The sequence below is a fragment of the Oncorhynchus kisutch genome, linkage group LG8, assembly GCF_002021735.2.
Source record: "Oncorhynchus kisutch isolate 150728-3 linkage group LG8, Okis_V2, whole genome shotgun sequence".
NCBI lineage: Eukaryota > Metazoa > Chordata > Actinopteri > Salmoniformes > Salmonidae > Oncorhynchus > Oncorhynchus kisutch.
Window position 1 is genome coordinate 74,396,823 of NC_034181.2, and position 279,349 is coordinate 74,676,171.

The following is a 279,349-nucleotide window of genomic DNA, read 5'->3' on the forward strand; positions in this document are numbered from 1 at the left end:
TCTATTTACAATAAAAGTGACTCCAAAATGACACAATACATTATTTATCATTCATTTCTATTGGGCACAAAATAATCTGAAACAAAACTAAAAACAAACAGCAAATTAATCCAACAAATTTGTAGTCACAAGGTTGATGTAGTCATTGCGTACTAGGAATATGGGACCAAGTACTAAACTTTTGACTACTTCAATACACATACAGTATAAGAGAATTTGTCCCAATACTATTAGTCCCATTAAATAGGGGGACTATGTACAAAAAGTGCTGTAATTTCTAAACGGTTCTACTGGCATGGAAGAAAATTACTTTAAATTAAAGCTGACAGTCTGCACTTTAACCTCATAGTCATTGTATTATTTCTATGTTCTATTTTATGCACTTTGAGATTTTTCATCTATAATGAAAAGTTCTTTACCTATAAAAAAGTATTATTACTTCTCTATAAACATCTAATCAGGAACATGACATGACCCAAATGAAGGATACAAGTCATATCAGAGAATCTCATGCTGCAATCACAGCAAATAGTGAATAAATTTTTTTTGATTTCTAAGTATCTGATTATGTGCTTATTTCTGACCTAATGTGATGCCACAAGATAAATTATAAATTGTCAAGTGGGATGACACACTTAACAACCTCCGAGACGGTCACAAAAACAATATCAATATACATTACAATATCAAAGCCCACTTTTTTTGCAATTCAAATCTCCATAGGCCCAATGTGTGACTGTGTGGTATTTGTAGTGTACTTGAGGTGGCTCCTCCAGGCTTGTGGTTATTGTGAGGTATTATAGAGCTGGGGGATTCACTTAAGAGTTTAAGAGGAGCATTACAGTAACCATCCTACTTTATGCTCCAATTAGCACAAATGTAGTCCAACAGGACGTTAATTTAAGAATCCGTCTTAAATCCTCTCACTTGTACAATAGGAAACCGCGGGGGTGCCATCTTCTTGTTCATCTCGACAGTTTGCTAATTTGATTCAGTTTATAATCCCTGTAGTGTTATTTAAACCTGATTATAGACAGAAAACAAAGGGTAAATGTGCAGAAACAGACCCGGAGCAGATTGTCTGTGTGTGTTAAATGCTTCTACCTCGTTTTGTGATTCAGAACTTGTTGAGTGAATTGATGGTCAACCCCAACTCATCATAACTAAAACTTAGTAACCATAACAAGCCCAGTAGTGAGGGTCTGGGGCTGTAAGTATCAAGCGTCTCAGAATAGGAGTGCTGATTTAGGATCAGTTTTGCCTTATAGATCACAATGGGCAAAAGGGAAAATTATATCAGCAATCGCAGTCTGAGATGCATGATACATGGCCTCTGATTCCAGTAAAGTGCAGATGGACTGTTTACTTCCAGAGCCAACAACACCTCAGAGACTACCCTATCAGTGATGACTGTCAGGACCCGAGCTATCATACTGTACATACCACGGTGGGGGCTGCTCTCTGCTCTGCTCTATGAGGGATCCTCCATCACACGACATGCTGGAGAGACTTGCGTGCGGGGATGTAATTACACACCACAATTGCAGTAGCTCTGATCTGACGATGATATCTTTCTTGAACAAACATCTGAGTACACAGAGGTAACTGGAAGGCATGAACAACAGCATGGGACTTTCATCCAGAGCTGGGATTTTTCATCTTTGTAAGCATCCACTTTCTCCACAGGGAGACAAGGCAAGGCCATGGGAAAGCCAGTTGTCCATATCACTATCAAGTTCAGGCTAAATCATTCCCATATCATTCCCAAGTTTACCACATTTCGTTGTTGAATTATGTCCAATGGCAGCACTACATTACAGCATGCAATAAAATGGTAATAATATGGTAATAGTATGGTAACAAGGTATTTGTGTTGTACCATCATTTGGAGTACCAAATTTGGATAGAAATTATCATATGACTTCACATACAACAAAAAAGACATCATCATTTGGTTTAAGTTAGCTACAAAACCACTTTATTTAAAAAGCAGATTATATAATCTACAGTTAAATGATACGTCCCGATTTTTAATACATTAAATAACTTTAGACTTTTTCATGTTTAGATAAATAAATCTAGGTTCCTTTTTTATGAACCATCTAGGTAATCAAACACTTATACAAAAGCGATACAAAAGTGATGTGACAGAGGTGTCATATGTGCTTATTGAAAACTACTGATAGGAGAGAGAGAAGTCTTCACTTTCAGAGTGATTTATGACAGAGGATGAAAGGAAAACTAGCCTCTTTATGCACAGGTCTGGGGAAACTAGCTGTGTGCTATGCAATAGAAATGGAACTGAAGTAGTATTTTTTAAAAGAGGTGTATTAAGACATCGTTAAAGGGGATCAACTCTTGTCAAGTCTAAACATTTTCTGCTTTAATGAAAAATGATTTGAGATTGATATGAGTGGGTCTTATTGTACTATTCAAACTACAGTTCAGAAAATGCCATTGCCTCATTCTTCAAGTGTATTACACATTCCTTGACTAGGAGTCTCGTCATACTATGCTGAGATTCAGTTTATCTACCATCAAAGGGAATTTCCCAGCAAAAACATGTACTCCAGGGACACTAGCCTTTTCACTTTTGAAAATATACAACTGGGAGCAGAGAAAAAATTAAACAACAGTTTGCCAAACATACACTAATAATTACATTCCAAAGAATCTCATCGAGGGATACATCAGAAAGCACATGATGCCTGTGTCGGCCACTCCTCTCCGTAATCTCTACGTCAGCCTCCTTGTCTGTTAGATTCAGTAGTATGAGAGGACAGTTCCTCTGACTAGGCTACTGTGAGCAGGTACTGGGTAGGCCTGAGTCAGAGCCTTAACCCATCCTTTCTGTTGGAGAGAGATTGAGAGAGCATGGGTCATTTTGTGGAGCTGGATGGCCGTTGTCCTGCTCACTCAACAAGGTACATGCACCATGGCACTGCCACTGGTGCACACACACACACACACACACACACACACACACACACACACACACACACACACACACACACACACACACACACACACACACACTGGGTATACCAAACATTAAGAACACCTCCTTAATATTGAGTTACACCCCCGTTTGCACTCAGAACAGCCTCAATTCATCAGACATGGACTCTACAAGGTGTCAAAAGTGTTCCACATGGATGCAGGTCCATGTTGGCTCCAATGCTTCCCACAGTTGTGTCAAGTTGGTTGTATGTTTTTTGGGTGGTAGACCATTCTTGATACACACGGGAAACTGTTCAGCATGAAAAACCCAGCACCATTGCAGTTTGTGACACAAACTGGTGTGCCTGACACCTACTACCATACCCTGTCCAAAGGCACTTAAAAATATTTTGTCTTGCCAATTCACCCTCTGAATGGCTCACATACACAATCCATGTCTCAATTGTCTCAAGGCGTTTAACCTGTCTTCAACTACACTGATTGAAGTGGATTTAACAAGTGACATCACCTGGATTCACCTGGTCAGTCTATGCCATGGAAAGAGCAGTTCTTCATGTTTTGTACACTCAGCGTCTGTAGACCAACAAACACACACACACACACACACACACACACACACACACACACACACACACACACACACACACACACACACACACACACACACACACACACACACACACACACACACACACACACGGGCACAACCAGCAAGGGAAAACACGGGGGATGGATTCCCCAGAGACATGGGTTGGACCAGCAACTCCCACAACCAACCAGACAATCCGATCAACCAGTAGGTATGACACAGTAACGTGTGCATGAGGAGGATATGTGGGGACTCTCGATGGTCAGACACTCACTTACTCAGTGCTACCATATGGGTCAAATAACCAGTGTGTGGAACTGTACATGTTAACAGGTCTGTGGATCGCATGACCAACGACAACACAGAGGCCTCTAGGACATGTGTCCTTGAGGAGAAATTAAACAACGGACCAATACCCTTCAGAGGACCGTTAAGACGCCGACAGCTCGCTTGGCCTCCGATTCCATTTGATAATAATAACGCAGCAAAAAAATACACTACAATTCTAGAATCTTATGTGGAAAATGTCTGCAAAATATATAGGCAATCTACGTGCTTCTAACTTTTTATCTTGTTATATAATCGTTGAGACACTGCTTGTGAATCTCTCGAGGTCACGTCTTCTAAGACTGCTAAGTGGAATGAGTGCCAGCCCAGGCTAGCGCTGTGGCTACTGACAGCGCATGTGGTGCCACGAACATCCACTATGCCAAGGAGCACTGGAGCATGTGTCACAGTGTCACATGAAGGGATGGTACAGGAGACTGTGTCACATGAAGGGATGGTATAGGAGACTGTGTCACAGAGTCACATGAAGGGATGGTATAGGAGAGTGTCACAGAGTCACATGAAGGGTTGGTACAGGAGAGTGTGTCACAGAGTCACATGAAGGGATGGTACAGGAGAGTGTGTCACAGAGTCACACAAAGGCGCTCTGTTGCTGGTAGACTCGGTACCCTTGCATAGCCAAAAGGTGCCGTAGATAGCTGGACTGTGGCACTGTCACCATTCGGTGAGGTTTCTCAGTGGAAGGCCACTCTGAAGGCACAGCATGTCCAACCCTCTATCCCTGCCAGACAGTGCTGGAATGTTATGTAGCGGCCTGTTTCATGGCCTCCCAGTCTCCTGGCAGAGACGCTGTCCAGCTCTCTCTCTCTCTCTGACAGAGGAGCAGTAAATGCATCATGGCATTGGGCTTCAGCTCGAAGGAATTAAGAAAATAGAAAGGGAGGAAAAAAGAGAACGATGGAGATAGAGAGAGTGGCCCCCTCTCTCCATCCAGGCCAGTCCCCACTGTGATGAATGTGCAGGGGTCACGGTGCTGACATCGGCCAGGGCCTCTGGGTGGGCTGGGGCCTCGGCCTGCTTCACTGTTCACAGACCAAAAGGAGAAAGGAGGGAGAAAAAAACTGATGAGAGAGAGAGAGAGAGAGAGACGTGGACTCTCTCCCAGCCCGGTCTTGTGACTTGTCCATGGCCCTGTATCTATCTCCTCTCCCCAGGGCACGGCCGGCAAGTAGAGAGCGAAGTCTCCCAGGGTCTCTCTGTTCTGTTCTGTCATGCAAGAAGAGGTTCTGAAGTTCCCGGGATTCCGTGGGCGGGGGATTCCTTCTTCTTTCTGCTATGTTGTCTCAGGTCACCTGGGAGGCGGGTCAGCGGTGGGTTGGGCTTGGCTGGGGTTGGTTCCTCGCCGACCCTGCCCTCTCACAGCTCAGTGACGTGTAGTGGGTAGCTGGGTGGCTGGTGGCCGGGCACCGGGACCTTGAGCCTGCGGATGTGGCAGCCGTGACAGAGCAGGTGGCAATCCAGGGGGTAACAGCGGTGACCCTCCTCGTCGTTTAGCTGGAGGCCACAGTCCTACAACACCGAGGGAGAGAGATAGACTCAGTGAACTGCAGTAGCTGGACATTTGTGAAGGAAAATATTATATACACCCATCTAATGCATTTGAGCAGGTGCTGGATATCAAAACAATCCATATTTCATATTTCTACCTTTTATACCTCTCGACTGATATGAAAGGCCGCTGATGGGTATTCCTGTCAAGTTTACATGGGGTGGCAGGTAGCCTAGTGGTTAGAGCATTGGGCCAGTAACCGAAAGTTTGCTAGATCAAATCCCTGAGCTGACAAGGTAAAAATCTGTTTTTTTGCCCCTGAACGAGGCAGTTAACTCACCGTTCCTAACGAGGCAGTTAACTCACTGTTCCTAGGCCGTCGTTGTAAATAAGAATTTGTTCTTAACTGACTTGCCTAGTTAAATAAAAAATAATTACATACTCTTAACCATTTCTTAAATATGTGATGAATTTTCCATCCCCTGCCGACCTGGACTTTAGACCCCTGTAATGACTGTCAACCCCACAGAGGCTGCTGAATGATTACCTATTGTCTACATAATACCTTTATCACTCACCTAGACGGGATATGAGCTATTCCCTGGAATGTGTGATAATGAAATGAGTCAACCAGCTTTTGCCATTAAACATGGAATTCTTGATCAAACTCACACACACTTTATTTGAGCCCTGGTTACAATGGCTCACACTTGACACAGCTATCATTAAACTGCTGTGTTAATGAATGCACTGTCAGGAATTCAATTTGGCTGACTTCACTAATTACTTTGATTACACTGAGGTTTGTAGGTCACGTGGGATGATTTCCTGTACATGTGTCTGAGTGAGTAAGTGGTCTGAGCGGTCTCTCAGAGTGCTGAGATTCCAGGGTAGTCAAACAACAACCCCTGGTCTGATGTCCAGCTGAGTCCAGCGCTATCACCCACCCTCTCCTCTCCCACCTCCCACAGCTCAACTCTGGAATGTTCCTGGACAATGAGTCACCACATTGGTTTGCCCCTCACTGAGGTTCAGTTTGTGTGTGTAGCGCGCACACCCATACTGCCATAGCATTTATACTAAAACGGACAGACATTTAACGATCATAACCAATGTGCTGGCTACGTTCAACAAGACACACAAACAGGGTGGTAATGACATTGTCTCACCTCACAGTGATAGCACTCCACATGGTAGTCCTTGTCCATGGACACCACCCGGATGGTCTCCTCAGAGCCCTGTCAGGAAACACACACAGTCAGTCAGACCCTCCCGTCTCCACTGGCACCAATAACCAGAGCTGTATATTAAGAGAGTTGGGTCATGGGTTTTTAGAACGGATGCCACATTAGTGCCTTTATTCTCGAAATTTGGGAGATGTAACAATATGAGATCGCCTCCAACAATTGCCTATGAAATGACCCACTGTTAAACAAGCAAAACAAAGCAGCGAATTTAACAGACATTTTTATTGATTAGCATTGGGGATAAGGTGTATCCACGTAGGTACTGTGTTGTGGTGTCAATTGATTGCTCATCTGCTTTCACTGGATCTTCATAGGTTTTGAAAACTATCAGAAATAAACAGCACAGCGCGGAAGCATCAATTATCACTTAGCAACTGCTATGTAGGAGAAAATGGCAATCTCGGAACGTTCAGACAAAAACGCATTGACCCAACTTTCGACAGTATATACTATATATGACTCTGACAAACTCTAGTGCCAGGAGCTGAGAAGATACAAGCAGTCATTGGCACATCATTACCTGAGCAGGGAGGATGGGCTGGTTGCATGAGGCACATTTTGGGGCAAAGACCCTGTGGGGGAAACAGAATAGAAGCCAAGTCTTGGTACATGCTGTATAATTTATATCAGTTTCAGCACAAACCATGATTTAAAGAGTACTGTGGAATTAAGAAACTCTTGCATGCTGACTTCATCACATGTTGGCATTATCTATGAGAAATACATGTCCTTACGTGTGGTAGTCTTTAACACAGTAGATGTTGTTCTCCACGTCCACAGTGAAAGGTACTCCGTCCAGACCCTCTGTGCAGACCACACAGCGGAAGCAGCCAGGGTGGTAGGACTTGCCCAGTGCCTGCAGGATCTACACACACACACACACACACACACACACACACACACACACACACACACACACACACACACACACACACACACACACACACACACACACACACACACACACACACACAGATAAGAGTAAGGCTAGAGATTGAGGCCTCAGTAGGAGTCAATAACACCAGCCCGTTGGCATTCAGATACAGAAACAAAACTAAACTAGGAGGTATGATGCCACATGTCAAGAAGAGATACAGTACTGCTAAAGAGAGATCCCAGAGAGGGACAGGCATACTGTTCTGCTGATTGTCTCCTACCACTATCTAGCAGGCCCTCCTACAGTATTAGGTTATTTCTTACCATTTCCATGATGAGGTGACCACATACAAAGCACTTCTCTGCCGTCTGCTGAAAGCCAGAGTACTGTAGGAGATTAAAAAATAGACTTATCACTGGGTTTGTTAATATTCTAACATGTAGCAATGGAAACTGTTACATGGTGAATGTTAACTGTGTATGGTTGAGACTTGGGAGTGTAGCGTTACAAAAAAGAGGATGGCTAAATTTGACACCTTTAAGTGTTTGAGACAGGGTTGGGGTTAATTCCACAAATTACATTCTAATTTAAATCCTCCCTGTATATTCCATCTAATTCAGTTTTAATTGTATGTCATTTTTGAATTCAGAGATAATTCAATTCCAATGTAAGGTCAATTCCAATAATTAAATTCCCAATTCAATATTTTCCTGAAGAATTCCACAAATTCTAATAGAGGCTGACCATGTCATTGTTCAAACAGCTTACTTATCTATACGGGAAATATAGAAATACAAGTTTAAATGATTTAAAACAAATTCTGCAGTCCATTTTTGATACTAAGTGCATTAATTCCAGTAACTGGGAAATATACAAATATTCAATTCCATTTAAATTCTAACAGTCCAAATAGTCTAATTCCAATTCAATTTGAATTCATCGTAAATTCTCCACTTCATAAGTGAATTTAAGAATTTAATTGGAATTGACCCCAACCCTGGTTTGAGAACCCCTAACACTATGACCTAAATGTAAATGTAGGGACCCAGAGTACAGCCTAAATGACACCATCTATAGGGGGTGCTGCTGGTCTCTTTATATTGATGTGAAAGGAGTTGGTCCTTTTTCCTTTGTCTCCTTTCTTGGTTGAGATGTTTATGAGAGACCAGCGGCATTGCTGAAACGATACCTGTCCTAAACCAAACCCATCAGAGCACTCTACTAACAGAAGGAGTACCGCACACATCCAGTCCTCAGCTCTCTACTATTGGTGGTCTCCAAAAGTCTGCACCACAGTTACACAAACACAAGGAGATGTACCCGAACTCGAGGTAAGAAATGTGTAACTTGAACATAAGATATCACATTGAAGTCAATGAGGGATTTAAATGTGAGTTATACATGCATTACCATCGTTATGTTTGTCCCATAGTGACCATCTGCAAAGCGCATGACCCTGAGGTCATGGCCTGATGAGAGGAGGGGAAGGGTAATGGTGGGACAGAGGCAGCAGGTGGAGATGGGGTGGTGAGGGGTGCATGGGGAGGGGGACTCCAGGCTTCCCCTTTAACCACCCCAGACAGACCATCTGCCCCGATGACAGGGCAGAGCTGCTGGTCAATACTCTGAGGAAGCTAGGGACTTTGTCAAGGGAGACACTCAAGTGTTTTAGTACTATATCTCTTGACACATTGATGAAAACAAACACATCTTCCTGAAGACAAACAATGTATACGAACTGCTTCAGTCTGGTTTTAGACGCCATTATAGCACTGAGACTGCACCTGTGAAGGTGGTAAATGACCTTTTAATGGCGTCAGACCGAGGCTCTGCATCTGTCCTCGTGCTCCTAGACCTTAGTGTTGCTTTTGATTCCATCGATCACCACATCCTTTTGGAGTGATTGGAAGCGCAAATTGGTCTACACGGACAAGTTCTGGCCTGGTTTAGATCTTATCTGTCGGAAACATATCAGTTTGTCTCTGTGGATGGTTTGTTGTCTGACAAATCAACTGTAAATTTTGGTGTTCCTTAAGGTTCCGTTTTAGGACCACTATTCTTTTCACTATATATTTTACCTCTTGGTGATGTCATTCGGGAAAAATAATGTTAACTTTCACTGCTATCGGATAACACACAGCTGTACATTTCGATGAACCATGGTGAAGCCCCAAAATTGCCCTCCTTGGAAGCCTGTGTTTCAGACATAAGAAGGTGGATGGCTGCACATTTTCTACTTTTAAACTCGAACAAAACAAAGATGCTTGTTCTAGGTTCCAAGAAACAAAAAGTTATTCTGTTGATTCTGACAATTCATCTGGATGGTTGCACAGTTGTCTCAAATAAAACTGTGAAGGACCTCGGCGTTACTCTGGACCCTGATCTCTCTTTTGACGAACATATCAAGACTGTTTCAAGGACAGCTTTTTTCTTTCTGTCTAAAAATTATGCAGAAAAATGAATACATGCTTTTGTCACTTCTAGGTTAGACGACTGCAATGCTCTACTTTCCGGCTACCCGGATAAAGCACTAAATAAACTCCATTTAGTACTAAACATGGCTGCTAGAATCTTGACTAGAACCAAAAAAATGTATCATATTACTCCAGTGCTAGCCTCTCTACACTGGCTTCCTGTTAAGGCTCGGGCTGATTTCAAGGTTTTACTGCTAACCTACAAAGCATTACATGGGCTTGCTCCTACCTATCTTTCCGATTTGGTCCTGCCGTACATATCTACACGTACGCTACGGTCACAAGGCGCAGGACTCCTTACTGTCCCTAGAATTTCTAAGCAAACAGCTGTAGGCAGTGATTTCTCCTATAGAGCTACATTTTTATGGAATGGTCTGCCTACCCATGTGAGAGACGTAGACTCGGTCTCAACCTTTAAGTCTTTATTGAAGACTCATCTCTTCAGTAGGTCCTATGATTGAGTGTAGTCTGGTCCAGGAGGTGAACGGAAAGGCACTGGAGCAACGAACCGCCCTTGCTGTCTCTGCTTGGCCGGTTCCCCTCTCTCCACTGGGATTCTCTGCCTCTAACCCTATTACAGGGGCTGAGTCACTGGCTTACTGGTGCTCTTCTATGCCGTCCCTAGGAGGGGTGCGTCACTTGAGTGGGTTGAGTCACTGACGTGGTCTTCCTGTCCGGATTGGCGCCCCCCCTTGGGTTGTACCGTGGCGGAGACCTTTGTGGGCTATACTCGGCCTTGTCTCAGGATGGTAAGTTGGTGGTTGAAGACATCCCTCTAGTGGTGTGGGGGCTGTGCTTTGGCAAAGTGGGTGGGGTTATATCCTGCCTGTTTGGCCCTGTCCGGGGGTATCGTCGGATGGGGCCACAGTGTCTCCCGACCCCTCCTGTCTCAGGCTCCAGTATTTATACTGCAGTAGTTTATGTGTCGGGGGGCTAGGGTCAGTCTGTTATATCTGGAGTATTTCTCCTGTCTTATCCGGTGTCCTGTGTGAATTTAAGTATGCTCTCTCTAATTCTCTTTCTTTCTTTCTCTCTCTCTCTCTCGGAGGACGTGAGCCCTAGGACCATGCCTCAGGACTACCTGGCCTGATGACTCCTTGCTGTCCCCAGTCCACCTGGCCGTGCTGCTGCTTCAGTTTCAACTGTTCTGCCTGCGGCTATGGAACTCTGACCTGTTCACCAGATGTGCTACCTGTCCCAGACCTGCTGTTTTCAACTCTCTAGAGACAGCAGGAGAGGTACATACTCTGAATGATCGGCTATGAAAAGCCAACTGACATTTACTCCTGTCCTGCTGACCTGTTGCACCATCGACAACCACTGTAATTATATATTTTTTTGTCCCTGCTGGTCATCTATGAACATTTGAACATCTTGGCCATGTTCTGTTATAATCTCCACCCGGCACAGCCAGAAGAGGACTGGCCACCCCTCATAGGCTGGTTCCTCTCTAGGTTTCATCCTAGATTCTGGCCTTTCTAGGGAGTTTTTCCTAGCCACCATGCTTCTTTTTTGTGAACCTTTATTTAACCAGGCAAGTCAGTTAAGAACAAATTCTTATTTTCAATGACAGCCTAGGAACAGTGGGTTAACTGCCTGTTCAGGGGCAGAACGACAGATTTGTACCTTGTCAGCTCGAGGGTTTGAACTTGCAACCTTCCGGTTACTAGTCCAACACTCTAACCACTAGGCTACCCTGCCTCCTGCTTTGCTTGCTATTTGGGGTTTTAGGCTGGGTTTCTGTACAGCACTTTGTGACATCGGCTGATGTAAGAAGGGCTTTATAAATACATTTGATTGATTGATTGTCACTGTCAAGTTCATCATAACGATGAGACCAAAGCGCAGCGTGAGATGAATACATTCTTCTTTATTAAAACAAAGAACACTAAACAAACTAACAAAATAACAAACCGACCATGACGCTATAAACACGAGTGCTGAAATGCAACTACACATAGACAATAACCCACAAAACCAAAATGGCAACCTAAATAGGATCCCCAATCAGAGACAATGATAAACAGCTGCCTCTGATTGGGAACCAATTCAGGCCACCATACACCTACATTACGTAGACATACAAAAACCCCATAGATATACAAAAACCCTAGACAGGATAAAAACACACATACCCACCCTCGTCGCACCCTGACCTGACAAAAAATAATACATAAAACATAGATAACTAAGGTCAGGGCGTGACAGTCACATCCACCACCTGACCCCTTTAGGATCTATTCTTTACATCTACAGTATGAGGAGACCCAATACCACTCTTAGCACTCATCCTCTGAGCCAATTGAAAGTCTGTTTTAGGGGCCAATGGGCAATGTTTATGTGTAATGGAGTGATTAATTTACATTAAGTAAGTAAATTGCAACCTAACAACCTAATTCAGTAATAAACAATAAGTCTGTATCTTTTTGGAAGACAAAAACGACTGCTATAAAACACCTGGTTCCCATTGATCATAGATTGACGGACGTCTATAAGATATCAATACATAGTAAGAACTTGTGTCTGTTTCCCATTGTGTCCAACCTGGGCAGATGGATACATCATACAGGAGTCCGTCTGAGGCCTGCAGCTGCCCACAGCCACTCCGCCTCCCTCTATAATTCTAAGTGCTGGGGAGTAATGGGATGAGAGCAGTGGGGTAATTGTGCTCCTTTGGGGGAAATTAGTGGGAATTTGAGAGGTGGTGCTTAACCTTAATTGTAGCAGTGAAACGTCTGTTTCCTCTGGAGGGTTTTAGAATATGCAACCGCTCCTCTCCCAAGTCTGTCATCGAGGGGTGAGTGTATTTTTGAAGGACATGGAGAACTCAACCACTGAACATATGCATAATGAACATAACATACACATAAATGCATGTGCATAAGGAGGCATGCAGGGACAACAGATGTTGTAACTCACCAGGAAGTCCTCTTCACAGTAGACCTTGCCGTTGACGTTGTAGAAAGCTTTCCCTCTCAGCCTCCTCCCTGAAGAAGAGAAGTAAGTGTGTGAGCTGGGGTATAGAAGTGTTCCTGTATCAGACCCTGTCAAAGTGAAGACTGTCAAAATGTTGCTATGTGATTTTACCCAACCCGTAGGCTATAAGAAAGTTAATACATCAAGGAAATAGTGTTTCCAGCCTTTTGAACAATGCTGAAATGCTCCAGGGGTTCTGCTGATGATATTTGAAATACATTATCCAAAACTGCATTGCTAAGAATAAACAGTAATGGGAGTTGACTTTTTGCCTCCTACTCCCCTGACTCCTCTCTGTTCCATTAAAGCCACAACGATAACAGATGTCAACAGGAAACACCAGTGACTAAAGCAGATGATAGTAGCATAATGTAGGTTTACTCGTTTGAGGTCCACACTACTGTTGCAATACCCTGGTCATCCATTGATCCCCATGGGACTCCTTCTACTTAGAACCAGCAAACAATCAATACAGCCCCACCATCCAGACCAGGCCAGAGCAGCTTTACAAACTCCCCTTCCTCCTCACCCCTCCTCGCCACTACCCCTGCCATTGTGTGCAGCTCACACACACTCACACACACCACCACAGCCCAAATACAGGAGCCTGAGCAAAGGATTTCCCCATGTCTGGTATAGGCAGGATCATACTAACAGTCAGTCCCTCCCCAAAGTCACCATTTTGGGGCTCCATGAGCACAGTACCAGTAAATTCCACAGGATAAAAGGGAATTCCACCTAAAAGGAAAGATCTCCTCACTGCTCACTCCCACTGGCCCTGGCCTTTGCGCCCCCTGCGATGCTTCTCTTAATGCATGCCCATTCAAATGCACTAAATGGCAGCAGCAGTCTCTTCTCTTTCTGGCAGCGCAGTGACTTCAGCCTGGCAGACAGAGCGCATGGAGCTCATAAATCTGCAGGATTAGTCAGATTTAATTGCCGTCCTGAGCTGCCATTGATTGTATGGGTGTCCTGGCTTGGGAAAGACATGTCCCCCTTTTTACACCCAAATGTATGCAATCACTGTATTTCACACACAGTGTCACATTGCTGGGAGATAGCAATACATTAACACCCACATAAATGGCTATAGCAGCCGAAGAATGCTGTTCACACAATAGGTGAGACTTAAGACTGAAAGCGAGGAACTATTAGCATTTAGAGTTGGAGGCTGGACGAGAGAGAAAAAACATATTTCCTGTTGACTACAGAGGAGGAGCTCTTTTAATTCAGAGTGACTAAACTTATAAAAACCATTACATTCAAATCAACAACACACCAGTGAGCCAGAGCTGGGGCATGTTGCTGTGTGTCTGTCTGGTGACCTTTGCTCTGGCGAGTGCATCTGGAAGGTGAAACACAAAGCCCTCGGCGCTCGCTGACTGTGGTGCTCTGCTAAGGGAGCAGGCCGCCTGAGCAAACGGGCACATTCTTTCTGCCTGAGGTCACTAGTTGGTCCCATTCAACCCCCTTCCACCACCCTCCCTCCCTCGTTCCCTCATAGAGAGGGGGAGGGCTCCCTGCCTCCCTCTCTCTCCCTCTAGCCTTTGTCACAGGAGAGGAAAGTGCTGGGCTGGCTGTAGTGGGCTGGGGCTCAGGGCTCCTCTCCTCTTCTCCTCAGCTCACAGCCCCTGAGCACAGTGGGACATGTGGCATTTTCCATGGAGTTCAGGACCAAATGGCTCCCTGATTGGGATTTTACACTCAAGATACTGTACATAGTTTTTACAGCTCCAACATTGGTTTCCCATGACTCAGTGCTGCATTTCATAGACATGCACATAAAGGGCCGTGCATCTTGAAATAATGGGAGCGATTCTCTCAGCAAGATATTTAACCCTTCAGAAATAATTTTAAACAATTCAACGGAAATTCCACAAATGAATCACGTAAAGCTGGCAAAAGGCTTGGATATATAAGTAGTACATTCTATAAGAATTGTAAATACATTTACAAGCAACATTTAAAACACAACGGACTGGTCAAATAAACTGGTCAAATAAAATAATTCTCTGAGGCAAAATAAATTCCCTAGTGAGTCATACTCCAGCAATCAAAGTCTTGTGATCATGTGGTCAGTGTGGTAGATTGTGGACCAGTCATGGATGCCTGGTTGCGGTAGCCTGGTGGCGGTACTGTAGCACTGCTGACTGCCACTCCTGGTGCCAACCAGCCCGGCATCTGGACATGTCATTGGACCTGTGTCATCCCTCCAACCCCATTGAGACAACAACCTCACATCACAATGACCTCACGTTACAGTGATTTCATCCCTCACTGATCTTAAATTCCTAAAACCACAACAGTGTGATGCAGGCTGGGTTTAGTTGGGGCTCGGCTGTGGAGCTCCAGTCCTCACTGGCCCCTCTGCTGTTTAAGTGGTATGTTATTGTGCCCTGTGAGGTGCAGAGTCCGCAAACTGACAGTGGTTAGGTTACTCACTGTTAAGACTCTCTCCCTCGAGATCCAGGACCAGCCACAGTAGTTCACTACACAAGGTCATTAGTTGGCCTGCCCATGATAATTCCAACATATGGTTTATAAAATCCCTATGCTACTATGTTGACTTTTAATTACCTGGCTGTTTGCCACAGGCAACTTTTTTTTAACCTATAGTTGCTAAACCAAGACAAGAATGTGAATAATGTCCTAAATTACCATCTCTTTTAAATTCAACTGTACCCAAATCCCCATATGTTCAGTATCTACATATTCTTCCTGTAGGAGGGAAACATCAAGCATGTTGTACTTTCTCAGGTTCCACCCCACCCACTCTCCCCCTCTCCTCCCTCTCCCCCACTCACCCACTCTCCCCCTCTCCTCCCTCTCCTCCATTCTCCTCCCTCTCCTCCCACTCTCAGAACAAGTGGGCCTTTATCACCTGCAGGCAGGCAGCGGGGATCTGAGGGGGAGGAGGCAGAGAGGGAGAGGCGGAGGGAGGGCCTGCCCACTACTGTGGTAAGTAAAAGAAGGATGCTGGAGGAAGTGACTCACTCAGATTGCTGGGGACTTCAGACAGGAATGCTTCGATCCCGGCAACGTGAGCATGTGCTGACCTGCTGCTGTTTCAAAATGGTTTTTAAGTAAGTCTCTCTTTAAAGAGAACAGCCAAGTTAAGACACCAACAGAGCCACAAGCACATCTCTCAAATAGAAAACCCAGATGCTACGGAATCTCCCAGTCTCTCTAATATCATTAAGAGCTAGGATAAAACCATGACCCACTCAGTCTCTCTTAGAAACTCCCCCACAACTAAATCGCAGCGAAAGTCATGATCAAGTAGTCGAACCATCGCCAAAGGCAGCACGGGTTACACCACCAAGCTGTTATACATCATTTAAAACCTGAGCAGATCCCACAATTTACACTCAGATGAGGGAGTAGTATAGAAATATAATGACTAGATTATATTTATATGGGGAGTAGCCAGGCTAACTCTACTTACTTCAGCCAGCTACAATACCCCAGCCAGAACCCCATAGCAGACAGCACAACATTGAGCTGTGTGCCCTGTGCCAGCCAGCCAGCCAGGTGCAGCTGGTGAGTGACTGAGGAAACCACAATGCATCATAAACAGGTTTCAGAAATACAAGGCCCCTGGCTGTTTTCTCCTGGCTGGTGTGAGAGGCACAAGCAGGATGTGTTACAGTAACACAGATGTAACTAGTTAATCACTAGCGTGCCCCATTAAAGGCATGGATACATGTGAGCAAGCACACAAAAGGCATGTGGGAGGAGGAAGTGGGTGGTGATCCAGTCAGGAGCTGGGCGTCAACACCAGTACAGGAAATAAACAGGTCACAGAGGTATGTCTTATGACTGTTTAGTTGAGACTAGTAAAGTAATGAGGAGGTGTGTGTGGGTATGTTTGGGTGGGTAGGGGAGGGGGGGTTATGTGTGTGCGTGGTGTGTGAGCGTGTAATTACTCGCGCACACATTTCTGTGTGTGTGTGTGTGTGTGTGTGTGTGTGTGTGTGTGCGTTTATCGGTCTGTGTGCTCTTATCTGTGTGTGTGTTTATGTGTGTGTTGTTTGCTCAGAGCCCATGCCAGGCCGCCCCCCTCTGATAAGCAGGCCTGGTACACTTTGTGACTGTCTGATTGAGGTCCTCATGGGAAGGCCGGCTGAAGTGGAGGGGGGTAGTTTGCATTCCTGGCCATTTCATGAAAAAAGGGTGCAACCATAGGAGCAAGCCAAGAGGAGGGCTCAATTATGCATGGTTAAACAAAGCCCAAGGCTACCAGCCAGCAATGTCTCAGAGAACTGAACTCTCTGTGCTATGGAGCTCCTGACTCTTACAGAATAACGTTTGTGGACTTTTAGTCAAAAAGTAGAACAAAAACAGTTTTTCAACAAATAAGTTGATACATCATTAGGTGTGTTTAGAGATCTGCAGGCACTTTAAAACTAAACTTCTCAGAGGGGTTGAAAACACTCTAAAAAGCAAACATTCCCATTCATAAGAGACCCAATAATACATCACAGAGTTTACGTTAGGAATAAACCATCGCAAGAGTCAAGATGGGCCTGTTATCATCTATATACAGAGACCACTAGAATAAGAAGGGGAAGACTTGCTTCACTTCTGGAAAAATTTCACCAAACTAATTTAAATTCTGAATAACAGAGAAGTATAGATTCTCTTTTTCTGTACTGTTTAAACCATTATAGATGGGCAATCATGTCTGACCAATAGAAACAGACTTACAGTATATCTCTCTGGTCTGACTCAAGTACACTTTTCAAAGCAGGTCAAAAGGAATCTGTAGAAACCTCAGGATTAGAGACACTGCCCCTCATTCTTCAACCACACAATACACCTGAAAGTATATGTATTAAATTACATGTCAATTATATGCATTTCTTCCAAAGCCAAGGGATCAGCATCCATGTACATCAGTGCATGAATGAAAGCAACCTTGCTCCAAACTCTCTCTGACTTCACCCTCGTCTCCACTTGAAACAAGAGAGGACAATTGGAGTCAGGTGACAGGACAGCCCTACACACACATATACACACATACACACAACATGCATAAACACGTTTTTTTCAGGTTGACTGCAGATTCAACAGCCGTCTCTACAACCCACTCGTTCCATAATATCATCCGTGTTCCTGTCAAATAGAGAATAGAGCATTCTGCTGATAACTCCCAAAGACACTCTGGCAACCAACATCAATGTTGTGCTAAGAAATGAAAATACAGGACATCTGTGATGCCAGCCAATGATGCAGCTGCTGAGTAGGAGTAGAGGACAGAGGGATATATACACCTACCACAGGAGCAACAGGTGAAGCAGTTGGTATGGTACAGATTCCCCATGGCCTGACAGGCTTGGCTGGCTCCATACACACCTTTCCCACACTTGATACAGATACCTGGAGGAGGGAATAGACACAGGTTAATAGGGGGCAGCATTTTCACTTTTGCTACTCATGCCAAGAATATAAGATATGCATATTATTAGTATTATTAGATTTGGATAGAAAAGACTCTGAAGTTTCTAAAACGGTTTGAATCATGTCTGTGAGTATAACAGAACTTATGTAGCAGGCAAAACCCCGAGGACTAACCATTCAGAATTTTTCTTTTTTTGAGGTCACTGTCTGTTCAATGAGTTCTCATTGGGAAACGATATTTCTTAGGCACTTGTTTGCAGTTCCTACCGCTTCCACAGGATGTCACCACCACCCCTGATTGAGGTTATTCCTTTGTGCAATGAAGAAGTACGGTCATCTTGAAACAGGGTAACATGTGTACTGTTTGAGAGTTGCGCAAGACTTGAAAAGTAGCGTTGGTTTGTGATCCTCCTGTATTGAAAAGAGATAGACCTGTCTTCAATTTGATAGATTATTAACGTTTAAAAATACCTAAAGTTGTATTAAAAAAGTAGTTTGAAATGTTTTAGCAAAGTTTACAGGTAACTTTTGAAATATTTTGTAGTGACGTTGCGCAAATTGGAAACAGTTTTTTTTCTGGATCAAACAAATAAATGGACATTTTGGATGAATATCGACGGAATTAATCGAACAAAAGGACCATTTGTGATGTTTGTGGGACATATTCGAGTGCCAACAAAAGAAACTCGTCAAAGGTAAGGTATGATTTATATTTTACTTCTGCGTTTGGTTGAAATATGCTACTCCCTCTTTGTTTACTGTTGTGCTATCATCAGATGCTTTTGCCGAAAAGCCTTTTTGAAATCTGACATGTTGGCTGGATTCACAACGAGTGTAGCTTTGATTTGGTATCATACATGTGTGATTTAATGAAAGTTAGAATTTTATAGCATTTTTTAAAAATTTGGCACTCTGCATTTTTCCTGGCAATTGGCCAGGTGAGACATTTGCGTCCCGCCTATCCCAGAGAGGTTTAACATCTGTTGACATAATCATCATTATTTTACATTGATATTTTAGTCATTAGGCAGAGCGACTTACAGGAACAATTAGGGTTAAATGCCTTGCTCAAGGACATATTGACAGATGTTTCACCCAGTCGGCACGGGGATTCGAACCAGCAACTTTTCGGTTACTGGCCTAACACAGTTAACCACTAGGCTAACTGCCAACCATTATCAGCAACATACAGTGCCTTGCGAAAGTATTCGGCCCCCTTGAACTTTGCGACCTTTTGCCACATTTCAGGCTTCAAACATAAAGATATAAAACTGTATTTTTTTTGTGAAGAATCAACAACAAGTGGGACACAATTATGAAGTGGAACGACATTTATTGGATATTTCAAACTTTTTTAACAAATCAAAAACTGAAAAATTGGGCGTGCAAAATTATTCAGCCCCTTTACTTTCAGTGCAGCAAACTCTCTCCAGAAGTTCAGTGAGGATCTCTGAATGATCCAGTGTTGACCTAAATGACTAATGATGACAAATACAATCCACCTGTGTGTAATCAAGTCTCCGTATAAATGCACCTGCACTGTGATAGTCTCAGAGGTCCGTTAAAAGCGCAGAGAGCATCATGAAGAACAAGGAACACACCAGGCAGGTCCGAGATACTGTTGTGAAGAAGTTTAAAGCCGGATTTGGATACAAAAAGATTTCCCAAGCTTTAAACATCCCAAGGAGCACTGTGCAAGCGATAATATTGAAATGGAAGGAGTATCAGACCACTGCAAATCTACCAAGACCTGGCCGTCCCTCTAAACTTTCAGCTCAAGGAGAAGACTGATCAGAGATGCAGCCAAGAGGCCCATGATCACTCTGGATGAACTGCAGAGATCTACAGCTGAGGTGGGAGACTCTGTCCATAGGACAACAATCAGTCGTATATTGCACAAATCTGGCCTTTATGGAAGAGTGGCAAGAAGAAAGCCATTTCTTAAAGATATCCATAAAAAGTGTTGTTTAAAGTTTGCCACAAGCCACCTGGGAGACACACCAAACATGTGGAAGAAGGTGCTCTGGTCAGATGAAACCAAAATTGAACTTTTTGGCAACAATACAAAACGTTATGTTTGGCGTAAAAGCAACACAGCTCATCACCCTGAACACACCATCCCCACTGTCAAAAACATGGTGGTGGCAGCATCATGGTTTGGGCCTGCTTTTCTTCCGCAGGGACAGGGAAGATGGTTCAAATTGATGGGAAGATGGATGGAGCCAAATACAGGACCATTCTGGAAGAAAACCTGATGGAGTCTGCAAAAGACCTGAGACTGGGACGGAGATTTGTCTTCCAACAAGACAATGATCCAAAACATAAAGCAAAATCTACAATGGAATGGTTCAAAAATAAACATATCCAGGTGTTAGAATGGCCAAGTCAAAGTCCAGACCTGAATCCAATCGAGAATCTGTGGAAAGAACTGAAAACTGCTGTTCACAAATGCTCTCCATCCAACCTCACTGAGCTCGAGCTGTTTTGCAAGGATGAATGGGAAAAAATGTCAGTCTCTCGATGTGCAAAACTGATAGAGACATACCCCAAGCGACTTACAGCTGTAATCGCAGCAAAAGGTGGCGCTACAAAGTATTAACTTAAGGGGGCTGAAGAATTTTGCACGCCCAATTTTTCAGTTTTTGATTTGTTAAAAAAGTTTGAAATATCCAATAAATGTCGTTCCACTTCATGATTGTGTCCCACTTGTTGATTCTTCACAAAAAAATAAAGTTTTATATCTTTATGTTTGAAGCCTGAAATGTGGCAAAAGGTCGCAAAGTTCAAGGGGGCCGAATACTTTCGCAAAGCACTGTATTCATCATGAATCCTACTTAGGCTTTCATACAGCAGTATGTACATGTCATTGTAACTGCTTTAGCTAGTAACTTCCATGTTCCATCAATGATCTATAAAGGGTGTATATACAGTACTTGGACCAAACTGTCTCTGTGAGGTTCATTGATCTATGTTGTATCTAAATTAAAAATACATTAACCAGAGGTGTTAGGGGTTGGCAGGAAGCATTCTCTTAATGTGGCACAATGACAAAGTGACTCAGCAAAGGTTAGTGGGCTATGTTAGTGGGCAACGGACACAGATAGTATAATTACTTGCTGCAGACGACCACTGACCTACAAACACGAGACAATTTAGAGGAAAAAGGGTGAATTACCCACAGGTGTGGACTAGACACTTTCATCTACGTGGTTCTTTTTAGGTTAATAGTAAACTCTTACTAAGGAAGGCACCCAGCCGGTGACAACTATTTGGACATAGCATTGGACTAATGATTCCCCTGCTTTCCTCTCACGCACAAGATGGCCTCTGCCGGGGTCACATTCCACAGTGAGCGCAGGGTCAAAGCCTGGGTGGGGTGAGTCCAGGGTCACCACGCCTACAGGACACAACATCTCTACAGGGGGCTGACTTCCCCCCACCACCACCTTCCTCCCATGATGACAGTAATGAAGAAAGAGTGTCATCATCTAGTCCTCTCTCTACCAATTTATTCTGACAGTATTTCAAGGCAACGATACTTTCTAGAGCCAGGCCAATTTAAAATATGTGCTGGACTTACACTGCTATAGAAGCAGGTTGTCTCTTTTTGACAGGTCTTAAACCCTTAGACTGGTGGGAATTGGCCTATATGGATGGGGCTAAATCTGTTCTTACAGAAAAAAAGATGGAAACACATAATCATGGTAGCAATTAAAAGGGAACAGTTGGGAGGATATGGGAAAATTATTAGACTAAAGATGAGATCCCCTCACAATCTAAAATTGCATTTTTGTCCCCCCCAGTTTTATTATTGGAATGAGATACAAAACGAGGCAACTGTGTGACGTTAGCTAATGTTTCATCCCCTCTCGACTGAGGTGAATGAAAAAGCTATGCTAGTGAGTAGCTACCACAGCCAGGCCAGCTCTAGCCTCTAGTTATCTGTCAGATAGTAATAATAGCCACCTCATATCACTATCTAACAGCAGTTGTATGTATAGAAATGTTTTGTAGCCTTTGTTTGTCACGTTTATCAACTGCTTTTACCAGTTGATGTACCGTCGGAGAGAAAGCTGGCCAAACAGTTGATGTACCGTCGGAGAGAAAGCTGGCCAAACAGTTGATGTACCGTCGGAGAGAAAGCTGGCCAAACAGTTGATGTACCGTCGGAGAGAAAGCTGGCCAAACAGTTGATGTACCGTCGGAGAGAAAGCTGGCCAAACAGTTGATGTACCGTCGGAGAGAAAGCTGGCCAAACAGTTGATGTACCGTCGGAGAGAAAGCTGGCCAAACAGTTGATGTACCGTCGGAGAGAAAGCTGGCCAAACAGTTGATGTACCGTCGGAGAGAAAGCTGGCCAAACAGTTGATGTACCGTCGGAGAGAAAGCTGGCCAAAAGTATTTTTTCCTCAAACAAACTAGACCTGAATCAAACAATGAAACCATCGGCCAAACAATTGAAGATTGATATTCTGACGTTTTGCCAGTGCAATGTGAGTTGTATTAGTCAGTTTGTCAATGTAACGCTTTTGATCAGTTTTTGATCAGTTTCCCAAGCTAATTCTCGATTTTTCACACTGACACAGTAATAAACAGCTCTAAAGTTACAGGCTTCACTGTCATGGTGCACAGTAGAGGCCTGTGTGGGACCGATCTTTATCATCTCGCTCCTGCCCACACCTGCTGGCTTTCTGTCCGGCTCCAACTCGCTACCGCAAGAACTGATCCCAAACCCAACCGCAGTCCCGCAATGTTATTTTAGGCATATGTGACACAGCTCACTTGCCAGCCATGGTCCCAGCAATTTTGCGCCCCATATGAAATATCAAATGCACAACATAAGTAACTTTAGAAATAGGTTCAATTACCAGAGATTCTCAAATGGCCCTTACATTGTATTACCTGGCTATATCAGTCAATATCTTAAATGTAGTTTGAAGACAGCAGAGTTGGAGAGACTTGTACTTTCTCTTGAGCTATTTTTATAGTCTACCTTTTAGGAGTGGGAAGATTTTCAGACTGAGAAATATGGGTATTCAAATATTTAGACCTATCTCTAGGCAATGTAGTAAACTATAGCCTAGTCATAGGCCTATTTAGGAAGTACATTTCCTTGGAAAGATGACTGCCCCATGATACACTATTTAATTGAGACCACACGTGCACCAGAGCTCGCATGTATGGCTAATGAAGTGGAAGCAGCAAGAATGATGACAGCAACACTTGCTATGTTTTGCATAGTTCTATAGGATATAGCTTACCTTTCAGGAAGACGATTTACAGGCAGAGACAAATAAATGGGTAATCATTTTCAAAGATGATTACATTTATTGATTGCACTTCGACTCACTTCTTTTCATTATCAATATTTATTTACATATTTAAGTTGATTTCATATTCGTTAACTGCCACGTGATTCACCACCCATGGAGGAAGCCTACTCTATTTCAATGAGACCACACTTGAACTCTCACACCCAACTAGGTCAAGTCTACTGAAGTTGAAGCTGCGTGTGAATAATGCAAAAATATGTGCTTTCAATACAATAGGTAGGCTAGCGCATACCACGCAGAAAGAGGACTGTATCAAAATAATCTGTGGGACAACAAAAATATTTTCATCCCAAAGGCGTCTGTCTGACCGCCTGCTCCCGCCTGCAGCATGAAAAAAATGCTGGCCGCGCCACCCTGATCTCTGTGGGGACCCGCAGATCCCACATGCATCCCGCGGGAATGCAGCCCTCTAGTGCGGTCAGTACACAACATGCTCATCATGTCTTAGCAGGGTATCAGAAGGTGACAGGTGTCCCAGCAGGGTCAGACAGCCAGGGAAGACCAGTCTATGGAGCTCAGGTGAATTTTGCAGTAGATTCAGTCAATGACACAAAGTTCCATCTTGAATTGATGGGTAGACCTACAGTAGCTACAGGACAGTGGTTTAAAGCTACAGTCTGGGATCTGGGAATAATTGTCACGCCCTGACCTTAGAGATCCTTTTAATTCTCTATTTGGTTAGGTCAGGGTGTGACTAGGGTGGACGATCTATGTTTTCTATTTCTTTGTTGGCCTGGTATGGTTCCCAATCCGAGGCACTTGTCTATTGTTATCTCTGATTGGGGATCATATTTAGGCAGCCTTTTTTCCCACCTGTTGTTTGTGGGATCTTGATTTTGTGTAGCTGCCTGTGAGCAGCCCAGAACGTCACGTTTCCTTCTGTATTGTTTTTGGTGAGTTGCATATTTATTAACATGTGGAACTCTAAGTACTTGGTCCATTCATTCAGACGATAGTGACAATGATGGTTATTTAAATTATTGAACCATTGACTTAATTTTTGGATAATATAATGAATAAATGTACACCAAGGTAATTCTTTCTCATGCCTGATTTTAGGAGGATTAGATGGTGACAGGGGTCTCAGCAGGGTCAGGCAGACAGGGAAGACCAGTCTGGGACAGAGGTGAGGTGAATTCTTGCAGATACAACACTTTATTCATGAGCGGTGCTCAAGTTCAGAATGGTTGTCAGTTAAAACCCATACAGAGACCCTGAGCTCTGACATTATGTATAGCATATTACTGTACAGCCACTCCGTTACAATTCAGGTGCTTATCAGTGTCCAAGTCTACCATTTTCAATCCGTATACGGGTACGAGTCTAAAGGGCTACCTGTGTTAGGGTCAATTCTGTATTGAGTTGCGAATTGCTCTTAATTCCAATTCAATTCTTGAATTTGAATTAGCCACACCCCAAATAAATGAGACTTTCATGTTCACGTCTCAGTTGAGTTGCATTGAATGGCTTTGAATTCAAATCAAATTCCATTCAAATGTTGCTTCCTGTGGGGTGTGGTCAATTCAAATTCATTGTTTGAATTTAATTCAATTCCGAATTGACCCCAACCATGCTTTTTACATCTATGACATCAGAGTGCGAATTATACCGTGACATCCTTGGGAGCCTTGTGTACGCAACATTTTTTAAAATTGGCCTAATAGTAAAGACAAAAATGCATTACATTTAAATGTGGCATGAACACACCCAGTAATGATGTTTAAATCTGATTCTTAAACAATTCACTTCAAAAAGTAGACTAACTGTGGTTAGTCTACTAAGTTCGTTCACTCTAAAATAATTCCAGCAACCAAACAGTGCACTGTGCACAGGTCATTTTCATGAAAGGAAAGAGACATCTGTTAAAAACACCATAATGACATTCAGCAATTGTCATTAGGCCTACTACAGTGGTGTGTATTCATGGATGCCAATGAAAGCCATAATTCACCAAAAATGTGAACAATAAAAAAAGAAAAATCATATGAAATAATGTTTCAATAAGGTTTAATCATTTTTCATTTCGCAAGTGGTTGAATCTAACTCACCGGAGAAAGCATCCGAGCGAGCGAAACTGCGGCCCTCTGTCTCAGTATATGATGCTGTCTGGCCAAAAAGAGTATGACAGGCGCTGTTTTGCTCGCTTGGATGCTTTCTCCGGTGAGATTGATGCATATTGCTGTTGGCGTGCATCTCGTCAAATTATAAATATTTAACGACCCTCCCAAAGGTGAACTTTTGTTGCCTTTAGAGGAGCTCATGTTTCATTCATCCTCCGTAATTCGCACTCTGTATAAAATTGTAAAAAATGAAGGACTACGGTACCCCAATGCTATCCAAAGGTTAGGCCTACATGTTTTCCTTTCAACAAGAGTCATTCAGCTGGACCAAAGTCAAATATTGGCATTTCCTATTGCAACTTAAACTCGTGACGCTGTTCCTGCACTCAGAAAAGATAAGAGGAAAAATTAGGGCTATTCTCTCTGATAAGAATAAATAGCCAAACTATGAATCATCTTAATCACAACAGCTTGGCCAAAATAAATATCTAGAACAGCCATGGGCAAGAAAATAAAATATTACTGTCCAGATTTGGTAGATCCCATATTACCTCTATATTCCCTATAACGAGAGAGGCAGAAGACTGCAAAGTGTAGTTACGTAACCACCTAAAAGTGAACATGAAAAAGATACCAGTGGGGTCGAAATATTGTCTGTTTTGTGTGTCTCAATAAACTACTGTGGGAGTTGAAGACTTTTTAAAATGTGTATCTGTCCAGCACCTGAACTAGTTAGATTTACTAAAAGTGAACAAGATATCAGATTGGAGTGTTCCATGGTGTTTCTGAAGATTCCAGATCTTGAACCACAAGCACTCTGACAATGTTAACATTCGCACAGTATTCGGATAATAGCTCATATCCTGGTGAAGGTCTTATTTTTCTTATATTTATGAATCTCTTGTTTGTTCTTCTTTTGTTCTTCTTTGTGTATTAGTATTTACTGTTTATTGCACTGCTGGAGCTAGGAACAAAAACATTTTGCTGCACCAGCTTTAACATCTGCAATCTGTGTAGGAGACAAATAAACTTTGATTTGATTTATTCAGGATAAGCTGTTTACATGCACCTTTGATTTCCCACCCACGAGTATCCCTGTATCCATAAATAAACAGAATATTGCTAATTTAGCCAAAAGTTTGTACCCCTCATTTAGATATTTTTCTGCTTTTAATTTCCGACATTAGGAAGGCTATTCGTTAGTCAACTTTGTTAGTCTATAATTATATACACGCAGCTTCTATTCTCTCATTCCTTGACGCTCTAGAACACAAAAAAAAGAATTGCTCACCAGAATGATGTCATACATCGATAGAATGAACGCTTTATCAACAATATAGTTGACATCGCTAGCGTTCTCTTTCATTTCTGCTTCTCTCGCGGAGCAAGGACATTTATGGACCGGGGAGTTTGTTGACCAGTTTTAAGGAAATGAAAAGCTGTGAAAACAATCCTACATGTTTCTGACAGTAATTCATTTCACCTTGGAAGCATATTTGTTATGGTTGAAAGTGACATTTTGTCAGCTTTTATGTCGCAGAAAGAAATTGCATGTTTCAGCTGCACAACAGGTGCAACAACAAGCGCGCATTCGTATTTTCTCAAGATTAAAGAAAACTATTATATTTCTGTTCCAGAGACAAAATTAACATTTGGTCTATCATTTCACTGCAAAAAACAAGTCATTCTGCATGAGTTAATATTATAATAGGCTACTTGTGAGGACTACAGTCAGTGTCCAGACTTCAATTACTATCTCAACTTGTCCCATCTGAACTTCAAAGCTGATACTATGTGAAACTGAGTCTGCGCAGACCGTTTAAACAACAGTAAATGGGATAAGATGTTTACATGACACATTATCCTGTCTAAGATCAGCATATCCCAGGCATCTTATCTGGGTTTCTTAAAACCAGGATAGGAGCTTATTTGGGTTACTGTAAACGGATATGATGTTTAAATGAGTCAACTCAAAAACAGGGATATTGGTGTGCATGTAGGGCTGCAGGTAGCCTAGCGGTCACAGCATTGGGCCAGTAACCTTCAGCAAGGTTCTTAACCGTACTACTATGTGTATGTGACAATAAAACATATAGTCTCTCTCTCTCTCTCATATATACAGTGGGGCAAAAAAGTATTTAGTCAGCCACCAATTGTGCAAGTTCTCCCACTTAAAAAGATGAGAGAGGCCTGTAATTTTCATCATAGGTACGTACACTTCCAACTATGACAGACAAAATGAGGGAAAAAAATCCAGAAAATCACATTGTAGGATTTTTTATGAATTTATTTGCAAATTTTGTCTGTCATAGTTGAAGTGTACCTATGATGAAAATTACAGGCCTCTCTCATCTTTTTAAGTGGGAGAACTTGCACAATTGGTGGCTGACTAAATACTTTTTTGCCCCACTGTATATATATATATATATATATATATATATATATATATATATATATATATATATATAATGTAAACGTGGTCATTGATTATAATCTGCATTGCCTCAGTTGACAGCAGTTAGACTCTCTTGATTACGCCAAGGCTGCTGGTCGATCTGTACTACCTCCAAACTCCAAGCCCAACATACTACTCTAGTCTGGTCTGGTCTGCCAATGTCCCTGTATCTCACTGCTAATGGTCTTTAAATACTCCCCCACTGTTCCAGAACTTCCAGGAATATTTCTGAACATGTTTTAGTTTTTCCCATAATTGGGGCATTGGCATCGAACAATTCCATGAACAGTGTGGACAAACTGTTGGCTGCCATACAATTTAAACACATGGATCTGCACTGATAATGGCAGGTCCTGAAAATGTAATGGCACCTCTGTTATACCATCTGTACCACACTTTCACCTCTTCTGCTCTGCTTTGAAAAGATGGCTGTTCCTAGGAGATACAGGCTGGAGAAATGTGAAGCTAGCAGTGACAAGTCTTCACAAGGTTTACAAGGCAAAGGCTATCTGTGGTCTCTGATCTCGAAGTGTCTGAACTTTGAGTGCAAGGCCCAAGTGCTCCCGGGGAGTAGAGCTGAAATGTGTTATAGTGAGGTGGTTGATTTTTGGAGGGAATGTGGACTCCCACCACTTGACGATATCTCTGCTAAGCAGGTCATTATCACCCCCCCCCCCCCCCCCTCACACACACACACAGTTTATTGTGCATTCTCCAGACCAAGGTCTCCTCCAGCTATCTCAGTCCCATTCTGCTGCATTCCAGACTCATGCACTTGCCTGAAGCCTCCTCTGTCTACTACGGTATCTGACTACGGGACAGATAGCGGTGCTGAGATGTTTACAGGGGAATATGCTGACAATGAGGTAGAATAGAGCAACATTCTTAGAGGCTTTGTTGAACTGTTATCATCTGAATACTCATAGGAGCAACTGCCCCAATCCTGTCTTCTCTCTGCCTTTGTTTATTTTCCACTATACTTTATTTCCACTGAAGTTTAAGGCTTTGCTTATTTCCACTGTACTTCTATAGTACAATCCTGCTGGAGCTTCAGTCAGAATTGTAAACAAAACAATGGACCATGTCCATGTGCACACCGCCAGGTACATGTCCATGTGCACACCGCCAGGTACATGTCCATGTGCACACCTCCAGGTACATGTCCATTTGCAAACCTCCAGCTACATGTCCATGTGCAAACCTCCAGGTACATGTCCATGTGCTCACCTCCAGGTACATGTCCATGTGCACACCTCCAGGTACATGTCCATGTGCACACCGCCAGGAACATGTCCATGTGCACACCGCCAGGTACATGTCCATGTGCACACCGCCAGGTACATGTCCATGTACACACCGCCAGGTACATGTCCATGTGCACACCGCCAGGTACATGTCCATGTGCACACCGCCAGGTACATGTCCATGTGCACACCGCCAGGTACATGTCCATGTGCACACCGCCAGGTACATGTTCATGTGCACACCGCCAGGTACATGTTCATGTGCACACCGCCAGGTACATGTCCATGTGCAGACCTCCAGGTACATGTCCATGTGCACACCGCCAGGTACAGGAAAAACTGAACAGAATAGGAAACTTCCTACAAGCTAAGGAAAAGTTCATGGCATTTTGAGCCAAGTTGACTTGAGATGATTTCCCATAAATGTTGCTGTTAAGCCTAAAAGGCCCTCTAAAACGGATGTGGACAGTGTTTACATGACTGAAGGGACTAGGGAGTGGGTTAGGGAGAGAGAGGGACTGAGCAGGAAGTCTAATTTGTTGTTAATTTAAAGCAGATCACCAAGTGTCTGGTGCCTCCACCGTGGGTACATCATGTCCAGTGTGCTCAGGACAGGACAACACCACTGGACACATCTGGAGAAGAAAGATCAATGCCCTTCATCTTCAGTAGCACACTCAGTGATGCTGCCCATAACTCAGAGAGTTCCACACCTTTGGGGACCAGGGGTGTAGTACTGCCGGAGTGTGAAGGAGTGGCGCTCCCTCACTTTTTTCAATTTGAAAATACACGCAGATGGTAAAACTATTTCTGGAAGATAAATTCGGATAAATTTGAAATAAATTATATTTAATTACCACAAAAATTCCATGAAAAATAATAGAATGACAAACCAAATAAATATGTATAGCAGCCTAGAGGTAGGAAAATGGTGGTTTGTTCCCTTCCTTCTCTCTGGTGGTGAGAATGATAAAGAACCATAAGCTGTGTGTGTGCACTGTGGAAGCCCGTCGGAGGATGGACCACTTTGGCCCAATGAGAACGTTGAAAAACAACATTTCCCTGTGTGTCTGTCTTGATGTTCATAAAACTCCATGGATCCCTCTTCCGCAGTGGAACACAGAACGATATGTGACCACTTGGTCACAGCAACATCGTTCTGCCGAGGACAGCCAAACCAGAGTGGCCACCGCAAAGCCTGAGAGCCTTTCACCTTCTCTGAAAGTAGATTGGCTATTAGTTGAGACGCAGGGCCCGTTCTAGCTTAGTATGTTAGGATGGGCAATTGAAACTGTGAATTGGGCAAAGTTTGAAATAATGCATTTAGGTTATAGTTTATTGTGATGCATGAATACATCACACTAACAGCATGATTTTATGGTTGTTTAAAAAAAAAAAATCCTGCAATTCTACATGATAATGATTTATATTCACTTCTTGGTCAATTGATTTGATAATATTATGTTCATTCTATGAATTGATAGTTCACCTCTGTTTTCTTTTATTCTGTAATAGGGTATATTGATTGTGTTCAAGCAAATCCAATCAATGTTTATTTATGATACAGCATGTAAGCTACACAATACAATGAAATGCCTACTCTATATAAAACTCTCCTCGCAAGCAGTGCAATGATATTAAGCTAAGTACACTGCTCAAAAAAATAAAGGGAACACTAAAATAACACATCCAAGATCTGAATGAATGAAATATTAAATACTTTTTTCTTTACATAGTTGAATGTGCTGACAACAAAATCACACAAAAATGATCAATGGAAATCAAATTTATCAACCCATGGAGGTCTGGATTTGGAGTCACACTCAAAATTAAAGTGGAAAACCACACTACAGGCTGATCCAACTTTGATGTAATGTCCTTAAAACAAGTCAAAATGAGGCTCAGTAGTGTGTGTGGCCTCCACGTGCCTGTATGACCTCCCTACAACACCTTGGCAAGCTCCTGATGAGGTGGCGGATGGTCTCCTGAGGGATCTCCTCCCAGACCTGGACTAAAGCATCCGCCAACTCCTGGACAGTCTGTGGTGCAACGTGGCGTTGGTGGATGGAGCGAGACATGATGTCCCAGATGTGCTCAATTGGATTCAGGTCTGGGGAACGGGCGGGCCAGTCCATAGCATCAATGCCTTCCTCTTGCAGGAACTGCTGACACACTCCCGCCACATGAGGTCTAGCATTGTCTTGCATTAGGAGGAACCCAGGGCCAACCGCACCAGCATATGGTCTCACAAGGGGTTTGAGGATCTCATCTCGGTACCTAATGGCAGTCAGGCTACCTCTGGCGAGCACATGGAGGGCTGTGCGGCCCCCCAAAGAAATGCCACCCCACACCATGACTGACCCACCGCCAAACCAGTCTGGCTGGAGGATGTTGCAGGCAGCAGAACGTTCTCCACGGCGTCTCCAGACTCTGTCACGTCTGTCACATGTGCTCAGTGTGAACCTGCTTTCATTTATGAAGAGCACAGGGCGCCAGTGGCAAATCTTGGTGTTCTCTGGCAAATGCCAAACGTCCTGCACGGTGTTGGGCTGTAAAGCACAACCCCCACCTGTGGATGTCGGGCCCTCATACCACCCTCATGGAGTCTGTTTCTGACCGTTTGAGCAGACACATGCACATTTGTGGCCTGCTGGAGGTCATTTTGCAGTGCTCTGGCAGTGCTCCTCCTGCTCCTCCTTGCACAAAGGCAGAGGTAGCGGTCCTGCTGCTGGGTTGTTGCCCTCCTACGGCCTCCTCCACATCTCCTGATGTACTGGCCTGTCTCCTGGTAGTGCCTCCATGCTCTGGACACTACGCTGACAGACACAGCAAACCTTCTTGCCACAGCTCGCATTGATGTGCCTTCCTGGATGAGCTGCACTACCTGAGCCACTTGTGTGGGTTATAGACCCCGTCTCATGCTACCACTAGAGTGAAAGCACCGCCAGCATTCAAAAGTGACCAAAACATCAGCCAGGAAGCATAGGAACTGAGAAGTGGTCTGTGGTCACCACCTGCAGAACCACTCCTTTATTGGAGGTGTCTTGCTAATTGCCTATAATTTCCACCTGTTGTCTATTCCATTTGCACAACAGAATGTGAAATGTATTGTCAATCAGTGTTGCTTCCTAAGTGGACAGTTTGATTTCACAGAAGTGTGATTGACTTGGAGTTACATTGTGTTGTTTAAGTGTTCCCTTTATTTTTTTGAGCAGTGTATTTGTTTTACATTAGGCTATAATCAAATAGCTATACCACGTAGTATTGTTCCTGAACTGGCCAAATGGAGGAGCTATCCTTCAGCACCACAAGTTGGTTTAACTACTTTAAGAACATTGTGCGCTCCTGGCGTTTTCCTTTCAACACTACGAAGAGCACTCCAAATTGCTTAAAATTAAATCTCATCAAGATCTGTTGCCAACACCGAATAGTCATACTCATCACTTATTACTATTATTACAAATAGAAGACTATCACTTCACACAACGATACTCGTTTAGTAAAGTTAGAACAAAGCTGAATCCATGTCTAGCAATTTCACATAACAAAACTAAATATTATAGCATAGTAAGCCTACAATGTTATTGTTACACCAAAAACACCTCCTCATTTCTAATGACATTTTAGGATGGTTAGCTGAAGCTGAATAGTCCAAAAGAAATCCACATGTGCCAACTCAGCAGCGCGCGCCACTAGGCAGGATATACCTTTGAAACAAAGGCTAATGGTTTGTTAACACAATCTACTCTAATTTGCTCATAAAACAGTATGCTAATAGTTTGTTATCACAATCTACTCTAATTGGCTCATAAAACAGTAGGCTAATAGTTTGTTATCACAATATACTCTAATTGGCTCATAAAACAGTAGGCTAATTGTTTGTTATCACAATCTACTCTAATTGGCTCATAAAACAGTAGGCTAATAGTTTGTTATCACAATCTACTCTAATTGGCTCATAAAACAGTAGGCTAATAGTTTGTTGTAACCATCTACTCTAATTGGCTCATAAAACAGTAGGCTAATAGTTTGCTATCACAATCTACTCTAATTGGCTCATAAAACAGTAGGCTAATTCAAAAAGCTCTAATACCATATTCCCATGAAACTGATTGAGATCAAACAAATGTTTGGCATGGAGATGCAGTTTGGACGTTTCAGCTGCAAAATGTGAAGAATAATCATTCATGATGGACAGTGATGATAGCCTATTTGAAAGGCTATCATCACTGAGGTAGCCTATGCCTAACTTTGTGTTGAGAGCATTAAAAATATAACATTTTCTTTGGACCATATGGTTAGGCAAAGGCAGATGTTGCAATTGTAGAATGCATTTTATGCATATTCTATAATGATAGGCTATTCAATTGGCTACATCTGTCGGTACAAACTTTGATTGAGTAAATAATGATGTAATTTACATTTATATTGTGGCGCTCCCTCACCTAAAAATTGCAGTACACCACTGTTGGGGACATGTGAAATAAACTATTAGGCTACATAAGCAAGAATGGAACTAATAAGAAATAGTAACATTCAATTTGTTTGTGTACTTGAAATCATTGTGTTGATGTACCTGCAATGTTTGTCCAAAACCTAGATGTTAGAGAAATGGCATGAAACTGGAAATGAGGCAGAAACTCAGGCTGAAAATCTCTCACAATATTTAAGTGATTATGCTGTGTTCTGTTGTTGTTCAGGCAGGCCAGGGACAGTGTGTTCTCTCTACTCATGGTCTATTGTTGGAAGGGTAATGGCAGCATTCTAAACACTTCCCATATTCATGATAGGGAACTAAAAAAATACTCACACTTCACTAATGAGAGTGAATTTGTGATTAAGCTAATGCATCATGAACATGTATCATTAATGTGAGCTACAGTGCCTTGCGAAAGTATTCGGCCCCCTTGAACTTTGCAACCTTTTGCCACATTTCAGGCTTCAAACATAAAGATATAAAACTGTCTTTTTTTGTGAAGAACCAACAACAAGTGGGACACAATCATGAAGTGGAACAACATTTATTGGATATTTCAAACTTTTTTAACAAATCAAAAACTGAAAAATTGGGCGCGCAAAATTATTCAGCCACCTTAAGTTAATACTCTGTAGCGCCACCTTTTGCTGCGATTACAGCTGTAAGTCGCTTGGGGTATGTCTCTATCAGTTTTGCACATCGAGAGACTGACATTTTTTCCCATTCCTCCTTGCAAAACAGCTCGAGCTCAGTGAGGTTGGATGGAGAGCATTTGTGAACAGCAGTTTTCAGTTCTTTCCACAGACTCGATTGCATTCAGGTCTGGACTTTGACTTGGCCATTCTAACACCTGGATATGTTTATTTTTGAACCATTCCATTGTAGATTTTGCTTTATGTTTTGGATCATTGTCTTGTTGGAAGACAAATCTCCGTCCCAGTCTCAGGTCTTTTGCAGACTCCATCAGGTTTTCTTCCAGAATGGTCCTGTATTTGGCTCCATCCATCTTCCCATCAATTTTAACCATCTTCCCTGTCCCTGCTGAAGAAAAGCAGGCCCAAACCATGATGCTGCCACCACCATGTTTGACAGTGGGGATGGTGTGTTCAGGGTGATGAGCTGTGTTGCTTTTACGCCAAACATAACGTTTTGCATTGTTGCCAAAAAGTTCAATTTTGGTTTCATCTGACCAGAGCACCTTCTTCCACATGTTTGGTGTGTCTCCCAGGTGGCTTGTGGCAAACTTTAAACAACACTTTTTATGGATATCTTTAAGAAATGGCTTTCTTCTTGCCACTCTTCCATAAAGGCCAGATTTGTGCAATATACGACTGATTGTTGTCCTATGGACAGAGTCTCCCACCTCAGCTGTAGATCTCTGCAGTTCATCCAGAGTGATCATGGGCCTCTTGGCTGCATCTCTGATCAGTCTTCTCCTTGAGCTGAAAGTTTAGAGGGACGGCCAGGTCTTGGTAGATTTGCAGTGGTCTGATACTCCTTCCATTTCAATATTATCGCTTGCACAGTGCTCCTTGGGATGTTTAAAGCTTGGGAAATCTTTTTGTATCCAAATCCAGCTTTAAACTTCTTCACAACAGTATCTCGGACCTGCCTGGTGTGTTCCTTGTTCTTCATGATGCTCTCTGCGCTTGTAACGGACCTCTGAGACTATCACAGTGCAGGTGCATTTATACGGAGACTTGATTACACACAGGTGGATTGTATTTGTCATCATTAGTCATTTAGGTCAACATTGGATCATTCAGAGATCCTCACTGAACTTCTGGAGAGAGTTTGCTGCACTGAAAGTAAAGGGGCTGAATAATTTTGCACGCCCAATTTTTCAGTTTTTGATTTGTTAAAAAAGTTTGAAATATCCAATAAATGTCATTCCACTTCATGAATGTGTCCCACTTGTTGTTGATTTTTCACAAAAAAATACAGTTTTATATCTTTATGTTTGAAGCCTGAAATGTGGCAAAAGGTCGCAAAGTTCAAGGGGGCCGAATACATTCGCAAGGCACTGTATGTTCACGTATCAACTGACACAAGAGTTACCAATGGCCCTAAAACATTTAGCTGCCTATTTGTTTTGTGTATTCATAAGTGTATTTGAGAGCAATTGTATCTGCTCCATTTAGCTCTGAGCCATACATTGTAGCTCAGACTGCCCTCCAGAGCGGCTGCAGCGAGAGTTGAGAGTTGGGGTGACTGACACCACCACCAACACAGTAAAAGTTGACCAAACCCTTTCTGAGTCAACCATGTAGCATTACTATACCGTCATTATTATTCTGAGCAGGTGATCAGACTTGACCCCCGACCGCCATGTCTGGCCTGCGAGCCAAGATCGTGTGCCAAGTGTCTGGTGCTGCCCGACTCCCCACTGGCTGGTTAATGAAGGGCTTCGTGGGGGGGTCTGGGCGGGGGCGAGCCGGGGGCGGGGCGGCTCTGCTCTGGAGGCCTCAATGCTGGTTTGTCCCGGGCCAGCTGTTGATTCACAGCTCCTTCGCCACCACAACAAACAGAGGCCACACAGGGGCCTGCAGTGAGGCAGAGCACAGAGCAGAGCAACGCAGTGTGACAGCACAGACCTCAAAGCCCGGGCGATCAATTTCTCCATTGTCGCCATGGAAACAGAGCTGGCTCTCTCTCTCTCTCTCTCTCGCTTGGCCCAGCGTACTGTGAGGGGCTTCTGTCTGCTACATTCTACAGCTCTCACCTGCTCCTCTGTGACAAATGAACAGCCGTCTCAGCGTCACTCTGAGCCAGCCAGCGCACTGGAGGAAAACAAAATCAAACCACTGTTCTGTTCTCAGACTGCAGCCATTTGTCCATCAGCACATTCAAAAGGTGGATAGATTCTCCCTACTTTTCCTGTGGGAGGGGAGAGTTTACACCTTCAAAAACAATGATTTCAAGTCTCGGGGAGGGAATATGTTGCAAAAGGTTTCAGCTCAGGGCACTCATGGAGAAAAAAGGAACAAAAAAAAACTATCTTATGGAATGCACAGAGAGAAACGGCAAAGAGAGAAGTCTTTCAGAGAATGCCCGCTGCAGTGTCCGACTTGCCGGGCGTTTTCACCAAACAGCAAGACCACTGAATCACTGAAGGGTATCTACTCGCTCCCTGGGACAGAACAGAAGGTTCCATTCAGCCCCACTCAGCGCTGTGTAAACGTTAGCTCTGCCAAAACAGAAATGTGTATTTCCCTGCAAAAGCCACTCTTATCTGCCACAGAGGGAGTCGTTGTTGGCATTATAGAATACATGTTAGTTGTTAAGGTTGCAACCAGCCACTAGATGAGATGACAACAAAGCTCAGTGAAGCTAGGCTGAAGTCATGTTCAACGGCCCCTTTTAACTACAGCATGACGATTAAACAGACAAACGTTACAATCTCCACAACTACACTGGAATAGTAAACAATGGATTTACTTAGCACTACAAAGATGGAGATCAGGACTGTGATTTTATAATGAAAAGGATATCCAGTAACTCTCTGGACAGAATTCCCCCACCCCCCACCTCACCTCACAAAACACCCAAGGACTTGAGGCAAAGGGCTACCTCAGCAGTGACCAGCCAGTTCTGATTGATCAGTGGCAGGGCTGCTGTGGCCAAGCCACAACACTGTTTGACCAATCAGCCGTCTCCATGGATAAAATGGGCCTGATCACTCAGTTAATGCTCCAGTTAGCCTAACGCCGCCTCAGCCTCCCACGATACCAAACACACCAAATATTATGACAACACAAAATGTAATGTGAAGATAATATTCTTAAACTTGAAAAATGTATGTTTCATTTTTGCAGGAGGTTGAAGCCCATGCTTCAAATAAACTAAAATTATCTACAGTGTAAACACATTATCAAAGGGAAAATATTTATTCGGTAAATCAACTAGAACCAGTGATGAGATGTTTGTGTCAAGCAATAAAATTAGGTGTTATAATTGAAAATGTTTCCAAATCTCCATGGCCTGACCTGTGTTGTGCTGTCCTGTGTTGTGCCAATGAACATGTGCTCAGCTATTATGAGGTTAGTGACCCAGCTGAAGATGAAGTAACCCAGTGAAGCCCATCAATTGACTTATCTTTCACACATGTATGGACCACAGGGCACCAGAGTTCAAGTTCATAACCATGAGGGTTATTATCAGACCACCAAACACATGGAACGTGGAGGATCTAGTCTGGCCCTTTTACATTTTTACCTGACTAATTCATTTGACTTTGTGTAAGAATAGCCGAATTCTGACCTCTTATTGAGACATGTTTAGGGAGCTGTCATAAGTTTACAAGTAGTCTAAAAAAAAAGATATACCAAGATCAATCAAAATATTGTTTCATTTAATTTTTTGTTTTTCTATTTTAAAGCTTTATTCTCACTTCATTGCACTCTCATACTGTTCCTTATAATCAACAGTGTTCATAGGAGGAGTTACACTTACCAAAGTATTCTTTTTTCATGTGCATTTCTAACTCCTTCTCCAGCTCCAAGGTGAGTGCTTCCAGACTCCTTTCTGCTTGGCTTGGGCCACTTTCCCGGCATGGGGTCACCTGGTAAGGTAGTTTAAACCTCTGCCCTGAGGCTGGAGTTTTCATATGGAGCCCATAAGAAGATGATGGTGATCCAGCGGTCACCTCTGTGTTCATCCCTGCCTGGGTTGACTGTTGTGGTGCATGCTGTGGCAGGGCCTCTGGCATCCCAGAGAGCGCTTGGAGATGGATACGACTATGAACACCGTTGGTATCGCCACAATCTTGTGTTAGTATGTCCTCCTGCAAACCCGTCCCCAGCATTGAGGACCTGGGTGAAGGCAGTTGGAGATCTGGGTAGGTGCTCATAGATCCCCTGGAGCTCCGGGAACTTCTGGAACTGTGACTGGAGATACTGGACCGGGGACTAACGACGCAGTTAGCTATTGTCCCGGGTCTTGCGCACCCGTCCTGGCTGCAGATGCTTGACCGGGGACTGGCCACCGGCATGCCATGCAAAACTGCACCCTCCAGATCATGGTTCTCCACAGTCATGTAACGCGAATCTGAATAGCTAGAGCGTGGACTGGTGGTACAAGAATACTGGCTCGCTGTGCTGGACCTGGGGCTGATGTGCCTTTGGTCGTAGCCCATACTGATGCCGCTGGTGCGGTTACTGCTGGGCTTACTGCAGCAGTCATAGCTGTTCAGACTGGCCCTTGGGCTGGAATGTTTACTTGTGTCGCTGGCTGTACTTGCATAGCTAGACCGGGGGCTGAGGGCACTGCTCCCTTCACAGTGTACCAGACTGGACCTGGGACTCGTATACTTGTCTTGCCCGGGTACCACCAGACTCGTGCGCGGGCTACTGATGCTCGACCTCGGGCTTGCATGTTTGCTTTGCTCCTGGGAGGAGAGGGAGGATACGAAACTGGACCGCGGGCTGGTTGCATTGTATCTGCCGTCGTGGTTGGTGGTAACACATATACTGTTGCATCTGTTGCCAGGTGAAGGTACTGGCTTGTTCAAAACCACTCCATCGTACGCGCTACCAGTGCTGTACCTATGCCCCAGAACCTCCAAGGAGTACCTCCTGTGTCGCTCGGACGCGCCGCTATAACACGGCAAAGCAATTTCGGATTTGGTGCAATAGCCATCTTCATTAGGATAAACTGTGTCTCTTTGAGGGGTGCAATAATCCACAGGAACGGCTCTGTTGCCATTCACCGGGCGCACGGGAGCCGCAGTGTACACTTTATTTCCAGACATGTAATTCTCAACGGTGTGTATCTGTTGGTGAGGCGCAGAGCTGCCATTCATTGTCGTACTTTTATGCTCGGGTATCGTTGGAGACGAAAAATCCAAATCGGGGTTGATAACCATGTCCCTCCTTAAACTGTACATTCCATCCTTGTATGCTTCATATAAGGAAAGGTCCTCCATTAATTTACTCGCCCGGAGTCCCAAATCTTCCTCGTAGTGATCCATGGTTTGCTCCGGAGCCGACGAACAAGTTCAGAGAAAGAGATCACTAGTCCACAAACCGACTACCGAGTGAGATAGCAGTAATTGCATTTCACTTGGAAATCATAACAAAACGCAGGCTCAATCCAGGTATCGTCGCCTGTTTGCTGAACAGCCAGTGTGCTTGGAAATCTCGAAGCGGTGCATGATCTTTTTCTTCGAAAACATAAACCCTTATCACAAAGTTTCAACATACATTTGTCAACTTCAGTTTTTGTTAAATTGAAAGGTCTTTACAGTCAATGGCGCGCTGCGCGGAGGAATTTTCCCTTGTCAAGTTTTTCTCCAGTTTTCCAAAAGAGCCTCACATTTAAATTTGAGGTCGAGAAAATATTGCAATGCACCACTAACAGCCACATCTTACATATTAAAAGAGACAGAGTGCGCCAAAACCCATTTTAAACACAATTTAGCGCAAGGGACTCGTTTGTGGAGAAGGAATGCGAGGAAGTGGACGGGGTGCACTCCGCCTCTCTGGAATGTGGTTAATGCTGGAGCGAAACAATGATTGCGACCAACTCAGCAAGGGGGTGCCTGAGTTTGAAAAAAGAATACTCCCTAGAGAGTACGGCTTTATTCATCTCAGCCTTAAAAAAACTGCACAAAGGACCAGTCTCACCTGGCCCAACTTCCTTTGCCCTTTTCGGTTTCGGGACAGAAACAGCTTCACTGTTTTTAGAATGGATGGTTTCTAGAGCATGCTGGACACGTATCAAAGTTTAAGTGCTGGACACAATGTATCACAGTTTATATGCCGATTGCAGGGAAGGCTTCTCTTCTGTCTATCAACAAAGGGCTTTTGCCACCAAGATTATGCATCTCTTATTTGTCGCATGACTCGCACTTATGATTTTGTTCTTGACAGCAAAATATTGCATTCTCTCAAAAACATTGATGTTTTATAAGTTACAAAAAAGTGTATATAATGTGTGATGATTAAGCTGAGACTTGTCCCCAATTTTTTATGAAGTTAGCCTATTACTTTGTGCAACTTATTACAAACACAAATCACAAATCAAGTCAGTCGTGTAATTTTAGTCAATAATATTATAAGACCATTATCCAACTAAAATAAAGAAAAATATCCCCTATAGGAAATGTTATTACAGATACCAACAAATTATTGATCCCAATTAGGATTTGGTCACAAAACAACAAGAAAGGTTAGGAATTCAGCAGCACGTCTGATAAAAGATATCACACACTAACAAAAAATCTGTTGGTCATCATGAAACATTTCAAAGTTGTACAGTATAAAAAAAAGCATAAAGTCTTGTGTTAAACATCAATACATTGTCCGTCATATTTCTTAGTACCATCTTCAATTGAGATGTAAAAACACAACCAATGTAAATGTTAGGTCCCACTTTAAATGAAGAACAACTTATAAAGGGTTTCGTATAGCATACATAAAGGCTTCATAAGCCCTACATAAATGCGTCACAAATCATCTTTAAGCGTATGTCATCAGGGCGGCAGGTAGCCTAGTGGTTAAAGCATTGGGCCAGTAAGCTGACAAGGTAAAAATCTGTTGTTCTTTCCCTTATAGGAAATGTCATTGTGATGTCATTGTAAATAGGCCATCATTGTAAATAAGATAATTAGTTCCTAACTGACTTGCGTAGTTAAATAAGGTTTACATTTTAAAATAAATTTAAAAACAGATTAAATGGTGTGTTGTTACATTTGGCAATTCACCCTACAGTGTGAATGGTTGTCACTCTTTATGACATATGGTTATAGATGATTATTTAAGCATTTATGTAGCGCTTATGAAGTCTTTATGTATGCTTTATAAGTTGTACTTAATTTAAAGTGGGACCAAATTTTGTTTGTACCAATAGACATCTGCACCAAGAGATGTCTCTTATGCATAATCAAGTTTAGAGAAAGTTAGTATATCTAACTAGGTATATATATTTTTTATTTTATTTAACTAGGCAAGTCAGTAAAGAACAAATTCTTATTTACAATGACGGCCTACCGGGGAACAGTGGGTTAACTGCCTTGTTCAGGGGCAGAACGACAGATTTGAGATTCGGGATTCAGGTCAGGATTCGATCTAGCAACCTTTCGGTTACTGGCCCAACGCTCTAACCACTAGGATACCGGTCACCCCCATTGTTGGAATTTACACAAAACACAATCATGGTAATTTATTAAGACAAGGGTATGTGGTCTTTAATTTGAACAGCTCTACTCCAGGTTATTAATATTATTTTTACAAATTGTCAACATTTGAATTAATAAAAGGAAAACTAAACAATCCATCACCACTAGTATAGCACAAGTTTCAACATTTAAATGTGCCATTGAGATGTATCACTTTATTACTGCCTGCTGATTAACTGCCAACCACTGGGAGGTATGAGAGGGCAAGAGCTACTAGAGCTGCTAATAGAAGACCATCTAGTATCAGTCGCTGGAGACGTGAACCCCTAGGTTTTCTTCCGTGACCTCTACTCTTGAACCACTGCACAACCTCCTCCAGGTTATACTCCTGGGGCTCATAACCCAGCTCGGCCTTGGCCTTCGCCATGCTGAAGTAATGAGTCACGCCGGTCTTATACACCTCTGTGCGTGTGAGCAGAGGCTGGAAGTTATAGATTGGGCCGATGAGATGGTGAATCATCTCAGTGAGGAATGCAACAAAGTAAATGAGAGAGAGGGGTAGACGTAGTTTGGGGAAAGAGTAACCCAAACCCTCCACCAGAGGTCTGAAGAACTCAAAGTTGTTGACAGGTCTTCCGTCTGAGATGAAGTATGCCTGTCCAGCAGAGCGGTGCTGGTGCTCTGACATCAGAGCCTCTGCAGCCAGTTCGTGTGCAGATACCAGGTTGTCTACATGGACAAACTCCACTAAACTTCTTGGATCTCCATACACAAACCTGAATATCCCCTTCTCTATGTACCCAACGATCCTGGGCAGGTGCCTCTGCTCGCCAGGCCCGTATATACCGGCTGGACGCAGAGCACAGGCCCTCAACACACCTGTCCCATCTTTCAGCTCTGTACCACTGGCTTTCATCACGGCCATCTCAGCTACCGACTTGGTTCTGGAGTAGTGGTCAGGGTGGAGATGGAGAGGAAGGTAGGGGAGGCTTTCGTCACCACCCTCAATGACTTGGCCTCCGAACACTACGTTGAAGGTGCTAGTGTAGATGAGCCTGGAGACTCCAGCCTCTACACAGGCCCTGAGGACATGCTCTGTGCCCTGGACATTCACCTCTTCAATCAGCTTCCTGTTCAGCTGCTCCCTGCCAGACATGCCATAGGAGGCGATGTGGAAAACACAGTCCATGCCAGTGACCGCCTTCTCCACCTGAGCATACTCACGAATATCTCCCTTTAGGAACACAATGCCCTCTGGAACCTCTAGGCTGGGTGGGCTCATATCAAACAGAATGACTTTAGCTCCCTTTTTATGTAGTGAGCAGGCAAGGCTGTAAGAAATGAAGAATAGAGTGATCCTGTTAATCTGGAACATTGGGTATAGGGAAACCATTCACATGTAGTGAGGGATATTCAAGGAATGTTCAGTTCAACATTAAAAACGAAATAGGAAAGTCATTAGCCTACTTATGAACAGTGCTTGACTTGGACTGAAATAGGTGCAGATAGTTATTTTGGGTGGCAGTACTGTTTATATTTAGGTGCAGGAGCTCCACAATACTTTGAGCTCATATTCTAATAAATAGACAATAGTGAATAACATCATTCGAATAACTGGTATGATAACTCCCCCTAGTGGGGTTTAGAACTACTGTTACCTTATCATTTTGCACATTCACTTGGTAATGTAGAAGTTCTCTTCAGTATTGAAGAGATGAAGACTATGTACAGGCAACAATGTAAAATATGTATATTTTGATGGGCTTACCGGAAACCAAAGTATCCACTGCCACCGGTAATCAAAAACGTGCATATTCGCGCCTTTTCCATTTCACTGAAAAGAAAACTTGAAGGTCATTGTGCCTGAAATAACACCACACAGTACCTTCAGAGAGAGCATGAATTAACACATTGAATTTGTAAAAGTGACACGTGCCGAAATGTATAACAACCAGCAGTATCACAACTTGCAACCTCATCACGTAGCCATACTTGTAAGATTGTGACCTATTACTTGATAGTGCTACCTTGACGTTTGGCTACATTAGCTTCATTATGCAACATTTGATGCAAACTAGTTTAGCTACATAAGAGTACGACAATGACAGTTGTGTAAACCTGTACCGTATCAATCAGATCGCTGACCTATTTTACTGGTCTACAGGCTGTGATCGAGGCTATTGAACATCAAACACTTTAATATCAATTGAAAAACAGGCTTTTACCTTGGCGTTATAACGTAGCAACCTTATCGTCGCGGTGTGACAGGCTTACAAACAACTTCCTTGGGCGGAGCTAGTGGAATTCTTGGAAGGAATTGCGAGCGGTTTCATGACTTGTCAGTGCATGCGCTACGCAAACTTCCTACTTTACACTTTTGTCGTGGTAGGTAACTCCTATTTATTGACAGAGAATTAAAGCTTTAAAAAAACAAACATGTATTTGACCTTTATTTAACAAGTCAGTTAAGAACATTCTAAATTACAATGACGTCCTTGTCGGTCAAACCCTAACCCTGCGACTCTGGGTCAATTGTGCACCGCCTTGTGGCAATCATGGCCAGTTGTGATACAGCCTGGAAATGCATTGGTTTGTTATGAAAAATAATGCGATTAAACATTTACATTTCAAGTATAACTTAATGTATAAAAACATAGTGCATATACATCTAACCATTCAAAACAAATACAATCTGAACAGCATAATAATAGAATATTGCACCATTTCAAAGAAAAATACATAACAATGTGCAAAACTGCAGCATCCCACTTAAAACATTAAACTGGTCCCTCTTTTCTCTCTCTTCTTTATTGCCATGTTATAACCAGCAGCACACAGCAATGCTGACTATATTTTGCTTTTATGAAAGATTTGCATTCAGAAATCCAAGCTGCCTCACTTTCGAGGGGCTGATGCGGTTTCTTCCCTCAGTCTCCCTGTCATGACTTTCGTAAGCCGTGGGATGACAGAAGCCTTGTTCTTCCACCAGCTCAGAGGATCTGCAGATCTCTGGAGGGGCTCCTCCAAATAGGATCGGACCTCCATTATGGCATCTGCTGAGGGATTCCTTCATGCTGCATACCCAGTTGCTCTCTCGTCAAACAGCATCCAAACAGCAGATGTTTGTGGCACTACAGCTGGTGCATCTGCTCCATCTGATCCCTCTTCTTCCTGTTGCCCTGGTGCCTGAGAAAGCTGACTGCTGGGGCTGTCCCTCCCTGCTGCTGAGGTTATTCTTTGAAGAGCCTCATCAACCGCTCTGGCGTTACTGAAGGCTAACTTCTTAAACCTGGGGTCAAGTGCAGAGGTTTCTGATAGCACGTGATTATATTCCATTCCGTGGAACTTTCTGTCCATTGATGAACATAGGGTGTCCATCAACTCTGTCACGTCCTGTGGTTACATTTGCTTCTCTCTGGCGGCTGGCTGTGATTCGCTGCAGACCCTTAACAGGAGTAAAATTTTTGAGGCTGTCACATAGCTGAAAAGAGAGAACAGTAACTTATTAGTACAGGTTTATGTTTTGTCTACGGATACTAAATTCTCATCTACTGCTTATACATATATAATATTGGATTAAATAATGATGTAGTAATAACTGCTTCCTGTACCTTTCTCCAATAATCTCCACAATGACCTGCTCAATGGGTTCCAGGACTCTGCACACCTCCACCACTTCCCATTCCTCTTGGGTCAGAGCATCAACAGGTGCATTGACAATGGCCAGGGTAGAGATGATGGCATCCTTTGACTCAAGAAACCGTTTCAACATAAAATGTTGAATTCCACCTTGTAGTGCAGTCTTGTTCAGGCCTCAGCTCATGCATCCCCTTCTGGCATTGTGTAGACTTTAGTTTTCAGCACCTACTGTGCTCCTGTGGAAGTATTCCACAGCTGCTTTTACTTTGTCCACAGTGGGCTTTATCACCTTCAGAGCATCTCTTACAATCAGGTTGATTGTGTGGGAAAGACATGGATGATGGGTCCATTTTAAAATGTTCATGGTTTTGGTTATGTTAGCTGCATTGTCGCTAACAAAACAGACCACTTTTCCATATACTTGCCATTCTCTGGCCACTCTCAACAGTTCCTCTGCCAAGTTCTCCGAGGTGAGTCTGTCGCTTAACTCAAAGTAGTCCAGAAGACAGCTAGACATCGAGAAACCTTCAATGAAGTGACATGTAACCGACATGTAAGAAGTGGTTACCCCTGATATTCAGCACTCTTTCCCGCACTGAAGTCTGCGTGCTCTCGTACAGTTGTGGAATAAGTGATTTTGAAAGGATTTTCCTGTTTGGGATTGTGTACATTGGATTTAGACTAATGCTATAATTTATGAAACCTCTGTCCTCCACGATCGAAAATGGCTGTAAATCGGTGGCAATCATTTTAGCCAATGCAATATCAATTAGGCCTTGTTTTGCTACAGACATATTTTGGCATAAACTGGTCCATAGAAGACTGCGTTGCCATGGGTCGCGGAGTAGGCCTACTTTACTGAGTGGATACATCTCCAAGTGTGGAGGTGCTGGCTCCACCACTATCACTAGCAGGCCCGCTAGTTTCTCGAAGCTCCGCTACGGCTAGCGTCACAGTTGGGTGCACAGTTCGCATATGCTGGTGTAGGTTCTGCGTAGAACCAGCTTTATATGAGATTTTGTTTTGGCAAATTCTACACTGTGCTCCAATATTGTCTACATTATTAAAATGTATCCAAATGCTACTGTGCTTCCGACTCACTTTCCAGATGTTATTTTCACAGCCGTCCTTCCTCTCCCTCCTCCGCTGCTAAGTGTGTGACTGTGAGTGAGTTGGCTCGGCCCTCTCTCGTGCATCTTTGGTTCATTGGTTGACACTGCGTGTCTGAATGACAGGAACACAGGTGAGGTTAAATCGTTAGATTTTTTTATATCTTAATTTTTTATAAATAGATTCAGCTCTTCTGATATGCGAGCCGGCTCCCAATGTTCACCTACAAGAGCCGACTCGTTCGCGAACGACCCATCACTAACCACAAGGCTCCAGTGTTTTACAAGTGAGGAGGTCCCTTATGCAAGGCTCACTCGTGAACTTTAGTTTTGTTTTCCAGTACATGAGCAAAGTCTAGGGTGCTCCGTTTTAATCATGTAAGGGACATTCTTATCTATTTTAATGAACAACTGCGTTGCCCTTCTTGCCCTGCAGAACTCTGAACAGTGAAAGTAAGTAATCATCAAATGGAAATGAAAAATAGCTGCCTGTACCTCCATGTAGTATCACAAGTTTTTGTCTATTATTTAATCCTTTATCCTTCAATTCAAGGATAATGCCTATGTGGTGGTGTTTCAATTGAAAATAGGATCTTACTCCATGTGAAAAACAAACTGTGAATGAGACATTAGCGGATGTCAGTTTCTGTATATGTAGTCGTAAATCCTGCAAAAGCATAAACTCATGCAGTGTCTTTGTTTTGTTAACTCTTGGGACAAAATGAATCTGGAAGAGTACTTCAAGAGGATCGGGTTCCATGGCCCATTTTCTAAACCAGACCTTGAAACACTGAACCAGGTCCACAAACACCATGTGATGTCAATACCATTTGAAAACCTCAGCATTCACTGTGGTGAGAAGATCACTATGGACCATGAGTTGATTTTCAATAAGATTGTGAGGAGCAATTGGGGGGGTTGGTGTTGTGAGAATAACCTCCTCTTTGCTTGGGTGCTAAAAGAGATGTGTTATAATCCAGTAACACTGGGTTCAAGAGTCTACAACAACACCATAAACCAGTTCGGCCCAAAAGACTCTCACCTCATGAACAAGGATATTTATTGATTGGACTGCTTACATTGCAGACGTGAGCTTTGGGGTATCCTCCCAAATATGGTACCCTCTTGAGCTCGTCTCCGGGAAGGACCAGCCACAATCCCCTGACGTCTTCCATCTCATACAAGATGGAGACCTGTGGAAGTTGGAGAAGACTGGTCGAAAGCCTCTGGTTCTCAATGAGGCCTTTACCAACTCGCCTCTGGTACACAAGAGCCCAACCAAGAAGATCTAAGGCTTCACCCTGGGGTTGATAATTTCCTAGAGACTTCCCACTGTCTTCAGACAGATCCAAAGTCTCTATTCACCAACAAGTCCATCTGCTCACTGCAGACGGCTACAGGATTCAGAGCTCTAATTGGCTGGACCTTCAGTGAGGTCACCTACAACAACCAGGATGGTTTTGATGTTTTCGATATGAAAGATACATCTGTTGATGATGTGGATAACGTGCTGAACGAAATGTTTATGTGTAGTTAGCAAACAAGCTGGTTCCCATAAACAACAAAGCTGGCTACATTATTTAAGAACTTGATTGCCTGTAACATTTCATATTTAATGTGATGTAATTGTAACGTAGCCGAGGCAAATCCAGTTGCTGCTACATTGACCAAAGATTCCTCACAACGAGATCAGTGAGATTTACTAAACACATTTAGTATTCTGTCAATATAACACCATTATTTCACCAGAGTTGTTCGTGCGGTCTTTGAACAGTCAATAAAGATGATTTAAACAAATACATATTAAATGGTTATTTAGTCTCTGCAACCTACTTTCAGATCATATCTGAAGAGTGGATGCGTACGTGCTAGGGCTAGGTTTAAACCAATCACTGTACATTTTCCGAAATCGGCCAATCCACGTTAAGGTTTTCGCCTGTTCCCAATTGCCCAGGAGAACTAGCTAGCACGTCCACCAGCCGGAGAGAAGAGCAATGAATTCCTTGGAACAGGCCGAAGGTAGTCAACATGGCAAGCAAATTAATTTATTTTCACAAATCATGATGCATGTTATTATAAGTGAAGTTTCGCTATAAAGTAAAACGCACGGTGACAAACGTGCCTTCACAATTCACTTGAGTCGTTTGTTAGCTTGATTAGCCAGCCGCGGTGACGTCGCTAGCTAGGCTAACCGTTTCTCTTAATTAAAGGACATTCATTTGTAAATTCGTCAAAATACCAAACTCAAGCTAATTACATTTTTGCTGATTTCCCTCCGCGGGGGTTCGACATTAACTTGTACAAAATAAATGCACACAAAGGCTTGTTAGCTACAATAATTAGCCGGCTAGCTAGCTATGCTGTAAATAGTTAGCATACCGGTCGTTGTTAGCCCCAGAAGACCACCGCTGCACGCTCACCAGGACAGGTAGCGCCAGAACGGTTAACCAATGCAAACGTATCCGCGTACTTTACCCCATTTGTTTGATTCTATTTATGTCCAGGTTATCACAAAGGTCGTTAACTATAGGCTTGTTTTGCCAGTCCAAACTAAACATAATTCAATCCCTTTGGACAGGCGTCCTCATGAAGATGTAACGGTTAACTCTGAAGCTACAATTTACTCTTCCAATAGCAATTCAGTGGAATCGGAGCCTTTACTATGTAGTTGTGCATAATTTACTTTTTGACATACTCCATCGGTTCCAAACCAATCAAGCACAGCTCATATAAAGGATATTGTATGTTCCTTCATGTGGTGTTGATCAAGAACATTGATAGAAATGTAGATGAATGCCCTGACGCACAGCTTGTTTTTGCAGATCTAAAAGCTTTTGAGAGAAGATTAACAGAATACGTCTCCTGTTTGCAACCTGCAACTGGGAGGTGGCGAAGTAAGTATTTGTAGTTCCAACTCTGTCTAACCATAATGAATGACTCTATTGAAACTAACTATAATCAATGACTACACTGCAACTGTCAAACCATAATCATTTCAAGAGTAAATGGCCTCCCAGCCTGAGTATTTTGTATTTTATTGTACCAGGATTCAGACCCACATTATTCTGGCACTTTTTTTTATGGTGATATAATTCAATATCTCACATTGTTTCAGTGATTCTAATAGTGGTCTCTGTTTGTACTGCAACTGGAGCCTGGAACTGGTTGATAGACCCTGACACACAGAAGGTCAGTATGTTTGTGATGGCAGCTTGATTGTGTATGTGATAAAGTAGGATACCTTTCACACAGATCAGTGTGTTTGTGATTTTAGTTTGGTTGTGTGTGTTTGCCTGTATAATCTCTCTGTACCCCCGGCTGTCTTTCTCAGGTGTCTTTCTTCTCATCGTTGTGGAACCATCCGTTCTTCACCATCAGCTGCATCACTTTGATCGCTCTGTTCTTTGCTGGAATACACAAACGAGTTGTTGCACCATCAATGTATCCTTCCTCTTGTTTAAAGTTCCACACTTTAAACAAGGAGAATTGTCAATATAGTATCCCAGGTCTTTAGATGTTGTACACATGAAATTGTGTCATTCCAAACTTTATCCGCAACGTTATATTCCATTTTGTGCAACTCAAGACTTTTCTTCTACCAGCTGTGTTGCGTGGGCTATGTCTGTGTACAATAGGGACTTGCTCGACCTGCACAGCTGCGTGGGGGAAACAGTGCTACTTGACCAAAATGGATTAAAATGTTGCGGATAAAGTTCGAAATGACACAATTTCATGTGTACAACATCTAAAGACCTACATCACTGTACTGTAAATAATCCTTTAAGTAAATAGTGATACTGTTGGATGGTAAATGACAGCTATGGACCTGGTGGCCTTAATAATCCTATACATCACTATACTGAGAGCATGTTTGTTTCACAAATTTTTTGTTGTTGCTTTTGTTCATGTCTTGTGTGGCCTGATACTGCACAACAAGCAATGAGAAATTGAATCGCTGTTGTGGTTATTTTCTCAAAAACAAGCCAAATCACAAGAGAAGTGTCTGGACCCTTCTATAACATGCCATTTACATAAAAAAAATAGAGATTTACTTCAGAAATAGGACAATTCTCCTTTAACTCACTCTCTTTAAGTATTGCAGCTCGCTGTCGGACAGTTTTAGCGGAATACAACATGTCCTGCGATGATGTAAGTTGCATAAATCATCTTCGTTGCGATTACCTTCATTCCTAATCAATTCAATTCAGCTGTCATGTTTTTGGTCATCCATGACATAATTTAAAAGTATGATTTTGAATTATTCCCTGTACATCTATGCATTGTATTGACTTTGATGGTTATGTCTCTTACAGACGGGGAAACTAATTCTCAAACCACGGCCACACATCCAATAACCACAAACTTGGAGAGGTGGGGAAATAAAATGTTCTTAATGACTATGTTGATTCCCACTGAAAGACAGACTGACACAAGGACCAGAATCCTGTTTGGAGGATCTGAAACAATGTAAGAAGGATGGAGATTGGGGAAATACAGAGGGGTGATTATGTTGTGCTCCATTATGTATTAATGAAGGATTGTGAGGGGAGAGGACATCAAACGCCTTTTTAACAGCATCTCAGTCAGTGTTATGGTTTCCCTTAAAGCTGCTTCTGGGCTCACACACCCTTTGACATAACTCATTCGCTATGAGTTCAGATGTGTTTATTTCTAATGATGACATGCATTTGTTTTAGATAAATCTTTCTATTTTTAAACGAATTGTTATATACTTAATAAATACTTGTATGAAATGCGTTTCCTGTGATTTACTGTAGTATATGGTTGCATCCTGTAGACTTCGCTATGCTTTTGCTTCAGATTGTGAATGCCTGTACAACTTGTTTGAAAGTATCTTCTCAGTGTGTAATTGTCTTTACAGCTATTTTTATTTTATTCATACGTATAAGCATTGTTTAACTATATTCACTGCAAATTAGTTTGTGGTTTTCTAGCCATGTTAGACCGATAATTATTTCAAAGGGAGTAGAAGGATTAATCTATAAAGTGTAAAAACGGGGCCCTGGTCTCGTCTTTGCGACATAAATACGCCACCCCTTCTGCTTTGCGAGAGTAAGCACCATTTTACGGCACCAGACGAATCTCCACGGATGTTCCACATGTCTTAAAATGATGCGGAACGTGAGAGTGTGACAGCCTACTACATGATAGATCAATATCGCTTCGCACTTAATCCAAATAAGCTATGGGCAAAAGTAAGACTAACAAATTTAGACGTCCACAGTTCAACGCAGAGGGACTGTCTGTAACTGCTGTAAAGGAAATGGAACCGGACCACGATGGAGTCGACTCTCCAACTGGGGAGTTACTGGAGAAAGTAAGAACCCCAAGATCTGACAACAGTACTGTTATTTCGGTCTAATTGATCACATGTTGCACTCTATTTTATAAATGCTTGCAGGTCAGTTCTGCATTTCATAGGCATGTCAATGTTGTTTACCAATGTGTCCATAAGACAAATTAAATGTCTTCCTAAGGATCTTCCCGCATATGCAAAAAACAAACACGTGTTATTACGTTTTTATGTTCACGCTCAAATGTGCCCCCCCAAAATAAAAATATTCATTTATATTTTACAGAAGTATACTGAACAAAAATATAAACACATGTAAACTGTTGGTCCCATATTTCATGAGCTGATATAAAAGATCCCAGAAGTTTTGCATATGCACAAAAAGCATATTTTGTTGACCAATTGCTTAAACCTCTGTTAGTGAGCATTTCTCCTTTGCAAAAATAAAACTTCCACTGGTGTGGCATATCAAGTGCACCTTGTGTTGGGGACAAAAGGCCACTCTAAAATGTGCGGTTTTGTTACAGCTCAATCCCACAGATATATCAAGTTTTGAGGCAGCGTGCAATTGGCATGCTGACTGCAGGAATGTCCACCAGAGCTGTTGCCAGAGAATTTAATGTTAATTTCTCTAATGTAAGCCACCTCCAACGTCGTTTTTAGAGAATTTTGCATCAAACCGGCCTCATAACCGTAGACGATGTGAAACCAGGCCAGGATCTCCACATCCGGCTTCTTCACCTGTGGGATCGTCTGAGACCAGCCACTTGGACAGCAGATGAAGCTGAGGAGTATTTCTGTCTCTAGTAAAGCCCTTTTGTTGGGGAAAAACTAATTCTCCCATGCCAACCCAAGGCTGCTCCCCTGCCCAGTCATGTGAATTCCATAGATTAGGCCGGGTCTAATGAATTTATTTCAGTTGACTGATTTCCTTATATGAACTGTAACTCAGTAAAATTGTTGCATTTTATATTTTTGTTCAGTACATTATAAAATCTAGTTCAGTGACACTAAACAGTGTTTCCCACATATACAACTGGAAGACAAAAGAACACAGATGGTATGGAAAAGTGAATGTCCAAATAACCCCTGTTTATACTGTATGTGTTTAGTTGCAGAGTCCCAGTGCAGACATGCGTGAGTTTGCGTGTGCCAGCATATCACGCGTGGTGCAGCAGAGCCAGACCATCCCAGGCTTCCTCCAGCGGGATGCGGTGAGACGTCTCGGGCCCCTAATGCTGGACCGCAGCCTGGCCGTCAGGGAGACTGCCACAGGGGCACTCAGGTAAGCCCTCAGCCTCTCAAAGGAATGTTCAATACCCAGTACTAGCCACTTAACAGACACCCTGAGAAATGTGAGAGGGATGGTGTGGAGTCTGGACTGAGGATCAAGCCTATCAGATATGGCTAGATTGTTCAGAGAGTGTGCTAAATATTAGACTTGAATGTAGATGGTTGTTGAAGCCATTATGTGCTGTAAGACAGAAGTTGGTTAGTGAAGGATGCTTTGGCTTGCTAAACAGAAACTGAGAGAGTCCTCTTGAAATACCACACCCTCAATTAACTGTTAGCACTGATGTGATAGTTATCGGTCAAAGACTGAGTGAATTGTTCTTCTCACATCAGGAACCTGAGTGCCTGTGGGGGTCATGAGGTGTGTGACGACATGGTGAAACAGGACGTCATGACTCCTCTGACTGCTCTGCTTCGAGAGGTGAGGCCTTCCCTCGTAAATCATTCCTTAAAGTTGATGTATTTATGGGTGTGGCCCTGCTGTGCAAAGGTTGTTTTTTCACATTTTGAACAACATGTTTCATGGTGTGCATGTCTGAAAAGTGAAGCACCTACATATCTCCATTCATTGATGGTTAGTCACCTCCATTCCTTGATGGTTAGTCACATCAATGCATAGATATTTTATAGGACTGTATGTTTTCCAGGCCTGGGTTCAAATACTACTTCAAACATGTGTTACTTACACTCAAAGTAAGTATTAAGATAGATAGGCCTATATTTTATTTGAAAAGACAAGCAGTTGAATATTTTAATGTATTTGGAAATACACCTGGAAACAGCATTTGAAATAAGATTTTGAAAATTCTCTCAAATACGGTTTGGTAGCCTATTTGCTTTTTTACAAATGACCATTCAAATATAGGTACTTGTTCTGGGCTGTGTATTTGAAAATAATCACACAAAAACGTATATTAAGTACTAGATACTCAAATACACATGTATTTGAATCCAGGTCTGGTGTTTTCAAAGTGTCTGAACCCCAGTACTGTTTCTCCACAGTGCTGTGCTGGGTTTGAGACCAATGCTGCCCTCTCGTTAAAAGGGCCAAAAAACACAGTGGAAGATGTAGCCAATGAAGCAGTTAACTTGCTGTGGAATCTCTGGTAAGAAAAAAGTACTAAATGTAGTAGTAACAGTAGTAGTAACACAAATGTCAGCTGGTCGGTCCACCTAGTGATCTGGACATGCGTCCAGTAGCCTACCCATAGAGATCCAAAATTTTATTACATTCTGTTAGCTTGCCAATGTTTCTATGGTTCTTTCACACCATACTCTCCTGTTGAATTATCACCCTGTCTGTCAGTGAGAGCAGTAGCCAGGCACTCTCTGTGTTCAACAAAGCAGGCATTCTGGATGTTATCCTACAGTGTCTGGAGCGACACACTCACAACATCAAGCTGGCTTTGTCTGCAGGTTAGTCTCATCAAACTAATTTTCACACGACTTTAATGAGCATTTTCACCATTTAAATATTTGACTTGATTATGTATTTTGTAGTAAGGCCCTGCTCCACCTTTGTCTTTAGCCCACTGTTTGCACACAGTGACTGAGGACAACGCAGAGTTGCTGTGTAGTATGAACAATGCTGTATTAGGGACTCTAGAGAGTGTGCTGCTATCCTCACAGGCGGACATGGCTCACACACTGCTCAGAACACTGGCTGCAGGTATGGCTACAACATATTTGTTGTCACATTATTTACAGATTTCTTTTACCTCACAATGTCAACCGGTCATTCACTCTGCATTCAATCTCTGACTAAAGTCAGAGTCAGGGGTTGGAAGCTGTTTGTTAATAGTCTAACTAAATAACTAGTCTGATTCCAGTGCTCATTGTGTGCTTTGTGCTCTGTCTATTGACAGGGTCAGTGTGGAACCTGAAGAGCAGCCTGCCTACGGCCCACCAGGCCCAGACCCTCACCGCCCTGATGGCCACCCTGTCCCAGTGCTTGGAGCTGGATGCTGGCACGCTGATACCCCAGCTCCGCCAGGTTGAGGTGGCCCGCAGTGCCACTGCCTCAGAGGCAGGGAACATGGAGGACCACCAGGCAGCTGCAGGGAATATGCCTGTAGAGGAGATGGAGGATGATGAGGAGGAGGGGGTTGGACTGAGGAGGAATGGAAAGGCAACCAAGATAGATAAAGACTTCTCTGACCTCCTGCCTGTAAGTCCTGTCCTTTTTTTTCTCAGAAACAAACCCATCAAACCCTTTTGAGTTATGGTTATAGAGATCCAAAGTGACAGGGTTGAGTAAAGAGTATTGCACTTTCAGTTTTTAATATTCAGAGTACGTACCTGACTCCTCACTGTTGAATGCTGTGAAACAGCTGAATATTGATGAAGCAGCACAGAGTATTGCAGTTGGTATTCAGAGCTGTAGTGGCTCTCTCTTCAGGGAGATACCGCTTTGTTCAGCAGACAGGAAGAGAGGGACACACAGCAGGGTTTACTCAGGGACGTAAGAGGTGGCTGTGTCCCTGCTACAGTGCCAATAGTCTGCTTTTCTTTCTCCAGAGGGGCAAGGAGGAGCTGAGGGAGGCGACGGCGTTGCTGACAGCCCAGCAGACGTCCTTGGAGATCATCGTCAACATGTGCTGCTCTGATGGTGAGTGCTGTGGGCAGCAGTGTTTGGGCAGCAGAGCAGTACTGACCTGGGGAGCTTTGTTTTCATTACTGTTTGACACAGCTGTCTGGTGCATGTTCATAGATAAGACTACAGCATGTTTACTGTTTGATGCTCAAATGCATATTTAGGATTTAAAATGAGCTTTATTTGCTTTTGAGGTGTACTTCGGCTGTTGTGGCTCTGTGTGGTTTTTTTTTGTAGACCCGTCAGACGATGAGTGGGAGGAGGCGTCAAGCAGCGACGAGAGTGAGATGTGTCCTGACGGCCTCTCTGAAGGGAACACCAGCCTCCTGTCCCCACTGTGTCTGTCTGCTGAGGTCCACGCGGCTCTGATCAACCACAACATCCCAGAGAAGGTGTGGGGGATTTCTTTCCTCACCTAGCATAATTGTTTCACTTCACTTCTCATGTTTGTCTTTTTTGATGTTCCCTCTGTTTTCACATGCAAAATATAAAATAACGTCATGTCATGGTACTAGACTAATGTGTGTTCCTACTGTCTCTGTTATAGCCACTACACTGTATGAAGGTGATAACCATCCATGTCTCTATATGTTCAAGGTTCTCAAGAAGACCCAGTTCCCCAGCAGCGAGGCGATGGACGTATGTCGTCACAATCCCACCTGGAAAATCTTGATAAAAAAGTAATTATGTCTAGCATGTTGTCATTTTCTTTGCCCTAAAAAGAATGAGACACTAGATATTCTGTGATCTACTAGATCATGAGATAATTTGAGTGGTTTGTCATGATCCTAGTACCACAGAACCAATATGCGTCAATGTACGGCCCCAGTTAATAATGGCATTACTGGGTGTACACTTTGTTTACCACAACGCTACCTGCCTTTAGGAGTTGACTAAAATCCATTTTCCCCCAGGATGCATCGGGTGCAGTACAGGGCCCTGACGTGCCTTCACAACATGCTGTCTACTATGGACGCTGAGTCCCTAGGGGGAGCAGCCGCTCTTCAGGCTGTCGCACAACACCTGTCCACGCTGGTCTTCAGTCCTCTAGGTTAGATCTACATGTCGTACCATCTCTTCATTATTTGTATTAAATCTTTTTTTTTACTAGGTAGGTTGATTCACTTTCACAGCAATGACCTTAACAAAGGAGAGTTATTGTCTCATTCATAATTTATTTTTGGTTCATTTGCTTACTCAGAGATCCCTAAGGAGGAGGAATTCCTTGAGGCAGTTACCAGTGCCATGCGATCCCTCTTACAGATCATAGCCTATATGAAAATCCCACAGGTAAGACATCTGACTCAAGCAGAGGAGCGTTTCCCTCTGAAGTACATTTTACCAAGCCTTACTGTCAACTGTCTGTTAGTTTATATAGTACCACAGCACTATCCCAACATGTCTCTTGGATGACTCATTGTTTATGTCTGTGTTTGTGTGTGTGTTGCCAGTGTATGACCCCCCAGCAGATGATGAGCCTGAGCGAGGCAGCGACCTGCTGTGACGTGGTCAGTGTGAGAGTGAACGCTCTAGCCATCCTAGGCATCACAGGAAGCACACTGGCTAAAGAGAATGGGACAGCTGAAACTCTACAGGTACTTTATTATTTTCATCCCTAGTTAAAAAAAAAATGTTATGCTTTATTAACCCATCTTGGCTATGTGACCATGATGTAATAACACTGTAATATATTTTTATAGATGATTGGCAATGCCTTACTCCAAGTTGCAACAAAGGATGCCAACCTTGTGGTTTGTGGAGAAGCCCTGGATGCTCTGTTTGATGTTTTTGCGGATGGAGACGAGGCAGAGAGAGCAGCTGAAAACATCAACTTACTGTCTGCTCTGAAGGCACTTCAACCTGTCTTCAAGGCTAAGGTAATAAAGCTGCAGCCCATCACTAGGAACAGTTTGTATGCATTCTTTATGCAAATCACTGTTGTCATCTGTTTAATTGCTGTTTCCTGTCCTCTATGTGCAGATTCGTAAAGAGGGGAAGGGAAAGTACAGCCCTGAGCAGCTGTGTGTGCTGGACAACGTCAAAGTCAACCTAAGAAGGTTTATTGGCTACTTGGAGACTGTGGTGAAAAAATGATAGCAGCCTGACACTACTACACCATCTGGCTGAGATGAAATGACTCAGAATATACAGTACAATAGACCCTCATTAAAGGGACTGTTCAGTCCAAAAATCATTGTTTGAGTGAACTATCGCTTTAACATCTATATAACTGATTTTCAAGTTGGTTATCCTTTTGTTTTAACTGAAATGCATAACTATTGTCCTTGCTAAGTGAGTGTTTACATAATTACGTGTACAAAAAAGAAAAGAGGTTCACTATTTTAAATGAATGAATGTTGCAGTACATAGTGACAAATTATTTTACATTTACATTATTATTTATGCATTAAAAGTACATTTCAATGTGCTGTATTTTAAAGAAATTTACAGAACATATGGTTTATTTTACACATATTTATCAACCAACTTTCACGTCACACACTATCATACTGTAGCCAGAAATGTTAGGAATGACCAGTTGTAGTCACACAAGAATCCGCTAACTGACCCCATGTCATGACTGGTGTCATGTTGTGCTGTCATGGAAAATGAGATGGACAGGCCCAGTGTCAACTGATCATGTGAGATGTGAATGAAGCAGAACTCGCCATCCATTTACAAGGTGATTTAGTTAACATGATTTGGGTTGCTGAAAGTAAATTGATTACCTTGTTCTGATATTGGGGAGAATATAAAATGTATTTTGTGCTTTTCACAACACCCAAAGTCACTTTATATACAAGAAAATCAGCAGGATAAAAAGCAAAAATAAGTATGTAAAAGTACCGTTACACTAAACATAAGGACAAATTAACCACGGAGAACACTAAACATGATGACCGACTAGCCATTGAGAACACTAAACATGACAGATTAACCATGGAGAACACTAAACATGACAGATTAACCATGGAGAACACTAAACATGATGACCGACTAGCCATTGAGAACACTAAACATGACAGATTAACCATGGAGAACACTAAACATGACAGATTAACCATGGAGAACACTAAACATGATGACCGACTAGCCATTGAGAACACTAAACATGACAGATTAACCATGGAGAACACTAAACATGATGACCGACTAGCCATTGAGAACACTAAACATGATGACATAGATTAACCATGGAGAACACTAAACATGACAGACCAATCAAGGAAGTGAATTAGACAGAAGATAAAAGCAAAGACAACAGAGACTATGGGTAAGCCTGTGTGAAGAGGTCTGTCTTTAGTATTTACCACAGCAGTTTCAGTGCTATGCACAGCCTGGAAGCCCGACCTGTTTGGGTTCCAAAAGTCCATGAGAGGTCATGTTCTGTTGGATATGTGATGCTACCACCCACTCAAGCACTTGGCGAGGAAGGGGAGGTTTGAGACGGGCCTGTAGTTTGTGAGAAACTCGGGGTCCAGGCCCTGTTTCTTCCGTATGGAAGTTTTTGCCGTTCTTTTCAAAGGAGTAAGAACAATACCAGATAACCCATCTGGACGGGAAATGGGAAATGATGTAAATATATCACTAGCCACTTTAAACAATGCTACCTTATATAATGTTACTTACCCTACATTATTCATCTCATATGCATACGTAGATACTGGACTCTATATCATCGACTGCATCCTTATGTAATACATGTATCACTAGCCACTTTAACTACGCCACTTGGTTTACATACTCATCTCATATGTATATACTGTACTCGATATCATCTACTGTATCTTGCCTATGCTGCTCTGTACCATCACTCATTCATATATCCTTATGTACATATTCTTTATCCCCTTACACTGTGTATAAGACAGTAGTTTTTTTGGAATTGTTAGTTAGATTACTTGTTCGTTATTACTGCATTGTCGGAACTAGAAGCACAAGCATTTCGCTACACTCGCATTAACATCTGCTAACCATGTGTATGTGACAAATAAAATTTGATTTGATTTGAGATATGAGAGATGCATTTACAATCTTGACCACCAGGAGGCAGAGAACAGAGAGGCATGCCTTAACTAAGGCAGTGGTCAAGGGAGCAAGTTGTGGTTTTGGATTTAGAAAATAGTTCAGCAATGGTGGTTTCATTGACAAGGGAGAAGGCACTGCTGTTGGTTTATTGCCTCCGCATTGATATGCTGCTTTCATACTTAGAAATAATGGAATTTAAATGTATCAGCCTGATGGATAGAATGTCCTGTCATGAAATAACCATTTAAGTTCGGTCTATTTTTGCTTTTTTTTATTACAAGCCTCCCACATACTTATTTCAGTGTGTGTACCCCATGTTCTGTGAAAATAATTCATCAATCGCCCATTGTTACGCAACAAGTAACATGTTCTGCTCTTGCGTAAGAACGACACTTTCTCCGCCCTTTTCGAATCACCATTTCACTCTGTGTGAATCTGCGGCTGCGCAGTGTCCGCCATTGAGGACCCACGATCAGAAGGAAAGGGTCAGAATCGCTTCTATAGGCAACCGCGCACGTTTCCTTTATTCTTGAATCCAAACTTTGCCAACATCGCCTACTGTATAATAATAATAACTGATATTCGTTTTAACTCATGGATGGCAGATTTAGATATTTTATAGCAATTTGAAGTAACCTACCTAGCTAACGTTAGTCCGCTGTGAAGCTTACGAGTGAGGTTAGCTAGCTAGCCACTGTGCTAGTTTTAGCTACGCGAACTGAGCCTGGCTCTGGGGCAGTGTCGTTTGATGGATCCAAGAATCGCGTGGTTTCAGCCAGAACAACGTGGACCAGCCAACAGCCTGTGGATGCAGATTTGGGAAACAACTCAAGGACTGGGGAATCTGTACTTCAATAACAACTGTAACACGGGTAGTTTGTCAAGCCTCAGTCCGAAAAAGAACATCAACGGGACATTGGGTAACGTGATCTCGTGCAAGAACGGAGCTGTCACTAACAGCGAACCCCGGAACCAGGGAATGTCCAACTCAACGAAAGACCGAGATGTAGTCGAACAACGAGACTTTATTCCGTTGGAAGCTAATAACAACCACAACAACCGTTCATCGTTGGGGAGGGGCAGCGCAGGGGGGCAAGTGTGTTCTCGGGTCTCTGGGGTCTCGGGACACCCCAACAAAAGGAAAAGAGACAACAAGGCTAGCACTTATGGATTCAACAGTAGCCTCGATACCGGAGGCTGTGGTTACACGGGAACACCATGGAAAGTCAAGAACTACTCTGAAGGAATCTTGGGGTAAGAAACAAAATTACACAAATAAAAACCAGCAACAAGTAACGTTAGCTAGCTCATACAACGGTTCAAGTTAATTATAAACCACGCGTTATCTATCTAACGTTATCTATCTCTGCCACACGAACGTTAGTTTGTTAGACAACTAGCCAGCCAGCTAACTTGGCTGGTGAAGTGAGCGCACATATCGCTATGGTTAGACATCATAGCCATATTTAGGCGTGCCGATTTGACCGTCACGCGTCTTTATCCGTTATTTAGGGGACGTTCCTAACCAGCTAAGGTCAGTTGAAGGCAATGGGACAGTCAACTAGCTAGTTAGTTAGCTACCTCCAGTAGTTTGTTTTATGACCTTGGTAGCTAGCTACCTCGTGGTTGCCAACATCTGCATGTGTTCGCTACGCTGACGAGCATAGCAAAAAATCGAATCCATTCCACTCACATTTGACTAAAAGCACGAGTACTGTTTGGGAAGCATAGTCAAGTCAATGCAGAACTATTTTATTGATAGTTGACACGTTACTGATTGTCAGGCTAAGCCTGCCTAACTAATGTTGGTATTTCTCGTCTGTTTCACTGTTGCCAATTTGCAGCAATTAAAAACGAAAAAACAATTATCTGGTTGATATAATAGAAGCATCTATTCTAGTTCAAAATCTAGTAAAAGGTGTAAATAGTATACTTTTGGTCATAGTCAGTATTTTCCCACATTTAGATTTGCGAGATTTAAGAAATCCATCCATTTCTTTAGACAGCTGATCTACTCTGACTTCTTTACATGGGACAACAATAAGACATCGTCGCCAATGTTATGTTGAAGGAACAAGACTTGTTCTTTATTAAACAGCGTGTTTTTTTCCCCCCAAGATAAAGCATAGCAGTGTGACAAAAACAATAACACAGAGTTACACATAAACACAAACGTACAGTCAATAACACAAAATAAAAATAGAAAAATCTATGTTCAGTGTGTACAAATGTAGGGAGGTCGGCAATAAATATGCCATAGAGGTGCAAATAATTACAATTTAACATTAATGGAGTGCTATATGTGCAGATGATGTGCAAGTACAAATACTGGGTTGCAAGAGGGTAAGTAATAATATGGGGATGAGGTAGTCATATGGGGACGAGGGTATGTTTGGCGGCATGAGTGAAGCAGGCTTTGTTGCGAAATAGGAAGCCGACTCTAGATTTGATTTTGGATTGGAGATGCTTAATGTGAGTCTAGAAGGAGAGTTTACAATCTAACCAGACACCTAGGTATTTGTAGTTGTCCACATTAGAGGTCGACCGATTTAATCAGTTTTCATAACAATCGGAAATCTGTATTTTTGGACACCGATTTGGCTGTTTTTTACACCTTTATTTAACTAGGCAAGTCAGTTAAGAACACGTTCTTATTTTCAATGACGGCCTAGGAACGGTGGGTTAACTGCCTTGTTCAGGGGCAGAACGACATGTTTTTTACCTTGTCAGCTCGGGGATTCAATCTTGCAACCTTACGGTTAACTAGTCCAACGCTTTAACCACCTGCCTCTCATTGCACTCCACGAGGAGCCTGCCTGTTATGGAATGCAGTAGAAGCCAAGGTAAGTTGCTAGCTAGCATTACATTTATCTTATAAAAAACAATCAATCATAATCACTAGTTAACTACACATGGTTGATGATATTAATAGTTTATCTAGCGTGTCCTGCGTTGCATAAAATCGATGCAATGCAGGGGGATGATTTAACAAAAGTGCATTTGTGAAAAAAGCACAATCGTTGCACGACTGTACCTAACCATAAACACCAATGCCTTTCTTAAAATCAATACACAGAAGTGTATATTTTTAACCTGCATATTTAGCTAAAAGAAATCCAGGTTCGCAGGCAATATTAACCAGGTGAAATTGTATCACTTCTCTTGTGTTCATTGCACGCAGAGTCAGGGTATATGCAACAGTTTGGGCAGCCTGGCTCATTGAGAACTAATTTGCCAGAATTTTACATAATTATGACATAACATTGATAGGTTACATTGATAGGTTGTACAATGTAATAAGAATATTTAGACTTGGGGATGCCACCCATTAGATAAAATACAGAACGGTTCTGTATTTCACTGAAATAATAAACGTTTTGTTTTCGAAATGATTCAAACAGCACTTTTGTGCATTTTGCCAGCAGCTCTTTGCAAGCATAGCGCTGTTTATGACCTCAAGCCTATCAGCTTAATGGCTGGTGTAACCGATGTGAAATGGCTAGCTAGTTAGCGGGGTGCGCGCTAATAGCGTTTCAAACGTCACTCGCTCTGAGACTTGGAGTGGCTGTTCCCCTTGGTGGCCTTCCTAAGCCAGGATTCAGACACGCCTAGGACATCCGGGTTGCGGAGTGTGCTAAAGCAGTGAATATAGCCAACTTGGGGAGGAGGCTTCTAATGTTATGCACATCATGTATCTTAAATGGTCAGAAATCTTGTTCAGAAGCCATAGTACACCACATGTATAGGGAGACTAAACTATTCCCCTTCTCTCAAAGTGTTCCATACATAAAGGCCTGAGAGTTGACAGATTGTCCCACTTCTGACACAAACATAGATATCAGGGATGAACAGTTAGTGTGGCTTGTGGTAGTAACCGTGTAGCTACAGGGCAAGTATACCCCCCCCCCCCCCCCCCCAGCCATAAAGGTCCTGTTAGTAGAGTCTGAACTCTAGTATTTTTATGAAACCCTTATTTAAGTGTGCTGACCTGTTGCACCCTCTACAGCCACTGTGACTACTATTATTTGACCCTGCTGATCATCTATGAACATTTAAACATCTTGGTCATGTTCTGTTATAATCTCCACCTGGGACAGCCAGAAGAGGACTGTACACCCGTCATACCCGCCTGCTTCCTCTCTATGTTTCTTCCTAGGTTCCGGCCTTCCTCTGGAGTTTTTCCTAACCACCATGCTTCTACACCTGCATTGCTTCCTGTTTGGGGTTTTAGGCTGTGTTTCTGTACAGCATTTTGTGACATCAACTGATATAAGAAGGGCTTTATAAATACATTTGGTTGATTTAACTAGTCGAGTCAGTTAAGAACAGATTCTTATTTACAATGAAGGCTTGCCCCGGTCAAACCCTAACCCGGACTGCGCTGGGCCAATTGTGTGCCAACCTACGCGACTCCGAATCACAGTCGGTTGTGATTCAGCCTAGAATCAAACCGGGGTCTCTAGCACTGAGATGCGGTGCCTTAAACCGCGGTGCCTTAGACCGCTGCGTCATTCGGGAGCCCAGAGTACACTCTGTCTTTACATAGGTTGGCTATACTAGCTTACTGATTATGATCAATATGACAGGTTGGTAGAAAGCAGATATAGAGGTTAGGTTACTGTAACCATTTTCTCTATAATGACAGAGGTTATTTCCCCAGACACGCTGAAATGTACAACCATCCAGGTGCATATCTTATCATTGTTATTTTGCCTGAGTCTCCTCTGTTTATTAGTCTAAGTATAATGGACCAGGTCTGTCTTGAAAAAACATATTGACCAATTAGTTTATATAATCTTAGTGTGACATAGAGCTATTTCAGAAATGCAGTTCTTACTAGTTTAAACTAGAGAAATGTCCTGAGGTGGGTGGGGTGTTGTTTTAAAGGCTGAGGTGTAGAGGCGTTTTTGTTTTCTCTTCTACGTGCCTGACAAGCATAGGAGCCCAGAGCAAAGTCTTAGCCAGGCTGATCCTCATTTATAGTAATATGAAGCACACTGTTTGCATAAGGACATTCCTTTGTGATTACTCTAATACCCCAACCTTTACTGTACAGTCAGGTTCGGTCTCTCAAACTCCTGGTTCTTATTCTGCTCACAATGCTTAGTTACTGAGCTGCATTATTAACAGATATTTCACAATGTATAAATGTAAAGCCTAGACATCTGCCAACTGATAGTGTCTCTTTCAGAAAGTGTTTTTCAGGCTGGTTTTGGAAATGTTTCATTAGCTTTCTTCCCCAACTGGGAAGCACAAAATTGGAAAGTGATCCAATCAAAATTTGTCACGTGCCGAATACAACACCTTACAGTGAAAAACTTACTTACCAACAGTGCAATTTTAAGTTGAAAAAAATTTTATGGGGTGAACAATAGATAAGTAAAGAAATAAAAACAACAGTAAAAAAGACTGAGAAATTACAGTAGCGAGGCTATATACAGGCACCGGTTAGTAGGGCTGATTGAAGTAGTATGAAAGTGACTATGCATATATGATAAACAGAGAGTAGCAGTAGCATAGAAGAGCGGGTGGCGGGACACAATGCAGATAGTCCGGCTAGCCAATGTGCGGGGGGCACCGGTCAGGAAGTCCAGAATCCAGTTGCAGTAGGTGTTTAGTCCCAGGATCCATAGCTTAGTGGTGAGCTTTGAGGGCACTATGGTGTTGCCTGCTGAGCTGTAGTCAATGAATAGCATTCTCACTTAGGTGTTCTTTTTGGGAAGGGCAGTGTGGAGTGCAATAGAGATTGCATCATCTGTGGATCTGTTTGGGTGGTATGCAAATGTTAGTGGGTCTAGGGTTTATGGGATAATGTTGTTGTGAGCCATTACCAGCCTTTCAAAGCACTTCATGTCTACGCACGTGAGTTCTACGGGTCTGTAGTCATTTAGGCAGGTTGCCTTCGTGTTCTTGGGCACAGGGACTATGGTGGTCTGCTTGAAACATGTTGGTATTAGACTCAATCGGGGACATAAGCCTTGTGAATGTTGACCTGTTTAAAGGTCTTACTCACGTCGACTACGGAGAGCGTGACCACACAGTCGTCCGGAACAGCTGATGCTCTCATGCATGCCTCAGTGGTGCTTGCCTCAAAGCGAGCATAGAAGTGATTTAGCTCGTCTGGTAGGCTCGTGTCACTGGGCAGCTCGCGGCTGTGCTTCCCTTTGTAGTTTATCATAGTTTGCAAGCCCTGCCATATAAGACGAGTGTAGGAGAAGGTGTAGTACAATTGAGTCTTAGCCCTGTATTGATGCTTTGCCTGTTTGATGGTTCGTCGAAGGGCATACCAGGATTTCTTATAAGCTTCCGGGTCACAGTCCCGCACCTTGAAAGCGGCAGCTCTACCCTTTAACTCAGTGCTAATGTTGCCTGTAATCCATGGCTTCTGGTTGGGGTATGTACGTACAGTCACTGTGGAGACGACGTCCTCGATGCACTTATTGATAAAGACAGTGACTGATGTGGTGTACTCCTCAATGCCATCGGAAGAATCCCGGAACATGTTCCAGTCTGTGATAGCAAAACAGTCCTGTAGTTTAGCATCTGCTTCATCTGTCCACTTTTTTATAGTCACTGGTGCTTCCTGCTTTAATTTTTGCTTGTAAGCAGGAATCAGAAGGATAGAATTGTGGCCAGATTTACCAAATGGAGGGCGAGGGAGAGCTTTGCGTCTTTGTGTATGGAGATCTAGAATTATTTTCCCTCTGGTTGCACATTTAACATGTTGATAGAAATGAGAGAGAACTGATTTAAGTTTCCTTGCATTAAAGTCTCGGCCACTAGGAGCCCCGCCTCTGGGTGAGCTGTTTCCTGCTTGCTTATTTCCTTATACAGCTGACTGAGTGCGGTCTTAGTGCCAGCAATCCGTCTGTGGTGGGAAATAAACAGGCACGAAAAGTATAGATGAAAACCAGCTGTTTACAAATATGCACAGACCGACCCCCTTCTTACCGGAGTGTGCTGTTCTATCTAGCCGGTGCAGCGTATATCCCATGAGCTGAATATCCATATCATCATTCTGCCACGATTCTGTAGAACATAACATGTTACAGTTTTTGATGTCCTGTTGGTAGGATATTCGTGATTGTACCTTGTCTAATTTATTGTCCAATCATTACACATTGGCGAGTAATAATGACGGTAACTGCAGCTTTTCCACTCGCCTTCTGTGGGTCCTTACAAGGCACCCCGCTCTGTGTCCTCTGTACCTGCGTCTCTTCCTCTTGCCAATAACTGGGATGTTGGCCTTGTCAGATGTTCGAAGTATGTCCTGTGCGTCCTGCTAGAAGAGAGAATCTTTGTCTAATCTGAGGTGAGTGATCGCTGTCCTGATATCCAGAAGCTCTTTGTCTAATCTGAGGTGAGTGATCGCTGTCCTGATATCCAGAAGCTCTTTGTCTAATCTGAGGTGAGTGATCGCTGTCCTGATATCCAGAAGCTCTTTGTCTAATCCGAGGTGAGTGATCGCTGTCCTGATATCCAGAAGCTCTTTGTCTAATCCGAGGTGAGTGATCGCTGTCCTGATATCCAGAAGCTCTTTGTCTAATCCGAGGTGAGTGATCGCTGTCCTGATATCCAGAAGCTCTTTGTCTAATCCGAGGTGAGTGATCGCTGTCCTGATATCCAGAGGCTCTTTGTCTAATCCGAGGTGAGTGATCGCTGTCCTGATATCCAGAGGCTCTTTGTCTAATCTGAGGTGAGTGATCGCTGTCCTGATATCCAGAAGCTCTTTGTCTAATCCGAGGTGAGTGATCGCTGTCCTGATATCCAGAAGCTCTTTGTCTAATCCGAGGTGAGTGATCGCTGTCCTGATATCCAGAAGCTCTTTGTCTAATCCGAGGTGAGTGATCGCTGTCCTGATATCCAGAAGCTCTTTGTCTAATCCGAGGTGAGTGATCGCTGTCCTGATATCCAGAAGCTCTTTGTCTAATCCGAGGTGAGTGATCGCTGTCCTGATATCCAGAAGCTCTTTGTCTAATCCGAGGTGAGTGATCGCTGTCCTGATATCCAGAAGCTCTTTGTCTAATCCGAGGTGAGTGATCGCTGTCCTGATATCCAGAAGCTATGTTTTGCTTTAAGATGCGGTGGCAGAAACATTATGTACAAAATTCACATCCAGGTGCATTTTCCTTTTGGTTGTGATACCTGGGGGATCGCCTATTCAGGCTCGCATTAGTCAAGGGGTTGATTTTACATTCGTTAGATTGTGACCACTGCTGCATACACAATTTGATGGGGAGAGGAAACGAAAGGATGGGAGAAGATGAACGATTTTCCTTGGACGAGTAAGGCACTGTTGGTTGCTGGGGTGGTGATAGGGCAGATAGGGGCGAAGGTGTGTGTATTCATGCAGAGTTGTTGTACTGCTTGGTTGAGCCCAGCAGGTCCAGCCTTCATGTATAAGGGGTGCTGTGTTTACATGCAGCACATCCTGAGCATGTCCTGGCTTCACTCTCCCCCCAAAAAACGCCCCTCCTGGAGAGAAACCTGAGCTCTTTCTCTGAAGTCCCAGTGCCCTCCATCCAATGAGCTCTGGAGCAGCAATGGCGTTCAGCCAGCTCTGATTCACTGAAACAAAAGCTGTTGTGAAAGTCCCAGAAATTGTCTTGGTGTGTGAGTGGAGTGGACTGCCTAAAATAGTATGGCTGCACTGTGCTGTCACACACAACTAGCTGTCGAAAGACCAGGGTTGTGTTCACTAGGCACAAAACGGAGAAAACTTACCAAACTGAAGTGAAACAGGGAGGGACTATCTGAACTTGTCCAATAAGACATTTTTCATTACCCTTTGCTACAGTGTGCCCTACAGGTGCTATTGAACACAACCCTGTCCTTGGTCCTATGTGTTGAGGTCAGCGGTCACACAGTACCAGATTAGTTTTGTAGTTTTCCCGTGGGCCATCTAAATGTGCTGCTAATCGCTCGGTGACTATCAGAAAAGCACATTATTGTTTTTAGAACCATCTCTGAGATTTATGATCCAAGTCCCACAGTTCCAGCTTCCAGATATCACCTCTTGTTACCCCAACACAGCACCACTCATAGAGCTATAGCGCCTTTACTGTACTGGCTGTCAGAGATATACTCTTCTTTTTGATTTGATTTGAGTTTGCGCCTCCTCAATAGGCTCCTTTTTGCCAAGGAAACAAATGTATCCTACCGGAGTCCTTCACGGAAGAGTTTTGAAGTCTGCCACACCCTCTTTGAATCAGCTATTGTTTTCTTGAAGGGGAAAAGCATGCAAACAGTTTAAAATGACACGCTACTTATAATTTTATCTTTGACATGTCTTACAAACCTAATTGAGAAAAGGTCATTGTCATGTCCCCCTTCTGGCATACAGCCAGGTGGTGAGGCGAGGACTTGCAGAGAGCTATACATGCTGCGTGTCCTTTGGACTGTGGGTAATATACCCTTCCCTCTACCAGCACGTATGGGGAAACCCTTAAGCACAGCCATCCTATGTGCTTAAAGAAGAATGTCTTGATATTTTCTCCCCTTCTGGACAATTTGAAAGCCAGTCGAGTTAATGTAGTCTGAACTAGAGGTCAACCGATTATGATTTTTCAACGCCGATACCGTTTTTTTTTATGATGACAATTACAACAATACTGAATGAACACTTATTTTAACTTAATATAATACATCAATAAAATCAATTTAGCCTCAAATTATGAAACATGTTCAATTTGGTTTAAATAATGCAAAAACAAAGTGTAGGAGAAGAAAGTAAAAGTGCAATATGTGCCATGTAAGAAAGCTAACGTTTAAGTTGCTTGCTCAGAACATGAAAACATATGAAAGCTGGTGGTTCCTTTTAACATGAGTCTTCAATATTCCCAGGTAAGAAGTTTTAGGTTGTAGTTATTATAGGACTATTTCCCTCTATACCATTTGTATTTCATATACCTTTGACTATTGGATGTTTTTATAGGCACTTTAGTATTGCCAGTGTAACAGTATAGCTTCCATCCCTCTCCTCGCTCCTACCTGGGCTCGAACCAGGAACACATCGACAGCAGCCACCCTCGAAGCAGCGTTACCCATGCAGAGCAAGGGGAACAACTACTCCAAGTATCAGAGCAAGTGATGTTTGAAACGCTATTAGCGCGCACCCCGCTAACTAGGTAGCCATTTCACATCGGTTACACGAGCCTAATCTCGGATGTTGATAGGCTTGAAGTCATAAAAAGTGCAATGCTTGACGCACAACGAAGAGCTGCTGGCAAAACGCACAAAAGGGCTGTTTGAATGAATGCTTACGAGCCTGCTGGTGCCTACCACCAGACTGCTCTATCACATCATAGACTTAGTTATAACATAATAACACACAGAAATACGAGCCTTAGGTCATTAATATGGTCGAATCTGGAAACCATCATCTCGAAAACAAGACGTTTATTCTTTCAGTGAAATACGGAACCGTTCCGTATTTTATCTAACGGGTGGCATCCATTAGTCTAAATATTCCAGTTACATTGCACAACTTTCAATGTTATGTCATAATTACGTAAAATTCCGGCCAATTAGGCGGCCCAAACTGTTGCATATACACTGACTCTGCGTGCAATGAACGCAAGAGAAGTGACACAATTTCACCTGGTTAATATTGCCTGCGAACCTGGATTTCTTTAACTAAATATGCAGATTTAAAAATATATACTTCTGTGTATTGATTTTAAGAAAGGCAGTGATGTTCATGGTTAGGTACACATTGCAGCAACGATACGCACCGCATCGATTATATGTAACGCAGAACACGCTAGATAAACTAGTAATTTCATCAACCATGTGTAGTTAACTAGTAATTAGGATTGATTGTTTTTTTATAAGATAAGTTTAATGCTAGCTAGCAACTTACCTTGGCTTCTTACTGCATTCATGTAACAGGCAGTCTCCTCGTGGAGTGCAATGTAATCAGGTGGTTAGAGCGTTGGACTAGTAACCGAAATGTTGCAAGATTGAATCCCTGGTACAAATCTGTCGTTCTGCCCCTGAACAGGCAGTTAACACACCGTTCCTAGGCCGTCATTGAAAATAAGAATGTGTTCTTAACTGACTGCCTAGTTAAAAGTTAAATAAAGGTGTAAAATGGCCAATACAGTGTCCAAAAATACCGATTTCCGATTGTTATGAAAACTTGAAATCGGCCCTAAATAATCGGCCATTCCGATTTGAATCAGTCGACCTCTAGTCTGAACAGCATAGGGGGTAGCTAGTTAGGTAGATTTGTTTCTTGTTTTGGTACTGCCCAGACAAAATCAATACTGAAAAACAGTCCTATTTCTTTTGATTGTCATACTGTTTGACAATAAGTTTAAATTGGAGACTGCTGTGTTTTTTTTGGTGTTTTGTTTCTGTTGTACAAATTATGGTAATTGTTAAAGTATTGGATGTTTGAAATCTTTTTTCACTGTATTTAATTAAGTATATGTATTTAAACATTTCTGGTAATTGCATTTTCATAAGCCTGAATAAATGCTTTTCAACCAGGCAGATTAAGAGAAACCTACCTAGGTACAGGTGTCACTTCATGCCATGTGACTAATGATGATAAAGCACACCTTGTACTCTTCTCCAATCTTGATGAACTCAATATGCAACCTGTATACCACAGATCTCTATGCTTGTCTGATAGGTTGCCACTCACATGTTGCATCCTGGCTCTTTTTTTCAAAGGCCTTACACAGTGGGAGGAGCCATGATGACTTGGTTGATATGCAAACTAGGGTCATGCAGTGATTAGAGTCTAGCCTGTGAGCTCAGAGATGGAGTGGAAATTGTCATGGAGTTCAGAGGACATGACATGCAGTACGTTTAGACCAAACACACAAGTTTGAGTAGACTAGACTCTTGTTACTAATGTTTAGCCTAGTGCTAATGGCTCAAATCTGGTAGCATTGTGTCTGCAGATTGTATTTGGGGTAGCCCAAGATCTTGCAGCCCAATTGATCTTTATTAGATTGTTCTTTGATGTCTATGTCCGTCAATAGGTCTCTGTACTTGTGAATATAGGCCTAGATGTTATGGTGGATCGAGCCATAGGGCTTTAATTGAAGAGGATGGTGTAATATACGTGTAGTCTAGTGTTTATGGCTGGACTTCTAGCACGCCAGATGTTTTGGAGCCTGTGGAGCCGGAAGCTTTTTTTGCAGCACTAAACACATGGTTTCAACCGCAGCTAGTGTGTGCCGGATAACTCCAATGAGGCCAAGAAGGTCACTAATGATCAGGCACAACTGGGGTCCTCGTAGCCCTCGCTTGTCTTTATCCCAAATCCTCTGGTTATGGTAGCCAGTCTGAGCCACCGCAGTGCTGCTGGAGGATAAGTCAGGCATTGGTGAACGCTTTATTTTTTTAAATTTATTTTTCACCTTTATTTCACCAGGTTGGCTAGTTGAGAACACCTTTATTTAACCAGGTAGGCTAGTTGAGAACACCTTTATTTAACCAGGTAGGCTAGTTGAGAACACCTTTATTTCACCAGGTAGGCTAGTTGAGAACACCTTTATTTAACCAGGTAGGCTAGTTGAGAACACCTTTATTTAACCAGGTAGGCTAGTTGAGAACACCTTTATTTAACCAGGTAGGCTAGTTGAGAACAAGTTCTCATTTTCAACTGCGACCTGGCCAAGATAAAGCATAGCAGTGTGAACAGACAACACAGAGTTACACATGGAGTAAACAATTAACAAGTCAATAACACAGTAGAAAACAAAGGGGGGGTCTATATACAATGTGTGCAAAAGGCATGAGGAGGTAGGCAAATAATTACAATTTTGCAGATTAACACTGGAGTGATAAATGATCAGATGGTCATGTACAGGTAGAGATATTGGTGTGCAGAAGAGCAGAAAAGTAAATAAATAAAAACAGTATGGGGATGAGGTAGGTGAAAAGGGTGGGCTATTTACCAATAGACTATGTACAGCTGCAGCGATCGGTTAGCTGCTCAGATAGCTGATGTTTGAAGTTGGTGAGGGAGATAAAAGTCTCCAACTTTGATAATGATAATGAATTGGCCACCTTATGTCCAGTGTGTGGTTTGGGTTGACATCCTTTCCTGTGTGTGTGTGACTATCGTATTGCTGGCCCTGTCACTCATAGGCTAGCCTACTCATGTTTTTGTGTGAGAGGCATATTTACACATGTAGCACTGCCAACAGAGGGACTGCCTAATAAGCAGTGAGTGAGGAAAGTTTTTGCAGGTTCACGTGAAGAGAATGCCTGCTGGATGACATGTCTCTCACTGTTTCTGGCAGCGCTATGAAACATGGGCATGGTACAGTACCCTGTTATTTCTGTCCCTGATCCTTTTACAGTATTTATAGCTGGTTGCTCTGATGCTGTTCGGTGGAGGCCGTTCTAAACCAGGGGGCTGGCCTTGCACATTCGAAAAGCCATCTGCCAGCGAACCCTCTCCTTTCTCAAAGGCACTTGGCAGCCAGTTTTGATTTGTCTCTCCTGTGTCTTTTGCTGCCTGTGTCTGAACTGAGACACATGCCATGCCCTCTGACTCCCACACACCTTTATACTGTCAGTCCATCTGAGCAGCTGGTCAATAAGCAGTACCAGTTTGCCACTTCAACAGTGAACTTGCAGATGAGACCCTAAAGTTATCCTTCTCGCCCCTGCTCCTTCATATGAAGACACATTTCCTCCACCACACCTACTCTGCTGCCCCAGAAACCTACTGGCACTTGCTGCTGAGTAGTACACTACACTATCTATATCTTGGAAAAGATGTTGCCTGTTTCAGTTGCAAAACCATTCCTCTAAACCCAGAGCTCCCAAATGGGTTTGCCTAGTCCCGCTCTGCCTTCCACAGGAGCCTCTCTCTCGCTGTGTGTGAAGCCTAATTGCTCTCTCCAGGCTCAGCTCTCTGGAAGCCCTGCTCGCTCTGAGGCGATTACACAATTTCCATATGATTAAGGCAGGCGTGTTATCTTTTACCAAGTGCCAAGGGTCTGTGTTCTGTTCCTTTGGCTGAGGCTGTGCGATCTGTAATGTGATTCAGGAAGGAGCGATATAGTTTCTTTCACATGCTCCAAAAGCACTGGGCTGCTCCCCCTGGTCTAAGCCGGTTCCCAGGATGACGAGAGGATGTGGCTTAACCCTGAAACAAAACCAATTCTCCTCTCACGCGGACAGACAGCCAGTCAGACAGACACTGCTGCTGTGAAATGAAACTTAGCAGCACCACGGGTCTGAGCTGGAATAGAGAGCCTATGCTTGGGCTGACCCTCTGAAATGAAACTGACTCTGGCACAGTTTTTTGTTTGTTATAAGCACAGTGTAGGAGGCTGGCAGTGTGAGACAACTACATTTGCTAGGAGACTGGCAGGCACACACTACATTTCTATTGCCATCGCCTCCAAATTGGTGTGAGATTTGTTTGATGTCCCCTGATAAGTGTATCAGTCATTGTGTACCGTGTGACACAAGTTTGACCATGGTCTTTCTGTGGGAGTGTATGTATGGAAGGGAGTGTGGCATGCGCGTCAAATCAATATGTGACGTGTGTGTCAGTCAGTTGAATTGAATGTGTCCAAGTTAATGGCTATATGGGAACTCTATATGAATGGCTTGCTGATGGCTGTATTTCCCGGCCCAGTGCCAGACTGCTTCCCTCCTGTGCGTATGTCTGAGGACGGCCCCCTCCCCTGTCCTCTTTTGTTACAGGTGGCTCTAGATGGAGTGACTTAAGGCATCAGCATGCTTCAGTTCAGCTGGCGGCAAACCGAACAAATGTGCTCACATATTCTCTTAACACCTTTGCTTGAAAAACAAACAGCAATAGTACCTTTTGGCCATGTTGAGATGCTGTAGCCAGTATACACTTCCTCAAAATAATCTGTCATTAATTGAATGTTTTTGTATAGATTTTTTTCCCCCATTACTAGTTCCCACTGTAGTCATACCTTGCTATGTTGACTCTAGGTGTGTTCACGGTGCAGTCTTTGTTCCAGTGACTGACTGGGCTTGATGAATGCTGTCAGCCAGGTTGCCTCTGCAGAGCGTATCTGTGGGCCGGTTGCTGTGTGTGGGTGGGTGTGTGTCACATGTTGAAGGTACTTCAACTCCTGTTCCGTTGTCAGTCTGACCAACACCAGAAATGAAGAGACAAATAGAAGGAGGAATCCCCTGCATAGTGCTCCGCTTCAGTCACCTCAGAATACACTGTAATGTGAGGCCCTGGCCCGTCCAGAAAAACAGCTCATGGTACCGCAGGACAGGGAACCTCATGGTGGGTGTCTTCACACACAATTGCCGGACCTGCCCTGAGGAGTTAGCTTGGCCTACTTAAAATGGGAGAGGCTGGTGCTTGGGTGAGGAAAGGTGTAGAAGTTAGATTAGTTTAGCAGCCTATTGTTTATATTACAAGCTGTGTGATACACCCCTCTGTGTGAATATAAAGGGATCATTGTTTGAGGATGAACACCTGCAGTGATGTAGCTGGAAAGGCCTGGTATCATCACATCAGGGAGGAGTACTTCTACCCAGGGACTGATGGCATTGAACTGGCATGACTGTCTGGCTTGCTGGACTGCTGTGTAGATTGGGGCAACAGACAGGCTGGTGATTGGGGCGGCTGTCGGCTGGGGTTTAACCGGGTCAGGGCCCTTCAGTTGGACTCCTGGCTGCTACACCAGGAATGTCTGTCTGGGTGTCGATGAGGATTAGGTGTTATCTAAAACCCTGAAACGCAAATGACAAGCAGGCTGAATCATCTACAGTAGCTACTAGTGTTTCTCACAGCTGAGCCCTCTCAGGCACACACGCTTGGCTAAACAAGCTCAGAAATTGCTACCATTTCTCTCCCACTCTCCTTTTGATTTTCCTGCCAAAGGAAGCTGTGCTGCAGGCCTGTCATTGGCTGGGTGCTGTGCTGTGTTTACATGGCCCTGTGGGTGACTGGGATTGTGTGTGAACAGACCCAGTAAAGGGGCAGTCCGGGCAGAGCGACCTGCTCCATTGCCAGTCCCCAACAGCCCCAGCCCAGCCCTCTGGTGTCCTGGCCTCTAGTACACCCCCTCCAGTATGTGGTGTTCACTCACATTACAGCTGCTCACACAACAGGACTGCTGCCTCTGCTCTACTAACAATCATAATGCTGGATGTGCAGCTTGCTATTCAACTCAAGCTGTTAGTTTCCTTTGTAAGATTAGGAAAGGGAATAAGTATTTTATCCTCCGATGACTGAGTTTACCTACGGCCTTAGTGTTGGTTGGTCACTGAAGTTGCTAATTTCCGGCGCCGACAGAGATGGCCGCCTCGCTTCGCGTTCCTAGGAAACTATGCAGTTTTTTTTTTTTGCGTGTTATTTCTTACACTAGTACCCCAGGTCATCTTAGGTTTCATCACATACAGCTGAGAAGAACTACTGAATATAAGATCAGCGTCAACTCACCACCAGTACGACCAAGAATATGTTTTTCGCGATGCGGATCCTGTGTTCTGCCTTACAACCAGCGCCACGGGATGGTTCCCATGCAGCGACCCAAAAAAACGACTCAGAAAAAGAGGGAAACGAAGCGGTCTTCTGGTCAGACTCCGGAGACGGGCACATCGTGCACCACTCCCTAGCATTCTTCTTGCCAATGTCCAGTCTCTTGACAACAAGGTTGATGAAATCCGAGCAAGGGTAGCATTCCAGAGGGACATCAGAGACTGTAACGTTCTCTGTTTCACGGAAACGTGGCTCACTGGAGAGACGCAATCCGAAGCGGTGCAGCCAGCGGGTTTCTCCACGCATCGCGCGGACAGAAACGAACATCTTTCTGGTAAGAAGAGGGGCGGGGGCGTATGCCTTATGGCCAACGTGACATGGTGTGATGAAAGAAACATACAGGAACTCAAATCCTTCTGTTCACCTGATTTAGAATTCCTCACAATCAAATGTAGACCGCATTATCTACCAAGAGAATTCTCTTCGATTATAATCACAGCCGTATATATCCCCCCCCAAGCAGACACATCGATGGCTCTGAACGAACTTTATTTAACTCTCTGCAAACTGGAAACGATTTATCCGGAGGCTGCATTCATTGTAGCTGGGGATTTTAACAAGGCTAATCTGAAAACAAGACTCCCTAAATTTTATCAGCATATCGATTGCGCAACCAGGGGTGGAAAGACCCTGGATCATTGTTACTCTAACTTCCGCGACGCATATAAGGCCCTGCCCCGCCCCCCTTTCGGAAAAGCTGACCACGACTCCATTTTGTTGATCCCTGCCTACAGACAGAAACTAAAACAAGAAGCTCCCACGCTGAGGTCTGTCCAACGCTGGTCCGACCAAGCTGACTCCACACTCCAAGACTGCTTCCATCACGTGGACTGGGAGATGTTTCGTATTGCGTCAGCCAACAACATTGACGAATACGCTGATTCGGTGTGCGAGTTCATTAGAACGTGCGTTGAAGATGTCGTTCCCATAGCAACGATTAAAACATTCCCCAACCAGAAACCGTGGATTGATGGCAGCATTCGTGTGGAACTGAAGGCGCGAACCACTGCTTTTAATCAGGGCAAGGTGTCTGGTAACATGACTGAATACAAACAGCGCAGCTATTCCCTCCGCAAGGCTATCAAACAAGCTAAGCGCCAGTACAGAGACAAAGTAGAATCTCAATTCAACGGCTCAGACACAAGAGGCATGTGGCAGGGTCTACAGTCAATCACGGACTACAGGAAGAAACCCAGCCCAGTCACGGACCAGGATGTCTTGCTCCCAGGCAGACTAAACAACTTTTTTTGCCCGCTTTGAGGACAATACAGTGCCACTGACACGGCCTGCAACGAAAACATGCGGTCTCTCCTTCACTGCAGCCGAAGTGAGTAAGACATTTAAACGTGTTAACCCTCGCAAGGCTGCAGGCCCAGACTGCATCCCCAGCCGCGCCCTCAGAGCATGCGCAGACCAGCTGGCCGGTGTGTTTACGGACATATTCAACCAATCCCTATACCAGTCTGCTGTTCCCACATGCTTCAAGAGGGCCACCATTGTTCCTGTTCCCAAGAAAGCTACGGTAACCGAGCTAAACGACTACCGCCCCGTAGCACTCACATCCGTCATCATGAAGTGCTTTGAGAGACTAGTCAAGGACCATATCACCTCCACCCTACCTGACACCCTTGACCCACTCCAATTTGCTTACCGCCCAAATAGGTCCACAGACGATGCAATCTCAACCACACTGCACACTGCCCTAACCCATCTGGACAAGAGGAATACCTATGTGAGAATGCTGTTCATCGACTACAGCTCGGCATTCAACACCATAGTACCCTCCAAGCTCGTCATCAAGCTCGAGACCCTGGGTCTCGACCCCGCCCTGTGCAACTGGGTACTGGACTTCCTGACGGGCCGCCCCCAGGTGGTGAGGGTAGGCAACAACATCTCCTCCCCGCTGATCCTCAACACTGGGGCCCCACAAGGGTGCGTTCTGAGCCCTCTCCTGTACTCCCTGTTCACCCACGACTGCGTGGCCACGCACGCCTCCAACTCAATCATCAAGTTTGCGGACGACACAACAGTGGTAGGCTTGATTACCAACAACGACGAGACGGCCTACAGGGAGGAGTTGAGGGCCCTCGGAGTGTGGTGTCAGGAAAATAACCTCACACTCAACGTCAACAAAACTAAGGAGATGATTGTGGACTTCAGGAAACAGCAGAGGGAACACCCCCCCATCCACATCGATGGAACAGTAGTGGAGAGGGTAGCAAGTTTTAAGTTCCTCGGCATACACATCACAGACAAACTGAATTGGTCCACTCACACAGACAGCATCGTGAGGAAGGCGCAGCAGCGCCTCTTCAACCTCAGGAGGCTGAAGAAATTCGGCTTGTCACCAAAAGCACTCACAAACTTCTACAGATGCACAATCGAGAGCATCCTGGCGGGCTGTATCACCGTCTGGTATGGCAACTGCACCGCCCTCAACCGTAAGGCTCTCCAGAGGGTAGTGAGGTCTGCACAACGCATCACCGGGGGCAAACTACCTGCCCTCCAGGACACCTACACCACCCGATGCTACAGGAAGGCCATAAAGATCATCAAGGACATCAACCACCCGAGCCACTGCCTGTTCACCCCGCTGTCATCCAGAAGGCGAGGTCAGTACAGGTGCATCAAAGCTGGGACCGAGAGACTGAAAAACAGCTTCTATCTCAAGGCCATCAGACTGTTAAACAGCCACCACTAACATTGAGTGGCTACTGCCAACACACTGTCAATGCCACTGACTCTACTCCAGCCACTTTAATCATGGGAATTGATGGGAAATGATGTAAATATATCACTAGCCACTTTAAACAATGCTACCTTATATAATGTTACTTACCCTACATTATTCATCTCATATGCATACGTAGATACTGTACTCTATATCATCGACTGCATCCTCATGTAATACATGTATCACTAGCCACTTTAACTATGCCACTTGGTTTACATACTCATCTCATATGTATATACTGTACTTGATATCATCTACTGTATCTTGCCTATGCTGCTCTGTACCATCACTCATTCATATATCCTTATGTACATATTCTTTATCCCCTTACACTGTGTATAAGACAGTAGTTTTTTTTGGAATTGTTAGTTAGATCACTTGTTCGTTATTACTGCATTGTCGGAACTAGAAGCACAAGCATTTCGCTACACTCGCATTAACATCTGCTAACCATGTGTATGTGACAAATAAATTTGATTTGATTTGTTAGACCTCGTGTCCACGTGTTGTCTGCTCCAATCCCCTTTGACTGGCTTGATTCCTCTCCATTCTGTTCCTGCTCCGCTTCCTGTCCCCACACTAAGCACTGGCCAGAACATACAAGAGCTAACCAGTAGAGTTTGGAACAACAAGGACGTGTGTTGGTTGGGTCAAAGTTTGAGGTGGCAGCTGGTTTAGGCCGCTGTGTGTGTGTGCGGGCGGCAATCAGTATCACGTGAATGTGTGTGTGTGTGACCCAGTCTTTAGTGTTATTGTTATAGCCTCTGGTCTCGGCCCTGTGGGTGGGTGTGTTGGTCAATCTGCAGCTTTAATAATAGACAGACAGCAGGGTGAATTGCAGGCAGAAATAACCCGTCAGTCAGTCAATTACTGGCCCAGTCACGGTCTTGTCTCTGTGCCATTGTTTAATGTATCTGACAGTTGCCACAGTCCCTGGTCTCCCTAAACCTGCCCTGGCATTCATACCCACCCATCCAAGGACCAAGTTTACCTGACTATCGGGGTGAAGGGAAGTGACCCTGCGGCATTGTTGATCGTTTAGTAAAGACGATTTGTTGGTTAAGCACCCATTTTTAACTCGAGGACAGCAACACTTGTACTTATAAGCATTGTCCTCCCAAACTATTGACCGTAGGCAAGGGAAATTACATTTATGCCAACTGCTTTGGTACCAGTGAAGAACTGGTCCATACCCCTAACAGTGGGAATATGCCCTATGATTTGTAGCAAAGGTGTAGATGTATTGCATTATTGTGGTTTTGTGATCTTTTCTCACATGTCAGCCTGTCTGTCATAATCCTGTAGTTAATGCAATTCTTCCAGTCTTCAGTAGATGCTACTTGATTACAGTTTGTTGGCACACAGGTTTTGGCAGTTAGCCTTTTAACATAACACGCCTCCGGTAAAGAAGCCAGTTTATGTAGTAATGATGCTTTGCGATTAACCCCACAAATGCCTAGAGTGTTTGAGGAAGTGTCATTTCTGTTTTCTCTATTTCATTAGATTGTAGGGCAGGGTAGTTGTCTTTGTTTTCACCATTTCCATTACATGGTAGGTTGGGGTAATTGTCTCTGGTGGCTGTTCAGTGGGCCACCAGTGAAAGTTGTTTACAAATTGCATTGACTGAAATAATAAATTATGTATTGTAGACCCCATCAATTGTATTGTAGACCTGTTATTTAGATTTTTTTCTTACGTTATATTCTGCCATCAATCTTTGTCAGTGTCTTTTGATCTATTTCAGACTCCTACTATCCCCATGAACAAGCTACTTTCTCCTTTTGTTCTTTCTCTCGCTCAGTCTCTCTGTCTCTCTCCCTAACCCTGTTTTCTTTCTGTGTTCTGCAGGCTCCATGAGGAGATCAATGACTTCTACAAGCACATGTCTCCTCGGGCGGAGGAGGAGAGGATGAGGATGGAGGTGGTGGACAGGATCGAGAGGGTCATCAAAGACCTGTGGCCCACTGCTGACGTAAGAGATCACTCGCATCGCTACAGTTCCAGTCCTAAGCCCATACAGGTCTAGCCAGGTTCCAGATCTGTTTGACCATTATTGGTGTACAGCAAACTCCTCTGGTTGTTGAAACTTTAACATAGTTGATAAGATCTGGGCCCAGGCTAATACGGGTCATAGTTCAAATAAATATTGCAACCATGTAGAGTTCATGCTTACATAAAAGCCAACACCAACTACTAGAAGTGACAGGCAGAGCAAAGGTTTGGAATGGAAGTGGTTTCTAGCTACACAGACAGGTCTCACCCACACAGCAAGCTGCTTGAGATTCTCACAATCTCCTGTTCCCTCATACAAATTCCCTTCATTGCTTGAGAACTTGCTGTTCTATGTAGAAATTCTGTCTTTACATCTTTCTAGTCTTTCTCTGGCTGGCTCTATAGCTGTCTGAAAGGAGTCGTGACTCTGTAGGAGAGTTATTTTCTCTCCCTATAGGCTGAGCTGTAATGACGATGAAAGACAGGCCGTATATGGTGGGGCGTGTGACCAGTAGCCATTTGTGAAAGTGCCTGGTCGGTCCGCTCTTATCTCCCTGCTGTGTTATATTTTGGCCTGTAATCTACATGTGTCCTTATTCCTGCTGACTTGGAGCCTGCTGATAGAGCTGTGTGTGTCTGCTCTCAGCTTTACAAGCTGTACCAGGGATGGACAACTGCCGTTTTGTAGGCCCGCGGATCACTTTTTTTTGTTTAGGAACTCAGTCTGGGTCTCAATTTACTGTTGAGTTGGAATAGTAGAATACACAAGGTGAAATTTTGAAATGAGGTTGTACATTAGCAGTTTTCTTATGTCAGTCACTGACAGTCACTCAATTAGCCCACGTCAGCTAAAATGTCTAGCGGCCAGGTATCTTGTAGTAATCATGGTCGAATTACCAACCAGGGGGCCCTCATAGATTTTGTTCGTCACTCTCACTCAGACATCATATAAAAACATGTAATTTCTTCACCCTATGGTAAAAGATGTAGAATTACAGGGAATTTGCTGTGAAACTGCTAATTTTCTCTCTGCCCCATGAAAAATTGTGTAGTATCGCTACTCAAAAAATGTAGAATAGTTGCCCATCCCTGAGCTAGACAGAAAAGCCCACTGCTGTCCCTGGCACTGTTCCTACCTCTTACTCTTATCCACTGAGGCAGGAGAGCAGTTAATATCCTGTCCACAACAAGAACAGGACTAAGACTCCCAGCAATCACCTGACCTCTTACACACACACACTCAATGCGAGACCTGTCTGTGACTGGGTGAACTGAACAACTGTGAACTCACCAGATAGCTGAGTAATCTGTCTAGGTCAATTTGTGTGAGGCGGCCACCATGTCTTTCTTTCCCTCTCTAACTTCACCCAGTCTCTCGATAATGTAAGTGACAACCACAGGCTCTTTATACAGTAGAGAGCCGAGCCATGAGTTAAGTTTACCTTGGGGACCTGTGTGGATGTGTTCCCCCTCACTGGGATTGGAACTTGTCCACACAGTGGCAATCCATCACCCCTCTCATTTCCACCCACCCACATCACAATCACATGCCCTGCCTAATGCACCTCAAGTAAGCAGATTGGAGTCCAGGCTTTAACCCTCTTGGTCGGTTCAGGCAGGAGCTCAGCCCAGGAGGGAGGTTTAAGGAAATAACGACTGGTTTAAGGCTTCAGCAAAGGCTATTTTTGAGCCCTCAGAACCAATGTGAAATACTGTTATGTGACGTGACATTGGTTAATGCCCACAAAGCTCAGATAAAGCGGGATATTTGTCTGGTATCTGGACATGTTAAATAAATCTTATTTCATTTATTTTTTTGTCCAAACTGTTAGATTTTAAAGCATAATTTGATCCCTTTTCTCATAACTACATTCTGTTCCCATTTTGTACACCCAAGGACATTGCATGGTTGTCAGATAATGACTGTGCTTATTTCACCTTGCATAAAAGGTGAAATAAGTTGATGCACGTTACCCTCCCCATTTAGCATAAACATTATATTTGTATTGCTTTAGTTGACACCTGTCCCGAAATATCAGACTGTCACAGGAGAGTAGCATATCACGTGACTTGACAGAAGTCAAATCATATTTGTCTTTATTTTCTAACTAAATACCTGCCACTGTATCAGTTCAAAGCTAGTGTATATTTTGGCTTATCTGATTGATAAGTGAAATCAATGAATAACACATTTGACTTTGTTACAGGTTCAAGTGTTTGGGAGTTTCAGCACGGGCCTCTATCTGCCAACCAGGTAAGCTGTTTGATTCAGGTAATGGAGTACATAATGGCCTTCCTATCATAATCTCTCTTATAGTGTGTTGGTGATATGCGGGTTGACTCATAACCTGCAGACGGCGGTCGGGTTTAGGGTCATGAAATATTGTGTGGATGAAGGGTGGGTGGCGGGTTGAATAGAGAAAACCAATATCTTAAAAAATCCGGGTTAGGGCCGGTTGTAGGCCTCAGATTCACCTTTTCACATATACTTGGGCGGTTGTAGATGGGTTATTAGCAATAGCTGGCGGGTGAACAAACAGCTGACCCGTGCACCATTAGTGAGTGTAAACTGACCCTTAACCCAATGAGTTCCAACTTATTGCTGGTGTGTTTTGGACTTCTAACCCCTTTTAAACAGTGTGTTTGAGCTACAGACTTCTGGGTTGAACCATTTCATTTAGTCTATTCTACAAAAATGTCTGGAGTCCAAATGGTTTGCGTTACAAACTATTAAAACCATCTTTGAAAAACTGTTCTGTTTTTCTCTGACGCTCATTAGCGTTGTTAGAAGGTAAGGGGTTCTTCTGCGTAGAAGATCATAGGAAATCCCAGGATTATAGTTTCTGTGATACTGTAATAAACTCAGTTGCTGTCACAAACTCCACACAGTTGTCACTGACTAGTTAGATATTCATTTCCCAGTGAACAAACAATTTCTGTAATTACTGCATTCATATAAATACATTTTTTGAATCAGATTTTTTTAATTTGGCAGACCTTTAATTGACAATTATTATATATATATTTTTTGAACTCATGGATGCAACTGTTTTGTCGACTTGTTTTAGCCTCACAATAAAATACTTAATTGTGAGGCTAAATACAGTGCCTTCGTAAAGTATTCAGACCACTTGACTTTTTCCACATTTTGTTAGGTTACAGCAGTATTCTAAAATGGATTACCCCATAATGACAATGCAGTAACAGGCTTTTAGCAATTTTTGCAAATGTATGAAGATTTTTTTTTCTTTTTCTCACAAGTATTCAGACACTTTACTCAGTACTTTGTTAAAGCACCTTTGACAGTGATTACAGCCTTGAGTCTTCTTGGGTATGACGCTACAAGCTTAGCACACCTGTATTTGGGGAGTTTCTCCCATTCTTTGCAGATCCTTTCAAGCTCTGTCAGGTTGGATGGGAAGCGTTGCCGTACAGCTACTTTCAGGTCTCTCCAGAGATGTTAAATTGGGTTCAAGCCCAGGCTCTTCAAGCCCAAGCTGGGCCACTCAAGAACATTCAGATACTTGTCCTGAAGCCACTCCATTTGTTGTCTTGGCTGTGTGATTTAAGGTCGTGGTCCTATTGGAAGGTGAACCTTCGCACCTGTCTGAGGCCGTGAGTGCTCTGGAACAGGTTTTCATCAAGGATCTCTCTGTACTTATCTCCATTGATCTTTGCTTCGATCCTGACTAGTCTCCCAGTCCCTGCCGCTGAAAAACATCACAACATGATCCTGCCACCACCATGCTTCACCGTAGGGCTGGTGCCATGTTTCCTTCAGACGTGACGCTTGACATTCAGGCCAAATAGTTCAATCTAGCTTTCATCAGACCAGAGAATCTTGTTTCTCATGGTCTGAGTCTGTTGGTGTCTTTTAGGAAACTCCAAATGGACTTTCATGTGCCTTTTTACAGAGTGGTGGCTTCCGTCTGGCCACTCTACCATAAAGACCTGATTGGTTGAGTGCTGTAGAGATGAAGAACCTTCCAGAAGGACAACCATCTCCACAGAGGAACTTTGAAGCTCTATCAGAGTAACCATTGGGTTCTTGGTCACCTCCCTGACCAAGGCCCTTCTCCGATTGCGCAGTTTGCCCAGGTGGCCAGTTCTAGGATGAGTCTTGGTGGTTCCAAACTTCTTCCATTTAAGAATGGAGGAGGCCACTGTGTTCTTGTGGACTTTCAATGCTGCAGAAATTTTTTGGGCACCCTTCCCCAGATCTGTGCCTCAAAACAATCCTGTCTCGGAGCTCTGACCTGCACTGTCAACTGTGGGACCTTATATAGACAGGTGTGTGCCTTTCCAAATCATGTCCAATCAATTGAATTTACCACAGGTGGACTCCAATCAAGTTGTAGAAACATCTCAAATATGATCAATGGAAACAGGATGCACCTGAGTTCAATTTCAAGTCTCATAGCCAAGGGCCTGCATACTTATGTAAACAGGTATTTCAGTTTAAAAATGAATACATTTGCAAAAATATATGGGGTTAATCTACAAAAACTACCCACTGGGCAAAAATGGGTTTAATCCACGTTTCCAAGTAATTTCAAAAATATTCTGTGTGTTTACGTTGAATCAACATGGAAAACTGATTTGATTTTTAAAAAGTAATCAACATAAAGGAATATCTTAATGAATATAATTCACTTTATTTAAAAAAAAAAAACTTCTCTACAATTTCGTGGTAACCAATTTGTAGTTAGTCTTTCCCCATCACTGCAACTCCTGTACGGACTCGGGAGAGGCAAAGGTCGAGAGCCGTGCGTCCTCCGAAACAAAACCCAACCAAGCCGCACTGCTTCTTGACTCAAATTAAAATGTATTGGTCACAGACACATGGTTAGCGAAATGCTTGTGCTTCTAGTTCCGACAATGCAGTAATGTCTAACAGGTAATCAAAACAATTCATAACTACCTTATACACACAAATTTAAAGGGATGAATAAGAATATATAAATATATGGATGAGCGATGGCCGTGCGGCATAGGCAAGATGCAGTAGATGGTATAGAATACAGTATATACATATGAGATGAGTAATGTAGGATATGTAAACATTAACGTGACTAGTGATACCCTTTTTATTTATTAAAGTGGCCAGAGATTTGAGTCTGTATGTTGGCAGCAGCCTCTGATGGCTGTTTAACAGTCTGATGGTCCTGAGATGGAAGCTGTTTCTCAATCTCTCTGTCCTAGCTTTGATGCACCTGTACTAGAGATCAACCGATTAATCGAAATGGCCAATTTCTAGTTTTCATAACAATCAGCAATTGGCATTTTTTGACACTGATTAATGCAGATTACATTGCACTCCCTGAGGAGACTGCGTGGCAGGCTGACTACCTGTTATGCGAGTGCAGCAAGGAGCCAAGGTAAGGTGCTAGCTAGCATTAAACTTATCTTATATAAAACAATCACTTAACTTATGATTAACTACACATGGTTGATGATATTACTAGTTTATCTAGCTTGTCCTGCGTATTGCCTGCTAACATGAATTTATTTTAACTAAGGAAATTGAGTCACTTCTCTTGCGTTCTGTGCAACAGGGTATATGCAGCAGTTTGGGCCACCTGGCTCGTTGCGAACGGTGTATTGACCATTTCTTTCTAACAAAGACAGCCAAATTCGCCTAACGGTTTGGATGATTTAACAAAAGCGCAAAAGCACAATCGTTGCACTAATGTACCTAACCATAAACATCAATGCCTTAAAATCAATACACAGAATTCAATTTTTTTAAACCTGCATATTTAGTTCAAAGAAATTCATGTTAGCAGGCAATATTAACTAGGCAAATTGTGTCACTTCTCTTGCGTTCATTGCATGCAGAGTCAGGGTATATGCAACAGTTTGGGCTGCCTGGCTCGTTGCGAACTAAAATGCCAGTTTGTACATAATTATGACATAACATTGAAGGTTGTGCAGTGTAACAGCAATATTTAGACTTATGGATGCCACCCGTTAGATAAAATATGGAACGGTTTTGCTTCAAGCATTGCACTGTTTATGACCTCAAGCCTATCAACTCCTGAGATTAGGCTGGCAATAGTAAAGTACCTATTAGAACATCCAATAGTCAAATGTATATGAAATAAAAATGGTACAGAGAGAAATTGTCCTATAATAACTACAACCTAAAACTTCTTACCTGGGAATATTGAAGACTCATGTTAAAAAGAACCACCAGCTTTCATATGTTCTGAGCAAGGAACTTAAACGTTAGCTTTTTTACATGGCACATATTGCACTTTTACTTTCGCCAACACTTTGTTTTTGCATTATTTAAACCAAATTGAACATGTTTCATTATTTATTTGAGACTAAATTGATTTTGTTGTATTATATTAAGTTAAAATAAGTGTTCATTGTTCGTTCAGTATTGTTGTAATTGTCATTATTACAAACATATATATATATATATATATAAAAAAATCGTCCGATTAATCGGTATCGTCTTTTTTGGTCCTCCAATAATTGGTATCGGCTTTGAAAAATCATAATCAGTCGACCTCTAACCTGTACTGACCTCGCCTTCTGGATGATAGCGGGTTGTTGTCCTTGATGATCTTTTTGGCCTTCCTGTGACATTGGGTGTTGTAGGTGTCCTGGAGGGCAGGTAGTTTGTCCCCGGTGATGCGTTGTGCAGACTGCACTACCCTCATGGTTGAGGGCTGTGCAGTTGCCGTACCAGGTGGTGATACAGCCCCACAGGATGCTCTCGATTGAGTGTCTTTAAGTGACAAGCCAAATTTCTTCAGGTTGAAGAGGCATTGTTGCGCCACCTTCACCATGCTGTCTGTGTGGGTGGAGCATTTCAGTTTGTCCGTGATGTGTACGCCAAGGAACTTAAAACTTTCCACCTTCTCCACTACTGTCCCAATTAACCCGGAAGCCAGCCACACCAATGTGTTGGAGGAAACACCGTACACCTGGCGACCGTGTCAGCGTGCATGTGCCCAGCACATGTAAAGGCGCAAGGACATCCCTGGCAGCCAAACCCTCCCCTAACCCGGACGACGCTGGGCCAATTGTGCGCCACTCCATGGGTCTCCCGGTTGCAGCCGGCTGTAACAGAGCCTGGATTCGAACCAGGATTTCTTAGACCACTGCGCCACTCGGGAGGCCCATAAATGTATATTTTAACCAAAATCTGATGACTGGTGAATGTTTTTGTTGATTTCACATTTAATTTACCTTAGTTGACTAGATGTTTAACTGACGTCTGTGTCAAGTTTGTAAGCTCTTAGGCCTTTTCTACACATGCCTTTCCTACACACTAAGCAGTATTTGGTATTCAGACATGCCTTATTCATTCCGTTAATGTCAATATGATTTGTGTTTTGCATCATATAATGCAAAATGGATCATACCGGCTGTATTTATGTATTTGTTTAAGTTATACATCTTAAACTTGAATTCTGACATGCTAAACATTTTGGGACTATATCAGCAATGGACTAATGAAACTAATACAAAAATATTGTTTTTTGGGCGGAGTTTTCCTTTAAGTTAAAGGTCAGAATACATACGCATAGAGAGAAGTGCATAAAAATATAATTTTAAATTTACGCATGTTTAACTGTGTTCAGAATTCACCCCTTTGTGTGGTTATATGAAGAAAGAGATGTGGCTGGCCATTGTGTAATTATTTGCCTTTGTTTGTTGGGATTAAGGCTGTGGTCATTTTAGCGCTGCTGATCCAAAGCCTTTTTTAACCTTGTTTCTTGACGAGCCAGACCGCTCTCCTCTCCGACGTCACTCACACACACACACACACACACACACACACACACACACACACACACACACACAACACTGTAACTGGGGACTCTGGATTAGTGACAATAAGCTGTGTGTGAAAGTGAACTGGAGAGTCCTCTCTTCAGATCCGAATGTGATGTTGCTCTGACCTCTACTTACTCCACTTCCTAGTGACATCGATCTGGTGGTGTTTGGGAACTGGGAAAACCTGCCCCTTTGGACCCTGGAAGAGGCCCTGCGGAAGAAAAACGTGACTGATGAGAACTCCATCAAAGTGCTGGACAAGGCCACGGTATGTTTGTATTTATTATGGCAGCAGCTACTCTTTCTGGGGTCTAGCAAAATTAAGGCAGTTATACATTTTTTTAAACATTACAATACATTTGCAACAAATTTCACTACATATTTAGTGTGTGCCCTCAGGCTCCTACTCTACTACCACATATCTACAACACAAAAACCATCTGTACTTGTGTGTGTATAGTGCATATGTTATCGTGTGTGTATGCATGTATCTCTGCCTTTTGTGTTGCTTCACAGTCCCCGCTGTTCCGTAAGGTGTATTTTTTTTTTAAATCAGTTTTTTAATTTTACTGCTTGCATAAGTTACTTGATGTGGAATAGTTCCATGTAGTCATGGCTCTATGTAGTACTGTGTGCCTCCCAAAGTCTGTTCTGGACTTGGGGACTCTGGTGGCATGTCTTGTGGAGTATGCATGGGTGTCAGCTATGTGCATTCAATATGTCAATACTTATCACAAATACAAGTAATGACGAAGTCAATCTCTCCTCCACATTATTAATGTAAGCTCTCTGTGTACATCCAAGGGCCAGCCGTGCTGCCCTGTTCTGAGCCAATTTCAATCTCAAGTCCCTCTTTGTTACCTGACCACACGACTGAACAGTAGTCCAGGTGTGACCAAACTAGGGCCTGTAGGACCTGCCTAGTTGATAAGAATGCAGAGAAGTGCTTTATTACGGACAGACAACTCCCCATCTTAGCTACTGTTGTGTCAATATGTTTTGACCATGACAGTTTACAATCCAGGCTTACTCCAAGCAGTTTAGTTTCCTCAACCTTCTCAATTACCACATTAGTCATTACAATATTCGTTTTAGGGTTTAATGAATGATTTGTCCCAAATACAATGCTTTTAGTTTTTGAAATATTTAGGACTAACTTATTCATTGTCAACAAGCTCTTTGTTAAGTGTTGCAGTCATTTCAGTCACTGTGGTATCTGACGTGTATAGTGTTGAGTCATCTGCATGTTGTGCATGCATACTAACTGTGCAGTGTGTCATTGCCCCGGGTGACAGTGTATGTGTAAATCTATCCTCATCACTATTTTCCATTGTTCCAGGTACCCATCATCAAGTTGACAGACTTCCGCACAGAGGTGAAGGTGGACATCAGCTTCAATGTGAAGAATGGAGTCAAAGCTGCCCTTCTCATCAAAGACTACAAAAAAGTGAGTGAAGCAGGCATCTCTTATTCAGGATACATTACCTAATGCAGTCCGGTAAAAGAGCTAGCTGATGAAACAGGCTTGACAGTTAGTAAGCATAGATTGTTGTACAACACTCCTTCCGTGGCCTCCAACTGCTCTTAAATGCTAGTAAAACGAAATGCATGCTCTTCAACCGATCGCTGCCCGCACCCGCCAGCCCGACACAAGCATCACTACTCTGGACGATTCTGACTTAGAATATGTGGACAAATTTAAATACCTAGGTGTCTGGCTAGGCTGTAAACTCTCCTTCCAGACTCACATTAAGCATCTAGAATCGGCTTCCTATTTCACAACAAAGCATCCTTCTCTCATGCTGCCAAACATACCCTCGTAAAACTGACTATCCTGCCGATCATTGACTTTGGCGATTTCATTTACAAAATAGCCTCCAACACTCTACTCAGCAAATTGGATGCAGTCGATCACAGTGCCATCTGTTTAGTCACCAAAGCCCCATATACTACCCACCATTGTGACCAGTATGCTCTCGTTGGCTGATCTTAGCTACATATTTGTTGCCAAACCCACTGGCTCCGGGTCATCTATAAGTCTTTGCTAGGTAAAGCCCGGCCTTATCTCAGCTCACTGGTCACCATAGCAACACCCACCCATAGCACGCGCTCCAGCAGGTATATTTCACTGGTCATCCCCAAAGCCAACACCTCTTTGGCTGCCTTTCCTTCCAGTTCTCTGCTGCCAATGACTGGAACGAATTGCAAAAATCACTGAAGTTGGAGACTTATATCTCCCTCACTAACTTCAAGCATCAGCTGTCAGAGCAGCTTACCAATCGCTGCAGCTGTACACAGCCAACCTATAAATAGCCCATCCAACCAACTACCTACCTCGTCCCCTTTTTGAAAAAAATCAATTTCTGCTCTTTTGCACACCAGTATTTCTACTTGCACATCCTCATCTGCACATCTATCACTCCAGTGTTAATTGCTCTATTGTAATTACTTCGCCACTATGGCCTATTTCCCTCCTTACTTCATTTGCACACACTGTATGCTGATTTTTCTATTGTGTTATTGACTGTACATTTGTTTATCCCATGTGTAACTCTGTGTTTTTGTCGCTCTGCTTTGCTTTATCTTGGCCAGGTCGCAGTTGTAAATGAGAACTTGTTCTCAACTGGCCTACCTGGTAAAATAAAAGTTGTATATTTATGTCAGTTTTTTTGGGTTCTGATGGAGGTGATGGTAGCTAATACACTTAACTACGTCTCCTCTGTCCCTCAATCCAGCCATACCCAGTGTCCTAGTCTGAGACATTTCCCTCTCGAGGGCACTATAACCATAACCACGGGTTTCTTTTATCCATAAGAAATACCCAGTGCTTCCGAAGTTGGTTCTGGTGCTGAAGCAGTTCCTGCTCCAGAGGGATCTGAATGAGGTTTTCACTGGAGGGATCGGCTCCTACAGCCTTTTCCTTATGGCTGTCAGCTTCCTGCAGGTGAGAGACTTCTGCTATTCTCTCAAGTAGCCCACACACACAGTGCAGGATAGATCGCATCTAACATTAGAATAATTTACTGTCCATAATAGACTTTTGACACATTTTAAGTCTTTCTCATTCAGTGAACTAAGAGAATTTGGCTTGTATTTCAGCTTCACTACAGAGAAGATGCCTGCAGCCCCAATGCCAACGTGGGCGTTCTCCTTATAGAGTTCTTTGAGCTCTATGGACGCCACTTCAACTACCTGAAGACGGGCATCCGGATCAAAGATGGTGGTAGCTATGTGGCCAAAGACGAGTTTCAGAAGAACACTGACCTCTACAGGCCCTCCATGCTCTTCATTGAGGACCCCCTAGCACCAGGTAACAATGACTTCGATTCAGCATGGGTACACATGCACAGGTGATACCTCATTTTAGCACTGTGACAGTCAACTACTGATAACACTGAACCTAAGAATCTATCACACACTTTAACAGCCATGAATAAGACAGCTAGAGGTCCCAGGTGCCCATAGCAAAGGGTGAAATATTAGACAGTGTCTGAAATCCATCTCTTCCCAAATAGAGATGATCTAAGCATGCCTCTTGCCTCCTGCAGATAACGACGTTGGCCGCAGCTCATACGGTGTGTTGCAGGTGAAGCAGGCCTTTGACTATGCCTACGTAGTGCTCAACCACGCCGTATCGCCCATCGCCAAGTACTACCCCAACAACGAGTCTGAGAGGTGAGGAGATGGTGAGCTAGGGCTCGCTTTAACCAACGACAGCTCTCACATTCTTTGGCTGCTATCTTAAGTTATTTACTAAATACTCTATTGATATTTGCAATATGTCCTATTTTCTTTCCTCCAGTATACTTGGCAGAATAATCCGGGTGACCCAGGAAGTGGCTGAATACAGGGACTGGATCACCAAGCTCTGGGGACCACAGTCTCAGAATGAACCTGCCCTGAATGGTATGTTTTCACAGTACTACTGTGAGTCTAGACATGGTCTCAGATCTAACGAGGTGATAGTCAGTATGTTTGAGGGGATCAGTTTCAATAAGGCAAGGTTCAAAATTGGGCATCTTTATTATGTTTTAAGTAGTTTGGGATCCAAGGTGATTTGTAGATCAGTGAAGTGCGACTGCTATTTAGTCGATCTAAAACACATGGTCTTACCACTGTTTGTCCATGTGCTGCTGTTGTAGGAAATGATGTCACACTGTTAGTGAAGCCTCAGCAGCTGGACGAGTGCAACAACAACCTGACGGAGGAGGTGACTGCATCTCGCAGCAAGACCTCCTCCAACTCCTCCTCATTAGTGTCATCCTCATCCTCCACGGTATCCAGTTCCAGCGACGTTGTGAGTTTTGTTACACTCAAACACACCATGTGTGCACACTAAAACTACTATCTGAGGAAATCAACTCTTAAATATATTGCAATGCACCCATTGATTGCTGACCTGATTTACTGAGTTGTGATTGGTTGTCCCCAGGATTCTGACGGGACGCCCTGTAAGACAGTGAAGCAGCTGCCTGGACGGGGCTCTAGCGCCCACAGAGAATCCTCAGGTGGCGTGACCAATCACAGAATACAGAGCCACACCACCAGCACTCCTACTGACAACAAGGGGGGCAAGGTAGGGTCAGCTTGACGAAGCCTAAGTCAACCACTGAAAAGCTCTGTTACTGTACCTACAAATGCCTTGAACTTTTATGACCTGAGTGTTACAACACACTGTCGGTACATAGATAACCTTCTAGATTTTACATTTCAATGGCACATATAGGCCTACTAGTGATATGTTTACTTTCATTCATCTATCTAGTGATCTAACTAGGTGTGTGTCTGTCTTGTTTCCCAGGCCAGGTTGTTCCGCTCGTCCAGTAAAAACACCCACCACGTCCAGCAGAACTCATCCAACATCAAGAGCCACCCGAGCAGCAAGCCACACTACCAGGGCAACAGCAAGAAGAGGAAACCTCAGCAGCACTCAGAGGCCCAGGACCTCTGCAGATAGGGCGGTCTTGGTCTGCTCTGCAACAGACTGACAGACTGACTGTCCCACTTCTGCTGCCAGACCACGTACTGACTGAGTAGTATTAAGGATCTTCCTTCTCTCAAGTGACATGCATCTTTTTATAGCTGAAAAATAACCCAAAAAAAGAGATTGGAAATGCTGGGGCTTAGTTCTAGAAAGAAATGCGTATTTTCTTCCTTGACATATACACGTTCTACAGTGGAGCTACACACCACATCCAGTACCTACAAATCTTGCCTTTTACCATAGCACCATCTGGTGTTTGAGGAATAAGTGTCTGGAAAGTCATGTGGATTTTTATGCGCAATACCTGGAACTTGGCTGGTGAATATACTTCAAGAATTTTTTTTGATTTTTTTAAATAATAAAATACACAACAAATGTACAAAATGTTATATTGAAGAAGAAAAAAATTTACACAGATTGACAGACTAAAATGCAATCTGTAAGTGGAGATGATGACTTAATGTTTTTGTTGATGGAAGGATATTTTTTGGTTGTGTAAGCAGATTATACAAAGATTTGTACAAAAAGAAACATGCGGAAAAATCTTTTTGGGTAAAAATGATCACAAATGTACTTTTTACAGGATAATACTGATTAAAAGCAAATGTAGATGTGCACATTTGCCTGCTAATCTGAGTTGTGGCAGGTTTGGGTTTCATTGCCAACATAAAATCATCAGCATTCTATTTCTACTTGGCTGCTCTCTCTGAATGTGTTTGACAGGCTTCTTTCCAAATGATACCCCCTTCCCTATATAGTACACTACTTTCACTAAATAGGGAATAGGGTGCCATTTGGGATGCACAGACAGTGTTAACAGTTGGTCTTAGTCAGGTAACGCGCACACATCCCTATGGATTACTGGTTGGCTGGGGACAAATCACTCATTCATACACACAGCTCTATACAACAACAGCTATGTTTTCCCAGACTTATAGAATTACAGTTAGAGGACATAATGAACTTTTAAAAAGTCTACAATATATGTCAAAGATCCATAGGTGTGGGAGGTAATCTTTTTCCTTTGGTAATTTACCCATTATGAAAATGTATTTGTTCATGTATTTATTGTTATATGAATATATAGTTTCTATACACGTTATACGTATTAACACGAGTCCATACTCTTGTGTCACATATTTGGATGGGACTAGTGGAAGTATAATTGGTCAGGTACAGTACCAATGTTGCTGTTTTCCCTTTCAGTGATGAGTGACCAAGTTAGTTTGGAAACCATTTTATGAGTCATGGGCCATTTTGTTTTAATATGTGGCTGGTCTACTTCAAAAGGGAGCTGAGGTTTTGGTTGGTTTTATGTTTTTGTTCAGAATGTCAACAACCCCTTGCTGAAATGTCCGCTATGGCAACCTCTGATTGCAGTTCCACAACTGTCCTGTAGATGGTGGCATTACTCAACTCCTTTTTCACAACTGGCACCTGCTAACTGCATTTATACATTTTCAGCATCTTACAGTCAAGCATTCAGACCCCTTGACTTTATCCACGTCGTTACATTACAGCCTTATTCTAAAATGTATTAAATTGATTTCCCCCCCCAGTCTACACACACTACCCCACCCCATAATGACAAAGCAAAAACTGAAATAACATTTCCATAAGTATTCAGACCCTTTATTCATTTTTTATTTTTGGACCTTTATTTAACTAGGCAAGTCAATTAAGAACAAATTCTTATTTTCAATGACGGCCTAGGAACAGTGGGTTAACTGCCTGTTCAGGGGCAGAACAACAGATTTGTACCTAGTCCAACACTCTAACCACTAGGCTACCCTGCCGCCCAGTACTTTGTTGAAGAACTTTTGGTAGAGATTTACAGCCTTGAGTCTTGGGTATGACGCTACAAATGTAGCACACCTGTATTTGGGTAGTTTCTCCCATTCTTCTTTGCAGCTCCTCAAGCGCTGTCAGGTTGGATGGGGAGCGTAGCTGCACAGCTATTTTCAGGTATGTGCAGAGATGTTCGATCGGGTTCAAGTCTGGCCTCTGGCCTGGCCACTCAAAGACATTCAGAGACTTGTCCCGAGGCCACTCCTCCGTTGTCTTGGCTGTGTGCTTAGGGTCCTGTTGGAAAGTGAACCTTCGCCCCAGTTTGAGGTCCTGAGTGCTCTGGAGCAGGTTCATCAAGGATCTTTCTGTTCTTTGCTCTGTTAATCTTTCCCTCGAGCCTGACTAGTCTCCCAGTCCCTGCTGCTGAGAAACATCCCCACAGCATGATGCTGCCACCACCATGCTTCACCGTAGGGAGGGTGACAGGTTTCTTCCAGATGTGACGCTTGGCATTCAGGCCAAAGAGTTCAATATTGGTTTCATCAGACCAGAGAATCTTGTTTATCTAGTCCTTGAGGTGCCTTTTGGAAAACTCCAAGCGGGCTGTCATGTGCCCTTTACTGAGGAGTGGCTTCCGTCTGGCCACTCTACCATAAAGGCCTGATTGGTGGAGTGCTGTAGAGATGGTTGTCCTTCTGGAAGGTTCTCCCATCTACACAGAGGAACTCGAGAGCTTTGTCAGAGTGACCATCGGGTTCTTAGTCACCTCCCTGAGCAAGGCACTTCTCCCCGATTGCTCAGTTTGGCTGGGCGGCCAGCTCTAGGAAGAGACTTGGTGGTTCCAAACTTCTTCCATTTAAGAATGAAGGAGGCCACTATGTTCTTGGGGACATTCAATGCTGAACAAAAACATTTTTTGTACCCTTCCCCAGATCTGTGCCTTGACACAGTCCTGTCTCGGAGCTCTATGGACAATTCCTTTGACCTCATGTTTTTTTTTTTGGGGGGGGGGGGTGTTCTTTGAAATGCACTGTCAACTGTGGGACGTTCTATAGACAGCCTTTCTAATCATGTCCAATCAATTGAATTTACCACAGGTGGACTCCAGTCAAGTTGTAGAAACATGGATGATCAATGGAAACAGGATGCACCTGAGCTCAATTTCGGGTCTCAAAGCAAAGGGTCTGAATAATTTTAAACCTTTTTTTGCTTTGTCATTGTGGTATTGTGTGTAGATTATTTTAGAATAAGGCTGTAACAAAATGTGGAAAAAGTCATTTTCAAATGCACTGTGTGTGCACGAGCTAATCACTGTTTCCCAACCTTGGTCCTCGAGGATCCCCAACAGTAGACAGTTTTGTTGTAGCCCTTGACAAAAAACTCAGAGGGCTTAATGGGAAAGGGGGATACCTAGTCAGTTGTACAACAATGCATTCAACTGAAATTTGTCTTCCACATTTAACCCAACCCCTCAGTTGTGGGGGGCTTCCATAATTGACATCCACATCTTCGGCATCCGAGGAACAGTGGGTTAACTGCCTTGCTCAGGGGCAGAACGACCAATTATTATTTTTTAGCTTGTGGATTTGATCCAGCAACCTTTCAGTTACTCGCCCAACACTAACCACTAGGCTACCTGCCTGACGATTAGTTGAATAAGGTGTGCTTGTCCAGGGTTACAATACTGTTAGGGGTACTAAAGGATCAGGGTTTGGAAACAGATGATCCACTGGCTGTAATTACAATTATACACATAGGAAAGTCTTAATTTTAAGCAAATATGTTAGACAACATATTAGGTTATTTTTAGATGGTTAAAATATTGTCCTGGGAAAGTACAGTTTGGACCTAAATGCAGTATATATCGGCTAATCTGTGAATTTGATTTGACACTTAAGGAACACTGAATGAGTCATCTGTGCCATCACAATCTGTAATCATATCTTCTCACTGCAAATACTTCAACAAAACTGTATCGACTCATCCCAATTGTAGTTCATACAGCTATTCAAATCCATGCAATAAAATCCACAGTACAATAATTGAAACTCCTGGTGAATGTTCTTTTAAGGTATATTGCTGCTCCCTGGTGTCATTCCTACACCCTAACAGGGAGGAAGGGTAACGGAATAGATGTAAAGACAAAATCATGCAAGCAACACCAATCTGGGGAGACGTGGGCTGCGTTTACACAGGAAGCACAATTCTGATAGTTTGTTCACTAATCTGATCATAATTTAAAAAAATATTGATGTGAAAAGATGATTTGTCACAAGGCCAATTAGTGTGTGGAGGGGGGGGGGGGGGGGGGGATTAACTGGGTTTGCCTGTATAAACAGGACGTGTCTACCCTGATAGGTGTTGCTTTCTTTATCTAGTGGTTTAAGTAGATTTATTTTATTGGGAAAGTGTTCACACAGCACAGAAGACAAAGTGCAATGCTGCTATATAGACTGGCAGTAGATATCCCTCACTATCATGATGAGCTGTATTTCACACACTGAGACGGATTTGATTGATATTCCCCCAGTTGTTACATAATTGTGCAACTCATAAACGCCAAACAATCAGTTAATACATGAGTGGAATGGCTTTGGCAAAACCGATAACTATCTTCTGTTCACTCTTAAATGTGGGTGTGAGTACACCGTAGCTACTTGATGAACATCTTTTCCGCATTCAAAAGCAAGTCCTCAAGAGCGCACGCAGAATGCACACCGGGACCCAGAGAACATTTCGCTCGCGGGGGAACTAAACTTGCAGCGTGGACAAGAGAATAATTCGTCCACCACGAACTCGTCTCTAGAATACTTTCATTCTATATTTGGAGACAACCGGTATACGTTTACCTACAACAGGTAAAACGCATTCTTAATTTTAGTTTGCGCTAGTGTTAATACGATGTAAACTACTGAGAGGAATTTTATCTTTGTGGTGCGCTACCCCAGTGTAAAAAGTTGCACATTTCAAAGTATGTTGTCTATCCGTGTTACAATGTTGGTTTTAATGTAGCCTACGAATCCCACTACATATCGCAGTCTCACCTTCGCTTTACGTAAGTACTAAATAGAGAGGTAGTACATTGTAGGGGGTAACCAGTCGGTCTCGTGCAGGGCTGCCCAATTCCGGCCTTAATGGGCCGAAACACTTCTGGTTTTTATCCTCCCAATCATGGACTCATTCAGACCTGGGACACCAGCTGAGTACAATTTAACTACCAGGTAGAAACAAAAAACTGAAGTTTTTCGGCCCCCAGGACCGGAATTGGGCAGGCCTGGTCTAAAGAACAGAAACTAATAAAAGTGTATCTCGTTTGAAGACCGTTGAATCAACTTTACCTTGTCCTCTTAAATAAGTGGGGACCTACCTTTTTGTATTGTAGCGCATTATAAAAAAGATTTGCCAAAGTACACCTAATAATCTACTCAACCTACAATCAGTTTCTGATCTGCACAATGGTAGCCTATATAATAATAATTATAGGCATATTTATCCAAATATAGAGAACCAGATCTGTAGTGTCTGTGACATGTCCATCTAAAAACGATCCCATTAAGTAATAATAAAGGTTATGTTTTTAAATATGCAGCAGTATCTCTTTTAAGAATATTATTTCAAGGGTTTATCCCCTGATATTTACCCTTTCAGCTAATCAGGTTTCCTTTGTTTCTCAGTGGTCTGCCCATGGGAGATAAACAGGATGAATCTTCTGCTTATTCCCTACAAAAACAGGGAATCTGAAAGCCTCGTGTGTTTCGTCACATAATAATACCATATGTTACAATTAGAAATACAGTGAGTGGTGTGCATTGATTTGCCCCGTATGGCCTCCAAATCGGAGAGTATTACTGTATTTGACTCAAAAATTGTTGAAAGAATGAAAAATAACATCTGAGGTTATCCCTCTTAGTAGGCTACCAAAAATTGTATTCATGAGATAGAGCAAGGTTTATTGTTCTGGAAAAGAGCCTAGTTTAAAGATTACATTTACTGGGGGCATAAATTGGGCATTTCCTAACCCACGTTTCTAGACCGAGTATGTATCTCGGACTAGCAGTAGAACACTATACCACTGTGTGACGCGTTTACCGACATGTGCCTGTTTGGCAACGCTTTGGTCAGATAGTTCTGATTCGGAATGCATCGGCGAACGGTGCCCAGGAAATAATTACATCCAATTGTTAGACGCTACCAGCCCTTCCTCCAAAGCAAAACCAAACATGGATTCCATGTTGTTCTCGCGTTGCACGTTCAGTCTGTGTTTCACACCTGTTTATCCTAGCTAATCAGCCTTGCAATACCGGTAACATGCTTGGTCTAGAAACCGGGCTAGTCATCTCTTTGTTTGTGCTCTGATGAACTGTCACTGTAGCAGACATACCAGTAATGAACTCAGCGCAGATCAAATAGTCTGGTCTACAAGAGCTTTCGATTTGTGAGGAATGGTTATTGGCTTGACCTTCAGTGGTGATTTCACAGGTAAAGAGCAAAATGGGTGTTTACCTGTTATATAAAATCTTAAAGAACAATATACTGTTCAGGTTATGGACAGCATGGATGCTGCTATCATCATGCAGTCAATGCATTCTTATTCGGTAAACAATAAGGAGCGCTGACATATTTTTTCCCCATGTAATTCAATTGGAAAAAAACAATAATGCCTATGCATGAATGTGGATTTAAACAAGCTTATGCAAGTTACAGTGAACGTGTCTCATCCTTTGCCACACAGCTGGGTGTAACAGCTGGCCACTGCAGACTGTAGTGCCTTCAACTTGGGTCAGAATGGGGCATTGGCACTACCCCAACAGCACCATCCTCAGTCCGCATCATTTCCCTTGTGTGGTGAATTGCATATAATATAAAACTGCGTGTGGACTAAAACAATGAGTTGATTTATTCAAAACACAGTTTCTAGGTGAGTAATGACATTTATGTAGCAGACGTATTGTTGTTTTGGTAGAGGATTTATTCCTGTCTATGTTATGTCTGGTTGTAAAAAGTGATTTATTTGTAGTGTGCCGCTTGGCAAGTCGTGTTCTGGGCTTATTGATGCCATTTCAATATCTCTTATGTCAAACAGCTCCGTCGGCGCTAGCATAGAAGAACCATCTGCATATAGATGTCACCAGTGCATACATTGGGCTTTGCATATGCTATGTGTATCATTTGGCTGATTACATCACTAACCCATTGTCATTTTGACTCAGTGGAGAAATGTATGCACCTGCCAGTAGCAGAACTAAATACATAGAGACAGACACATTGAGGCAGGGGCCTGCTGCTCATGGATCTGTGAGTCAGTGTTTAGTGTCCTCGTAGTAGAGCAGTCAGATCAGTCTAAACAGTGAAAAGTTTTTTAACGTTTTCCATTGATTTTGTAATCATCTATTGTGTTCTCTCCGTAATGTGTTGTCTACTGCTCTGCGGTAGTTATGGAAAGGCTGGTACTTTCATAGATTTGACAGTTTGACGAGTTGGGATGGAGCAGAGCAGGCCTTAGTACTACACTGAGGAACACATCTACACTGGCTGGACAGATGCCAGGTTCTCCATCCTCATTGAGAGTTTTGTGTTGAATCTCTAATCATTGTTTTGCCTGAGTTGTTGTTTTTCCTACATCATGGGGTGTTTGTCCTGTATGGCTGTCTGTCTGACCCTGTTTGTTTGCATGTCGGACCATATTGCAGGCAAATATTCTGATTTTTCAGCAATTATTAACTTCCCTAAAATCCTTAACTTTTAGGGGCCTGATTTTAAAGGGGGAGAAATATATTAAAGAGTTCAGCTGTTGATTACACTGGATCGGAGGAAGAATTATATTCAACTGGGTCATGGAACCTACAGTATGGGTGCAGACACGATGAGGAACATGCTGTATGCAGCGCCATGTTGAATTCAACATCTTACCATTGGTGGTAAAGACAGTACAGACAGTGAAGATATACAGGCAGTTACAACAGGAAGTGAAAGTGTCTGTTTGCAGTGTCTCTTGAGAACGGGGGTCGCCACAATCTGTCAGAGCCACCCCCGCGTAGTGGAACATGTACACACACACTCCCCTACTAGCTCTCCTGTGTGGACGACTAGTGCCGCTCCTCCACCTCCTGGAACCCCTGAGTGTTTCAAATGCTCCATTTGCTTTAGTGCTCCCTCTGCTTCCGTACATCAGTGTTTCACAGAGAGTTTACTTTGTGTGTTTCAATTGATAAAATAATGAAAGTTCAGCCTCAGAGCAGATACTGGCATGATGATGATTTGGCCGGCCCCAGCCTGATCCTCTCTCTTATCGCTGTGTTTTTGGTGGGGCCCAGACAGATCTACATCCCCCTAGTGCTAAAGACTTCCTTCCTCTATCTCCTGGGGAAGAATTTGTGCCCCCCACCAAAGCCCCCCTCTCCTTGGTTGACATGAGGAGGCTTCAGTGTGCTAATCCCTGGGAACACACAATGAGGACTAATCTGACTAATTAACCTTGACTGCAGGGCCTCCAGCCAAGGCCTTCTACTAATCCTGCTGTACCACAGCCCTCACCACAACCACCCACCCATCATGATCATACTGTATGTATGCAACACAGACTGACAAATGTTATGCACTCTCAGTGAGATATGAAAATTGACTAAAACAATGAGTTTATTCAGTCAAAACACAGTTTCTAGGTGAGTAATGACATTTATGTAGCAGACGTATTGTTGTTTTGGTAGAGGATTTATTCCTGTCTATGTTATGTCTGGTTGTAAAAAATGATTTAGGAGGGGGTTGGATGTAGGCTATAACTGTGCATTTAGCTTTCCATTGCTGTTGAATGCTCTAACCCAGAACGTGTTTGATCTATTTGCTGTGTGCCGCTTGGTAAGTCGTGTTCTCCATACCTGTTCCCTTAAACATAGCTCTGAGGTCAAAGGAGCATTGGGTGGACATGACCTTTTGGGTGAAGTCCCCCTGTTGTCACTCCCAGGATATCCGCCTCTTTTGTGTTCTGAAAGCATAGGAAGTTTACCCCCTGAAAAAGATGGGCATGAGGACGACATTATTGCAAAGTTCCTCCGAAGCAGCTAAAGGATAAGAGACCATTCTATATGATCATCTACATACTAACCTTAGGCTGTTCTTAACTCCTCTGTTATAAAAGGCCCAACTTGACAATTTACCTTTGTCACAGACATGCACTAATGTAATGTGTTCTGTGGGAGGGTTGCCGATGATTTAATGGAAACAATCACATTAGCATTAGGTCACAACACATCACTGTTGACCTGTTGAAGTTCCAGTATCATTATGTACATCAAGTGTTTTGTTTTATTTAGATTTGCAGGTTTGCCCTTTTATATACAAATTAGTCCAGCTAACAATAATACTGTATATTATGAAAACATTTTGTTCATTTTACTAGATGCTCTTATCCAGAGCTACTTTCAGTAAGTAGTTAGTGCATTCATTTTTTGTACTGGTCCCCCGTGGGAATCAAACCCACAACCCTGGCTTTGCAAGCGCCATGCTCTACCAACTTAGCCACATGGGACCCATTGCAAACATTTGTTTAATAAGTGTATCATTACTGGCATACTGTGAGCTGGCACACTGACTAGGATATTGCTCAGCCAAGAGTCAGGACACAACAGACAGTTGGCCGTCTGTCTGACTCAGTCTGCCATTATCACAGTTGTTGTTGCATCAGGACAGACTGAGCCTCTAGTCTGCTACTCTATAATGATTCAAGTCTTACTACCTCTCTTCCTCAGTCAGCTACTCTACAGTCAATGACACTCTTATTACAGCCTAGAACACCTGCAGTCAGCAGAGTTTGGTTGTGTGCTGCCTTTTGTGAGGTGTGCCACTACCTACCCAGCCTTAGTAGCAAGCCAGGCAGGCAGTCTTCACACCTCATTTAAATGATGATTACCAGACCACTGTTAGCAGATTGGAGAATTACTGGATGTAATTGTTGCAACATCGAGGAGGGAAACTAGATGGAAGGCATGACCTCCTTCCACTATTCCCAGCATATGCTTAGGTTGTGCAGTACGGGGGTATGGTAGTTAAGTTTGGTTGTCATATGATTTTCCCTGTGACTCCAGTAGTCAACTTGGATAATCATTTATGAGTGCACTAATCACCACCACACCAAACCCAAATCAAACAGGCTAATTTCCCCCACGTCAAATGAAAAGTTGTTGACAACATCTCTTGATGTGAACAAAACAGACCCTAGGACTAACCTCTGACCAGGTGGTCTGGCTAATTGCCTGGATCCATACGAGAAGTCTGTATATAAGGAGTTGCTGAGTGTCATGTAATGGAGGAATGTCAGGCACCAGCCTTTGTCTGAATGTCATCTCTGTTCTCTCACACGCTGATGGACAAGTCTGAGGGAGCTGTGACTCATTAGTTTACCTCAGGACAGACTTGTTATGTGGTCTTTTTACTGTCAAAAATGACTCAACTTTCTGAGTCTGTCAATAATATCGAGTTAGATTTCCTCGAAAGGACATTGGCACTACACTGAACAAAAATATAAAGTGTTGGTCCCGTGTTTCATGAGCTGAAATAAAAGATCCCAGAAATGTTCCATATGCACAAAAAGCTTATTTCTCTAATTTTGTGCACATATTTGTTTACATCCCTGTTAGTGAGCATTTCTCCTTTGCCAAGATAATCCACCCACCAGACAGGAGTGGCATATAGAGAATCGTATTAAACAGCATGATCATTACACAGGAGCACATTGTGCTGGGGACAATTAAAGGCCACTCTAGTTTTGTCATGCAACACAATGCCACAGATGTTTCAAGTTTTGAGGGAGCATGCAATTGGCATGCTGACTGCAGGAATGTCCACCAGAGATGTTTCCAGATAATTTAATGTTAATTTCTCTACTATGGTGCATTTCTGTTTGTAATAAAGCCCTTTTATGTGGAAACACTCAGTCTGATTAGCTGGGCCTGGCTCCCAAGTGGGTGGGCCTATGCCCACCCATGGCTGTGCCCTTGCCCAGTCATGTGAAAACCATAGATTAGGGCCTAATGAATTTATTTAATTTGATTTCCTTCTATGAACTGCAACTCAGCAAAATCTCTGAAATTGTGTGCATGTTGCGTTTATAGTTCAGTTTACAGTGCCTTCAGAAAGTATTTAAACCCCTAGACTTTTTCCACATTATGATACGTTACAGCCTTATTCTAAAATGGATGAAATAAATACAAATCCTTAGCAATCTACACAGAATACTCCATCATGACAAAGTGAAAACAGGTTTTTAGACATTTCTGCAAATGTATTAAACATAAAAACAGAAATACCTTATTTACATACAGTTGAAGTTGGAAGTTTACATACACTTAGGTTGGTGTCATTAAAACTAGTTTTTCAACCACTCCACACATTTCTTGTTACCAAATATAGTTTTGGGAAGTCTGATAGGACATCTACTTTGTGCATGACACAAGTAATGTTTCCAACAATTGTTTACAGACAGATTATTTCATTTATAATTCACTGTATCACAATTCCAGGGGGTCAGAAGTTTACATACACTTAGTTGACTGCCTTTAAACAGCTTGGACAATTCCAGAAAATTACGTTTTGGCTTTAGAAGCTTCTGATAGGCTAATTGACATAATTTGAGTCAATTGAAGGTGTACCTGTGGATGTATTTCAAGGCCGACCTTCAAATTCAGTGCCTCTTTGCCTGACATCATGGGGAAATTGTAGAACAATTGTAGACCTCCACAAGTCTGGTTCATCCTTGGGAGCAATTTCCAAATGCCTGAAGATACCACGTTCATCTGTACAAACAATAGTACGCAAGTATAAACGTATAAACACCATGGGACCACGCAGCCGTCATGCCGCTCAGGAAGGAGACGTGTTCTGTCTCCTAGAGATGAACGGACTTTGTTTGCGAAAAGTGCAAATCAATCCCAGAACAACAGCAAAGCACCTTGTGAAGATGCTGGAGGAAACAGGTACAAAAGTATATTTTTCCACAGTAAAACAAGCCCTCTATCGACATAACCTGAAAGGCCGCTCCGCAATGAAGAAGCCACTGCTCCAAAACCATAATTAAAAAAGCCAGACTACGGTTTGCAACTGCACATTGGGACAAAGATTGTACTTTTTTGAGAAATTTCCTCTGGTCTGATGAAACAAAAATAGAACTGTTTGGTCATAATGACCATCGTTATGTTTGGAGGAGAAAGGCGGATGCTTGCAAGCCAAAGAACACCATCCCAATCATGAAGCACGGGGTGGCAGCATCATGTTGTGGGGGTGCTTTGCTGCAGGAGGGATTGGTGCAGTTCACAAAATAGATGGCATCATGAGGTAGGAAAATGATGTGGATATATTGACGCAACATCTCAAGACATCAGTCAGGAAGTTCAAGCTTGGTCGCAAATGGGTCTTCCAAATGGACAATGACTCCAAGCATACTTCCAAAGTTGTGGAAAAATGGCTTAAGGACAACAAAGTCAAGGTATTGGAGTGGCCATCACAAAGCCCTGACCTCAATCCTATAGAAAATTTGTGGGCAGAACTGAAAAAGCATGTGCAAGCAAGGAGATCTACAAACCTGACTCAGTTACACCAGCTCTGTCAGGAGGAATGGGCCAAAATGTACCTAATTTATTGTGGGAAGCTTGTGGAAGGCTACCCAAAACGTTTGACCCAAGTTAAACAATTTAAAGGCAATGCTACCAAATACTAATTGAGAGTATGTCAACTTCTGACCCACTGCGAATGTGATGAAATAAAAGCTGAAATAAATCATTCTCTCTACTATTATTCTGACATTTCACATTCTTAAAATAAAGTGGGGATCCTAACTGACCTAAAACAGGGAATTTGTACGAGGATTAAAAGACAGGGATTGTGAAAAACGAAGTCCTGTTTGGCATCCTGTTTCCATTGGTCATCCTTGAGATGTTTCTACTACTCGATTGAAGTCCACTTGTGGTAAATTCAATTGATTGGACATGATTTGGAAAGGCACACACGTCTAACCGATCGCTGCAGCTGTACATAGTCCATCGGTAAATAGCCCACCCAATTTACCTACCTCATCCCCATACTGTTTTTATTTATTTACTTTTCTGCTCTTTTGCACACCAGTATCTCTACCTGCACATGACCATCTGATAATTTATCACTCCAGTGTTAATCTGCTAAATTGTAATTATTCGCCTACCTCCTCATGCCTTTTGCACACAACGTACAGTGCCTTGTGAAAGTATTCGGCCCCCTTGAACTTTGCGACCTTTTGCCACATTTCAGGCTTCAAACATAAAGATATAAAACAGTATTTTTTTGTGAAGAATCAACAACAAGTGGGACACAATCATGAAGTGGAACGACATTTATTGGATATTTCAAACTTTTTTAACAAATCAAAAACTGAAAGATTGGGTGTGCAAAATTATTCAGCCCCCTTAAGTTAATACTTTGTAGCGCCACCTTTTGCTGCGATTACAGCTGTAAGTTGCTTGGGGTATGTCTCTATCAGTTTTGCACATCGAGAGACTGAATTTTTTTCCCATTCCTCCTTGCAAAACAGCTCGAGCTCAGTGAGGTTGGATGGAGAGCATTTGTGAACAGCAGTTTTCAGTTCTTTCCACAGATTCTCAATTGGATTCAGGTCTGGACTTTGACTTGGCCATTCTAACACCTGGATATGTTTATTTTTGAACCATTCCATTGTAGATTTTGCTTTATGTTTTGGATCATTGTCTTGTTGTCCCAGTCTCAGGTCTTTTGCAGACTCCATCAGGTTTTCTTCCAGAATGGTCCTGTATTTGGCTCCATCCATCTTCCCATCAATTTGAACCATCTTCCCTGTCCCTGCTGAAGAAAAGCAGGCCCAAACCATGATGCTGCCACCACCATGTTTGACAGTGGGGATGGTGTGTTCAGGGTGATGAGCTGTGTTGCTTTTACGCCAAACATAACGTTTTGCATTGTTGCCAAAAAGTTCAATTTTGGTTTCATCTGACCAGAGCATGTCCACATGTTTGGTGTGTCTCCCAGGTGGCTTGTGGCAAACTTTAAACAACACTTTTTAGGGATATCTTTAAGAAATGGCTTTCTTCTTGCCACTCTTTCATAAAGGCCAGATTTGTGTAATGTACGACTGATTGTTGTCCTATGGACAGAGTCTCCCACCTCAGCTGTAGATCTCTGTAGTTCATCCAGAGTGATCATGGGCCTCTTGGCTGCATCTCTGATCTGTCTTCTCCTTGTATGAGCTGAAAGTTTAGAGGGACGGCCAGGTCTTGGTAGATTTGCAGTGGTTTGATACTCCTTCCATTTCAATATTATCGCTTGCACAGTGCTCCTTGGGATGTTTAAAGCTTGGGAAATCTTTTTGTATCCAAATCCGGCTTTAAACTTCTTCACAACAGTATCTCGGACCTGCCTGGTGTGTTCCTTGTTCTTCATGATGCTCTCTGCGCTTTTAACGGACCTCCTGAGACTATCACAGTGCAGGTGCATTTATACGGAGACTTGATTACACACAGGTGGATTGTATTTATCATCATTAGTCATTTAGGTCAACATTGGATCATTCAGAGATCCTCACTGAACTTCTGGAGAGAGTTTGCTGCACTGAAAGTAAAGGGGCTGAATAATTTTGCACGCCCAATTTTTCAGTTTTTAAAAAAATTTTTTTTTTTTTAAATATACAATAAATGTCGTTCCACTTCATGATTGTGTCCCACATGTTGTTGATTCTTCACAAAAAAATACAGTTTTATATCTTTATGTTTGAAGCCTGAAATGTGGCAAAAGGTCGCAAAGTTCAAGGGGGCCGAATACCTTCGCAAGGCACTGTATATAGACTTTTTTTCTCTACTGTGTTATTGACTTGTTTATTGTTTACTCCATGTGTAACTCTGTGTTGCTGTCTGTTCACACTGCTATGCTTTATCTTGGCCAGGTCGCAGTTGTAAATGAGAACTTGTTCTCAACTAGCCTACCTGGTTAAATAAAGGTGAAATATATATATATATATATATATTTATATATATATATTTTTTAAATATATATTTCAGGTTCCACAGTTGACAGTGAGTGTCAGAGCAAAAACCAAGCCATGAGGTCGAAGGAATTGTCCGTAGAGCTCAGAGACAGGATTGTATCGAGGCACATATCTTGGGAAGGGTACCAATTGTTTTTTTTAGCATTGAAGGTCCCCAAGAACACCGTGGCCTCCATCATTCTTAATATGGAAGTAGTTTGTAACCACCAAGACTACCTATAGCTGGCTGCCCAGCCAAACTGATCAATCGGGGGAGGAGGCCCTTAATCAGGGAGGTGACCAAGAACCCGATGTTCACTATGACAGCACTCTCGAGTTCCTCTGAGGAGATGGGAGAACCTCCCAGAAGGACAACCATCTCTGCAGCACTCCACCAGTCAGGCCTTTATGATATAGTGGCAAGATGGAAGCCACTCTTCAGTAAAAGACACATAACAGCCCGCTTAGAGTTTGCCAAAAGGCACCTGAAGACTCAATGAGAAACAAGATTCTCTGGCCTGATGAAACCAAGATTAAACTCTTTGGCCTGAATGCCAAGCGTCACGTCTGGAGGAAATCTGGCACCATCCCTACGGTGATGCATGGTGGTGGTAGCATCATGCTGTGGGGATGTTTTTCAGCAGCAGGGACCGGGAGACTAGTCTGGATCGAGGGAAAGAGGAACGGAGCAACGTACAGAGAGATCCTTGATGAACCTGCTCCAGAGTGCTCAGGACCTCAGACTGGGGCAAGGGTTCACCTTCCAATTTTTTTATTTTTTTTATTTTTTTATTTCACCTTTATTTAACCAGGTAGGCTAGTTGAGAACAAGTTCTCATTTGCAACTGCGACCTGGCCAAGATAAAGCATAGCAGTGTGAGCATACAACAAAGAGTTACACATGGAGTAAACAATTAACAAGTCAATAACACAGTAGAAAACGAAGGGGGGGTCTATATACAATGTGTGCAAAAGGCATGAGGAGGTAGGCAAATAATTACAATTTTGCAGATTAACACTGGAGTGATAAAAGATCAGATGGTCATGTACAGGTAGAGATATTGGTGTGCAGAAGAGCAGAAAAGTAAATAAATAAAAACAGTACGGGGATGAGGTAGGTGAAAAGGGTGGGCTATTTACCAATAGACTATGTACAGCTGCAGCGATCGGTTAGCTGCTCAGATAGCTGATGTTTGAAGTTGGTGAGGGAGATGAAAGTCTCCAACTTCAGCGATTTTTGCAATTCGTTCCAGTCACAGGCAGCAGAGTACTGGAACGAAAGGCGGCCAAATGAGGTGTTGGCTTTAGGGATGATCAGTGAGATACACCTGCTGGAGCGCGTGCTACGGATGGGTGTTGCCATCGTGACCAGTGAGCTGAGATAAGGCGGAGCTTTACCTAGCATAGACTTGTAGATGACCTGGAGCCAGTGGGTCTGGCGACGAATATGTAGCGAGGGCCAGCCGACTAGAGCATACAAGTCGCAGTGGTGGGTAGTATAAGGTGCTTTAGTGACAAAACGGATGGCACTGTGATAGACTGCATCCAGTTTGCTGAGTAGAGTGTTGGAAGCCATTTTGTAGATGACATCGCCGAAGTCGAGGATCGGTAGGATAGTCAGTTTTACTAGGGTAAGCTTGGCGGCTTGAGTGAAGGAGGCTTTGTTGCGGAATAGAAAGCCGACTCTTGATTTGATTTTCGATTGGAGATGTTTGATATGAGTCTGGAAGGAGAGTTTGCAGTCTAGCCAGACACCTAGGTACTTATAGACGTCCACATATTCTAGGTCGGAACCATCCAGGGTGGTGATGCTAGTCGGGCATGCAGGTGCAGGCAGCGACCGGTTGAAAAGCATGCATTTGGTTTTACTAGCGTTTAAGAGCAGTTGGAGGCCACGGAAGGAGTGTTGTATGGCATTGAAGCTTGTTTGGAGGTTAGATAGCACAGTGTCCAAAGACGGGCCGAAAGTATATAGAATGGTGTCGTCTGCGTAGAGGTGGATCAGGGAATCGCCCGCAGCAAGAGCAACATCATTGATATACACAGAGAAAAGAGTCGGCCCGAGAATTGAACCCTGTGGCACCCCCATAGAGACTGCCAGAGGACCGGACAGCATGCCCTCCGATTTGACACACTGAACTCTGTCTGCAAAGTAATTGGTGAACCAGGCAAGGCAGTCATCCGAAAAACCGAGGCTACTGAGTCTGCCGATAAGAATATGGTGATTGACAGAGTCGAAAGCCTTGGCGAGGTCGATGAAGACGGCTGCACAGTACTGTCTTTTATCGATGGCGGTTATGATGTCGTTTAGTACCTTGAGTGTGGCTGAGGTGCACCCATGACCGGCTCGGAAACCAGATTGCACAGCGGAGAAGGTACGGTGGGATTCGAGATGGTCAGTGACCTGTTTGTTGACTTGGCTTTCGAAGACCTTAGCTAGGCAGGGCAGGATGGATATAGGTCTGTAACAGTTTGGGTCCAGGGTGTCTCCCCCTTTGAAGAGGGGGATGACTGCGGCAGCTTTCCAATCCTTGGGGATCTCAGACGAGATGAAAGAGAGGTTGAACAGGCTGGTAATAGGGGTTGCGACAATGGTGGCAGATAGTTTCAGAAATAGAGGGTCCAGATTGTCAAGCCCAGCTGATTTGTACGGGTCCAGGTTTTGCAGCTCTTTCAGAACATCTGCTATCTGGATTTGGGTAAAGGAGAACCTGGAGAGGCTTGGGCGAGGAGCTGCGGGGGGGGCGGAGCTGTTGGCCGAGGTTGAAGTAGCCAGGCGGAAGGCATGGCCAGCCGTTGAGAAATGCTTATTGAAGTTTTCGATAATCATGGATTTATCAGTGGTGACCGTGTTACCTAGCCTCAGTGCAGTGGGCAGCTGGGAGGAGGTGCTCTTGTTCTCCATGGACTTCACAGTGTCCCAGAACTTTTTGGAGTTGGAGCTACAGGATGCAAACTTCTGCCTGAAGAAGCTGGCCTTAGCTTTCCTGACTGACTGCGTGTATTGGTTCCGGACTTCCCTGAACAGTTGCATATCACGGGGACTATTCGATGCTATTGCAGTCCGCCACAGGATGTTTTTGTGCTGGTCGAGGGCAGTCAGGTCTGGGGTGAACCAAGGGCTGTATCTGTTCTTAGTTCTGCATTTTTTGAACGGAGCATGCTTATCTAAAATGGTGAGGAAGTTACTTTTAAAGAATGACCAGGCATCTTCAACTGACGGGATGAGGTCAATGTCCTTCCAGGATACCCGGGCCAGGTCGATTAGAAAGGCCTGCTCACAGAAGTGTTTTAGGGAGCGTTTGACAGTGATGAGGGGTGGTCGTTTGACTGCGGCTCCGTAGCGGATACAGGCAATGAGGCAGTGATCGCTGAGATCCTGGTTGAAGACAGCGGAGGTGTATTTGGAGGGCCAGTTGGTCAGGATGACGTCTATGAGGGTGCCCTTGTTTACAGAGTTAGGGTTGTACCTGGTGGGTTCCTTGATGATTTGTGTGAGATTGAGGGCATCTAGCTTAGATTGTAGGACTGGCGGGGTGTTAAGCATATCCCAGTTTAGGTCACCTAACAGAACAAACTCTGAAGCTAGATGGGGGGCGATCAATTCACAAATGGTGTCCAGGGCACAGCTGGGAGCTGAGGGGGGTCGGTAGCAGGCGGCAACCGTGAGAGACTTATTTCTGGAGAGAGTAATTTTCAAAATTAGTAGTTCGAACTGTTTGGGTATGGACCTGGAAAGTATGACATTACTTTGCAGGCCATCTCTGCAGTAAACTGCAACTCCTCCCCCTTTGGCAGTTCTATCTTGACGGAAGATGTTATAGTTGGGTATGGAAATCTCTGAATTTTTGGTGGCCTTCCTGAGCCAGGATTCAGACACAGCAAGGACATCAGGGTTAGCAGAGTGTGCTAAAGCAGTGAGTAAGACAAACTTAGGGAGGAGGCTTCTGATGTTGACATGCATGAAACCAAGGCTTTTTCGAACACAGAAGTCAACAAATGAGGGTGCCTGGGGACATGCAGGGCCTGGGTTTACCTCCACATCACCCGCGGAACAGAGAAGGAGTAGTATGAGGGTGCGGCTAAAGGCTATCAAAACTGGTCGCCTAGAGCGTTGGGGACAGAGAATAAGAGGAGCAGGTTTCTGGGCATGGTAGAATATATTCAGGGCATAATGCGCAGACAGGGGTATGGTGGGGTGCGGGTACAGCGGAGGTAAGCCCAGGCACTGGGTGATGATGAGAGAGGTTGTATCTCTGGACATGCTGGTAGTAATGGGTGAGGTCACCGCATGTGTGGGAGGTGGGACAAAGGAGTTATCAGGGGTATGAAGAGTGGAACTAGGGGCTCCATTGTGAACTAAAACAATGATAACTAACCTGAACAACAGTATACAAGGCATATTGACATTTGAGAGAGACATACAGCGAGGCATACAGTAATCACAGGTGTTGAATTGGGAAAGCTAGCTAAAACAGTAGGTGAGACAACAGCTAATCAGCTAGCACAACAACAGCGTAAAATGGCGTAGACTAGGCAACGGGGCCAACAGATAAAACAAACAAGCAGAATGGAGTACCGTGATTTATGGACAGTCCAGCGTGCATCAGCTATGTAGCCAAGAGATCAGTGTCCAGGGGGCAGCGGTGGATGGGGAAGGGAAGCTGGACTGGCGAGTGTTATCCAGGTTAAAAAAACGAACAATGACTAAATAGCTTGTAGCTAGTTAGCTGGTTAGCTTCTGGAGGTTCTTGAGTGTGTTCTAAAAATAAATAAAAAATAATAGCGATTCCGTATCACATTGGGTGAGGCAGGTTTCCGGAAGGTATAAACAAATTAAAAGTCAAAAGAGATAGAAAGTAAATATGGGTCCGGTGGGCGTTTGGGACGCGGCGATTCAGGCGGTTAGCAGGCCTGTGCTAACAAGCTAACAGTTTGTAGGCCCGGGCTAGACAAGGTAGCAGTTAGCGGACCGGAGCTGGACAAGCTAGCAGTTAGCAGGCCGAATTAGCAAGCAGGGAGATAGCGAGGGCTAGAGAGTTAGCCTTTGGGGGACGTCGCGATGGGGTGAGTCTGTTTATTCCTCTTCATGCGGTGACATCGATAGACCGGTCGTGGGCCCGGGTATTGTAGCTCAGGAGTATGCTACGGTGGTAGCGCAGGCCGGGCTAGCTTCAAGCTAAGTGGGTGGAAACGCTAGCCAGGGGTAATCATCCAGGGTTGCAGTTTAGCTAGATAGCTAGTTGTGAAGATCCAGCGTATTTGGAAGCTTAGGTTTAGCAAAATGTTTTTAAAGGGATAGCTATGTAAAAAACGAAAAATATGTAAAAAAACGAAAAATAAACAAAATATAAACAAAATATACAGGGACACGACACGACAGGACGACTTACTGCTACGCCAATAGGACAACAACCCTAAGCACACAGCCAAGACAACGCAGGAGTGGCTTCGGGACAAGTCTCTGATTGTCCTTGAGTGGCCTAGCCAGAGCCCGTACTTGAACCTAATCGAACATCACCGGAGAGACCTGAAAATAGCTGTGCAGCATCGCTTCCCATCCAACCTGACAGAGATTGAGCGGATCTGCAGAGAAGAATGGGAGAAAGTCTCCAAATACAGATGTGCCAAGCTTGTAGCGTCATACCCAAGAAGACTCTGCTGTGTTTGCTGCCAAAATTGCTTCAACAAAGGACTGAATACTTGTGTAAATGTGATATTTCAGTTTTTTTAGCAAAAATGTCTAAACCTGTTTTTGCTTTGTCATTATGGGGTATTGTGTGTAGATTATTTTTTTTTTTAATTAATTAATTTTTATCTTTATTTAACTAGGCAAGTCAGTTAAGAACAAATTCTTATTTTCAATGACGGCCTAGGAACAGTGGGTTAACTGCCTGTTCAGGGGCAGAACGACAGATTTGTACCTTGTCAGCTCGGGGGTTTGAACTAGACCAACGCTCTAACCACTAGGCTACCCTGATGAGGGAGAAAAAAACTATTGAATACATTTTAGAATAAGGCTGTAACGTAACAAAATGTAGATAATTCAAGGAGTCTGAATATTTTCTGACGGCATTGTAGATGAGTTAAATTCCCCTAAAGCAGACCCACAGTCTAAGGATGTGCTTTCTTTCAACACTTTCAAACAAGTCATGACCAGATTAGTTTGCATGTGCAGGTTTTTCTTTTCCAATAGGCTTTAGATTTCAATGTTTTACCAAAAAATATCAAATTAACGTTTATTTGTTGTGTACACAGATTTGCAGATGCTATCGCAGGTGCATCAAAATGCTTGTTTTAAGCTCCAAGATGTTTGGATGTCAGTGTGTAGCATTGAAATATGCAGTATAGCAGTATATACAGATTTCATCCAGCTAGTATTACCTTGAGCCTCTCTGTCCCGGGCTGCAGTTCTGAGCACCGGCAGTCTCTTCTGAAGAGCTGAGAAGACTCAGTGAGACTGCCTTGGGGGCGTATTGGCCTATTTGAATCCTATAGACTAAAAACCATATGTGCATTTATAAAAAATAATTATAGACTTGATGAATCATGATAAGAAGTATGGCAAGGAGGTATAAAATTAAAAACTTGCATACATAATTGTGTCGTCACATTTCTCTTTCGGTCTTTCAATAATGAGACTTTATGTGGTAAACACATTCCAAAAATGTGATATTTGACCATATCATAATTTTTGTAAAGTAACATAATTGGGTCTTTGTTGCAAGGGCTCATTTGTTTCTCCTGTTTGAAGTGGATGGGTGTTATAGTGATGTGGTGCTTAGAGTATTCCATCCCATCAGTGGAGAAAGTGCTCTTCACGTCATTGTCCGGTTAATTGTTCCATTTCCAGGAAACCACTGGTAGCCCTTGTGAAACCACTCATCAGAATCCACCATCATGGGGCTGGGCAATAAAACATTCCAACGTGAACTCACACTCCCTAGATGTTGGGATGGATAAAAGTCCACAGTCTGTGTGCTTGTGTTTGCAATTAGCTACCAATACTTCTGCATATGCTCTAGAGATGACAACTCGATGCATGTGTGTAAGTAGACTGAGTCCATGTGTGCGTTTACACTGTGTGCGTGTTTCTGCCTAGCGTATGATTGTGTGTGGGTGTTATTCTCTTTTTCGATCCCGTTATTTTTTTTGCGTTCTTTATGCTTGCGGCTCAAGGACATTGTGTTATGTCTATGACAGCACCCTAACTGGATAAGTGCCATTTGACGATGCCAAGCTTTTCACAGCTCACCTAGCGACAGTATTTTAGCTGGGTGTCCTTTTTATCAAAGACAATGCCATTTGGGGATTAGTCAGAGTTGGCATTTTGAGTTGGAACAAATAAGTATGAGTAAGTGGGGTGACTTCATCGCCATTACTGTCCTATTGGAACAGAGGGTTAGAGGGTGCTGTCCTTGGTTTGGTGAGTGTTTATCTGAATACTTTGCTAATATGGAAGTACAATGCATTGCCAATGTAAAAGATGCTAACTCTCATTATTACAAGGTGATTCTAATGATGCAATGTTATGTCTTACAGGTTGTGTCGTGGACCTGGACTGTAATGTATGATTTGTTCTTATTGTTAGGGTGTACTGTATGCTCTCTCTCGGATGGGTATTTCTTGCTTGCCACAGAGAGGTTTGCAGTAGCTGGAGGGACGGTTGCAGACTGGAAACATGTTCAACAGACCCTCATTGTGCTCGGTTAGTTAATGACTGATTTTTCATGATTGGGTCTCTGTTTGAAGAGAGGTTGTTGAGGACCTGTTTGGCTGAATAGTGAGGAACACACTGACCCTAAGCTGGAGGAAGCAGGAAGGGATGCAGGGATTGGATGGACTTTGGCTGGTCTATTGTTTAGAGAAGACCGCACCACAGTGAGCGAATGGATGCTTTTGTGTTTTGCCCTGTGAGCAACTGGATCCTCTAGATGTGGCCGCCACCCCACATATCATCCTTTTATCATGCTGTCAGTCACACAAGGACCAGGACTGTCATCAGTTGTATGTGATGCACTGGCCTCTACCTGACAGTGGAGAGACGAGCATTGATTTCAGGTAAGGTCAGAGGTGAATTGGAACATCTTCATGTAATACATTACTCATCAAGCCAACTAAGTATGTTCTGTCTTCCAGCTCAGGGTTTCCCAAACTCGGTCCTGGGGCCCACCCTGGGTGCACTTTTCGTCCCCCCCCCCCCTAGCACTACACAGACGATTCAAATAATCAAAGCTTGATGATGAGTTGGTTATTTGAATCAGCTGTGTAATGCTAGGGCAAAAGACAAAATGTGCGCGGGGGGCGGGGCAGGACCGAGTTTGGGAAACCCTGTTCCAGCTGACAAAGCACAACCTTTAGCTATAGAAATGGCCTTGCTGTTTTGATGAAAGAATCCCCTGGCCTATGGTCGATCCCCTTTTCAATATATGAACGTATTGTAACCCTATGGAGTTCTAAGCCTATTGCAACATAGTTGACCTTGGAGGGCTGAACTGAAAATGACATGGTCCTTGTCGGATACAAAACCATAGCCTGCTTCTAACAGAGTTATCCAGAAAACAGATTAATTTATATATTTTGTGCTCCGGTAATGACATCAATCATTGCTTTCACTAACATCATTTGTCAAAGACTGAGGCTGACTGACTGTTGCAGCTGTTGAAGCTTCCCTTTATGAACATGTCCTTGCCCTGTTGTCAGGGAAATGAATCACGGTTGCTAAGGAAATTAGACTGTGGTTGACTATGGTGTTGACTAAGGTTCGCCTTGGCAAGACTATTTTGATGCGAAAGTAGACCCACATGCTTGGATGCAGTGTGAAAAAGCCATCAGGATTCATTTGGAGATCCATTTGTCCCATTGTTAGCTGATTATGCATGTGAATTAGTGGCTTTATTGACACTCTGTAATACACTTAACCATGTCTCTGTTGTTTTTTGCTTCTGAATGCAAGAATAAGTGGGGTTAATCAGTTCCCTAAATGTGCTCTGTGTGTGTGACTGTGAGGAGAAAGAGAGAGAGAATTAGAGACCGAGAAAGGGGAAATTACATTTCCTCAACCTTGGTTGCCTTGATGCTGTTGTCTGGGTTTCTATGTTCTTATATTAGAGGCATTTAAATGCTGTCAGAACCACTGCCGGGTAATCCACAGGTGGTTGAGAGCGAAAGGGGGGGGGGGGGGGAGTGTAAGATACACATGCTATTACTAACTCATACAGTACCTACATACCTCAGTCTTTCCATGACATCACTCTTACTGTAGGCATGGTTTTCACTTCTAACAAGCCGTACTTATGAGAGGTGATACAATTAGGAAAGAGGACTATAACAACTGTATGTAGAGTAAAGTATGCTACTGCTCTGGTGTGTAAATTAATGCCATGAGAAGGATAATGCCTGTTTTTCAACAAAAAAAGGAGAAACTGCTAAATGGCATAGAACCCTCAAATGAAAATCTGGACTTCGAAGCTTGTTCCACTGCTCCCCCCCCCCATTCTTCCCTTCTAATCAGGCACTGGGACACCAGGTGTGTGCATTTAATTATCAGATAGAATAGAAAACCAGCAGGCTCTGGACCTCGTAGGGTAAGAGTTATATACTCCTGGCATAGAATAATGGCTCTTTATGCCGTTTAAGTCAGCGTCCAGTTTTTAATTGGACACATCTGTGTAGTGAAAGAGTAAGTCGGCATGTGTGTTTTTGTTGTTTTCTAACACCAGCCGGTAAGTGAACCAGTGAAGGTTCTGGACAATGGAGCTGTGGAATCCAGTGAAAGGAGGAAATTCCTGTGGTGTTTGGCTGAACTATCTTCCATCCTCTGACTAAAGTCAGCTCGGTTGCTCATTGATATACTGTTGCCTATTTCCTGGAAAGATGTTTAATTGGTTTCCTATCCTGTGGTTATTTAACAGCACCCAGTCAAGATCATACCACTGAAATGAGTCATTACCATGTTGATATGGTATACTACTAGCAGTAACACTTGGAGTGTACACTTCACACTTGTATGGTTTTGGCTGAGAAACACTGTGTAAGGGCATCTGGCAATGACTTGTGTTGAGGAGTAGGCTGTCATCTCCATTCTCCAGCCCCACCACAGTCCCTAGTACACCAGACACACCCAGCTATAGACAGTAGCCTCTCCTTTAGCTCAACTCTCTACCACAGTAGGAAACTCTCCACCAGGAAGGGTGCTGGTTGCTTCAGACATTCCTGACTGTGTGGTTGTTAGACTGAGTCCTTTTCGGTTACATTCCTTGGTGAATACAGGAGGAGCTTTAAAAAGAAACTGTAACGCTAGCTCTGCACATATGGGTTACCCGCTGGCACAGACAAGGGATGCATTGAGAGCTGTGCGAGTCTCCGTGGCAACAGGAGACAAAGTAGTGTAAGGCTCAGGACCTGAGAGGAAATCGGGATATATTAGTGTAGATACAAAACTCCATCCTAGGATCAGGACGTTTAGTGATAATTCACTGGGCAGGCCCCAACGAAGGACACAGATACAGACAAAGAGGCTGTGCCCTAATCAACAATGATGACACGACTCGTGCACATTGAGGATGGGGAGGAAAGGGGGATGCATTAGGCATTAGTCTTCTCCCGGCTCCATACACATCCACTCCAGTAGTCCTCAAAGAAGGCAGTGAGGGTAATGAGAGCTCCCTGTGGTCCCTGAGCTTCTCCTGCGTCACTCCTGCTGTCTGGTTGGTTGTTCTCCGCAGCGCAGCTGTAATTGAGAACCTAACAGTGCGTGCTCTCTGCTACACTTAAGGCACATGCAGAGTTGCCCTCTCTAATGTCGTCTTTTCGAGCTATTGTCATCAGCAGGGGATCACAATTTCAGTAACTGGGTGAGGCTGATGCTTAACCGTTGCTGTCAGGCCCTGTCCACTGTAGCCCTGTCCTCTGGCCCTGCTCTGCGGCCCTGCCCGGAGGGTGTGTAGACTCTCTGATCTGGTCCCCAATGACTGAGTCTGGAGGATTGGAGTTGGGCCAAGCAGCTGCTAGCTTTGAGTGTTCTGGCTCTCTGGCATACGGGGTGACCGACGATCACTCCCTGCTGTCAAATCCTCACTACACACGTCACTAAGTTTTTAAAGTCTCCCATGCTGCATACACACAAGCTGCCATTTACACACACTCCTTTCAAACACACACACACACACACACACACACACACACACACACACACACATCAATGCACTGACATGTTTGGCATCAACTGGTAGTAAAGCTTCTAAGCACTGCCTCAGGCCTTCACGGTATGCTCAGAATGAACAATACTTTTTCTATTTGTGCAAACAGGCAGTCTGCACCACCTCTTTCAAGACACTTACAGAAGAAAACACTTACAGGTGAACATCTTAAAGAGGACATTGTACGCCCGATGAGATCAACTTAAAGGCAACCATGCCTGAATGACATTACTGTCCGTCTCCTTTCTGTAATCAAGTCACCCATGTCACTGCCTCGACTGCTGCTGATGCTACAAGTCAGAAATCACAAAATGTTTGCTCAATCCTACGTATTTTACATGCTGCTGAGCATTCTTGTAAACCCTAACCCCCTGTCCCTTTTACAGACCTGGGTTCAAATTAATGATATGTATTAACCCTAGATGACTGACAGACACCTTAATGCATACTTTTAATTATATTAAGTGAACATGACAATTTTAAAAGACTAAATGACATTCCTTAAAATATATTTTTGGGGGGGTACTAATGTTATTGACCCTACTACAACAAAGAAATGCTTTTTAAAATATGTCATTTATTGAATTACTGTAGAATTCCATTCATTCCTATGGAGGTCTGCTCCTTCTGGGGAGTGCCAATATGGTGGCCGGAGGCCTCAAAGCCTCTCATTGGCCATTTTACATAGCATCCACAGTCCTGGATTTCTGCACATCATTGGTTCAAATACAATTTAGGGTATTTCAATTACTTTCAAAAACATTTCAAAGTAAGTATTTGAATATGTTTTCTTAGAAAATATAAGTAGTTGAATATTGCCATGTGTTTGAAAATACTGAAATACACAGTCGAGTGTATTTTCAAATACAAATATTTAAATACATGCATTTAAACATGCACTATGCAGAAATCGCTCCGCCATTTCCTGGTTGCTAAAAGTCTAATAGCCTAATTTCCTTTTGTGACAAAACAATCAGTCATTGTGTAGATAATCATTGTACCATCTAAACCTCTGTGAAATATATTTTCCATAACCCCAAATATTGTATTTTCAGCTGTTTTGAAGCTGTTGAACTAAGCCGAAAGTAAAAGATGCAAAAACAAAACTTAAGAACGGGAAGCATAGAAATAACGCACATAGAACAGGATCTACCACTTGTTAGACTTGCTTTCAATGAGAATTAAAGATCTAGAACTTGCATTTCTATGTGAATTTGTCCAGGTAGCCCAAATAGTTACATATTGCAGTTTTTAAACCCTGGTCTGTTTGGTCCTAGGGTAATTTAAAATAATGTATTTGAAAATAGTTTCAAATAGTAGGCTAAAAACACTAAAATACTCAAATATTTCAAATACCTGCCTGGTGATAAAACATGTTTTTTTCCTAGTGCTTTTCAAGCACCGAAAGACGCTTGTACGATAAGCCCATCTCTCCTTACTACAAGGCACCATTTAACTGATGTGAACTGTCTGTATATGTTAAGCCCCAGAATGAGGACAGATGTGGCCATCAGACCTACCCGCAGGCAGCGTCTGCCTGACCCAGAGCCCTAAGACCCTCAGCTGCTGCTGCTCTGGAGGAATTACTGGAGGATTACATTTTTTTATTTGTGGTGAAGCTGTAATCCACTAGCCTGGCTAAACCAGACTGAAAACTACAGCGCCTGAGTGTAGCGGCGTCATAGACCTTAGGAATTAGAACACTATAGTAATTTAATGAGCGGCGTTCAGTCTATTTTAACCAGGCTAGTAGGCCTAATCCACATGCCGTCTCTATTAGAGACTAAACCTCAGGACCGCCTGTGGAGAGACTGTGGGTTGGCGGGGCAATGAGAAGATGAACTGTGTGTGGAACCAGATTAAATGATGGGCCTTGTACACTAGTACTAGTAATTAAATAGTATGGTGGGGTGGATGAAGTCAGTCTGTGCACAGACTAGAGGTTGACCGATTATGATTTTTCAACGCCGATACCGATTTATTGCAGGACGAAAAAAGCCGATACCGATTAATCCGCCGATTTTTATTTATTTATTTGTAATAATGACAATTACAACAATACTGAATTAACACTTCTTTTAAATTAATATAATACATTAATAAAATCAATTTAGCCTCAAGTAAATAATGAAACATGTTCAATTTGGTTTAAATAATGCAAAAACAAAGTGTTGGAGAAGAAAGTAAAAGTGCAATATGTGCTATGTAAGAAAGCTAACATTTCAGTTCCTTGCTCAGAACATGAGAACATATGAAAGCTGGTGGTTCCTTTTAACGTGAGTCTTCAATATTCCCAGGTAAGAAGTTTTAGGTTGTAGTTATTATAGGAATTATAGAACTATTTCCCTCTATACCATTTGTATTTCATTAACCTTTTGACTATTAGATGTTCTTATAGGAACTTTAGTATTGCCAGTGTAACAGTATAGCTTCCGTCCCTCTCTTCGCTCCTCCCTGGGCTCGAACCAGCAACACAACGACAACAGCCACCATCGAAGCAGCGTTACCCATGCAGAGCAAGGGGAACAACTACTAGAAGGCTCAGAGCGGGTGACGTTTGAAACGCTATTAGCGCGCGCTAACTAGCTAGCCATTTCACTTCACTTTCATCTTGGGAGTTGATAGGCTTGAAGTCATAAACAGCGCAATGCTTGACGCACAACGAAGAGCTGCTGGCAAAATGCACGAAAGTGCTGTTTGAATTCATGTTTACGTGCCTGCTTCTGCCTACCACTGCTCAGTCAGATACTTAGATATTTGTATGCTTGTATGCTCAGTCAGATTATATGCAACGCAGGACACGCTAGATAATATCTAGTAATATCATCAACCATGTGTAGTTAACTAGTGATTATGATTGATTGTTTTTTATAAGATAAGTTTAATGCTAGCTAGCAACTTACCTTGGCTTACTGCATTCGCGTAACAGGCAGTCTCCTTGTGGAGTGCAAAGAGAGAGAGGCAGGTCGTTATTGCGTTGGACTAGTTAACTGTAAGGTTGCAAGATTGGATCCCCCGAGCTGACATGGTGAAAATCTGTAGTTTTGCCCCTGAACGAGGCAGTTAACCCACCGTTCCTAGGCCGTCATTGAAAATAAGAATGTGTTCTTAACTGACATGCCTAGTTAAATAAAGGTATAAAAAATATTTAACAAATTGGCAAATCGGCACCCAAAAAGACCGATTTCCGATTTGTTATGAAAACTTGAAATCGGCCCTAATTAATCGGCCATTCCGATTTAATTGGTCGACCTCTAGCACAGACTCACAGGGGGGATTTTAATCCTCTGATCTAAAAGCTTTCGTCTAGTGCTACAGTAATGAACTGCTGCATTTGAACATTTAGATTGGTCAGTCTTGACTGATTGATATTACTGAGGGTCAATCAATGCTTTGTGAATAGTATGTGTGGGTGTGTTACCCAGTGTTGCAATAGTAATCAAGGGCTCTTCAATTATTGCGTAATAAACCCTTTGTTAATGTGATAAAGAAATCACATCTGTGAAAGACTGGCTGGCCTTAATTTGATATTGATTACAAACAATCTCACCACCCTGCTCTACAAACACTATATCTAGGAGAGAGGTTATATAAATGGCCGCGGGAAGATGTGAATTTTTTTTCCTGTGCTGCTGACTGCTGTTTTGGTTCACTCTTACAGGAATAATTAAGGCCCAGTGCACTACTTTGATGAGATTTATTTTGACAAATCAGAATAAAAAAATATATATATTTCCCACGGCTATGGCAGTTTTATTTCCAGCTTTAGTAGAGCTTTGCAATATGGACAAAAATCCATATCCAGATAATTCAGTACATTAATCATGATATGGGGCCTCCCGGGTGGTGCAGTGGTTAAGGGCGCTGTACTGCAGTGCCAGCTGTGCCACCAGAGAAAAAGGGGTAAAACAAAATGTATCATGATAGTTTTTTATATTAGTAGTTATTGAAACGGTTACTACTTCTAATGTTGCATCTATCAATTGTCCCATTAACAATCACCCATATTAGGAAACTTATTTCATTTTAAACCTCACATTTCTCTAGTAGGGCCCTATCGGTTATTTATCGTAATGAACAATATCAGCCAAATGCCCACGATGAGTGGACGGTTTGGTCGATATCGATAATGTTCTGTTTATTGTACCAGCTCTAGGTTTTAGGTAAGCCTAAATTTAGTGTGAGTATGGTTTCAGTTTTCATGCACAGTAGGTTATGTTTAATGGTCCCAGAAGAACATTTTTTGTTCAATGCATCACTAAACATCATAGTTGGTCATAAACACAAACATTCTAGAATTGTAGGACCTGAGTTTAGTCACATTATGAGCCTGGCTTCATGTTCAGGAGAGCGCAGATATAGGCCTAGATGTTACACACACACACACACAATCAAAGTGCTGCTACTATAGTATGCAGTGGACTCATGCTTATGGAAAGTCACACTTGCCCAGTTTGCAGCTGTGTAAAAATAGTCTATACAGTAGAAAGCACATACTGTATGCATAATATTGATGTCAGGTATATTCGTTCATGTACTTATAGTTAGATCATTTTCAATCTGAGGAAATAAATACAGCTTCTGCTCTCTGGAAGCTCAGTTGTGACTGGTTCACTGAGGTATGTCATTCAACACTGGTATAAAAAATTGTATATTGTCCGGTATGTTCATGTACTCTCAGTATTCGCTGTAAAAGAGAGTCTAGTCCTGACTGGTTCACCAACTGACTGACTCATATGATTCATTGGAAAATTTACAACAACCAGGTTATGACAGCTCAGTGTTCAAAACATGGACCATATGGCCATGTCAACACCCTTAACTGTATGGCACCATGGAAAATTACCCTCATTAAGCCTAGCTGGTGCTGAAGCTGGTGTCTCCCTCCCTTTCTCCCTACAACACCTCAGTAGCAGAGGTCAACACTGTCTAGACATCAAATCTACTTAAGTGATAATGCCCGAGAAGCCGGTGTTTGGAGGATATATTGGCATGGGTGTTGTTGCAAACCGTGCCAATGTATCTTCTAAACACCAGCTTCGAGGGCATTATCACTTTTATACAACGGGTTAAAAACACAATCAAATAATGATTGACATATTTTCATTAACATTATTTTGATGAATTTATTCATTTTTATTTATTTATTCATTACATGCTTGTTCATTCTATTGGTTCAGTTGCCAAAGACACGACTCAGTCATTAAGTATTTTTGTTCCAGTCTTTGTTATAAATGTTCCGTTGCTATACTGGCTGGCAACCTTCTTATCCCTTGCTTGCTAGCTAGTCAACTTTGGCTAACACATTCACGTCAAACAATGCAGCCTGTCACGCCTGCTCCCGTTTCCCCTCTCTGAAGCTCGAGGGCGCCAGGCCTGTCACCATCATTGCGCACACCTGCGCTCATTGGACTCACGTGGACTCCTTCACGTTTTGATTGCCTTCCCTATATCTGTCTGTTTCCTCTGTTTCATCCCAATGTCAGTATTGTCATTTTTGTTTTCTCCCTGTCCAGATGCTGTCCGTATTCTGTTCCTGTCCGTGTTTCATTAAATGTTCTCTCCCTCTACTTGCTTCTCTTCTCCAGCGTCTGTCCTCACAGAATGCTGACACCACTATTTGAAGCATCAGGGAGTTCTTGACATCGGTTCAGGGTGCCGCTGCCGATGGAACCAGTGGTGCCTCAGCCGGCTCGTCGGGCTTTCTCGCCTCGGCCGGTTCGTCGGGCTTTCTCGCCTCGGCCGGTTCGTCGGGCTTTCTCGCCTCGGCCGGTTCGTCGGGCACACCTGTCACCATCATTACGTGCATCTGCGCTTATTGGACTCACCTGGACTCCTTCACTTTTTTTATTGCCTTCCCTATATCTGTCTGTTTCATCCCCATGTCAGCATTATTGTCCTTTTTTGTTTTCCCCAGTCCAGACACTGTCTGCATTCTGTTCCTGTCTGTGTTTCATTAAATGTTCACTCCCTGTACTTGATTCTCGTCTCCAGCGTCTGTCCTCACACAGCTAGAATGAAGTATCTGTATTTGCGTTTGTTTAAGCTGTTTTCCAGTTATTTTTTGGGGGGGAGGATACATCTATAAAAATTAGCGATTTCGCCTGGCATAGAACATTTGCTCTCTCACCAGGCCACTGTTCAGAAGAGATAGCAAACACAATCACTTCAGACTGAAGCTGGAATGACAGCAAACTAGCTGCATTTCGTGTTTTTCTATTGACATTTCTTTGTAAATACGCATAAAAATTATGCTGATTCATGATTTTGACTGGCTGAGAAAAGCTGCCAGTCTGTCTCGTCCCAACTCCGGATACGTTCATAGGACAGCTGGAGATCGAATTTCAAAGTTGAAACAATGTTGCAAATGTCGGAGAGACAGACCAAAGGTTATTACAATTCTCTGCTGTTGAAACACAAATGCTAGTCTAAAAGAAATGGAAGACGAAGTCCAAATGCTTTTTTACAACGAATATGTAAATTGCTTGGCAAGGTTGAGACAGTGGATTGCACAGTCAGATGGAACAGTGTAAATAGGCATTTCAACGTCAGATTTAGCCAGTGGTATCTTGTGGAATAGACACTGTCTGGAATGCGATCTTTAACCAATCAGCATCCAGGATTAGACCCACCCGTTGTATATTCTACTGTACTGCACTCTGTTGGGGTTATTTAAGGGTTTTGAGTGTGTAGTTCATAATATTTCTATGATGTACTTGCTGAGATTTCTCTGAGGTGGTGTCAGTAGTTCATTGACTAGCGTACTGAGTAGTCATTATGGCTCCATGATCAGTGCCGTGGTGGTGGAGGCCAGGGAGGACCGTGAGGGCCAGGGAGGGCCGTGAGAGGGGTCCAGAGCCAGACCCTAGCAGGCTGCTGTGGGTTGAGAGGTCCTGGGCTGGGGCACTTAGCCAGCTCGCCTCAGCCTGGCCTGGCTCTGCTAACAGAGGGGTTATGAAACCAGAAATAGGGATGTGGTTGGCTGCACTGACTGGAAACAATGCTCTCTTCTTTCTTTCCTTTTCATTTTCTTTCCTCCTCCAGTGTTTTCTTTTTGTTTCCATTTTAGAAAATACTTTACTCGCATGCACAGGGAGCTATTGATTATTCAGTATGGGAAGGAAGGAACACTTATGATATTGAATGTGCAGGCAGTGGTTCTCATGTCCATAACTAGCTACATCTTGAGAGAACAGGAAATTACCCAGTCTGATTGATTCAACCTAGATATTGGCTTTTAATGATTCATTTTCTATGAATATCACTGTTCAGGACCATTCATTGTGTGTGTCATGTAACAAAATGGATGGCTCCACTTCTGTGTATGTGACACAGCGTTTGTGGAACACTTGTGTGTGACAAGGGCCCGGCTTCCGACCCACGCTTTCGCTCTTGCCTGTGCTTCCTGTGTTTATCATAAACAAGCTATGATAAAGTAAAGAGCTGAAAACAGCCTGAGATAACATCCTGTTAATGTCATTGTCTTTCGGCAGCTCTCCCTGCTGCACCAAGCTAATTCAATACCACTGGATGATGCTACGGGGGGTGAGTGGGAGCCTGATCTAATTTAAGGACAGTGCATTACTGTACATATTTCAGTCAGCTGTGAGACTATGCAGACAGGGTCCTGTTGTGTGGTGAGTTGGTTGACTCTGGTAGCCTGGTTAAACGAGACTGAATGCAGCGCTCTGAGTGAAATGCACTTATTTGCTTGATATACAGTGCCTTCAGAAAGTATTTACACCCCTTGACTTATTCCACATTTTGTTGTGTTACAGTCTGAATGTAAAATGGATTACAATGAGATTTTGTGTCACTAGCCTACACACAATACCCCATATGTCAAAGTGGAATAATCTTTTTAGACATTTTTACAAATGAATAACAAATATAAAGCTGAAATGTCTTGACTCTAAGTATTCAACACCTGTGTTATGTCAAGCCTAAATAAGTTAAGGAGTAAAAATGTGCTTAACGATTCACATAATCAATTGCATGGACTCATTCAGTGTGCAATAATAGTGTTTAACATGATTTTTGAATGACTACCTCATCTCTGTACCCCATACATACAATTATAGGTCCCTCATTCGAGCAATTCATTTCAAACACGGATTCAACCACAAAGCCCAGGGAAGTTTTCCAATGCCTTGCAAAAAAGGGCACCTATTGGTAGATGGGTATCAATAGGTGGTATTTGTATTTATTATGGATCCCCATTAGCTGCTGCCTTCTTCCTGGGGTCTGGCAAAATTAAGTCAGTTATGCAATTTTAAAAACATAACAATACATTCATTACAGAATTCACAACACACTGTGTGCCCTCAGGCCCATACTCCGCTACCGCGCAAAATCCGTGTGTGTTACTTCATAGTCCCCACTGTTCCATAAGGTGTATTTTTACCTGCTTTTTAAATCTGATTATACTGCTTGCATCAGTTACCTGATGTGGATTAGAGTACCATGTAGTCATGGCTCTATGTAGTACTGTATGGCTCTATGTAGTACTGTGCACCTCCCATAGTCTGTTCTGGACTTGGGGACTGTGAAGAGACCTCTGGTGGCATGTCTTGTGGGGTATGCATGGGTGTCCAAGCTGTGTGCTAGTGTTTTAAACAGACAGCTCGGTACCTTCTTCTTGTCAACGCCTTTTACAAAAACAAGTAATGATGAAATCAATCTCTCTTCCACTTTGAGCCATGAGAGATTGACATGCATGTCATTAATGTTAGCTCTCTGTGTACTTTTAAGGGCCAGCCGTGCTGCCCTGTTCTGAGCCAACTGCAATTTTTCCAAGTTCCTCTTTGTGGCACCTGACCACACTCCTGAACAGTAGTCCAGTTGCGACAAAACCAGGGCCTGTAGGACCTGCCTTGTTGATAGTGTTGTTAAGAAGGCAGAGCAGCACTTTATTATGGACAGACTTCTCCCCATCTTAGCTACTGTTGTTTTGATCCACGGTTATCCCAAGCAGTTTAGTCACCTCAACTTGCTCAATTTCCACATTATTCATTATGAGATGTAGTTGCAGTTTAGGGTTTAGTAAATGATTTGTCCCAAATACAATGCTTTTAGTTTGGGAAATATTTAGGACTTACTTATTCCTTGCTACCCATTCCGAAACTAACTACAGCTCGTTAAGTGTTCCAGTCATTTCAGTCGCTGTAGTAGCTAACATGTATAGTGTTGAGTCATCTGCACCCATTGGCCCGCAAAACACCAGTCCGCAAAACACCAGTCTCAACGCCTTCTCTTTCTCAAACTAGACACTCTAATGTACTTGTCCTCTTGCTCAGTTGTCCACTGGGGCCTCCCACTCCTCTTTCTATTCTGGTTAGAGACAGTTTGCTCTGTTCTGTGAAGGGAGTAGTACACAGCGTTGTACGAGATCTTCAGTTTCTTGGCAATTTCTCCCATGGAATAGCCTTCATTTCTCAGAACAAGACTGATGAGTTTCAGAAGAAAGTGCTTTGTTTCTGGCCATTTTGACCCTGTAATTGAACCTACAAATGCTGATGCTCCAGATACGCAACTAGTCTAAAGGACAGTTTTTTTTTTATTGCTTCTTTAATCAGAACAACAGTTTTCAGCTGTGCTAACATAATTGCAAAAGGGTTTTCTAAGGATCAATTAGCCTTTTATAATGATAAACTTGGGTTAACCAACACAATGTGTCATTGGAACACAGGAGTGATGGTTGCTGATAATGGGCCTCTGTACACCTATGTAGATATTTCATTAAAAATCTGCCATTTCCAGCTACAATGGTAATTTACAACACTAACAATGTCTACACTGTATTTCTGATCAATTTGATGTTATTTTAATGGACAAAAAAGTGCTTTTCTTTCAAAAACAAGGATATTTCTAAGTGACCCCAAACTTTTGAATGGTAGTGTACATTTTAAATGTGAAAAATCATGGAATTGCCCAGCTGTGGCATACTCTGACTCATTAAAATGTAGTATGAATGGTGGTCTCCTGCACAACAATCCCACCAGGTCAAATATAGTTTGCTCCCCTTTTAATTGTAGTGGCAACTTTTTTCATTTCCTAGCCCTCACATGTTGCGAGGCCAAAGAGAAGACGACATCCAGTCCCTTGAACTTCACAACCCCTATCTTGTGTTAATGCATGTTGTCTGTTTGCGACAGCAGCCATGTGCATTCTCAATCTCGTGGCAGGGCTCTGGGTTGGCGATGACGTCTGTAGTTTTGTGCTGCGGCTGCTCCAGGAGTCAAATGACGCCAGTTTGCGAGGCCTCTGTGAGAATGCCTCGATTTGCCTCAGCTCTTTCAGAGAGAAAGGCCTCCCAGACAATGCAGTGCAGTTACTGCTATTCATCCTGTTCTTGAGAGACTCCAGCCTATTCAAGCCAGGCCGCTATTCCAGCACTGCTCCGCACGACTCCACTCAGCGGCAAAGACAGACAGAGATCCGCTGCATCGGTCCTTTGCCATGGCAACTTTAGAATTGGAACATAAAGAGGTTGTCGGGCTGGGAGCTGTAGATATGCGGTAGCGGAGTATGGGCCTGAGGGCACACAGTGTGTTGTGAATTCTGTAATGAATGTATTGTTATGTTTTTAAAATTGCATAAACTTCCCTGGTCTTTGTGGCCGTTGTCTCACAAACAAGCGCTCTATGGCAGTGTTAAATGGCTGCCTCTGAACAAAACATCCTGGAATGATCAGTACTAGTGTCCTACTGTCCGACTGAGACGGACCTATTCACTGGTTGTTAACATCGTGGGGAACTGGGCCATCTGCCCCAGTACGAGGCTGCTCTCCAAATGTCTTCATTATTTCCTCACTGTCCTGACCTCCTAACATTGGAATGCACACAGACAGTATGTCAGGCAATGAAAGTGATCCCGGTTTAACTAACATACAAAGTAGGCTACAAAGCCACTGAAAAGCACGAAAAATACATTGCGAAAGAGCACCCTCTTGTCATGAGCTGCTTGGCTTAAGTGAACAGGAAGTGAACAGGAAGATGTGCAGATTGAAAGGAGAACCATCATCCTGAGTTCCATTGATAAGCAGAAGTTCCCTGGAGCCTTCTAGATAATAAGTCTCCCCTGACTGCTCTCTGAGATATACTGTCTCAGTGCCATTTCACCGTTCCTTTGTCCCAGAACCATTCTCTAACAGTACCACCCTTAATGGTCTATTTAGACTTCCCTCACAGTTGTGGCTCATTGTCTATCTCCATCTGTCTATCTCTGCCTCTGTATCTCTCACTGCGGACTCATAACTTACTCTCTAAGTCTCCCTGTTTAAGGGTGATAACACCAACCTAACGTGCTGCATTATCCAGGAGATGAGTAGTCATGACAAAATGGGACCTTTGGTCCTTTACTGTCTGCCATTGGGGCCTGGTTATCCTCACATTCATTCAACCTCCTCCCTACTGTTTACTCTAGTTGCATGCATGAGCAGTCATCTACCCTGTGGGTTGAAAGGTCTGAAGGAGCTAAATCAGAGATATGATCTCATATTTCACAACACGTCCAATGTAAGGCTTGTAGTGTTTTGTGTGGGTGTTCTTTTTGAAGGAGTAATTTCCTTCATATGAACAGTGTGTATATCATAGATCTGAGGGGCCCTGACCTCCAAGGCCCCAGCTGTTTTCTAATAGAGAAGACAGATCCCTTACCAGTATGTGCTTTACCTCATCCTCTGCTTTAACTCCCTTACTCTGTCTGTTAGTCAGACTGCAGCATAGCCTGGGTAGTGCAGGATAGGGGCTGGGTAAAGGGTTGTTAGTTGTTTGGCAGTAATAGTCTTAAAGTTATAAAAGGAACAGTTAAATTGCTGACCGGACCTCCATCAACACACGGCCTGTTGTGACAGAGCAGGTTGTCACTATGACTGGAGCATCCTGAGTGGTTGGCTGGCTGGGATATCCATTCACACAGCCCAACAGGTGTCCCTCCCTCTCTGGCCTTTAGGTACATAACCTCATCAGCCTTTGCTATTTAATGGCACATGGCAACTGTTGCAGTTGCCATGCTAAAAGACAAACAGGCAACAATGCTTCATACTGTTAGGACAGGTCCAGGAGTCGGGACTATTAGCAACTTCTGAGATGAGGTTGATATTAACTAACATTATGCAAGGTTAATTTCATATTTTTTTCAACCCAGCAACATCTGGCGCCTCCTTAACACACCAGCCTGTTTATGAAGCCAAGAATATAATCCCTTCTCCGAAATGAGAGGTGATATCATAATCAGTCTCTGAGCCCAATGGTTTACGGTCATGCCCATATTGTAGCTGTGCTATTGTGTTCTGTGATTTTATTACTAGGTGAGACAAAGACCAGCCGCTGGGCCCTCTTTAAACCAACCAGAAAGGATGCCTAGTACTTCCTACTGCGTGCTTGAGACGAGAGCCTCCCAAATGTATTTTTTATTCAGCCTTAGTTTTGTAAATACAACGTAGCCTCTGATTCACTGAGCAAACTTCCTGTGTGCCAGGGAGCCAGCCAGCGAGGGCAGACGGACTAAGGGGAATCAGACTCCTCATATACTGACTGGCTTTAGTGGCCTCTGCTCTGTGCTCATTAAGACTGGAGCAAAGTACATACTCTGCCCAGCCAATGGGATCCTAACAAAACATAGACCTGGTTTATTTTCCTACAGCTTAATACACCTTGATTTATTGATATTTAATGTAACTTCTAAGGGGCTGCATTCATGTCCTTAATCATTTAGCAAGATTGCAGTTTCACGTAAAGAAGAACGGTTTGGCCATACCCCAGTGCCGGAGATTTAAAACATGCTTCTTTCAGAGAGGACAAGTTATATTTGTCCATCTTTGAAATGTGTTACATATTAAAACTATGAATGACAATCTCCTTAAACTCTTGTGAATGATTGGTTGCTAAGGTAAAATTCTTGGCAGACATAGACTGAGACTCTTGGCTAGCATTTAAACTCCACAATGCTGAATGCGTTTTGTCAGAGTAAATTTAATAAGATAGAAGTAAATGAAGTCGAGGCCATGATGCAAGAGTTCTTCCCTCGATGGCGTATTCTCGAGTAAAGTGCTCCATGGAGAGTTTATTCATTAGAAGGGCTAGGTGTCATCATGCCAGTTCTCCATGGAAAGCTTATTCATTAGAAGGGCTAGGTGTCATCATGCCAGTGCTCCATGGAGAGCTTATTCATTAGAAGGGCTAGGTGTCATCATGCCAGTTCTCCATGGAGCTGTGGCCAAACCTGGGACAGAGACTGAGGACTGGGGCTGGGACTGAATACAGACAAACCCAGCTTTCTTGATCGTGGGAACAACTGCAGGGCTTGGGTTGAATGAGGATTGAAGATTCACTCACTTGTGTATACATATTTACACCCTTGGCTAAAACAACATATGAAGGGACTCACTGTACTGTACTCTCACTGTGTACAGTTTGGCAGACAGTTATGTAGTTTCAAATCACATTGCTAAACTGTACATTTTTTTTATGCCAGATAAAAATGTAATCTATTTATTAAAACATGTCGACAAGAGAAAATGCTTTGAAGAGCCATGCCCCTCAAGTGTTGTGGATATGCTATTTCACTTTACTTCTGTCTTTTATCAGTGGTTCCAGTAAGCTCACCCAGTTTGTCTCTGTTGTCTCCTCCCCAGGCCTCTGACTGTGACAGCTCCAGTGGGTGGAGCTACATTGGGCCCCTCTCTCTACCCGCTCAGCACTGATGGGACAGAATCCTGAATCCTGGAGGAATCCTTGACGACCCCTCTTTCTTTCTCCGCCCTCCCAGGCTCCACCCTCTGTCCCCTCCTCCTCTCCTCTTTCCTTAGACTCTCCTCCTCCCCCGGTCTCTTCTCTCAGCGCTGGGATCATTACTCAACCCCACTGAAGAATGGAACACAGTAGCTGGCAAGGATGAACTGGGTCTGCCTGCCAATGCAGAAAGGGAGATAAAAGAGGGAGAAAGAGAGAGTGAAAGAAAAGCGAATGAGAGAAAGTTCTAAACCTGTGAGTGAAAGAAGAGGTACATATTAAAAATGCCCTTGAGGGAGAAAATCGACAACTGCACTTGAGCAGTATGAGCTAGAAGACCTCAGCAAACCTGCCGACCTGGATGTGTGGATCTGTAGACACACACACACACACACGTTTGTCTCAGTCGCAGCAGAAGACGGCTCCTACCCTGCCCTACACTGTGGGGTGGTGTTTTCAGCGTTATTCCCTGCCTACCATACCTGTGTGAGGAGTGGTGGATAGGAAATTCAGCAACTCTTAGAGGACAGTGGAAGTTGATAGAAATGCTTCTTTGTTAAAACCAGCGTGTTTTGGGCCGTAACCTTTTATCAGGGTTTTAGTAGTGAACAGGTCAGCACCACCATGCCGGCTAAAGGGAAGTACCTGTTAAATGACCAGGAGCTGAAACATGAGGCCCTGTACAGGAAGTTCTCCTGTATCAGCCAGTACCGGCCTCTGGTGCTGCTACTGGGCCTCTCCATGCTGTCATGCGGAGTCCTCATCATCCTCTTCTTCGCCCTGCACCTGGTGAGTGTGTGTGTGAGTGTGTGTGTGAGTGTGTGTGTGTGTGAGTGTGTGTGTGAGTGTGTGTGTGAGTGTGTGTGTGTGTGTGTGTGTGTGTGTGTGTGTGTTTGTTTAGCTGATGTGGAATCGCTAGCTAGCGGCCGTTGTGTAAGTGACGTCATCTACCGAGACCTAGAAGTGTGTGTGTACCTACCCATGTATGAAGTGACAGTATGCTACACATCAGAGCCCAGCTACTTACAGCTTTTTCGAATTACTTAGTAATATCCCCTGAGGGGGTGTGCTGTCCTCTCTGGATGAGTTGACCGATAATGGATGGAGATTAGCACATTAAAGGCGCCATTGTAGTATGATATTTTTCTGTAGTACAATAACTGTGCCTAGATACTGAATTAGAGGTCTTTGGGTTTTTTCTCCTCGAAACGACAGTCTGTGGCAATGTTTTTGGTGTAGACTTCAGAGTTTAAGAAGCAGGTAATCACTGTATTTGTGTAGCAGGTAAATATGTCACCAGTCTAGAGTTTTAGTAGACATTTTAGGTTACATGTACACCACTGTGTAGAGCAGTAGGTAATCACTCTGACACGTAAAGCAGCACTTACACTACCGTTCAAAAGTTTGGGGTCACTTCCTTGTTTTTGATAGAAAAGCAAATATTTTGTCCATTTTTAAAATAACATCAAATTGATCAGAAATACAGTGTAGACAATGTTAATGTTGTAAATAACTATTGTAGCTGGAAACAGCTGATTTTTAATAGAATATCTACATACAGTGGATGCTCCACTAAAAGTTTTGCGATTATGCTGCAGGACTTGGAGGTCATTTGAGGTTTAGTACGGTACCTTGCATCACTACTTCATTGCTCCAGACCAGCACAAGGGGGAGTTAGAGCACTGATTATGTTTTGGGTCCTACTGTGTCTCTAACTGACAGTGAATGGGTGACATAAACCTAAATAGAAACTGATAATTGTGCACGACTTCAGTATTACTTACTAAAACTGTTGTTACACTAAGGTTTTTATTGTTTAGTTAGAATTATTTTGGTCTTACTGTAGTACTGTAGCCCACTCCTGACCAGGCATGAGGTACAGCGTCTGAGTTGTGCAATGGTCTAAGACTGTGTGGCAGAGCAAGCTGTGTTGCTTCAGATGCTGGATCAATACCCGTGCCACACTCGACTGGGAGACTGTAGGTTTTTGATTTCTCTCCCTCGGAAAACAGCAATAAAATATTCTAAATAACAAACTGGCCTTTTTCTCACAAATGTTACATTATTTGAAAACAAAACCATCTCCAAAGTATATATTTTTTTAAACAAACCAATTTATTATTAATTCACAATAATATAAAATCCCTTTGGATATTCTCACAGATATATTATGAATCCTGTTATTAGCAGGACAATATATATTGGTCATGGCTCCAGAGGGGCGCACAATGGGATTGCCTTGCAGTTCTCCAACTGTATCCACTGAAACAGTGGTGGGTGCATGAGGTTCAAGGCATGAGGGCAGGGGGCACGGGATGGGCTGCAGAAGACGGACCTAGCCCATGGGGAAGGAAGGAGGAGGAAGGGGTAAGGGGGGGCACGGGATGGCGCACAGAAGACGGACCTAGCCCATGGGGCGGCAGCGTAGCCTAGTGGTTAGAGCGTTGGACTAGTAACCGGAAGGTTGCGAGTTCAAACCCCCGAGCTGACCAGGTACAAATCTGTCGTTCTGCCCCTGAACAGGCAGTTAACCCACTGTTCCCAGGCCGTCATTGAAAATAAGAATGTGTTCTTAACTGACTTGCCTGGTTAAATAAAGGTAAAATTAAAAAAAATTAAAAAATAATGGGGAAGGGAGGAGGAGGAAGGGGTAAGGGGAACCCTGCCACTCTGGGTAGCACAGAGCAACACTTTAAGGGGCATTGCACTAATAATGGTGCTAACTAGGGAAATGTTCCCACTGTTCTTAGTGCAAGTCTGCACGTTCAAACTATTAGACCTCTCACTAAAGGCGACAGTCAAAAGTTATACTTTAATCCAAAGTGGATTTAACGAAAAATGACACGGCACACATTTGTAAATCCCAAACTCTAAAACTAATTGGAAAGATAGATACAAATGATTTGTGACATTGTGGTTACAATAAAGAATGTAAACAAGATGCTGTGTTTTTATTTACAGTAGTGATGGACAGCTGGTGGCATTTTGAAAACACGTTTTCAAACACTTGTAGCCCGATTAGCAGGACAATAGACTCTTTATAGCCTGGCTACTGTAGGTGTGAACATCCCCCTACCTGCAAAAAATGACATTGGGACCAAAGAGAACAGACAAAATGGACATTGTTTTCATCAAGCTAGCTTCTTTCTATGTTGCTACCCGTTCCAGGACTTAACCTCGAGAGGACTTGAAAATGAGCCGAAGCTGAGAGAATCACCAAAACTAAAGGTATTTTGGTTTCAGTGCATTTAAAAAAATTAAAAAAATGTCAACATACTGTGTCACAAAATCGATAATTAAATAACAGTTAAATAAAAAAATTATTGTGTACTAAAAACGTGAATATGTTTTTGCAACGCTGGACAACAAAGGGCTGGACAACGGGCCGCACCGAAAAAAACTAATGGTTGCCAAAAAAGAGGATAGTTTTGCTAGATTCTTAAAAGCATTTGTGTGTTAGTCACTTTTTAATTCTTAATTGATCTACTGTTTCTATCATAGGCGACTGTAATCGATGGGGGCTCAGGGCGGTACCATTCTGCTCATCTGAGGATGGTGCACATGGATCAGATTCAAACTTTGAAGACCAAGATCGAGTCATTTAAAGGCAGACCAGCAGAAAGAGAATCATTATTGGAGGGCAGAGATACGGGCGACAGCTGATGCATTGGTCCAGAGCCAGGCGGCATAGGCGGAGAATGACGCATTGAAGAGGGCGAGGAAAGAGATGGAGTCACAATCCATGCCAGGCACACCTGTGAGCTCTGGAACTCCACCTCCTACAGGCAGAGTCAACATACCTGGCGAGATCATCGTCGGTTCACCCTGACATTTCCATTCCTATTCTGACAACAGAACTTGACCAACTGCTCACCAGGCACAGTAAGGGCCGTCCGGACCGTTATGCTGTTCTGCTGCAGCCTAATAAAGAAATGCAGGTGGCTTATATATTCAAAATGCTTTATTATCCACATGTAAAAGCATATACTGTACAGTACTGTATTTCTTCATCAGCATCTTTATGCTTTTGTTAATAAAAGAATTATAAAAATACTCTTTCAAAATGCCAATGTTTATTTAGTTATAGATCCATAAATAATTACTATGGGAATAAACATCACTGAATTACAAAAATATTGGAACAAAGTTGTCTAATAAAGGAAAACAAATTGTTGCTTACTGGAAAATACTCTTTCAAACACACACACAGTCACGTTGTACAGCGCCATTATGGCTATTAGCATTGCTATATTTCGCCCTATTATGGGCGGTGCACAATTGGCCCAGTGTTTCTCTCCCTCTAAAAACAAATGTTTTGGCCTTTACAAATATTATTTTGACCTTTTATTCAGATTACAATCACTCACTTTAGTTTTTTTGAAAATGAAATAACCTCCAAAATATTGTTATATATTATCAAGTTGATGGCACAGTCATATAGCCGGAATCTACATAAAGCTGAGTGACTCACTCATTCATGGCTTTAGATCAAAATAAGTACCAACATTCTTTCTTATAGTCTTTTAATAAATACATATTTTTGTTATCCTGACCTGGACACCATGTACAGTATTATAATAGCCCATTATGGGCTATTGGCATTTGCTGTTAAAAGTGGTGTAGGTCTTATTTAAACCTCTTGATTCTAGCCATCCCGGATCCAGGATCGTGAATACAGCCTCAAGCTCATTACCATAACGCAACGTTAACTATTCATGAAAATGGCAAATGAAATGAAATAAATATGCTAGCTCTCAAGCTTAGCCTTTTGTTAACAACACTGTCATCTCAGATTTTCAAAATATGCTTTTCAACCATAGCAAAACAAGCATTTGTGTAAGATTATTGATAGCTAGTGTAGCATTTAGCGTAGCATTCAGCATGCAGCATTTTCACAAAAACAAGAAAAGCATTCAAATAAAATCATTTACCTTTGAAGAACTTCAGATGTTTTCAATGAGGAGACTCTCAGTTAGATAGCAAATGTTCAGTTTTTCCAAAAAGATTATTTGTTTAGGACAAATCGCTCTGTTTTGTTCATCACGTTTAGCTACGAAAAAAACCTGTATCCAGGAGTGTAATTATCCCCCCAGCTCATTAGCATAACACAACGTTAACTATTCATGAAAATCGCAAATGAAATGAAATTAATATGCTAGCTCTCAAGCTTAGCCTTTTGTTAACAACACTGTCATCTCAGATTTTCAAAATATGCTTCTCAACCATAGCAAAACAAGCATTTGTGTAACAGTATTGATAGCTAGCGCAGCTAGCGTAGCATTTAGCGTTAGCATCAGCAGGCAACATTTTCACAAAAACCAGAAAAACATTCAAATAAATCATTTACCTTTGAAGAACTTTGGATGTTTTCAATGAGGAGACTCTCAGTTAGATAGCAAATGTTCAGTTTTTCCTGAAAGATTATTTGTTTAGGAGAAATCGCTCCGTTTGGTGCTACCAAAAAAGAAAGAAAATTCAGTCATCAAAACGTCGAACTTTTTTCCAAATTAACTCCATAATATCGACTGAAACACGGTAAACGTTGTTTAGAATCAATCCTCAACGTGTTTTTCACATATCTCTTCGATGATATATTGTTCGTGGAAGTGTGCATTCTCCTCTGAATCTCAATGGAAAATGCCTCCAGTTGAAGATTACGCACCAATTTAGACAAAGGACACCGGGCGGACCCCTGGCAAATGTAGTCTCTTATGGCCAATCTTCCAATGATATGCCTACAAATACGTCACAATGCTGCAGACACCTTGGAGAAACGATAGAAAGGGCAGGCTCATTCCCGGCACATTCACAGCCATATAAGGAGGCAATGGAAAACAGAGCCTCAAAAATTCTGCCCATTTCCTGGTTGAAGTTTCATCTTGGTTTCGCCTGTAGCATGAGTTCTGTTGCACTCACAGATAATATCTTTGCAGTTTTGGAAACGTTAGAGTGTTTTCTTTCCAAAGTTGCCAATTATATGCATAGTCGAGCATCTTTTCGTGACAAAATATTGCGCTTAAAACGGGCACGTTTTTTTATCCATAAATTAAAAGAGCTCCCCCTATATCCAAGAAGTTAAAGAGCATATTGCAGTTAGAAGCAATAAGATTTGAAGCAATAGCCTACAACTATTTTAGCACCGTTTCATGCTCTGAGACAAGCATGGGGACTGGTCTTGATAAATCAAAGAGTTTTTTTAATTCTTACTGAATCTCTGTTTGGTGTAGAAATGTTATGCTCTTAGTGTAACCTTTATTTAACTAAGCAAGTCAGTTAAGAACAAATTCTTATTTACAAGGACAAGCCTACTCCTTCCTCCCCGTCGTAATTGAACCCGGTGTCCCGCGTGCCCGCACACCCATGGATTATTTAGCTAAATAGCCCAGTACTGTAACCTACTCCCGACCGTCACGTTGTACAGCGCCATATTTTCCGTTCCATTCTAACGGAAACCCAGAGGGTTTTTGTTTTTCTTGGGATAGAAACACAATAATATGAATCAAATTAACTAAGCAAAATGTCTTAATCAGTCCCATAAACTAAGTTCTTACAAAAAAAGGTTTTAAATTCTCTAGTACAGTCACTATTGAAGGCTATCAAATGCTTCTCAGAGATGCCCTCTGGTGGTCAAACTAGCACTAACTAGCATTAATGGTACCAGTGGTTGGCATGTGCCATAGAATTCCATGCAAGCTGTGCCGCAGTATGCAAGCTGTGCCGCAGTATGCAACTCTTTAAAGGATGAACCACTGGAGGCATACATTATCAGCCAACATCACTCCTGTGTTTCAATGGCACCTTGTGTTAGCTATTCCAAGTTTATAATTTTAAAAGGCTAATTGATCATCAGAATCCTTTTTTAAATACACTATCGTTTAAAAGTTTGGGGTCACTTAGAATTGTGCATTTAAAATATCATCGAATTGATCAGAAATACAGTGTAGACATTGTTAATGTTGTAAATGATGATTGTAGCTGGAAACAGCAGATTTTTAATGGAATATCTACATAGGCATACAGAGGCCCATTATCAGCAACCATCACTCCTGTGTTCCAATGGCACGTTGTGTTAGCTAATCCAGGTTTATCATTTTAAAAGGCTAATTGGTCATTAGAAAATCATTTTGCAATTATGGTAGCACAGCTGAAAACCGTTGTTCTGATTTTAAAGAAGCAATAAAACTGGCCTTTAGACTAGTTGAGTATCTGGAGCATCAGCATTTGTGGGTTCGATTACAGGCTCAAAATGTCGAGAAACAAATAACTTTCTCCTGAAACTCTTAAGTCTATTTTTGTTCTGAGAAATGAAGGCTATTCCATGCGAGAATTTGCCAAGAAACTGAAGATCTCGTACAACGCTGTGTACTACTCCCTTCACAGAACAACGCAAACTGTCTCTAACCAAAATAGAAAGAGGTGCACTGGGGCCTCCCACACAACTGAGCAAGTACATTAGAGTGTCTAGTTTGAGAAAGACGCCTCACAAGTCCTCAACTGGCAGCTTCATTACATAGTACCCGCATAACACCAGTCTCAACATCAACAGTGAAGAGGCGACTCTGGGATGCTGGCCTTATTGGCAGAGTTGCAAAGAAAAAGACATATTTGACTGGCCAATAAAAAGAAAAGATTAAGATGGGCAAAAGAACACACTGGACACTGGACAGAGGAAGATTGGGAAAAAAGTGGTATGGACAGATGAATCTAAGTTTGAGGTGTTCGGATCACAAAGAACATTCATGAGACGCAGAAAAAAAATTAAAAGATGCTTGAGGAGGGCTTGACGCCATTTGTCAAGCATGGTGGAGGCAATGTGATGGTCTGGCCGTGCTTTGGTGGTAAAGTGGGAGATTTGTACAGGGGTAAAAGGGATCTTGAAGAAGGAAGTCAGGCTATCACTCTGTTTTGCAACACCATGCCATACCCTGTGGATGGCGCTTAATTGGAGCCAATTTTCTCTTACAACAGGACAATGACCCAAAGCACAACTCCAAACTATGCAAGACCTATTTAGGGAAGAAGCAGTCAGCTGGTATTCTGTCTATAATGGAGTGGCCAGCACAGTCACCCGGATCTCAACCCTATTGAGCTGTTGTGGGAGCAGCTTGACCATATGGTACGTAAGAAGTGCCCATCAAGCCAATCCAACTTGTGGGAGGTGCTTCAGGAAGCATGGGGTGAAATCTCTTCAGATTACCTCAACAAATTGATAACTAGTATGCCAAAGGTCTGCAAGGCTGTAATTGCTGCAAATGGAGGATTTTTTGATGAAAGCAAAGTTTGAAGGACACAATTATTTAAATAAAAAATATTTATTTATAACATCTTGACTATATTCCCTATTCATTTTGCAACTCATTTCGTGTATGTTTTCATGGAAAACAAGGACATTTCTAAGTGACCCCAAACTTTTGAACGGTAGTGTACTGTAGGTTCCCATAATAAAAGAGGAGTGTTATTAGAGTTATTGCAGGTCTGAGCTGAGGGGGAAGTACATTTAAAAAATATATAGAATTAAACTATTTCAAAGATTTTGCTGAGTTGCAGTTCATATAAGGAAATCAGTCAATTTAAATATATTCATTAGACCCTAATCTATGGATTTCACATGACTGGGCAGGGCCAGCCAACCAGAGTTAGTTTTTCCCAACAAAAGGGCTTTATTACTGACAGAAATACTCCTCAGCATTCCACCCTCTGATGATCCCGTAGGTGAAGAAGCCGGGTGTGGCGGTCCTGGGTTGGTGTGGTTACACGTGGTCTGCGGTTGTGAGGCCAGTTGGATGCCATTATTTGCCTGTTTGTGTTCCACCTGTTAGCTTGCATGATTCTTGCAATCCTCCTTCGACCTCTCATCAACGAGCTGTTTTTGCCCACAGGACTGCTGACTGACTGGAGTTTTTTTGTTTGTCGCACCATTCTCGGTAAACCCTAGACACTGTCGTGCGTGACAGTCACCGATCATAACACGCTCAGTCGCATAGGTCACTAGCTGTTCAATCGAACAGCAACTGAATGCCTCGATGCCTGCTTTACATAGTAATGCCACGGCTACGTAGGAGCGATCCAAGCAAGCCACTGTCTGTAGGAGCAATCCGTTTTCGTGAACAGGGTGGTGTACCTAATAAACTGACGGGTGAGTACTTTATTGTCACATACAGGGCATAGGTGCAGTGAAATGTGTTGTTTTACAGGGCTTCAGTCAGTTAGGGCCAGTGAACGATGATGTGGTTGCGTATTAAAATGGCACCCTATTCCCTATATAGTGCACTTCTTTTGACAAAAGTAGTGCACTGTATAAGTAAAAGGGTGCCATTTGGGACACACTCATGCTGTTGATATTGGCAGGGCCTGAGGCACTGTAGCACTTTTCTCATTCAGGTGTTGATGCCAAACTAGGTCCATCATCAGGTCTCATTACTGCTCCCTCCTAAAGGAAAACGAGCCCTCACTTTCCTGTCATTGTGCTGCTTTCAGAACCCAGACACGCTGATATATGAATGGAGAGAGACTTCCATCACTTGGATTTTGATAATTAGCGGATATTGTCCGAATTCTGCCCTGCATTTATTATTTGGTGTTTTATGTTGTGCACAGAGGATGTTTTTGCTAAATTATGCATGCAATCTTAATTTAGTGTTTCTCATTGTGTGAGTTCTTGGTTTGTGAGTGGACCCCAAACCTCACAACCGTAGAGGGCAATGGGTTCTATAACTGATTCAAGTATTTTTTTTGCCAGATCCTAATGTCGGGATGTCGAATGTTATGTTCCTTTTAATGGCGTAGAACCCACCACTAATGTTTTTGTGGCAGGTTAGTTAGCATGTGTAGGCTAATGCCTAAGTGGGTCTTCCAAATGGACAATGACCTCAAGCATATTTATTTTATTTTATTATTTTCTATTTTTTTATTTAATTTTTGAAACATACAATATACTTGCAGTGAAGCCGCTCAATAACTACATCATACCAGTCATCCAACAGATTCCCATTTAGAGCGACACACAGTTGAATAAAGTCCTTTAGATTCTAACAAGGGTACAGGGAGTGTAAGAGAGTCAAAGAGAGCACGGAGAGGATGCTTTTACAGTGGTCCTCATTTTACATAAGTTAACTTAACCCACCAACAGACACTAGAGTTCTTGTGGGTTTACTTTGGTCATTATTGTAGAATTACGTTTCGCACGGTTTGTTTCCTTCCCTAAAGAAGTGATCTGATTTAAGATCGACACCACAGAGCACGCTATCTTCACCATCTGATACCAAACAAAACCTGATGTGAATTTCAATGCCCAACAGAGGTAAACATGCACTTATGGCAGGCTGAGACTGAGCAGATCCCACCTGGGTCAATGCTTTTCAGATGAGATTTCAAGAGGAGAGGATCAGAAGCAATCTGTTCTCTAATTGTATAGACTTTCACTACTTCCTTCCATCTGAAAATAAATGAGAAAAGGAAATGAACAAGTCTCCTATAGGTCGATTTAGTGGGTGTGGCTGTAGTTAAATGTACTAGTAAAGGCCTTCACTTCCGCTACCATGGAGACCAGCATGCTCAATATACAATGCCAAGATGGCCTTCTGCTCAGGGACCTTTACACAGTCATTCCCACTCTCCTTGGCATCAAACTCTTTCCCATTCTCTCTTTCTCTCGCTCTCTTGCTTTCTCACTAACTGGCATGCACGCAAGTTGACACAAGTGTATATGCACACACACACACACACACACACACACACACACACACCAGAAATCTATATCTGAGCCTTCCTCTTCCCTCTCAGTGTAATTCAATCAGGAAGATGCTGTGGCCTCTAGCAACAGGACATGACGCAGAGACAGATGTGCAATAAACCTGAATAAGCCACGATGCTGAATTAGATATGGGTCGCTCTCATGACTAGACCATACATAGGCATATGCCCTTGAACAGGCAGTTAACCCCCTGTTCCTAGGCCGTCATTGAAAATAAGAATTTGTTCTTAACTGACTTGCCTAGTAAAATAAAGGTTAAAAAAAAAAAAAAAAATGTTGAAGGGAAGTTGAGTGAATGTTGTTTAGACATATCATTGTACCTGGCCTATATAACACTTCAAACCTGTCCTCAGACAGAATGTATATTATAGCCTGTTTTTTAATCCTTGTCTTTTCATTAGAGGAGTAGAGCATTGTGTGTCTGTATGGCTGTGTGTAGATGGATATGGCGTCTTTGTCAATGACTGTGTGTATATCTCAATGTAGAGTATAATGTAAATTCCATGATTGTGATTCAGTGTGCGTTATGTTCTCCCTCTCTGTTTCAGAGTGTGGAGGAGCACTGTGCATTTGTCAGCGTGGTGAGTTGCAGCCTGTGTGTGTTCCTGGCTGTGTTTGTGCTGGTGTGTACAGAGACCCTGACCCAGCGCTGGAGGAGACTGTTGGGTCTGGTGGTCTGGGCCACTCACCTCACCATGGGATTCACCTTCATCTTCAGCGGACCCCTCATCCTGCCCTGGGACCAGGTATACACTCTCGCTCTAAATAAAGGTTGCACGACAACCTATTGGCTTTCAAAATAAATGGAGATTGGGTCCCCCTGGCACCGACAGACAGGCACACAGACACTAATCATGGAATGGAATGCAGTCTTTAGGTTATCACCAAGCCATGGGAAATCTACTGTCAGCGTTAACACAGACACATGAGCGTTCAAAGAGCCCTATTCTGTTGCCTCTAAGAAAAACAGTGTGAATGTACTAATATAGGAATACATTGTATTATAAAAGTAATGTGATTAACATAATGTTGTATTTCTATGACACCCACTTCCTTTGTCCTCTTCCTCTTCTCCATCTACAAACAGTTTATTAGGTACACCCATCTAGTACTGGTCGGACCCCCATTTACTGAATTCTTCAGGCATGGATTCTACAAGGTGTAGCGTTTAAGCGTTGTGCAATTGGTATCTAGGAACCTAACTTGTGCCAGGGAAACATTAGCCATACCATTACACCACCTCCACCAGCCTGTATCGTTGAGACCAGGCAGGATGGGGCCATGGACTCATGCTGCTTACGCCAAATCCTTACTTTGGTCATTGTTGCAAAATTACGATTCACACAGTTTCTGTTTCCTTCCCTGAAGAAGTTATCTGATTTAAGATCTACCCCACAGAGCATGCAACCTTCTCCATGTGATAACAAACAAAACCTGATGTGAGTTTAAATTCACATCAGTTGACAGTGGTGTAATGGTATAGGGAATATTTTTCTGGCACACGTTAGATTCCTTGATACCAATTGAGCAACGTTTGAACGCCACACCTTGTAGAATCCATGCCCTGATGAATTCCGGCTGTTCTGGAGGCAAAGGGGCACCGACGATCATACCACGCTCAGTTGTTAGGTCACCTAATTTGTCCATTCTAACGTTATATCGAGCAGTAACTGAATGCCTTGATGTCTGTCTGCCTTCTTTATATAGCAAGCCATGGCTACGTGACTCACTTTCTGTAGGAGTGAACCATTTTTTGTGTTTTTGTGAATGTGAACTACCTAATAAACTGGCCACTGAGTGTACCTACATTATTTTCACACATGAACAGAAGCATCAAAAAGTTATATTTGTCTAGTTATAGCATATCTTGCCAGTACACTGATGTGACAGTTGTCCAGTAAAACCACTTGTTCTTTGGGTGTAGTGCTGCCAATCCGAGACTCATTCCCCACACAGTGTTTCGTGTCATATCAGTCTGACCTATCTCTCTCTCTCTCTCTCTTCTCCTGTAGGTTCCCTTCTTCCTGTTCATCATCTTCACAGTGTACACCATGCTGCCATTCCAGATGTGCTATGCTGTGGTGCTCAGTGTGATCTCCTCACTCTCTCACATCATGGTCCTCACTCTACGCCTCACTGTCTTCAACACCCAAGATCCCAGCCCCTTTCTGGCCAATCAGGTGTGTTATTAGTTATGCTGTTAGTAACAATTATACATGATCTCCTGGTGAGGATTCTCTGAAAACAGACAATAAAATGCTTATGCTGTGCAGCTAGGATGTAATATATGTCCCTCTGTCCCCAGCTGCTGTCCAATGCGGTGGTGTTTCTGTGTGGCAGTGTGGTGGGGGCCTTCCATAAGGTCCTGATGGAGCGAGCACTAAGACAGACTTTCCAGGATACACTCAGATGTCTGGGCATCCGCATGAAGCTGGAGATAGAAAAGAGACAACAGGTGAGAACATCTTATCAGACACTCTGCTATATTCTTGATTTAGTTATTTAACCTTTAAGGAAAGACCCTTGAGATTAGAAACCTATTTGGCGAGGGCAATCTCCCAGTGTATCAGAAATCCTGGAAATCATGGTCTGGTTGAATAAGATGCTTTTGGTGTCTCTTTCTGAACAGAGGCTGACCTGACTGAATACAGGAAGTATGAAAGACTAATACAAGTTAATAGTGTTAGGCAAAAACATAATAGCACTGGTTAATTTTTTACTTCATTTAAGACCAGCAGCCTTGTTGTTTTCTAGCTTGTATTTTTCATTACGATGATCAAATCCCCCTCATATTAAATTTCATTGTGATGACACATGTCTGTGTGTGCTCCGTTAGTAAAAAACGGGTGTCTGTTTCAAATGGCTTTTTAACCATCATTTTTTTCATTTGTAATAATAGTTGCTTAGGAAATGACACCACACTCCGTGAGAGAGAGGAGGCCGCTGGCTGCTCTGTTGCCTAGCAGGACAGAATGGAATGATATAATCGTTAACATTTGAACCGGCTCTGTTCTACTCTGTTGTATTGAGCCCGAAAAAAAGGAGCAGTGCCACAGGGGTTAGCCAAAGAGCACAGGCACCATAAATAAAGAGAAGAGGGAAGGGAGGGTTTGAAATGGGTCCCAACGCTGAGGTGAACAGTATTCCCTCCCTCTCTCCCTCCCTCCCACAGAGCACTAAGCCATTGTTCTCTAGACCCAGTCAGATAGAATCTGCCAGATCAATTACAGCACAGAGCTGAGCTGACTGAACCGAATCAAGGCCACTTTGTGCAGAATGACTTTCCATGCTTTACGGTTTACTGGAAAACCTGCTCCAGTCATTTGAACCAGCAGGTGGTAATCTATCTGGGAGAGTATATAGGCCTAAGCAGTTGCCCCGTGACACTGGTCTTGGGTCAGTTTTACATTTCTTCCACCAAACCAGAGAGGAAAGATAGTAGTCCAGTGCCTCAGTATTGCATCATACGGGTGAACAGGAATTATGATGGGGTCAATGGGGATTGAAGAATGATTTCCTGAGACATCTCCTTATTAACTTCTTAGATTCTCATCTCACCTGACTCAATTCCATCCAGAGGCTCTCAAAGCAATGTTCTATCTGTCTGTTGACTGGCTGTACAACCAGACTGGCAGCACAATGATTATAAAGCTTTTAACAGTAATCTAAGTGAATGAGGCCCTTGTTAGTGGAGCTACCAGATCAGCAAGACACTCTGACAGCTGGTTGATACTCAGATTGGGTTTCTCCCAGATTGGGTTGGGTTCATGGCCCTTTGTCTATCGGACAGTGTGTGTGGTTGGGTGGGTGTGGTGTGTTGATGCTAATGTGTGTGTGTGTGTGTGTGTGTGTAGGAGAACCTGCTGCAGTCTGTGCTGCCTGTCTACATCTCCATGAAGATGAAGCTGGCCATCATGGAGCGTCTGCAAGACTGCAAGGACAAAGAAGAGCAGCAACGACTCGTCAAAGACAACAACTTCCACAGTCTCTACGTCAAGAGACACGAGAACGTCAGGTACAGTACAACAATAGCCTGTCAAGGACCAAGAATATGACTGAGAAACATACAGCATGTTGAAATAACCTGTTATATTCTAAGAAAATGACTAAGAAACACAGTAGAATCCTATCCTTTGCCTGTCACTCATTGCCTGTCAAACTAAGCATGGTTTTCAGTCTACCAAATAACACACATGGAAAATATTTCCCCAACCGAAATGTTCTCTTGAATGAAACTCCACTTTTGGCTTTAGCCTTTGATTTTCTCTTTCCCTGCCTTTACATTTTGGCTCTTTTTCTGCTTTTCGACTTTAACACAAGTGTAAACACCCTTATGTTATACTAGGGAACGGCCCAGTACATCACCGGGGCCAAGCTTTCTTCCATTCAGGACCTCTATAATAGGCGGTGTCAGAGGAAGGCCCTAAAAACTGTCAGACTCCAGCCACCCTAGTCATAGACTGTTTTATCTGCTACCGCACGGAAAGTGGTACTGGAGCACCAAGTCTAGGTCCAAGAGGCTTCTAAATGGCTTCTACCCCCAAGCCATAAGACTCCTGAACAGCTAATCTAATGGCTACCCAGACTATTTGCAATGCCCTCCCCCCTTCCATGCTGCTGCTACTCTCTGTTATTATCTATGCATAGTCACTTTAATAACTCTACCTACATGTACATATTACCTCAATTACCTCGACACCGGTGCCCCCGCACATTGACTCTGTATATAGTCTCGCTATTGTTATTTACTGCTGCTCTTTAATTATTTGTTATTCTTATCTCATCCTTTTTTTGTTGTATTTTCTTAAAACTGCATTGTTGGTTAAGGGCTTGTAAGTACGCATTCCACTGTAAGGTCTACTACACCTGTTGTATTTGGCACATGTCGCAGATTCTGGTTTTGAAATTGTGTTTCCATAGCTAGGGAAGAGCAGAATCAGTTGCTTTGTGAGAAGGTGTTAAAGTTCACAGTTAGCCATTGTTGTGTAAATGCCAGCTGAAAAGTACCACTGGCCTGGCTTTGGCCCCAAGTAAGAGCAGGTCCTCCGGATCCATGGCCCAGTGAGACCCGGGTGCCGGCCCGCAAAGATGGAAACAAAAGTCTGAGCCTTGGGTAAAACACTGGGTTAAATCATATGTTGCGTGTGTGCTTTGAATAGTTAGTATAGTTTGTGATCTCTAATTGTATTCATTTAATTTCTCCTGATATCCTCTGGCCCCGAGGACTGGAGTTGCCCATCCCTGCTCTGGGAGGTCTTTTTACACTCACAATGCCCAGTCAGTTCTCATGGAATTTAGCATGACAGTGTTAGCTGAGCATTGACCCAGATGAGGCCTTTTGTTTTATGGGCATTCATTTAGAAAGTGCTGACAGACATTGGCTTTGTAGCCTATCCAGTGAACCTTGGCAGATGGTTCAATAGATTCCCTAAGTTTTAGACTCTGCTTACAGACTGTACTGTACCTTCTACCTTCCTGGAGAGAGAGGGAGCCCATTTGTTGCCCAAATTAAGGTCAACACAGCAAAACTCTTCAATCTTCTCAGTAGCCTGACAAACTAACATTTGTAACTACCTGGTTGATTTGTTGATAAGTTTAGGCTTGTAATAAATATGATTTCATAGAAAAGGAGGGACATTAAAACTGTCTGATCTGAGAAGGCCTTGTGAAGATCAGACTGTATCATGTGCTGCTGTGGCTCAGCTAGTGATGAATCCTCATTTAAGCCCTTTGGTGTTACTGTGAATTATAGCCCAACCACCTCCCCATTTGATCCTTGTAATGACACAAGACATGCTTGTCATTAGACATGTTCTTTCCAAGGAAACACCTGGATGTTGTCAGTCAGAGTTACTGGGCAGCCATGGTTCGCTGGTCTGCCTAGCGAGCAATAGGCTAACGTTAGTTACTTTAATGAGGACTGACCTTGGCAGTAGTTAGCTCTCTGAGCCCTGGTAATGAGCCAGTGATTAGGCTGTGGCGGCTGAATGTGTGGTGGCCTGGGTCAGGTGCTCTGTGTGGAGGATAGGGTTAACAACAAGCTTATAGCACTACCAATCAGTGTACAGTGCAGTGCTTCCCCTATGATTTTTTTTCAGCAGCTGTGACAAAGTTAGCATTGTGGGGGTGGGGGGGAGTGTTAGTGGGGGTGGGGGGGAGTGTTAGTGGGGGTGGGGGGGAGTGTTAGTGGGGGTGGCCAATGACAAACGTTTTAGTAGTGGTCCTCTAGGCTACAGACAATTTATTTTATGTTTTAATTTTAGATTTCATGCAATTCTATACATTTTGTCATGGACGGAGAGAACATTTTACAGTTTTAAAGATAGTTTCCTGCAATTTGTTGAACACTTTTTTGTTTACTACATGATTCCATATGTGTTATTTCATAGTTTTGATGTCTTCACTATGATTCTACAATGTAGAAAATAGTACAAAATTAAGAAACCCTGGAATGAGTAGGTGTGTACAAACTTTTGACTGGTACTGTGTGTGTGTATATATATATATATATATATTTTTTTTTTTTATCATATATTTTGGAGTGGAGGCAATGATGCCGCTACATGAATATAGGGAAAACACTGCTGTAGTTTGTCTTAGAGCCAAACCCCTTAGCACGATCTCCCTTCAACTCAGTCTTCACCTCCTCTCTAGCCCCATAGGATTACTGTTCACCCAGGATAAGACCTCCAGCTGTAATCAGTTATCCCCACTCCATTTCAACACCCCAGGAGTCAACCATTATCTGACAATGACACCCTTGTTTAGTGATACAACAACATCAGAGGGATTAATCAGTGTAGCGGCCAGCCCGGCCGTATCCATGCAGACAACAGGTTTCATTATGACACTGATGTCTTGACCCCATATGTCCTGGGTCGGTCGTGATCAGTAAGCATGAAACGCAAGAAAATGCTTGGAAACTATGTGCAACAGGGAGGGACCATCTAAACTTGTCCAATAATGAATACTTCTTGTTTTATTTGGAAACCGTGTGTCTTAATGAACACACCCTTGGCTTTTCTCTTTTTACAGTATTCTGTATGCTGACATTGTGGGCTTCACCCGATTGGCCAGCGACTGCTCTCCGAAGGAGCTGGTCATCATGCTCAACGAGCTGTTTGGGAAGTTTGACCAGATTGCAAAGGTGAGTTAATAATTTGTAAGATTTGCACCTTTAGTTAAATTAACACAGACTTTTCAGCTTTTATTTAATATTTAGCTACATTTTTATGTTTATTATGATAAGACGGCAGTGTGTTAATGCATAATCCACTTATGTGGCATTAATCAGTACTTGCTTCATCATAATAATTCAAATAATAATATTTGTATTTTATAGAGTGCGTATCATGACACAGATCATCTCAGATACTTAAAAACAAGTACATGTAGTTCTTGGGCTGGACACGTATGGATGTGATTCGTGTTTGGTTCTTCAGGAGAACTTCTGATACCTTGTTTGTGTTTATGCTAAATCCAGTTGACATGTCTGCATCTTTATTTATTTATTTAACCAGGAAGGGCTCATTGAGATTTAAAATATATTTTTCAAGAGCGTCCTGGCCAAGATAGGCAGCACCAAGTCATTACAAAAATAACAGACAAACAACATGAAAAACGACAAGTAATCTACTTCTTAGATGGTCTATGTGGTATTTTTCTGTTTCATTCTTCAGGAGAACGAGTGCATGAGAATCAAGATTTTGGGAGACTGCTACTACTGTGTGTCTGGCCTGCCTGTCTCCCTGCCCATGCATGCCAAGAACTGTGTGAAGATGGGTCTGGACATGTGTGAGGCCATCAAGTGAGTTCAGAGGAGCCCCAAGGCCGTTTGGGGGGAAAACAATTACTTAAACATGTGATCCTTCTGGTTAGTTCCGGGACTTTAGCAACATGTATTCTCATTAGATTGTGAGATAAATAGTGTATAGTAAATAAAATGTGTTAGTTAGGGAGGGTAGTATTATTGTATAATGCAAGGGGGACCTTCTGGCCTAAGTAGTAGGTGTTGATATGAGTTGTGTGGTACGAGGTAATAACATTGCTATATACAGGAAGTACCAGTACTGAGGCGATGTGCAGGGGTACGAGGTAATAACATGGCTATATACAGGAAGTACCAGTACTGAGGCAATGTGCAGGGGTACGAGGTAATAACATGGCTATATACAGGAAGTACCAGTACTAAGGCGATGTGCAGGGGTACGAGGTAATAACATGGCTATATACAGGAAGTACCAGTACTGAGGCAATGTGCAGGGGTAAGAGGTAATAACATGGCTATATACAGGAAGTACCAGTACTGAGGCAATGTGCAGGGGTAAGAGGTAATAACATGTCTATATACAGGAAGTACCAGCACTGAGGCGATGTGCAGGGGTACGAGGTAATCGAGGTAGTTATGTACTATACATATAGGGAGGGGTAAAGTGACAAGGCAACAGGATAAATAATAGACTGTAGCAGCAGCGTATGTGGTCAGTATTCATGTGTGCGCATGTTATGACAAGAAGGAAATAGTTGATTTGTTCAGCTGGCTCTGATGTCAAAGCAATAAGAAGGAATCCCAGGGAAACCTAAATGAACACACAAATACACACATCTGACAGATTCTGATCCCGCCGCTCAGACAGGTGCGCGAGGCCACAGGTGTGGACATCAACATGAGAGTGGGCGTTCACTCCGGCAACGTGCTCTGCGGTGTGATTGGCCTCCGCAAGTGGCAGTTTGACGTTTGGTCACATGACGTCACCCTGGCCAATTATATGGAGTCTGGAGGCTTACCTGGGTATGTTAGTGGTTGAGTTAACCATGTATGGTAAATCTTTAATCCTAATGGTGTCATTTAAAAAAAATGTTACCTTTTATTTAACTAGGCAAGTCAGTTAAGAACAAATTCTTATTTTCAATGACGGCCTAGGAACAGTGGGTTAACTGCATTAATTATTAAGTTACTAGTGGTAACCTAGTCCTAGTAAGTCCATTTTACTAATAGTAACCCCCATCTTTGTCTTGATCAGGCGTGTCCACATCACTGAGGCCACCCTGAAGCACCTGAACAAGGCCTATGAGGTGGAGGAGGGGAATGGTGGGCTAAGAGATGCCTACCTGAAGGAGCTCAACATACAGACATACCTTGTCATCGATCCTCGGGTGAGCTACCTCATTTAAAGTATTACCTCCAGAATCCCTTACAAGGGCCTTATCTGTATATGTGAGACTGTACTCCTCGTTACCGTGTGTGTCATCAGTCTAAGGACCAGGCTCTGAACAGCCGCAGCATGCCCAAGCCGCGTGTGAATGACGGACTGAAGATGCGGGCGTCAGTGAGAATGACCCGTTACCTGGAGTCCTGGGGCGCCGTCAAACCCTTCGCCCACCTACAGAGCAGAGAGGGGTACACCACAGACACCATGGTCAATGGAAAATCACGCTGCAAGGTGAGTGACAGCTGGGGGGCCACTGCATTATAACCGATGAAAAGATTACCAGACATACATCCTCTAACAGAAATAGTCCACTTTACACATCAAATCAAGCATAACAGGTTGAAATGTATTGCTACAAGCATCACTATTTCCTGTGGAAGACTGATGCGACTGTTGATGACATATTTAAATGCTGCTTTACTTCTTTCTGTTTTACGCACGATGTGTCTAACAACAGTTGTTTTTTAAATGTTTCTAGGACATCCCTCTGCGCACAACTCACTCGAAGATCACTGAGAGGTAAGGAAGGCCAAGTCTGAGAACGCAGAGAGGATGAGTTCATTTGTTTATGTGTTAACAAGAGTCCTGAACTGGCATCATGTCAGAGTGGTGACGTCAGACTCTCCTTACTGGATTGGTACTCCTGCTATGCATCAGTCTGTTGATACAGTGGGTGTTTATGGTTGTGGATGTGTATTTGGGAAGCCAGTTCTTTTTTTGAATGACCAAATGCAAACATATCAGTGACTGTACAGTAAATGTTAAGCAATTTGTAAGTCCACTTAATGTTACACGTATTGTATATAAAAACCCACACATTTACTTTTTATAAGGTTATCAATTTTGGTCTCTTAGGACTCAGAAGTTGTCTCTTTTTCCTCATTACTGACAAAAGCTGAACCACATGTGAGTGCAGTAGACAGGACAGTGAAATAAGAAAATTGCCCCCGAAAGACCTTTTGTCCCTGCTGTGGTTCTAGTGGACACCGATACTGTGAATGGACACTTAAGAGGAACCGGCTGTGTTGCTTCCGATGTGTTCGGTGGCCCTTCCTATGTTCTTTCATTTGGTCAGGAACAGTCCCTCTTCATGTAATGTTTAATAAAAACAAAATAGTTTCTTTATTCAGTTACAATACAAGCTTTATTAATATTTGATCCTTTCTACGGAGACAGACATTTGTTGTTTTAGCACACATGAATCCTCACATACAACACACAACAGTCCCATACAGCGACAACGATGTCACCATGTTGAATGTATCTATCTCTCACTGTTGGTCCCTGACAGCTTTGATGAGTCTGTAGAGGAGCCCTTCTCCTCACCCACCCCTCCGCTCAGCACCTATAAGTGAGTGGAGCCAGCATGGCTCACAACGCAACTGCTCCCTTCTGAGTGGAGGAGGAGAATCTTGATGTTTCACAGCACCATTAACCTCCAACCCTTCTTTCTGGGTTAACACTCCTCCCTACCCCCCCATCCTGCCTAGAGCTGCCTTCCTCTTCTGTATAACAGGGCATCACAGGGATTCCCATGCCTTTACAAAGCAAGCAGGGCATAGTAACCACTCCCTAGTGTTTAAAGTGTGTCTTTTTGTTTTCCTACTGGAGTTATGTGCTGTTATAAACACCCTGTGTGTGTCTCTGTCTGTCTGTGTTTCCTTCCTGGTGAGGCATGGGTACTGCTGGGAGACTACTGTTCAGTCACCAGAGTTAAACTAACACACACAACATCCTGCACATACCCACACTATTGAATGAATGACACACACACCCCTTCTCTCTGTTTCCACTAATGCTGAGAATGGCCTAAACCAGTTGCCTCCCTGCACAGCACACTGGGACTGAATAACCTGCATGACCTTGGCTGGTTTACCAGCATCCATCCATTTGTCTGTCTGCGTGTGTCTGTCTGTCTGCGTGTCGGTCTGTCTGCGTGTCGGTCTGTCTGCGTGTCGGTCTGTCTGCGTGTCTGTCTGTCTGCATGTCGGTCTGTCTGTCTACGGGTCGGTCGGTCAGTCGGCCGGTCTGTCTGCGTGTCGGCGGTCGGTCTGTCTGCGTGCCGGTCGGTCTGTCTGTGTGTCTGTCTTCATGTCGGTCGGTCTGTCTGTGTGTCGGTCTGTCTGTGTGTCGGTCTGTCTGCGTGTCGGTCTGTCTGCGTGTCGGTCTGTCTGCGTGTCGGTCTGTCTGCGTGTCGGTCTGTCTGCGTGTCGGTCTGTCTGCGTGTCGGTCTGTGTACGTGTCTGTCAGTCTGTCTGCATGTCTATCTGTCTGCATGTCGGTCTGTCTGCGTGTCGATCTGTCTGCGTGTTTGTCGGTCTCTCTGCATGTCGGTCTGCGTGTCAGTCTGTCTGCGTGTCGGTCTGTCTGCGTGTCGGTCTGTCTGCGTGTCGGTCGGTCTGCGTGTTGGTCGGTTCGTCTGCATGTCGGTCTGCGTGTTGGTCTGTCTGCGTGTCGGTCGGTCTGCATGTCAGTGGGTCTGCGTGTCAGTCGGTCTGCGTGTCTGTATGCGTGTCGGTCGATCTGTCTGTTTGTCTGCGTGTCGGTCTGTCTGTCTACGGGTCGGTCGGTCAGTCGGCCGGTCTGTCTGCGTGTCGGTCGGTCGGTTGGTCTGTCTGTGTGTCTGTCTGCATGTCGGTCGGGTCTGTCTGTGTGTCGGTCTGCGTGTCGGTCAGTCCGTCTGCGTGTCGGTCTGCCTGCGTGTCGGTCAGTCCGTCTGCGTGTATGTCTGCATGTCCGTCGGTCTGTCTGCGGGTCGGTCTGTCTGCGGGTTGGTCGGTTGGTCTGCGTGTCGGTCTGTCTGTCTGCGGGTCGGTCTGTCTGCGGGTCGGTCGGTTGGTCTGCGTGTCGGTCTGTCTGTCTGCGTGTAGATCGGTCTGCGTGTCTGTCGGTCTCTCTGCATGTCGGCCTCTCTGCATGTCGGTCTGTCTGCATGTCTGTCTGCGTGTCAGTCTGTCTGCGTGTCGGTCGGTCTGCGTGCTGGTCGGTTGGTCTGCGTGCTGGTCTGCATATCGGTCTGCGTGTCGGTCGGTCTGCATGTCAGTCTGTCTGCGTGTCTGTCTGCGTGTCGTTCGGTTGGTCTGTCTGCGTGCCGGTCGATCTGCGTGTCGGTCTGCGTGTCGGTCGGTCTGCGTGTCGGTCGGTCTGTCTGTCTGTCTGTCTGCGTGTCCGTCAGTCAGTCCATCTGCGTGTCTGTCTGCATGTCCGTCAGTCTGTCTGCGGGTCGGTCGGTTGGTGTGTGTCGGCCAGTCTGCGTGTCGGTCTGTCTGTCTGCGTGTCGGTCTGTCTGTCTGCGTGTCGGTCGGTCGATCTGTGTGTCGGTCTGCCTGCGTGTCGGTCAGTCCGTCTGCATGTCCGTCAGTCAGTCCATCTGCGTGTCTGTCTGCATGTCCGTCAGTCTGTCTGCGGGTCGGTCGGTTGGTGTGTGTCGGCCAGTCTGCGTGTCGGTCTGTCTGTCTGCGTGTCGGTCTGTCTGTCTGCGTGTCGGTCGGTCGATCTGTGTGTCGGTCTGCCTGCGTGTCGGTCAGTCCGTCTGCACGTCTGTCTGCATGTCCGTCGGTCTGTCTGTGGGTCGGTCGGTTAGTCTGCGTGTCGGCCAGTCTGCGTGTCGGTCTGTCTGTCTGCGTGTCGGTCTGTCTGTCTGCGTGTCGGTCCGTCTGTCTGCGTGTCGGTCCGTCTGTCTGCGTGTCGGTCCGTCGATCTGCGTGTTGGTCGGGCAATCTGCGTGGCGGTCGGTTGGTCTGCGTGGCGGTCGGTCGGTCTGCGTGTCGGTGTGTCTGTCTGCATGTCGGTCGATCTGTCTGCACGTCGGTCGTCTGCGTGTCGGTCGATCTGTCTGCACGTCGGTCGTCTGCGTGTCGGTTGGTCTGCACGTTGGTCGGTCTGCATGTTGGTCAATCTGTCTGTCTGCGTGTTGTTCTGTCCGCCTGCCTGTCTGTGTCTTGTCAGTCGGTCTCTGTCTCTCTGTGTCAGTCGGTGTCTGTGTCGGTCTTTGTCTGTGTCGGTCTCTGTGTCGGTCTCTCTGTCGGTGTCTCTGTCTGTCTGTGTGTCTTGTCTGTGGTTTCTGTGTCAGTCGGTCTGTCTGTCGGTCTCTGGTCTGTCTGTGTTAGTCGGTCTGTCTGTCTGTCTGTCTGCCTGCCTGTGTCTGTCGGTCTCTGTGTCTGTCTGTCTGTGTCTGTCGGTCTCTGTCTGTGTGTCTGCTAGTCTACCTCTTCCTTATTGTCTGAAGGTTTTACAGGAACAAGTCCCAGAAGAGCAAGTTTGATGAGGAGCTGCACAATGAGATGACCACCACCATCGATGAGCTCAGCAGCAAGTGAGTCTCTATAGTCACTAAATAGTCAAAAGACATTCTGAGATTAGTCACTAGGTAGGACCACAAACTTAAGCCTAATCTCAGAATTAAGGGTCTAATGTTATCTAATCTTCCTAGCCACCAACATATCCCTTGAAAAGTATTATTTAGCCAATTGTGAATAATATTGACAAAGACGAGTCAAAGCTATCTGAAAATGTATTTTACATATTGAGTTGTAAAAATAGAGAGCTCGCTCTCACATACACCCACTCAATCTTTCACACTCTCTTCCTCACGCTTTCTCCCCGTGTGACCTCCAGGCAGTGGGTGAAGTCTGAGGGGATTAGCAGTCTGGCTGTGTGGTTCACTAAGAAAGAGCTGGAGAAACAGGTGAGTCTGTCTCAGAGCTGTCTAGACACTGTTGAGAGGAGCATTGCTGTCCTAGTATACACTGTAGTAGTTACATCTCCACAATGAAAATCTCTAGAACCTTATAGATACAATGTGAAGAAATATATCAGTTGTCTCTGGAATAACTACATGTAACTACCAATTGACATATTCTATGGTCTCTATACATTGTGGAAAGGAGCCTTACTGTCCTAATATACAACGGATACATCTGTACAATGGCAATGTCAAGAGCCTTTATGTAAGATACAGTATAAAGAAAAACATTTGTACTTGAAATTTTTAATCCTAACCCTTACAACATGTTAAATGTTATATCAGAATCTATTTATATCTCTGATTAGCCTACACAGACCACACGTGTTCTTAGTGCTTTCGGAAAGTATTCAGACCCCTTTTTCCACATTTTGTTACATTACAGCCTTATTCTAAAATGTATAATTTTTTCCCCTTATCAATCACATACACATAATACTACATAAGGACAAAGCGAAAACAGGTTTTTAGAAATTCTAGCACATTTATTACAACATTTTTACGTAAGTATTCAGACCCTTTTCTATGAGACTTCAAATTGAGCTCACGTGCATTCTGTTTCCATTGCTCATCTTTGAGATGTTTCTCCAAATTATTGTAATCCACCTGTGGTAAATTCAATTGATCCCACAGTTGACAGTGCATGTTAGAGCAAAAACCAAGCTATGAGTTGAAGGAATTGTCCGTAGAGCACCGAGACAGGATTGTGTCGAGGCACAGATCTGGGGAAGGGTACCAAAAAAATTCTGCAACATTGAAGGTTCCCAAGAACACAGTGGCCTCCATCATTCTTAAATGGAAGAAGTTTGTAACCACCAAGACTCTTCCTAGAGCTGGCCAAACTGACCAATCGGAGGAGAAGGGTCTTGGGAGGTGACCAAGAACCCGGTGGTCCCTCTGACAGAGCTCTAGAGTTCCTCTGTGGAGATGGGAGATCCTTCCAGAAGGACAACCATCTCTGCAGCACTCCACCAATCAGGCCTTTATGGTAGAGTGGCCAGACAGAAGCCACTCCTCAATAAAAGGCACATGACAGCCCGCTTGGATGACACATGACAGCCCGTCACATCTGGAGGAAACTTGGCACCATCCCTACGGTGAAGAATGGTGGTGGCAGCATCATGCTGTAGGGATGTTTTTCAGTGGCAGGGACTGGGAGACTAGTCAGGATTGAGGGAAAGATGAACGGAGCAAAGTACAGAGAGATCCTTGCTGAACCTGCTCTAGAGCGCTCAGGACCTCAGACTGGGGGGCGAAGGTTCACCTTCCAACAGAACAACGACCCTAAGCACACAGCCAAGACAATATAGGAGTGGCTTCGGGAGAAGTCTCTGAATGTCCTTGAGTGGCCCAGCCAGAGCACGGACTTGAACCCGATCGAACATCTCTGGAGAGACCTGAAAATAGCTGTGCAGAGACGCTCCCCATCCAACTTGACAGAGCTTGAGAGGATCTGCAAAGAAGAATGGGAGGAACTCCCCAAATACAGTTGTGCCAAGCTTGTAGCGTCATACCCAAGAAGACTCAAGGCTGTTATTGCTGCCAAAGGTCCTTCAACAAAGTACTGAGTAAAAGGTCTGAATACTTATGTTTTATTTTATTTTTAATAAAATTACAAACAATTCTAAAAACCTGTTTTTGCTTTGTCATTATGGGGTATTGTGTGTAGATTGATAAAGAAATATATTTTCTAACCAATTTTAGAATAAAGCTGTAACGTAACAAAATGTGGGAAAAGTCAAGGGGTCTGAATACTTTCCGAATGCACTGTACATACTGTAAAAACTGTGTTATTAGTATTTGTGAGAGGTTCAAACATGACTTCTTCTTTCCTCCCCAGTACCGAGCCATTGATCTGCCCATGTTCAAGCACTACATCGGCTGTGCCACCTTCATCTTCTTCTGCATCTTTGTGGTTCAGATGTTTGTGACAAAAGAGTGAGTGATTTTCCCTTGTGGCTATAAGAAACATATTTCTCAACTGCTATTGCCAGGTACGGTAGTAATAATAGCTTTCCTCTTAAAACATGGAAATATAATGGCATGACAACCAATATTTGAGCTTTTGGTATTCAGTGTTGGATTTTTCCCTTCCCGTCCCTCAGTTCCAAAATGTTGGGAATGTCATTTGGAGTGCTGGCCTGTGTCCTCCTGTTGACCTTGGGCATCTGTTTCGCAGGTCACCTGCAGGTCAGTGGGAGTTTTAGGCTTAGGTCACAACAAGCCCTATTTCTGGACAGGTCAAGGCTTAGTTGACTGTGTGTGGGGGTGGGGTACATGTGTGTGTGTGTGTACTGTGTGTATTTCTTACTGTGACAGTGGAAACATGCTTTCTGCCTAGGTTTTATAAGCTATTCCATCTATCCCTGTTTTTTTTCCAATCTATCCCCGGGAAGCTGTACATTGCTGTTATTGGCCATTAACAGCTGGTGCATACCATCTCAATGCCATGGTGCAGACAGATGGGCAGTGTAGTTATTACATTCACTAGTCAGAGATACACCGAGTGTACAAAACATTAGGAACACCTTCCTTCTACCATACCCCATTCAAAGGAACTTAAATCTTTTGTCTTGCCCATTCACCCTCGGAATGACACACATACACAATCCATGTCTCAATTGTCTCAAGGCTTAAAAATCCTTCTTTAACCAGGTCTCCTCCCCTTCATTTACACTAATTTAAAGTGGATTTAACAGGAGACATCAATAAGGGATCATAGCTTTCACTTGGTCAGTCTATTTCATGGAAAAAGCAGGTGTTCCTAATGTTTTGTACACTCAGTGTATTATCCTGTCTTTCTGAAAATAGACTGAACATTCAGTGCTGCTGTGTTAGTAAGTCACACATTGTCTCAACATGGAAGATGTCATCAATGTCACATGCTCGTGTATCTTAATGCTCGCTTATCCCCCACCCCCCACTTATACACACTCACCTGTCCCCGTCTCCCCCTCCGATCCACTCCTCCTCTCCCATGCATTTCACCCCCCATATACACACCCATCCCTTCCCCTCTCCCCCTCCTATCCACTCCTCCTCTCCCATGCATTTCACCCCCCATATACACACCCATCCCTTCCCCTTTCCCCCTCCTATCCACTCCTCCTCTCCCATGGCTGGATGCCTCGCTCCTCCCACCCCTCAGCGCTTGTTTCCAGAGAAGTTGTCGTCCTGCCAGTGGCTGCCTGCTGTGTCCGAGGCAGTGGTCAAGAGGCCATGTGTGCGCCTCCCTCTGGTTACTATCACCACTGCGGTCATCATCATCCTAGCAGTCTTCAACCTGGTAAGTTAACGCAACAACTCACTATCTCACTGATTAAACATAGAACAGAATGCCATCACGTGTATATGCAATTACATAATCTTGTAATAGCAACAAGAGCATTAGCTTGTTATTGTAAGAAAAACATCAAGTCATCAACAGACATGCCAATAACACATGCTTCACAGCCTTTTTGTTTTCAGTCAGACCCACTTAGCGGTTAACTATCAGTCAAATCTGGTTCCCTCTAGTGCTTCATCCAGACGAAGTCACTGTGTGAAATCAATGGTAACCCTGATCTGATTCCGTCTGACAACTCCAGTGAGCAACATCCAGACAGCCTGTTCTACCTGCCAGTGAGTGATGCCTACAATATCCCTTACTAACAGGTCTTCTGTAGCTCAGTTGATAGAGCACGGCACGCTTGCAACACACAGTTATGAAATGATGCTTTCAATTTCAGTGTTTTTATTGTTGTTTGCAAATATATACTCTGCCATTTCACATAAAAATTATAAATTACAAATAATAAACATTGAAATTAAGAACTGGCACTTTCCATTGATGGTTTTCATTGTCTCCTTACTCCATTATCTCTCTCTCTCGCTCTCTCTCTCGGTCTCTCTCCCCATCTTTCTCTCAGTACTCTGTGTTCAGCTGTATCCTGGCTCTCATAGCTTGTGGAGTGTTCCTGGGGGTGAGCTTTGAACTCAAAGTGGTTTTTCTCATCCTGGCCTCCACAGCCTACTACATCATCATCCTCAGCGCCAAGGCTGGTCTCTTCAGCTGCTATGGACAAATGCTTTACAACCAACTCAATGAAAACAGGTACTACATCATGTGTTGTGTACCAGGCCTGGGGTAGATTCAGTTTTCAATTCAGGAAGATTTTCAGGAAGAAATAAATCATGTATATATAATTAAGTCATTTCTGAAAATTGCTCATTTGTTTTCTATGAAGGTTGTTATAATTCATTAATTGAATTTCAATCCACTTACTGAATTGACCCCAACCCTGTTCTGTACTGTGCATAAAACACCTGGTATTGTATCCAGCCTGGTTTATACTGAGCTTTACTTTAGATTACCTCTAACCCCTGAGCTCTGTATTCCAGAACTGAGGACTCTGGGACCATCCTGAGAGCGTTGGGGCTGGTCAAACACCCCGAGGTGATGAGCTGTATATATATCACCTTGTTCCTGGTCACCATGCTCATCATCTCACAACAGGTCAGGACATGTTCCTTTCTCTTCTTTGTTGGCCCTCTCTTCACCCTTTTCCTTTTATTACTAAATGACCACATCACTTCTGTCCTGTAGAATGAGTCATACTTCCGCCAGGACTTCCTTCTGAAGAACAAGAACCGTACGGAGCAGGATGAGATTGAGACCAGGGAGAACCTGAACCGCCTGCTCCTGGAGAACGTGCTGCCGGCCCATGTGGCTGCGCTGTTTGTTGGGGAGAATAAAAAGAACGAGGTGGGATTCCTCACAAACACTTTACTTACTGAGAAGTACAAGGTAGGAGTCCAGGATGGATGACTGGTAGTCGACTGAGTCCAACTCATCCTCCCCTCCTCCTCCTATCTGCACTGGGGTCCCATCTCCACTGGCCTGCACTCACTAAAGCTTAGTGGGAAGCACTTAGTCGTGGAATTGTTTGGATTTACCCATAAATGGTTTATTATGATTTCCAGTAGTGTGGTTAAGGGATGGAACCCCCAGGGTAAGGACGGTCCCACTTCTATGGATCATTGTACCGTATATCAGTGCCTGTCTCACCCCACCTACCAACTCACAGCTCCATGAATCAGCCCCTTCATCGGCATTGTGATTTGTGATGTCATCTTTGTGTCAGCATGGTAGAGACAGAGCCACTGCATTCTAACAGCAACATCCTCAACTCCTACTGCCCCTACTCACAGCCACTCTCAAATAGTCCACATCAACGTCTTCAACTCCTGCTGCCCCTACCCTCAGCCACTCTCAAATAGTCCACATCAACGTCTTCAACTCCTGCTGCCCCTACCCTCAGCCACTCTCAAATAGTCCACATCAACGTCCTCAACTCCTGCTGCCCCTACCCTCAGCCACTCTCAAATAGTCCACATCAACTCCTGCTGCCCCTACTCACAGCCACTCTCAAATAGTCCACATCAACTCCTACTGCCCCTACTCACAGCCACTCTCAAATAGTCCACATCAACGTCCTCAACTCCTACTGCCCCTACCCTCAGCCACTCTCAAATAGTCCACATCAACGTCCTCAACTCCTACTGCCCCTACCCTCAGCCACTCTCAAATAGTCCACATCAACTCCTACTGCCCCTACCCTCAGCCACTCTCAAATAGTCCACATCAACTCCTACTGCCCCTACCCTCAGCCACTCTCAAATAGTCCACATCAACTCCTACTGCCCCTACCCTCAGCCACTCTCAAATAGTCCACATCAACGTCCTCAACTCCTGCTGCCCCTACCCTCAGCCACTCTCAAATAGTCCACATCAACTCCTGCTGCCCCTACTCACAGCCACTCTCAAATAGTCCACATCAACTCCTACTGCCCCTACTCACAGCCACTCTCAAATAGTCCACATCAACGTCCTCAACTCCTACTGCCCCTACCCTCAGCCACTCTCAAATAGTCCACATCAACGTCCTCAACTCCTGCTGCCCCTACCCTCAGCCACTCTCAAATAGTCCACATCAACTCCTGCTGCCCCTACTCACAGCCACTCTCAAATAGTCCACATCAACTCCTACTGCCCCTACTCACAGCCACTCTCAAATAGTCCACATCAACGTCCTCAACTCCTACTGCCCCTACCCTCAGCCACTCTCAAATAGTCCACATCAAAGTCCTCAACTCCTACTGCCCCTACCCTCAGCCACTCTCAAATAGTCCACATCAACTCCTACTGCCCCTACCCTCAGCCACTCTCAAATAGTCTACATCAACTCCTACTGCCCCTACCCTCAGCCACTCTCAAATAGTCCATATCAACTCCTACTGCCCCTACCCTCAGCCACTCTCAAATAGTCCACATCAACTCCTACTGCCCCTACCCTCAGCCACTCTCAAATAGTCCACATCAACGTCCTCAACTCCTGCTGCCCCTACCCTCAGCCACTCTCAAATAGTCCACATCAACTCCTGCTGCCCCTACTCACAGCCACTCTCAAATAGTCCACATCAACTCCTACTGCCCCTACTCACAGCCACTCTCAAATAGTCCACATCAACTCCTACTGCCCCTACTCACAGCCACTCTCAAATAGTCCACATCAACGTCCTCAACTCCTACTGCCCCTACCCTCAGCCACTCTCAAATAGTCCACATCAACGTCCTCAACTCCTGCTGCCCCTACCCTCAGCCACTCTCAAATAGTCCACATCAACTCCTGCTGCCCCTACTCACAGCCACTCTCAAATAGTCCACATCAACTCCTACTGCCCCTACTCACAGCCACTCTCAAATAGTCCACATCAACGTCCTCAACTCCTACTGCCCCTACCCTCAGCCACTCTCAAATAGTCCACATCAAAGTCCTCAACTCCTACTGCCCCTACCCTCAGCCACTCTCAAATAGTCCACATCAACTCCTACTGCCTCTACCCTCAGCCACTCTCAAATAGTCTACATCAACTCCTACTGCCCCTACCCTCAGCCACTCTCAAATAGTCCACATCAACTCCTACTGCCCCTACCCTCAGCCACTTTCAAATAGTCCACATCAACTCCTACTGCCCCTACCCTCAGCCACTCTCAAATAGTCCACATCAACGTCCTCAACTCCTGCTGCCCCTACCCTCAGCCACTCTCAAATAGTCCACATCAACTCCTGCTGCCCCTACTCACAGCCACTCTCAAATAGTCCACATCAACTCCTACTGCCCCTACTCACAGCCACTCTCAAATAGTCCACATCAACTCCTACTGCCCCTACTCACAGCCACTCTCAAATAGTCCACATCAACGTCCTCAACTCCTACTGCCCCTACCGTCAGCCACTCTCAAATAGTCCACATCAACTCCTACTGCCCCTACCCTCAGCCACTCTCAAATAGTCCACATCAACTCCTACTGCCCCTACCCTCAGCCACTCTCAAATAGTCCACATCAACGTCCTCAACTCCTGCTGCCCCTACCCTCAGCCACTCTCAAATAGTCCACATGATACAGACATAAGCACACTAGACAAACCACTGATAAGCAGAGTCACTTAATCAAAACGGTGTAATTTTAGTTCAAGAAATTTACAATGTTTATTCTAAACAAGCTGGACAATACTTTGTAATATCTTTTTGTCTTACTTCATAAGATATGACAAACTTGCAGAAATTCAGGACTTGGCTTACTTTTACCTCTACCGCTGAAGACCATGGACATCCCCTCCTCTATGACGTCTCCCTCACTCTGACTCTCCACAGCCCAGTCACAGGGTTATGTGTTACCTCTAAATCACCATGGACATCCCCTCCTCTATGACGTCTCCCTCACTCTGACTCTCCACAGCCCAGTCACAGGGTTATGTGTTACCTCTAAATCACCATGGACATCCCCTCCTCTATGACGTCTCCCTCACTCTGACTCTCCACAGCCCAGTCACAGGGTTATGTGTTACCTCTAAATCACCATGGACATCCCCTCCTCTATGACGTCTCCCTCACTCTGACTCTCCACAGCCCAGTCACAGGGTTATGTGTTACCTCTAAATCACCATGGATACTCATTTTGACTAAGGTCTTAAAGTCAGTGACGGAGAAATAATTCAGCCTTTGTATAAATCTGGTTGAACTATTTACTCTTGACATGTTTTTCTGGAAGCACAAACACAACAGAACAGCTATTTGTGTTTGACATGTAGGTTACCGCCTGAGAAGTACTGTACTGAAGCTGCTTCCACTGTTAAAGATGAGTGTTCATCAGCTTAGCTTGAACACTGCATATACCTGACAATATTAATCCCAATGGATGGCACAGTGTCAAATCAAATAAACAACACAACAAAAAGCATGAGGGGGGGAAAAACGAGTTAATATGCTTTGAAGTTTTCCTAAGATTTGACATCTAGGAGCAGAAGCATGGGACTTCGATGGCCTCCCTCTCTACCAGAGAATGGGTTTTAGAGGCCCTGTTTAACATTGGCTCCTCTTGTACAGCATAATCACTGGCTATTTCCTTGCCAAACGTCAACACAGTGAAAACCGTTAGGAACGTCTGGCACTGGAAGAACTGTTGTGGTGTCTGTCTCTCTCAGCATTCTGAATTGGCTTTTTCTTAAAGATGTGGCTCTGTGCTCTAATGTCTCCTAATATTTCTTGTGTGAACCTGAAACTTCGCTGTATCTCTGTTGTGAAGTGTATGTCTATGTTCTTCTGCTTAGTGTTACTACATGGCATTGCCTCTTAAGTTGTACACCTCCTTCCTCCTCAGGATCTGTACTACAAGTCATATGACTGTGTGTGCGTGATGTTCGCCTCGGTACCGGACTTCAAAGAGTTCTACACGGAGTGTGACATCAACAAGGAAGGCCTGGAGTGTCTGAGGCTCCTCAACGAGATCATAGCAGATTTTGATGAGGTCAGAGAACCGCTAGCAACCATCAATGAACTAAAATGACACGTGTCCCAGTAATAGAAATAAGTAAACGGCTAACCCTGGCTCACATATCCACTTGTTTACCCACACACAGCTGCTGTCCAAGCCCAAGTTCAGTGGAGTTGAGAAGATCAAGACCATCGGAAGCACTTATATGGCAGCCGCAGGGCTGAGTGGCACCCCAGGACAGGAGAATAACCAGGTAGCTACTAACCAGTTGACCCAGGTCACATGGAAGGGGAGGGGTTACACAGCATGCAACTGTGCATACCTTTGATTTTCTATACTATAGAACTTTACCATAAAACTTGGTTAACGTCGCAGTATAGATAAAGTTATGTATGTCAGTAGTAGTGTCCTGTGTGTGGACTTCATGATGAACTGTGTTGTTTCAGGACCGAGATAGGCAGCAGGCACAGATCGGGAACATGGTAGAGTTTGCCATTGCCCTCATTGGCAAGCTGGATGGCATCAACAGACACTCCTTCAACAGTTTTAGGCTGCGTGTGGGTGAGTCAAGCTTGGGCACTGGCCTGGGCATATATGAACTATATTCATTAACTAGTACCATATACATTAACTACCCATTACGTCTGCAATGTGTCTGGTTCTATCCATCTTTATTAGGGTTTCATTGGTTGTTATTCTAGTGCTAAGAGTTTTTCCTGAACACCTGCACCTGACCTGGTCAGGAGAAATTGCGAGCTCTAGTTATAGAACAAAACACTCCTGGCCCTGTGATACCCTGTCTATCTAACCACGTAGGAGGACATTCTTTCCAACTGTCCACAATAGCTAACATTGACTCTACATAATACCGCTGGTCTCCCTGTGTACTGTTGAGACATAGTTTTCAGACAGCTTATTCTGAGCAGATCCCCCAGGCTTTAGGAAAACATTTATAATACTCGAGAGATAAAAGCACACATTAGGGTTTTAATACATAAACACAAAAAGCTGGCATGAAATACAATTTTAAAATATCAAAGGACTGGTGAGTCAAAGGATTTATTTCACATCTGTGTCCCAAGAAAAATCTAAATAACAAATGAAGTCCACATAATTCTCCCTGGAAGACATTTTTTTATTAAAAGGCCGAGATTCCAACATGAACAAATAGTCTGGCTGAACAACTGGCAGCAGTGGCAGGTAGCATAGTGGTTGAGAGCGTTGGGCCAGAAACCAAAAGGTCGCTGGTTCGACTTCCCTAGCTGACTAAGGGAAACATCTGTCGATGTGCCGTTGAGGTACGCCAATTGCTCCTGTAAGTCGCTCTGGATAAAAGCTTCTGCTAAATGACTAAAATGAAAATGTCAAATGGTTTTGACTCCCTGTGGTTGACTCAGCCAGACAAGCTGATGGTACCTGTTAGAATATATTTATTTCCAATTGTTTTCTGTGCCATCAGTTATAGCGCTGGGCCAGTATCCGAAGGTTTGCTGGATCGAATCCCTGAGCTGACAAGGTAGAAATCTGTCAATCTGCCCCTGAGCAAGGCAGTTAGCCCACTGTTACCCGGGCGCCCAAGACGTGGATGTAGATTAAGGCATCCCCCCCGCACCTCTCTGATTGAGGGGTTGGGTTAAATGCGGAGGACACATTTCAGTTGAAGGCATTCAGTTGTACAACTGACTAGGTATCCCCCTTTCCCTACAGTATTTGACTGGTTTATTCCCAGCAGGTATCTTGTTATGTGTCACTGTCTGCCTGCTTTTCACAGGCATTAACCATGGGCCTGTCATTGCTGGGGTGATTGGAGCCAGAAAACCTCAGTATGACATCTGGGGCAACACCGTCAATGTGGCCAGTAGGATGGAGAGCACTGGAGAGCTGGGCAAGATTCAGGTTCAGTACAACAACCTAGTCTTGTCAGTCATACAATATTGTCCTTGCTAGTCTGGCTGGAGAGATTAACTATAACCACACAAAAACCATGGCTGCATGCATTCAGCATAGTAATGTGTCTTGTTCCTTGCTACGTGTCTGTTTCTGCTCCAGGTCACAGAGGAGACGTCGGACGTGCTCCAGAAGCTGGGCTACTCCTGCGAGTGCCGAGGCCTCATCAACGTCAAGGGAAAAGGCGAGCTGACAACCTTCTTTGTGTGTACGGACATGAGCAAGCAGCAGGGAATGGGCCTGAGCTGAGGTCTAAGGTGAGCACACTACTGTGTGTGTGGACTCTGGGCCTGGTTGCTTATACGTGTGCTGGGTCGGTTACAGGACACAGTCTAGCATTCAGCACAGACTAATTACATGAACGCACATAAGTTAACATGCTTAGAGTAAACCTACCGGAGCACACAAATATAATCCATCTCAGTGCTTCAGTCAGCAATCATCCTGACCGGAACAGAACAAGACTTGAAGACATGACCTTGTGGTCCTAGAGGTTATATTTCAGATTGTTCATGTTTCCAGGAATCCCTTTGGGAGATTCTTGATTGGAAATACATTTTTACTGCAGCTGACTTGTTTTAGAGATCCAGTTCCAATGTGTGCATTCAATTGACATGGAGGTTACGTCAAGCACTGGTCGTCGTCATACTGGATTCTATGACCTGATATTCCTAGAACCTTGCTGGAATCATGATGCACACAAAACATATTCAGTCCTCTCTTAAAACTGAGCTGTTTATCAAGCAAATGGTGACCAAAACAATGGAGTGAGTTCTGCTGCATGTGGAGTGACAGAAGTGTACTGTACATACTCTCATGGTTTTCTAGACCTTAAAAGGTAGACTAAGCTAAATGACGTTGTCCCAAGCTGCACTGCAGATATTATGATAAGTAAGATGTAAGACTTTGCTCACGGGTTCCCTTCATGCTGTTAACAGCGTTGCAGCATCGGAACCAAAACAGTTTAAACTTGCACTCCAACGCTCTGTGGAAATTATTACTGTGTAATGGACAGTTTATATGGTATGAGGTGTACTGTTTACCAATTTCTATCATAAGCTTAGAACACATGCCTGATTAAGAATAAGTGCTATAGGCACTACAATCAATGAGGAAAACAAAACATTCTGGTGACTGTATGAAAAGTTTCATTTGACTGAAACAAAACAGAATTGTCTTGAGCCTAACTCAGTGCTGTGCAGTATACTTCAGCCATAGTTGTAAATGTATAGATTGCATTGAGTAGCCAACATTAACCTGCAGTGTCATGTGCAGACAGGCAGCATATGCTTTTTGGGAATGGCTGGTCAAACTAACATTCTACTTGGTGTTCTTTGTGTACCTAAACCTGCTGTCAAACAATCAACTGTCTGTATTGTTGCAGTTAACATTAGACTAACATACAGGTTAGAATATTTGCCATTTTTAAAACACCACCTGAAATCTCAGCCTGTTTGGTGGGATGGAGTTTTGGCCAGGCAGTAAATTAGCTAAGACCGATAAGAAAGAGTTCCAAACAGCTTGTTTTCAGCTCTCCCCAATCACATCACAGACAGTCCTAGCAAAGAGCAAATTTAGCTTAGAAGCAGTTTGTTTGAATGTTGTTTCATTGAAAACAGTAACATACTTGTTACCCATAAATTATTTGATAAAAGGTCCAATGCAGACATTTAAATCTTAAGATACATTCTTCTCTGTGCCTCAGAAAACTGACTTGTCCTGTGGCCTTACTCAACATCTGACTGCCAAACGAATGCTTTCATGTTATGCTGTCTGAGGAATAAATGTGAGTTTGCATTTTGTACAGTTGCGATATTGTTTTGCTAAAGGCTGAATCCCAACTTGATTTACAAAGACAAGGAATAACAGATTGGATAAGGTAGATGACAAATGGCTTAATATAAAAGGTTTATTAAAAGAAATGCAAACAAAGAACATGTTTTTGTACACTACAAATGTTATCAGGAGGATGGTTGCTGTGAAATTCCATTATACTGCGATGACTGGAATCTGCTGAACTTCAGGCACGGTATCCATCGGCTCAGCATCCACTGGAATCAAGATGAGACATAAGGGAATAGCTTTGACATTTCAATTCCTATGTAGCCATAACATTTATTGTTTATACACACAAATTTAAAAAAAGTCAGTTTTGCAAGTAGGCTTACTACTTCACTGAACACGTTCACAAAATTAACCAGTATATGGTTAGAATGTTTACTACCCATGAACTAAATGATATGCCGGGTGGTTTAAGCCTACTTGTGGTGAGGTCTATGAGTGGTTCATCTGCCTCTAAGGGCAGAGCAATGCCCATGGCCCTCCTGATCCCGTACACACTGCTCACATCTCCTGGAGCCACCTGCCTGGTCAGTTGGGCCAGGTTACCAGTCACCTTCTCTGCTACAGAGAGACAAATGGGAAATTATATTAGAGCCCAACTTCAAGCCAAAGGTGGAGTCCAAATAAAGATCACATTTCTTCCATTGGAATTAAGATAGTCTAAAGGAAATAGCTTTGACAGAGAAATTCATGTTTCGTCATAACCGTTTCTGGCTGCACTATTTTTACAGGGTTCAAACCAAAGCTTGAATCCAAACAAAGACTTGTGGGGGAAAGGTGACATGTAGTCAGCTGCACAACAATGACTTCAACTGAGATGTCTTCCGCATTTAACCCAACCCAATTGAATCAGAGAGCTCCCACCCAATAAAATAGACAGTGGAATTCCATTCTTCTTTAAAATAAAAAAATTAAGTGTTACCCAGCTGCAGCTCCTTGGTGGTTGGGGCTAGCAGGCAGATGTTAAGGGGCTGCTTGACACTCAAGCGTTCCCTCTGCGCTTCCTGCAGCTCGCAGAGGAGCTTTGTAGTCTCATCCAACTTCTGCTGGAAATGTTGGGCCTCTGATGCAAAGACATTCACACTCTTGTTACTTAAATATCAAAGAAAGCTTGCAGGGTCATCTACAATGGGTTCCATTTCTTGAATTATCTTCATAGACCTCATTCAACTGGGACTGCACATGCCCTACAACAGCCCAGGGAGGCTGCAGGAGTCAGAAATGCCTCAATTACCTTGAGGAAGGGTTTAAGCCTAGGAGATTTAAAATGTAACTCTTTGGCTCTCAGTAGCTTTAGAGAATTAACTGGCACACTGTTGGGGTTTGCCCTTTGGTCAGTTAGAGCTGATCTTTACCCTCAGAGAGGAGGTCAGGTGGATTCTGGAAGTCCAAGCCGATCACAGAGACCAGGGAGGCTATCCTGCTTACAGCCTGCTTGCTGGCATCGGGCTCAACCACCTGAGGGAAAAACAGAAGGGTTAGGTTAGTAAAAGCATTTTTGTTTGGATTCCAAGTCACCCAGCGCTGCAGTCAGTTAATCTTTGAAATTGCATTGCTGAAAGGAGAGGCACCAGCCAGGCCAGCTCTTTTCTGGTAGCTCCAGTCGATACCTCTGTCAGTCCCTTTCCAATAAAGAGCAGCAGCAACACCCAACCAGGGAATGAGGATACACTGGACACTAGCCAAGCACAGCAAACAGCCAGGTACAGAGAGCTGCTGTGTGCTTAAGAGAGGCCTGATGCTTTTCTTTCCTCCAGCCACTACACTGCTGTGACTGAGGAGCCATTCAGCCACCCAACGAAGGGGGCGCAGAAAGAAAACAGACATTTCCACATCCCTGACAGAGTGGGTGAACAGACCTGGTCTCAGGGGCTGTTGGAGAGAGGCAGTGTTTTGAAGGGGAAATGTTATTTCTGTGTGTTGGATCATAGCAGCTAGCTAACGAGCCTGCCATGTTGACACAGCTGGAACAGCTACGGCATGTGCAGAAGCTGTTAATATTATCCAACACTGTTGGTGGGGCAGGTTAGCTGGGGTTCACTTCAGCTGGGTGTAGTTGACCTAGGATGTGGTGTCTCTCCTTTATCTGCTAAGGTTGTCCACGTTTAGTGTCCTAGTGTATCTGAGACTTGCCTCCATGTCCTTGTCTCCAGTCTCAGAGGATTCGGTTGGCCCTTGCTCATCTGGACGGGTCTGACGGGCAAGAACACATCAAGTTAGTATTGTCCAAAGAAATGTTCAAATAGCCATATAATTCCCATGCAGATACATGCTTAATGGTTCTACCCCTCTCAGGGTTTTGGAGTGCTCCCCATTAGTCAACGCGTCCAGGAGGTTGTCTGCCAGTATGTACATGTGCTCCTCCGATTTGGACAGGAACTCCGAGAGGCTGCAGACACAATGACAAACACATTACATCAGTGTGTGTTTGTGTATAGTAGTCACATTTGGTCTCCTCTCAGAAGCAGCAGTAGGGTCGTATCAGGTTTACCATGTGGTTTTAGCCTCCACCACAGTGAATCTCATCCACGCCAACAGAACCATAAAATGCCTACTCATATACAAACCCAATGAAATACAGGGGCATCTGGACTGTTATGAGCATGCTGGAATGTTCAAAGCTTTGTTTGTTTGGAATTATTTACTGTAAAGTAGGCCCTTGTAAATGTCAGATCCGGACCATAATATTACACCATAATGTAGGGGGAGGATGAGGAGCAACATGCATACCTCTCAGATCCCTGGAGGCTGGCTTCCTCTCCATAGAAGGAGTAGATCAGGTCAGTGTCCTCTTTCCCGATGTTGGCGAAGCTCGAGTCGTAGGCGGGCGCGTAGGAGGTGTACGGACCATAGTTCATGTACGATACTGTGAGAGCAGAGATTGGATTACATTACAGCTCGTAAACACTGATGGAGATACAGGACCACAGGCTGAGAGCTCAGCCTCTCACAGAGATTCATTTATAGGACTATGAAAAACAGTTTTTATAGAATCACAATCTGACATGGCTACAAAAATAATTGTTGCCCATGAATGGATTTATAAATGGATACATTGAGACTGGTATTTATGTTGCTTGAACATTGGATTTATACATGTGCTTCTATACAAGCTCTGGGTTCAGTCACTCAGATGAGAAGAGGTTATTCAGCGAATCTTGGGAGCCGATGGAAGTCGATAAAATAAATGCTTTTTTTATTATTAAACCTTGTCACTAAGGCCCCTTCAGCTTACCTGGTGTGACCATGTTCCTCTTGTCCTCCTTAAAGCCCTGCAGGGTGTTGATGCCACTCTGCAGCCGGTTGGACATCATGCCCAGCTTCACAGGGCAGTAGCCCACATCTGTAGAGATAAGAGTTGATTGAGAAAGAGGCTCATTTACAATTAAAAGCTGATGATTTTATTACACTTGTTAGGTTCATCAGAAAGATAGAGTTGATGACAGTTGGAATCAATCATGTTTTCCCATGTTGCACAAATAGAAATAGTGCAACGAGCTAATTGCGGGCGTGACTATGACTGGACCTACCTCCAGCCACAAGGTCGACTGGGTTCAGGATTGCCAGTGTGGTGGAACCATCAGACTTTCTCCTCTCAAAGTCCAGCTACATAACCAAATAAAACAATACTTGTATTATTATATTAGTGAACATAAATATATTCACTAAATACATTTCCTTTATTGTAGATGGGGTAAGAGATTGGTTGGCCTAAACAGTTTAAGCCAATTCCATAGCCCGTAGCTCTCACCTCACTCTCCAGCCCTCTGTTGGACAATTTGCCTCCTGAATCGTCAATGAGCTTGCGGATCTCCTCAAGCTCCTTCTCTGCCTGACTGACAACCTTCGACACTTTGTCTTTGGAGTCGTTGTCTTTCCTGGAAGTATTGGAGAACAGAGTATAGAGGAGTAGGAGACTTTGAACTTAACTGATTCATAGGGTTTCATTGTTCAATACCAGAAAAGGATCAGCAGAAAATAGGAATTTATTTTGCTGGCAGCCATTAGTGATTACAATACATTTTGAAACAGTCATCTAAATCTAATAGAGAATACATTTCATGCTATAGCTACAGTACATGTTCCCAATGAATATGCTGCCAGTATACTTTCAATCAAACTTCACATCAAATCTTATAAGTCCTCATGCTGTAGTCTGTTATGTGCAAAAGCATTTCAAATAAAATTGTATTTGTCACATGCCCCAAATACAACAGGTAAGAGTAGTGTACATTCTACAAGCATTGCCTTTTTCACCTCGTAGCTGAGTACCCCAAAACCTAAGTTGCATTGTGATTGGACAAAAGCAATGACTGTACAACCCCTCCCTAGAACTTATTATTATCAGACCTTAGTGAAATGCTTACTTCAAGCCCTTAACCAACAATGCATTTAAGAAAATACCTTAGAGAATAGAATTTCCTACCCATTACACCTCAGTGGGGTTTACAAGGACAAAAACTCCTAAGTTTCAGAGAGTGATTGGTGTGAAAGGTACTGCATAGTGCTGACTGAACACAAGACCTGACACGCTCAAAGGCATTCCTTTCATTATCGCTCATCCTCCAGCCAGAGTCTGTGGAAAGAACTGATCCACCAAACTCTTGGGAGAACAAGCCCACAGCACTTGGACACTATCCATGACTTAACATTAGTGTGTAATACTGCTTGCTTGCTTCTTGGTTGGGATCAGTATTTGGTAAATGGCCGAGAACAGCTTCTCACAGTCTAAGCACCGTAACCCCTATCGGAAGTCTATATATTAGTCTATGTAAATTGTGTCCGAGATCAATATCCATATGATGACTCTCCAAGCAATTAATAACTAAAAGCATATTGTCAGTGTTCATGTGCAGGGTAAAGTTATCACGGTACCTGGGAGTGTTTGGTGCAGACTGGGTAGTCTCGCTAGGATCTGTGGGGCTGGGGCCGTCTTTACACTGGTCCATGCTTGAATTCCCCACCTCTCCAGTCTTACTTGACTGGTTGGCTGGGTTCTCTAGGTCAGCCATGAACTCAATACTCTGCCTCAGGCTCTCAAGCCTCTCCTGTGGGACAGCGAGAGAGAGACAAGAGTTGACTCAGTGTTTCACCAAAATGTATTCCATAATCTGCCGTGTTCCAATCTCAGGGTCTTGTGATTAGTCTTCTGGGGCCCCAATTATCAACAAAACATTGTGGTGAAAATTCATATCTAAACATTCATAGGTATGAATACGGTGCCCTCTGCTGTTCGTATGTGGCAACTAGTGATTATTTCACCCAGGCACACATGGCCAGTTTCCTATATACAGATTAAGCCTAATCCAGGACTAAAACCCATTCTCAAGGGAAGATCCCATATGCATGTGTCAAGTTTACTTCTGTAGAGGCACTCCCCTTACCGGGCGGAGAATCTTCATGCCAGAGTGGAGCAACTTCCTGGCAGCTTTGTGGTAAATGGTCTCTGGCTTGTTGTAGATCATGGCATTCTCACACATGATCCTGAAGTCCTCCTGTATCAATGGAGACACACGGCAGTCAGTCACTGGACTCTGCATATGTTTAACATTGGTTTTCTATTTAATCAACACTTCAGGCTTGATTGTCAATCAACCCACTGCTTTAGAATGAGACAACAAAATAAAGCTATTCTGAAAGTTATTTGTCAAGAAGGTAGAGCAGCTGACTGGTGTACCTTAAGCTCCTCTAGTGACTGGTAATACTCATTCTTGACTTTCTCCTTCATTGCGCCGAAGTCCATGGGCCGCTTGATAATCGTGGAGTAGCCAGGAGCGATAAGGTCAGTCACAGGGAACGAGAAAAACGCACTTGGGTCTTTCCTACAAGAGAAAGTCAGTTGTTGCTTTGATAGGCCTCAATGCAACAGCTATTTTACCAGGTAAGTTGACTGAGAACACATTCTCATTTACAGCAACGACCTGGGGAATAGTTACAGGGGAGAGGGGGGGTGAATGAGCCAATTGGAAGCTAGGGATGATAGGTGGCCATATGAGGGCCAGATTGAGAATTTAGCTGGGATACCAGGTTTTTATTTGACTAGGCATGTCATTAAGAACCAATTCTTATTTACAATGATGGCCAAACCCTAACGACACTGGGCCAAATGTGAGCCACCCTGTGGGACTCCCAATCACGGCCGGTTTGTGATACAGCCTGGAATCAAACCAGGGTCTGTAGTGACGCCTCTAGTACGGAGATGCAGTGCCTTAGACCGCTGCGCCCCTACTCTTACAATAATTGCCATGGGATCTTTAGTGACCATAGAGTAAGGACACCCGTTTGAAGTCCCATCTGAAAGACGGCACCCTACACAGGGGGGCACTACTCTGGGGCATCGGGATATGTTTAGACCAGAGGAAACAGACTGCTAATCAATTCAATGACAATTTCTTAGTAACAAGCTTCACCTTTGGAGCTGTCTGATGAGTTGACTCAAGGCTTCCTGCAGTGGGGTCAGTTTTTTCTCTGAGAATGAGAGAGAAAAAGCAGACGAGGGAGTGATGTGGGTAAAGAAGAGGTTAAGAAAGATAAATAATGGTTAAAATGACTTTATATATATATCAATAGAAATTAATGGCCAAGAAAGGATTATGGAAAAGTGGCAGCCATTGTAGAAACTGGCAAGTAAGTTACCTTCCACTTTATTCAAGGAGGATGCCAGATCAGAATGGATAGGGGTCCTGCTCGCCTCCCTATCATCCCAGTCTGTATCAGCGTCCTGTCCCTTCTTCTTCTTCTTCTTCTTCTTCTTCATCTAAATGCACCATATAAACATGTTTGACACAATTATAATTTTTGATAGATCACCTAGGAGTCAGTCTATTGGCCAAATAAACCCCTTTTTGAATTCTGAAAATCAAAAGCCACTTCAACGTTTAAGTATTGGGCTCTTGAGCAAATCCATGTTGTCAGAGCTGAATTCCCCAACAGGATGGTCTCTGCTCCACTCAGTTGGTGGAGTTCAGACACTTAAACAGGTAGAGTTTAGTCAGCTAGCACCACCCATGGCATGCCATGGAATGAAATGGCAGCTAGACATTCCCCTCAGAAACAGTACACAAAGGTAAACATGGGCTGTAATGAAAATATGGATTCCCAAACTCACCTTTTTCTTGTCATCAACGGGTGACATGGTATCGATCCTTTCCTTATAATTGTTATTTTTCTTGTCCGTGTGTTTCTCTAAATCTGGATGTTCATCAAATGTGTTTTCAAAGCTCGAGCTTCCAGTCGTCACCTCATTTCCAGCAACCTTGAGAACCAATTTAAGTGGTCTCTCCCCGTACTCTGTAGGTGGGACACATTGTGTTAGCTTTAAGTATATTTCCAAATATTTGATCGTAACCAACTCAAGTTGCTGCAGACAGTTCGCTAGCCAGCTCGCTCAACTGTGAGGTATCCAACTAGTTAGCTAACTTAAATTGCTATGTTGCAAACAACAACGTTAGCTAACGTTACCTCCCTACCTGGCTAAAATATATAAATAGCTAACTTGCGGTGAATTCAAATGGATGATTATGCGTTAGCTAACCGAAGCGCAAGCCTTTTAATTGTCCCAAGGAATTCAACCAATACCAGCGCATTGGCGATCAAAATGTGTCTTACCTTCATATTTTTCAGACTTGTGCTTTTTATGCTTCTTGACCATTATTTATATGTTTTGAATCTTTACGCTAGCTAACAACAATGTTATTCTTTGTTTTCTCTCCTGGAAGGGATAGCAATCGATTGCAGCGTGCTTGTTTGGTGCAGCGCCGCATGTCGGCTGGAGGTAAAATCACATTATTTTATCACCATGTGCAATGTTTATTTGTAGATAAGCCAAACCTACCTAACGTGTCCGTGTTGTATGTTTTTACTTTTTTTTTTAAATATTTTTTTGGTTTTATTGTGTCAGAAATGGTCCCAGGCTGTATCACATCCCGTTGTGATTGACGGTTTGGCCGGGTAGGGCGTCATTGTAAATAAGCATTTGTTGTGAACTGACTTGCTATATATATAAATATATATATTTATTTATAAAAAAAAAAAAAAAAAAATATATATATATATATATATATATATGACATAAGAATGTATCAACTTTAGCTACCTGTAGGGGGTGTGATTAACACAGTATTGGTCTCCAGATTTTCCTAAGACTTCTAAACTGGACAGCGGTATCAGAAGCAATGTAGGCCTATAGTACATTTGTACATTTTTATATTTATTTTTTATTTCACCTTTACTTAACCAGGTAGGCCAGTTGAGAACAAGTACTCATTTACAACTGTGACCTGGCCAAGATAAAGCAAAACAACACAGAGTTACACATAAACAAACATTCAATAACACAATAGAAAAATATATGTACAGTGTGCAAATGTAGAAGAGTAGGGAGGTAGGGCAATAAATAGGCCATAGAGGCGAAATAATTACAATTTAGCATTAACACTGGAGTGATAGAGGTGCAGATGATGATGTGCAAGTAAAGATACTGGGGTGCAAAAGAGCAAGAGGATAAATAACAATGTGGGGATGAGGTAGTTGGTTGTGCCATTTATAGATCGGCTGTGTACAGGTACAGTGATCGGTAAGCTGGTCTGACAGCTGATGCTTAAAGTTAGAGAGGGACATATAAGACTCCAGCTTCAGTGATTTTTGCAATTTGTTCCAGTCATTGGCAGCAGAGAACTGGAAGGAAAGGTGGCCAAAGGAAGTGTTTGCTTTGGGGATGACCAGTGAAATATACCTGCTGGAGCACGTGCTACGGGTGGGTGTTGCTATGGTGACCAGTGAGCTCAGGTAAGGCGGGGCTTTACCTAGCATAGACTTATAGATGACCTGGAGCCAGTGGGTTTGGCGAAGAATATGCAGTGAGGGCCAGCCAACGAGAGCATAGAGGTCGCAGTGGTGGGTAGTATATGGGGCTTTGGTGACAAAACGGATGGCACTGTGATAGACTACATCCAGTTTGTTGAGTAGAGTGTTGGAGGTTATTTTGTAAATTACATTGCCGAAGTCAAGGATCATTAGGATAGTCAGTTTTACGAGGGTATGTTTGGCAGCATGAGTGAAGGAGGCTTTGTTGCGAAATAGGAAGCCGATTCTAGACTTAATTTTGGATTGGAGATGCTTAATGTGAGTCTGGAAGGAGAGTTTACAGTCTAACCAGACACCTAGGATTTGTAGTTGTCCACATATTCGAAGTCAGAACCGTCCAGAGTAGTGATGCTAGTCGGGCAGGAGGGTGCGGGCAGCAAATCGGTTGAAGAGCATGCACTTAGTTTTACTTGCATTTAAAAGCCGTTGGAGGCCACAGAAGGAGTGTTGTATGGCATTGAAGCTTGTTTGGAGGTTTGTTAGCACAGTGTCCAAAGAAGGGCCAGATGTATACAGCATGGTGTCGTTTGCGTAGAGGTGGATCAGAGAATCACCAGCAGCAAGATGGACATCATTGAAATAATCAGAGAAAAGAATCGGCCCGAGAATTGAGCCCTGTGGCACCCCCATAGAGACTGCCAGAGGTCCGGACAACAGGTCCTCCGATTTGACACACTGAACTCTATCTGAGAAGTAGTTGGTGAACCAGGCGAGGCAGTCATTTGAGATGCCAAGGCTATTGAGTCTGCCGATAAGAATGTGGTGATTGAAAGAGTCAAAAGCCTTGGCCAGGTCAATGAAGGCTGCTGCACAGTACTGTCTTCTATCGATGGCGGTTATGATATCATTTAGGAACTTGAGCGTGGCTGAGGTGCACCCATGACCAGCTCGGAAACCAGATTGCATAGTGGAGAAGGTACGGTGGGATTCGAAATGGTCGGTAATCTGTTTGTTAACTTGGCTTTCGAAGATTTTAGAAATGCAGGGATGGATGGATATAGGTCTATAACAGTTCAGGTCTAGAGTGTCACCCCCTCTGAAGAGGGGGATGACCGCGGCAGCTTTCCAATCTTTGGGGATCTCAGACGATACGAAAGAGAGGTTGAAAAGGTTAGTTATAGGGGTTTCAGCAATTTCAGCTGGTAATTTTAGAAAGAGAGGATCCAGATTGTCTAGCCCAGCTGATTTGTTTGGATCCAGATTTTGCAGCTCTTTCAGAACATCAGCTGTCTGGATTTGTGTGAAGGAGAAAGGGGGGGGGGCTTGGGCAAGTGTCTGCAGGGGGTGCTGAGATGTTGGCTGGGGTAGGGGTAGCCCGGTGGAAAGCATGGCCAGACGTAGAAAAATGCTTATTGAAATTCTCGATTATCGTAGAAGTATCGGTGATAATGAGGTGATTGTCCTATCTCTCTCTGACGTCATCACATCCTCCTACTGAGTAATTTTGTATTATAATAAATGGACACTTGCTTTAGAAAGGTGAAGCACCCTAAGGTTATCAGAAGCCCCTGGCCCGAACAATCAGGCAAACTGGTTAAAACAGACAGAGCCGAGAGGGATCCCAAACAGAGAGGAACGGAGGGTGAATGTAGCCTCTGATGTGTGAGTAACAGGCTTCCCCTCCATGCCCTCTCTGGAGCTAACTAGGATAGACAGCTAGACCACTGTTTCTCACCTATTTGGAGCCTCCACCCCCTCACTTTGGACACATAGGGAGTGAATAAGTGGATTTACTCATAGAAAATGTATAGAAATAAATTAGGTACAGAGACAGTAACTTTGACCCACTAACTTTCACATGGCGGTTGCCTGTCCCACTTTCCATTCCCCTCCTCTGTGACTTTTCACGTTGACGAGCATAAAAGGCCAACCGATCCAGGACACATTTTTACTGTACGTTTAGCTTTACCTGAGGCAGCCCCCCCAGACCATTCACTACATTGTTTACTTTACATTTCCACCAGTCTAGTTTGCCTTTAGTGTCACGACTTCCGCCAAAGTCTGCTCCGCTCCTCCTCCTCCTTGTTACGCGCCAGGCTGGTTTTTCCCCGGGTACCGTGTTAAACCCGAGTGTGTTTAATTGTTTAACTTATGCATTATTGTGATTGTTGTCACGCTTTGCACTTTTGCCATTTGGCTGGAGGATTTTAGACGCAGTTGCATCCGTCTGTTGTCACTTCTGCCAATTAAAGTGTGCGCAGGATCACAACTCTCCACTCTCCTGCACCAGACTTCTTACCAGTACCGCACAACCTGACATTTAGTTCTCTGTCTGCACTCTAACGTGAACCTGCTTTGAAACACTGAATTGTTTTTATTTCATGTAATATCTCCTATTGTCATTATGGATCACAAATAGGAGTTTTACTTGCCCTGGCCTGGGACAAAGACCAGCAAACTGTGAACTGTCCAAAGGGAGAGATAGCCTAAGCTAACTCTTGTACAGGGCTTATTATTAGGACACTGCACAGGCTTCTGCTCTGCCTCCTCTATCCCCTTCAGAGCTGTTATGCTCTGTTAAATCGCCACATATTTTACAGGCCGATGAGTGACAGATGTTTTATTCATGGAGGGAAGATAGTGTGCATTCTTTGAAGCACATTCCAGGTTTTATGAAGAGGCAGAGGATGGGGGCTGAAAATCCAGTTTCTCATATTCAGAATTGGTGGAAACGAAAAGGAACAGAATTGGCCATTCCGACCATACCTTCCTTTCAGATGGAAAGGTGATTCTGAGGCTCTGATGAATGTATAATTTGTATAATCATCTATGTATACTCATGTATGGCTATCAAAACAATACTCAACTAATTATAATTTATCTGGATATCAACGTCTCTAAATTTTTGCGAAGTGATCATATTTTTACATTTCAAAGTTGATCATTGAGGATTTTAGTTGTATTCTATCTGTACAGCAAAACAGTTTAGCGTTATCACTGCCCAGCCCACGCAAGCAAATACAATTTTTATTTTGCCCTTAAGGATAACCGTTTTAAGCAGTGAGGTAAATCATGTCAGTTGATTTAAAAACCCATCACTCTGGTTCAGCTCAGGCTTAATACTGTCACTGTCTGGTGAGTTCTGATACAGAAGCCTAAAGGAGGAGCAGTGTCGCAGCTTCTTTATCAATAGTCTTGACTATTATCTGCCTGTGTTGTCACTCTCTATCCCTCACAAGCCTTGGGGAGAGAGAATCACTGTCCAGTACTCTGTGTCCCTTGAAACTGAGATAAGGCTCAAACCATTCAACACTGACATGTCAAATCTTCACTTTTCTTGAGGAAAGAGCATGAATAAGCTAACATTACGGCTGAAAAACACTACCACTACACTGAATACCTATAAACATATGACAGAGGTCCTATACTTTCAGTGCATTTGAAGGGATGTACTGTAACTCAATAGAAAGCTGTATAGCGTGTGTCCCAACCTGTACCCCTACTCCCAGCCCCAGCTCTTATTCCCAGCCCCATCCTCTGCCTGTTTGCCTGTCGGTACTCTGTACTCCTACTCCCAGCCCTTATTCCCAGCCCCATCCTCTGCCTGCTTGCCTGTCGGTACTCTGTACCCCTACTCCCAGCCCCAGCTCTTATTCCCAGCCCCATCCTCTGCCTGCTTGCCTGTCGGTACTCTGTACCCCTACTCCCAGCCCCAGCTCTTATTCCCAGCCCCATCCTCTGCCTGCTTGCCTGTCGGTACTCTGTACTCCTACTCCCAGCCCCAGCCCTTATTCCCAGCCCCCTCCTCTGCCTATTTGCCTGCCGGTACTCTGTACCCCTACTCCCAGCCCCAGCCCTTATTCCCAGCCCCCTCCTCTGCATGTTTGCCTGCCGGTACTCTGTACCCCTACTCCCAGCCCCAGCTCTTATTCCCAGCCCCATCCTCTGCATGTTTGCCTGTCGGTACTCTGTACCCCTACTCCCAGCCCCAGCTCTTATTCCCAGCCCCCTCCTCTGCATGTTTGCCTGTCGGTACTCTGTACCCCTACTCCCAGCCCCAGCTCTTATTCCCAGCCCCATCCTCTGCCTGCTTGCCTGTCGGTACTCTGTACTCCTACTCCCAGCCCCAGCCCTTATTCCCAGCCCCCTCCTCTGCCTGTTTGCCTGCCGGTACTCTGTACCCCTACTCCCAGCCCCAGCCCTTATTCCCAGCCCCATCCTCTGCCTGTTTGCCTGCCGGTACTCTGTACCCCTACTCCCAGCCCCAGCCCTTATTCCCAGCCCCATCCTCTGCCTGCTTGCCTGTCGGTACTCTGTACCCCTACTCCCAGCCCCAGCCCTTATTCCCAGCCCCATCCTCTGCCTGCTTGCCTGCCGGTACTCTGTACTCCTACTCCCAGCCCAGAGAGGCCATGGGATCCATCTGTTTCATTCAATCTGTGGCTCTGCACACGCTTTGGAAGTCCATGGACGTCTCAGGATTAAAAGGAGATCGGTTACACCGAACAGGGCTAACAAATGGCAGATGTTGTGAAATTCATTATCCCCTGTCACAACAGAGGGCTGAGGGGACCCAGAGATTATTTTCCACATGAAAGCATGCAGCATCCTAACGGAACCATGGGAAACCGCTTCCCACACTGTGGCCTGTATGGAATGAACATGTTTGGTCTCCATACATTCACAACAAAAACACAAACAGGGGGACACAAAAGAGGGTTTGAAATGGTTTATCTGTCTTGCACATGGTTTGGGTTTGACCAACCCATCAGCACTCGAGTTATGCAGTGTTTATATGCCACTGTAGGGCCAAAATACTATCATCACTTGAAATTTAAGCCATTGGAAAAATCCAGTTTCTATAGTTTTTGAATAACATTTTTGTACAGACATTGGTAGTGCTTTTTTATGACCTTGGACAACCCAGTTTTATGCTATTGTCCATTGAAAATGGTCATACTGCCTATGTTATTCTCTATAAGCTTTTGCAATGCACTATCATCTAGGATCTCCAGCACATAATCATTATTTCTAAATGACCTGAAACCATGTAATCAAATCAAAGAAAATGTTATTGGTTGTGTACACAGAATCAATGGCACATCAGTTGTTCCCTGACAGAGATGAACACTGCGAAGCAGATTAACGTTTTCTTCTTTAAACTCAAAGGGCAGAAATCTGAATCCTATTCAGATGTGACAGAGAAGATGGTTTAGGGTCACCATGTCTTGTCAACAACGAACAGGGTTTGAAGATGTATAACCAGCAATCAGATAAAAGAGATATAAACATCAAAGAGTCAAAGCCAATCATTCTTTCTCTCCTGCCTGTCTGTCCTGATTGCTGCCAATCTGTCACTGTGATGGCTGCTTTGAGACTCCATCACTCACTCAATCACAGAATGACATTTAACTCTCCTCCTATCTACGGCCTTCACGGTGTCTGTGTGTAGCTTTGTTTTTCTATTAGACTGTTATGAGACTGTATTACTCCCAACATTTACCATGGCAGAGGTCCCAATATCTCGAATACAGTCTTAAGCCACTGGAGTCAGTGGATATGACCTGGCTCTGTGTTGGAAGTTCCAACTTGGAGCAAAGCACTGTACATCACTATGGTGATGAACTCATGATCTACTGTAGTCTGTACTGTGTTGATTGTGTGATTATTCGCTCAAACTATTGCAAAACTAGTTTCAACAGCCAGGGTACCTCGTGCTGCTACAGATAGAGGAGAATCAATGCAGAGCTGTGTTTGAAGTGCTGCATGAGGTCATTTGATATGCTGTCATTAGCATCTCCCGCTTCCCATCGTCAGACCTAGTCTTCTCTGATCCAATTACTGTAATGTATATTTTATTGGGATTTACTTCATGTTTTTGTAGTTTAATGCCTTGTGCTTTAACGTATTATTCTGTTTTTGAAAGCTCCATTTCAATTTTTTGTGTGAGTGGAGAGTTCTCTGATGTGTGACTGTGGGGGAGTCTTGTTGGGGGTTGACAGTGTCTGTGTGTTTATATGACAAAGAGAAGGAGGGGGAGGAGGTGTGTGTGTTTTCAAGAAGGGGGGTAACCAATGATTTATGTCGCTCTTGGACTTTTTTCTCTATAAGCCTCTGAAGAAAGTGGTCCTGGGGTGGGGAGAATACAGGGGACCAGTGTTCAAAGCCTGGTGATGGTCCTCTTTCAGATCCTAAGCTGTATGAAAAGTTCATATAAACTGTGTAGCAGCCATTAGCAAATGGTCTCTGAGTCTGCGAACACAATGAGAGTTCACCATCCAGACCCACTGATTGGTACTGTATGAGGGGGTAACACTGTCTGTGCACTCGTTGACGTTCCACATTTTACGGGGGAAGGAACTTCCAACTTTGGTAGTTAACCTGACATTCCAACCAAAGGTTATGCCTCCCAATTTGACACCCAATAATGAGAGGAGGTATTGACTCATCCCAAATTGTTAAAGATGGCAAAAACCTGTAAGGCCTATTTTATCAGAGTGAACCATTAACTGCCCCAGGGCAGCAACTTTAACAGTATCTTTCCATCTGCTATACTAACTGCCCTAAGGGTCGTAACATCTATACCTTTCTGCAGCATTGACCGGGACTGTTAGAAAATGAGCCTGCATGCTGTCCTCTAATGCTCTTACGGTGTTATAAAATTCAATCTGCCGGTAAGGGATAAAAAGCCCACATGAATGTGATTTCCAAGGCCTTGGCAGAGAGGGAGGGAGAATACCATGTGGCGAAGACCGCAGTAATTGTCTCATTTCTAGACAGATGCCCACAGGTAAGAGTAATTACAAAGGCCCATTACTCCCCATCCCGTCCGTACATCTGGTCTATGTGTTTGTGTGCTGGTCTCTCGGGCAGGCGGGCCCCGCTGCAGATTCAGATTGCATAGGTGTGGCTTTGGTGCGACATCCGAATGTGACACATGAAAGACAAAAGAGGCCTAGATCAACAGAGGGCGTCTCTGCCCCATTCTGCTGCTTCGGCGTCAATCTGGCAGATGGCATGGGTCTGTCTGAGGCCCCGGCATCGAGGAGTGCAGCGGCTTCAAAGCGCCTCTGTAATCTGCAGGAACATCACAGGCTGGGAGAAAGTGACTGTCTCTCCCAGACACCCGCTCTGCTAAGAGGGCGAGTGAGACCGTAATGAAAGGCAGATAAAGGGATTGTTGGGATCGCTAGGCGCAGGCAGCCAGGGCCGACTAAGCCTGACACACAAAAAGAACATCAGGTAGAGGGGTAAGATAGTCTTTCTTCTTCTTTCACGCTTTTCTTTTTCTTTTAAGAATCTGCAGATAAATGATCAAGTCAGTTATTTTGTGATACGTCCCAAAAAAAACATGAACACCGCGAACAACAAATAATTACTCGATTCAATCGAAAAATGGACACACTGTGATAGGTAAGGTAGGGGTATGGGGTAAACTCAGTGGTGGAAGGAAGCATGATGAATACCACAAGTTACTTACAAGTGTTGCAGTTTCTTTTGATGTGCCAGTTAAGCCTGATGCCTGCTGTCAACCACAGTACTAATCAGACAGGAACTCAGGTCTTTGTCACCTCCATGTTGTATTCATATGCCACATGCTGACTACTGTGTGGATCCCTCACTTCATTTGGACTAATTACATCTGACTTTAAAGTGACTTCCCAGTTCACTGCAGGTTTATGTCTTATTCCAGGGACACATTGATGCCTGATGATAACAGCAATATCAAAGGCACTGCGTAGTGTAATTTAGTTTCCTTCTCCCCAGTTGTACCATGATTTTATGATTGATAAGGGAACAATGTCAAATGTAGACCTACTTTATCTTCCCCTAGTCTTTCCCCACAGCCGCTGTGGAGCGCCATGAGTCTTACAAGCAAGACTACCTTCCTCCTAATTTGGAAGGGGACGAAATTCTTGGAGAATATTTAATGATTATAACAACTGTATGGATGGTGCATTCATTTAGGCATTGCTATAGATACACATAGGTGCTAATAGTCTTTGTGTGAGACTAGCTACACTGTATATCCCATTGATTTATACAGGAACAAGGATCCTCTCCACCTCTCTCTGAAACTCTTTTTGATCCCTAATGTTCCACATGTTTGACGTGGTGTGATGGGGGATGTAGTAGACAGCTCTGTCCCAGGAGACCAGCTCTAGACTGGTGGTAACAGCAAGCGTATGAAGCTGGAGCTGCTCAGTGGTCTAGATTCGCATGGATGGATCCGCCATAGTCTGCAGCCCCCCACTCTGTTCCAGAGCCTGGGGACTTGTTAGCTTAGCTACCATTTGTCTGGGCAGATATTTTCCACTCCTATGGTAGGCCTACAGTGCAGATTCCTCTACCGTCTTGACAAGCAACTGGACTGTGCCAGCCTGTCAAAGCTCTTAATGGTTCCAGCTTTCAAAACTTAGATTGTGCAGGTTTCTTAGGTTGCCCGTTCATTCCCAATCTTTCCAAGGGTTAAGAACCACACTTATTTAGCGTGGTAGTGCAAATAGGCTTCAGTATAATGTGTCACACCCTGATCTGTTTCACCTGTCCTTGTGTCACCTGTCCTTCTCCACCCCTCCAGGTGTCACCCATCTTGACCCTTGCCTGCCTTGACCCCCTGAACCCGCCTGCCTGACCATTTTGCCTGCCCTGACCTCGAGCCTGCTTGCCACTCTGTACCTCCTGGACTCTGACCATGTTATGATCTTTTGCCTGTCCACAACCATTCTCTTGCCTGCCCCTTGGATTATAATAAATATCAGAGACCCAAACCATCTGCCCCCCGTGTCTGCATCTGGGTCTCGCCCTGTGCCCTCATAGTACGAACTGGCCATGACAGACCGAGTAGACTTGGACCAGCTCCGCCATGCTGTCTCCCTGCAGGGAGCTACCATCGGGAGGCATGAGGAGCTACTGCTGGACCTTTTGGAAGGGCTTCGTTCCCTGACGGAACGCCACGACCAAGGGTTCAAGGCTATTATGTAGCAAATCAGTGAGTTAGCGCATAGGTAGCCTGCCACCTCTGAGAACTCCCAACCACCCAGTAACCTGTCTACTATCAGTGGTGGGTTTGTACAGCCTACCCAGGCTCCCCGAGAACCCCATTTAACCCCTCCGGAGCGATATTCCGGGGATCCTGCCAGGGTTTTCTTTCTCAGTGCTCCCTTATTTTTGAGCTACAGCCATCTTCGTTCCCTTCCGACCGATTGAAGATCGCATATATTATTACGCTAATGTCAGGAAGGACGCTCTCCTGGGCTAATCAGACAGGAACTCCAGTCATTGTCACCTCCATGCCTGGAAGGGAGCTCTCCTGAGTCTCTGACTCACCCCTCAGCCTCGCCGACCACCCCGTGTGCCTCCCCCCAAAATGTTTTGAGGCTGCTTCTTGGGCCTACGTCGTGGCCGCGAACCCCGGTGTCGTCGCTGTCCCTCCCTCGCTGCTTCCTTCTGGTTGCGCCCAGGATTTCCTCCCACGTCCAGGATCCCTTCCCGTTCAATATATCCTCCCACGTCCAGGATGTCTGCTCCTCCTGGGCACGCTGCCTCTGATTGGGAACCATACCAGTCCAACATAGAAAACAGGATAGGATAGGAACACCCCCCCCCCCCCTAGTCACACCCCGACCTAACCTAAATAGAGAATAAAAAAGGCTCTCTATGGTCAGGGCGTGACAGCTATGCCCTCAGGCGAACCATCAAACAGGCAAAGCATCAAATCAAATCAAATGTTATTGGTCACATTTCACATGATCAGCAGATGTTATTGCGAGTGTAGCGAAATGCTTGTGCTTCTAGTTCCGACAGCGCAGAGACTGATTTCCAAGTCTGTATCCCAGTACTAAAACTCATAATTCTTCCTTGTTTGGGAAGAAACAAACCTGAAACACTGAACAAAGACTACTGACATCCAGTGGAAGCCATAGGAATTGCATACTGGGAGCTGGATTACATTTTTCCCCTATACGTTCTAATGGTAGAGCATGGACTCTCAATTTTTGGGGGGTTTTTCTTTGGATTTTCTCCTACCGTATCTATTGTGTTATAGTCTCCTACATTTAAAAAAAAATTCTACAAATGTCAGAGTGTTTTCTTTCCAATGTTACCAATTATATGCATATACTGGCTTCAGGGCGGTTTACTTTGGGCACGTCAGTCAGACAGGAAGTGGAGAAAATAGGAGCCTTATGATATACTAGGCGGTGTCAGAGGAAGGCCCAAAAACTCCAGTCACCCAAGACATAGACTGTTCTCTCTGCTACCAAACGGCAAGGGGTACCAGATCGCCAAGTCTAGTTCCAAAAGGCTCTTTAACAGCTTCTACCCCCAAGCCATAAAACTGCTGAACAATTAATCAAATAGCCACCCGGACTATCTAAATTGACACACATCCCCTTTGTTTTTACACTGCTGCTACTCGCTGTTTATTACCACTTTACCCCTACCTACAGTACATGTACAAATGACCTTGACTAACCTGTAACCCCCGCACATTGACTCAATACCATTACCCCTTGTATATAGGCTCATTATTGTTATTTTATTGTGTTATTTGTACTTTAGTTTATTTACACCTGTTGTATTCTGCACATGTGACAAATAAAATGTTGATCCTCTTGAACTTCCTCTTTGAATATTCATGGATTCTGCAAGTTTGCTTTAAATTCAGGTCTTTACCTGATTCCATTTTGTTCACAGACATCTCTTCAAAGTGCTTATGATGATTATACGATTCTTCTTATGTAGTTCACGCTAAATGTGAGATGATGTCATATGTTATCCATCTCTTTCGTGTAACACTATTACTCCTGTCAGTTGATGATGGTTGATATACCACTGGGCAAAACTGGTTGAATCAACATTGTTTCCACATCATTTCAACCAAAAGAACTCTGTGATGACGTTGAATCAACATGGAAAACTGATTGAATTTGCAAAAACTCATCCACGTAAGGGCATTTAGTATTTTTTTCACCCAACGTTTAACCTAAATCCATTGACATGGTAACAGTTTTTGTTGATTGGATGTCGAATACACGTTAGTTGACAAGTCAACCAAATGTAAATCAAAACTATATGTTGAACTGATGTCTGTGCACATTGGGATGATTTAATGTTTAAAGCAGTCATCCTCCATCTGTAGTTGGTCCTCAGCCACCTTCCCCTGTTTATATTATTATGGAGATACAGTAATGGCAACAATATCTTCCTTGTGGGTTTAGATATAATTACATTTTAACATAGTATCACCTGAAATTGACAGTATAGTCCTACTGTACCACACTAGTACCACTTGGGAATTTAATTACTATATAAAATATACATGATGTTGTAAAATGTCATAAAGTGAAGACCAGAGTTCATCCCATACTCACAAATCTGTTTTCCTCCATCTATCCTGTTTTGGGATGGTATATTTTTGGGCATGTGTCCCAAATGGCACCCTGTTGCCTCTATAGTGCACGACTTTTGACCAGAGCCCTATGGGCCCAAAGCTCTGGTCAAAAGTAGTGCACTATACACTGAGTGTACAAAACATTTAGAACACTTGCTCTTTCCATGACAGACTGACTGCAACTACATTTTAGGAAGGTGTTCTTAATGTTTTGTACAGTGTATCCGGAATAGGGTGCCATTTGGGAGGCACACTAGTAGTAGCTGGCTCTGAGTAAAGAAAGCAGAAAGCTGAAAATGTCTGGCTGTCAGCTGGTGTTTCACTTTCAGCAACAACACATCCAGGCCCTCCCTACATACTTTCCTTTGAAAGATTCAAGAGCCATTCAAGAGGTGTGTAATTAGCTAGAGTTTAATTAAAGACCCATTTGAAATGGGCAGACTGAAAGGCAAATTAAAAAGGCTTATAAAACAGAAATGAAATGCTTAACAAGCTCAATATCATTCTTCAACAACATTATTTAAATGGCAGAGTTTTTACAGTTAGAATGTTTACAGTTTTGTGGGTTCCGAGTTCCTACACTGTTGTGATAAAACTGATGCTATATTTATAATATGAGACCAAAAATATTTTATAACCTGTCAAAAGCTTTCTTTCTCCTGCTGTGAGAATAATTTTGACACAGAAGTCAAATACTACAACAAATTGAATCGCTGCAAATGTAAATCTGCTGGAGCAGGCATGTAGAAAGAGCCACTAGTTTAAATCAGGCACTGTACATGTGCCCAAGGATTCTCTATCCTCACTATGGCTGTTGGGTATTTATAGCATTGAGGTATATTAAAATAGGGGTGAAAGTAGAATTCATTTATTTGTGGTACGGGAGCTCCTATATGTGCACGCGTGCGCATAAAAAAAAAAATCTGCCTAATCATAGAATCTCTATTAGTTCAATATGATCGCCGTGGGCCTAGTCATAATTTGTCATTTAACTTTTAAAATACACTATCTTTTATTGTGGCATAAATAAATCCAATCATGATGTTTTCATCTGATTGTCAAACAATCACTTCTAAGGACTCCTTTACTAAGCTACCTGCGTATGTTCCTCCACTCACAACATATTACCAGTCTCCAAAGAGTGGTGAATGGAAAGAGACTTCTGTTACACAAAACACCAAAAAGTGTAATGACATTTGGCGATAGTCATTAGGCCAGAATTTATGCATCCACTGCTGTCAGCACTTTGGCCACTCATTTCTGCCTTGGCAAAATGTCAGTGTTCTTGTGGAACCACATCGCATTTTGGAGTGTAGTCTAATACCACCCGTTTTCTAAGACCATTTGCACATTTGTCATGCCTCTAACTTGTAATAATGATAAAAAGTGATCTAATTGCCTACAGTTTTCTTGACATTTAGTTTTAATTATTGTGATAGGCAACTCATTAAAAGTGGAGTAAATGTGAAACAGATCCGCCCAACCATGAAAATATACAGTTGAAGTCGGATGTTTACATACACATTAGCCAAATACATTTAAACTCAGTTTTTCACAATTCCTGACATTTAATCCTAGTAAAAATTCCCTGTCTTAGGTCAGTTAGGATCATCACTTTATTTTAAGAATGTGAAATGTCAGAGTAATAGTAGAGAGAATGATTTATTTCAGCTTTTATTTTTTTCATCACATTCTCAGTTTGTCAGAAGTTTACATACTCTCAATTAGTATTTGGTAGCATTGCCTTTAAATTATTTAACTTGGGTCAGACATTTCGGCATGCCTTCCACAAGCTTCCCACAATAAGTTGGGTGAATTTTGGCCCATTCCTTCTGACAGAGCTGGTGTAACTGAGTCAGGTTTGTAAGCCTCCTTGCTCGCACATGCATTTTCAGTTCTGCCCACACATTTTCTATGGGATTGAGGTCAGGCTTTGTGATGGCCACTCCAATACCTTGACTTTGTTGTCCTTAAGCCATTTTGCCACAACTTTGGAAGTGCGCTTGGGGTCATTGTCCGTTTGGAAGACGCATTTGTGACCAAGCTTTAACTTCCTGACTGATGTCTTGAGATGTTGCTTCAATATATCCACATAATTTTCCTACCTAATGATGCTATCTATTTTGTGAAGTGCACCAGTCCCTCCTGCAGCAAAGCAACCCCACAACATGATGCTGCCACCCCCGTACTTCACGGTTGGGATGGTGTTCTTCGACTTGGAAGCCTTCCCCTTTTTCCTCCAAACATAACGATGGTCATTTTGGCCAAACAGTTCTATTTTTGTTTCATCAGACCAGAGGACATTTCTCCAAAAAGTACGATCTTTGTCCCCATGTGCAGTTGCAAACCGTAGTCTGGCTTTTTTTTATGGCGGTTTTGGAGCAGTGGTTTCTTCTTGCTGAGCTGCCTTTCAGGTTATGTCGATATAGGACTCATTTTACTGTGGCTATAGATACTTTTGTACCTGTTTGCTCCAGCATCTTCACAAGGTCCTTTAGTGTTGTTCTGGGATTGATTTGCAATTTTCGCACCAAAGTACGTTCATCTCTAGGAGACAGAACACTTCTCCTTCCTGAGCGGTGTGACAGCTGCGTGGTCCCATGGTGTTTATACTTGCGTACTATTGTTTGCACAGATGAACGTGGTACCTTCAGGCATTTGGAAATTGCTCCCAAGGATGAACCAGACTTGTGGAGGTCTACAATTTTTATTCTGCGGTCTTGGCTGATTTCTTTTGATTTTCCCATGATGTCAAGCAAAGAGGCACTAAGTTTGAAGGTAGGCCTTGAAATATATCCACAGGTACACCTCCAATTGACTCAAATGATGTCAATTAGCCTTTCAGAAGCTTCTAAATCCAGGACATCATTTTCTGGAATTTTCCCAAGCTATTTAAAGGCACAGTCAACTTAGTGTATGTGAACTTCCGACCCACTGGAATTGTGACACAGCGAATTATAAGTGAAATAATCTGTCTGTAAACAATTGTTGGAAAAATGACTTGTGTCATGCACGAAGTAGATGTCCTAACTGACTTGCCAAAACTATAGTTTGTTACCAAGAAATATGTGGAGTGGTTGAAAAATGAGTTTTAATGACTCCAACCTAAGTGTGTGTAAACTTCTGTATGTGCAATATGGACATCAGTCTAAATGTAAGAATATTGAATGATGTTTCTTCCTGGCATAATAATATCTGACCTAATATCTGAATGTTTACAGTTTTGTTAAACTGACTTGCTGGAAAGGTTGCATCCTATGATGATGTCACGTTGAAAGTCGCTGAGTTCTTCAGTAAGGCCATTCTACTGCCAATTTTATACACTTGTAAGCAACGGGTGTGGCTGAAATAGCCAAATGCTTAACAAGCTCAATATCATTCTTCAACAACATTATTTAAATGGCAGAGTTTTTACAGTTAGAATGTTTACAGTTTTGTGGGTTCCGAGTTCCTACACTGTTGTGATAAAACTGATGCTATATTTATAATATGAGACCAAAAATATTTTATAACCTGTCAAAAGCTTTCTTTCTCCTGCTGTGAGAATAATTTTGACACAGAAGTCAAATACTACAACAAATTGAATCGCTGCAAATGTAAATCTGCTGGAGCAGGCATGTAGAAAGAGCCACTAGTTTAAATCAGGCACTGTACATGTGCCCAAGGATTCTCTATCCTCACTATGGCTGTTGGGTATTTATAGCATTGAGGTATATTAAAATAGGGGTGAAAGTAGAATTCATTTATTTGTGGTACGGGAGCTCCTATATGTGCACGCGTGCGCATAAAAAAAAAAATCTGCCTAATCATAGAATCTCTATTAGTTCAATATGATCGCCGTGGGCCTAGTCATAATTTGTCATTTAACTTTTAAAATACACTATCTTTTATTGTGGCATAAATAAATCCAATCATGATGTTTTCATCTGATTGTCAAACAATCACTTCTAAGGACTCCTTTACTAAGCTACCTGCGTATGTTCCTCCACTCACAACATATTACCAGTCTCCAAAGAGTGGTGAATGGAAAGAGACTTCTGTTACACAAAACACCAAAAAGTGTAATGACATTTGGCGATAGTCATTAGGCCAGAATTTATGCATCCACTGCTGTCAGCACTTTGGCCACTCATTTCTGCCTTGGCAAAATGTCAGTGTTCTTGTGGAACCACATCGCATTTTGGAGCGTAGTCTAATACCACCCGTTTTCTAAGACCATTTGCACATTTGTCATGCCTCTAACTTGTAATAATGATAAAAAGTGATCTAATTGCCTACAGTTTTCTTGACATTTAGTTTTAATTATTGTGATAGGCAACTCATTAAAAGTGGAGTAAATGTGAAACAGATCCGCCCAACCATGAAAATATACAGTTGAAGTCGGATGTTTACATACACATTAGCCAAATACATTTAAACTCAGTTTTTCACAATTCCTGACATTTAATCCTAGTAAAAATTCCCTGTCTTAGGTCAGTTAGGATCATCACTTTATTTTAAGAATGTGAAATGTCAGAGTAATAGTAGAGAGAATGATTTATTTCAGCTTTTATTTTTTTCATCACATTCTCAGTTTGTCAGAAGTTTACATACTCTCAATTAGTATTTGGTAGCATTGCCTTTAAATTATTTAACTTGGGTCAGACATTTCGGCATGCCTTCCACAAGCTTCCCACAATAAGTTGGGTGAATTTTGGCCCATTCCTTCTGACAGAGCTGGTGTAACTGAGTCAGGTTTGTAAGCCTCCTTGCTCGCACATGCATTTTCAGTTCTGCCCACACATTTTCTATGGGATTGAGGTCAGGCTTTGTGATGGCCACTCCAATACCTTGACTTTGTTGTCCTTAAGCCATTTTGCCACAACTTTGGAAGTGCGCTTGGGGTCATTGTCCGTTTGGAAGACGCATTTGTGACCAAGCTTTAACTTCCTGACTGATGTCTTGAGATGTTGCTTCAATATATCCACATAATTTTCCTACCTAATGATGCTATCTATTTTGTGAAGTGCACCAGTCCCTCCTGCAGCAAAGCAACCCCACAACATGATGCTGCCACCCCCGTACTTCACGGTTGGGATGGTGTTCTTCGACTTGGAAGCCTTCCCCTTTTTCCTCCAAACATAACGATGGTCATTTTGGCCAAACAGTTCTATTTTTGTTTCATCAGACCAGAGGACATTTCTCCAAAAAGTACGATCTTTGTCCCCATGTGCAGTTGCAAACCGTAGTCTGGCTTTTTTTTATGGCGGTTTTGGAGCAGTGGTTTCTTCTTGCTGAGCTGCCTTTCAGGTTATGTCGATATAGGACTCATTTTACTGTGGCTATAGATACTTTTGTACCTGTTTGCTCCAGCATCTTCACAAGGTCCTTTAGTGTTGTTCTGGGATTGATTTGCAATTTTCGCACCAAAGTACGTTCATCTCTAGGAGACAGAACACTTCTCCTTCCTGAGCGGTGTGACAGCTGCGTGGTCCCATGGTGTTTATACTTGCGTACTATTGTTTGCACAGATGAACGTGGTACCTTCAGGCATTTGGAAATTGCTCCCAAGGATGAACCAGACTTGTGGAGGTCTACAATTTTTATTCTGCGGTCTTGGCTGATTTCTTTTGATTTTCCCATGATGTCAAGCAAAGAGGCACTAAGTTTGAAGGTAGGCCTTGAAATATATCCACAGGTACACCTCCAATTGACTCAAATGATGTCAATTAGCCTTTCAGAAGCTTCTAAATCCAGGACATCATTTTCTGGAATTTTCCCAAGCTATTTAAAGGCACAGTCAACTTAGTGTATGTGAACTTCCGACCCACTGGAATTGTGACACAGCGAATTATAAGTGAAATAATCTGTCTGTAAACAATTGTTGGAAAAATGACTTGTGTCATGCACGAAGTAGATGTCCTAACTGACTTGCCAAAACTATAGTTTGTTACCAAGAAATATGTGGAGTGGTTGAAAAATGAGTTTTAATGACTCCAACCTAAGTGTGTGTAAACTTCTGTATGTGCAATATGGACATCAGTCTAAATGTAAGAATATTGAATGATGTTTCTTCCTGGCATAATAATATCTGACCTAATATCTGAATGTTTACAGTTTTGTTAAACTGACTTGCTGGAAAGGTTGCATCCTATGATGATGTCACGTTGAAAGTCGCTGAGTTCTTCAGTAAGGCCATTCTACTGCCAATTTTATACACTTGTAAGCAACGGGTGTGGCTGAAATAGCCAAATGCTTAACAAGCTCAATATCATTCTTCAACAACATTATTTAAATGGCAGAGTTTTTACAGTTAGAATGTTTACAGTTTTGTGGGTTCCGAGTTCCTACACTGTTGTGATAAAACTGATGCTATATTTATAATATGAGACCAAAAATATTTTATAACCTGTCAAAAGCTTTCTTTCTCCTGCTGTGAGAATAATTTTGACACAGAAGTCAAATACTACAACAAATTGAATCGCTGCAAATGTAAATCTGCTGGAGCAGGCATGTAGAAAGAGCCACTAGTTTAAATCAGGCACTGTACATGTGCCCAAGGATTCTCTATCCTCACTATGGCTGTTGGGTATTTATAGCATTGAGGTATATTAAAATAGGGGTGAAAGTAGAATTCATTTATTTGTGGTACGGGAGCTCCTATATGTGCACGCGTGCGCATAAAAAAAAAAATCTGCCTAATCATAGAATCTCTATTAGTTCAATATGATCGCCGTGGGCCTAGTCATAATTTGTCATTTAACTTTTAAAATACACTATCTTTTATTGTGGCATAAATAAATCCAATCATGATGTTTTCATCTGATTGTCAAACAATCACTTCTAAGGACTCCTTTACTAAGCTACCTGCGTATGTTCCTCCACTCACAACATATTACCAGTCTCCAAAGAGTGGTGAATGGAAAGAGACTTCTGTTACACAAAACACCAAAAAGTGTAATGACATTTGGCGATAGTCATTAGGCCAGAATTTATGCATCCACTGCTGTCAGCACTTTGGCCACTCATTTCTGCCTTGGCAAAATGTCAGTGTTCTTGTGGAACCACATCGCATTTTGGAGCGTAGTCTAATACCACCCGTTTTCTAAGACCATTTGCACATTTGTCATGCCTCTAACTTGTAATAATGATAAAAAGTGATCTAATTGCCTACAGTTTTCTTGACATTTAGTTTTAATTATTGTGATAGGCAACTCATTAAAAGTGGAGTAAATGTGAAACAGATCCGCCCAACCATGAAAATATACAGTTGAAGTCGGATGTTTACATACACATTAGCCAAATACATTTAAACTCAGTTTTTCACAATTCCTGACATTTAATCCTAGTAAAAATTCCCTGTCTTAGGTCAGTTAGGATCATCACTTTATTTTAAGAATGTGAAATGTCAGAGTAATAGTAGAGAGAATGATTTATTTCAGCTTTTATTTTTTTCATCACATTCTCAGTTTGTCAGAAGTTTACATACTCTCAATTAGTATTTGGTAGCATTGCCTTTAAATTATTTAACTTGGGTCAGACATTTCGGCATGCCTTCCACAAGCTTCCCACAATAAGTTGGGTGAATTTTGGCCCATTCCTTCTGACAGAGCTGGTGTAACTGAGTCAGGTTTGTAAGCCTCCTTGCTCGCACATGCATTTTCAGTTCTGCCCACACATTTTCTATGGGATTGAGGTCAGGCTTTGTGATGGCCACTCCAATACCTTGACTTTGTTGTCCTTAAGCCATTTTGCCACAACTTTGGAAGTGCGCTTGGGGTCATTGTCCGTTTGGAAGACGCATTTGTGACCAAGCTTTAACTTCCTGACTGATGTCTTGAGATGTTGCTTCAATATATCCACATAATTTTCCTACCTAATGATGCTATCTATTTTGTGAAGTGCACCAGTCCCTCCTGCAGCAAAGCAACCCCACAACATGATGCTGCCACCCCCGTACTTCACGGTTGGGATGGTGTTCTTCGACTTGGAAGCCTTCCCCTTTTTCCTCCAAACATAACGATGGTCATTTTGGCCAAACAGTTCTATTTTTGTTTCATCAGACCAGAGGACATTTCTCCAAAAAGTACGATCTTTGTCCCCATGTGCAGTTGCAAACCGTAGTCTGGCTTTTTTTTATGGCGGTTTTGGAGCAGTGGTTTCTTCTTGCTGAGCTGCCTTTCAGGTTATGTCGATATAGGACTCATTTTACTGTGGCTATAGATACTTTTGTACCTGTTTGCTCCAGCATCTTCACAAGGTCCTTTAGTGTTGTTCTGGGATTGATTTGCAATTTTCGCACCAAAGTACGTTCATCTCTAGGAGACAGAACACTTCTCCTTCCTGAGCGGTGTGACAGCTGCGTGGTCCCATGGTGTTTATACTTGCGTACTATTGTTTGCACAGATGAACGTGGTACCTTCAGGCATTTGGAAATTGCTCCCAAGGATGAACCAGACTTGTGGAGGTCTACAATTTTTATTCTGCGGTCTTGGCTGATTTCTTTTGATTTTCCCATGATGTCAAGCAAAGAGGCACTAAGTTTGAAGGTAGGCCTTGAAATATATCCACAGGTACACCTCCAATTGACTCAAATGATGTCAATTAGCCTTTCAGAAGCTTCTAAATCCAGGACATCATTTTCTGGAATTTTCCCAAGCTATTTAAAGGCACAGTCAACTTAGTGTATGTGAACTTCCGACCCACTGGAATTGTGACACAGCGAATTATAAGTGAAATAATCTGTCTGTAAACAATTGTTGGAAAAATGACTTGTGTCATGCACGAAGTAGATGTCCTAACTGACTTGCCAAAACTATAGTTTGTTACCAAGAAATATGTGGAGTGGTTGAAAAATGAGTTTTAATGACTCCAACCTAAGTGTGTGTAAACTTCTGTATGTGCAATATGGACATCAGTCTAAATGTAAGAATATTGAATGATGTTTCTTCCTGGCATAATAATATCTGACCTGAAAAAATATGTTTGGTAAACAGTTAAGGTTTGAATTGTGTAGCGCCTAACTAAATACAAATTATATTTAGTGTATCACAACTTTCAGCAAATGATAAAAACATGATTACCATCTGTTTTTTGAAGAGGTCGTTGCTAAACCTTTTGATGAGGAACCAGAGCCGGTTAATACCTCTAGCAGATGTTGTGGTATACTCAACTGGGAAGACTTTGGCAAAGGCAATTCTAAGAACGTTTTATCCTCTTGGAAAAACAGCTTTCTTGTTAACCTGGGTGACAGATCCATTGTTGAAGCCAATACGTATACAAACTCTTCCTCTGTGCACATTTGTCATATGGGAATTGCCAGTGACCTCACGATATTATTACGATACTTAGGTGCCAATACGCTATGTATTGCGATTCTCACGATTCTATATGTATTGAGATTTGATACTGCGATTCAGAGAGACGAGAGGGAAATGAAAGGGCTCACTATTTAAAAGGAATATGGAGAACAAGCTATAGGATGACAAATACCAGAGTTTTGGCGAGGTACAACCGGCTAGCGCTAGATAATTCTACTGCATATATACACTACATTACAAAGTATGTGGACAGCTGCTCGTCAAATATATCATTCCAAAATAATGAGCATTAAAATGGAGTTGTTCCCCCCTTCGCTGTTATAACAGCCTCCACTCTTCTGGGAAGGCTTTCTACTAGATGTTGGAACATTGCTGCGGGGACTTGCTTCCACTCAGCCACAAGAGCATTAGTGAGGTCGGGCACTGATGTTGGGCTATTAGGCCTGGCTTGCAGCCGGCGTTCCAATACATTCTAAAGGTGTTTGATGGGGTTGAGGTCAGGACTCTGTGCCGGCCAGTCAATTCTATCACACTGATGTTGACAAACCATTTCTGTTTGGACCTCACATTGTGCCCGTGGGCATTGTCATGCTGAAACAGGGAAGGTCCTTTCCTGTTACAACTAAGTTGGAAGCACAGAATCATCATCGCAGAATGTCATTGTATGCTGTAGTGTTAAGATTTCCCTTCACTGGAACTAAGGGACCTAGCCCCAACCATGAAAAACAGTCCCAGACCATTATTCCTCCTCCACCAAACTTTACAGTTGGCTCTATGCATTGGGGCAGGTAGCTTCCTCCTGGCATCCGCCAAACCCAGATTTGTCTGTTGGACTGCCAGATGGTGAAACGTGATTCATCACGCCAGAGAACGCGTTTCCACTGCTCCAGAGTCCAACGGAGGCGAGCTTTACATCACTCCAGCTGATGCTTGGAATTGCACATGGTGATCTTAGGCTTGTGTGCGGCTGCTCGGCCATGGAAACCCATTTCACGAAGCTCCCGACGAACAGTATTTCTCTGACGTTGTATCCAGAGGCAGTTTTTACGCATTACACACTTCAGTACTCACGGTCCCGTTCTGTGAGCTTGTGTGGCCGGCTGAGCTGTTGTTGCTCCTAGACATTTCCACTTCACAATAAAAGCACTTACAGTTGACCGGTGCAGCTTTTAGCATGGCATAGATTTGTTAAACTGACTTGCTGGAAAGGTTGCATCCTATGATGATGTCACGTTGAAAGTCGCTGAGTTCTTCTGTAAGGCCATTCTACTGCCAATTTTATACACTTGTAAGCAACGGGTGTGGCTGAAATAGCCAAATCCACTAATTTGAAGGGGGTCCACATACTTTTGTGTATATATATATATATATATATATATATATATATATATATAAGATTACATACACTTAGGTTGGAGTCATTAAAACTCGTTTTTCAACCACTCCACAAATTTCTAGGACATCTACTTTGAGGATGACACAAGTAATTTTCCAACAATTGTTTACAGACAGATTTAACTTTTAATTCACTGTATCACAATTCCAGTGGGTCAGAAGTTTACACACACTAAGTTGACTGCCTTTAAACAGCTTGTAAAATTCCAGAAAATTATGTCATGGCTTTAGAAGCTTCTGTTAGGCTAATTGACATCATTTGAGTCAATTGGGGGTGTACCTGTGGATGTATTTCAAGGCCTACATTCAAACTCAGTGCCTCTTTGCTTGACACCTCTTTGCTTGAAAAGTGCAAATCAATCCCAGAACAACAGCAATGGACCTTGTGAAGATGCTGGAGGAAACAGGTACAAATCTATATCCACAGCAAAACGAGTCCTAAAAAGACATAACTTGAAAAGCCGCTCAGCAAGGAAGAAGCTACTCGCCATAAAATAGCAAGACTATGGTTTGCAACTGCACATGGGGACAAAGATCGTTCTTTTTGGAGAAATGTCCTCTGTACTGATGAAACAAAAATAGAACTGTTTGGCCAAAATGACCATCGCTATATATATTTATATATATATATATACAGTGGGGCAAAAAAGTATTTAGTCAGCCACCAATTGTGCATGTTCTACCACTTAAAAAGATGAGAGAGGCCTGTCATTTTCATCATAGGTACACTTCAACTATGACAGACAAAATAAGAAAAAAAAAAAATCCAGAAAATCACATTGTAGGATTTTAAATGAATTTATTTGCAAATTATGGTGGAAAATAAGTATTTGGTCAATAACAAAAGTTTCTCAATACTTTGTTATATACCCTTTGTTGGCAATGACAGAGGTCAAACGTTTTCTGTAAGTCTTCACAAGGTTTTCACACACTGTTGCTGGTATTTTGGCCCATTCCTCCATGCAGATCTCCTCTAGAGCAGTGATGTTTTGGGGCTGTTGCTGGGTAACACGGACTTTCAACTCCCTCCAATGGTTTTCTATGGGGTTGAGATCTGGAGACTGGCTAGGCCACTCCAGGACCTTGAAATGCTTCTTACGAAGCCACTCCTTCGTTGCCCGGGCGGTGTGTTTGGGATCATTGTCATGCTGAAAGACCCAGCCACGTTTCATCTTCAATGCCCTTGCTGATGGAAGGAGGTTTTCACTCAAAATCTCACGATACGTGGCCCCATTCATTCTTTCCTTTACACGGATCAGTCGTCCTGGTCCCTTTGCAGAAAAACAGCCCCAAAGCATGATGTTTCCACCCCCATGCTTCACAGTAGGTATGATGTTCTTTGGATGCAACTCAGCATTCTTTGTCCTCCAAACACAACGAGTTGAGTTTTTACCAAAACGTTATATTTTGGTTTCATCTGACCATATGACATTCTCCCAATCTTCTTCTGGATCATCCAAATGCTCTCTAGCAAACTTCAGACGGGCCTGGACATGTACTGGCTTAAGCAGGGGGACACATCTGGTACTGCAGGATTTGAGTCCCTGGTGGCGTAGTGTGTTACTGATGGTAGGCTTTGTTACTTTGGTCCCAGCTCTCTGCAGGTCATTCACTAGGTCCCCCTCGTGTGGTTCTGGGATTTTTGCTCACCGTTCTTGTGATCATTTTGACCCCACGGGGTGAGATCTTGCGTGGAGCTCCAGATCGAGGGAGATTATCAGTGGTCTTGTATGTCTTCCATTTCCTAATAATTGCTCCCACAGTTGATTTCTTCAAACCAAGCTGCTTACCTATTGCAGATTCAGTCTTCCCAGCCTGGTGCAGGTCTACAATTTTGTTTCTGGTGTCCTTTGACAGCTCTTTGGTCTTGGCCATAGTGGAGTTTGGAGTGTGACTGTTTGAGGTTGTGGACAGGTGTCTCTTATATTGATAACAAGTTCAGGTGCCATTAATACAGGTATCGAGTGAAGGACAGAGGAGCCTCTTAAAGAAGAAGTTACAGGTCTGTGAGAGCCAGAAATCTTGCTTGTTTGTAGGTGACCAAATACTTATTTCCCACCATAATTTGCAAATAAATTCATTTAAAAATCCTACAATGTGATTTTATGGATTTTATTTCCTCTTTTTGTCTGTCATAGTTTAAGTGTACCTATGATGAAAATTACAGGCCTCTCTCATCTTTTTAAGTGGGAGAACTTACACAATTGGTGGCTGACTAAATACTTTTTTGCCCCACTGTATATGTGTGTGTATATATATATATATATGTATATATATATATATATATATATATATATATATATATATATATATATATACACACACACAAATACAATATATACACATACAATATATACACATATACACACATTTTGTACACTGAGTGTACAAAACATTATGACATAGACTGACCAGGTGAATCCAGGTGAAAGCTATGATCCCTTATTGGTGTCACTTGTTAAATCAACTTCAATCAGAGTAGATGAAGTAGAGGAGACAGGTAAAAAATATGTTTTAAGCCTTGAGATAATTGAGACATGGATTGCGTATGTGTGCTATTCAGAGGGTGAATGGGCAAGATAAAATATTTAAGTGCCTTTGAGTGGGTTATGGTAGTAGGTGCCAGGCCAGGCGCACTGGATTGCAACGCTGCTGGATTTTTCACACTCAACAGTTTCTCGTGTGTATCAAGAATTGTCCACCACCCGAAGGACGTCCAGCCAACTTGACACAACTGGAGTCAACATGGGCCAGTATCCCTGTGGAACGCTTTCGACACCTTGCAGAGTCCATTAGGAAGGTGTTCTTAATGTTTTGTACACTCAGTGTATATCTTCTTGGAGTCAAATATCGATATAATATCATCCGAAAATAATATTGCGATATGTAACTGTATACATTTTTTCCCCCATCACTATCTGTCATACTATGTAACAACTATGTAATAAAAAGGTCAATTGTTTGCAATTCCTTTTTCTTCTATCTTTTGTTTGTTTATTAACGTCATCACTATCAGGTGGCGTTACTGTTGGTTGGGTTGAAGCTTTGAGCCATAATTGGGTCCCTCTTTTCCTGCACATGTTTACACAATTACACCCCCAGGCATGCACATCCATAGAAGCGAAGCATATCAACCCCCCCCCCCCCCATCAGCCTGCTTCATACCCCATTATAACGAAGAGCATTGCACAGAAACATGTTTCCTCTAATTGAACTGGATCGAACCAGAAAGTTGCTCTTTCCACGAAGAGATGTGTGGGTTGTTGATATTTCCTGAGTTTCTACCTCTTTAAAAAGAAGCAGAAGCCTCCTCCTTTCTCTTGAGAAGCTTTCTGTGTGACCTTGTTTCCTTGGAGTTAAATAAACGGAGAGAGAGAGCAGAGAGGAGGAGGGTAAAGAGAGGGAGGAGGGGAGCAGGCTGGGTAGGGGTAGGGAGGAGGGGAGATGGGGTAACTTCAAAAACCCACATCAAAAGGAATAAATAATTGTTTCTGCTGGTTTTGTTGTTGTGATACGGATCGGCAAAGCAGCGAGTGGCGAGCAGGAAGCTTTGATTTGAGGCAGCCTTCCTGGAGAGGGGTTCCTTCTGTTGGCGGCTGAGTGGAGGAGAGAGTGGGGGCCCTACTGATTAAACTCCTGTTTGTTTTAATCTTCCCTCTGCCCCAGGGGAGGCCCACAGAGAGGCAGAGAGTCTGCTGGGGGGAGACGCAGCACAACGCTGGGCTCCGGAGGCCCACGCCCTCTCCTCTCCACCAGCGTCCTGGAAGAGGGAGAGGGAAAAGGGGGTTGGTGGATGACTAGGAATTGGGTGTTCACAATGGGGGGGTTGAGTGGGTTTGGGGTTGGAATGAGATTGCAACAGTGAAAGCTTATGAGCTTGTTTTCAACTGTAATTTCATTGCTTGATTGTCAGATGTTGGGTCCACAATGATGTTGCCTAAACATCTGTCTGGTTGTCTATTGACTGATGTTCTCCAGGCCTCTGGTCTATCATGTTTGTACAATATGTTTCCCCACTTCCATATGCACAGCAAGATACATTCCTCTTTAAAAATGGCCTAGGCCTTGGTCTCCAAATAGCATTGTGCAGTAGGCCTATAAGCGTTTTGCTAAGATGGTGTTTTGACAAGATGGCGATGGCAGACACAGTCGCCCTGTTGCTAGTTCCTAGCCAATTTTGCAGTCTTGTTTATTTTAGAGTAATTTTTACTTTATTTGCTTTGACTCTTATTATTGATATTGATCAGTGGCGGCCACTGATTGGCTGAATACACAGGGCGCAAGGTGGTTGGAGTTGTCAACAAAGCAAGCATGACAAAAATATGGTGGCAAGTTTTCTAACTACCGGAAGTTTCTTTGAGAATATATATATGTGATCTGTGCACTTGAATATAAGCATAAATACACCTATTTCACTAATGACCACTGCTGCACATGCTGCCACTGTTTGAACAGATTAGATGATACTATTTAGAATGAGCAGCCAGGTCAAGAACAAATGAGTGCACCAGGGAGAACGCAACAAGCATGCAGATGCAATAAGTGGAAACACATTATCTAACTGGGGATAGTTAGCTAACATAATGTCAAAAAGCCAGTTAACTTTTCATTTAGAAATAACTTTATATTTCTGAGTCCATCAGATATTAGTCTTGAAAGACTTGAAAATGGGAGATAAATAGCTAGCAAGCTACCAGCTAGCTATGGCTACAATAGCTAGCTGCTTATCAAAGGTAGATAACTTTAACAAAAAATCGACCAAACAATTTCTCACTGTTTCTCAAAATTACTGTATCTGGCTAATTAATTTGATCATGCTCTGTGATACACCCAGTTTTATGCTGTTTTAGTCCACACAACATGTCGCCCTGTCACCTAGCTACAGTAGAACCTTGTAAAACAACATGGGGGAAAACAATAAGCCACCGTCATGCTTTTTTGTCCTACCAGATCCGCCATGAGAGTTAGTGTGCTAGCAGTGCTCCCTCATATCAAATAGCTGGCAAAACAATCCAAGTAATGTTCGCATGCCTATGTGCCCGTGGAGGTGGAGCTTCTGCTGCTGGCAGTCACTGAGGGGCAGAGTAGTAAGTAACTGAACAGCTTATTTTGAAACAGGAAAATGTTGACATTTAACACACCTTTACCAATCACAAGTGGGGCGCCGCCCCTAACGCCCTAATGGGCGGGCCGCCACTGATATTGATTATTGTACTGCAATGTTGAGGGAGTTAGTGCACAAGCATTTCGCTGCACCTTTTATACCTGATGTAAACGGTGTATGTGACAAATACAATTTTCTTTTACACAACACTGTTTTGACTGGCCTCTCTGTTTCTACTCCCATCCTCCATTTTGCAGCCACCCACATGGTAGCTAACTGTGCACGGCAGTGGCGGTCGGTGCCGTTTAAGATGAGGGAGAATGTTTAAAAAAAATGTTTTATGAGCATTGCCTTATTTCTTTTATAGCATATTGGATGACTATATTTCATATTCCATTCACCCAGCTCAATGTAACATCAATGGGTTTAGGCTACTACATGATACTCAAGTTTCCCCTATACCCAGCATGTGGTTGCTACAACCTAGCCTCTGAATTAAAGTTTACAATGTAGGTCGAGAGAATTTTGAGTAATCAAGGTGACAGATAGTGACACATTCAATACTGTCTTGCACACTCTTACCTGCACCTAGCTGATCTAGGGTGTAATCATTTGTCCAACAGACAAATTGGACAAATTCAGGTATGTTTATCCCCGTTTCATTCTGTTTGCTTCCGTTTAAGAAACGTCTTTCAACAGAATCGGCAGAATGAATACTTTCACAGCAGCCATATATGCACAGCATGATCACTTTGCTCCTTGTATATATAATTCCTTCTCACAACTACTGTATCTACGAGCTCTCCTCCTCTCATCTTTTCCCTTCACTTGTAGACTTCAGTGCGCAACACATCAGCTGTCTGTGACCAGGCGAAAAACCTTTCCAAGCCAAACCTTCATATCATGACTGCTAGGCCGTCATTGTGAATAAGAATTTGTTCTTAAGCTAGCTGAGTGAAAGTGAAAGTTTAAAAAAATACAACCAAATATATACAGTCATGTGAAAAAGTAAGTACAGTATTATTATTATATTTGTTTTTACATATTTGGACACATGGATATTTGAGCAAAATTCCCACCACCATTCATTGATAAAGGTAACCCAATTTAACAAATCACACACACAAAAAAAGCTATTTGAAAATGTTATGCAATTAAAATAAACAAAAATCTATTTTCCTTACGCAGAAAAATGTAGTACACCCCTACCTATACCATCACAAAAATGGCTGAAATTAGAATCAGGTGCACCAAAACAGCTGCAAATGATTAGAAAATCATTAGAGAGAAACTTAGGAGAGTCCAGCCTGCCATAGAGATCAGAAACTTGGTATGGTTTGGTCTTAACCAAATGGGTGTGTGGTAACACATCATGCCAAGATCAATAGACCAAAAGACCTCAGAAGAAAGATTATTGATGCCCATGAGTCTGGGAGTGGTTACAAATCCATTTCCAAACAATTCGAAGTACATCATTCCACTGTCCGATGGCTCATCTACAAATGGAGAAGATTCCAGACCACTGGCAAACTATTTAGGACAGATCGTCCCACCAAATTCAGCCCAAGAGCTGACCAGAAGATGCTCATATAAGTCTCTAAGAACCCCAGGGTGACATCAAGGGATCTACAGGCCTCTCTTGCCACAATAAATGTTGAAGTGCATGAGTCAACTGTCAGAAAGAGACTGCACAAACTTGCCCTACATGGGAGGTCAGAATGGAAGAAGCCTCTGCTCTCAAAAAATGATATCAATACATGATTGAGGTTTGCCAGACAACACCTGGGTAAAGACCAGAACTACTGGAACAATGTGCACTGGACAGATAAAGATGGAGTTGTTTGCCCACAATGCCAGAAGCCATGTTTGGCGAAAACAACTACTTCCTTTGAACAGAAGAACCTCATACCAACCGTAAAGCATGGAGGCAGTGGCAATATGGTTTGGGGCTGCTTTGCTGCCTCAGGGCCTGGCCAACCTGCCATCATTGAGTCAACCATGAATTCTGTATTGTACCAGAGAATTCTTGTGGAGAATGTGAGGCCATCTGTCAAAAAGCTGAAGCTGAACCGAACATGAATCTTGCAAAAGGACAATGATCCAAAACATGAAAGCAAAGCTAACACAAGAATGGCTCAGAAATAAGAAATGGAGGTTTATGGAATGGCCAAGTCAAAGCCCAGATCTCAATCCTATCGAAATGCTGTGGGGGGACTTGAAGCGGGTCGTGCATGCAAGAAACCCTCAAACATGACACAGTTGAGGCAGTACTGTAAAGAAGAGTGGGCAAAAATTCCTCCCAGTCAATGTAAGAGACTGATAGACAGTTACAAGAAATGGCTACTTGTAGTTATTTCAGCCAAAGGGGGCAACACAAGCTATTGAAGCTAGGGGTGTACTTATTTTTTCCACACTATGGAATTACATTTTTGTTGATTTTTGATGAATAAATGATTGCACTGCAGTGCTAGTTATCTGTAGCTTATGCTTTCAGTACAAGATTAATTATCTGATCCTTTGATGGGTGGACAACATGTCAGTTCATGCTGCAAGAGCTCTGATAGGTTGGAGGACATCCTCTGGAAATTGTCATAATTACTGTGTAAGTCTGGAAGGTGGTGAGAACCAAGAGCCTCCAAGGTTTTGTATTGAAGTCAATGTACCCAGAGGAGGACAGACGCCAACACGGAACCCAAACCGGGTTTATTTCCCCCCCCCCACACCAAACGTGATCACGACAGGCAGGTTAAAATTTCAAAACAAACTCTGAACCAATTACATTAATTTGGGGACAGGTGTGCACCCTACCGACCGTCTCTCTGTGTAAAAGGGCAGTTTTAGGAGCTGAGTTGCCAGGTTGTGTAAGACAGCATAGCAGCAGGGGGCTGCATGTTGAATGTGTGCATTTGGGGGAACGGGGCTCTCACGTGCTAATCCCATCAGTTGGCCCCACTGTTAGCTAGAGCCCCATGTAGCCCCCTCCTAGACAATCCTTTTATTTTACTAGGCAAGTCAGTTAAGAACAATTTATTTTTTACAATGACAGCCTAGGAACAGTGGGTTAACTGCCTTATTCAGGGGCATAACAACAGATGTTTACCTTGGCAGCTCAGGGATATGATCTAGCAACCTTTTGGTTACTAGTCCAACACTTTAACCACTAGGCTACCAGCTGCCCCACTAGGCTACCTGCCGACAATGCAGGTTTACAACTCCAAAACATGAAGCAGAAGAGTGCACACTGTATAAGATTTAAGGATAAGAACATGGGACAAAGGGCTATAAACTATGTGCATTTATAGATAATCTGCTTGATTTAACAATACCTGCAGTTGCCTCGCGAGTAAGGCGCAGTGGATGAATGAACAGAATCGCGGTGCTAGAGGCGTCACTACAGATCCATGTTCGATCACGGGCTGTGTTGCAGCCAGCTGCGACAGGGAGACCCATGAGGCAATTGGCTCAGCGTTGTCCGAGTTAGGGGAGGGTTTGGTCGGCCGGGATGCCCTTGTCCCATCGTACTCTAGAGACTCCTTGTGGTGGCCGGGCGCATGCACGCTGACTTCAGTTGCCAGCTGTACAGTGTTCCCTCCGACACATTGGTGCGGCTGGCTTCCGGGTTAAGTGAGCAGTGTGTCAAGAAGCAGTGTTGGGTCATGTTTCGGAGGACGCAAGGTTCTCAACCTTCGCCTCTCCCGTGACCACACAAGAGTTTCAGCGATGGGACAAGACTGTAACTACCAATTGAGGAGAAAAAGTGGTAAAAAGTTTTTTTTAAATCAACTTTACATAACAATACCTGCAGTTACTTGTAGAGTTTTTGCAAGTTTTTAACTCCAGTGGAAATACTTTATAGTATGAGGAAAAAAGTACTGTAGGAATGCTGAAGTAGTGCGCTGAATTTGCTGGACGGCACATTTTGTGTGAATTTGCTGGACAGCACAAGTCCTTTTGTGGTAGTTGTTCAAACATAATCGTCTCATCAGACGATTTTCAACTGTTTTCATTCTCTGAGAGTAAACAATCCCTCTGTCCATCCACCTCTCCACCAGGCAGCATGAACTATATAGCTCGTTATAGAACTCACATCAAACGCCCCATCACCACCAACTGATGTTTTACATTTGGAATTGATCGTTCAAAACCTGCGGGCGTATGCACGCATTGGATTTGAGGAGAGCTTGGTATGTGCTGACATGAAGACAGATGTATATTTTAGCAGCCATTTCCCTGCTAAACTGCCTAGTGGCTGTGGGGATGACACAGATGAAATGAGAGCTGAGCTGCAGATCTTTTGGATATGTCTCTGGGGCTGCTGCTGTAAGTGGCGTGGAACCCTTCCCCCCGTCATCCCCCCCATCCCTCCCCTCATCCTTCCTCTCCGCACTCCCTCTATCTTAGCAGAGGTTCTCTGAGCAAAACAGAGGCCCCACGCAGGGCATCTGGGCAGGCAGCAGGGACACTAACGAGCTGTAATGATCCACAGCCCCGACTGACTATCTCCTGTTCTGTGCTCTTCCAACTCACTCACACCAATACTCACTTACACCGAGACCTACTCAGTACTTACAACAAGGCAAACAGAGCAGGCCTCAACACAGGGAGCCCACAGAATTCACAGTTTGTATCGGTAGGTCTGTCCATCTCACAGGGTTTTTTGGTCTAAGGATCGCTGCCAGATCTAAACATGAGTCTTATCTCACACATGAAGGAGAAAGGGATTAATGGAAAAGGAGTTACTGTAAATTGGGTATTGAGGAAGATGGTAAGAATGTATTGATTGATCTTTTTATACTGCTACTGGAATAACATTGGAGAATGTCTGCTTTGATATGATCAAGGTGTACTGCTGCCATGCTTCTCTCCCCCTCTCTCTCTGCCAACGCCCCCTATCCCATTACGTTGTGTTCTATCTCCTCTTCTCCTGCCCCCTGTTCTTTCTCCCCCCCCTCTCTCTTTCACTACCCCCATCCCCCCTGCCTCCCTTTACTTCTCTCTGACCTCCATGCTTTTATTGGCCTGTCCATCCTCAGAGAGCTGAAGCCAGATGTGCGAGGGAGGGAGGCTGGAGAGAGAGATTGAAAGCCTGGGTAATTAAGAGCATGTGCCTCTTATCTCGATGGGCCAGAGTTGACGTTACCTAAGGAGAAAGAGAGACGACCCTGACCCCCTACATACCACAGCATACCACAAGGACCTGGAGGCCTGGGATGTCTGTGTGTGAAGAGCCTCAGACTGTACTGTCTGCACACAGCCCCCTCTCTCTGTGAAGTGCAAATCACTAGCCTTTCAACCATTAATGATGTGCAGTGGTCCAGCGTCAAAACCGTCAAAAGGAAAATCCTGCATAACCAGTCAGGTCATCCATTCTTCAGGGTATTGCACTGTGTGCTGTTGCCTTTGACAACGTCATAGCTGAGGAAGCCCCAGAGAGCTTTTCATTCATTGCCCGTCTTCAACATACAGATGTAGGATCTTAATTTGAGCCAGTTTGCTACAGCAGGAAAACAACCCTGCAGCAACAGGAAATATGAATTATTATGTGGACTATAATTCATTTGAAATTTTTGTAGGGGTGATACATTTTTAATTAGGGCACATTATTAAGTCTGAAATGTCAAAGTGGAAATGACAAACTTTAGAAGCCTTTTTAAAACTCAAATACACTACAAGTTTGCATTTCCTGCTGTGCAGGAACATTCTCAGCAACAAAAGATCCTACATCCGTTAACACACAGCCTTTCTCAGGCCCTTCCCATCAGTTACTTATAGTATTGTACATACTGTAGCCTACAGCTCAACTGTGCCATTCTGTGGGGAAATGGCAGAGGGAATCAGAGTGACATTCAGCCCTGAATGCCTCAGCATGACTCACTTTAAGAACAGCACAGCTGTCACATCAGCACTAAATGATTCTGAGGGTCACATACTAGTGAGTGGCACCAGCATCCCCTACAGCTGACAACAGGGCTTCTGCTGATGCTAATAGCTGATGGTGCTGATGCTAGTCTACGAACAGTTTACCTCAATTCAAGAGACTCAGACCAACACTAGGTTTCATAGATAAATAATACGAACAAAACTCAAGTATTATCTCTGAAGTAGGTTTCATTATAGATGTAGCCTGTTATAGTAGTTGTCTTGGTTGTTCAAACTGAACAGCTCCTCTGGGCATTGATTTCAATAGCCTGCCTACTCGAATACTGGCCATCTCCAGGGAGCTTTTCACAATTGCTATTGCGAGTATGGCAGGAAGTGCCTGTCGTGTTAACAAGCGGGATATCCTTTTAACTTTCAACGTTTGTTACATAAACCTAGGATTGACCAGCATCCAACAACCTCGCAGGGTTGGCTTATTTATTTCACTGGGCTCTGTGTCTCATAGTGTCTGTGCTGCTGGCTTTTGAAGGATGAGGGCTTGTTGATGTCACCAGCGAAGCTCTACAGAAGTCATCAAACAGGCCATTTTCAGAGGAGGTTCAAGCCTTGGCAAGCGGCCGATGTAACAGATTAAAAGATGACTACATCAAAGTTGTAGCAGCACATTGTTTAGATAGCAATGCTGTTTGCCGTCGGTTCCAGCTAGGTCTTCTTCCTGGAAATTAAGTTTGAGGCTGAGTGGTAGACTACACTGTAGTGTCGTTGTTTTGAAAACTCTCTGTAGTCAACCCTAGTTGGCCTCAGTGAGAGACAGAGACTCACTGTCTGCCACAAAAGTCAGTGTCCCCTTTTTGTTGTTGTGGAGCTGTAGCATATTCCCCTGGTGGAATAATGAGCATGAGGCCGTCAGACAGACTGCAAAGCTGGAGTTGCTCTGTGAAGTGAGTGCCAGGAACGCACATCCATCCTCGTTAGAGTGGCCCGCAGCCCCTGAGAACAAAAAGTTCCCGTCTTCCAGCACTTTGAAAGTCATTGTGTTTGTATCAGTCCCCCTTCAAGTGTGTAATTGAGTGCTTACTGGATCTTTTCATTAACTCACAATTTGGATAGACTACCGCAAGTGACTAGTCCAACTATGGCATAGCATGGTTCAGCTTCACTTTCAACCCAGTTTCCCTTTAAACTCATGTTTCTATGTTCTATGTTTCCTAAAATGTGTCTTGAAGTGTGTGAAATTAACAGTGAACCGACTTAAAGGTCTTTACGGTTCCTTCTTTGAAATACATCAGTAGCCACTTGCTGCCTTGCCTCGCTCCTCGCTCTGGATATATGAGAGAGGTGTGGACGTAAATTTCATATTGGACATTCAATGGAAATGAAAATGATTTTTTTTTGGTTATTTTGATCCAAGTTTTGAAAGTAGATAAAAAGCATTGGTCTAAAAAGCGTATATAAAGGGCTTACATTTTCTATAATATTAAACCAAGTCCGGCCTTTGATCTTTTAATCCTGTGCTCATAAGGTTGTGAGATAAGCAGGCATTACTAACTTCTCTTTCTTAGCCAATCTAATAGTCAAGAAAGAACAGAGCCTACATAATGAGCTCCTTTACCCTCTTTTGAAGACAAATTGGAATGAAAGTCCATGTTTAATGTATCTTCCTTTCAACAGAACTCTGTTTAAAGTGGACACCGAGATAGGAAGTGACATTAGGAGTTCCCCAAACCCCAAACAGAGTGGAGAGTACTGGAGTCTTTCCTCTCAGCTCCAGATCTTTATCTCGTCCTGGCTGTCTGCCCTTCTTTCTCATGTCTTCATGGTACCATCTTGATATTATATCTTTATTTAGCCCTACACTGTCACCCAGAATGACTTGCAGAGCTTAGGTAAATATAAGAGGGGACACAAGTCGTCCTACCCATCATATAGAGTCCCGGACCAGCCCAGGGCTCATTGTCTCTCTGTGTCTGTCGGCCTTGTCATCATCATCTTCAGATCTGCCAATGCCAGCTGTGTACACCTCTCCCTTCTGAGTCATACAGCTCTATTTGGGATGTACTGTCCGAATGCCTGCCTGTCCGTCTGTGTGCGTGTGTGTGTGTGTGCCTGTCCTGCCATCCCGTCCTGCCAAGTATATCCATTTACTTACAGACAGATTAGAACTATCTGTCCCTCACCTGATTATTATATTTTGGCAATGGGCTCGGTCTGGCTGTCTCTCACAGACTGCGTTGGACCTTTAATTGGACAACTTTAATTCTCTCTCTCTCTCTCTCTCACTCTCTCTCTCTCTCTCTCTCTCTCTCTCTCTCTCTCTCTCTCTCTCTCTCTCTCTCTCTCTCTCTCTCTCTCTCTCACTCTCTCTCTATCTCTCTCTCACTCTCTCTCTATCTCTCTCTCACTTTCACCAGCAGAATAGTTATTTACATCGCTAATGCTTTCATCTGATATTCCCTTTGTGCTATTGTTGTGCAACTGCAAGGGGTTCTCGGTTCAGATCTAAAAGACATCACTCGCAGTACAAAGAAAAAAAGCATATTTGATTTTATTAATATGTTATTTTTCTCATATCTTGTATTCTCTGTAGACAGATTATGTCACTGAAATGATTAGGGGTCTGTTTGGTGGGGTAAGACAAGGCCAGCTTGTACTGTATAAACTAGAGAATAACGTCCAGGGCTGGAGCACACCACAGGGACATAATTCAGATATTACATTTTTGTTTTATACTTCTGAGGGCCCCTTGATCGTGTGGCTGCATTCATCTGTTCTTTTGATGCTGGCTAAAGGAGAAGGCAGCCATTGTCCCCAATAGCCTGCAGGCATGTTGTAGGCTATGCAGAGTGAGTCAATGGGGAGCGAGAGAGTCGGGGGCTGGTTAAATGTCACCCTCACATGGCTGCCTACTCGGAACGCTCCGCTCACACATGTGTCTGGGCCTGAGCTCTGGCCCTCTCTTTCCCCCACTACGCTCTCTGTCTCCTTGTCCCCTCATCCATCTCTGTGTCTCTTTATCCCTCTGTCTCCAGTGTCTCCGCGGTCTGCTCTGTCTCAGATGTACATGCCATCTGGTCTGGCTCCACATCTGTGGATATCCTGTCTACAAAGCCTAGACAGAGACAGCAGCGCTCTTTGTGCAGTGACTCTGCTGTGCTCTGGGGCACCTGCTATGGCTTAAATCAGTTTACTGATGCAATAGTGGGCTAGACCATTAATAGTGTCCCCCAATGTTAAGCATCACACATCGTAAAGCATTTGTTGGGAATATCATTTATAGCCACAGGTTTAGTCCTTGGGAAACTCTGGGAATACATGCATACAGGCGGCAGTACAAATGGGGAATGTTTTGCCATGCAGAGCTATCTGTCTATGGACGAGTCTACAGTGCACATTTGCACATTCATCAATGTCAACCCTTTGCTATCGAGAGAATGATGGTAAGAACATTGGACACAACAAAATTGCTTGAAAGAAGCATTCCTGAGCACCTACAGTTGAAGTCAGAAGTTTACATACACATAGGTTGGAGTCATTAAAACTCATTTTTCAACCACTCCACACATTTCTTGTTAACAAACTATAGTTTTGGCTAGTCGGTTAGGACATCTACTTTTGCATGACACAAGTAATTTTTCCAACAATTGTTTACAGACAGATTATTTCACTTATAATTCACTGTGTCACAATTCCAGTTGGTCAGAAGTTTACATACACTAAGTTGACTGTGCCTTTAAACAGCTTGGAAAATTCCAGAAAATGATGTCTGAAAATCATGGCTTTAGAAGCTTCTGATAGGCTAATTGACATAATTTGATTCAATTGGAGGTGTACCTGTGGATGTATTTCAAGGCCTACCTTCAAACTCAGTGCCTCTTTGCTTGACATCATGGGAAAATCAAAAGAAATCAGCCAAGACCTCAGAATAAAAATTGTAGACCCCCACAAGTCTGGTTCATCCTTGGGAGCAATTTCCAAACACCTGAAGGTACCACGTTCATCTGTACAAACAATAATATGCAAGTATAAACACCACGGGACTACGCAGCCGTCATACCGCTCAGGAAGTAGTCGCGTTCTGGGACTGGTGCACTTCACAAAATAGATGGCATCATGAGGTAGGAAAATTATGTGGATATATTGAAGCAACATCTCAAGACATCAGTCAGGAAGTTCAAGCGTGGTCGCAAATGGGTCTTCCAAATGGACAATGACTCCAAGCATACTTCCAAAGTTGTGGCAAAATGGCTTAAGGACAACAAAGTCAAGGTATTGGAGTGGCCATCACAAAGCCCTGACCTCAATCCTATAGAACATTTGTGGGCAGAACTGAAAACGCGTGTGTGAGCAAGGAGATCTACAAACCTGACTCAGTTACACCAGCTCTGTCAGGAGGAATGGGCCAAAATGTACCCAATTTATTGTGGGAAGCTTGTGGAAGGCTACCCAAAACATTTGACCCAAGTTAAACAATTTAAAGGCAACGCTTTCAAATACCAATTGAGTGTATGCAAACTTCTGACCCACTGGGAATGTGGAAATAAATTAAATAAATCATTCTCTATACAATTATTCTGACGTTTCACTTTCTTAAAATAAAGTGATGATCCTAACTGACCTAAGACAGGGAATTTTTACTTGGTTTAAATGTCAGGAATTGTGAAGAACTGAGTTTAAATGTATTTGGCAAAGGTGTATGTAAACTTCCGACTTCAACTGTATCTTATTGAGCTTATTGATCTTATTGATATATTGATAGCAAATGGACCTAAATCTTCTTTATTTTCTCTTTTGTCCTTTGTTCACATTTTTGGTTGAGGGGGTTTTGTTTTTTGCCTCTGGCTTCAAACAATGACATCAATGTGTAGAAGACTAATTCTTGTTCATTCCGTTTGGCCTTGGCAGCACTCTGCTCTCCAGATGTGTTCAATATGTGAGAAGACAGAGAGAGCAGCAATGTGCATACGAGGATTGAGGGGGTGTGTGTCATTAACGGTTGCCATAGGGAATGAGTGCTTGTAGATGTTTGATTCATTATACAAAGTTACAATACCTGTGTAATTGCATTGTTATTATCCTAGAAGCATCATAGTAACAGTCATTTACTGCTTTGTAATTACATATACACTTGGGCTCCCGAGTGGCGCAGCGGTCTAAGGCACCCCTACAGACCCTGGTTCGATTCCAGCCGTGATTGGGAGTCCCATAGGGCGGTGCACAGTTGGCCCAGCGTCGTCCGGGTTAGGATTTGGCCGTCATTGTAAATAAGAATTTGTTCTTAACTAACTTGCCTAGTTAAATAAAGGTTAAATACATTTACAGACAGACTTTATGGCAGTGGTAAAGTCAGGGTCATGACCCTAGCGCGAGGGAACTGCAGTGGGAGGGAGGGATTATTGTATGGGACAATATACAAACGTTTTTGTGAAAGATAATTTGAAAAATACAATTTTATTGAGTAAATTCATACATTGGTTTCTTTTCATTTTGATGAGATGAAAATGCAAAAATTATTTGCTGATGTAAATATCGAAATGGACCTATTTTAAGGTTGTGTAATTAGATTTAGGGTGGGGTCCAGTCACAAGAAATCCATGGGAAAACAATGGGGTCTCCAGATATTCTGGCCGAATAAATTGGGTCTCCGCTGAAAAAGATTGAATACCACAGCTTTACGGTATGTTGCCTGTAAAAAAAGACTCTGCCTATGTTTTTAGAGCCCAATTCATACAATCCAATTTTTACCACATTCTTGCCGGGATAAGTCTTTTATATCTCCCATGCACATGTTTGCAAATGTATCAAAATAAATAAAAAACAGAAATACCTTATTTTACAAAAGTATTCAGACACAAAATTAAGACTCGAAGTTGAGCTCAGGTGCATCCTATTTTTTGATCATCCTTGAGATGTTTCTACAACTTGATTGGAGTTCACCTGTAGTAATTTGAATTGATTGGACATGATTTGGAAAGGCACACACCTCTCTATATAAGGTCTCACAGTTGACAGTGCATGTCAGAGCAAAAACCAAGCCATGAAGTCAGAGGAATTGTCCATAGAGCTCCGAGACAGGATTGTGTCGAGGCACAGATCTTAGGGAAGGGTACCAAAAAATGTCTGCAGCATTGAAGGTCCCCAAGAACACTGTGGCCTCCATCATTCTTAAATGTAAGAAGTTTGGAAACCACCAAGACTCTTCTCTAGAGCTGGCCGCTCGGCCAAACTGAGCAATCAGGGGAGGAGGGCCTTGGTCAGGGAGGTGACCAAGAACCCAATGGTCACTCTGACAGAGGTACAGAGCTCCTCTGGGGAGATGGGAGAACCTTCCAGAAGGACAACCATCTCTGCAGCACTCCACCAATCAGGCCATTATGGTAGTGTCATGACGTTGCCCTCTTTGGACACAGCGAGCACCCTCCCCCTACCTCTGCACCATCTAGCTCTGTCTCCTACACCCAGGCTGCTGTGGTCAGAGAGGTCTTAAATCCTGGAGGAGACTATCTCCTCATGGCCACAGTATATAGAAAGAGAGTTTTCATAGAGAGAACAAAGGAATTTCTTCCACCTCACAGAACTGGAGGTCCGAACAATATTTATGTTCTGGAGAATGTATAAAAGATCGGTGAAGAATCCAGCTACGAACTGGTCCGTTTGGTACAATTTTGTGAAACTCATGAGAGACAATACAGCCACATTACCATAACGCTGTTAATACAATATCCTTAGTTATGAGGCTTACATCGAATTGTTGTACGAAATGAATGAGTAAAGATGATACTATTTGTGAAATGATGGATGCTATGTAATGAAGTTAATGTGAGAGAATTGTATTTCTGTGTAAAGTTTCAATAAGTCATTGGCACGCACCCAGGGGCACAGACAGGACCTGGCGTCATGAGAACACCCCCAGGGGCACAGACAGGACCTGGCGTCATGAGAACACCCCCAGGGGCACAGACAGGACCTGGCGTCATGAGAACACCCCCAGGGGCACAGACAGGACCTGGCGTCATGAGAACACCCCCAGGAGCACAGACCGGACCTAGCGTCATGAGAACACCCCCAGGGGCAGACAGGACCTGGCGTCATGAGAACACCCCCAGGGGCACAGACAGGACCTGGCGTCATGAGAACACCCCCAGGAGCACAGACAGGACCTGGCGTCATGAGAACACCCCCAGGGGCAGACAGGACCTGGCGTCATGAGAACACCCCCAGGGGCACAGAAAGGACCTGGCGTCATGAGACAGCCCTTTTCTATGTTCCGAATAAAACCCCCACCTGGGTTTTCTATCATCAGACCGAGCTTACATCAATTACGAGGGGGGCTAAGGGTTGAGACCAGTACCTCTATCATAGAGGAAAATAAGGTTTAGTAGATGCTGAATCTTTTAACCATCCCAAGTGGTTAAACTCTTAGACTATCAATAATGACAGAATAAAAACAAGTCTTTGATATTAATTACTAGTCTGCAGCTTGGAATTCGGTATTATTGAACACGAAGACCGACAACCGCCGAAATTGTTAGTAGTTACTATCTTGTCTCATCGCTACAACTCCTGTACGGGCTCAGGAGAGATGAAGGTCAAAAGCCATACGTCCTCCAAAACACAACCCAACCCAAGCTTCTAAACACAGCGCGCATCCAACCTGGAAGCCAGCCACACCAATGTGTCAGAGGAAACACTGTGCACCTGGTTAGCGTGCACTGTGCCCGGCCTGCCACAGGAGTCGCTAGTGCACGATGAGACAAGGATATCCCTACCAGCCAAACCCTCCCTGCGACAGAGCCTGAGCGCAAACCCAGAGTCTCTAGTGGCACAGCTAGCACTGCGATGCAGTGCCCTAGACCCAGAAACAGTGCCCCTCTGTGTCTGTATGTGTAATCCATCTATTTGATGCTGTCTGGTCAAAAAGAGTATGATATTGTTGCTGCACGTAGCATTGAATGCAAGGGAAGCCATTGAGCATTTGGCCTCCCTTGATAAAAAAAAAATATAATAATAGCCAATCAGCGTAGAGCTAAACTAAGTGAGCTCAACTGTGAATGGTCCTAGTGCACCAAAAAAAAGTGTAAATGGGAGCCAGTTTTGGATTTGGCTTCAGACCAATCACATCAATCCAAATGTCATTGACAAGAAAATTTGAATTGTTGCATCTCATTGTGTTGTTTTCCTCTGGTGACTAGCTAGCTAACTAAAATTGTTCCTTTCCTAAATTAGCCATGGACAGAAAAAAATTCCTTTCCTAAATTAGCCAAGGACAGAGATATGGATTCAGATACAGTATGTGGTATAACTTAATTCTCTGTACTGGCCAATGATTATAACGCCCATACGGGAGTTGTAGCGATGAGACAACGATGATTACACTTGAGGACCATACGATTTCCACAGAGTTGGGTATATGATATGGATTCAGATACAGTATGTGGTATAACTTAATTCTCTGTACTGGCCAATGATTATAACGGTGATTCTGATCCAACCAGCTAATTGTTTTCCATGAAAGGAAGGTAGGCTAGTGAGCGAGCATTTTAGGCAGGAAAAGCGTATCCTGTACAGTACCGGTCAAATGTTTTAGAACACCTACTCATTCAAGGTTTTTTCTTTATTTGAACGTTTTTCTGCAATGTAAAATAATAGTGAAGACATCAAAACTATGAAATAACACATGAAATGTTTTTATTATATAAGGAACACAGACTGAGACCAAGGTCTCTTTTTCAGCTGGGCTCTGCGTATACATGTTTACACATACAGGTTAGGTACAATGATTAAGAAACTACACAAGACAAACAAAACCATCACAGATAACACCAAAAAATACAGCAGCAGATTATTACATTTACACCCAGGTTATTCCCCTAACAGGTTATTCCCCCAACAGGTTATTCCCCTAACAGGTTATTCCCCTAACAGGTTATTCCCCCAACAGGTTATTCCCCTAACAGGTTATTCCCCCAACAGGTTATTCCCCTAACAGGTTATTCCCCTAACAGGTTATTCCCCCAACAGGTTATTCCCCTAACAGGTTATTCCCCCAACAGGTTATTCCCCTAACAGGTTATTCCCCTAACAGGTTATTCCCCCAACAGGTTATTCCCCTAACAGGTTATTCCCCTAACAGGTTATTCCCCTAACAGGTTATTCCCCTAACAGGTTATTCCCTTAACAGCACAATAACTTGCATTACCCGAAACAGTTTCAAGCAATACAAAAATACAAATCCTCCAATAAATATTTAAAATGGGCGACAGGAGGACAAGTGTCTCAAGTTTAAGTTTAGTCTGCAGGCTATTCCATAGGCAAGGAGCGTAACAGGAAAAGGCAGTCATACCCAACTCTGTGGAAATCGTATGGTCCTCAAGTGTAATCCATGCTTGAAACCTGGTTTTAGGAATTCTAATTATAATATTGATGACTGATGATAAATAAGAAGGTAGTTTATTCAAAAGTGCTTTATAGACAAACACGAGAGCATGTTGTTCTTGTCTCATGGACAGCGAAGTCCACATTTTGATATAAAACACAGTGGTGAGTTCTGTAGCTAGCACCCGTAATAAACCTAAGTGCGCAATGATAAGTAGCATCCAGTGATTTAAGTGTTGATGCCGTAGCATGCATGTAGATAATATCCACATAATCAATAACAGAGATCGCTTGCACAATTTGTCTTCTATTTGTAGAGGACAAACATGTCCTGTTTCTATAGAGGAAGCCTAGCTTGATTTTTTGCCGTTTACAAAGTTCGTCAATATGCATTTTAAAAGACAGTTTATCATCCAACCATATCCCTAAGTATTTATATGCAGAGACCTGATTAATTTGAGAATCATCTAAGCTCATAAGTGCAAGTGTATTTTCAACCAACCTTTTGAACCTATTGAAAATCATAAAATGTGTTTTCTTTGCATTTAAAACAAGTTTCAGCTGTATAAAAGACCCTTGTAATATCTTAAAATCTTTCTCCAATAGTGATAATGCTTGGTCAGCTGTTGAAGCGATAGAGTACACGACAGTGTCATCAGCATATAAATGAATTTGACACTTTCTTATCTCATCACCGATATTGTTTATGTAGAGAGTGAACAGTAATGGACGAAGTATAGAACCTTGTGGGACCCCTTTAACCAACTCCAATGGCTCCGACTGGATGCCGTCGACTCTAACAGCCTGATTTCTATCCTTTAGATAGTCATGAAACCCACGACAGGCATCCAATCCCAGTCCTATTGACAACAGCTTACACAAAAGTATCGCATTGTCTACAGTATCAAAAGCTTTAGACAAATCAATGAACAAGGTGGCACAGTGCTTTCTATTATCTAGGGCATTAGTAGTATCATTTACAACACGTACAGTGGCCGTAATAGTACTGTGTTTAGGTCTGAAGCCAGATTGATTACTAGAAAGAGTATTGTTAACAGTTAAAAAAAGATTGTAGTTGCCTATTCACCAATGACTTTGGCATTTTAGCCAAACAGGAGAGCTTAGGGATGGGCCGATAATTATCCAACTCACTACCATCACCTCCCTTGAAGAGTGGTAAAACAAAAGCTGTTTTCCAAGATTTAGGAATCTTTCCTACGAATCATGTAGTAACCAAAAAAGAGTTCAACAAATCAAAATATATTTTATATTTGAGATTCTTCAAATAGCCACCCTTTACCTTGATGACAGCTTTGCACACATGATGACAGCTTGATGACAGCTCTAGGAAGGTGGGTGGGTGGGTGGGGGGGGGGGGGGGTATACAGAAGACAGCCCTATTTGGTGAAAGACCAAGTCCATATTATGGAAAGAACAGCTCAAATAAGCAAAGAGAAATGGCAGTCCATCATTACTTGAAGACATGAAGGTCAGTTAATGTGGAAAATTTCAAGGACTTTGAAAGTTTCTTCAAGTGTAGTTGCAAAAACCATCAAGCGCTATGATGAAACTGGCTCTCATGAGGACCACCACAGGAATGGAAGATCCAGAGTTTACTCATTGCAGAGGATAAATTCATTAGAGTTACCAGAGTCAGATTGCAGCCCTAATAAATGTTTCACAGAGTTCAAGAAACAGACACATCTCAACATCAACTGTTCAGAGGAGACAGTGTGAATCAGGCCTTCATTGTCAAATTGCTGCAAAGAAACCACTACCTAAGGACACCAATATGAAGAAGAGTCTTGATTGGGCCAAGAAAAACGCGCAATGGACATTAGACTGGTGGAAATGTGTCCTTTGGTCTGTAGTCCAAATGAGAGATTTTTGGTGCTGCTGTGTCTTTGAGAGACGCAGTGTGGGCTCTCCGCATGTCTATTTCCCACCGTGAAGCTTGGAGGAGGAGGTGTTATGGTGGGGGTGCTTTGCTGGTGACACTGTCTGTGATTTATTTAGAATTCAAGGCTAATTCTAGGCTATTAGCTGGCTATTTGAAGAATCTCAAATATAAAATATATTTAGATTTGTTTAACACTTTTTTTGGTTACTACATGATTCCATATGTGTTATTTCATAGTTTTGATGTCTTCACCATTATTCGACAATGTAGAAAATAGTACAAATAAAGAAAAACCTTTGAATGAGTAGCTGTTTTAAAACTTTTGACCGGTAGTGTATATGACAGAGTCATAGACCGTTTCGGCAACAAAAAGGAGAGGGGGTTGGCATTGGCGTTTCTCTTCAAGTAGGATGAGTCAACATGTTTTTTCTACTTATGCACACACAGAGAGACAGACATACACAAACACAAACAGAAATCAGTAACATAGACAGCCACATGATTTTTAGCTTACATTGATTGGACTAAATTGTTTTTGGAATCTTTTAGTTGTTACTGTATTAGACTATGCAGAGGTGATTTGATGAAGTTGAAATGGTGCTGGAATAGTGGATCCAGCTCCTGTTTTCTTTGTGATTTGCGGTAACTCTTCGGTATTCTAAATCAATAGTAGTTTAGTAGTCCGAAAAAATGTTGGAAACATTAACTTGATCATGCTTTATGATATGTCACTGTTTGTTGCATGCAATAGGCTTTGTGGACTCCACTGGGCAGATGTTGCTCTCCGATTTTGTGATGAAACAAAGTTGTTGTTGAATTTATTCTGCCACTGTGTCTTCTTATTGTCTCAACCTTAGGCCTATATATCATGGTGTCAAGGCATATGAACTATCAGGTTATAGAGCAAACAACCAGGTTGTAATATGGCTTTTTTCTGCCTTGGCTTCCCCAGTGATTTTAACTATGCTCCGCTACTGAGCCCAACCAATATCCAAACGGAGATTCACTGGGAAAAAAAATCTGACATTGATTGATTTATCCAGAGCCCACGGTTGTCACAAGGCTGCACGAAACAGCTGACCACACACGTGTAGGTTATTGCTTTAAATGGGGAAGGGAAATACTTATTAGTCAGTTACATTGAATGAATCAGAGAGGTGCGGGTGGCTGCCTTAATCGACATCCATGTCATAAGCGTGGGGGAGCAGTTGTTGTTGGGGGTTAACTGCCTTGCTCAAGGGCAGAAGACTTGCCTAGTAAAATAAAGGCAACATTTTTAAAAAGCCTTATTTTTCCACCTTGCAGGCTCGGGGATTCAAACCCTCGACCTTTCGGTTACTAGCCCAACACTCTTAATCACTAGGTTACCTGCCACACATGTAAGCCGATTATAACAATTGGATGATTTTGGGAGTTTCAGTAAGCAACAATTCGATGCCTTCAATTGCATAATGTTTTATTTAACCTTTATTTAACTAGGCAAGTCAGTTATGAACAAATTCTTATTTACATTGACGCATTAGCCTTTATTCCAATATTTTCATCATTCAGTGATGTTTATTCACACAGTAATTCTGTATGGCTCCATCCAGTTGTGGTTCAGAAAACAATTCATATGGTGGGCTGTGCGAAGAGATGGGTGAAGTGACATGTCTCGCAAAGTTTAGAACTGCCAGGTGGATAGTAGTAACGTGCGCTGTCAGCCGCCCTTAAGAGTTTAAGAGTGTAGTGCGTGCCAATGCCACATCAGCATTACGGCAACATTTCATACTAAGCCGTAGGCAGAACATGACTAGATCGTTTGGCGGAAATAAAAGTAGGGGCTTTGTCGACGGAAATACCTTTCAGATATAAAGAAAAGTCGTCAAAAGTTTGGCGGGATGCTAAACTTGGACGGAAAAACGTTGTGGTTTGAAAGGTGTAATAGTTTGATGTTTTCCGTTATTAGACAGTTCCAGCTCTGACATGGTGGCGCAGGACAGGCAGCAGGAGGCCATGGAGGGGGTGAGTAATGCTTGTAACCCATTATACATCTCCTAAAGGCATGTAGTGGGCAGAACAACAGCTAGGCCAAGCACAGAGGTAGAGAGAGGGGATGAACCACCCATCAACCAGCCAAGCAAGCACTTTAAAACTGCAGGGTAGTCACCCTGAACAGACAACAATGAGTCATAGTAGCCCTGTCACTTATGTCAAAACAACAGACAAGAGCAGGGCTGCTAGAGCATGTCTGGCTGGGTGGGTGGGTGGGTAGGTTGAGGAGAGCTCATCTCATCTGCCCTCAGTCAACTCCCTGTAAGATGGTCTCTGGAGGTCTCTGGTTTGATTGATTTGATTGGCTTTATTTGGGAGGGAGGGACATGAAACAAGCAAATGGTTAAATAACTAGCATGTTGTGGCAGTGCGCCTTAGCACTCCATGTATGCACCATGTGACGGAGCTGGCCAATGTCCTATGCACATAGGCAGATAACACAAGTTCTCACAAATACTGTAGATCTTAACACACTACCACCACTTTCATTAGATGCAATAAATCCATTCTTCTTCGTTTCATGACCTCGGCCCATCCTTCTCTCAACCATACATTCTTAGCAAAGAAGTGGCTATCTAGAACCTTAAAGGGTTCTTTGGCTGTCCCCAAAGGAGAACCCTTTGAAGAACCCTTTTGGTTCCAGGTAGAACCCTTCTGGGTTCCATGTAAAACCCCTACATGGAACCCCAAAAGGTTCTACCTGGGACTAAAAAGGGTTCTCCTATGGGGCCAGCTCAGCTGAAGAACCCTGTGGTGCTTGTGTAAAGGATTGGAAAAACTTCCTCCCGATGCAGTTCCTGAGCAAAGTGATTCAGTAATCAGCTCCCCCATGCATTCTGTCCCACTGGTAGCCTACCTGTCAGAATGCTTCCAGATGTCCCTTTTCCCAGCAATCACCTTGATTAAGTCCCAGCTCTGATACATACTGCACCCAGAGTTCCAGACAAAAGACCACATCTATCCTCTGGGATCAAATATACAGTTGGGTCCGGAATTATTAGGACTCTTCATAAAGATTAGCAAAAAATATAGTTTATACTAATACAATTGCTCAGAGATTTTGTTAAGAAGTAATTTAATAAATCTTTAAAAGATAGGGGTCGAAATAACAGTATTGGATCCCCTGTTTTCAATACTCCAGAACCCTCCCTTTGCCAGGATAACCATACGGATCCTTTTTCTAAAATGTTTCATGAGATTGGAGAACAAATAAATACAATTTTATTTGACACATGCTTGGTAAACAGCTGTAGACTAATAGTGACTGAGCTAGTCTGACTGAGCGATGGTAGGCAGCAGCAGGCTCGTAAGCATTCAATCAAACAGCACTTTCATGCATTTTGCCAGCAGCTCTTCACTGTGCTTCAAGCATTGCGCTGTTTATGACTTCAAGCCTATCAACTCCCGAGATTAGGCTGGTGTAACCGATGTGAAATGGCTAGCTAGTTAGCGGGGTGCGCGCTAATAGCGTTTCAAACGTCACTCTCTCTGAGACTTGGAGTAGTTGTACCCCTTGTTCTGCATGGGTAACGCTGCTTCGAGGGTGGCTGTTGTCGATGTGTTCCTGGTTCGAGCCCAGGTAGGGGCGAGGAGAGGGATGGAATCTATACTGTTACACTGGCGATACTAAAGTGCCTATAAGACCATCCAATAGTCAAAGGTATATGAAATACAAATGGTATAGAGAGAAATAGTCCTATAAATACTATATTAACTACAACCTAAAACCTCTTACCTTGGTATATTGAAGTCTCATGTTAAAAGGAACCACCAACTTTCATATGTTCTCATGTTCTGAGCAAGGAACTTAAACGTTAGCTTTTTTACATGGCATATATTGCACTTTTACTTTCTTCTCCAACACGTTGTTTTCACATTATTTAAACCAAATTGAACATGTTTCATTATTTATTTGAGGCTAAATGGATTTTTATTGATGTATAATATTAAGTTAAAATAAGTGTTCATTCAATATTGTTGTAACTGTCATTATTAGAATTTTTTTTTTTAAATGGCCGATTAATCAGTATCGGCTTTTTTGGGGCCTCCAATACTCGGTATCGGTATCGGTGTTGAAAAATCATAATCGGTCGACCTCTAATATGTACATACAATGCTTTCAGAAAGTATTGAGACCCCTTGACTTTTTCCACAATTTGTTACAGCTTTATTCTAAAATTGATTTTTTTTCTTCCCCTCATCAGTTTACACACAATATCCCATAATGACAAAGCAACAATCCTTATTTACATAAATATTCAGACCCTTTGCTGTGAGACTCGAAATTGAGCTCAGGTGCATCCTGTTTCCATTGATCATCCTTGAGATGTTTCTACAACTTGATTGGAGTCCACCTGTGGTAAATTCAATTAATTGGACATGATTTGGAAAGGCATCTACCTGTGTATATAAGGTCCCACAATTGACAGTGCATGTCAGAGCAAAAACCAAGCCATGAGGTTGAAGGAATTGTCCGTAGTGCTCCGAGACAGGATTGTGTAGAGGCACAGATCTGAGGAAGGGTACCAAAAAATGTCTGCAGCATTGAAGTTCCCCAAGAACACAGTGGCCTCCATCATTCTTTATGTTAGACAAATGGAACCACCAAGACTCTTCCTAGAGCTGGCCGCCTGGTCCAAACTGAGCAATCGGGGGAGAAGGGCCTTGGTCAGAGAGGTGACCAAGAACCCGATGGTCACTCTGCCAGAGCTCTAGAGTTTCTCTGTGGAGAACCTTCCAGAAGGACAACCATCTCTGCAGCACTCCACCAATCAGGCCTTCATGGTAGAGTGGCCAGACAGAAGCCACTCCTCAGTAAAAACGCACATGACAGCCTGCTTGGAGTTTGCCAAAATTCACCTAAAGGACTCTCTGGTCTGATGAAACCAAGATTGAACTCTTTGGCCTGAATGCCAAGCATCACGTCTGGAGGAATCCTTGCACCATCCCTATGGTGAAGCATAGTGCTGGGAGCATCATGCTGTGGGGATGTTTTTCAGTTGCAGGGACTGGTAGACTAGTCAGGATCGATGTAAAGATGAACGGTGCAAAGTACAGCGAGATCCTTGATGAAAACCTGTTCCAGAGCGCTCAGGATCTCAGACTGGGGTGAAGGTTCACCTTCCTACAGGGCAACGACCCTGAGCACACAGCCAAGACAACGCAGGAGTGGCTTCGGGACAAGTCTCTGAATGTCCTTGAGTTGCCCAGCCAGAGTACGGACTTGAATCTGATCAAACATCTCTGGAGAGACCTGTAGTAAATAGCTGTGCAGCAACACTCCCAATCCAACCTGACAGAGTTTGAGAGGATCTGCATAGTAGAATGGGAGAAACTCCCCAAATACAGGTGTGCCAAGCTTGTAGCGTCATACCCAAGAAGACTCAAGGCTGTTATTGCTGCCAAAGGTCCTTCAACAAAGTACTGAGTACTTGTGGGCTATTGTGTGTAGATTGAAGAGAAGAAAAAAACAATTTAATCCATTTTAGATTAAGGCTGTAACATAACAAAATGTGGGGGTCTGAAGTCAAGGGGTCTGAATACTTTCTGTATAGGAAGGATCTTAGACCATTCCTCCATACAGAATCTTTCCAGATCCTTGATATCCTTCGGCTGCACTTATGGACAGCCCTCTTCAATTCAAACAACAGATTTTCAATAGGGTTAAAGTCCGGAGACTGAGATGGCCATTGCAAACATTTAATTTTGTTTTGCACATAGGAAGATAAAAACACAAATACTACACACTACCACCACCATCATTAGATACAATAAATACATTCTTCCTAACTTCCTAACTTTGGCCCATCCTTCTCCCACAAACAAAATCATGTGGTGCACCAGGTTGGGTAGGTTACTTTCTAAATGTAATCCATTACAGTTACTAGTTACCTATCTAAAATTGTAATCAGTAACGTAACTTTTGGATTACCCAAATTTAGTAACGTAATCTGATTAAATTCAGTTACTATTAGATTACTTTCCCCTTTTAAGAGGCATTAGAAAAAGACAAAAATGTATGTTACCAATTGAACAACATCTATTGCAGGATAGATCAATGTTAAAGTTTACATAGCTGGCCATACATGGATGTAAAATTGTACTTTATGATGTGGTTATGTAGGCTTCTTCTAACCCATCGCTTTCTACTACATATAATAATACAAGTAAATTATATATTTACATGAATATATATATACAGTGCCTTGCGAAAGTATTCGGCCCCCTTGAACTTTGCGACCTTTTGCCACATTTCAGGCTTCAAACATAAAGATATAAAACTGTATTTTTGTGTGAAGAATCAACAACAAGTGGGACACAATCATGAAGTGGAACGACATTTATTGGATATTTCAATCTTTTTTAACAAATCAAAAACTGAAAAATTGGGCGTGCAAAATTATTCAGCCCCCTTAAGTTAATACTTTGTAGCGCCACCTTTTGCTGTAAGTCGCTTGGGGTATGTCTCTATCAGTTTTGCACATCGAGAGACTGAAATTTTTTCCCATTCCTCCTTGCAAAACAGCTCGAGCTCAGTGAGGTTGGATGGAGAGCATTTGTGAACAGCAGTTTTCAGTTCTTTCCACAGATTCTCGATTGGATTCAGGTCTGGACTTTGACTTGGCCATTCTAACACCTGGATATGTTTATTTTTGAACCATTCCATTGTAGATTTTGCTTTATGTTTTGGATCATTGTCTTGTTGGAAGACAAATCTCCGTCCCAGTCTCAGGTCTTTTGCAGACTCCATCAGGTTTTCTTCCAGAATGGTCCTGTATTTGGCTCCATCCATCTTCCCATCAATTTGAACCATCTTCCCTGTCCCTGCTGAAGAAAAGCAGGCCCAAACCATGATGCTGCCACCACCATGTTTGACAGTGGGGATAGGGTGTTCAGGGTGATGAGCTGTGTTGCTTTTACGCCAAACATAACGTTTTGCATTGTTGCCAAAAAGTTCCATTTTGGTTTCATCTGACCAGAGCACCTTCTTCCACATGTTTGGTGTGTCTCCCAGGTGGCTTGTGGCAAACTTTAAACGACACGTTTTATGGATATCTTTAAGAAATGGCTTTCTTCTTGCCACTCTTCCATAAAGGCCAGATTTGTGCAATATACGACTGATTGTTGTCCTATGGACAGAGTCTCCCACCTCAGCTGTAGATCTCTGCAGTTCATCCAGAGTGATCATGGGCCTCTTGGCTGCATCTCTGATCAGTCTTCTCCTTGTATGAGCTGAAAGTTTAGAGGGACGGCCAGGTCTTGGTAGATTTGCAGTGGTCTGATACTCCTTCCATTTCATTATTATCGCTTGCACAGTGCTCCTTGGGATGTTTAAAGCTTGGGAAATCTTTTTGTATCCAAATCCGGCGTTAAGCTTCTTCACAACAGTATCTCGGACCTGCCTGGTGTGTTCCTTGTTCTTCATGATGCTCTCTGCGCATTTAACGGACCTCTGAGACTATCACAGTGCAGGTGCATTTATACGGAGACTTGATTACACACAGGTGGATTGTATTTATCATCATTAGTCATTTAGGTCAACATTGGATCATTCAGAGATCCTCACTGAACTTCTGGAGAGAGTTTGCTGCACTGAAAGTAAAGGGGCTGAATAATTTTGCACGCCCAATTTTTCAGTTTTTGATTTGTTAAAAAAGTTTGAAATATCCAATAAATGTCGTTCCACTTCATGATTTTGTCCCACTTGTTGTTGATTCTTCACAAAAAATACAGTTTTATATCTTTATGTTTGAAGCCTGAAATGTGGCAAAAGGTCGCAAAGTTCAAGGGGGCCGAATACTTTCGCAAGGCACTGTATATAATTTATAAATCCAAAATAGATGTAGCAACTACAGATTGCCCCTTTAAGTCTATCAAAAGTGTACGAGTTTGAGCATGTGTCCATTAGGCCTATGGATTTTTTAATCAGCATGAATTAGATTGAGCAATAAAAGCACCACTTTTATTCCGTAGGCTGGGTTCTGCACTATGCAGCTGTTGTTCCGTAGGCTGGGATCTGCACTATGCAGCTGTTGCAAGAGCATATTTTTCGCTGGCTGTCCACTGGTTTCAAAAACAATGATTGATAGGCAGCATAAACTTCTTGAATTCAACCTTTATTTGGTTCAAATGCACATTTAGATTTGTGAACAGCCATCCACTATAACCCCAATACGTAAGGCACAAATGGCTAAATGAGAGAGCAGCAGTGTGATTCACATCAATGCACTATGTACATAGATATCAATAATAACTGATGTCCGTATCTCCGTAGACTACACCACTGCTGTCATCCACCTCCAAGTGTTTATTCAAGTTGGATCATCTTTGGATGCTGGCATCTTTGGATGCCAATGGATGCATTCGCACCATTGGAAGACATAGCTTGGACTGTAGCCTACAAAAACCTATTCCTGCTCTTTTCCTGTGATCTGTCCATCATAGTGGTCTCTGACTCGCTAAGGTGGAACAAACTTAAAATGGCTTTTTTCAATGCTGATTTGAATGTCATTGATTGTCATTGAATGTCATGTCAAATATTTTTTGGCGCAAACATTCTTTCTGAATTTAAAAGTAATCTTCGAAGTAATCATCTGTAATCTGATTACAATATTTTTGGTGGTAACATAACGGATTACAGTTTTTTATAATCCCTTATATGTAATGGATTACATGTAATCTGTTACTCCCCAACCCTGGTGGTGCATGCAGGGCTGTGACAACTTCCTCCCCATAGAGTTCAGCCACTGTTCCTGAGTAAAGTGCTTCAGTAATCAGCTCCCCCCATGCATTCTGCCACATTGGTAGCCTGTCTGTCAGAATGCTTCCAGATGTCCCTTTTCTCAGCCATCATCTTGATTAAGTCCCAGCTCTGTTTCAGCTCTCTTAGCACAAGCGTGTGGCTCTAAATTGCCGGGTGCTTCCGGGTGCTGCCGGGTGCTGGGTGCGCTGTAATAGAACATGCAACACTGCAGTCTCTACTGACTGAGTTGAGCCCAGTGGTGGTAGAGTGGGTGAAGGTGGATAGAAAGGCCATTAACACTGTACCTCTTTTGTCAACATGTTCCAGGAACGAACTCCAAACTCGCACAGTGATAGAGCCAACTTCAAATGGGATTGTGGAACCCCATATTTCACAGATTAAAGAGGGAAGAGAGATATCAGCAATCTGCAGCATCATTGTATATTATGGTAAAAGGATGGCACAGTGTCTGCTTGAAGAGGTACTGTATGTCCTTGGATTGGGTGACACCCAGTGCAGAGAGTGAGCCCAGGGGAGAAGGCAGTTCCCAACTGCCATTAACTGCTGTTCCCATGCAGTGTTTGAGTAAGGATGGACAGCAGTGCTGTCGAGGAGTAACTTCCTCATGTTAAAACACCACAGGACACTTCCAACCCCTTCTGTGACTCTCAAGAGTCACGCCAACATTTCAACACAACCTTTCCGGGGAGGAAAAGGGGTGACAGATGACTATGCAGAACAACACACTGTAGCCTAACTTCCTCATTCCTTCAACACTGACACTGTCTCCTATAATTCCTGGGTCCTTTCAGATTTGGTGCCTGTTTTGTTTTGGGAACAGAAGGCATCTGGGGATTGATCCAGTTTAGAGATAACAACACCGGGACTCTGAACTCCAAACAGATCTATTGTGATAGCAGTCTCGGTCTCCTTAGGGACGGGAGTTTGTAATTCCACACGACTACAAAGCCAACCTGCCGAAAGACGTCTAAGTGATTGCCTGGTTAATTAGCTCTGCGAAAAATGTTGTGTTGGAGAGTGCCGGCCCGGAAGCACAAAGGCTAAATAAATGTGAAATAAAAAGGCCACGTTGCTGTAATCTTACCCCCTGCCTTCTCAGCAGACGGCCTGAGTCTGGGGGTGCTCTGATCACAGGAAAGCTGTGTACTCTCTGATAATGGAGTTTGAGACATTCTACAGAATCACAGCACAGGCCTTTCAAATGTGTTTTTATGTTATTATTATACTCTTGAATCAGCTGATTGTCAAAGGTAGTTTGAAGATGAAACGCTGTGTCAATTAAAGTGATCTGCATTGGAAGTATGGCTGAAATAAACCACAACAATCACAATTACAGGCTTTTCTGATGTGTAGACATGAATACAAGCACGTGCATATGATTAAATATTGTTTCCTATTTGTTTATTTGGGAATGTCTAAAGTTATTTCACACAAGTATAAAATTGCCCCTCATCACCATGGAAACACTTTGAGATCTACATCAGAAAGACTGTACAATGGAAGCTCATGGTTTCAGTTTTTGTGTGGAAAAGTTATTTGACAGATTAATTTCAAACAGATATTCTGTCAGACTGATCTAAAGCTTCGGAATTTTAGAAATGTGAGATTTCTCCCAGAGCCAGGCAGCATCAAAAGAGATTGAACTCAGACTTTGCAAAATGTTCTCTCAAACACAGGCTACAGTCCCTCTTTACAAAATGTCCCTCTATACACATGCACCACCTTTTCTTGAAGATCATGAATATGGCTCTCACATTTCACATAACATCAGTTTGTACAGCTGGCTAACTTAATCATTAAAGGTCTCTGGGGAACCTTTAGCAATATCCATCATCTGCAGACTGAGTTCTATAATCCAACTGCTACATATTCTATAATACTGTCTGTAGGCTAATTTACAGGTGACCTCACTTTCACACAAAAATAGAGGAACGCTTTCTCTTCTATGCGGCTCCTGAGTTACTATGACGATAACTAAAATGAGAATTTGATGAGGGACGCACAAGGGATGCCAGGAGAGGCTCAGTCGGTCCTCTATTGTCTCTCACCAGGTGGTAGAGTGGGATACACAACATAACAATTGTTTAGTGTGGGCTCTTCTATTCTCCCTCCAAAAATATATTATCACATTTGGATACACATGGAGGAGAGGATCATGGTGTTTACAGTTTTTAGGGCGCTTGTTGATCAAGTGTTCCAACAAAGCGAGGCTTCTCTGTCATCATCCCCCTTTCGCCTGGTCTCAAACAGCTCAGCTAACACAATGGAGGTCCCAGCTCTGAGCTCTGAATCACAGCAAGCCAAAGTAATTAACATTGTACAAATTCTCTCGGCTCGCTTCGCTTCTAATGGTGGGGGACTTCAAAAAGCATCTCTGAGGTTTTTCAGAAAACAAACTTTGCCAGGCATTCTTTAGACGTCGCAGCGCCTTAGCCTGGAATCAAAAGGAGCCCTGGCGTCCTCAGCCAGCGGACAATCTCCCCTTTCATCTCCCTGAAGCTGTGAAGGAATGGACTGTGTCCTGCTATGGCCGTGAACTTGTACAGCTTAAAACTGGTGAGGGCCACGTTTTTTCAGAGGGTTTCAATGTTTTTTCTCTAAATCTTCTTAACTTTAAATGAAGTCCTTCAGCCTCTTGAAGATTCTGGAGCTTTCAAGTCACTATTCGTCTAGAGACGGACGGAAAATAGATCATTTGATCAAGCACAGTGGAGAACATAAATGTGGACGTTCAATCTCTCTGTCATCAGCATATTCAACTATCAGACATGACCTCGTCTTTTTAAATGAAGGAAGAAGTCACTTATAAGTTTATCTCCCTGCGACAACTTTGACATTGGGAAGTGATAGGGGAAGATAATGTTTGACTAACTTACTCTTCTTAATTATACACAACACTTGTGTAACTAAAGGACTATTAAGTTAACCAATCACCTACTGAGGAAACATTAGTCAACACAATTTAGCTAACAAGCCAATCACTTAGGGAACGTTTTCTTTCTCTCCTGTCATTTACTTGCCTGTTTGTTATTATCTTGCCGAAATTAGCATGGAGGTGTTATTGTGGTGGCCTAAGTGTTAAAGCACCAAGGTTCTGAGTACCCTGACTACCACAGGAACTTTTGGCTCTTGAGTACACACCCTGATAGGATAACACAATATCACGCCACATGACATCACCACTCACAGCTCAATCTGAAGAATCTGAAGTTCATTGGAATGCATGCTAGGACACCAGACCTGGGATCAAATACTATTTGAAATCTATCAATCTATTCTGCCTGGAGTGAAAGATGTTCAGGGTTTTCCTTCTTGTGACTGTTCTATTGGTTCCATTGAGCCAGGGAAGCTCATTGAAGCCCAGATAACAACACATTTGAAATGATTTTGAATAGTATTTGAACCCAGGTCTGTTCGACACTGATGGATGTCATTCCCCCACATGTTCACACCGGGATCCAGGAGCACCACAAAGCCTCAGATAAGGTTTTGAATTTCCCTGTGTGTGAATGTGGAGATATGGGGCTCAGTGGATTCAACCCAACAGCTGGTGTGTGTGTGTGTGTGTGTGTAGTGTGTGTGTGTGTACTGCGTGTGTGTGTACTGTGTGTGTGTGTGTACTGTGTGTGTGTGTGTGTACTGTGTGTGTGTGTGTGTACTGTGTGTGTGTGTGTGTGAACTGTGTTCCTCCAGGCATGAGAGCTGCTACAGTATGCATCTCCATTGATCTCACTCAACTGGACCAAAGCCATGCAGGTGATAGAATTCAGGGGTATTCACGCATTCCTCTCTAGTATGTGCAGTTTTCATGATAGGCCTACTGTAAATGTGTTGAATTTAGTAGATGTACCCTATCTTCCAATGGTCGATTGCCCAGATATTCATCATTGAAGTAACTGTGGTGGGAATAAGCATAACATGTTGTCTACTACATCGACTACATGCCACTGGCATAACCAGGTCTGTCCCTCCGTGCTTGGACCACTGACCTCAGCAATCAGGGGTATCCCTCACAGGTCCCTCAGTGGTGCTAAACTGGGCTTGTGTGGTGCTACGCTCCATCACTGGGCTTGGGCAGACCGAACAGGACGATGGGCCGGCTCTCTCTGCTGCTCAGGGAGCTCCAGACAAAACCGTTCTTCTTTTCATCTGCTAAGCCACTTGGCCCATGGATGAAGGGATGGAGTGGGAGAGGGAGAGAGAGGTATAGAGACGGATAGAGCAGACAGGGGGAAGAAAGGGAGAGAAAGAGAGGCTTCTGGGAGATGGCAGGATTCCTGCCCTCTCTCCTCCTGCATTTGTCCTCAGCACCCTTGGTCCTGATTCACCATGAATTCTTTGGCACGCTTTGGTACTGCTTAATTTACATGTATGCCAACAGGCTTTTAATGTATTTAAAACTTGGAAGATGTTCAAAGGAAACCATAATTCCTCTGAAATGGGCCTTTTGAAGGCTTTATCTTGTTCTTTCTCTTCTGGCTAATCTTAGAGCCCCTCAGCATGCCAGAGCAATTTTTCTAATGCCAATTAAGCTAGACATTAGCATAAAAACAGCTTTTAACTTAATTTAAAAATATTTATTTTTCAGAAACTAGAGAAGGAGAACGATGTTGAATGGACACTTATTTACACTCCAAACAAATGTCTAAGGTGTTTTACCATTAACAACTTAAGTGAAAGAAAGTGGTCTGTCTTTTGTCTTCATTGTTGTTATTCAGGCGAATGAGGGAAATTAGGGTCGAAAATTTTCCACAATTAATAACAACTCGACACATTTTCTGCTAATGAGAAGTCTCTATGGTGAGACATCACAAATTCAGCTTTCTGTTCAAATGAAGGTTATGCTATAAATGCAGAACATGTTGGCAGCCTCGTTCATTCAATTCTCTCCAGAAATGTTGTAATTGCCATACAGTTGTGTTAGGAATCAATTAATTACCATTAGGGCTGCACTCCAAAGACCAAGCGAAACACACGGCTGAAAATGGTTTCATTAGCCATAAATGTGCAAATGTGACCCAGAGGACAATCATAAATTCTTTGCAGATTTTTCGCATATTTGTCTGGAAGTTGAAAGCAGTTGAAAGCATAGCGCTTCCTTCAGTGAGGAGCTGGGAACATTCCTCTCTCAGGGAGAGACAGACGTGGTCCAGGGTAGAGGCAAGGCAACACTGTGGGAACTGTCCCTGCTGCCTTTACTGGGCTCTTTCTTGTCAAAGAAGCTGCCAAACTTGGGGCCCAAAGAATTTGAAGTCTACAGAATTGTCCGTGCAACAGCTGTTGAATGAATCAATTAACTAACAGCACTTAGGCTATGGTGTGTGGGTTATTTAGATGATGACAAATGGCTTCATTAAAGCAACACTTTCCCAGTACGATAGATCCCTTTTGGATAACTTACTTTGCTATTGTTTATTTAGTCAGGAGTTGAATATAGAGAAAATAAACTGGACAACCTTACCAGACTAAGTTGTCACAGGTACCAAGGTGAAATGGACTGAGTGAGAACAGAACAGGTTTCTCCGGTTAGGTTTTCAATCAGTTGAGAGGGCTTTAAGTTAACTGAGGCAGGGTGGGAACAATTTCCTGAATTAAGTCGACAGTGTTGGTAACACATTTTTGAGTGAAGCACGATGACAGGGAGCAGGTTTCTGAAAAGAGAAGTGGTGGGGTTGAGATTGTTTTTGAGATGCATAGACAGCCTAGTCTTTACTCTCTATATTGTGGTTTAGTCTTGTTATCCAGTTCTTTAATCACCATCCCTCCCTATGCCACCGCTCCACTAGAGTGACTACTCTGCGTTGCTTTGTTGCTGTCCAAGAGTTGCGTTAGTCATTGGCTACAGAGCTACGGTAAAGCACTGTTATTGTGAGTCTCAGCCCTATCCTTCTGCAGCTCAGAGCAGAGCATTGAGAATCACAGCAAAGACAAGAGAGACTTTAAAAGGTAAAACACATAAAAATGGGCTGTCATCCTGTCTGAGAGAAAGCCAAAGGAATACAAGAACAAACAAGATAATTTGCAAACTTCATAATTTTCTTGAAAGGAAATACAGTACTCTTCCTGTCCTGAAGTAAAAGACAGAGAGAAAGAGAGCGAGAAAGAGAGAGAGAAAGAGAGAGAGGGGGGGGGAGAGAGAGAGAGAGAGGGGGAGAGAGAGAGAGAGAGAGAGAGAGAGAGAGAGAGAGAGAGAGAGAGGGGGGAAGAAAAAAGTGTGAGTGCAACCCATTAGCTGCTAGTCATCCACACTGATCGTCAGTATTAGAAAGTGCTTTTAACTCTGCTGGCTGTCAGCAGCTTTGGCAGCTTGGAAGAGCTTAGCTTCTAGTCTGAATCTTAGTGAGAGGGAGGGCTGTGGTCGGCAGTGACAAAATCAGTTTGAACTTTTGCGTGGAGGATCTGTGAAAAGGAGTTTTGGATCAAAGCTGCCTAAGTGGGCCAGAATTACCTTGACCATCTGAGAACAGTCACATTTTGAAGAGAGGGAAAGCTAATCTGCAATATGGAGGGTAGATTAACATTTGCAGAGAAGATCCCTCCCAAAGAACACCAGCTTCAAAGCAGAAAGTCTGGAATATCCCCCCTTCTTCTTCCACTTTCTACTCACAGTGTTCATTTGATCATTTAATTGGTGATCTCCCTTGTGTCTAGAGAGGCACCTTCCAGTGTTTGGAGACAGACTCCAGGGCCCAGTCTGCTTTACTTTTCCAAATGAAATACAGAGACAAAACCAATGTTTATTTTGGTCTTTTGAATATGAATGTACTCAAAACCACTCATGGTGTATGTGTGTGTGTGTGTGTTAATGTGTGAAAGGAAGGACCAGACTGAGAGAGGTATGCTGCCTGCTCTCAGAGAGCTGATATGGTGGTTAGTTCAGGGCCCTGATGTTTTTCTCTTCTGTTGATGCATCACATCCTGAGCGCCCTTGAACAGAAGATACTTTGAGCTCAGTTGACATATGCAATAGGCCAGAGACAGTGTTATTTTGTGCGAACATATTTACAGCTCATGTTCATAATTGATCCTTTGTAATTGATTGGACTGAACCATAGGTTTAAATTGTTGATATAGCAGATACCGGGTAACGTTATCAAATTAAATCTGACTAGGTCCTGCTAATTATATACAGTGACCAGCAATCTCATTTCTTGACACTTTCTCCTTCCCTCCCTCTTTCTGTCTGCTCTCTCACATGACGTCCTTATAAAAACACAACTTTCCTGTACTTATTCCATTCCCTCGTCGGTCACCTTCTTTATGCATAATGTGAAATATGAACAGTGTATCAGCCTAATTCTGAACTGGCTGCAGCAGTAACGAGACAGGGCAGATGGGAGCACTGTTTGGGCACTGCTTGAGCAAATTAGGAAAGGAAAGAAGCCATAATGGATTACTATCAGACCCCAAAAACACTTTTGACCAGTGGTTCAACTTCAGACTCTGTATTTTAGAGGGAAAAAAATTATTGAGAGAGAAAATACATATTTCCTTTCATTTGCTCTGAGGGAAGTTTCTGCTCCTCCTTGCCTTGGCGTGTGAAATCTAGACCAGTTAGCACATCAGTTATTTACACTAAACACCATTAGCTAGCCATAGATCCTTCTTCGTTAATTATGTTTCTTAAGAAATGTACAAGTTGTCGTATCGCAAACAAGGTGATCTGTCGCTATAAGGAAGGATTTGCAGTTGGAGTTTGTTGAATTTTCCATGGTGTCTGAGTTCATTTGCAGGGGTGATTTTCGATCTAACCTATGCTGGTCTAATTTCAGCCAGGCTATTGGTATATGTGAAATAGTCCTTTAAAGGCGGCCTGCGTTTGAAGCCCGCTGCTCTGGGGTTTTCAAAGCTGCAGCTGTTTTGATGGTGGATGACAGCTATAATTAATGTTTGTTTTGGCATCGAGTTCCACAGTCCTTTCATGCAAATGTCCTGCATGCAGTGAAATGGGTCATGACAGCGCTGGGTGGTACAGAGCAGTTTGTGTTTTACCAGGATGGAGCAAAGTGCTTAATGAGGAGCATTTACATTTTATATCGTAGAGACCTCAAAAACAAAACACAACACAAAAGGCAGCTTTGTTATTACTTAGTGCTCAAAGGGCTTCCACAAAGGCTAAACACAACTGACTTGGCTTTGATGAGATAAATAGAACGATGGATAATTAGCTGTCACATTGACATATAACATAAATTAATAGAGAGCCTGTTATAATCATCCTCTATTTAACTGAATCAGCAGGAAGAGAGGATATTTCACCATGAGAATGAGGCAGGCCTGACCCAATGACCTTGTGAGCAGCAGTATAATCATAATATTGACTTGCGCTGTAATTACCTTTGATACACATCTGCAGTTCCTCTTTATGAGATCTGAACGAGGGACGTTTTTTTATTTTCTCGCTGTAGGTATCTGACGTGATAGTGTTTGTGTGTGTGTCAGTGTGTGTGTCTTTCCCCCTTTTGCTGTCGTTTCCACAGCTCTCTGAGGGGAGGTTGTGCTGCTACGTCTGCTGTGGCTGTGGCCTACTAGAGACCTGCTGCAGCCTTTCAGACATTCCGTCTCACTGCACGTTTCCCCCGCCACGCCCCTCTATCCTCCCCTTCATCCCTCCATCCTCTTTCCACGGCAGAGCCAACACTGACATCACCGGGGAGGCATGTTGGCTGGGGCTGGGGCTCTTTGGGTCTGCTTCCAATTACGACCCTGCACTAGGACTACCTCCTCGACCCCTTGACGGGAAAATGTCAAACTGTTATGAAACCAGGAGGAAAAACCTGAGACCAAGAGAAAACAAACCGCCGACGAGCCCCACCAGCAGGTTCAGAGTCCGACAGGCAGACAGGCAGGCTGAGAGACATTCATGTGGTCCTCTATCAACACTCAACGCCACTCAAATATTGGACATCTACAATATAAAGGGCCAGGCATTACAGAATATTGTCTGTAGCGTGCAGTGGTGTTAGGGAGTTATGGTTAGATATGGGGAAAGTAGGATGAGCTGAAATAGGACAGGTCAGGATTGAGCACCAGTACAGTAAGACCATGGGATTAATGCCCTTCACATGTGTTATCTCTGATCTCAGTCTCTGTGACTGTGTTCCAAATGACACACTATTCCATATGTCATGCACTACTTTAGACCAGGGCCCATAGGGCTCGGATCAAAAGTAGTGCACTATATATAGGATGTGTAAGAATCATAGGGCAGGCCTGTTTGTCCTGTACTTGAACCCTGTGCAGTTCTGGTCGTCCTGTGCAATGAAATAAACCCTGAGAAGCCATCAAAATACAATGGTCAAAACAAAAACATTCAAAAAGACCCTGGCATTCTTGCATTTTTGTCTCCCACCATGTTGTTTTTCGAGTCCGTTATACTGTATACGTTACATTCTTAGTCTCGGCTGACATATTTCGTCCCATTTTCTTTTTTGGACCTCTGCAATGTTTTAAAAAGCATTCCTCAGATTTCAGAAATTTGTACTGAGGGCAGAGAACATTCTTAATCATGGATTAAGCTCCACTAACATTGGGAGGCCATGGTTCTTTCAGTTTATACAGGACATCAAGCATAAATGTTGATACGGTAGATAAAACATACTACAGATGAAATGTAAATACCTGGCTGTCAAGAATATCAGATATCAAACCAACAGTTTCCTATAGCTAGTAGAAGATGTGGTGGATTTAAACACATTTTGACATTGTCATAAAGATGAACACTTCTTGTACAGGCAGAACATTGGTTTACAGTACAAAGAGAAAGGAATACCAGAGTTGAGATTGAAAACCATTGTTGAATATAGACCAGAGCTTCCCTTATATCACTGTAGGTGGTGTAAAGCTACATTTCTTTAGTATTGTTGTGGCAGAATTGGAGTGAGCTGTTGTACAGTGCCTTGCAAAAGTATTCATCCCCCTTGGCATTTTTCCTATTTTGTTGCATTACAACCTGTAATTTAAATGGATTTTTATTTGGATTTCATGTAATGGACATACACAAAATAGTCCAAATTGGTGAAGTGAATTTAAAAAAATAACATGTTTACATTTTTTATTTTTTATTACCTTCCGAAGTCACATAGTTAGTTAAATAAAGTCCACCTGTATGCAATCTAAGTGTCACATGATCTGTCACATGATCTCAGTATATATACACCTGTTCTGAAAAGCCCCAGAGTCTGCAAGTGGCACCACCAAGCAAGTGGCACCATGAAGACCACAGAGCTCTCCAAACAGGTCAGGGACAAAGTTGTGGAGAAGTACAGATCAGGGTTGGGTTATAAAAAATATCAGAAACTTTGAACATCCCACAGAGCACCATTAAATCCATTATTAAAAAATGGAAAGAATATGGGGGGGGGGAATAGTTATGCACGCTCAAGTTAGATTTTCTTATTGTCTTATTTCTTGTTTGTTTCACAAGAAAAAATATTTTGCATCTTCAAAGTGGTAGGCATGTTGTGTAAATCAAATGATACAAACCCCCCAAAAATCTATTTTAATTCCAGGGTCTTAAACAACAAAATAGGAAAAATGCCAAGGGGGGTGAATACTTTCGCAAGCGACTGTAACTGCTCATGTGTATGCTCTGCTCTGTGTTGAACTGTGATGTTATGCATGTCATAGACTCCTGGCACTCTAACACAAGGCCATTGTGTTCTGGAACTGTTGCTTGTATAAAATAGCTGTTGTTTAACAATATGATTGTATTGTTACCTCCCACTATATAAGGGACATGTAACCGTTTATTCTGCGATCAGAGAGGGATCTACCTTGCAGCTGATTGTGTGTAGATTCACTATTCTAATTATAAATGAGTCTCTGACTAACCTTTGGATTGAGTTTTCCACAACAGTACGCAGCATGACAATACGTCAATGTAACAGCAAGTTACTTAGAAACAGGGCTTTAGTAAAGAGGTGAATTGAAACCATCCAACGGCTTGCCTGTATAATCCTGGTCCACAGGCATGGCGATGCCTTCACTCTGATAAGACTAAGTGGGTGAAGTAACTGTAGTGTGAAGTAAGTAGCTGGCACACACAGTGTTTTCACAGGTGATTGTAAAGGCTGTTGAGTTAAAGCATGGAGGGTGGTGTTGAGACCTATATGCTGTCCAGATGTCTCTCAACATGCGGGGGAGACTGGCAGGGTTAGAGGCCCCTGGTACGGCCTTGACCCGGCGCGCCTCTCCTCAGCTGGGAGGAGCTGGACAGCATCACTGCTTCAGAGAGAACCAGGCGGACTTCATTAACATCTACTTTAGAATACCCTTGTCGATGTCCAGTCTTTTGAGATGGATGATCTCCATGTCTGGAATGAGTCCAATAAGCATAAGGTTTTAGAAATGTCCTTGACATTGTGAATCCATTCATGTCATATTACCATGTCAGGTAAAAGCTAACTGAGGATTGTGCAGAGTCCAGCGAGAACAATATCTGCCACTTTCATTTCCCCACCCCTTTAACTTTCTCTGTCTCGGCCCCCTTCTCTTCCCTCTTAGTCTCCTCCCACCTCTCCCCTAATCTCCCGCCCGCCCTCTCAATTCAATTCAATTCAATTCAAGGGGCTTTATTGGCATGGGAAACATATGTTAACATTGCCGAAGCAAGTGAAGTAGATAATATACAAAATTGAAATAAACCATAAAAATGAACAGTAAACATTACACTCACAGAGGTTCCAAAAATAATAAAGACATTACAAATGTCATATTATGTATACAGTGTTGTAACGATGTACAAATGGTTAAAGTACAAAAGGGAAATTAAATAAGCATAAATATGGGTTATATTTATAATGGTGTTTGTTCTTCACTGGTTGACCTTTTCTTGTGGCAACAGGTCACAAATACTGCTGCTGTGATTACACTCTGTGGTATTTCACCCAATAGATATGGGAGTTTATCAAAATTGGATTTGTTTTCTAATTATTTGTGGGTTTGTGTAATCTCTGGGAAATTTGTGTCTCTAATAAGGTCATACATTTGGCAGGAGGTTAGGAAGTGCAGCTCAGTTTCCACCTCATTTTGTGGGCAGTGTGCACATAGCCTGTCTTCTCTTGAGAGCCAGGTCTGCCTATGGCGGCCTTTCTCAATTGCAAAGCTATGCTCACTGAGTCTGTACATAGTCAAAGCTTTCCTTAAGTTTGGGTCAGTCACAATGGGTAGGTATTCTGCCACTGTATACTCTCTGTTTAGGGCCAAATAGCATTCTAGTTTTCTCTTTTTTTTGTTAATTCTTTCCAATGTGTCAAGTAATTATATTTTTGTCTCTCTCTCCCTCTCTCTTTCCTCCACATCTAGACTCACTTCCCATCTCTCTCCCTTCACTGTCTTGGAGCAGAGAACAGAAGCCACCTCCCCTTCGGCAGCAGCATTTCATGTGGGATTGTTTCATTCCACTCAACTGGGGCAGCAGGTAGCCTAGTGGTTAGAGCCTAGTGGTTAGTGCATTGGGCCAGTAACCGAAAGGTTGCTAGATCAAATTCCGAGCTGATAAGGTAAAAATCTGTCGTTCTGCCCCTGAACACTGTTCCTAGGCTGTCATTGTAAATAAGAATTTGTTCTTAACTGACTTGCCTGGTTAAATCAAATAAAAATGATATCCACCAGTGTTCTCTGCAGCATGCATTTTCCCAGAGCACAACCAAAAGCCTAGCTGGCGTTAAGTAAGATGACATCATTGGCCTCACAGACCGGACCCCCATTCACCGTCCATACCCCAACCCCCAACCTCACCCCCACGCCTGGACAAAGGGAACCCAGCACAGCTGAGACAGAGGCCAGGGCTATCTGCCAGACCCTCCCCCCTGCAGCTTTACCCATAACTTCATTGGGGAGATGAATTGTCTCATTGTGTGTATCCAACTGCCCAGCTCACAGGAGAAGAGAGGGTAGAACAGTGTGGAGCCATGCTCGCTGGACATCAGGGCATCATGCAGTGACCCGGCTTCAAGGGTCAGTTCACACAGTGTTTAAAAAACATCTCATGTAACGGATCACTGGATCACCCGCTTCTTTCATTAGGACTCAGAGGGATCCTCTCTCTACAATATCCTGAGGAGCCTGAGTTCCATCATAATGGTTGATATTTGGTAAGTGTAGCTAAATAGTTGTTTTTTACAATAATGATAATTGTCAAATCACATTCACGTCCAAATTATGTAAAGTGCAGTGAAACTTGTCTTGGTAGAGGAATTGCTCCATCCACGACCGTAAGGCCCACCAGCAGTCGGTGAAGACAGTCCAGTACATCACTGGGACCGTGCTCCCACCCGTCCAGGACATCTACTCGAAACGGTACCTGAGGAAGGCACACAGTATCATCAATGACCCCACACACCCCAGCCACGAGCTGTTCTCTTCCTTACCATCGTGGAGAGGGTATCGGAGCATGAGGTCTGATACCAACAGGCTCAAAGACAGTTTCTATCTACCAGCCACCAGACTGCTGAACACTTGAACTGGACTGACCACCTGCTCTGATTCTCCACACCTAGCACACATGCACACTTCTCATGCACACACCCACAGACATACACACACATCACAACTGCTTCTACCAGACTCTTATTATACTGCTCTGTTTATACACTGCACCCCCCCCCCCCTTCCCCAATACACATGTAGATATTGGACTAATATTTGTTTCTTCCTGTATTATACTGATGCTAAAATATTTATTATATTCTACTGAGCCATTTATTTAATGTTCGTAATTGTATATTTTATTATTTCTTATTGTTGTTGCATTGTCGAAGGAACCTGCAAGTAAGCATTTAATTGGACGATGTATACCGTGTGTTCAAGTTAGGCTACCCCAGTTATCCAAATGTTCAAATGGGGGGAAATTAAAGATTGACACATTTTAGGTGTGCAGTATCAAACCTTGACATGTCAGTTAAAGATTTCCTCGCCAAGGGCATCTGAGGCTTGTAGGCTCATCTCATGGGTTAAGTTCTGTTTGTGTCTCTTGTGTTTAATTAACATAAGTGCCATTAGTGAAATAGATGCTCCAATGACTTTTTCCCTTCCGAGGATGGACATCAATTCAGGCAATTTATGTTCCATTCATATTATTGAACATACTGTATACACTGTTTGTAGGTTACTTTGTGTAGTGAAAGGAGATTGCTTGGAGATAAAGGTTAATAATGGATGGATTGAATCTTGACCACAGTCATCTGCCTTTGTCTTCATTACTTCATTACTGTAGAGAGTCATTCAAGCATTTCAACTGGCTCATATACTGTACACTTTGAGTCAGAAAGAGTGGTATAGAGAGTGGTATAAAATCTGTTTTAATATTTGCTCATTGTAACATGCTGTCATTTAAACATTTTATGGGGGTTGAAATCAGCCTATAAATATGTCTTTTATTGTTTTTCTTCTACAATGTCCTTGTTCCTGCTTCTCTAGCTCAGTAACCACAGGCATAATTCTGGTGGGATGGCTACGAGCCAACTCAGAAATGTTTTATTGTTGTGGGAAAATGATTTTAAGTGCTTGTTTTACAATGCTGCTTGGGGCATGCCTATTTCTGCTGACAGTACTGCGTGAGCAGCAGCTTTTGTCTGGCGAAACTATACGTTTTTAAAGAACTGTTGAAGTAAACAAATAAAACAGAACAATGTCAAACCGCTCTGTTGCATAGAATATTTCTGCAGTAGGCCTTCAGCCAGACCCATTTAAAAAAAGTATAGGTCTGCTATGTTAGTGCGGTGTGTTTTTACAGTGATATGGCCAGGGTTAGTTATAATGTTGCCAGGTTAGTAAGGACATCTACCCTCCGGTTATGTGTCATGGAGACCAGCCAGACAGTGGGACATTGCTGCACCATAGGTGACCAACCATGGGCATTGAGTCATAGTCTGTGTCTCATTTACAGTGCCTTCGGAAGGTATTCAGACCACTTGACTTTTTCCAACTTTCTGTTACGTTACAGCCTTATTCTAAAATTGATTAAATTCATATTTTTCCTCATCAATCTACACACAAAACCCGATAATGACATAGCGAAAACATAAGTATTCAGACCCTATGCTACAAGACTCAACATTTTGCTTAGGTGCATCCTGTTTCCATTGATCATCCTTGAGATGTTAATACAACTTGATTGGAGGCTACCTGTGATAAATTCAATTGTTTGGACATGATTTGGAAAGGCAGACACCTGTCTATGTAAGGTCCCACAGTTGACAATGCATGTCAGAACAAAAACCAAGCCACGAGGTCGAAGCAATTGTCTGTAGAGCTCTGAGACAGGATTGTGTCGAGGCACAGATCTGGGGAAGAGTACTAGAAAAATTTCTACAGCATTGAAGGTCCCCAAGAACATAGTGCCCACCATCATTCTTAAATGGAAGAAATTTGGAAACACCAAGATTCTTCCTAGAGCTGGCCTCCCGGCTAAACTGAGCAATCGGGGAAGGCCACAAACCCGATGTTCCCTCGGTTAGAGCTCTAGAGTTCCTCTGTGGAGATAGGAGAACCTTCCAGAAGGACAAACATCTCTGAAGCACTCCACCTATCAGGCCTTTATGGTAGAGTGGCTAGAGGGAAGCCACTCTTCAGTAAAAGGCACATGACAGCCCACTTGGAGTTTACTAAAAGGCACCTAAAGACTCTCAGACCATGAAACCAAGATTAAACTCTTTGGCCTGAATGCCAAGCGTCACGTCTGGAGGAAACCTGGCACAATCCCTATTGTGAAGCATGGTGGTGGCAGCATCATGCTGTGGGGATGTTTTTCAGTGGCGGGGACTGGGAGACTAGTCAGGATCAGGGCAAAGATGAACGGAGCAAAGTACAGAGAGCACTTAGGTGTACAACAACCTCAGCCAAGACAATGTAGGAGTGGCTTCGGGACAAGTCTTTGAATGTCTTTGAGTGGACCAGCCAGATCCCGGACTTGAACCCGATCGAACATCTCTGGAGAGACATGAAAATAGCTGCGCAGTGATGCTCCCCATTCAACCTGACATAGCTTGACAGGATCTGCAGAGGATCTGCAGAGAGGAATGAGAGAAACTCTCCAAATAAGCTTGTAGCGTCAATACTCAAGAAGACTTGAGGCTTTAATCTCTGCCAAAGGTGCTTCAACAAAGTATCGAGTAAAGGGTCTGAATACTTACAGTATGTAAAAGTGATATTTCAGTTTTTTTATATACATTTGCAGAAATGTCTGAAAACCAGTTTTTGCTTTGTCATTATTGGGTATTGTGTGTAGATTGATGAGGGGGGAAAAAAATACTTTCCGAAAGTACTGTAGTTACAAACAAAAAAGTACCCTAGTCATTTACATTTTACATGTGAGGCATTTAGCAGACACTCATATCCAGAGCGACTTACATTTGGTGGATTCATTAGTGCGTTAAGATAGCTGGGTGAGAACCACATACAGTGCCTTGCAAAAGTATTCATCCCCCTTGGCGTTTTTCCTATTTTGTTGTATTACAACCTGTAATTTAAATGGATTTTTATTTGGATTTCATGTAATGGACATACACAAAATAGTCCAAATTGGTAAAGTGAAATGAAAAAAATAACTTGTTTCAAATTATTTAAAAAATAATTGGTGTGTGCATATGTATTCACCCCCTTTGCTATGAAGCCCCTAAATAAAATATGTTGCAACCAACTACCTTCAGAAGTCACATCATTTGTTAAATAAAGCTCACCTGTGTGCAATCTAAGTGTCACATGATCTGTCACATGATCTCAGTATGTATAAACCTGTTCTGAAAGGCCCCAGAGTCTGCAACACTACTACGCTAGGGGCACCACCAAGCAAGCGGCACCATGAAGACCAAGGAGCTCTTCAAACAGGTCAGGGACAAAGTTGTGGAGAAGTACAGATTAGGGTTGGGTTATAAAAAAATATCCGAAACTTTGAACATCCCAAGGAGCACCATTAAATCCATTATTAAAAAATGGAAAGAATATGGCACCACAACAAACCTGCCAAGAGAGGGCAGCCCACCAAAACTCACAGACCAGTCAAGGAGGGCATTAATAAGAGAGGCAACAAAGAGACCAAAGATAACCCTGAAGGAGCTGCAAAGCTCCACAGCGGAGATTGGATTGTCTGTCCATAGAACCACTTTAAGCTGTACACTCCACAGAGCTGGGCTTTACTGAAGTGGCCAGAAAAAAGCCAATGCGTAAAGAAAAAATAAGCAAACACGTTCGGTGTTCACCAACAGGCATGTGGGAGACTCCCCAAACATATGGAAGAAGGTACTCTGGTCAGATGAGACTAAAATTGAGCTTTTTGGCGATCAAGGAAAACTGGCGTAACTGGCATAAACACAACACCTCTCATCACCCCGAGAATACCATCCCCACAGTGAAGCATGGTGGTGGCAGCATCATGCTGTGGGGATGTTTTTCATCGGCAGGGACTGGGAAACTGGTCAGAATTGAAGGAATGATGGATGGCGCTAAATATTTAAATGTCTTGGAATGGTCAAGTCAAAGACCAGATCTCAATCCAACTGAGAATCTGTGTTATGACTTAAAGATTGCTGTACACCAGCGGAACCCATCCAACTTGAAGGAGCTGGAGCAGTTTTGTCTTGAAGAATGGGCAAAGATCCCAGTGGCTAACCAAGCTTATAGAGACATACCCCAAGAGAGCAATTGTAGAGCCATCTTTTGCAGCAATTACTGTCCTGCCTTGGCAAATTGCACTGTTAAGACACTGATGCCTTTTGCAACCACGTATCTATGTGAGAGTGGATTCTCTGCCCTCACTAGCATGAAAACTGAATACAGTCACAGACTGTGTGTGGAAAATGATTTAAACTTCTTAGGGCTATGCCCCTTTTTTCTCAATTTCGCCTGAATGACATGCCCAAGGTAAACTGCCTGTTGCTCAGGCCCTGAAGCCAGGATATGCATTTAATTGGTACCATTGGAATGAAAACACTTTGTATAAATGTTAAAATAATGTAGGAGATTATAACACAATAGATATGCTAGTAGGAAATCCAAAGAAAAACCAACCAGGATGTTTTTTTTTGAGAGACCATCCTCTTTGAAAGGCAAGTAAAAGGTCATATTGAAAATGAGCTCGCTGGATGCAATTCCTATGGCTTCCACCGGGTGTCAGCAATCTATGTTCAAAAACGAATAAGAAATATCAGTTTTAGTACAGGGCAGAGTCTTGTAAATTTGTGTTTGCGCGAGCCATGAAGACAGGACGCACCTGCTAAAATCGGTTTCCTATTGAACATACTTCTTTCCGTAAGAAATATCATAGTTTGATTATATTTTAGGGTATCTGAGGAGTAAAGAGAAACATATTTTGACTTGTTGAAACAAAGTTTAGGGGTAGATTTTCGGATTCCTTTCTCTCCTTTTGTAACAGATCTCTTTGTCGTCTGACGACGAGTATGACCAATGCGCAGCGTGGTAAGGGTCCATAGTAGTGAAGGGCGAAGGGCGAGTCTGGCAGCTCCTGACTGACGGGCGGCTCTGGCAGCTCCTGACTGACGGGCGGCTCTGGCAGCTCCTGACTGACGGGCGGCTCTGGCAGCTCCTGACTGACGGGCGGCTCTGGCAGCTCAGGACAGACGGGCGGCTCTGGCAGCTCAGGACAGACGGGCGGCTCTGGCAACGCTGGACAGGAGGGAGACTCTGGAAGCACTGGACAGGAGGGAGACTCTGGAAGTGCTGGACAGGAGGGAGACTCTGGAAGCGCTGGAAAGGAGGGAGACTCTGGAAGTGCTGGATAGGAGGGAGCACCTGGAGGGAGGAGATGGAGAGGCAGCCTGGTGCGTGGGGCTGCCACTGGAGGCCTCGAGCACCGAGCCTGCACAACCTGTCCTGGCTGGATACTCACCGCAGCCCGGCAAGTGTGCTGGCGAACCGGGGACACCGTGCGTAGGGCTGGTGCCATATATCCTGGGCCGAGGGGACGCACTGGAGACCAGATGCGCTGAGCCGGCGTCATAGCTCCTGGCTCGATGCCCACTCTAGCCCGGCTGATACGAGGAGCTGCGATGCAGCGCACCGGGCTATACCTGCGCACTGGGGACACCGTGCGCCTCACGGCATAACACGGTGCCTGCCTGGTCCACCTCTCTCCACGGTAAGGACGGGGAGTTGGCTCAGGTCTCCTACCTGACTTAGCCACACTCCCCGTGTGCCTCCCCCCCAATAAATGTTTGGGGCTTTCTCTTGTCCCTGTTGCGCTGCCGTGCTAACTCCTCATAATGCCGCCGCTCTGCTTTGGCTGCCTCCAGCTCTTCCCGGGGGGGGGGCGATATTCCCCAGCCTGTGCCCAGGATCCCTTTCCGTCCAAAATCTCCTCCCATGTCCAGGAGTCCAGAACCCTCTGCTCCTGGTTACCATGCTGCTTGTTCCGGTTGTGGTGGGTGATTCTGTAACGGATCTCTTTGTCGTCTGATGACGCGTATGAAATATCGGACCAATAAGCAGCGTGGTAAGTGTCCATGTTGATTTATTAACTGAACACACAAAACAAAACAACGAAGTGAATGGAAGAAACAAAAGTTCTGCAAGGTGACATACACTAAACAGAAAACAGTCACCCACAACCAAAATGGGGAAAACAGGCTACCCAAGTATGATTCTCAATCGACAACGATCGACAGCTGCCTCTGATTGAGAACCATACCATGCCAAACACAGAAATACAACATAGAAAAAAGAAAAGACTACCCACCCCAACTCACGCCCAGACCAAACTAACACAAAGACATAATAAAGGAACTAAGGTCAGAACGTGACACCTTTCAATTAACAAATAAGGTTTTATATGTGTGTAACCTTTATTTAACTAGGCAAGTCAGTTCAACTTCTTAGGGCTGCAATGATGATATGACAACAGCCAGTGAAAGTGCAGGGAGCCAAATTCAAAACAACAGAAATCTCATAATTAAAATTCCTCAAACATACATGTATCTTATACCGTTTTAAAGGTAATCTTGTTGTTAATCCCACCACAGTGTCTGATTTCAAATAGGCTTTATGGCGAAAGCACCACAAACGATTATGTTAGGTCACCACCAAGCCACAGAAAAACACAGCCATTTTTCCAGCCAAAGAGAGGAGTCACAAAAAGCACAAATAGAGATAAAATTAATCACTAACCTTTGATGATCTTCATCAGATGACACTCATAGGACTTCATGTTACACAATACATGTCTGTTCTGTCATCAAAAAGAAAGGAGGACCAAGGCACTCTTCATATAATTAATTTAAATGCCTTTATTAGTATGGCATGTTCAATAGAAACAAAGTTTTTTTTAAACCGACGCGTTTCGGCAGCATGGCCTTCGTCAGGGAGTACAAAAAAAGGAATACCTCTTTTGAACAGCTTTTCCAATTAGCCCTAATTGGAAGAGGGAGTGGTTACAAAATTGATTGGACACACCTAGTAAGCAATACTATACACATTAAAAGGTTAAATACTGTAGCTAAGTTATCATAAAAATACAACTCCAAGCTAGAAGTATCAGAACACTAAAAGGTAGTTCTAACCTTAAATATGACTGGGAGAAGTGTCAAGAATAAGAAAGCAATATATTCCATAGTACACTAGAACACAGCAAAACATGAACAACAACAGTCTAACCATAGCTGAGGGCAAATTAAGCAAAATGTCCACTGGATGACAGCAAATAGACCCATCACAACCCTACAGGAAGGGTGAGAAATCCATATCTTCATTTAAACCAGGGTATTTAGTGGCCTGTAGTTTGTAAATCCCAAAAATGTCCCTTTGGTTTAACTGTTTAAGACGGTCCCCTTTTCTAATAAGAGGCCGGAATATGATCAATACCCATAGCTTGTAGGGAGGCAGGGTTGCCATGGTGTAGGGACTTGTAGTGCCTTGCCATGGGGTAGTCTTCATTACCTACCCGTATGGCGTACTTGTGTTCCGCTAAGCGGTCTTGAAGGCGTCTCTTTGTCCTTCCAATGTAGAACACCTTGCACTGTGGACATTCCAATCTATAGATGACATGAGTGGTTTTACAGTTAATGAAATGCTTGACGTAATACTCCATTTTGGAAGTTGTGTCAACAAAATACTTCTTCTGTACAATATTACTGCAATGGTTGCAATGGTTACATTTAAAAGAGCCCTTGGGCTTGTGGTCAAGACAAGTTTTTTGAGAGTCACCCGGAAGATAACTGTGGACTAATTTGTCATTTAGGGTAGGACATCTCTTAAAGCTTATGACTGGTGGGTCAGGAAAGACTTGGCGTAGTAGCGTATCACTTTGGATCACTTTCCCCAATTATATTTGATGATTATTTTAATGCTCTCTAATTCAGTGCTGTATTTTGTAACAAAATAGACTCTCTCTGATGTATCACAAGGCTCTCCCCTTCGCAACAAGTTCTCTCTGTCAAGTAATCCAGCCCTTATACCGGCATCTTTCAGGACCTGAACGCTGTAGCCCTGATTCAAGAAGCGATTCTCCAATTCAACAGATTTGACACTGTAGTCTGTTTCCTGATCGCAAATTCTGCGGAATCTTTGGAATTGGCCATATGGAATATTCTCTGTTAGCCTTCTGGGGTGAAAAGCTGTCTGCCCTCAGAATGGTATTCCCATCTGTAGGCTTCCTAAAGATTGATGTGTGCAAACAACCTTTGTCATTTTTGCTAATGTCGAGGTCCAAAAGATAAATGTTATCCTTTGCTGTACTCCATAGTTAGTTTGATGTTAGGGTTAATGTTGTTAAGGTATTGGTGGAAGGAAACAAGTTCATCTTCTGAACCGGACCAAAACAGGCAAACATCATCAATATAGCATCCCCATCATATAATCCGGTCAAAGAAATGGTTATTAGAAGGATCCAAAATGAAGTCATTTTCCCATTTACCCAAGTACAAACCAGCGTAGGAAGGGCTGTAGCTCCCATGGCACACCCTTTGACCTGTTTAATACGGTCCCGAAAGATAAAGATGTTATGATTAAGAGTCCATTCAGTCAGTGAGACAATGAATTCTGTAGGTTTCAGTTTCAGGTCGGGTACTCAAGAAATGGTGCATAGCTGCCAAACCTTGTTCATGCTCAATGGTGGTGTATAGAGATTCCACATCCATGGTGACTAAAAAGGAAGCTGTATCTATATTGTTCAATTCCTTAATTTTGTTCAACACATCTGTGGTATCTTGAAGATAGGCTGGGAGTGATGTCAGAAAAGGCTTAATAAAGTAATCAATGTACTTAGAGATGGGTTCGGTCAGACTTTCATTACCACTAATGGCTGGTCTGCCTGGGGGGTTTTCATGATTTTTGTGGACTTTTGGAAGAAGGTTAAAAGAAGCCATACTGCCATTGAAAAGACATTTGAACTAATTGTCTGAAATGTAGGTCCTCTGTAGGGTTGAAGGTAAGAGATTGGTAGAATTCCTCATTGTCTAATTGACGGTAGGCTTCTGTTACATATTTGTCTTTACACCACACTACTGTAGCACCACCGTTGTCTGCTTTTTTAACCACAATCTGATCATTTTTGGACAATGATTCAACTGCATCCCGCTCTGTCTTAGAAAGATTACGTTATGTTTGGTTAGAGTAAATTTTACCCTTAAACAGATTCTCCACATCAAAATTCACTTTCTTGGCAAATGTATTTAGTGTGGCATTCTGGACGATGGGACACAAAGTGGACTTGGGCTTAAAAGGTGTTTTAGAGGGAACAGAAACTGCCTGACCTGAGACACTGGTGTCTGTAGTTGGAGAGATGTTTTGCTTGTACCAGGCCTTCCGATGTAGATGCCTGTAGAAACGAAATAGGTCAATCTTTGTATTAAATTCATTAGTTGAATATGTGGTGGCAAAGGACAGTCCTTTAGACAATACCCTTATGCAATCATCAGAAAGGGGTTCTCCAGAAATGTTGATCACAGCCTTGTTCTGGTCCTGCTCCGTGTGGTTGGATAGTCTTGATTTCTTCCTCCCCCTCCGTGTTGGCCTCTTCCGCGTCCTCTCCTTCTCTTGTTGAGGAACCTGCGTGACTCCTCTTCCTGATCTAAAAAATCTTGGGAGGAGCTGGCCTCTGAGCGTCTGGGGTGATCCTCATCGTCACTGCTTGTAAAATTTAAAGAAACAGATCTAGGCTTCCTTCTCTGCAGATGTGATTCGGAATTCTTACGTGTTGGTTTTATCCAGGCAAAGACTTTGCCATCTCTATAGTCTACTTCATCTCTTCTAAATTTTCTTAGCTTGTCTTGTTTCAATATCAGAGTGAATGTGTCTACTTTCTCTTTCAAGATCTCATCACATTGTGCTTTTTTAGAATTGTCACTGTGTTCTGTGATTTTCCTTTTTACTTCTTCAATTTCTGTTTGGACTACTTGTCTGTCGTTTTTAGATTCTTCTATTTGAAATAGCATTAGCTCAAAAGAACACTTGTTGAGAATAGCCTCCCATTTATCTCTAAAGTCAGTTTTACCTTGTGCTCCATTAGCTGGAAACGTCATAATACGGAGTCCTCTGGGGATTAGGCCTTTCCTCCAATAGTCAGACAAGGTGATAGAATTGAGGTCAAGTTTGGTATCTTTCTCCATAAGGTGTTGCAAGTCTCTGTAAGCCTTGTTTAAATCCATTTCAGTGTTCTCTGTGGCTGTCATCTAATCTAGCAATGAGGTAGTGGTAATAATCCTTTGGCCCTCTTCATGGGAATAGGAAAATATTGTAGCCTCTTGGGTAAAATCCATAGTTTGAGATGTAAAATGTCCTCAAAAAACACAGAAAGAAATGACTGTGGAGTTGCTTCCTCTAAGCACCACCCAAGTGCTATGCTTAACTAGTAGAAAGAGGAGGAAGGGAAGCGCTACTAAGGTACACAAATGTTTTGTTTGTACATGTATGTTTTGTTTGATGAAGTTCATATTTATATCAATAAATCTGAGTTTACATTGGAGCGTTACGTTCACTAGTTCCAAAAACATCCAGTGATTTTGCATTGCCACATCAATTCAACAGAAATACTCATCATAAATGTCGATGATAATACAAGTTATACAAATGGAATTATAGATATACCTCTCCTTAATGCAACCGCTGTGTCAGATTTTTTTAAAAACTTTACGGAAAAAGCAAACCATGCAATAATCTGAGACGGCACTCAGAAAATTAAGCAAATTAGCCGCCATGTTGGAGTCAACAGAAACCAGAAATTACATGATAAATATTCCTCTACCTTTGATGATCTTCGTCAGAATGCACTCCCAGGAATCGCAGTTCCACAATAAATGCTGGATTTGTTAGATAATGTCCGTTATTTATGTCCAAGTAGCTGCTTCGGACAAAAACTTCAAAAAGTTATATTACAGGTCAAAAAAAACTTTCAAACTAAGTATAGAATCAATCATTAGGATGTTTTTATCATAAATCTTCAATAAAGTTCCAACCGGAGAATTCCTTTGTGTCTACAGGAGAAACGGAACGCAAGTCGATATCATGTGGAATGCGCGTGACCAGGAAAAGGCTCTCTGCCAGTAAGCTGACTCATTCAGCTCTTATTCAGTCCCACAACACAGCAGAAGCCTCATTCAAGTTTCTAAAGATGGTTGACATCTAGTGGAAGCCCTAGGAAGTGCAACGTCATTCATATCCCAATGTGAATTCAATAGGGCCTGGGTTGAAAATATACCAACCTAAGATTTCTCACTTCCTGTTTGGATTTCTTCTCAGGTTTTTGCCTGTCATATGAGTTCTGTTATACTCACAGACATCATTCAAACATTTTTAGAAACTTCAGAGTGTTTTCTATCCAATACTAATAATATGCATATATTAGCAACTGAGACTGAGGAGCAGGCCATTTACTCTGGGCACCTTTCATCCAAGCTACTCAATACTGCCCCTGCAGGCTATGGTGTGAAAAAGGATATTAAAAGTGCCGTCTTGTGATATGTTTTTGAATATTACTATTTTTAATACACAAGAACATATGATTATTCAAATATTTAATCAGTTATCTTTCTCAAATATGGTCCGGAGAACGAAGGGATGATGATGCACTCTTTGCGAGAGGGAGGCCATGTAATTAGATTTCTCCTCAACTCACAGCTCAAACACTCCATTCAGGAAAAGTGTAGTTAGCCCTGAATTAGCCAGCCTCAAAGCAGGTTCTGAAGGATTTGTTGCCATAGAAATGTACTTAGCTAAAAAGTGAGCCACTTTTGTGTTACCATTACCCCGAGTTGAACTCAGAGTTGACCAAAGTTAGCTTGCTAACTCCTCTATCTAGATTCGTAGTACACCACTCTGGAGTCAACATTGAATCCAGCACCACCACCCATCTCCATTGGCTCTTCTCCCCCCGACCCAGGCTCCTCCCTTCACCTCTGCTTCAGGCTCAGGCCCTAGGGGTTTCTAGATTCGTAGTACACCACTCTGGAGTCAACATTGAATCCAGCACCACCACCCATCTCCATTGGCTCTTCTCCCCCCGACCCAGGCTCCTCCCTTCACCTCTGCTTCAGGCTCAGGCCCTAGGGGTTTTTAGATTCGTAGTACACCAATCTGGAGTCAACATTGAATCCAGCACCACCACCCATCTCCATTGGATCTTCTCCCCCCGACTCAGGCTCCTCCCTTCACCTCTGCTGCAAGCTCAGGCACTAGGGGTTTCTGGGAGATTTAGTGATGTATCAACCTGAGAGATAAATTACTCCTGAACTCTTTCTCTCTCTCGCGCGCCGCTCTCGCGCTCTCTCAGTTCAATTTGATTTAAGGGCTTTATTGGAATGGGAAACATGTTTACATTGCCAAAGCAAGTGAAATAGATCATTAACAAAAGTGAAATAAACAATCAAAATTAATAGTAAACATTACATTCAGAAAGTTTCAAAAGAATAAAGACATTTCAAATGTCATATTATTTATATATACAGTGTTATAACGGTGTGCAAATAGTTAAAGAACAAAACGGAAAATGAATCAACATAAATAATATGGGTTGTATTTACAATGGTGTTTGATCTTCACTGGTTGCCCTTTTCTTGTGGCAGCAGGTTACAAATCTTGCTGCTGTGATTGAACACTGTGGTATTTCACCCAGTAGATGTGGGAGTTTATCAAAATTGGATTTGTTTTCTAATTCTTTGTGGGTCTGTGTAATCTGAGAGAAATATGTCTCTAATGTAGTCAAACATTTGGCAGGAGGTTGGGAAGTACAGCTCAGTTTCCACCTCATTTTGTGGGCAGTGTGCCTGTTTTCTCTTGAGAGACAGGTTTGCCTCTCTCTCGCTCTCCATCCTTCTCCCCCCTCTACATAGTTTTATCAGCCTTACATCTCCCTCCAATGGTCCCTCTTTCCTTATTCTCCCTACCATCGTTGTGTAAGGAAAAAAAGAAACATTCACCTGGCTTGCCGTTTGTCTGTGTGTGAAAGGTTGTAAGCTCAGGGCCCGTGGAGAGGATTCTCTCTGCAACCAGAGCCCGTGGGCCCACCCCACCAAACCCTGTCAAACCCTGGGCCATGTTATTCCAAACAGCCCTCTTTGCTGTGGATAAGCCCCAGTAAATATTTGCGTATTAGCCACCCTTGTCACACCCTGGCCATAGAGAGGCTTTGATTCTCTATTTTGGTTAGGCCAGGGTGTGACTAGGGTGGGCATTCTAGTTTCTTTATTTCTATGTTTTCTATTTCTTTGTCTTTTGCCGAGTGTGGTTCCCATTGCAAAAATCAGAAAAGTGCAAAAATGATGCAGAAAAATGAATCCATGCTTTTGTTACTTCTAGGTTAGACTACTGCAATGCTCTACTTTCCGGCTACCCGGATAAAGCACTAAATAAACTTCAGTTAGTGCTAAATACGGCTACTAGAATCCTGACTAGAACCAACAAAGTGTGCCTCTTTGAGCTGTCATTGAGACTCTTCAGACAGTCACAAATGTGATAGGCCTATGCACAATTTACTACATTGGCATATCTGTCACAGACATGAAGTCTGTTGACAATCCAAAGAGGCATAAGGGAAAATTATATCTTCTCCTGTCCTAGGGCCTCCGAGGCTATTTTCCTTTCCAGTCCCAATCCCACTGAACCCAAATCCTAACTTCTGTCTCGCATGAAAATTCCTAACTATTCTGTAATCCATAGGTTGTATTATCAAAACATATCAACTATGCATGTCAAAATACCCCTAGTATAACATCTCGTACTTGCCGTCCATATGAGAGCGTTTGTGGGATCAACAAACGGTATGAGTAGTAGATATGGATATTTTTTTAATGGAGTTGGTCCCCATTAAGATACCTTGATATTTAAACTATTTCCACTCTTCATCTCCCTGTTTTTCATGAGCTGATATGCTATCTCTATAATCATCAACTCGATTTTGCCAAATATAAGAGATATTAGGTACGTTATTTGTGGATGGAGGTTGTCTAGCAAGTTTAGCAACTTTGGTCATTTGACTTTTGTTTGACTGCCGTTACAAAGTTTGTATGATTCTACAATGATATACTCGGTCTGTGCCGAGATGAAATGCTTTGAATTAGTTGAAGATCATAACGCTCAGAACTTATGAACAGTCTGTTTTACAATTCACAACAATGTAATTGGCGTTCAAAGATAGCCTACTCTATCATTACTAAATATCAGTTTAATTTGCTCTGAAATCTTTACATAGTGGCGCAACCAAGCCGACAAGCGCCCCTCTCATTTGGGGAGTCACGACTTCCACCGAAGATGGTTCTTCTCCTTGTTCAGGTGGTACTCGGTGGTCGGCGTCACTGGCCTACTAGCCATCACCCATCCATTTTTCCTTTTCTGTTTGTTTTGACTTTGGTTCATTCACACCTGGTTTTAATTTGTTTTAATTTCTGTGTGTATATTTACCCCTGTTTCCCCGCTTAGGTTTGTGCGGGATTATTTTCATGATGCTTGTTGAGGTGTTTTCCCTCAGTTTATTCACGTGTGTTAAGTATAGTAAGGAGCGTTGTTTTTTCTTCTTCCGTGAGTATCTGTGTATTCCCATGTCTTGGGAGTTTATGGACATTGTGCCTGTACCGTTTTGGGACTTGCCTATTAAAGACACTACATTGACATCTCTGCTCTCCTGCGCTTGACTCCTTTACTACCTTCAGTACGATTACGCAACAGGGAGAATCCAGGCATAGTGACCGTATCTTGGTTGTAAACACTTTAAATGGGCACTTCCTATTTTTGCGGTATTTCCCAGGGACTCTTGGGATAATTATTAATTACTCACGGTATTGAAACTTGGTAGATTTTCGGGAAATATTCATCCATATTATGGATGAACGTCTTCTTTCACACATTAATTCTGCGTGGTTACATTGTTCATTTCACATGGTTACAGGGTTAAAACAAAAACAACTCAAAGGTTAACAGTTTAGGTATTAATTCTGCGTGGTTACATTGTTCATTTCACATGGTTACAAGGTTAAAACAAAAACAACTCAAAGGTTAACCGTTTAGGTATTAATTCTGAGTGGTTTAGGTTAGGGCTATGGTTTGGTGAAGGCTTAAAATAAAATAATAATAAATGACACGCTTTTACCATCAAGTATTCTCCCGACTTGCTAGAGCATTCTGAACTGCGGTGGTGCAGTGGTCATAGCAGTGCGCTTCGTCTCCAAGGTGGTGCTGTGGTCATAGCAGTGCGCTTCGTCTCCAAGGTGGTGCAGTGGTCATAGCAGTGCGCTTCGTCTCCAAGGTGGTGCTGTGGTCATAGCAGTGCGCTTCGTCTCCAAGGTGGCGCGGTGGTCATATGAGTGCACTTCAACTCCAAGGTGGTGCTGTGGTCATAGCAGTGCGCTTCATCTCCAAGGTGGCGCTGTGGTCATAGCATTGCGCTTCATCTCCAAGGTGGCACGGTGGTCATAGCAGTGCGCTTCATCTCCAAGTTGGCGCTGTGGTCATAGCATCACGAGTTCGTTCCCAATGCTGAGCATTCTTTTCTTTTTTTTGCTGAGGAAGGCATATATCGACGTTCTCAGGACTATTTCAAACGTCTGAAATCGAAGTCTATTTCTAGTGATCAGGCTGTATAATGCACTGTAAAATTTGGCTACTTTTTGTAGATTCAATTGGTGGGATTTTGGCTCGGATTGTGCAGTAAAGTGTCAATAGACTCTGGCAACACTGCTCATTTATCCATGGTGGAATCAACTGTGAGACTCACTAGTGACTACATCACAACTCACACCTCACAGTCATGTAGGATAGAATAGGTTTCCGTTAGTATGTCAAAGGGTATTGTTAATGCCACAGTTTTCAGATGACAAATCAACGTCTATAGAGACAGGGTTTGTGTGAGATGAGCTGGTGCTGGTTCGAGGTGATATGAGAGAGATTTCTGTATTTTTCTCCCCCTGACTAGTAGGTGTGGCAGAGCGCTGCTCTGATGTTTTCTGCTGCTTCTCATTAACCATTCACATTTGTACCTTGTGTGCAGATCACCATCGCTGCTCAACGTGGGGCCAAGCAGTTCAAAGGGAAGTGTTGCTTTGGAAGTGTGCGAGCCACCCCAGGAGGTGCCGAGCCTCGGACGCCTGCAGAGTCGTGGGTGCTGAGAACCAGGGCGTGTTTGGATCAGGGACTGAATTTCCCTCTGAAGATGTGAAAAGGTTTACGGCGCGCTCCCACGAGAGTGGCTCTCTGCTCTTTGAAGCTCCTGTCTTGGTGGCTTCTCTTATCTCAGGAAAGGATTATTTTATCTCCTCCCTTTTTACTTCTCTCCCTTTATTTCTCCATTCAGCTTTCTTCTACTCTCTCTCTGTTCCTCTCTCTCTTACTTTCTGATTCTCTCGCACTCTCTCCCTCAGGTTTTGCCCCAGCACTCTTTTACCCCAAGACCATTACACTCCTCTGTCCCGCCTGTTCTGTCTCTCTCCCTCTGTCCCCAATTTCCCATCACTCTTTTTAAACTCATCTCCAATCCCAATTTTCTCTTTCACAGACTAGTACACCCAGCCTCTTTCCTCACCTCCCCACTCTCTCTCTTCCTTCATCCCCTTCCCCTTCCTCCGTTGCGCGCCACTCCCTTTCTCTTCCTATCCGCTTTTCTCCCCTTCCAGCACATGACAGGCCATGTAATTAATGAGCATCATAAACCTCTTTCTATTAGCTACCCATTAGTAAACCTGGCAAGCCTGTCATTTTGGACAAAAACACACAGCTCCTTCATTTGATCCCCACATCAAAGTGGGATCCCCACTGTTTTTGGCTGAATACACTAATTGTGTCCTCGTTCTGGATGGGGCTACACCCCCACCGCTTCAAAAAGGAACCAGACTCAGTGCCGGGTGCAGAAAATTGTGAAAAAGAAGAGGTATTGATTATAGTAGAGCTAAATTTGGGACAAGGTTTTGTGTCAGAGAGGAAAAATGAATACAACCAGCTGGAACTGTGACTGAAAGTCTGTGGCAGACAGTGTACGTTAACTTCGTTATTACACAGCATTTACTCCATTACTGTCTTCTATACTGTAGACACATTTAGCAGAATTTATTTTGAGGGCTTAAGGCCCTATTAAGAGTGTTTTTACATGCCGCCTTTATTAGATAAAAAGGAATATTTAAGTGGGACACCAGAGTTTCCCCTCTTTTACAAGCCAATAAAGTACTAGATCAGCAGCTAATTAAGATAAGTCTCTTAAGAAATAAGCCGGACGATTCTTTATTTGTAAGGTATGCATATATTCCAGTTTAGCAGCACCTTCAGTTTTAATTTTGCCTTCTACTTTCATTAAGTTTTTATTGATATCGCAAAAACTGCATTTAAGCATAAAAGTGTCAGAGTTGGAAATATGGTCTGCAGCTGGTCACTTCACACACCCCAATACTCTCCTTGAAGAGTTCAAGCAAACATATTTCCAGTATATTTCCATATTTCCAGTACAAATTATTGAAAAGATGATAGCTTTATCAGTTTACATCAACTTAAACATATGGAATATACATTTAATGTAACGTCCGTCGTCGGTGGAATAAGACGAGGACCAATGCGCAGCACGTGTTAATCTTTTTAATAAAGTAAACTGAACACTGAATAACAAAACAACCGGAACAGTTCTGTCTGGTGTAGACACAAAGACTGAAAACAACCACCCACGAAACACAATCGAAAACAGGCTACCTAAATATGGTTCTCAATCAGGGACAACGATTGACAGCTGCCTCTGATTGAGAACCATACCAGGCCAAACACAGAAATAGAAAAATCATAGAAAAACTAACAGACAACCCACCCAACTCACGCCCTGATCATACTAAAACAAAAGACAAAACAAAGAAACTAAGGTCATTACGTGACAGTACCCCCCCCCAAAGGTGCGGACTCCGGCCGCAAAACCTATACCTATAGGGGAGGGTCTGGGTGGGTGTCTGTCCGCGGTGGCGGCTCTGGTGCGGGACGTGAACCCCACTCCACCATAGTCCTTCTCCGCCTCTCTACCCACCTCTGTGGCCTCTTTAACGTGGCACCACTCGCCGCCGACCTCGGACTGGAGACCTAAGCCACGGGTCCCGGACGGACGGGAGACTCCGGCAGCACTGGAGTGAAGGGCGACTCCGGCAGCTCAGGACAGACTGGCGACTCCGGCAGTTCAGGACAGACTGGCGACTCCGGCAGCTCAGGACAGACTGGCGACTCCGGCAGCTCAGGACAGACTGGCGACTCCGGCAGCTCAGGATACCACGCTGCTTGGTCCTTGGTTGGTGGGTGGTTCTCTAACGGCCGTCATCGGTGGAATAAGGTGAGGACCAATGCGCAGCGTGGTACGTGTTGATCTTTTAATAAAGTAAACTGAACACTGAACACTGAATAACAAAATAACAAAGAAACAACCGGAACAGTTCTGTCTGGTGTAGACACACAAAGACTGAAAACAACCAGAACAGTTCTGTCTGGTGTCAACACACAAAGACTGAAAACAACCGGAACAGTTCTGTCTGGTGTCGACACACAAAGACTGAAAACAACCGGAACAGTTCTGTCTGGTGTCGACACACAAAGACTGAAAACAACCGGAACAGTTCTGTCTGGTGTCGACACACAAAGACTGAAAACAACCGGAACAGTTCTGTCTGGTGTCGACACACAAAGACTGAAAACAACCGGAACAGTTCTGTCTGGTGTCGACACACAAAGACTGAAAACAACCGGAACAGTTCTGTCTGGTGTCGACACACAAAGACTGAAAACAACCGGAACAGTTCTGTCTGGTGTCGACACACAAAGACTGAAAACAACCGGAACAGTTCTGTCTGGTGTCGACACACAAAGACTGAAAACAACCGGAACAGTTCTGTCTGGTGTAGACACACAAAGACTGAAAACAACCGGAACAGTTCTGTCTGGTGTCGACACACAAAGACTGAAAACAACCGGAACAGTTCTGTCTGGTGTAGACACACAAAGACTGAAAACAACCACCCACGAAACACAATCGAAAACAGACTACCTAAATATGGTTCTCAATCAGGGACAATGATTGACAGCTGCCTCTGATTGAGAAACATAAAAGGCCAAACACAGAAATAGAAAATCATAGAAAAACTAACATAGACAACCCACCCAACTCAAAACAAAGGAACTAAGGTCAGAACGTGACATTTAATTAGGTATGTGTATTACTATGTTTGGTCAGCCATAGTGGGAATTTGTATACAATACTTGACGATGCATTATACGATCCACAGTCACTTTAATCTAACACAATGTGGTATCTTGTTATAAGTGTTGATATCTGGCCTAGCCAGAAACATAAAGCAGATGATATGAGATAATGGAAGTGGTAATATGCAGGAGGAGATATGGTTTGTAGTGATCTTCTAATACATGTGAAAATGTCAGTGTAGCTTTGTGTGACAATGGGGTATTTCCATACACAATGGGATTTCTTCAGTGGGTGAATTGTTTTGGAAAAACTCACACCTAGAATTATGCAAAATATCTTTGTCTTGATTTGGTACATGTCTACTGCTATTTTCCGTAATAATGATAGGCCTAAATGCTACATAGCAGTGTTACACTCAGACATTAAAACCACTAGATAGTAGTGCTGATGTCATCCACGTATTCCTATGGAAAATGCCCGATGGTGCCAGTGGCACCAAAAAAATGAACAAGAAAAATTTAAATAAACATATACAATAATGTATATTTAATCTCTTTGTGTTTACATAATTTACCTTGTATCTCACCAGAGAAAGCATCCGAGAGAGCGAAACAGTGGCCCTTTGTCTCTGTAGGCAATCTATCTGAAGCTGTAGCATTGAATGGAAGGTAAGTCATTAAGCATTTGGACACCAATCATTTTAAAAAGTATGAAATAATAGCCAATCAGCGTTGAGCTAAACTGAGCAAGTGTCACGGCAGATTTCCTCCTCTTCCTCTGAAGAGGTGAAACAAGGATCGGACCAAAACGCAGCGTGGTAAGTGTCCATGGTTTTAATAGGAAAACTCAACATGAACACAATTACAAAACAAGAAACGTGAAAACCCGAAACAGTCCCATGTGGCACAAACACTGACACAGAAAACAACCAAACACAAAACCCAACATAAAACAGGCTACCTAAATATGGTTCCCAATCAGAGACAATGACTAACACCTGCCTCTGATTGAGAACCATATCAGGCCAAACATAGAAATAGACAAACTAGACACACAACATAGAATGCCCACCCAGCTCACGTCCTGACCAACACTAAAACAAGGAAAACACACAAGAACTATGGTCAGAACGTAACAGCAAGCTCAACTATGAATGGTCCTGGTGCACCAAAGAAAAAGTGTCAAGGGAAGCCAGTTTGCAATTGGCTTCACTCCTATCACAGAGAAATACATCATCAACAGAAACAACTTGAATTGTTGCATATTGTTGTCCTACAATGGGCCCTTTCCTAAATTAGCCATGGATGGAGATAGGGGTTTGGACTTGTGGTTTTACTTCATTCTCCGTACTGGCCAATGATTATAACAGTGATTCTGATCCAACCATAAAATACATTGTGCCCCTGGACTGAGAGGTGGAAGTTCAATATGTAGCTAGTATCACAACACAAGGCGAGACCCAAATGCAGACACAGGAGGCAGATGGTTTGAGCATTCATAGCCAGGGCAGAGTCCAAAACGGTACAGGGCGGCAGGCAGGCAGGCTCAAGGTCAGGGGCAGGCAGAGTGGTCAGGCAGGCGGACTCAGAGTCAGGACAGGCAAGGGTCAAACCAGGAAGATGAGAAAAAGAGAGACTGGGGAAAATCAGGAGCTGAGAGAAAACCGCTGGTTGACTTGGCAAATAAGACGAACTGGCACAGACAGACAGAAAACACAGGTATAAATACCCAGGGGATAAGTGGGGAAGATGGGCGACACCTGGAGGTGGGTGGAGACAAGCACAAGGACAGGTATAACAGATCAGGGTCTGACAGCTAGATGTAGAAGGCTGATGTTAACTTGCTAATATTGCTCATAGCTATGAAATGAAGTTAGGCTAGCGAGCAAGTATTTTAGCCAGGTAGCCTAGGACAACAAAAAATAAAAGTGTGTACTGTATGACAGAGTCCATTTCATCAACATGAAGGATTCTCTACAAGTAGTCAGGAATGCAAACATACACACAAATCAGAACCATGGACAGCCACATCATATTTAGCTTAAGTTGATTGGACTAAATTGTTTTTGGTATCTTTTAGTTGTCCCTGTATTAGACTAAGCATAGGTTTTTTTATGATGCTGAAATGTTGAAATGGTGCTGGAATAGTGGAGGCAGCTCCTGTTTGCAGTAACTCTCAATGGCTCTAAATCAATAGTTGTTTATTAGTCCGAAAATGTCGTAAACATTAACTTGCATGACCATGCTGTAGGTCATGTAACTGTTAGTTACATGCGATGTGCTTTGTGGACTTCACAGGACAGAGGTTGCTCTCTGATTTTGTGATAAAACAAAGGTGTGGTTGATGTTATTCTGCCACTGTGTCTTATTAATGTCTCAGCCTTAGGCCTAAATATCACGGTCGCAAGGCATATGAACTAACAGGTTATCGAGCAAACAACACAATTATCGCAGCACATATGTTGTAATATGACTTTTTTTCCTGGCTTGGCTTCCCCAGGGATTTTACCCACGCACTGCTACTGGATGGCGCATTTTAAAGTATTTTAATTTGAAGTGCGCCATATTGCTGAATGGCACCCCAAAAATCGAGAAGGATCATGCTGAAAGTGTCTGTAACTAGCAAAGGATCATGGTTGATGTAGTTGTTTAAATCCTGCCTGAGAGTGTCAACCACGGACATTAAAGCCATCATCTTATTACTGCTTGTCATGAAACGAAGACGACCAAATTAAATTAGCTAAATCGATCAGGTATGCCCATATCCTGCATAATCATGCAATAACCTAATGCTAGCCTACTGTTAAACCTTTGCAGCAGAAGGTTAATTTGAAAGCTCAGCATTACCTAGAACCTAGCCAGGTCAACATTGGAGAATAAAATGGACAGTAAATATTAACTATGATAATCAAAATGACGACTGATTTACCGGAAAAAATGAATATTAGACTCTTTCGGGTGGCGATTAGTACAATTAAATACAGAACATGTTGGCATGGTGACTCTCTTTGTAATATCGAACTAAAAATGCAGTAAAGTTAAGTGCGTGTGACTACCCTTTCTAGTCTATCATATGGCCATGATCCTTCCACCTGAAAATAAAAAGGTAATGGGCTACCATCGCATCACAACTCGGTTAGGCAATATCGGATTACCCCATGAGACTATAAATAAATTATACATTTATTTTATCTCAATTCTGTATTTTTATATGATTTGTGCAACTGCATCATTTTGTCATCGTAAAAAATAACCTTAGTTGGGAATTCAAAATGTACTAAATTATAATTGCGTATTACATTCATATTTCAAACATAGTGTGAGCCAATCCTCTATGTCCATCCTCTGTCAGCCCTATAGCCATTGATCAGCCCCTCCATCTCCACTTGACAGGCTCGTTAACTCCGCGCTCTCATCTGGATACTGTAGCACACCACACCAGGTCTGCAAAGAACTTGCAAGAGAGTGTGAGCCTCCCATAGCCTGCCGGTCTGTGATTGGTTTGTGTCAGAAAGGATAACTATTTAATTAAATATCTTGATTTGTAGCAAACGTAATAATTCACAGTGAGGACCGAACTTGATCATAATAAACACATTTTAAAGCCCCATACGGTCGTCAATTTTTTTTTTTTTTGCCATTCTGGCAATCGTAATTTACATACCGTATGCTTTCTAGGTGCAGACAGGGGCTTTTGGCACTGCTAGGTTGCTACCAGCAGAGCTCGTGACTTCCCGCTCCAGACCAGACACTGGGGCCCTGGTTACAATACACTGAGTCCATACATTTTTTTGTAGATTAATTCAGCACTGGATGACTATAGGTGGCGTTCTCTATTCTCCATATGGAATGGCATACACACGACAGGCCAGAGCTCCCTTCCCGAAGACCCCTCGCCTGACACATCACACGCTGAGCTCACCACAATCAGCTGAGTCACCACCGCTCCAGGAACCAACACTGTACTTCAATCCCGATTGTCTTCTGCCCTTTACAACATCCCCCTCCTTTTGTCCCGCTACAAAAAGGCAACAGTCACATGTTTGTCCTCTAAGCGCCCAGCAGCTGCTCAGCTAGAAGCTAGGCCCTTTCTCTATATGCTCCCTCCACACCCCCTCCTCACTGAAGCGGCATCCAGTGTGCAGCCCAGGCAGCCTCCCTAACATTGTTACAAGGACATAAACACAGACAAAGCATTAGATCCCCCCGAATCCCCTATTATGTCCCCTATTATCCCTGTTGCCAGGGAGAGGACAGGGTGGAATCAACTGGGCTTGGCCACCAAGGTGGTCGGTAAATAGGTTGACAGCCAGGCAGGCGTCCATCTTAAGACCTCAGTCTACACTCCTCTTCCGCTGTGTACTTATACCTCAAAGAGCACCTTCCTTTCACCTCTATATGACTGTTGTTATCTTGTTTACTCTCTGAAGTCCAAGCCAGACAGATAATACTGCACTGCTCTGTACATGATGTATCAAGTTTGTAATTAGAGACACATGAATAAGAAGATGACCCCTTTGAAATATATTTTTGGTCCATTCCATGGCGGGATGATGGGTAATGGAGCTGAAAGTAGCCCAGTGCACAACAGCAGAATCAATGGGCGTGGGTGGTTGGAGTTTGATTCAGATCCATCCTTGCGATGGAATTCTGGCTTGAAACCCCGTCCACCTCCTCTCCCAGGCATCAAAGCGCCAGGCTCGGAAATCGGGACGCCAAGCCATCTCTCCGTTGGCCTCTTCAAAGAACAGGAAGTGTGTCAGAGGGACAGGCCTTGGTTCCCAGCGAACGCAAGCGAGCCGAGCGGCTATAATAACAAGCTCATCTGCGTGTCTTTGGCAGAGGAGTTCAAAGAGAGAGGCCTGATTCCTCTGGTACAACGTGATGATAGACTCAGGATGCGGAAAACCGCTGTTTAGTGGAAATGCACTTGGATGGGGTCTGTGGTGGCTGGTGTCAGGGACAAGCTTGCTGCTTCCACTGTATGTACATTTGAATCTTCCAAGAAGCGAAAATCCTCCAGAAAAGTGGGAGGAGATTAGATTATTGAGCATGACCTCCCCTTCAAAAAACATCCCAATTGTTTTAACTTAAATGAAACCACAGTAATGTTTCTCTTAGTGCACTACTTTAGCAGACTTCCTGTGCAGGTAGCTGGTATAGTGCTCAGAGTACCATACCGCCACCACACCACACACTCTGAGACCAGACCTCCCACATGGACCTGCTCCCACGAGTGTCTTCAGGCTCGACTGCATCAGAATACAGATAGAGGGGGAGGGTGAGAGACAAAGATAGAGAGAGAGAGAGAGAAAGACCAGAAGTTTCCAGTGAAGGAGAGAGAGCGAGAGAGAGCGAGAGAGAGAGAGAGAGAGAGAGAGACCAGAAGTTTCCAGTGAAGGAGAGAGAGAGAGAGAGAGAGACAAAGAGAGAGAGAGAGACAAAGAGAGAGAGAGAGAGAGAGAGAGAGAGAGACCAGAAGTTTCCAGTGAAGGAGAGAGAGAAGGCCCCCTTCCTCTAACATGTACTCCACAGTGTCATAACTCACTCTACCAACTCTTATCCAGCCAGATCTACAGACTCCGGTCTGGCTGATTCAGAAACTACACTCTTTGGTCTTGCTGAACCATGTCTGAGAGGCAGGCAGGCAGGCAGGCAGTCGACCTGAGTGGTTTTGCGGCTACTGCCAGCAGTTATGATTTCAGTGGAGGCCCCGGTGCCAGTGATTTTATCCGCTGCTGCAGGGCCCAGGGCCTGTCAGAGGCAGACACTGCTAATGGAGCATGGCCTGGAGCCTTTGGGGCGGGAGGTAGCCTGGTGGTTAGAGCGTTGGGCCAATAACCGACAGGTGGCTGGATCAAATCCCCAAGTTGAAAGAAAATCTGTCATTCTTCCTCTGAACAAGGCAGTAAACCCACTGTTCCCTGGTAGGCTGTCATTGTAAATAAAGGTTAAATAAATGTACAAAAATCAGGGTAGGACCAGCAGAGTGCAAGCCAGGCCTGGAGTCTTGAGCCCCAGGGAAGGACTAGCAGAGAGCAGGCTGTGGAGCTGCACACCCAGGCACAGAGTACAAATTATACTGTTAAATTCGGGGGTCTCTTTTTTTCATGGGACTTCCTGTTTGTGCCGTGCACTAAATATGTAATAGGCCTATTAGTAAAGACATGTATTTTAACAGTAAACCTTCTGGTCTACCTGTAACTACGCTGCACCTGGTGAGGCCAGTAGCCACAGTTTTACCATTTGGTTAGTGGACTGGGCACTGGTTGACAGGCTAGACATACAGTAGCACAACGGTCACAACTTGCAGACTTGTTGCAGACTTGTTTTCGAGTTGCTGTGCGTTTTGTTGCCAACCTATTTTGCTACCTGACAACTTTACGGTTTTTACTTTTTAATTACCGTTTATATATATATATTTTTCCTCAACTTTTTCACTCCGGACGCTCTATCTGGACACGATTCGTCAGGACCTCCAACAGCCGAAGCTAAGTAGTAACATTAACATGTTGCCTTCTAATTGCAGTCGCTGTACTCGCCTTACGGCGAGGATAGCTGTGCTACAAGCCCAGCTTCAGACGCAATCGTTAGGCAAGGGTAATTTCAGTGTAGGAAAGGATGAAACAGTGTCTGTGCCACCAGTAAGTACAGATAGTAGTATAAATCCCCTGGCACAGTCCCCGCAGCCGGACAACTTTCTCACGGTTTCTGGAAGGAAATGCTGTAGGAACGCTCAACCGGTGTCGCTCATTCAGCCGACAGAAACTTTCAACCGGTTTTCCCCATTAAGCAGCGAGTCGGAGTCTGAGGCCGAGTCTTCTCTGGTCTCTACTCCTCTCGTTACGGGGTGTGAGATCCCGAAGCTTCCCACCATTAGCTCTGACAAATTGAAAACTCTAGTCATTGGCGACTCCATTACCCGCAGTATTAGACTTAAAACGAATCATCCAGCGATCATACACTGTTTACCAGGGGGCAGGGCTACCGACGTTAAGGCTAATCTGATGATGGTGCTGGCTTAAGCTAAAACTGGCGAGTGTAGAGAGTATAGAGATACTGTTATCCACGTCGGCACCAACGATGTTAGGATGAAACAGTCAGAGATCACCAAGCGCAACATAGCTTCTGCGTGTAAATCAGCTAGAAAGATGTGTCGGCATCGAGTAATTGTCTCTGGCCCCCTCCCAGTTAGGGGGAGTGATGAGCTCTACAGCAGTCACACAACTCAATCGCTGGTTGAAAACTGTTTTCTGCCCCTCCCAAAAGATAGAATTTGTAGATAATTGGCCCTCTTTCTGGGACTCACCCACAAACAGGACCAAGCCTGACCTGCTGAGGAGTGACGGACTCCATCCTAGCTGGAGGGGTGCTCTCATCTTATCTACCAACATAGACAGGGCTCTAACTCCTCTAGCTCCACAATGAAATAGGGTGCAGGCCAGGCAGCAGGCTGTTAGCCAGCCTGCCAGCATAGTGGAGTCTGCCACTAGCACAGTCAGTGTAGTCAGCTCAGCTATCACCATTGAGACCGTGTCTGTGCCTCGACCTAGGTTGGGCAAAACTAAACATGGCGGTGTTCACCTTAGCAATCTCACTAGGATAAAGACCACCTCCATTCCTGTCATTATTGAAAGAGATCATGATACCTCACATCTCAAAATAGGGCTACTTAATGTTAGATCCCTTACTTCAAAGGCAATTATAGTCAATGAACTAATCACTGATCATAATCTTGATGTGATTGGCCTGACTGAAACATGGCTTAAGCCTGATGAATTTACTGTGTTAAATGAGGCCTCACCTCCTGGCTACACTAGTGACCATATCCCCCGTGCATCCCGCAAAGGCGGAGGTGTTGCTAACATTTACGATAGCAAATTTCAATTTACCCCCCCAAAAATGACATTTTCGTCTTTTGAGCTTCTAGTCATGAAATCTATGCAGCCTACTCAATCATTTTTTATAGCTACTGTTTACAGGCCTCCTGGGCCATATACAGTGTTCCTCACTGAGTTCCCTGAATTCCTATCGGACCTTGTAGTCATAGCAGATAATATTCTAATCTTTGGTGACTTTAATATTCACATGGAAAAGTCCACAGACCCACTCCAAAAGGCTTTCGGAGCAATCATCGACTCAGTGGGTTTTGTCCAACATGTCTGTGGACCCACTCACTGTCACAGTCATACGCTGGACCTAGTTTTGTCCCATGGAATAAATGTTGTGGATCTTAATGTTTTTCCTCATAATCCTGGACTATCGGACCACCATTTTATTACGTTTGCAATTGCAACAAATAATCTGCTCAGACCCCAACCAAGGAACATCAAAAGTCGTGCTATAAATTCACAGACAACACAAAGATTCCTTGATGTCCTTCCAGATTCCCTCTGTCTACCCAAGGACGCCAGAGGACAAAAATCAGTTAACCACCTAACTGAGGAACTCAATTTAATCTTGCACAATACCCTAGATGCAGTTGCACCCCTAAAAACTAAAAACATTTCTCATAAGAAACTAGCTCCCTGGTACACAGAAAATACCCGAGCTCTGAAGCAAGCTTCCAGAAAATTGGAACGGAAATGGCGCCACACCAAACTGGAAGTCTTCCGACTAGCTTGGAAAGACAGTACCGTGCAGTACCGTAGAGCCCTTACTGCTGCTCGATCATCCTATTTTTCTAACTTAATTGAGGAAAATAAGAACAATCCGAAATTCCTTTTTGATACTGTCGCAAAGCTAACTAAAAAGCAGCATTCCCCAAGAGAGGATGACTTTCACTTTAGCAGTGATAAATTCATGAACTTCTTTGAGGAAAAGATTATGATCATTAGAAAGCAAATTACGGACTCCTCTTTAAATCTGCGTATTCCTTCAAAGCTCAGTTGTCCTGAGTCTGCACAACTCTCCCAGGACTTAGGATCAAAGGAGACACTCAAGTGTTTTAGTACTATATCTCTTAACACAATGATGAAAATAATCATGGCCTCTAAAGCTTCAAGCTGCATACCGGACCCTATTCCAACTAAACTACTGAAAGAGCTGCTTCCTGTGCTTGGATATTATAAAAACTATCGGCCTATATCGAATCTTCCATTCCTCTCAAAATCTTTAGAAAAGGCTGTTGCACAGCAACTTACTGCCTTCCTGAAGACAAACAATGTATACAAAAGGCTTCAGTCTGGTTTTAGACCCCATCATAGCACTGAGACGGCACTTGTGAAGGTGGTAAATTACATTTTAATGGCATCGGACCGAGGCTCTGCATCTGTCCTCGTGCTCCTAGACCTTAGTGCTGCTTTTGATACCATCGATCACCACATTCTTTTGGAGAGATTGGAAACCCAAATTGGTCTACACGGACAAGTTCTGGCCTGGTTTACATCTTATCTGTCGGAAAGATATCAGTTTGTCTCTGTGAATGGTTTGTCCTCTGACAAATCAACTGTAAATGTCGGTGTTCCTCAAGGTTCCGTTTTAGGACCATTATTGTTTTCACTATATATTTTACCTCTTGGGGATGTTATTCGAAAACATAATGTTAACATTCACTGCTATGCGGATGACACACAGCTGTACATTTCAATGAAACATGGTGAAGCCCCAAAATTGCCCTTGCTAGAAGCATGTCTTTCAGACATAAGGAAGTGGATGGCTGCAAACTTTCTACTTTTAAACTCGGACAAAACAGAGATGCTTGTTCTAGGTCCCAAGAAACAAAGAGATCTTCTGTTGAATCTGACAATTAATCTTAATGGTTGTACAGTCGTCTCAAATAAAACTGTGAAGGACCTCGGCGTTACTCTGGACCCTGATCTTTCTTTTGAAGAACATATCAAGACCATTTCAAGGACAGCTTTTTTCCATCTACGTAACACTGCAAAAGTCAGAAACTTTTTGTCCAAAAATGATGCAGAAAAATTAATCCATGCTTTTGTCACTTCTAGGTTAGACTACTGCAATGCTCTACTTTCCGGCTACCCGGATAAAGCACTAAATAAACTTCAGTTGGTGCTAAATATGGCTGCTAGAATCCTGACTAGAACCAAGAAATTGTATCATATTACTCCAGTGCTAGCCTCTCTACACTGGCTTCCTGTCAAAGCAAGGGCTGATTTCAAGGTTTTACTGCTAACCTACAAAGCATTACATGGGCTTGCTCCTACCTATCTCTCTGATTTGGTCCTGCCGTACATACACGTACGCTACGGTCACAAGACGCAGGCCTCCTAATTGTCCCTAGAATTTCTAAGCAAACAGCTGGAGGCAGGGCTTTCTCCTATAGAGCTCCATTTTTATGGAACGGTCTGCCTACCCATGTCAGAGACGCAAACTCGGTCTCAACCTTTAAGTCTTTACTGAAGACTTATCTCTTCAGTGGGTCATATGATTGAGTGTAGTCTGGCCAGGAGTGGGAAGGTGAACGGAAAGGCTCTGGAGCAACGAACCGCCCTTGCTGTCTCTGCCTGGCCGGTTCCCCTCTTTCCACTGGGATTCTCTGCCTCTAACCCTATTACAGGGGCTGAGTCACTGGCTTACTGGGGCTCTCTCATGCCGTCCCTGGAGGGGGTGCGTCACCTGAGTGGGTTGATTCAATGCCATACAACACTCCTTCCGTGGCCTCCAACTGCTCTTAAACGCTAGTAAAACCAAATGCATGCTTTTCAACCGGTCGCTGCCTGCACCTGCATGCCCGACTAGCATCACCACCCTGGATGGTTCCGACCTAGAATATGTGGACGTCTATAAGTACCTAGGTGTCTGGCTAGACTGCAAACTCTCCTTCCAGACTCATATCAAACATCTCCAATCGAAAATCAAATCAAGAGTCGGCTTTCTATTCCGCAACAAAGCCTCCTTCACTCAAGCCGCCAAGCTTACCCTAGTAAAACTGACTATCCTACCGATCCTCGACTTCGGCGATGTCATCTACAAAATGGCTTCCAACACTCTACTCAGCAAACTGGATGCAGTCTATCACAGTGCCATCCGTTTTGTCACTAAAGCACCTTATACTACCCACCACTGCGACTTGTATGCTCTAGTCGGCTGGCCCTCGCTACATATTCGTCGCCAGACCCACTGGCTCCAGGTCATCTACAAGTCTATGCTAGGTAAAGCTCCGCCTTATCTCAGCTCACTGGTCACGATGGCAACACCCATCCGTAGCACGCGCTCCAGCAGGTGTATCTCACTGATCATCCCTAAAGCCAACACCTCATTTGGCCGCCTTTCGTTCCAGTACTCTGCTGCCTGTGACTGGAACGAATTGCAAAAATCGCTGAAGTTGGAGACTTTTATCTCCCTCACCAACTTAAACATCAGCTATCTGAGCAGCTAACCGATCGCTGCAGCTGTACATAGTCTATTGGTAAATAGCCCACCCTTTTCACCTACCTCATCCCCGTACTGTTTCTATTTATTTACTTTTCTGCTCTTCTGCACACCAATATCTCTACCTGTACATGACCATCTGATCTTTTATCACTCCAGTGTTAATCTGCAAAATTGTAATTATTTGCCTACCTCCTCATGCCTTTTGCACACATTGTATATAGACCCCCCCTTCGTTTTCTACTGTGTTATTGACTTGTTAATTGTTTACTCCATGTGTAACTCTTTGTTGTATGCTCACACTGCTATGCTTTATCTTGGCCAGGTCGCAGTTGCAAATGAGAACTTGTTCTCAACTAGCCTACCTGGTTAAATAAAAAAAATTCACTGTTGTGGTCATCCTGTCTGGGTTGGCGCCCCCCCTTGGGTTGTGCCATGGCGGAGATCTTTGTGGGCTTTGTCTCAGGATGGTAAGTTGGTGGTTGAAGATATCCCTCTAGTGTTGTGGGGGCTGTGCTTTGGCAGAGTGGGTGGGGTTATATCCTTCCTGTGTGGCCCTGTCCGGGGGTGTCCTCGGATGGGGCCACAGTGTCTCCTGACCCCTCCTGTCTCAGCCTCCAGTATTTATGCTGCAGTAGTTTATTTGTCGGGCGGCTAGGGTCAGTTTGTTATATCTGGAGTACCTCTCCTGTCCTATTCGGTGTCCTGTGTGAATCTAAGTGTGCGTTCTCTAATTCTCTCTTTCTCTCTCTCTCTCTCGGAGGACCTGAGCCCTAGGACCATGCCCCAGGACTACCTGACATGATGACTCCTTGCTGTCCCCACTCCACCTGGCCGTGCTGCTGCTCCAGTTTCAACTGTTCTGCCTTATTATTATTTGACCATGCTGGTCATTTATGAACATTTGACCATCTTGGCCATGCTCTGATATAATCTCCACCCGGCACAGCCAGAAGAGGACTGGCCACCCCACATAGCCTGGTTCCTCTCTAGGTTTCTTCCTAGGTTTTGGCCTTTCTAGGGAGTTTTTCCTAGCCACCGTGCTTCTACACCTGCATTGCTTGCTGTTTGGGGTTTTAGGCTGGGTTTCTGTACAGCACTTTGAGATATCAGCTGATGTACGAAGGGCTATATAAATACATTTGATTTGATTTGATTTGATCTTTTAATGTGGCATGAAAAAAACCAGTCGTGAGGTTTTTATCTAATTGTCAAACAAATTATTTCAAAAAGTAGGCTACCTGTGCACATTCGTCCACTCCAAAATAATTCCAGCTTCCAAACAGTGCACTGTGCACCAGCCATTTGGTGAATGGAAAGCGACATATGTTCCAAAACACCATAACGTGTAGCATGATGACCTTCGTAGCATGATGACCTTCGTAGCATGATGACTTTCGGTTATTGTCATCAGATCTACACTCTTGTAGCCTAAATTAATTGATGTGTCTTGCTGACGAATGGATATTTAAAAAAAGGGGCTGATATACGGGACTCAAATACAGCTGTGTCTGTCCCGAGCTCATCTGCATGGAAACTGTGACAGGGGGAGTAGAAAGATGAATGTGATTTGAAAGAACCTGAAACAACTGTCACTTGTTTAAACCATAACAGAGGTGTGGGTTTCATTTGGAATAAACTTTTAACTTCATATTTACCACTGTATCAGTACAAAATAGCATTTTAAATAAATAGGAGAACGGTTAAATTAGAGACGCCCCAAAGCTTGACTTTTGTTGCATTTAGGGGAGCTCATGTCTCATTCGGGGGTCTGAGCCCCCTTGTAATTTGCACACTGTTCAGGCATGTGGGTTGGTGGTGCAGGTGGCTGCATGGCTTGGTAGATCTAAACTGCTGCAGGAGGCTGACCAGGCCTGTAAACTTAAACATAGCCTTGACTGTTATAGAAGCCCGGGATAATTTAGGGGCCATTACACTTGGGCCACGTGGGACCCATCCTGTGAAATGGTGCACTTTTTTTGTTAAAGCAATAATTGCCTTTTTTTGTAAGACCTTGTACTAGTCTCAAAGCTGTATGGGACTTCATGAGATTTGAAATGTAGCTAGTATTATATACAACAAAAAAGGTGATGTGTCTCTAAACTGTGCTGTCAACAGGCTCATACAGTATGTTGTAAAATGTCTGAAGGGCATTTATGGTTTATCAAATGTATGCCTCAAATGAGTTTGTCTTGTGTTTATTTTAGTTTTAAAACTGGGATCATAAAGTGTTCTATAAGTGCCATAAATATTATAAATTGTATTCTATATATATTCGTTTGTGTTTATTCAGGACTCTCTCCCAAAATGTGAACTATGAAAAAAATGGTAAACAAGTTATTATAGGAAGCAATTAATCCACAGTTTGTATGATTCATAAAATATT

General features: G+C 43.2%; 7 protein-coding genes and 2 long non-coding RNA genes across 17 annotated transcripts; 5 read left to right on the forward strand and 4 right to left on the reverse strand.

Moving 5' to 3' along the window:
* Positions 1 to 1,955: 1,955 nt before the first annotated feature.
* On the reverse strand, positions 1,956 to 40,723 carry LOC109884760 (Wilms tumor protein 1-interacting protein homolog). Its single transcript, XM_031831208.1, has 8 exons — positions 38,383 to 40,723; positions 18,239 to 18,340; positions 12,905 to 12,972; positions 7,835 to 7,897; positions 7,369 to 7,499; positions 7,155 to 7,206; positions 6,557 to 6,625; positions 1,956 to 5,407 (listed from the first exon to the last, which is right to left on the reverse strand). Exons 1-8 carry the CDS (start codon positions 39,896 to 39,898, stop codon positions 5,255 to 5,257), a joined length of 2,154 nt encoding a protein of 717 aa, XP_031687068.1. The 5' UTR covers positions 39,899 to 40,723; the 3' UTR covers positions 1,956 to 5,254.
* Positions 40,724 to 40,954: 231 nt separating this feature from the next.
* sdr42e1 (short chain dehydrogenase/reductase family 42E, member 1) lies at positions 40,955 to 44,391 on the reverse strand. Of its 2 annotated transcripts, none has more exons than XM_020473519.2 (3): positions 44,272 to 44,391; positions 43,815 to 43,880; positions 40,955 to 43,377 (listed from the first exon to the last, which is right to left on the reverse strand). In XM_020473519.2, the coding sequence occupies exons 2-3, from the start codon at positions 43,874 to 43,876 to the stop codon at positions 42,279 to 42,281; spliced, it is 1,161 nt and encodes a 386-aa protein (XP_020329108.2). In that variant the 5' UTR covers positions 43,877 to 43,880; positions 44,272 to 44,391; the 3' UTR covers positions 40,955 to 42,278. The 2 variants fall into 2 exon arrangements, with proteins under 2 accessions (XP_020329108.2, XP_020329107.2); XM_020473518.2 differs by having other exon boundaries at positions 41,581 to 43,377; positions 43,815 to 43,909; positions 44,272 to 44,389.
* A 2,780-nt stretch (positions 44,392 to 47,171) lies between these two features.
* On the forward strand, positions 47,172 to 51,550 carry LOC109881665 (nuclear envelope phosphatase-regulatory subunit 1). 4 transcript variants are annotated; one of them, XR_004210905.1, is made up of 6 exons: positions 47,172 to 47,247; positions 49,617 to 49,688; positions 49,910 to 49,983; positions 50,126 to 50,235; positions 50,889 to 50,943; positions 51,108 to 51,550. XR_004210905.1 is itself a non-coding variant. In XM_020473777.2 (6 exons), the coding sequence occupies exons 1-6, from the start codon at positions 48,789 to 48,791 to the stop codon at positions 51,147 to 51,149; spliced, it is 378 nt and encodes a 125-aa protein (XP_020329366.1). In that variant the 5' UTR covers positions 48,676 to 48,788; the 3' UTR covers positions 51,150 to 51,550. The 4 variants fall into 4 exon arrangements, 2 of the variants coding, with proteins under 2 accessions (XP_020329366.1, XP_020329365.1); XM_020473777.2 differs by lacking the exon at positions 47,172 to 47,247 and adding an exon at positions 48,676 to 48,813; XM_020473776.2 differs by lacking the exon at positions 47,172 to 47,247 and adding an exon at positions 48,687 to 48,825.
* A 314-nt stretch (positions 51,551 to 51,864) lies between these two features.
* Positions 51,865 to 58,438, forward strand: LOC109881360 (HEAT repeat-containing protein 3). Its single transcript, XM_031831210.1, has 15 exons — positions 51,865 to 52,132; positions 53,221 to 53,393; positions 53,735 to 53,822; positions 54,404 to 54,507; positions 54,708 to 54,817; positions 54,930 to 55,070; positions 55,267 to 55,568; positions 55,919 to 56,009; positions 56,232 to 56,386; positions 56,592 to 56,674; positions 56,909 to 57,045; positions 57,196 to 57,284; positions 57,446 to 57,589; positions 57,695 to 57,871; positions 57,975 to 58,438. The coding sequence occupies exons 1-15, from the start codon at positions 52,001 to 52,003 to the stop codon at positions 58,086 to 58,088; spliced, it is 2,040 nt and encodes a 679-aa protein (XP_031687070.1). The 5' UTR covers positions 51,865 to 52,000; the 3' UTR covers positions 58,089 to 58,438.
* Positions 58,439 to 60,414: 1,976 nt separating this feature from the next.
* Positions 60,415 to 97,867, forward strand: LOC109881361 (terminal nucleotidyltransferase 4B). Its single transcript, XM_031831211.1, has 12 exons — positions 60,415 to 61,277; positions 81,116 to 81,239; positions 83,467 to 83,513; positions 89,201 to 89,321; positions 90,393 to 90,500; positions 91,869 to 91,997; positions 92,153 to 92,363; positions 92,602 to 92,728; positions 92,856 to 92,959; positions 93,196 to 93,350; positions 93,486 to 93,629; positions 93,855 to 97,867. Exons 1-12 carry the CDS (start codon positions 60,772 to 60,774, stop codon positions 94,008 to 94,010), a joined length of 1,932 nt encoding a protein of 643 aa, XP_031687071.1. The 5' UTR covers positions 60,415 to 60,771; the 3' UTR covers positions 94,011 to 97,867.
* A 645-nt stretch (positions 97,868 to 98,512) lies between these two features.
* LOC109881364 (adenylate cyclase type 2) lies at positions 98,513 to 171,050 on the forward strand. Of its 4 annotated transcripts, XM_031831212.1 has the most exons (28): positions 98,513 to 98,683; positions 116,383 to 116,901; positions 133,678 to 134,563; positions 145,076 to 145,273; positions 146,540 to 146,707; positions 146,833 to 146,982; positions 148,382 to 148,542; positions 151,563 to 151,674; positions 152,207 to 152,334; positions 153,160 to 153,318; positions 153,551 to 153,683; positions 153,782 to 153,970; positions 154,218 to 154,258; positions 155,031 to 155,090; positions 157,977 to 158,054; positions 158,357 to 158,426; positions 160,324 to 160,421; positions 160,589 to 160,673; positions 161,632 to 161,769; positions 162,000 to 162,104; positions 162,392 to 162,576; positions 162,864 to 162,978; positions 163,069 to 163,227; positions 167,188 to 167,334; positions 167,447 to 167,554; positions 167,748 to 167,862; positions 169,073 to 169,197; positions 169,351 to 171,050. In XM_031831212.1, exons 3-28 carry the CDS (start codon positions 134,399 to 134,401, stop codon positions 169,495 to 169,497), a joined length of 3,339 nt encoding a protein of 1,112 aa, XP_031687072.1. In that variant the 5' UTR covers positions 98,513 to 98,683; positions 116,383 to 116,901; positions 133,678 to 134,398; the 3' UTR covers positions 169,498 to 171,050. The 4 variants fall into 4 exon arrangements, with proteins under 4 accessions (XP_031687072.1, XP_031687074.1, XP_031687076.1 ...); XM_031831214.1 differs by lacking the exon at positions 116,383 to 116,901; XM_031831215.1 differs by lacking the exons at positions 98,513 to 98,683; positions 116,383 to 116,901 and adding an exon at positions 127,475 to 127,586.
* An 89-nt stretch (positions 171,051 to 171,139) lies between these two features.
* LOC109881367 (bromodomain-containing protein 7-like) lies at positions 171,140 to 178,853 on the reverse strand. 2 transcript variants are annotated; one of them, XM_031831217.1, is made up of 17 exons: positions 178,699 to 178,853; positions 178,199 to 178,380; positions 177,727 to 177,847; positions 177,501 to 177,558; positions 176,768 to 176,912; positions 176,475 to 176,585; positions 175,966 to 176,138; positions 174,842 to 174,968; positions 174,621 to 174,696; positions 174,326 to 174,433; positions 173,821 to 173,956; positions 173,377 to 173,479; positions 173,224 to 173,283; positions 172,446 to 172,548; positions 172,013 to 172,153; positions 171,511 to 171,651; positions 171,140 to 171,299 (listed from the first exon to the last, which is right to left on the reverse strand). In XM_031831217.1, the coding sequence occupies exons 1-17, from the start codon at positions 178,739 to 178,741 to the stop codon at positions 171,238 to 171,240; spliced, it is 1,890 nt and encodes a 629-aa protein (XP_031687077.1). In that variant the 5' UTR covers positions 178,742 to 178,853; the 3' UTR covers positions 171,140 to 171,237. The 2 variants fall into 2 exon arrangements, with proteins under 2 accessions (XP_031687077.1, XP_020329106.2); XM_020473517.2 differs by having other exon boundaries at positions 171,144 to 171,299; positions 177,727 to 177,841; positions 178,699 to 178,835.
* Positions 178,854 to 245,573: 66,720 nt separating this feature from the next.
* Positions 245,574 to 247,681, forward strand: LOC116374885 (uncharacterized). The gene is made up of 2 exons (XR_004210907.1): positions 245,574 to 246,134; positions 246,233 to 247,681. It is a non-coding gene; the product is annotated as an uncharacterized LOC116374885 (long non-coding RNA).
* Positions 247,682 to 253,562: 5,881 nt separating this feature from the next.
* LOC109881365 (uncharacterized) lies at positions 253,563 to 256,256 on the reverse strand. Its single transcript, XR_002253838.2, has 3 exons — positions 255,889 to 256,256; positions 255,741 to 255,805; positions 253,563 to 254,021 (listed from the first exon to the last, which is right to left on the reverse strand). It is a non-coding gene; the product is annotated as an uncharacterized LOC109881365 (long non-coding RNA).
* Between the last annotated feature and the right edge of the window lie 23,093 nt (positions 256,257 to 279,349).

Coding starts and splice junctions, on each gene's coding strand:
- LOC109884760 (XM_031831208.1), bottom strand. CDS start 39,898: ATGGATCACTACGAGGAAGATTTGGGACTCCGGGCGAGTAAATTAATG. Junction 18,341..38,382: donor CATGAAAAAAGAATACTTTG/GTAAGTGTAACT, acceptor TCCCTCCTCCAG/GTATCTGTATCAAGTGTGGG. Junction 7,898..12,904: donor ACTGTGAAGAGGACTTCCTG/GTGAGTTACAAC, acceptor AATCTCCTACAG/TACTCTGGCTTTCAGCAGAC.
- sdr42e1 (XM_020473519.2), bottom strand. CDS start 43,876: ATGGAAAAGGCGCGAATATGCACGTTTTTGATTACCGGTGGCAGTGGA. Junction 43,378..43,814: donor AGTGGATACTTTGGTTTCCG/GTAAGCCCATCA, acceptor CATTTCTTACAG/CCTTGCCTGCTCACTACATA.
- LOC109881665 (XM_020473776.2), top strand. CDS start 48,789: ATGAATTCCTTGGAACAGGCCGAAGGTAGTCAACATG. Junction 49,689..49,909: donor TGCAACTGGGAGGTGGCGAA/GTAAGTATTTGT, acceptor ACATTGTTTCAG/TGATTCTAATAGTGGTCTCT. Junction 49,984..50,125: donor TAGACCCTGACACACAGAAG/GTCAGTATGTTT, acceptor TGTCTTTCTCAG/GTGTCTTTCTTCTCATCGTT.
- LOC109881360 (XM_031831210.1), top strand. CDS start 52,001: ATGGGCAAAAGTAAGACTAACAAATTTAGACGTCCACAGTTCAACGCA. Junction 55,071..55,266: donor GCTCAGAACACTGGCTGCAG/GTATGGCTACAA, acceptor GTCTATTGACAG/GGTCAGTGTGGAACCTGAAG. Junction 57,046..57,195: donor GCTGGTCTTCAGTCCTCTAG/GTTAGATCTACA, acceptor TTGCTTACTCAG/AGATCCCTAAGGAGGAGGAA.
- LOC109881361 (XM_031831211.1), top strand. CDS start 60,772: ATGGATCCAAGAATCGCGTGGTTTCAGCCAGAACAACGTGGACCAGCC. Junction 89,322..90,392: donor AAGTGCTGGACAAGGCCACG/GTATGTTTGTAT, acceptor CCATTGTTCCAG/GTACCCATCATCAAGTTGAC. Junction 93,351..93,485: donor TATCCAGTTCCAGCGACGTT/GTGAGTTTTGTT, acceptor GGTTGTCCCCAG/GATTCTGACGGGACGCCCTG.
- LOC109881364 (XM_031831212.1), top strand. CDS start 134,399: ATGCCGGCTAAAGGGAAGTACCTGTTAAATGACCAGGAGCTGAAACAT. Junction 167,335..167,446: donor TCATAGCAGATTTTGATGAG/GTCAGAGAACCG, acceptor ACCCACACACAG/CTGCTGTCCAAGCCCAAGTT. Junction 169,198..169,350: donor GAGAGCTGGGCAAGATTCAG/GTTCAGTACAAC, acceptor TTTCTGCTCCAG/GTCACAGAGGAGACGTCGGA.
- LOC109881367 (XM_031831217.1), bottom strand. CDS start 178,741: ATGGTCAAGAAGCATAAAAAGCACAAGTCTGAAAAATATGAAG. Junction 176,913..177,500: donor CTCATCAGACAGCTCCAAAG/GTGAAGCTTGTT, acceptor TTTCTCTTGTAG/GAAAGACCCAAGTGCGTTTT. Junction 174,434..174,620: donor AGTCGACCTTGTGGCTGGAG/GTAGGTCCAGTC, acceptor TTATCTCTACAG/ATGTGGGCTACTGCCCTGTG.